The sequence below is a fragment of the Oncorhynchus tshawytscha genome, linkage group LG26 (assembly GCF_018296145.1).
Source record: "Oncorhynchus tshawytscha isolate Ot180627B linkage group LG26, Otsh_v2.0, whole genome shotgun sequence".
Classification (NCBI taxonomy): Eukaryota; Metazoa; Chordata; class Actinopteri; order Salmoniformes; family Salmonidae; genus Oncorhynchus; species Oncorhynchus tshawytscha.
The window spans coordinates 1,085,442-1,373,799 of record NC_056454.1 but is presented as its reverse complement, the minus strand read 5'-3'; the positions used below and the strand labels follow the sequence as shown (position 1 = coordinate 1,373,799).

At 41.6% G+C, this 288,358-nt stretch overlaps 2 protein-coding genes and 1 long non-coding RNA gene across 5 annotated transcripts; 2 read left to right on the top strand and 1 right to left on the bottom strand.

Moving 5' to 3' along the window:
- The first annotated feature begins 69,830 nt into the window (after positions 1 to 69,830).
- Positions 69,831 to 81,734, top strand: klf5b (Kruppel-like factor 5b). Of its 3 annotated transcripts, none has more exons than XM_024388633.2 (5): positions 69,831 to 69,916; positions 73,079 to 73,249; positions 76,030 to 76,909; positions 80,000 to 80,059; positions 80,474 to 81,734. In XM_024388633.2, exons 2-5 carry the CDS (start codon positions 73,127 to 73,129, stop codon positions 80,650 to 80,652), a joined length of 1,242 nt encoding a protein of 413 aa, XP_024244401.1. In that variant the 5' UTR covers positions 69,831 to 69,916; positions 73,079 to 73,126; the 3' UTR covers positions 80,653 to 81,734. The 3 variants fall into 3 exon arrangements, with proteins under 3 accessions (XP_024244401.1, XP_024244402.1, XP_024244400.1); XM_024388634.2 differs by lacking the exon at positions 69,831 to 69,916 and adding an exon at positions 70,836 to 72,751; XM_024388632.2 differs by lacking the exon at positions 69,831 to 69,916 and having other exon boundaries at positions 72,895 to 73,249.
- Positions 81,735 to 87,725: 5,991 nt separating this feature from the next.
- Positions 87,726 to 249,706, bottom strand: klf12b (Kruppel-like factor 12b). Its single transcript, XM_024388631.2, has 6 exons — positions 249,501 to 249,706; positions 174,382 to 174,462; positions 151,344 to 151,923; positions 141,645 to 141,780; positions 101,242 to 101,399; positions 87,726 to 92,682 (listed from the first exon to the last, which is right to left on the bottom strand). The coding sequence occupies exons 2-6, from the start codon at positions 174,445 to 174,447 to the stop codon at positions 92,501 to 92,503; spliced, it is 1,122 nt and encodes a 373-aa protein (XP_024244399.1). The 5' UTR covers positions 174,448 to 174,462; positions 249,501 to 249,706; the 3' UTR covers positions 87,726 to 92,500.
- On the top strand, positions 120,680 to 125,921 carry LOC112225054. Its single transcript, XR_002949529.2, has 3 exons — positions 120,680 to 121,112; positions 125,580 to 125,749; positions 125,885 to 125,921. It is a non-coding gene; the product is annotated as an uncharacterized LOC112225054 (long non-coding RNA).
- Positions 249,707 to 288,358: the final 38,652 nt, after the last annotated feature.

Here is a 288,358-nt window from a genome sequence, read left to right as displayed (position 1 = left end):
ATACAAATACTAAATCATAACTGGACGTTCTAAATAGGTGTTCCAATCACACCGGTTTGAGCTGAAAGGACCACTGTAAAGAGAAAATCCCCCCAAAAATATGTGACGCAAAATGCATCATACGGGCCATATTTCTGTATTTTGAAAGTTACATATCTTGAAAACTTGATTGCTGACAAGCAAAACATTTTGGGACTATATCAGCAATGGACTAACAAAACAAATACCAAAATATCGTTTTTGGGTGGAGTTTTCTTTTAGGTGTGCACATTTGTGCTGCTTTCGAGTGGTGCAACTGGTTTTGACGGTTGAGGGAGGACGGTCACGTGTATTTGTAAAGCAGAGGTCCCAGGTTTGAGCCAGGTATGTGCCGATTTACACAAGCAATCTTTTTCTGCATCTTGAAGTCACATTGATTAATTATTTATTGCTTTTGGACATGAAAACACACTGTATAAATGTAGGATTAGATATTTATGAATATAACTTTTCAGCTCTTACACTGTAGTCTTTCGTTTTGTAGTTACAGTTGCAGTTTTATTGTCAGCCATTTAGATTTTCTTTGGGACATATTGTATTTTTAATTGATTCAATGATATTCTACACAATGTAATAAAACAATTATATATTGTTTTACTGAATTACAATAAACCCCATGCAAGTTACAGTGCATACAAATATGTTTTGTCTTGTTTTTGAGATGCAATTTTCCAGATTTTTCTCAGGCCTCCATTGATTTAGTCACCCTAATTTTGGCAATCTTACAAACATAAAAACTCCAATAACTTCTGAATGGATTATGATAGCAGCACTAGGTTTGGACAGTTATTTTATCCACTGCTCAAAATATGCATTTTTTATTGGACACTATAATTTGTCGTGTTTAAAAAGGTTTAAAAAGGGACCCTTAAAACCTTAGTGCATCACAATGAGTAAATGAATGTTGGATTTGGATAACAATTAGGTCAACAAATCATGCCCCCTATTGCCAAGCTCCTCGTGCAAATTGCCCCTCCTCCCATTCCACTTCTCTACATTCCATTTTACCACCCCCAACGCGTTCAAAGGGTCACAGGCCCTATATGGTTTGAACATGTCTCCACAGCCAAAGTTCTATGGTTTGCATTTCCTGCTGAAGGACCTTAGTATTTGTATTTTTGTATTTATTATTCATCCCCATTACTCTTCCTGGGGTCCAGCAAAATGAAGGCATTTATTTAAAAAAATAAAACATTACAATAGGTTCACAACAGATTTCACAACATATTAAGTGTGTGCTCTCAGGCCCCTACTCTACTACTGCAGATCTACAACAGAAAATCAATGTATACGTGTGTGTAGTGCATACATTATCATGTGTTTGTATGCATGTGTCTGTGCCTTTACCTATGTTTGTGTTGCTTCACAGTCCCCGCTATTCCATACATAAGGTGTATTTTTATCTCTTTTTTTAAGCCTAGTTTCACTGCTTGCATGAGTAACTTAATGTGGAATAGAGATCTATGTGGTCAAGGCTCTATGTAGTACTGTGCACCTCCCATAGTCTGTTCTGGACTTGGTGACTATGAAGAGACCTCTGGTGGCATGTCTTGTGGGGTATGCATGGGTGTCCAGGCTGTGCGCCAGTAGTTCAAACAGACAGCTTGGTGCATTCAACATGTCAATACCTCTCACAAATACAATTAGTGATAAAGTCAATATCTCCTCCACTATGAGCCAGGAGAGATAGATATGCATATTATTAATGTTAGCTCTCTGTGTACATCCAAGGGGCAGCCGTGCTGACCTGTTCTGAGCCAATTGTAATATCCCTCTTTGTGGCACCTGACCAAATGACTGAACAGTAGTCCAGGTGCAACAAAACTAGAGAAAATCATTACATTAGTTGGCAATAACAGCCGGTTTTGAAATGAAAGAGGTGAGTCTGTCTTTTTCCCCAACATTTCATTGAAGGGGTTTGAAAGCTTTTTACTGTCATACTTTGTAATTTATTTTTGCATCATAGTAGTTTCTTCTACTTTATATTCAATTTGATCACATGATTTGTCAATTTTCAGTGTGTTTGCCAATCGGTTATGCACCCAGACTTACTTGCCATTCCCCTTGCCTCATCCCTCTCAACCATACAATTTTTCAATTCCTCATCAATCCACAGGGATTTAACAGCATTTACACTCATTTTCGTAATGGGTTAATGCTTATTGGTAACTGGGATAAGCAATTTCATAAATGTGTAAAGTGCTGCTCCTCATTACACACAACAGAGTAGCAAATATTCATTACATCATCAACATAAGAATTTTCAAAACGTATTGAATGACCTCTTATAGACTATATTAGGCCCAGCCTTTGGAACCTGTGTTTGTGTGTATCTTTGAAGGACACGATCTACGCTGCAATGCCCATCAATGGGGCGTTTTTTTAAAAAGAAAAGCTATTTTTTTTGTCCAGTAAAATAACATCAAATTGATCAGAAATACAGTGTAGACATTGTTAATGTTGTAAATTACTATTGTAGCTGGAAACAGCTGATTTTTTAAATGGAATATCTACGGTTGAAGTTTACATACAATTAGGTTGGAGTCATTAAAACTAATTTTTCAACTACTCCACAAATTTGTTGTTAACAAACTATAGTTTTGGCAAGTCGGTTAGGACATCTACTTTGTGCATGACATAAGTAATTTTTAAACAATTGTTTACAGACAGATTATTTAACTTATAATTCACTGTATCACAATTCCAGTGGGTCAGATGTTTACATACACTATGTTGACTGTGCCTTTAAACAGTTTGGAACATTCCAGAAAATTATGTCATGGCTTAAGACGCTTCTGATAGGCTAATTGACATAATTTGAGTTAATTGGAGGTGTACCTGTGGATGTATTTCAAGGCCAACCTTTAAACTCAGTGCTTCTTTGCTTGACATCATGGGAAAATCAAAAGAAAGCCAAGACCCCAGAAAAAAACTTGTAGACCTCCACAAGTCTGGTTCATCCTTGGGAGCAATTTCCAAATGCCTGAAGGTACCACGTTCATCTGTACAAACAATAGTACGCAAGTATAAACACCATGGTGCCACACAGCTGTCAAACCGCTCAGAAAGGAGACGTGTTCTGTCTCCTAGAGATGAATGTACTTTGGTGTAAAAAGTGCAAATCAATCCCAGAACAACAGCAAAGGACCTTGTGAAGATGCTGGAGGAAACGGGTACAAAAGTATCTATATCCACAGTAAAACAAGTCCTATATTGACATAACCTGAAAAGCCGCTCAGTAAGGAAGACGCCACTGCTCCAAAACTGCCATAAAAAAGCCAGACCACAGTTTGCAACTACAAATGGGGACAATGATCATACTTTTTGGAGCAATGTCCTCTGGTCTGATGAAACAAAAATGGAACTGTTTGGCCATAATGACCATTGTTATGTTTGGAGGGAAAAGGGGGAGTCAAGCAAGCTGAAGAATACCATCCCAACCGTGAATCACATATGTGGCAGCATCATGTTGTGGGGGTGCTTTGAGGCAGGAGGGACTGGTGGACTTGACAAAATAGATGGCAGCATGAGGGAAGACAATTATTTGGATATATTGAAACAACATCTCAAGACATCAGTCAGGCTTAAATTAAGGCTTGGTTGCAAATGGGTCTTCCAAATATACAATGACCCCAAGCATACTTCTAAAGTTGTGGAAAAATGGCTTAAGGACAACAGAGTCAATGTATTGGAGTTTGACACAATCAACAACACAGTTACACATGGAATTAACTAACATACAGTCAATAATACATTAGAAAAAGTCTATATACAGTGATAGACTTTCAGCCTCCTCTCAGGAGCTCAGCTTCATAAGGTCCAATAGAGACCCAATTCATTTGTTCCTCAGTCTTCCCGCGCTTTCATTCAAACCCAACCCCCTTTCTTTGTGTAACCAGCCATCATATCGGTTCCGTCTGCTAGGGATGTGTTCTTGTATGACATAATTAGTAATCAATGTATGATCAATCCAGTGTATATGTAATTCTGTGATTATTTAGGTGCAGAGGGTGGTGTTTAGTCCTAGGGTCCTCAACAGTGACATCGAATGTATATTTTGTATCTGGGAAGAAAATAAAATATGTTTATATGCAATGTACTGATCTCCTTGAAGTGATCAACTGAGGCTACTTAAATAGTTTTTCTTTAATACCTCGGATATGCTAGGGTTCTATCTATTTGGGCCTGACTGACCCCTTTCTATTCCCATGGTGGGAGTGTACAACATGATTTGGTTCCTGTGGACCCACTTGAACATGGTGTTTTGTCAACCAGTGCTGATTGTGATTTGATAAGCCACAGGTGACAGCTTGAACACAATCTCGTATGGTCCTGACCAGTGTGTCAGGAACTTTTTAACTACTCCTATGAGTTTGGTGACCGACCTCGAACACCTGGTGGTAGGCCTTTTTGTCGTAGTGGGTATTGTCGCCTTCTGCACTTCTATCCAACTTCCTTTGAACGTATGCGAAGGTAGTCTGGAGGTGGGTTCACAAGTAAGCCACGTACTGATGAGCCGTGTATGCGGTGGCTACGGCAACATCTCCCAGTTGATACAGGAGGTGCAGTGGAAGAGTCATAAGCCTGTATCATCTCCAATTATGTTATTCCTGTAGACCTATTGCGTGTGGCTCTGATTGCCATCAGTACCAATGAGAGTTTGAGGTCCCAATCTTTGTGGTTGGCTGCCACATATTTCCTCAGGATTGTGACTATTGTCTGATTGCTCCTTTCCACTCTGCCAGAGCTCCTAGGATGGTACGCGATGTGGAGTCTGGCTTTGACTCCCAGAAGCTTCAACAGTTCAGTCATTACATCAGCCGAACAATGGGCTTCTAGGTCGTGTCCACGGTTTCTCCTGGCAGACCAAACCGACTGAAAGAGTGGTTCAGCAAGAAAACTGACGTGGTTTCCGCTGTGTCATTGCGCTGCAAGAGTGCTCTGTGAAGTGGCTTGGTGGGTTGAAACTGGCATCAAACTAGGCACCCGCTCACGTATTGTACCGTGTCTTGTTCCATGAGAGCTGTCACAGTGCTTTGCATGTCGCCGTTAATTTCACCAGATTTAGCGATGCTATCAGCATGGTTGTAGCCAAGTTTGTCTCGTCCAGGTGATTTGGAGTGTCGCTTGACTTTCTTCCAATTTCAAGGCCAACCTTCAAGGCCAACCCGTATGTCGGGTTCGGTTATGAGGTCACCACAAGCTAGAATGAGATATTTGTTTTTCACTTCGTTGCCACTTGAAGTATTCATGTGTTTTTGTTAAGAAAACGACAAGTGGTATAAGAAGGTGAGCCTGGCTGTTTGAGTCGGTGAAGATTGCAAGTTTTGACAAGTGGTGTGTCACCACAGTTTGCAGGGTGATAAGTATGCCACCAACTTCTGCATACTAGCTAGCTGGTCTTGTAGCCAAGCTGAAATTGAAGTGGTTTGCACGGATTGTCATACCAATCCTACACCAGCTTGCAAGTGGTCTAGATGACGGTAATAAAAGCCATCAACAAAGGCCATCGGCCAAGACATACATTTTCTTCGAAGTAGTGATGGTTCAAAGGCAGTGGAGCTATGTCGTGCGGGGCGGGTTGGAGTCGGTGTCGTCGTCACCACAGGTTTGACACACCACCAAAGCTCTGCCCAAAAGCAGCTTTTGCATAGTTTACAACCACATCTTGGCTTTGCAGCCAAGCCGCTATCCTGCTGTTGTGTACAGCCCCTTCCCGGAGACATTGGCTTGTCAGAAAAGTAATCGACCTGTGACATGTTTCAATTGTCAATTTTTGTCCGCCGGTAACTGGTGAAGTGCTTGACTGCCCAAACTGCCGACAGCATTGCTTTTTCTCAGTCTGAGTATTTATGTTCAGCAAGGTTGAGTGTTTTACTCACATAAGCAACTGTCTTGGTCGTATTTTTGGTACAAAGCACTAAGGCAGTGCTTTGAAAAATCTGCTTTGAAAAACCTACAAAAAGAACGTCTTGTCTTTGTTGGGGTATCGTAGTGAGTTGTATCCCAAACAAGCAGGGTATCTTTCTGAAGAAGACGGGTCAAAGGCTTTGACAAATCTGCATAATGTTCGATGAACTGACGGGAGTAATTACATGCACCCAAGAAGCTGCGCACCTCATGAAGTTCAACATAGTTCACTTTGGTCCTGCACTATTGACCTGTCATGATTGCCAACTTAGCCCCGGCTGTACCTAGTTGGGTAAGGATGTGATCATCTCGTTGAGGTGGTGAGAACATCGTCAACATAGATTATTGTCCCCCTTGTGGTTGCATCCAGCATTGCCTTGTGCAGGAAGATGTTGAATTCAGGGTTGGAGTTCGCATACCTGAACGGGCAGCGATTGAACATGAAGAGTTTGTTTGAGAAGGAGAAAGCCAACATGTGTTGCTTACGAGGATCGACTGTCATCGTCCAGAAACCATTCGCCACATCTACGATGGAGAAGTATTTGACATTTGCCACCTTTGGCAATTCTTGGTTGAGCTGTGTCATCGACCAACGTGACAACGGAATCAGCTTGTTAGGCTGCCTATAGTCAATGGTAGGATGCCATTTTACCATTGGTTTCAAAACAGGCCACACAGGAGCGCTGTACGTATTGTTACATTCCCTGATGATCTGTTTCACCAGTAGTGGTCAATAATCTTCTGTACCATCGCGTACGCCACAAGTTGAATTTTTTAGTATCTCACAAACGTAGGAGCTGCTCTGGGTGGAGTGAGAATACACACCACATGAATACCCATAACCCTGCAATCTAGCGAGTCTGTCGTCCCGATATCTTTGTGTTTGTTAACTTCATAAGGCTGCAGGGGCAGTATTGAGTAGCTTGGATAAAAAGGTGCCATTGTAAACGGCCAGCTCCTCAGTCTCAGTTGCTAATATATGCATATTATTATTAGTATTGGATAGAAAACACCAAAACTGTCAAAATATTGTCTGTGAGTATAACAGAACTGATATTGCAGGCGAAACCCTGAGGAAAATCAAAACAGGAAGTGTCTCTATTTTGAAAAGTCCATGTTCCATAGCCTCCCTTTTGCTGGATTTAAAGGGATATGAACCAGATTCCTTTTCCTATGACTTCCTCAAGGTGTCAACAGACTTCAGACATAGTTTCAGGCTTTTATTTTGAAAAATTAGCCAGAACATCGCATCAAGTGGTCACATGAGTTTTGCTCACGCAATAGAATTTGGACAGCCATTGTTTCCCCCTCTCCTACTGTGATAGACATTTGTGGTTGATATATATATATATATATATATATATATATATGTCTGTTATTTATGTCCAAATACTTAATTTTGTTAGCGCGTTCGGTATACATATCCAAACGCTAATTCTCGTCAGCGTTATATCGGACAAAAACTTCAAAAAGTGATATTACCGGTCGAAGAAACATTTCAAACTAAGTACAGAGTCAATCATTGGGATGTTTTTAACATATAGCTTCAATAAAGTTCCAACCGGAGTATCCCTTCTTGTCTACGTGAGCAATGGAACGCAAGGGACTACCATGAGGAAAAAGTGGGATCACAAAATGGCTGCTTGATGGACAGCTGATATATTCTGCTCTCATTCACTCCCACAACAACATAGAAGTCTCATTATAATTTCTATTGATGGTTGACATCTAGTGGAACCCCTAGGCAGTGCAACATCATTCATATCTCAAGGGAATTTCATTGGGGACTCTGGTGAATACATACTCAGAAGAATACATTACTCATAAGCTCAGATTTCTGACTTCCTGTTATGACTCAGGATTTTGCCTGCCAATATGAGTTCTGTTATACTCATAGACATCATTCAAACAGTTCTAGAAACTTCAGAGTGTTTTCTATCCAATAATAATGTGCAAATATTAGCAACTATGACTGAAGATCAGGCCGTTTGATATGGGCACCTTTCATCCAAGCTCCTCAATATTGCCCCTGCAGCCATAAAAAGTTAACAGAGTAACATTAAACCTATTATATTCGCTGTTTCAGAAATGTACAGGTGTGTGAATCGTCTTTCTTATCTTTCTTTCTTTTCTTTCTTTTTTAGTGCAATAAACTTAGTTGCTTCTTTAACACAGAAGAGGTCATTGTTATGTCTCAATTCGACCCAAAACCAACAAGGAAGTCTGCAGTGTTGATAGTAGTTTTATTAAACTAATTGATACATCAAGGCAAAGCTCTCAACCATGCCAGTGTGCTCTTCATTTCTATTCAGTTTGACTCGCCGTAAGTTTGGCGTCTGAACAGTGCTTGAGCCCAGGATACGTCCGAACCAGTAAACTGGTGAACAAGCCGGCCGTTAGGACTAGGGATGATTCGAAGGGTGAACAGATATGGATAGTCAGCGCATTAGTGTTAATAGGAATAGATTATGGAGGGATTACACAGAGTGACCTGCACTGATTGAAATAGTATTCTGAGTTAGCAGTGGAGTAATCAACTTAAACACAGAATCATAAATCATCATGAATAGCCCTGTCACAAGCAAGCCATTAGCCTCAGGTTTTCTCCCCGGGAACATCGTGGAAATATCTGCCACACAGATCTGCAGGTTAATAGGAAGAGAAATGGCATTTAGAGTCTATTTGGATCAAACTGACTTTACACGCTGGAGAAGTAGAACTTTGATAATTTGCAGGTAATGGGAATTGATGTAGTTAGGGTTGTTGGAGATAGTTCGGGTGACACTGCACGGCAGCCCAGCGGGAAAGCATGTGGAGACTGTTGTATGACAGAAGGCTTACTTTACAGACCTGGGTTCAAGTAGTATGTACGTACTTTCAAATGCTTTAGCTGCACTTGATGGAGCTTGCCTGTAGTAGGAACAATGAAATAGACGCAAACACGCAATTCTCACCCACCTGGCACTCCAGGCCAGCTCATTAAAACACTATTTGAAACCAGGTCTGCTACACTTACAGGCCTGTATGCATAAGCTATTGGCCAACATACCTCATACAAAATACAGCTTTTATCATAGCTTAAAATGTCTTTCCCTCGTGTGAATAAGAGCCACGGTAGTTACTTTATGTTGACCTTTCTGTGATATAATAAACAGGGGTTAGGTAATTGTGTTGGGTTAAAATGATCTCTGTTCAATGGTGTTAATTACAGCTTGGAATACATTGCAGAGGGTCAGACAAAGTCAAAGCAACACACGCTCATTCCGAGTATAAGCGACCAATGTGTGCAGTTGAGGCTACATAATGTGAATTTGTCTAATTTGTCTAGGTCTCAAATCAACCTTATTTAAAGTTATTTTGTGAAATATAATATCCACAGGTGGTTTTCTGTCATCAAACGTCAGTGGGTTGTGGTCTTCAAGGATGGTGTAACATGTTATGGCTGTTTTTATTCTACTAAAGGAACAAGTAACATATACACCAATATATCACAAGAACAAACAGGATAGCTAGTAATACACTGCATGGGTTTATTTGGTGTCATTACCACCCTTTAATGCACTGGTGGCTTGCTCAAGTATTGATACAGGCTGCTTTGCAAAAGTGTACACCATCTTTATTAATATCATCAAGTTCTCCTGAGTAAATAGCTTTTTAATTGTGAGCAAAGTGAACGAATTAAATACTGAACAGTCTGTTAGCGTCAATGAAACGTCTTTCACACAACAATACCCCGCAAACTTGTCAGAAAAAGCTGATGTGGAGGCCAATCCCGAATGCTTATAATGCATTAATCAAATAGCAGGTCTAATTAAAACAAAGTAGTGCCTCCCCTTCTAAATGTTGCTCAGGTATGGCAATAATTTTCGATCAGACAAGCCTGGAAGACAAATAATTAGAACTGCCACAACGGTCTGATGAGTGATGCCAGCATCTTATGCCTGACCTTCCCTCTACTAATTAATTCTCATCCCGGAGAGAAAAATAAGGGGGAAAAAAGAGGCAGTTGCACGTTATTTTATGAGTTAATGAAAATATTTTTAATGATAATACTTGTCATTCCTTTCCGCTGTTTTGTAATCATTTTAGAGGTTTTTCTTCTTTAGTGTTGCACAAGTCATTGCTGGAGATATTAACGTGTCCAATAGGGTCTGGTCTGGGTAGATAGGAAATATGAAGTCGGTTCCTAGTCCATCACACTTAGATGTCTTATAAAATCCTATAGTTTCTCTTTATCAGCAGCTTTGTCGGTTCCTAAATTGGGGAGATGTGCCAAATTGTGTCGTTTGTTAAAAGATGGGTGGCATTGAGGTTTGCCAAGGGGGCAACTTTATCGATGGAAAATGACTGTCAAAATCATACTCACTTTTACATTTATAAGGTTGGCATTTACTTAGTACCCCATATAGATTCCAGTGCTTGTCACAACAGTTAATATAGTTGGTCACTCGGTATAATATACTATGGAGAGTCAACGACCAATCATATTCACCTGAAGCAAACTGAAATCATATCCAACAGGCCAATGGATGCCGAGCCCACCCTCGGAAGCCCTGCCTTCCTGGCTATAATAGGGTCTTGGTATAGTTTTATAGCCAGTGTTTCCTTGCTTGAGTAAGATGGCCAGTGGTAAGAATAAGTTAAAAAAGGCTAATCAGCCGAGTTTGAACTTCCGACTGGGGAAACATGCACAGGATGACTTGGACCAGTTTGTGTGACCATTTTTATTTCACCGGATGGGTTCAACTTCCCTTGGGAGTCGGGTTGACTTTGTTTGGAAGACTGGTGGTCGGACTAGATAGCAGTGTCATCCCAGCCGAGTAAGGCTCATTTTCTGGCAGTGTTCAGAGTCCGGATTCCGGGGATGATACTGGATAATATCCCTAATTGGCTCTGGAGTGTTTTCAGAGTGAATCGGATGATATGAGTCTGAGGCAGCCTGAAGCCCCGACTTTGGCGGGGGAGAGTTTACCATTAGGGGTGAATGTGCCATTGATGGTGTTCGGAATTCCTCCAGTTTTGGGGGAAGTTATTTAACTCCAGTCCCTGCAGTGGTGAAATGTCGCTTACCCCTGTTTAAAGATTTCAGTGATAAGTGGCGAGTTACTAGCTAATCCTAGCACAGCGCTTCTGAATAAACAGCGATAGTTATCGGGATTCCTGAGAAGGATAGGCTGTATTTGGATGAGCCAGTTTTGACAAAAACTCCTCCCCAAGCATTTACTGTGGAAACAGTGCTCCCAAAATGCTCGGTCAATTGGGACAAGTTACTGGTTATTGAGGTCAAGTGGTTCGGTCAATGGGGGCAAGTTACTGGTTGCCGAGTTCCCCGAATATGGTATGGGCCGGATATCAGAATGCACAGTTCCTTTCCCACGATCAGACACATGGTTGACAAGAGTGGTGGATATGAAAACAATATGACAACTTTTTGAAAACAGCAAGACAACTTTTTTTCCATCCCAGTCCTCCCAGTCCCTTCAGGAGATAATATGTGGGAGACTGGCAGTGTGCTTCATCCAGTGGTGGTCAGGTTTCACCATGGGTGATGAGGGGTCTGCAGTTCCCTGTGCATCATCCTTTGTGGTGTCATTACGTCAATGAGGTTCAGTACCTGTCTTGAGAGAGGGGATGTCCCTGTGTCCGAAGTACAGATTGGTTGGTACAGCCGATACTTCTTAGTTTCCAAAAGCGATGGAACGCTGCAAGATCAAAATGCTCACACTTCGCTGGCTATTGCAGTCGGTGCATCCCAGCGATTGGTTCACATCCATAGATCTGAAGGATGCATATTTTCATGTACTATGCATCCTCCCAATATCCCTATGGCACCGGTGCATTGCCAGGGGATCAGAGTATTGGCCAATCTCGACGATAAGGCTGATCGTAGCGTAGTCGAGGGAACAGTTGGAGTTTCCCATATTCAGTCTCTGGGTTTCATAGTGAATCACAAGAAAAGTTGTTTGATTCCGGCTCAGCTCATTCAGTTTCTGGGTCTTGTTCTGGACTCGGTTTGTAATAATGCGTTTTTGTCCAAACAAAGGACGGTCACACTCTGGCTCTGTCTGGTATGGTTTCAGCTGTGGCACTAAGTGCCTTTTCGCTTTAGCTTGCGGTTATTGGATCTGAAGGTCTCTATGATAGCTCTGGCGCTTCTGTTGATGTGTCTGTTTCTGCGCTGGGTGATTGCCGACAACAGGATGGTGGTGGTGTACATCAACAGGCAGGGATGGACACGGTCTCACACTATCCTAACCTGGCCCATTATCTGCTGTGGAGCAGTATGCATTTCCTGTCGCTCAGGGCGACATATCTTCCCAGATCTCTCACCACTTCATTAAGTCAGGATTCCTATTTGACTCAGCCATGCCTCCCTGCCCATCCAACATTTCCTCATCTCCCTTTTAATGTGACTCTCCCTGATGCTTCTCCCTCCTTTTCCCCTGCCCCTCTATAAAGTTTCTCCCTGCAGGCAGTCACTGAGTCCGAGGTGTTAAAGGAGCTCCTTAAACTTGACCCCCAAAAACCTTCTGGGTCAGATGGTTTAGACCCTTTCTTCTTTAACTTCTTCGATGTAGGGGGCGCTCTTAATTTTTGGATAAAAAAACGTTCCCGTTTTTAAACAAGATATTTTGTCACGAAAAGATGCTCGACTATGCATATAATTGACAGCTTTGGAAAGAAAACACGCTGACGTTTCCAAAACTGCAAAGATATTGTCTGTGAGTGCCACAGAACTAATGCTACAGGCGAAACCAAGATGAAATTTCATACAGGAAGTGCCCCAGATTTTGAATGCGCTGTGTTCCAATGTCTCCTTATATGGCTGTGAATGCGCCAGGAATGAGCCTACACTTTCTGTCGTTTCCCCAAGGTGTCTGCAGCATTGTGACGTATTTGTAGGCATATCATTGGAAGATTGACCATAAGAGACATTTACCAGGTGCCCGCTTGTTGTCCTCCGTCGAAATTATTGCGTAATCTCCAGCTGCATGCATTTTTCCATTTGGTTCAGAGGAGAAACCAAACTGCCACGAGTGATTTATCATCGAATAGATATGTGAAAAACACCTTGAGGATTGATTCTAAACAACGTTTGCCATGTTTCTGTCGATTTTATGGAGTTAATTTGGCGTTTGTAATGACTGAATTTTCTTTTTTTTTCTTAGCCAAGCGTGATGAACAAAACGGAGTGATTTCTCCTACACAAATAATCTTTTTGGAAAAACTGAACATTTGCTATCTAACTAAGAGTCTCCTCATTGAAAACATCCAAAGTTCTTCAAAGGTAAATTATTTTATTTGAATGCTTTTCTTGTTTTTGTGAAAATGTTGCCTGCTGAATGCTAGGCTTAATGCTATGCTAGCTATCAATACTCTTACACAAATGCTTGTGTAGCTATGGTTGAAAAGCATATTTTGAAAATCTGAGATGACAGTGTTGTTAACAAAAGGCTAAGCTTGTGAGCCAATATATTTATTTCATTTCATTTGTGATTTTCATGAATAGTTAACGTTGCGTTATGGTAATGAGCTTGAGGCTATGATTACGCTCCCGGATACGGGATTGCTCGACGCAAGAAGTCAAGGTTTCTGCCCCTATCATCACCAAGCCTACCTGTCTCTCCTTCCTGGGGAGGTTCCCATTGCTTGGAAGGCAGCCACACTTCTTCCTTTATTTAAAGGGGGAGATCAAGCTGATCCTAACTGTTATAGGCCTATTTCTATTTTGCCCTGTTTATCAAAAGTGTTGGAAAATGTGTCTCTGAGGGGTCTTTGACCTGGTTTGCCAACTACCTCTCTCAAAGAGTGCAATGTACAAAGTCAGAAAATCTGCTGTCTCAGCCACTGCCTGTCACCAAGGGAGTACCCCAAGGATCAATCCTAGGCCCCACGCTCTTCTCAATTTACATCAACAACATAGCTCAGGCTGTAGGAAGCTCTCTCATCCATTTATATGCAGGTGATACAGTCTTATACTCAGCTGGCCCCTCCCTGGATGTTGTGTTAAATGCTCTGCAACAAGTTCTCTACCCTTAACCTTGTTCTGAACACCCCCAAATCAAATGTCATGTGGTTTGGTAAGAAGAACACCCCTCTCCCCACAGGTGTGATTACTACCTCTGAGGGTTTAGAGCTTGACGTAGTCACCTCACTCACCTCCCTCTTAGGCCTCACTCCCCCCTATCTGAGATATCTACTGCAGCCCTCATCCTCCACATACAACACCCATTCTGCCAGTCACATTATGTCAAAGGTCCCCAAAGCACACACATCCCTGGGTCGCTTCTCTTTTCTGTCCGCTGCAGCTAGCGAGTGGAACGAGCTGCAACAAACACTCAAATTGGACAGTTTAATCTCAATCTCTTCATTCAAAGACTCAATCAGGGACACTCTTACTGACAGTTGTGGCTGTTTCACGTGATGCATTGTTGTCTCTACCTTCTTGCCCTTTGTGCTGTTGTCTGTGCCCAATAATGCTTGTACCATGTTTTGTGTTGCTACTATGCTGTGATGTCATGTTGTGTTGCTACCATGCGGTGTTGTCATGTGTTGCTACGTTAGGTCTCTTTAGTAGTGTTGCGTTGTCTCTTGTCATGTTGTGTGTTTTGTCCTATATTTATATTTGATTTATTTTTAATCCCAGCCCCTGTAGGAGGACTTTTGCCTTTTGGTAGGCTGTCATTGTAAAAAAGAATTTGTTCTTAACTGACTTGCCTAGTTGAATTAAGGTTAAATAAAAAATAAAAACTTGGGTGAGAAGCTACTTTCCAGGGGGAGAGAGGTCCTATCTTTACTGAGTGGAGACTGCACCCTGTCAGTGGTGGCCCAGTTATGGGACCGGTTCGGCAGGGCCGATCATGAGAATGCGAATTGTCGTAATTGAATTTGACGGCTAGGGGTTTACACTCGAACGTGATTATGACTGTACAGTTGGCACGTGCGTCGTCTATGTGAGGGTTGTATACTTTCTATGCTTGGGGCTTGGGATTGTATGTCCCCATAGTTATACCGAGTGACCGACTGAAAGGGAACATTTTGTTTCCTGAAAGAGGGAACAAGGTATAACATATTTTGGCCCTTGCTTTCACATGTTTTGGGCTCACTGAAGAACAGTACTGAATTGAGGAAATGGATGTGAGCCTCTGTATTAAAGCCAGGAAGTTAGCTTCAGGTTAATAGGATTGGTCGTTGACACCCCCTAGTATATTATACCTTGTTCCCTCCTTCAGGGAACAGTAGTTATATTCATAACCGTACATTCTATTCTACTCTTACTTACAATATAACATACAGAAACAGGAATGTCCAACAATGCATTTTGTGACTTATAGTCGACTTAGACTGGCTTTTGAAAATACATTTAGAATGAATAATGCGAACACCATTGCCTGCTAATTAATGTATCTGACGAGCCTCAATCATCTGTGAAATGCAAGATTTCATTGTGCCCAGTACAAATGCAGCCCTTAATGAACACATTGAGAATTCTCCAGTATTACATTTGATATGCTCAGCACAATGAAGAGATGAATTAGCCTTAATAAACAGGTCTCAAAACTCTAATTGGGAAATCATTATATCCCTTCCATAGTGAATGGAGGGAGGAAGGGAGAGAGAGAGAGAGAGAGAGAGAGACAGAAAGAGAGACATTCCTGCAGCTAAAACCCCTAACAGTTTGAAACAGGATGCACAGTCCCTGTCTAGTCTAGTTCTAGTTACTTTGCAATAGTTTTCTGTTTGGTTTGAGGGATGAAATTCAGTGTTCAACTCTCTCTCCGTTGATGGTGGATTTGGGTGGGATGGTAATGGTATGGTAGAGTAAGGAAGGATCCAACAGTTACATATGACATTTATAACACATTGACCAACATTACGTAAACATTCATAAATGTAAGCTTCTTTCAACAACAATGACAGTGTCACCTCTGTCAAAGCAAACCCAGGATTCAAACCCATGTCACAACAACACAGTGTTCCCATGCAAAGCACTGTCAATACCATTGACACATAAACGATAAGACATGGGTCAATGACGACAGACAGTACCTCAGGACGTCCCCTTTCACCGGAGCAACCCCTCAATTAACCACTGTATCGTGGTCCATCCCTGCCCGGTGGATCCGGGATTCGAACCCATGTCACACAGACACTGTCAATCCCAAGGCATTTATGGGCAGCAAAAGCTTTTATTGGTCTGATGAATACGTCATGAAGTTATACTTCACTTATAAACATGTGACTTATATGGGACCTGCTCATATTTTACACTTTAATTAGGGCACGCACGGTAATGAATAAGGGGGAAAAGGAAATGTAATGCTTACTCAGTCAGAGAATGTTTTGGGATCACTGGGAACCATAAGTGTTGCGATGATGGAGAGTTTAAGCCATGTGACTCTAGGGTCTCTTGCTGAGAACAACCTTTAGAGGCTCCGTAAAGGCTGTCGGTTGCAGTTGTGGCAATGGTTGGAAAAAGTACATGTGCAAATAGGGGATAATGCCCTGTCACTGTAGTTCGGGGTTTCACAGTTTTGACCTATTTTTTTTTTACCCTTTACACTAAGGCATTATCACAATTATATTATTATTTCAACCTCATAGTTTGGAAATATATATAAAAAAACACAGTAAATCACATTTTTGACTGCACTGGGCCTTTAACTGGTGAAGATGTGTGTGAAGTTCACCAGTAAATAACTATTAAACTTTTTTGCATTGTAAAATAAAAAATGTTTGTTTAAATTGGCAATTGATTCAACCCAAATAATATGCATAACTGCAAATAAAATACATGAAATCAATACAATTTCTAACCGTATTCCAATTGTCTCAGAAGTAGACTACAGCAATCATCATATTTTAGAGAGCGTTTATAACAACAAAGATCTGCACCCAGCCAAATGACCAGGAATGAAGAGAAAATATTAAATTTATTCATAGCGGTCTTTCATCAAGGAGCTTAGACCCAAACTTTTAATTGTCTGTAACCCCAAATTGCATATTGAGCTGACCTCGCTCACCTCCTTTCATAAAGCCCAGAGAAGATGTGAGATAGGCAGAAACGAATGCACACAGATCCTTGGGCTCATCATGATTTCAGCACTTTCTTATTTTCCAACAGTCCAAGGATGCTCAAGTTCGTCAGTCAGTAATAGATTGTGAAAAATATATAATGTTGTCAAATGATAGCCAAGGAAAATTCTAATGTGGGCATTCGGTTTCTGAAGTTTTCCATTATGACAGTAGGATATTAATAAAAAGGAAAGCAATATGTTCTTGCTGTAATACAAAGGCAATGGACATGTGGTGTACAGTGTGTGCTCAGCTTTTGTCAGTAGTATCCCAAAAACAAGAAGTGTTTAGATAACAAGCTAGTCGCTGAGACAATGTCACAACTCACTATTGCTCATCTAATAAAATATGTGAATTGACTAAATTCTAACCTTTATCCAATCCGCCATGGACAAGTGAACAAGTTTAGTATTTCCGCCTCAAATCTGATGGAAACTTAAAGCTGTAATATGTCACTTTTTGGGCGACCCGACCAAATTCACATAGAAATGTGAGTTATAGATCTGTCATTCTCATTGAAGCCAGTCTAACAAGCGGTAGATCTGTTCTATGTACGCTATCTCTATGCTTAGCGTTCTTATGTTTTGTTTTTGCATCTTTTACTTTCAGTTTTGTACACCACCTTCAAGCAGCTGAAAATACTACATTTTGGAATATGGAAAATATATTTCACAGAGGTTTAGATAGTACAATGGTTCTCTGCACTATACCTGAAATTAGGCAAACTATTAGAATTTTAACAAACAGGAAATGGTGGAGTGATTTCTGCATTGGGCACCTAGCTGTCAGGCAAGCACAAAAGGGGACAGAGAGAGAATGTGTGTGCCTTTCATCTGTTAACCTGAGCAAGGTGGGCCTACTGAAGTCACCCTTCTTTAGTGGAGAACACAAGACCACAGCAGCTGTGCCTCCGTGAATAGGCGGTGACTGTGTGCTCGCTAACTGCATTCCTGGGAGCTTGGCCAACGCAGAGTTGGAGTGAGCTGTCCTGGTCTTGACATAAGCAACAATTTTTCAGCAGATATACAGGTTTTATTCACAGAACATTTGGTAGGTTTGGACTGCGGAGCTTATACGATCATGTGTGATGAAAAAACGAGATGGTTCCTTGTTTAGCTACCTACATTATACTATTAGGCTACACTTGGGGCGGGATTAGGGCACCTTACCTGACACCAGAAGGTGTTTGTCGCCTCCAAAGCAACAACCAATATGTTTGACTCAGTGTTGGTACCATGCAGCATGATATCAAATCCAAGTAGGGTTCAAACATAATAATAATAGTTCATTTAATAGGTACAGCAGTGGCAGTTGGTGTCTTTTAAGATGAGTGAGAATTATTGTATTTTTTATGAGCATGGCCTTATTTCTATTACAGCATATTGGATGACTGTCATTCACATTCCATTCACCCAGTTCAATGTAACATGGATAGGTTTAGGCTACTTCCTACATGATACTCAAATTTTCCCTATACCCATGAGGTTTCTTCAACCTATCCTATGAATGAAAATTTACAACGCACTGTAGGTGCACAGGTTGAGAAACATTTGCGTCATCAAGGTGAAGGACATTGACACATTCAATACCGCCTTGCACAATCTTGTCTACATCTAGCTGATCTAGGATCATTAGTCCAACAGTAGCAAATTAGAGTTTCTTTTGGATAAATTCAAGTATGTTTATCCCCGTTTCGTCAGTTTGCTTTCATTTAAGAAATGTTTTTCAACAGAATCAGTGGAATGAATACATCCCTGATCACACGCAAAAGCAATTCACTTTCATAGCAGCCAGATCATTGTATAATTCCTTCTTGCATTTATGCGTTCTCCTCTTCTCACCTTTTCCCCTTCTCTGGTGGAGTTCAGTGCACAACACATCGGCTGTCTGTTACCAGGCAAAAAAACTTTCCAAGCCAAGCCTTTCCAACCGCTACACACAGCCTACATCGTTGTCCCCATACTAGCTTAGGTCATGTCAACAACATACTCTAATTCAGTATAGTGTACATTTACCAAGTAGTTTAGCATATAAAACCAAAAGCTTACCTTGACTTGCAAGAGTTCCAGTGCTGGATAGCCATAGCCAGCTAGCTAATTTAGCATCCCTCTCTGCTGGATAGCCATAGCCAGCTAGCTAACATAGCATCTCTCTCTGTTTGAAACAGGTGTTTGAGTAAGCTAAACTAGCTAGCTCATTGCATTTGCTAGCTAATTAAGTGTCACCTGTCTTTGTGATTGTCTCCACTCCCCTCCAGTTGTCGCACATCTTCCCCATTATCCCCTGTGTATTTATACTTGTGTTCTCTGTTTGTCTGTTGCCAGTTTGTCTTGCTTGTCAAGTCAACCAACGGTTTTGTGTTTCACCTCATGCTTTTCCCAGTCTCTCTTCTTCTCGCCCTCCTGGCTTTGACCCTCACCTGTCCAGACTCTGAGCCCAACTACCTGACCACTCTGCCTGACCCTGATCTTCATCTAAATCACAACAATAGACAAACAGTCTACTTAAACTAATATTGTAGCACAAACAAGCATATGTTTTCATGTCTTTATTGAACACAATGCTTAAACATTCAAAGAGCAGGGTGGCAAAAGTATGCGAAATATTGGATTTAATAACAGGTTGACCCTCCTTTGGCAGCAATAACCTCAACCAAACGTTTTCTGTAGTTGCAGAACAGACCTGCACAACGGTCAGGAGGAATTTTGAAAAAAATTTACAAAACTGTTTCAGTTCAGTAATGTTCTTGGGATGTCTGGTGTGAACCACTCTCTTGAAGTCATGCCACAGCATCTCAAAATCGGGTTGAGGTCAGGACTCTGACTGGGCCACTCCAGAAGGCGTATTTTCTTCTGTTGAAGCCATTCTGTTGTTGATTTACTTCTGTGTTTTGGGTCATTGTCCTATTGCAACACCCAACTTCTGTTGAGCTTCAATTGGGGGATGGATAGCCTTACATTCTCCTGCAAAATGTCTCGATAAACTTTTTTCCATCATTGATAGTAAGCCGTCCAGGCCCTGAGGCAGCAAGGCAGCCCCAAACCATGATGCTCCCTCCATCATACTTCATAGTTGGGATGAGGTTTTGATGCTGGTGTGCTGTGCCTTTTTTTCTCCACACATAGTGTTGCTCGTTCCTTCCAAACAATTCAACTTTAGTTGAATCTGTCCATAGAACATCCAGGTGCTCTTTTGCAAAATTCAGACATGTAGCAATGCTTATTTTGACAGCAGTGGCTTCTTCCGTGGTCCTCCCATGAACACCATTCTTGTTTAGTGTTTTACGTATCGTCAACTCATCAACAGAGATGTTAGCATGTACCAGATATTTCCATAAGCCTTTAGCTAACACTCTAGAATTCTTCTTAATCTCATTGAGCATTCTGCGCTGTGCTCTTGCAGTCATCTTTGCAAAACGGCCAGTTCTGAACGTTCTCCATTTATATACAATTTGTCTTACTGATGAATATCAAGGCTTTTAGAGATACTTTTGTAATCCTTCGCAGCTTTATGCAAGTCAACAATTCTTAATCTTAGCTCTTCTGAAAACTCTTTTGTTCAAGGCATGGTTCACATCAAGCAATGCTTCTTGTGAATAGCAAACTCAAATTTTGTGAGAGTTTTTTTATAGGGTAGGGCAGCTCTAACCAACATCTCCAATATCGTTCCATTGATTGGACTCCAGGTTAGCTGAATCCTGAGTCCAATTATCTTTTTGGGGAAGTCATTAGCCTAGGGGTTCACTTAACATACTTTTTCCAACCTACACTGTGAATGTTTAAATTTTGCATTCAGTATAGACTAGAAAAATGCAGTAATTTGTGTGTTATTAGTTTAAGCACACTGTCTATGTCTATTGTTGTGACTTAGATGAAGATCATATCAAAATGTAATTTATGCAGACTAATTTATGCCGAAATCCAGGTAATTCCAAAGAGTTCACATACTTTTTCTTGCCACTGTACCATCAAAAAGCACCATGATGATTAAGTGTCCACTTAGCTGTACTATAATATTTGCACTATTAAGCATACTGTAGCTGCTACTGTAAACCTCCAATTGTCCTAATATTCCACCCACTAAATCTTCCACCCATATCTTCGTCTGTTGTCACTAACACCATCAGACCATCTCCCTGACTCATGACGCACCTTTGCGTTCTAAGACAAACCCTTGGCTGCCAATTGGCGTAGGCCAGAGGGAAATATGGGCAGTCCCATGATAACATAATTCAATACTGCCACCCTTCAATCACACATTCAAAGCCCCATAGGTCTATTGCATATCTATAAGGGTGTTACTTAAGAGAGAACTAACCAAATAACATAGAAAACAGTCAGAAATAAATAAATAATAATATTCATAGAAATAATAACAGCACAATATTATAAATTCATGCTCATATTAAAAAAAGTCCTAGCAAGGCTATAAGCATGTCAGCCCAGCCTGCTCAGTTCATTGGATCCAATTGTTCGAAAAAACAGAAATATGAAGAGAAAAGTAGCTATAAGTATTGGAAGACCAGTTGGAAGACCTTTATATCCATTACATGCATGCAGCCTATTGGCAGATACACACATTTCATATAGTCTTTATTATATCCTGTTTTATTCCCACAAAAAGGAAGAAGGAAAAAGGAACATACATTCTAAAGGCTGCTAATGACTGCCAGTAAAAATGTGTCTTATGCATGACACTACCCATGAAGGGATACATAAGTTTAATTTACAATCGACCCTGACACAGCCATGGCTTGATAGCCAAGAAGACATGAACTACTGACAATCCAGAGCGAGTAAAACCAACCTTCTCTCCACCCACAGACATTTTGTTTTTACTCCAGGGTAGTTGCTCTATCACCTTGGCTGTTTTACACCTAGACCTATATGATTAGGATCAAGAATATAAGGCGTAAAAAGCTAATGTAAAAATATATAATAACACTTAGAGAAGTGCTTCCATAAGCTGCAGGTTTTGATGGCATAGGTCATAACCTGGCAATGTTCTGTAGGTGGACAAATGAGACTTTGTTCACACTTGATGTGGGCCTCAAACGAGAGCTGACTGTCAAATATCCCACCCAGGTTGCGAACCTCACTGGAGAGGAGGACCTTGACACCATCAATATTGAGACTGTACCTGCTGTTGTCGTTTATGATGGTGCAAGTGCCAAGTGCAAAGGATGACCTCTGCCTTTTTTGCAGTTTAACTGCAGGAAACTCAACTGCGTCCACACTTTGATTCCCTGCAGGCATCTGACAAGGACTGCATTGGCATCGGCAATGTCAGCTGAGTGTCAGTCTATATTTCCTCATTATGTTTCCCAGTGGCAGCATGCAAATACAAAACAGTAGTGGCCCCAGGACCGAGCCTTGAGGGACCTCTTTTCGGACCACAACTGTGTGTGACCAACATGGACCGATGGCTACACACTGGAAGCGATCGGTGAGATAGGACCTGAACCAGGGAGAAGATTTGGAGAAAGACACCAGGCGGGTTTTCAAAATAACAACTTCATCCATTATGGGGTCCAAAGCAGTGTTGTATTGTGCCACAGAGTCACTACACTGCCTTTTATTTTGTTGCATTCGATGTCATTTAAATAGATTTTATTTGACTTTCATGTAATGGACATACACAAAATAGTCCAAATTGGTGAAGTGAAATTTTAACCTCTTGAACCTCTGGGGGCAGTATTTCATTTTTGGATGAAGATATTTTGTCACGAAAAGATGCTCGACTATGCATATAATTGACAGCTTTGGAAAGAAAACACCCTGACGTTTCCAAAACTGCAAAAATATTGTCTGTGAGTGCCACAGAACTAATGCTACAGGCGAAACCAAGATGAAATTTCATACAGGAAGTGAGCCAGATTTTGAATGCGCTGTGTTCCAATGTCTCCTTATATGGCTGTGAATGCGCAAGGAGTGAGCCTACACTTTCTGTCGTTTCCCCAAGGTGTCTTCAGCATTGTGACGTATTTGTAGGCATATCATTGGAAAATTGACCATAAGAGACTACATTTACCAGGTGTCCGCTCGGTGTCCTCCGTCAAAACTATTGCGTAATCTCCAGGTGCGTGCATTTTTCCATTTTGTTCAGAGGAGAAACCAAACTGCCACGAGTGATTTATCAACGAATAGATATGTGAAAAACACCTTGAGGATTGATTCTAAACAACGTTTGCCATGTTTCTGTCGATATTATGGAGTTAATTTTGAAAAAAGTTTGCCGTTGTAATGACTGAATTTGTTTTATTTTCTTAGCCAAACGTGATGAACAAAACGGAGCGATTTCTCCTACACAAATAATCTTTTTGGAAAAACTGAATATTTGCTATCTAACTGGGAGTCTCCTCATTGAAAACATCCGAAGTTCTTCAAAGGTAAATGATTTTATTTGAATGCTTTTCTTGTTCTTGTGAAAATGTTGCCTGCTGAATGCTAGTCTTAATGCTATGCTAGCTATCAATACTCTTACACAAATGCTTGTGTAGCTATGGTTGAAAAGCATTTTTTGAAAATCTGAGATGACAGTGTTGTTAACAAAAGGCTAAGCTTGTGAGCCAATATATTTATTTCATTTCATTTCCGATTTTCATGAATAGTTAACGTTGCGTTATGGTAACGAGCTTGAGGCCATAATTACGCTCCCGGATACGGGATTGCTCGTCGCAACAGGTTAAAAGATGACTTGTTTCAAAAAACAAACAAAAAAACAAAAACGGAAAAGTGGTGCGTGCATACGGTATGTATTGACCCACTTTGCTATGAAGTCCCTAAATAAGATCTGGTGCAATCAATCACCTTCAGAAGCCACATAGTAGTTCAATAAAATCCATGTGTGCAATCTAAGTGTCACATGATCTGTCACATTATCTAAGTATATATACACCTGTTCTGAAAGGGCCCAGAGTCTGCAACACCACTAAGCAAGGGGCACCACCAAGCAAGCGGCACCATGAAGACCAAGGAGCTCTCCAAACAGGTCAGGGACAAAGTTGTGGAGAAGTACAGATCAGGGTTGTATTATTAAAAAATATCAAAACTTTTACCATCCTACGGAGCACCATTAAATCCATTATTATAAATGGAAAGAATATGGAACCACAACAAACCTGCCAAGAGAGGGTCGCCCACCAAAACTCATGGACCAGGCAAGGAGGGCATTAATCAGAGAGGCAACAAAGAGACAAAAGTAAATCCAGAAGGAGCTGCAAAGCTCCACAGCGGAGATTGGAGTGTCTGTCCATAGGACCACTTTAAGCTGTGCACTCCACAGAGGTGGGCTTTACGGAAGAGAGGCCAGAAAAAAAGCCATTGCTTCAAGAAACAAATAGATAAACATGTTTGGTGTTTACCAAAAGGCATTGGGGAGACTCCCCAAACATATGGAAGAAGGTACTAAGCTAGATGAGACTAAAATTGAGCTTTTTGGAAATCAAGGAAAACACTATGTATGGCGCGAACCCCACACCTCGCATCACCCTGAGAACACCATCCCCACAGTGAAGCATGGTGGTGGCAGCATCATGCTATGGGGATGTTTTTCATCAGCAGGGACTGGGAAACTGGTCAGATTTGAAGGAATGATGGATGGTGCTAAATACAGAAATTCTTGAGAAATTCTTGAGAATTCTTGTCTTCCTGAGATTTGAATCTGGGCCTGAGGTTCACTTTCCAGCATGACATTGGCCCTAAGCATACTGCTAAGGCAACACTCGAGTGGTTTAAGGGGAAACATTTAAATGTCTTGGCATGGCCTAGTCAAAGCCCATACCTCATTCCAATTGAGAATCTGTGGTGTGACTTAAAATTGCTGTACATCTGCTGGAACCTACCCAACTTGATGGAGCTGGAGCAGTTTTGCCTTGAAGAATGGGCAAAAATCCCAGTGGCTAGATGTGCCAAGCGTATAGAGACATGCAATTGTAATTGCTGCAAAAGGTGGCTCTACAAACTACTGACTTTGGGGGGGGGTCAATAGTTATGCATGCTAAAGTTCTGTTTTTTTGTCTTGTTTCTTGTTTGTTTCACAATTTAAAATATTTTGCATCTTCAAAGTGATAGGCATGTTGTGTAAATCAGATGATACAACCCCACAAAAAATGTATTTTAATTCCAGGTTGAAGGCAACAAAATAGGAAAAATGCCAAGGGGGGCAAATAATTTTGCAAGCCACTGTAACTGGCAGGTAGGAGATGGCTTCAGTAAGCTTGGTGGTGTTTATTGTAGAGGAATTGCAAGGGTGATAGCAAGATGAAGAGTTTATGGTCAGATGCCTGTGGTACAGACCAGGCCCAGTGTATGGCCTTTGTTGTGGGTGGGAAAGTCCAGGCCGGTAGAGAGTCTGCAGTCAGGAGAGTTGACATGTATGTTGAAATCACCAAGTACTAGCATAGCAGGGCACAGGGGGTCTCCGGAGTGTTAGTTCAGCAAGAAAGTCAAAGTTGAGCTTAGGAGGCCAATAAATCAGCACAACTAGTACAGATACAGAGCCATTGATATTGAAAGCCAGTATTCAAAAGATGAGACAGCTGGTACATGAGTAGACTTCAAAGTGCAGTCAGTCCTGTAGATTACAGCCAATCACCACCCTGACCGGATGTTGCTAGGACAGTCCAGGTAGGCATAGCCAGATGGAGTGCACTGGTTGAGGATATGTACTCATTGGGCTGATGCCAAGTCTCAGTGAGGCAGAGAAAGTCTAGACCTCTGTCAGTGATGATGTCATTCATAGTAAGACTTTGTTGTTTGTGGATCTTACATTTAAATGCCCCAGTTGAATTACTTTGGAAGGAGCCTGCAGAACTGCCCTTCATCATCCACCTCAGGTGTGCATGATGTACTGCTTTCATTGCGAGTGCACACAATAGACTTAAGGTTGTTCATTAGTCACCCGTTGTCTGCATTTTTACCAGAGGATCCCGTATTGCATAAGATTGTTCTTCTGCTCCCTGCACAGGGTTGTTCAAAACTTCTGAGGAATCATTGGGTGTAGTGAGTAATAGTTGTTGCCATTTTTGTATCTTTTGGTCCAGCTTTTGGTTCAGTATATATGAGATGAGGGTCTAGGAGGATCTGAGCTGGTATTTGAATCCAAACTATTAGCTTGTTGATTGGAAAAGTAATCAAATATGTTAACTTATTTAATGTTGTTGAAAAAAAAATCTAGATTTCTGTTTTCAATAATTGTTTAACTATAAAAAAAAAATAGATCAAAACAATGCACATAAAAACACTTAAAATAAATAATGATGGACTCGTTTACAAAAGTAACCTACCAAGGCTGCCACTAGGCGCAATGGTAATCAATATTAAACACTTACAACAAATTGATGTGTTACCCCAATAGGCAAAAACAACTGTCAGGGTTGTGGGTTTGATTCCTGCATGGGCCATATATACTGAATAATATGCCAATGTGGACAGTTCTGTCGCTTTGGGCAAAATCTAAATGACCATATTACCATACATGATCACAACCTTCCTCGAACAACTACAATCTCGTAACAACCACTAAGAGAACTATGATGGGAAATTTGATGCCACACAGGCTAACAGTGAGTTACATTGGCAGTGTTTAACTTCCCCTGTATGTTTCCATTAGCTTTAAACAAATTCCCTTCATAAACCAGAGCATCTGCTCCATGAAAGATGATTTAGGTTCTGTCTTCCAGCACCACCCACTGGTGAGAAACCTTCAGAGAAATAATTGAGTTTCACAAGCACGGGACAATCTACAGTAAAGTATACACTCTGCACTGTACATGTTCTGTATTATATGGTCGCCCTAGATACGTCTGTCTGTAAAATGACTACAAAAAGTTTATTTTACAGCCTGCTACTTACCAGGTAGTTACTTAAAGATTATTTTGTTATTTTCTTGAAGATAACCGGGGCGGTAGGTAGCCTAGTGGTTAGAGAGTTGGGCCAGTAACCGTACGGTTGGTTGCTAGATTGAATCCCTGAGCTGATAAGGTTCAAATCTGTCGTTCTGCCGCTGAACAAGGCAACCCACTGTTCCAAGGCTTTCATTGTGAATAAGAATTTGTTCTTCACTGAGTTGCCCAGTTAAATAAAGGTTAAAAATAACTAAAAAAAGATCCATTGGCATTTAGTACCAGGTAGTTACCAATTTTGTTGAATTATTTAAGGTAAATTCCGGAAAGTGTCCATTGGTACCACATAGTTTTTAAAGTAATACCATGTAAATACCAGCATTGTTGTTCACCTAATCTGGTTTTATTTTGTAAATATACTTCCATACTGAATTGACAAGAAGAAAAGTAATAGGTAGTAGAAATACTATACAAATCTGCAAATAAAATACATTTTAGTCTCTGTTAATCTTCTCCCTTTTAATTCCTCTAATCAAATTATTCTATAAAAAAAAGGGGAGGGGGAACCCAGAAAATAACAGTTGTTGGTGTTATGAGGACACTCGTGATGAGTACACAAACAAAGATATGCTTTAGATTTCCAGATAATACTACCTGATACAAAAATAATAAATAATAATAAATAAATAATAATAAAAATAATAAATAAATGGATGGATGACTTCATCTGGTCAATAATTTCACAGGTTTGATTTAGCATGATTTGAAAATCTTGTGCTAGTTTAAAGAATTATGGCAAAGAAGGCGTTTTCGTAACAAATATGAACATACTTATTTTCCTTAATCACTATTACTCTGATTCAAAAACACTTGTACTTTTTAACTGTGTGTAAACAATTATAAACACTTTAGAATTAAAGAGACTGGAGGTTTGCGGAAAGGTATAAATTATAACTTTATTTATGCAGATTCCTCTCACATTTGCATAAAAAGTAATTCCACAGATGGGTTTATGGGAGTAACGACTGTTCCAGCCTACTATATAACATCTGTTTAATCACAGCAGAGCTCGTGTCTACTAGTAGCAGAAGGAACACATTGTCTTAAATGAAAGGAGATGTCCATCTCAAAGAAAGTGCATGTCTGGCATCTGCTGGTCCGGGAATAGGTGGAAAGGTTGTGAGAGACAGAAAAATACCTCTTTGTTTCAAGAGATACTTTTGTCAAAGTTAACATTTGGTCTCTCTGTGGTATTTCTGAGCACATTGATGTTCTGAAAAATCCAAAGCAAAATGATTCTCTTATCGTGATGGCAGAACAATCCACTTACTATGTCTTTGAAGAAAAATGACTGTCAACCCAACGGCGTGTCTGAGTGTGTGCCAACTGTTTAAGAATGTTCTCCTGATTAGCTATTTTTAATTTGGATGCCTGTGAGCGCACACACATACACTCCAAAGCAGTGTGGCTGCAAGGTCACTCCGAGCATTGATAAATCACCCAGCTGTGATTCCCATCTGACAGCTCAAACTAACATCAAGGTGGATGGGGGAGAACAAAAGACCATCAAGCAGACCTTTTCCTGACAATTTTATTCAATCACGTCCAGATTGCTTGCGACAGCAGCAGCAGCTGTTTCGTCTTCATCTTTCCGTTTTGATAAAGCATGTCAAGTCATATTTCTGTAAGTACTTCACCTCACCCCATGCTGTGCCGATTCGCTGTGAATCGGGCATATGCACATTCCACATGAGAGGATTGTCAAATGGGGTCAGGGTGTAATGACACCCCTGTGAAGGTCGCATTGAGTAGGAGGTGGAAGAGGCGACAGAGCAACAAGCTGAAGGTCATAGATAAGAACAGCTAGCTAGAGATATCGAAGATAGAAAATTAAACAATGAATGAAAAAAGAGGCGAAAGGCTTTGTGTGATTGTGTTGTTTAGTAGAGAAGGATGGAGATGGAGAGAGAGAGAGGCCGCAGCAAGTACACATTGTTTGTTTGTGTTCTCACCCCGGGCCCCCTCCCAAGATATGGGATTTCCATTTCGCTTCAACCTTTTAATGTCTAGATTTAGATTGCAAATGCAGGAGCTGTTGTTTTCTTAAGACTGTGTGTGATTACCATTACAGCTGACTGGTGTGTTGGATGTTGGAGCCAAATAATGTCATGGTAATATCAAATACAGTTGCATAAATGGGAATGCCAGGGACAATGCAGTGATTTATAAACAACCCTAGTTATGTTGCTATGAATAAAGTCAAAGTGTAACAGTGCTTCCCAAAGAAAGTAAAGAATGTTGCAAACAGAACAAAATACTAACCGTGTATAATAAAAGTAACACCACTTTTGTTTTAAAGAGCGCATCTGTGATTGGTCTATCTATTTGTACATGTAGCGATCCTCGTTATATGAGCCACGTTACAATTCCCATCAAGTAGGTTGAACCAATTGGCGTCAATTCAAATACATTCATTCGGCCCTAATCTATAGGTTTCACTTGACTGGGAATAGATATGCATCTGTTGGTCACAGCTACATTTTTTAAAAGGTAGGGGTGTGGATCAGAAAGCCAGGCCATATCTGGTGTGACCACAATTTGTCGAATGCAGCATGACACATCACTTTCGCAGAGTTTATCAGGCTGTTGATTGTGGCCTGCGGAATGTTGTCCCGCTCCTCTTAAATGGCTGTGCGAAGTTTCTGGATATATTGGAGGGAACTATAACACGCCGTCATACACATCGATCTAGAACTTCCCAAACATGCTCAGCAGGTGTCATGTCTGGTGAGTATGCCAGCCATGGAAGAACTGGGACATTTTCAGCTTTCAGGAATTGTGTACAGATCCCTGCGATATGGGGCTGTGCATTATCTTGCTGAAACATGAGGTGATGGTGGCGGATGAATGGACCGACAGTGGGCCACAGGATCTCGTCATGGTTTGTCTGTGCATTCAAATTGCCATCGAAAAAAATGCAATTGTGTTCGTTGTCTGTAGCTTACTCCTGCCCATGCCATAACCCCACCGCTACCATGGGGCACTCTGTTCACAGACTTTACATGTTGCATTTACATTGCATTCAAAAAGCATTCAGACCCCTTGACTTTTTCCACATTTTGTTAAATAAACGGAAAAGAGCTAAGCACAGGAAAAATACTAAAGGAATGCTTGGTTCAATATTAACTTTAACAGGGAAGACGTATTGAGACATACTGTTGAAGTCGTAAGTTTACATATGAGTTTTAATGATTGTTTTTCAACAACTCAACAAATTTCGTGTTAACAAACTATAGTTTTGGTAAGTCGGTTAGGACATCTACTTTGTGCATGACAAGTAATTTTTCCAACAATTGTTTACAGATGTACAGATTATTTCACTTTTAATTCTGTATCACAACACTGCATCACAATTCCAGTGGGTCACAAGTTTACATACAGTAAGATGACTGTGCCTTTAAACAGCTTGGTAAATTCCAGAAAATTATGTCATGGCTTTAGAAACTTCTGATAGGCTAATTGACATAATTTGAGTCAATTGGAGGTGTACTTGTGGATGTATTTCAGGGCCTTACCGACCTCCATTATGGGGAAATCAAAAGAAAACAGCCAAGACCTCAGAAAAAGAAATTGGAGACCTCCAGAAGTCTGGTTCATCCTTGGGAGCAATTTCCAAATGCCTGAAGGTACCACATTAATCTGTGCAAACAATAATAACGAATAAACACGACAATACAAAAACAACAAACGGAACGTGAAAGGCTGTATAGGTTATCTGGTGACAACTAACACAAAGACAGGAACAATCACCCACAAACACACAGTGAAACCCGGGCTACCTAAATGTGGTTCCCAATCAGAGACAACGATAATCACCTGACTCTGATTGAGAACCGCCTCAGGCAGCCATAGACTTTCCTAGACAACCCTACTCAACCACAATCCCAATACCTACTAAAACCACAATACAAAAACACACCACAAAATAAACCCATGTCACACCCTGGCCTGACCAAATAAATAAAGAAAACACAAAATACTAAGACCAAGGCGTGACACACTAACCACAATCCCATAACCTACAAAAAAACTCTAGACAAAACACACCACATAAATACCCATGTCACACCCTGGCCTGACCAAAATGATAAAGAAAACACAAAATACTAAGGCCAGGGCATGACAATCATAAATGTAGATGATAATACAAGTTATACACATGGAATTATAGATATACCTCTCCTTAATGCAACCGCTGTGTCAGATTTTTAAAAAAGTTCACGGAAAAAGCAACCCATGCAATAATCTGAGACGGAAGTCAGAACAGTAGCCAAATTAGCCGCCATGTTGTAGTCAACAGAAAACCGAAAATACATGATAAATGTTTCCTTACCTTTAATGAACTTCATCCGAATGCAGTCCTAGGAATCCCAGGTCCACAATAAATGATTGATTTGTTCTGCAATATCAGTTCTGTTATACTCACAGATAATATGTTGACAGTTTTGGAAACTTTAGAGTGTTTTCTATCCTAATCTGATAATTATATGCATATTCTAGATTCTGGGCCTGAGAGATAGGCAGTTTCATTTGGGTACGTTTTTCATCCAAACTACTGCCCCCTTAGCAACAAAACACAGCAGCACGTAAACAAGTCTACAAGTTGTGAAAACTTGATGATTGAGTTGGAGGTGTGCATGGCCACACAGTTGTGGGTGAACAGGGAGTACAGGAGAGGGCTTAGCACACACCCTTGTGGGGCCCCAGTGTTGGTCAGGAAGTGGAGATGTTATTTCCTACCTTCACCTGGGGGCAGCCCGTTAGAAAGTCCAGGACCCAGTTGCACAGTGAGGGGTTGAGACCCAGGGCCACCAGCTTGATGATGAGCTTGGAGGGTACTATGGTGTTGAATGCTGAGCAGTAGTCAATGAACAGCATTCTTACATAGGTATTATTTTTGTCCAGACGGGATAGGGCAGTGTGCAGTGTGATGGCGATTGCATCATCTGTGGACCTGGGGTGGCAGTGATATGATCCTTGACTAGCCTCTCAAAGCACTTCATGATGACAGAAGTGAGTGCTATGGGGCGATAGTCATTTAGTTCAGTTACCTTAGCTTTCTTGGGTCTTGGAACAATGGTAGCTTGAAGCATGTGGGGACAACAGACTGGGATAGGGAGCAACTAAATATGTCTGTAAAAACAAGTCAGCTGGTCTGCGCATGCTCTGAGGACATGGCTATGGATGCCGTCTGGGCCAGCAGCCTTTCCAGGGTTAACAAGTTTAAATGTTTTACTCATGTTGGCCATGGAGAAGGAGGGATGGGGGGCCGCAGTGTTATCCTCAAAGACCGTGTTTAGTTTGTCTGGAAGCGTGACGTCGGTATCTGTGACGTGGCTGTTTTTGTTTTTGTAGTCCTGTAGACCCTGCCACATACGACTCATGCCTGAGCCATTGAATTGCGACTCCACCTTGTCACTGTACCGGCATTTCGCTTGGTTGATTGCCCTGTGGAGCGAATTACTACACTGTTTATGTTCAGCCATATCTCCAGACCTCTTTCCATGGTTAAATTGATTGGATCACACTTTCAGTTTTATGCGAATGTCGCCATCCACCCACAGTTTCTGGTTAGGGTAGGTTTCAATGGTCACAGTGGGTACGACGTCTCCAATGCAGTTACTTAGAAACTCACTCATCGAGTCAGCGTATAGGTCAGTGTTGTCCTCTGTGGCTGATCGGAACATATTCCAGTCCGCGTGATCAAAACAATCTTGGAGGGTGGCTTCAGATTCGTCAGAGCAGCGTTGAATGTTTCTCGTCACTGCTACATCCTGGTAAAGTTTCTGTCTATAAGCCGGGACAAGCAAGATGGCGTCGTGGTCAGATTTACCGAAGGGAGGGTGGGTGAGGGCTTTGTATGCATCATGGAAGTTAGAGAAGCAGTGGTCAAGAGTATCAGCCCTACCTGTCGTGCAATCAATATGCTGATAAAATGTAGGTAGCATTGTCCTCAAATTATGCTTTGTTTAAATCCCCAGCTACAATAAATGCAGCCTCCGGATATATAGTTTCCAGTTTACATAGAGCCAAGTGAAGTTCTCTGAGGGCCGTCTTGGTGTTCACTTGAGGGGGATGTTCACAGCTGTGACTATAACTGAAGAGAATTATCTTGGTAGGTAGAATTGCCGACATTTGATTGTAAGTAATTGTAGGTCGGGTGAGCAGAAGGACTTGAGTTCCTGTATGTTGTTATGATTACACAAAGAGTTGTTAATCATAAAGCATACACCCCCGCCCGGCCTCTTCCCAGAGAGGTGTTTATCTCTGTCGGCACGATGCATGGAGAGGCCGGGTGGCTGAACCGATTCCGACAACATATCCCGAGAGAGCCATGTTTCCGTGAAAAAAATAATGTTACCATCTCTGATGTCTCTCTGGAAGGCAACCCTCGCTCGAATTTCATCTACCTTGTTGTCAAGAGACTGGATATTGGCGAGTAGTATACTCGGGAGTGGAAAGCGATGTGCCCATTTTCAAAGCCTAACCAGAAGACCGTTCTGTCTTCCCCTTCCTTGTCGCCGTTGTTTTCGGTCAGCTGTTGGGATTAGATCCATTGTCCTGGGTGGTGGTCCGAACAGAGGATCTGCTTTGGGAAATTAGTATTCCTGGTTTTAATGTTGATAAGTTGACGTTGCTCTTATATCCAATAGTTCTTCCCGACTTAAGATTTCCTGGGGTAACAATGTAAGAAATAATACATTAAAAAAATGAAATACTGCATAGTTTCCTAAGAATGCGAAGCCAGGCGACTATCTCTGTCGGCGCCATCTGAGACTTACCCAGAAAGACTCACAGCTGTAATCGCTGCCAAAGGAACTTCTACAAAGTTTTGACTCAGGGGTGTGAATAATTAAGTAAGTTAGATATATTTGTATTTAATTTACAATAAATGTACAAAAATTTCTAAAAACATGTTTTCACTACATCTTGTGTGTAGATGGGTGACAAAATAAATATATTTAGTCAATTTTAAATTCAGGCTATAACACAACAAAATGTGGAATAAGTCAAGTGGTATGAATACTTTCTGAAGGCCCGGGCTATAGATCACCTTGTTAGGTGTTAGGAAGACATGAAGGAAATATTTTAAGAAGGAACAGAGGAAAGTCGTCAAGTAAGTAAGGAAGAAAATAAGGAAAGCAAACTCTTAGAAAAAAGGTTTAAAAAAGTGTTATTCCACTGTCTCTGTAATATACATTGTTTTGGTTACAGGTAGAAGCCTTAAAGAACCCATTGTTGAAAAGATTCTACCTTGTACCAAATAGGATTTTTCTACAGGGACAGCTGAAGAACCTTTTATGATTCTAGGTACAGTATGTAGGCGAGTAGGAAGCAAGGAGTCTACACATTGTACCAATAAGTGTACAGTTTTTAATGGAGCACACCTCTGTTTTGTTCCTTGTTTCTTTTCTTGTGTCCCATGGTCGTGTTGGTGATTCAGTGGCGCAGCAGCAGCATTAGCTATTCCCCTCAGCTGTGCTTTGGCATCTGCGTTGCCCATCGCACCAACTGAAAAGCTGCATAATTATTCCAAACTGGAGGGAATATTCAAACAAGGCCGATAATGCATTCTTCCATATGATTCTCCGGGGCTGGGACAGCTGTTCACCATGTTTAGAGAAGAACATATTTCTACTTTCAATTAATAGGCCCCATGAAAGTCAGGGGAGGTTTGATGAATGATACAGACACACGCACAGCTTGTCTTGAAGACGGTGGTGGAAAATGTGTGTCTGTTCTTGCAATAATAAAGATATGTGTTAAGAAACCAATAACTAGCCTACTGATTTTTCTGCACTCATTATGTCTAATGTAGGCCTAGTTAACTTGTCTTTAATCTGTTTTAAGATGTGCATCTAGTTATAAATAAGCATATACGCCTAGGTGTTGAATGTACATGTGCCCAGTGAGACAGCAACCGTAACTTGGTCCAGGGCCAGCTCTATGTCTCTTGACCTCTGGCTCAGCCAGTACAAGCAGATTATTATTTGTTCAGATGGTCACGAAACATAAATATGTACAAATAGGAATTTACAAACAGGGATGCCCAAACTAAAGACTCAAAAACAAACAACTGGCCTCATGGACACCAAACCAACCAGCAGCCTCGCCGCTTGTAAACTCAGACACTGACTGACGATCACCTTAATTGTGACTCACCACCTAGATTCGGTCTTATGTGGCAACATTTGAATTTCTGATTTATATATTGGAAAAAGCAGAGACTCAGAGCTACAAAATGGTAAATCAAATCAAATCACATACACATGGTTAGCAGATGTTAATGAGAGTGTAGCGAAATGCTTGTGCTTCTAGTTCCGACCATGCAGTAATATCTAACAAGTAATCTAACCTAACAATTTCACAACAACTACATTATACACACAAGTGTAAAGGAATGAGTAAGAATATGTACATAAAAATACATGAATGAGTGATGGCCGAACGGCATAGGCAAGATGCAGTAGATGGTAGAGAGTACAGTATATACATATGGGATGAGTAATGTAGGGTATGTAAGCATCATATAAAGTGGCATTGTTTAACCTGTCTGGTACAAGTGGGACGCTAGCGTCAACAGCTAGTGAAATTGCAGGGCGCCAAATTCAAAACAGAAATCCCATAATTAAAATTAAAGTATTATACACCATTTTAAAGATAAACTTCTTGTAAATCCAATTTCAAATAGGCTTTCCATCGAAAGCACACCAAACGATTATGTTAGGTCAGCACCTAGTAACAGAAAACCATACAGCCATTTTCCAGCCAAGGAGAGGGCTCACAAAAGTCAGAAATAGTGATTAAATTAATCACTAACCTTTGATGATCTTCATCAGATGGCACTCACAGCAATTCATGTTCCACAATAAATGTGTGTTTTGTTCGATAAAGTAAATCTTTATGTCCAAAAACCTCATTTGAAATTGGTGTGTTATGATCAGAAATGCATTGTCTCAAACAAACATCCGGTGAAAGTGCAGAGAACCACATCAAATAACAGAAATACTCATCATAAACATTGATAAAAGATACAAGTGTTCAACATACAAATACAGATTAATTTCTCCTTAATGCAAGCTGTGTCAGATTTCAAAAAGGCTTTACGGCGAAAGCACACTTTGCGATTATGTTAGGTCAACGCCTAGACATTATAACCCATACAGCCATTTTCCAACCAAGGAGAGTGTCACAAAAGTCAGAAATAGCATTAACTTCTTGACGCTACCAATCCCTGTAGCTGGATAATTTCCGTCTGCAACACCTGAATAGGAAAATATTCATATTCATGAAATCACAAGTGCAATATTTTGAAACACAGCTTAGCCTTTTGTTAATCACCCTGTCGTCTCCGATTTTGAAATGATGCTTTACAGCGAACGCAATCCAAGCGTTTGTGTAAGTTTATCGATAGCCTAGCATAGCATTATGTACACTTAGCATCAGGAAGCTTGGTCATGAAAATCAGAAAAGCAATCAAATTAACCGTTTACCTTTGATCTTCAGATGTTTTCACTCACGAGACTCCCAGTTACACAGCAAATGTTCCTTTTGTTCAATAAAGATTATTTGTATACCCAAAATACCGACGTTTGTTTGTCGCGTTATGTTCAGAAGGAAAGAGCGGTCTCAACAACGCAGATGGAAATTCCAAATAGTCTTCATAATGTCCACAGAAACATGTCAAACGTTTTTTATAATCATTCCTCAGGTAGTTTTTATAATATATATTCAATAATATATCAACCGAGTGTGTAGCTTTGTCCATAACAGCAGGAGGAACAAAGGCCGGTTTACTCAATTGTGCACCAACTCACTCTGAAAGCCCCCACCTCTCCACTTACGCAATGTGATCCTTCACGCTAATTTTTCAAAATGAAAGCCTGAAACTATGTCTAAAGACTGTTGACACCTTAGGGAAGCCACAGAAAGAGGAATCTGGTTGATATCCCTTTAAATGGAGGACAGGCACGCACAGGAACACAGAGGTTTCAAAATAAGAGGCTCTTCCTGATTGGATTATCCTCAGGCTTTCGCCTGCAATATCAGTTCTGTTATACCCACAGACAATATTTTTACAGTTTTGGAAACTTTAGAGTGTTTTCTAGTCTAATCTGTCAATTATATGCATATTCTAGCATCTAGTCATGAGAAAGAGGCCATTTACTTTGGGAATGTTATTTTTCCAAACATAAAAATAGTGCCCCCTTTCTTCAAAAGGTTCAAATGAATCACTTACCTTTGATGATCTTCATCTAGTGGCACTCCCAGGTCTCCATGTTAGACAACAAATGTTTGTTTTGTTCGATAAAGTTCATCTTCATGTCCAAAAACCTCTGTTTTGTTGGTGCGTTTAGTTCAGAAATCCAAAGGCACAATGCGCACTCTCAACACCAAGACAAAAAAGTCAAAAAAGTACAATAAAAGATAGTAGAAACACGTCAAACCATGTTTAAAATCAATTCTCAGGTTGTTTTTGTCATAAATAATCAATAATATTTTAACCGGACAAAAGCTTCGTCAATGGAAAAGATAAACAAGAAATGCGCACTCCCGATCACATGCTTGGTTCATGTCTGGAAATTTCCACTGGCCTCTCATTGAAAGTGCTGTATCTCCCTAATTTCTTAGAGTTAACGCCTGAAACAATGCCTAAAGACTGGTCACATGTTGAGGAAGCCATAGAGATCATGAACTGGGTCCTAAGTATGTGTATGGTGGCTAGGCTTTCAATGGAAAAACAGCCTTTCAAAATAATAGTACTTCCTGGTTGGATTTTCCTCGGGTTTTCGCCTGCCATATCTGTTCTGTTATACTCACAGACATCATTTTAAAAGTTTTGAAAACCTTAGTGTTTTCTATCCAAACCTCCAAACCAAATTATATGCATATCCTCGCTTATGTGCCTGAGTAGCAGGCAGTTTAATTTGGGCACGCTTTTCATCCAAAATTCCGAATGCTGCCCCGTACCCTAGTGAAGTTAAAGTGGCTAGTCATACATTTATTACATCAATTTTTTGAGTCAGTATGAGTCAGTATGTTGGCAGTAGCCACTCAATGTTAGTGGTGGCTGTTTAATAGTCTGATGGCCTTGAGATAGAAGCTGTTTTTCAGTCTCCCGGTCCCCGCTTTGATGCACCTGTACTGACCTCGCCTTCTGGATGATAGCAGGGTGAACAGGCAGTGGCTCAGGTGGTTGTTGTCCTTGATAATCTTTTTGGCCTTCCTGTGACATCGGGTGGTGTAGGTGTCCTGGAGGGCAGGTAGTTTGCCCCCGGTGATGCGTTTTGCAGACCTCACTACCCTCTGGAGAGCCTTACGGTTGTGGGTGGAGTAGTTGCCGTACCAGGCGGTGATACAGCCCGACAGGATGCTCTCGATTGTGCATCTGTAAAAGTTTGTGTGTTTTTGGTGACAAGCCGAATTTCTTCAGCATCCTGAGGTGCTGCTGCGCCTTCTTCACCACACTGTCTGTTTGGCTGGACCTTTTAAGTTTGTCCGTGATGTGTATGCAGAGGAACTTAAAACTTCTCCACTAATGTCCCATCGATGTGGATAGGGGGCTGCTCCCTCTGCTGTTTCCTGGTCCACGATCATCTCCTTTGTTTTGTTGACATTGAGTGTGAGGTTATTTTCCTGACACCACACTCCGAGGGCCCTCATCTCCTCCCTGTAGGCCATCTCGTCGTTGTTGGTAATCAAGCCTACCACTGTAGTGTCGTCTGTAAACTTGATGATTGAGTTGGAGGCAAGCATGGCCACACAGTCATGGGTGAACAGGAAGTACAGGAGAGGGCTGAGAACGCACCCTTGTGGGGACCCAGTGTTGAGGATCAGTGGGGTGGAGATGTTGTTACCTACCCTCACCACCTGGGGGTGGCCCGTCAGGAAGTCCAGGACCCAGTTGCACAGGGCGGGGTCGAAGCCCAGGATCTCGAGCAAAATTACGAGTTTGGAGGGTACTATGGTGTTAAATGCTGAGCTGTAGTCGATGAACAGCATTCTTACATTGGTATTCCTTTTGTCCAGATGGGTTAGGGCAGTGTGTGTGATTGCGATTGCGTCATCTGTGGACCTATTGGGGAGGTAAGCATATTGGAGTGGATCTAGATTGTCAGGTAGGGTGGAGGTGATATGGTCCTTGACTAGTCTCTCAAAGCACTTCATGATGACAGAAGTGAGTGCTATGGGGATAGTCATTTAGCTCAGTTACCTTAGCTTTCTTGGGAACAGGAACAATGGTGGCCCTCTTGAAGCATGTGGGAACAGCAGACTGGGATACGGATTGATTGAATATGTCAGTAAACACACCAGCCAGCTGGTCTGCGCATGCTCTGAGGACACGGCTGGGGATGCCGTCTGGGCCGGCAGCCTTACGAGGGTTAACATGTTTAAACCTTTTACTCACGTTGGCTGCAGTGAAGGAGAAGTCCGCATGTTTTGGTAGCGAGCCGTGTCAGTGGCACTGTATTGTCCTCAAAGCGAGCAAAGAAGTTGTTTAGTTTGTCTGGGAGCAAGACATCGTGGTCCGCGACGGGGCTGGTTATCCTTTTATAGTCCATGATTGACTGTAGACCCTGCCACATACCTCTTGTGTCTGAGCTGTTTAATTGTGACTCTACTTTGTCTCCATACTGATGCTTACCTCTTTTGATTGCCTTGAGGAGGGAATAGCTACACTGTTTGTATTAGGTCATGTTTCCGGTCATGTTTCCGGTCACCTTTTCCCCTGATTAAAAGCAATGGTTTGCGCTTTCAGTTTTGTGCGAATGCTGCCATCAATCCACGGTTTCTGGTTGGGGAAAGTTTTAATAGATGCTGTGGGTACAACATCATAGATGCACTTGCTAATAAACTCGCTCACCGAAACAGCGAATTCATCAATGTCGGCGCTGGAAGTATATCATACACTGCATTTGAGGAAACAATTGGAAAGTAATTCTGCTTTGAAAGTTGATCAACTTGTAAACTCACTTTTGAGAACTGTCTTTCAATGTTTTGGTTAATGCAACCGCTGTGTCAGATTTTTAAAAAAACTTTACGGAGAAAGCAAACCATGCAATAATCTGAGTACAGCCTTTAAACAACAAAGCAGCCAAAAAGATACCCATCATATTGGGTAGTCAACATTACTCAGAAATAGCATTTTAAATATTAATTTACCTTTGATAGTCTTCATCAGAATGCACTCCCAGTTCCACATTAAATGTTTGATTTAGTTCGATAATGTCCATTATTTATATCCAAGTAGATACTTTTGTTAGGGCGTTTAGTACACAAATCCAAACGCTCGTGCAGGCCCAGACGAATATTGGACGAAAACTTCAAAAAGTTATATTACAGGTCGTAGAAACATTTCAAACTAAGTATAGAATAAATCTTTAGGATGTTATAATCATAAATCTTCAATGACGTTCCAACCGTTCCATTGTCTGTAGAAAAGCCATGGAACGCAGGTCGCTATCATGTGAAATGTGCGTGACCAGGACCTGACTCTCTGCCAGACCACTGACTCAAAGAGCTCTCATCCCCACATCACAGTAGAAGCCTCATTCAAGTTTCTACGGTTGACTTCTAGTGGAAGCCTTAGGAAGTGCAACATAACCAATATCTGGGCTGGGTTGAAAATCGACCAACCTCAGGTTTCCCACTTCCTGTTTGGATTTCTTCTCAAGTTTTTGCCTGCCAAATGAGTTATGTTATGCTCACAGACATCATTCAAACAGTTTTAGAAACTTCAGAGTGTTTTCTATCCAATACTAATAATAACATGCATATATTAGCAACTGGGACTGAGGAGCAGGCCGTTTACTCTGGGCACATCTGGGCACCTTTCATCCAAGCTACTCAATATTGCCCCTGCAGCCATAAGAAGTTAAGAAATGTAGCTAAATAGCTAGCTAGGTAAACTATGAATCCCAATGCATGATGTAACATTAGTTAGCTAACAGTACACTACCTTGCAATGAAAATACATTGTCAAAATTAGAAAAGTGTAATGTCTGAAAATGTAGCTAGCTAGACTATCTTTACCATCGTCCGAAATCGTAGTAGATAGCCAGAGCGAATTTACCAGCTAGTATGTCTATCAACTGTTGCAGTGACATTCTATTGAAATGGATACTTGCATAGTGGAGTCTTTTGTTAAGACATGTAGCTAGCTAGCTAAACAATGGACCTGTAACGATTCTCTTGTGGTGAAGGAGAGTCGGACCAAAATGCGGCGTGTAGATTGCGATCCATGTTTAATCAACAAACGTAAAACACGAATCAATACAAAAACTACAAAAAACAACAAACGTGGAAACGTAACGAAAACCGAAACAGCCCTATCTGGTGAAAACACAGAGACAGGAACAATCACCCACAAACACACAGTGAAACCCAGGCTACCTAAATATGGTTCCCAATCAGAGACAATGACTAACACCTGCCTCTGATTGAGAACCATATCAGGCCAGACATAGAAATAGACAAACTAGACATGAAACATAGAATGCCCACTCAGCTCACACCCTGACCAACCAAAACAGAAATATACAAAGTAAACTTTGGTCAGGGTGTGACAGGACCGTAGTCACAACTCATGACCTTACTAACCTGCATGAATCTGCAGGTAGCTAACCAACCTGTTCTATAGGTTGCTATAACTAGTCAAGCAAATGTATCTGCTATATGAAGAATAAGATCATACACATAATGTTGCTTGCTACCCAGCCAGCTAACGCTAGCTAGCTAACAGTACACTTGAAATTAAACCACTTTGCCAAATTTAGAAACATGTCATGTCTAAAAATGTAGCTAGCTAGACTATCTTACCTGTATTCATTATGGTTGGATGTGTCTCCTGTCTGATGCCATGCATGGTTGCCGTTAGTTTGAAGGTGATCCAGAATGGTGTTTTCTCCATCTCCTTAGCTATCATACTCGAATTCCACTGATTTCAAAACTCGGTCTTCCAGAAAGTGGAGAGCATACACATAATGTTAGCTAGCTAACAGTGCACTTTAACTTGACATTAAGTTTATGCAGTTTTACTACTCAATAAAATATGTTAAAGCTGCGTTCGACATGATTACCTAGACGTACTGACCAGCTCAAATAGACAGATGCGTGCTATATGCCAGACCAATCCAAACTCATCTCTCGGCATGTCCAGCCCACTCATTATCTCAGCCAAGCATGGCTAGCTGGAAGGTTGCTCTCACTTCTGTGGCTAAACCAACTTGGCTCATAATTTAACAATTGTATTTGTATTTGCAGATGGCATACAAGTTTGATATTAAGGCAAATGAAAGTTAACATGTTCAAGAAGGCATTTCTTCCATTTTGATAAAAACATATTTTTTTATGTTCAAACAGCCCTCCTGTGAAGTTGTTACTTGCAACATACGCCTAGTTTCCTGAATCCGGTCACAATTGGCAGCACCTGATGTGCTTATCAAGCCTTGGCTCAGCACCTAGACTTGGTTGCTGCCACCTGGGGATGGAGTGTGGAAATGTATCCTGGGTAGTGTGTTTGCCTATGTCCTAACACTAACCTTCCCCCCCATATCAATTAGTGATGTTTGTAGTAATGAATCTCAATATGTAACATTTTAGTATTCACATACGCAAATAGAATTTGAAGAGTATCCTTACAATAGAAAATTATTTTACTAACCGTTTACTTAATACTTATTTGGTATTATGACACTATTGACTGAGAAATGACATGGCAACTATGTATACTTTACGGTACTTACTATGCATTTAGCTACTGTTAATTTCAAATAATTTTGAAGTAACTACCTGGTAAACAGGGAACTGTAAAATAATGTTAAAATGTTTTCTTATCCAGTTGTTTTTCTCTCACAGAAATATCAGTGCCCAAATCAAACAGACGAGACCCAGAGCATTTTGGAGACCAAACAAACCGATAAAAGGTTATTAACTTCCTGTCTGATGCAGGCAGCTGCGTCAGACAGGAAGAACCAACGTCTTTGTTCAGCTCAATTTGGCTTAGATCCTTTCTTGAATCTTTTCTCGTGTTGCAAAGTTTCAACTGTCAGATGTATTCTTTCAGTCAAGGCTTTTTTTCCTCTTCTCTCCTTTTCTCGAACAAGGAGCCAGCAGTGTGTCCAAGGGCACACCTGCAAGGTGGAGACCCCAGAGAGGCTTACCTCAGTGGGCCCTACGGTTTCAGTCAATATGCAATTATTCCCTCTCAGAAGATTATCAACACTATCAACTTCAAACAGCACACATTCTTCAGGCAGATTAGAGGCAAAATTATGTTTTATTATTTTGGCCCCTGGAGGATGAATTGGACTTTATCTGGCCTGTCTGGCTCGTCTTTGTGGTGAAATCAAAGACAGTTTAAATGGTGTTGGAGGTATGTTTGGAGTCCAGGTATAGGGAAATACTCGGGGCCAGTCTTTATGAAAAGGCAAGAGAGAGGATCAGATTAGAAAGTGAACAGCGAGGGCCTATTAGGACAAGTTCTATCAGGCCTGTCCCAAATGACAGCCTATTCGCTATATATTGCACTACTTGTGACCATAGATCTATGTGCCCTGGTCAAAAGTAGTGCACTATTAAGGGAATAGCATTTCATTTGGGTCCCCTCTGTCTACACCTTTTGAGGTTAAATTAAATGGCTGTAATAACTGTTTTGGTATCACTGATGTGCTATAGCTGGATATCAAACGGAACACAGCATAGATAGAAAGGCATGGTAAAATGATCAGAGCAAAGACCGAATGCAGGGCGAGATTACTGTGTCAGTCTGCGTGTTACCAATATTAGAAAACAGAGTTGTTTTCACTTAGAGCTCAATTAGATCGGTTGGCTCCAGAAACAATTATATTGATGAATGCTTCTGGAGTTAGTGTAATTCAATTATTCAATTTAATTAACAAACTATATTGAACTTTTCCCTAGAGAACGGCATTAGCCTCAGCTGTTTTACAAACATTCGCTTGAGTAACATGTGTGTGCGCGTGCGTGCGCGTGCATGTGTGTGTGTGTGTGTGTGTGTGTGTGTGTGTGTGTGTGTGTGTGTGTGGGAGTGGTTACTGAAGCCAAAAATATGGTGTTAGATGAGATAAATACTTAACTATTCTGCCAATTGTCAGTGGAAGTGAGTAAGTCTAAAATGGAAATTCCTGATTATTTCAAGAATAGACTTAAAGGCTGATAACAAATCTATTGCAGATATGGGATTTCCCAGAGAGTGTGTGATCTGCATAGACCACATGTTAGCGCATTTGGAAAATCTGACCATAAATCTATCCTCCTGATTCCAGTTTACAAGCAAAAACTAATGCAGGAAAAACATGTGACTCGGTCTATAAATATAGTGGTCAGATGAAGCAGATGCTAAACTACAGGACTGTTTTGCTAGCAAAGACTGGAATATGTTCCGGACTCTTCTAATGGCATTAAGGAGTGCACCACATCAGTCACAGACTTCATCAATAAGTGCATCAATGACGTTGTCCCCACAGTGACTGTACGTACATACCCCAACCAGAAGCCATGGATTACAGGCAACATTCGCAATGAGCTAAAGGGTAGTGCTGCCGCTTTCAAGCATTGAGAGACTAACCTGAAAGCTTATAAGAAATCCCGCTATGCCCTTCGACAAACCATCAAACAGGCAAAGCATCAATGCAGGACTATGATCGAATCGTACTACATCGGCACCGAAGCATGTTGGATGTAGCAGGGCTTGAAAACTATTACTTGATACAAAGGGAAGCACAGCTGAGAGATGCCCAGTCACACGAGCCTACCAGACGAGATAAATAACTTCTATGCTTCCTTCGAGGAAAGTAAAACATGCATGAGAGCACCAGCTGTTCCGGGTGACTGTGTGATCATGCTCTCCACAGCCGATGTGAGTAAGACCTTTAAACAGGTCAACATTCACAAGGACGCATGACCAGGCAGATTACTAGGACGTGTACTCCGAGCATGCGCTGACCAACTGGCAAGTGTCTTCAGTGACATTTTCAACCTCCCTGTCTATGTTTGTAATATCAAAATATTTCAAGCAGACCACCATAGTCCTTGTGCCCAAGAACACTAAGGTAACCTGCCTAAATAACTACCGACCCGTGGTCATGGCTCACATCAACACATTATCTCAGAAACCCTAGACCCACTCCAATTTGGATACGGCCCCAAACGATCCACAGATGATGCAATCTCTATTGCACTCCACACTGCCCTTTCACACCAGGACAAGCTAAGGACCCTGGGACTAAACACATCCCTCTGCAACTGGATCCTGGATTTCCTGACAGACCGCCCCCAGGTGGTAAAGGTAGGTAACAACACATCCGCCACTCTGATCTTCAACACGGGGGCCCCTCAGGGGTGCGTGCTCAGTCCACTCCTGTTCTCCCTGTTCACTCATGAATGCACTGCCAGGCACGACTCCAACACCATCATTAAGTTTGCTGATGACACAACTGTGGTAGGCCTTATCACCGACAACGATGAGACAGCATATAGGGAGGAGGTCAGAGACCTGACCGTATGGTGCAAGGACAACAACTTCTCCCTCAATGTGATCGAGACAAAGGAGATGATTGTGGACTACAGGAAAAGGAGGACAGCTCACGCCCCCATTCTCATAAACGGGGCTGCAGCGGAGCAGGTTGAGAGCTTAAAGTTCCTTGGTGTCCACATCACCAACAAACTAACATGGTCCAAGCACACCAATACAGGCGTGAAGAGGGCACTACAAAACCTATAACCCCTCAGGAGACTGAAAAGATTTGGCATGGGTCTTCAGATCCTAAAAATGTTTTACAGCTGCATCATCGAGAGCATCCTGACAGGTTGCATCACTGCCTTGTATGGCAACTGCTAGGCCTCTAACCGCAAGGCACCACAGAGGGTTGTGCATACGGCCTAGTACATCACCGGGGCCAAGCTTCATACCATCCAGGACCTCTATACCAGGTGGTGTCAAAGACTCCAGCCGCCTTAGTCAGTGACTGTTCTCTATGCTACTGCACGGCAAGCGGTACCGGAGAGCCAAGTCTAGATCCAAGAGGCTAAATAGCTTTTACCCCAAAGCCATAAGACTCCTGAACATCTAATCAAATGGCTACCCAGACTATTTGCATTGCCCCCTCCCCCCTATTCTACGCTACTGCTACTCTGTTCTTATCTGTGCATATTCATTTGAATAACTCTACCTAAATGTACATATTACCTCAATTACCTCGACACCGGTTTCCCCACACATTGACTCAGTACCGGTACCCCCTGTATATAGTCCCTCTTTTGTTATTTACTGCTGCTCTTTAATTATTATAATTTTTTTTTATCTCTTATGTTTTTTTTAGGTATTTTCTTAAAACTGCATTGGTTAAGAGCTTGTAAGTAAGTATTTCACAAATAGAATTTGATTTGATTTAAAGTAAAAAAAAAAAAGAAGTTAATCACGCCAGACAACTTCAGTCTATAACTTGGTTTCCATTTCCAACTGATTTTTCTTCTCCCACTGACTGGTCGCCAACGTTTACTGGTCTTGGAACTCATGTATTTACCAGAAACGGCTTCTGGTAAACTGTTTGCCGCTAGTGGTAGTAAAGATTTTTGCCCCAGATTCAAATAGAATCTTCAGAGAAGATGGAGCGTTAATTAGTAACCGTTGCAAAGTTTGCAAGATCAAATCCCCGAGCTGACAAGATACAAATCTGTCGTTCTGACCCTGAACCATGCAGTTAACCCACTGTTCCTAGGCCATCATTGAAAACAAGAATTTGTTCTTAACTGACTTGCCAAGTTAAATCAAATTAATGCCACAACTGATAAGACAATGCCATGTGAAACATAAGATATTACAGTTTTTAATGTTCCGTTGGTATGATATATGTGCTTTCAGTTCATTCCACTTATTTTCCAGCGATTGAACATTAGCTAACAGTGCGGATGGCAAAGGCAGGGGGCCACTCGTCGCCTGATCATCACAATGTCACGGTTGTCGTGAGAATGCGACCAAGGCGCAGCGGATGTTGAGTTCCACATATTTATTTCCAAGTGAAACTTCAGCAAAACAAATATATACCAATAAACAAACAACTAAATGTGACTACGTGGTGCACATGCACAAACACAAAACAAAATCCCAAAAACACAGGTGGGAAAAATAGCTATTTAAATATGATCCCCAATTAGAGATAACGATTACCAGCTGCCTCTAGTTGGGAATCATACACAACACCAACATAGAAAACATAAACTAGAACACAACATAGAAATTATAAACTAGAATACCCCCTAGTCACGCCCTGACTTACTACAGCATGGAGAAACAAGGGCTCTCTATGGTCAGGGCGTGACAGTACCCCCCCAAAGGTGCGGACTCCGGCCGCAAAACCTGAAACCAAATGGGGAGGGTGATTAGTGTCTGGGGCGTCTCCGGTGTAGATCGTAGCCCCCACCCAGACCCGGATCCTGCCATCGCGCCGGGCTGAACGCTGTGCCTGGAATGGGCATCAGCACAAAGGAGGATTCCGGCCATGGAGCTGGGTTGGACGCCGTGCCTGGACTGGGCCATGGCGCAAAAGAAGGCGCCGGCCATGGAGCAGGACTGGCCGCCGTGCCTGAACTGGGTACCAGCATAGAGGAAGGCACCAGCCTTGGAGCGGGACTGGATGCCGTGCTTGGACTAGGCACAAGCGCAGAGGAAGGCTCCGGCCCTGGAGTGGAATTGGACGCCGTGCCTGGACTGAGCACCTGTGCCGAGGGAGGCTCCTGCCAGGGAGCTGGACTGGATACCGTGCCTGGACTCTCCGGACCATTGACCGTCGCTGTAGGTTCCGCACCGTGGACCGTCGCAGGAGGTTCCGCACCGTGGACCGTCGCCGGAAGCTCTGGACTGTGAATGCACACTGGAGGCCTAGTGCGTGGAGCCGGTACAGGTGGCACCGGACTGGTGACATGCATTTCAGGGCGAGTGCGGGGAGCAGGCACAGGACACACCGGACTGGGGTGGCGGACCGGAGGCCTGATGCGTGTCACGTCGACACCCAGGAGGGCTCCGGTACTCTCCTTGGGTCGACCGATCATCTCTCTATCGCCTCCCAGATGGTCTCTGGCTCTTCCCTCTGCTCAGCCGCCAGCTCCATGTGCCCCCACCAAAAAATCTTGGGGTTTCTTTGGCCTCGGTCCCCGGCGTCGTCGCCGTCCTTCTTGCGTCCTGCCAAGAAAGGGTCTACTTTCCTTCTATGATTTCTTCCCAGGTCCAACTTATTTTTCCCATCATTGCACGCTGCTTGGTCCTTCTTTTGGTGTTATATTCTGTCACGGTTGTCGAAAGAACGGGACCAAGGTACAGCGGATGTTGAGTTCCACATATTTATTCCCAAGTGAAACTTCAGCAAAACAAAAATATACCAATAAACTAACAACTAAACCTGACTACGTGGTGCACATGCACAAACACAAAATAATATCCCACAAACACAGGTGGGAAAATACCTACTTAAATATGATCCCCAATTAGAGACAACGATTACCAGCTGCCTCTAATTGGGAATCATACACAACACCAACATAGAAAATATAAACTAGAACGCAACATAGAAATTATAAACTAGAAAACCCCTAGTCCCACCCTGACCTACTACAGCATAGAGAAACAAGTGCTCTCTATGGTTAGGGCATGTTACACAAGTCACTACGATCTCTTTCTGCGAAATTTCAGTTTCTTTCTCCAGTGAATGACGGGGATAAGAGCCTGTACGGGTGTTTGGAATATATCTTTCCAGTCCGATCATTAAAGAAAAAATATTTGTCCTTGATGTTGGAAGATCCTGCATTGGGAAGATGATGATGGTTGAGACCCTATTCCAACTAAACTACTAATCCTATGTTGAACTGTTCTGATGTCCCATAAGAGAGGCTGGCTTTATGCAGTCTGGTTTTCCCTGAGACGGCACTTGTGAAGGTGGTAAATGACATTTTAATGGCATCGGACCGAGGCTCTGCAAAGTGCCGCTTTTTGATACCATCGATCACCACATTCTTTTGGAGAGATTGGAAACCCAAATTGGTCTACACGGACAAGTTCTGGCCTGGTTTAGATCTTATCTGTCGGAAAGAATCAGTTTGTCTCTGTGAATGGTTTGTCCTCTGACAAATAAATTTCGGTGTTCCTCAGGTTCCGTTTTAGGACCACTATTGTTCTCACTATATATTTTACCTCTTGGGGATGTTATTCGAAAACATAATGTAAACTTTCACTGCTATGCGGATGACACACAGCTGTACATTTCAATGAAACATGGTGAAGCCCCAAAATTGCCCTCGCTAGAAGCATGTGTTTCAGACATAAGGAAGTGGATGGCTGCAAACTTTCTACTATTAAACTCGGACAAAACAGAGATGCTTGTTCTAGGTCCCAAGAAACAAAGAGATATTCTGTTGAATCTGACAATTAATCTTAATGGTTGTACAGTCGTCTCAAATAAAACTGTGAAGGACCTCGGCATTACTCTGGACCCTGATCTCTCTTTTGAAGAACATATCAAGACCATTTCAAGGACATCTTTTTTCCATCTACGTAACATTGCAAAAATCAGAAACTTTCTGTCCAAAAATGATGCAGAAAAATTAATCCATGCTTTTGTCACTTCTAGGTTAGACTACTGCAATGCTCTATTTTCCGGCTACCCGGATAAAGCACTAAATAAACTTCAGTTAGTGCTAAATACGGCTGCTAGAATCCTGACTAGAACCAAAAAATTTGATCATATTACTCCAGTGCTAGCCTCTCTACACTGGCTTCCTGTCAAAGCAAGGGCTGATTTCAAAGGTTTTACTGCTAACCTACAAAGCATTACATGGGCTTGCTCCTACCTATCTCTCTGATTTGGTCTGCCGTACATACCTACACGTACGCTACGGTCACAAGACGCAGGCCTCCTAATTGTCCCTAGAATTTCTAAGCAAACAGCTGGAGGCAGGGCTTTCTCCTATAGAGCTCCATTTTTATGGAACGGTCTGCCTACCCATGTCAGAGACGCAAACTCGGTCTCAACCTTTAAGTCTTTACTGAAGACTCATCTCTTCAGTGGGTAGTGTAGTCTGGCCCAGGAGTGGGAAGGTGAACGGAAAGGCTCTGGAGCAACGAACCGCCCTTGCTGTCTCTGCCTGGCCGGTTCCCCTCTTTCCACTGGGATTCTCTGCCTCTAACCCTATTACAGGGGCTGGGTCACTGGCTTACTGGGGCTCTCTCATGCCGTCCCTGGAGGGTGCGTCACCTGAGTGGGTTGATTCACTGTTGTGGTCATCCTGTCTGGGTTGGCGCCCCCCTTGGGTTGTGCCGTGAGATCTTTGTGGGCTATACTCAGCCTTGTCTCAGGATGGTAAGTTGGTGGTTGAAGATATCCCTCTAGTGGTGTGGGGGCTGTGCTTTGGCAAAGTGGGTGGGGTTATATCCTTCCTGTTTGGCCCTGTCCGGGGTGACCTCGGATGGGGCCACAGTGTCTCCTGACCCCTCCTGTCTCAGCCTCCAGTATTTATGCTGCAGTAGTTTATGTGTCGGGGGCTGGGGTCAGTTTGTTATATCTGAGTACTTCTCCTGTCCTATTCGGTGTCCTGTGTGAATCTAAGTGTGCGTTCTCTAATTCTCTCCTTCTCTCTTTCTTTCTCTCTCTCGGAGGACCTGAGCCCTAGGACCTGAGCTCCAGGACTACCTGACATGATGACTCCTTGCTGTCCCCAGTCCACCTGGCCATGCTGCTGCTCCAGTTTCAACTTCCACCTGACTGTGCTGCTGCTCCAGTTTCAACTGTTCTGCCTTATTATTCGACCATGCTGGTCATTTATGAACATTTGAACATCTTGGCCATGTTCTGTTATAATCTCCACCCGGCACAGCCAGAAGAGGACTGGCCACCCCACATAGCCTGGTTCCTCTCTAGGTTTCTTCCTAGGTTTTGGCCTTTCTAGGGAGTTTTTCCTAGCCACCGTGCTTCTACACCTGCATTGCTTGCTGTTTGGGTTTTAGGCTGGGTTGACAGCACTTTGAGATATCAGCATTGGGAAGATTTGATGCATCAACACCCTGGAAAGATGTTTGTGGTGCACTCACTAGTAACACTGTTTTTGAGTGATAAAACACTTTTTTTGAGTGATAAATTATCGTCTTCAAGCTTGATAAGGTAAGCAAATGCATGTATTAGTCTCATAAATGTAGCCTCGCTCATTCTTTATAACAATTCGATAATTAATTGCTTTAAACTAGTAGCTAGCTCATCTTAAACATGTGTTTCTCCTTCTCTCTATATTTCTAGAAGCATTCAGTTACAAGGCAAAAAGACAGATTGCAGCCTTTAATCAAACTGAGGACAGAGAAATTATGTGTGCTTCTTGCATGGATGGCTTTGAGATGTAAGTTAACAACAATTCATAGTTGAAAAATAACATGAATTGCCATATTAGGTCTAACTCAATTTGATGTGGCTTTTCTTTCACCCAAGCCTTTATACACCTGAGTCAGGAAGAAGAGACAACTAGTAGGCGACTGGCTCTTAATGATGAAGTCCTCATTAGTTGATTAGTCTGAATCAATTGTGTTGAGGCTTGGCTGGAGAAAACTATTGTATACTTTGGCTCTCTAGGAACAGTTGGCCACACATGTAAAGGTAGATTTACTAGGCCTAAGTCCAAGTTGATGTTTATGTTAGCTACATTGTTTGTTTATATAACATACATACAAACCAGAAACCTTGTTTCCTTGCTGACAAATACATAGAATGCCAGTTTCAATGAGAAGCACAGCAACATCAAGGCAACTTTGCAGCATCTGACCCCATTTTTCCCAAGCTAAATCTATCCATTAGCCACTGAGTCTGCTATTTAAGATGCCAAAATATAAAATGTTTTAAGTAACTGTTTTCAGTATCCTAAAGTTGTTTCTGTTTTGTGTTTTCTGATTATTTCAGTGTATGCATTTGGACTAAAGACTTCCACATGTCACGCCCTAATCTGTTTCACCTGTCTTTGTACTTGCCTCCACCCCCCTCCAGGTGTCAACCATCTTCCCCATTATCCCCTGGGTATTTATACCTGTGTTTTCTGTCTGTCTGTTGCCAAATCATCTTGTGTGTTCAAGCCTACCAGTGGTTTGTCTCAGCTCCTTTTCCCTAGTCTCTCTTTTTCTCGTCCTCCTGGTTTTTGACCTTTGCCTGTCCTGACCCTGTACCCGCCCGCCTGACCTCTGCATGCCTCTGACCCTGAGCCTGCCTGCCGTTCTGTACCTTTGCTCCACCTCTGGATTATCGACCCCTGCCTGCCTTGACCTGTCGTTTACCTGCCCCTGTGTTTACAATAAACATTGCCACTTCACACAGTCTGCACCTGTCTTACCTTGATTCCTGATACCACAGAGCCACCATATCCATGTCTCTCCCCTCTGTGAGAAGCAAGTTCATTTAAAGTTATACAGTATGTGATTTGGTTGATGTAGATACATTTCAATGTTGTTAATAAACTAAGTTATCAAAAACCTGATCTAATTTGCATATTCATAATGACTTTGCAGCAAATTTGCAGCAAACAGTAGAATGTGTGCCAGAAGTTCACAAATTGACGCAAATGTTCCTCAAACGTTTGCCACAAAATTGATTTGAGTGTGAAATTATGGGCTTGCCGCAAAGTTTGCCAGAAGCCTGTTTTTCTTTGGTGAGGATACCCATTCTACACTCTTCCATTCTACACTCTTCCATAGGATAACTTTTTTTGGTTCCAAGTAGAACCATTTTTGGTTTCAGGTTCAGAGTTCCATGTAGAACTCTATGAAAAGGGTTCTACCTGGAACCAAAAAGGGTTATTCAAAGGGTTCTCATATGGAGACAGCCTTTTAGTTTCTAGATAGCACCTTTTTTTCTAAGAGTGCACTGATTGAAACATTTGTTAGATTGTGATATTGTTTGCTAGTTATTTCTTTACAACTGTTTAAAACAGCTGAACACCTGCTTTGTCTGTACAGTTTTCAAATACAGTTTATTAAATATTATATTCAATGCTTGGTATATATTTGCATACAATATAAAATAACAGAGTTTAAGATTCAATCAAAACTCCTTAAATCTAACAATATTTGGTTACTTAAAGGCTCCCGAGTGGCGCAGCTGTCTAAGGTACTGCATCTCAGCACGAGGTGTCTCTACAGTCCCTGGTTCAAATCCAGGTTGAATCCCATCTGGACGTAATTGGGAGTACCATAGGGTGGCGCACAATTTGCCCAGCATTGTCTGGATTAGGCTGTCTGTCATTGTAAATAAGAATGTGTCTTAAACTGACTTGCCTAGATAAATAAAGGATAACATTTTTTTTTTTAAAGTCTATACATATCCCCCTGTAGGAGTAACAAAACTGGATAACCTTATGTAATGATTGGATTCCAGTTAAGTAAATACTTGTAATCATATTTTAGTATACAAATAAATGTATTATATAACTGTATGTACTTATTGGTCTATTACAGATGAACTACATAGGTAATTCCACTGGTAATGTCAAGTGTGGTCGACATGCATATTTGCAGATACAGTATGTGTCCATACTTTTATTACTGACGACATACAACACAGTTGTCCTCTAATGAAGACATACAAAATGCACAGATGCCTCTACTCAACAGCTTACCATTGCCATCTGGTGGGTATGGTATGTACATGCCACATGGATGTCTAAATATAAACCTATATTGATCAATGCTTTAATTAAGATCTATGAATTGCTTACATTTCTTTACCGGTGAAAAATATAGCTATGTTTAAAACCACGGTAATATTTTATGCTAACTAATTTATTTGTAAACATTTATAATCATTACAATTCATTGCATTTGTATTAATGTATAAATTACTTGCCTCGTTAAATTAAAATGTAATTAAAAAATAAAGCACTTATAAGCATGTATAACCATTCATAAGCATGGCTTATTCTTGGAAATGATTATTATGAAGGGTTATCTAAATTTTGTGATTGCCTCATTAAGGCTTTGACTGTGACAAAGGAGGGTGACCTTTACCGATGCTATTTAAATCCCGGAGCAACTCAGCACCCGAGCGGACCAACTGTTGTACTTGGCCCTGGGTCTTCTTCTACTGCAAATGTAGGCCGAGCCCTCCCACAGATCCCCAGTATTAAAACTTAAAATATATACTCAGCAACTGGACCATAGATCAGAGGGAATGCCGAATGTGCTTACCACATCATACCCACCCACATGCAATAGTTGTCTCACTCGTGGTCATGACTAATACGACCAACCACAAGTGTGGATTGGGACAATTAGCACCATAGGTTCACAACAATGGGTTTTACAAGGTATTGGATACAGGATACAGTTCTTTAAGATGGCATGTCAAGATGATACTGTACAGTATGTCTCAGAAATGGCATGATGTCTGTTTTGAAGTTTTTTAATTGGCAAATGTAGTGGGCCATACTTGGGAACATTAGAACTATTTTAAGTTTTTGTTTAAGTTTAAGCATCAGCCAATTCAAATTGTGACACAGTTGCAACTGACCAAATTATACATGTTAGCTGTTCCCATTACATAAGCTGAAACATTTAGCCATGTGCTAACCTCATCAGGTGGCAGTGATTATTTTATGTAACAAATTCTGCATCAGCCTATCAAAGATCTTAACATTATTATCCACAATCCAGTGGCCTTTCTTAAGGCCCCCATACAGTCTTTTTAATAAACATTTTAAATCATCACTGTGTCTAATAAATCACTGTGTCTATTTCATTAATATAATTCCAAATATATATTTGTAGTAATTTATTTCCCTGAGCCTCAGTCTGATGATACACATTTTAATATATTTACATTGGTGGATAGGATCATCTAGACCCATCAAACTCAACTCTGGACCTCTGGACCTCGAAGCCAGTTCCACCCATTGTTCCCCTTTAATCAGACACCGGTTTAGAAAGGTCGGTGTAATTAATCATCAGGTACCTAAATCTCTTCATTCAAAGACTCAATCATGGACACTCTTACTGACAGTTGAGGCTGCTTTGTGTGATGTATTATTGTCTGTACCTTCTTGCCATTTGTGCTGTTGTCTGTGCCCAATAATGTTTGTACCATGTTTTGTGCTACTACCATGTTCGGTTGCTACCATGCTGTGTTGTCATGTGTTGCTGCCTTGCTATGTTGTTGTCTTAGGTCTCTCTATATGTAGTGTTGTGCTGTTTCGCTTATCGTGATGTGTGTTTTGTCCTATATTTTATTTATTTTTAATTTTTAATCCCAGTCCCCATCCTTACAGGAGGCCTTTTCCGTTTTGGGAGGCCAACACTGATAACAGAAAAGCAGAAAGCTTCGGACCTCATACAGTAAGAATAGCCGTTGTCATCCAGACTCTAGAGCCAACCCTGCTTACCCCTTCAGACCCCTACTGTACTCCCTGTTCACTCATGACTGCATGGCCAGGCACAACTCCAACACCATCATCAAGTTTGCCGATGACACAACAGTGGTAGGCCTCATCACCGACAACGATGAGACAAATCAAATCAAATCAAATTCATTTATATAGCCCTTTGTACATCAGCTGATATCTCAAAGTGCTGTACAGAAACCCAGCCTAAAACCCCAAACAGCAAGCAATGCAGGTGTAGAAGCACGGTGGCTAGGAAAAACTCCCTAGAAAGGCCAAAACCTAGGAAGAAACCTAGAGAGGAACCAGGCTATGTGGGGTGGCCAGTCCTCTTCTGGCTGTGCCAGGTGGAGAATATAACAGAACATGGCCAAGATGTTCAAATGTTCATAAATTACCAGCATGGTCAAATAATAATAATCACAGGCAGAACAGTTGAAACTGGAGCAGCAGCACTGCCAGGTAGACTGGGGACAGCAAGGAGTCATCATGTCATGTCCTGTGTGAATTTAAGTATGCTCTCTCTAATTCTCTCTTTCTTTCTCTCTCTCAGAGGACCTGAGCCCTAGGACCATGCCTCAGGACTACCGGATAGGACAGGAGAAGTACTCCAGATATAACAAACTGACCTTAGCCTCCCGACACATAAACTAGTGTGAGTATAACAAAACTGATTTAGCAGGCGAAAACCTGAGAAAAATCCATTCAGGAAGTTTTTTTTGTTTTGTTGTTGTAGTTTTCTATTCAATGCCATTACAGTTTCCATTGACTTAGGATGCAATTTACTGTTCCTATGCCCTCCACTAGATGTCAACAGTCTTTAGAAATTGTTTCAGGCTTGTATTCTTATAAATGAGGGAGTAAGACCAGTCTGAATGAGTGGACTCTGGCGTGTCACAGAGCTTTTTCATGCGTAATCCCGAGAGAGTGCATTTCTTGTTTACCTTTTATGTTGATGACGTTATTGTCCTGTTGAAATATTATAGATCATTTAGGCTAAAAACAACATGAGGATTGAATATAAACAACGTTTGACATGTTTCTATGAACTTTACGGATACAATTTGGATTTTTTGTTTGCCTATTTTGACTGTGTTTGAACCTGTGAATTACTGAAGAAAACACTTGAACAAAATGGAGGTTTTTGGATATAAAGAGACTTTATCGAACAAAAGGAACATTTATTGATTAAATTAATGTCTTCTGAGTGCCACCATATGAAGATCATCAAAGGTAAGGGATTAAATTCATCTCTACTTCTTAGTTTTGTAACGCTTCTGCTTGGCTGGTTACTGTTTGTAATAATTTGTCAACTGGGCTATGTTCTGGGCTAGGTATGTTCTGGGCTAGGTATGCTTTCGCCGAAAAGCATTTTATAAATCTGACACAGTGGTTGGATTAACAATAAGTTTATCTTTAAACCTATGTAAAATATGTTTTGTTTTCTGAATTTTTATAATGAGCATTTTGTATTTGAATTTGGCGCTCTGCAATCTCACTGGATGTTGGCCAGATGGGATGCTAGCATCCCACGTACCCAAGAGGGGTTAACTTGAATGGTAAGGGATCATGGACGTGGGAGGAGATCCTGGCAGGAAAGGATTGCCCTCCATGGGAGCAGACGGATGCAGCGAGAGAGGAACAACGACGACACCAGGGTTCACGGCCACGACGGAAGCCTGAGAGGCAGCCTCAAAAAACGTTTTTTGGGGGGCGCACGGGGTGGTTGGCGTAGCCAGGGTTTGTACCAGAGCCAACTCCCTGTACTCACCATAGGGAGCGTGTGACCGGTCAGGCACCATGTTTTGCGGTGATACACACTGTATCCCCAGTGCGCCTTCACAGCCCAGTGCATCCTGTGCCAGCTTCCCGCACTTGCCTTGCAAAGGTGGCCATTTGTCCAGGACGCGTTGTGCCAGCTCCATGCTCCAGACCTCCAGTGCACCTCCACAGTCCAGTACATCCTGTGCCGCCTCCCCGCACTCGCCCTGAGGTGCGTGTCACCAGCCCGGTGCCACCTGTACTGGTCCCACGCATCAGGCCTCCAGTGCGCCTCCACAGTCCGGAATCTTCTGAGACGGTCCACAGTCCGGAATCTCCTGAGACGGTCGATAGTCCGGAATCTCCTGAGAAGGTCGACAGTCCGGAATCTCCTGAGATGGTCTGCAGTCTGAAATCTCTAGTGACGTTCTGCAGTCCAGAGCCTCCAGTGGGGGTTCCCAGTCGAGAACCTCCTGCAAGGGTTCCCAGTCTGGAGCCTCCGGGGACAGTCGGCAGTCCAGAGCCTCCAGGAACGGTCTGCGGTCCAGAGCCTCCAGTGACAGTCTGCAGTCCAGAGCCTCTGACGACGATTTACAGTCCGATTCCTTCGACGACGATCCACGGTCCGGTGCCTCTGGCGACGATCCACGGTCCGGTGCCTCTGGCGACGATCCACGGTCCGAAGCCCCCGGCGATGATTCACGGTCCGGTTCCTCCGGCGACGATCGACGGTCTGGAGTCCCCGGCAACTAACCACAGTCCGGTTCCTCCGGCGACAAGCCATGGTCCGGTTCCTCAAACAACAAGCCACGGTCCGGAGTTTCCGGCGACGATCCCCGCACCAGAGCCGCCATGGAAGATGACGTATCTGCGAGCGGAGTGGGTACTTCGCCCCGCACCGTAGCCGCCTCCGACGGTAGATGCCCACCCGGACCCTCCCCTATTGATTCAGGTTTTGCAGTTGGAGTCCGCACCTTTGGGGGGGGTACTGTCACGCCCTGACCATAGAGAGCTGTTTATTCTCTATGTTGGTTGGGGCGTGACAGTGACTAGGGTGGGTTGTGATCTATGTTGGCCTGGTATGGTTCCCAATCAGAGACAGCTGTTTATCGTTGTCTCTGATTGGGGATCATACTTAGGCAGCCATTTCCCCATTGTGCTTTGTGGATCTTGTCTAGGAATAAGTGCTGTTTCGTTTTTACGCTTTATTTGTTTTTTCTTTGAGTTTCTTTTCCTAATAAAGAGGATGGAAACATACCACGCTGCATCTTGGTCCACTCCTTATAACGATCGTGACACCATCATTTCTTTCCTTGTGTTACACACCACTAAATTGACTCACAAACGACAGTTCTCATTAACTGTGGGTTCGAGCCCCCCTAGCTTCAAGCATTTTTGTCAAGGAAGAATTATGTTTACTGCTGGTCCAAGCATATGTGATGAGGTGAATGATTATAATAATGCATTTATAACATTGTTCATGTAATTAATTCATGGATTTCACGAGAGGATTCCAGGGGTGATTCATTTCTATTTCTGTAGTCCCATATCTGTCACACCCTGATCTGTTTCACCTGTCCTTGTGCTTGTCTCCACTCCCCTCCAGGTGTCGCCCATCTTCCCCATTATCCCCTGGGTGATTATACCTGTGTTTTATCTCTGTCTGTTGCCAGTTTGTCTTGTTTGTTCAAGCCTACCAGGGGTTTTCCTCAGCTCCTGGTTTTCCCTAGTCTCTCTTTTTCTCTTTCTCCTGGTTTGCCTTTGCCTGTCCTGACTCTGTACCTTCACCCGTGACCACTGCCTGTCTCTGACCTTGAGCCTGCCTGCCGTCATGCACCTTGGCCGCTGCTCTAGATTATCGACCCTTGCCTGCCTTAAACTGTTGTTTTCCTGCCCCTGTGGTTACAGTAAACATTGTTACTTCACACAGTCTGCACTTGGGTCTTACCTTGATTCCTGAAAATATCCTATCTCATACATTGTCAAAGTTAATTGAAGTCTAGCATACAGAGTCCCATATGTATTAGGTTATAGGGTCCTACTTATACTGTCTAATGTGAATGAATGTAGGCTATAGCTATATTGTTGATTGTAGTTCCTATCCAGGTGTACAGGACATCACAAGGCTGCTTCGGAGCAGCTCGGCTCCGTCATTCATTGAATCAGATGGCTCATTCATCACAAAACCAACTGATATTGCTAACGACTTTAATTACTTTTTCATTGGCAAGATAAACAGACGTAGGTATGACATGACAGCAACAAACGCTGACACTACACATGCAAGTATCTCACCAAATTATGAAAGACAAGAATTATACTTTTGAATTCTGTAAAGTGAGAGTGGAAGAGGTGGGAAAAAAAATTGTCTATCAACAATGACAAGCCCCCTGGGTCTGAAAATCTGGATGGAAAATTACTGAAGATAATAAGAGGACGATATTGCCACGCCCATTTGCCACATATTCAATTTTTTTTAAAGTGAGAAAGTGTGTGCCCTCAGGCCTGGAGGGAAGTCATTCTGCTACCCAAGAATAGAAAAAAACTGGCTGAAATAGCAGTCCAATCAGCCTGTTACCAACCCTTAGTAAACTTCTGCAAAAAAATAGTGTTTGACCAGATGCAATGCTATTTCACAGTAAATAAATTGACAACATACTTTCAGCACGTTTATAGGGAAGGACACTCAACAAGCACAGCACTTACACAAAAAACCAATGATGATTGGCTGAGAGAAATGTATGATAAAATTATTGGGGGGGCTGTCTTGCTAGACTTAAGTGCAGCTTTTGACATTATCGATCATGGTTTTCTGCTAGGCTGGCTAGGCCACGCCAGGACCTTAATGTGCTTCTTCTTGAGCCACTCCTTTGTTGCCTTGGCCGTGTGTTTTGGGTCATTGTCATGCTGGAATACCCATCCACGACCCATTTTCAATGCCCTGGCAGAGGGAAGGAGGTTCTCACCCAAGATTTGACGGTACATGGCTCCGTCCATCGTCCCTTTTATGTGGTGAAGTTGTCCTGTCCCCTTAGCAGAAAAACACTCCCAAAGCATAATGTTTCCAGCTCCATGTTTGACGGTGTGGATGGTGTTCTTGGGATCATAGGCAGCATTCCTCCTCCTCCAAACACGGCGAGTTGAGTTGATGCCAAAGATCTCCATTTTGGTCTCATCTGACCACAACACTTTCACCCAGTTGTCCTCTGAATCATTCAGATATTCATTGGCAAACTTCAGATGGGCATGTATATGTCCTTTCTTGAGCAGGGGGACATTGCAGGCGCTGCAGGATTTCAGTCCTTCACGGCGTAGTGTGTTACCAATTGTTTTCTTGGTGACTTTGGTCCCAGCTGCCTTGAGATCATTGATAAGACCCTCTCATGTAGTTCTGGGCTGATTCCTCACCGTTCTCATGATCATTGCAACTCTATGAGATCTTGCATGGAGCCCCAGGGCGAGGGAGATTGGCAGTTCTTTTGTGTTGCTTCCATTTGCGAATAATCGCACCAACTGTTGTCACCTTCTCACCAAGCTGCTTGGCGATGGTCTTGTAGCCCATTCCAGCCTTCTGTGGGTCTACAGTCTTGTCCCTAACATCCTTGGAGAGCTCTTTGGTAATGGCCATGGTGGAGAGTTTGGAATCTTATTGATTGATTGCTTCTGTGGACAGGTGCCTTTTATACAGGTAACAAACTGAGATGAGGAGCACTCCCTTTAAGAGTGTGCTCCTAATCTCAGCTCATCACCTGTATAAAATACACCTGGGAGCCAGAAATATTTCTGATTGAGAGGGGGTCAAATACTTATTTCCTCATTAACATGCAAATCAATTTATAACATTTTTGACATGCGTTTTTATGGATTTTTTTGTTGTTATTCTCTCTCACTGTTCAAATAAACCTACCATTAAAATTATAGACTGATCATTTCTTTGTCAGTGGGCAAACAGCAGGGGATCAAAAACTTTTTTCCCTCACTGTAGGTATTACAGACTAGGTCAGGTAGAGGTTGAAAATGTCAGTGAAGGCACTTGCCAGCTGGTCAGTGCTTGCTCTGAGTACGCGTCTGGGTAATCCGTCTGGCCTTGTGATTGTTAAACCTTGATTGTTAACCTGTTTAAAAGTCTTACTCACATCGCTACAGAGAACGTAATCAAACAGCCGTCTGGAAAAACAGCTGGTGCTCTCATGAATGGTTCAGTGTTGCTTGCCTCGAAGTGCACTTAGAAGCCATTTAGTTCATCTGGTAGGCTTGCACCACTGGGCAGCTGGTGGCTGGGTTTCCCTTTGTAATCTGTGAAAGTTTGCAGGCCCTGCCACATGGGACAATCTTAGTCCTATATTGATGCATTGTCAATAGTTGGAGTAGGATGATTACAGAGCACCTTACCTCAGACTGTCAGGATTTTATTTTTCTAGCTCACAAGCTACATTCCTACATTCCATACATGATCTATTCAGTTATCCTGTGTCCTGCTCCCAGAAATCAACCAAGTGCTGTTCACTAATCCATCAATCATTCAAATGTATTTATAAAGCCCTTTTTATATCAGCGTGACAGAACATGTTCAAATGCTCATAGATGTTCCAAGATGTTCAAATGCTCATAGATGACCAGCAGGGTCAGATAATAATAATCACAGTGGTTGTTGAGGTTGCAACAGGTCAGCACCTCAGGAGTAAACGTCAGTTGGCTTTTCATAGCCGATCATTCAGAGTTAGAGACAGCAGGTACGGTAGTGAGAGAGTCTAAAACAGCAGGTCCAGGACAAGGTAGCACATCCAGTGAAGAGGTCAGGGTTCCATAGCTGCAGGCAGAACAGTTGAAACTGGAGCAGCAGCATGACCAGGTGGACTGGGGACAGCAAGGAGTCATCAGGCCAGGTAGTCCTGAGGCATGGTCCTAGGGCTCAGTTCCTCCGAGAGAAGAGAGAGAGAAAGCGAGAGAGAGAAAGAGAGAGAGAGAAAAAGAGAGAGAGAAAAAGAGAGAGAGAATTAGAGGGAGCATACAGTACTTAAATGCACACAGGACACCGGATAAGACATGAGAAATACTCCAGATATAACAGACTGACCCTAGCCCCCTGACACATAAACTACTGCAGCATAAATACTGGAGGCTGAGACAGGAGGGGTCGGGAGATACTGTGGTCCTGTCCGGCGATACCCTCGGACAGTGCCAAACAGGCAGGATTTAACCCCACCCACTTTGCCAAGGGACAGCCCCCACACCGCTAGAGGGAAATCTTCAACCACCAGCCTACTACCCTGAGACAAGGCCGTTTATAGCCCACAAAAACCTCCCCCACGGCACGAACCCGAGAGGGGTCGCCAACCCGGACAGGAATATCACTAAGCATGAGCTGATTCCCTCACCTGTGAGAAGAACCATCCTACTGCAGTTTGAACTAGCCTTGACATCACTATTTAGACATTGGGACCACACATGCACTTGCATTTCTTTGTGGATTCTGTCTTACATAGTCTAGTGCATTTTAGAGTTGAAGAAAACCCACTACAGATACACATGCTTGTTTTGAGTATATTTTTGTTATTATTGTCTCTCACTTTGTCTCTCATGATCTATTCACAAAGTCCTGCATTTTGAATTTGCCCTGCTGTTGCTATTTAGACAAGCTTAGATTGCATTCTGCTAAGGCACTGGTATCTCTCTACATCGGTCATCTATATTGCAGACCATGGTGGGATCCTTTCGATACGCCTATGGGGCCTGAGCATACAAATGCTCCTAGAGAGGAGGAATACTGAAGCATGTGTTGATGATTGGTAGTTTACACTTTAGATACTGTACTTCAAATACTGCCTGAGACACCTTTGCTATTTGTCTCCGTACTCAATAAATGTTGAAACTATTTGTGATGGTGTTCTTTGTTCTAATGTATATGCATGAAACATATACTATGGAAAACATGTCTAACACTTAGTCAAGATTTTGGCACCGTTAACTTTTAGAAGGTTAGTAGGAAAGTTAATCATTTAAACCACCTAAATATACTCACATTCACTGAACCTTTTAGTATTTGAAACTCAGACATTCATTTACCAGTTGCTTTTTCTATAATCCTCAGGCTCTTCATCATTCTCCGTACCTTATATTCCACTGCATCCAACATTATGCATGCCCACTATAGTATTGTGCAGCTGCTATTTGAGAACTCATCTGGGTTGGAAATCAAACTTATTGCAGAGCACATTGTAGAACTCTTTTCAGAGAAGGTTGTGTTGCAAAATGTGCAGGCTTTGCCATATGTGTTGGCTAATATGCATACGCAGTTTGATATGCATCCAATTTTCTAATATGCATCCAATTTTTAAACCTCCATTCTAGGATACATGACACACGCATCTTTCTATATGTTTTTATTTGGTTTTAATGCAAATTATATGATTGAGTGTTTCTTTAAGCCTGCAACTATTTACTTTAAGTGAGACATGATTCAAAATTGATTTCACTGACAGAGATAGCTAATGAAATACTAGCTTCCTGAGCAGGCATTGACGTTTACAGTATTAGCTGACTAGGCTAGTCAACTGTAACATTGGCTAGCTTTCAATAAGTTGGCTAAATAGTCAACAGACTGTTTATTGTTAGACCTGTTCGTGAATCATTAGTTGGGCTTTATTAGACAGCCGGCCCGCCTGTTTCTTTGTGCGGGATTAATTATTGTGACCTTCGGTTATGTAGTAGAGGAACGTGTTTGTTCCTGGTCGTGTATTCTGTTGTACTATTTTCATCCCCCGTGTTTGGGGCAGTTTGGTTGTGAGCACCCTGTGTTGAATTAAAGAGCACAGCATTGCACTCTCTGTTTCCTGCGTCTGACTCCACACCCACGACACCCAGAGCGTTACAGAATCCCGCACCCGTATTGAATGGAGTCAGCAGGAGCAGCAGCCAACCCTCTCCCATCGATGGAGGAACGGGTTCTCCACGGATCGGCGATGGATCAAGTGATGGAGAGAATGGACCGATGGGAGAGGAGTGGTCTCCTCTCTCCACCTTCGGCACCCCCGGCTCCGGACTCCCCCTCTCCCGACTCCAGCACCCTCCATCTGACGCTCCCGAGGGCTTATGATGGAGCGGCAGCGGGTTGCCAGGGGTTTTTACTCCAACTGGAGCTATACCTGGCCACCGTCAGACCCACTCCCTCGGGAGCGGAGAGGGTGAGTGTCCTCATCTCCTGCCTCACGGGTCGTGCTCTGGAGTGGGCGAACGCAGTCTGGAATGGCCCAGACTCAGCGAGGGAGCACTACCCAGAGTTTTCCCGCCGCTTCCGTGCCGTGTTTGATCACCCTCCAGAAGGCCGAGCGGTGGGAGAACAACTATTTCATCTCAGGCAGGAGAGGAGGAGCGCCCAGGATTACGTGCTGGAGTTCCGGACCTTGGCAGCAGGATCTGGGTGGAACGACAGGGCCCTTATTGACCACTACAGTTGTAGTCTCCGGGAGGACGTCCGCAAGGAGCTAGCGTGTCGGGACACCGCTCTTTCCCTGGATGAGCTGATTGACATGTCCATCCGACTGGACAATCTGCTGGCAGCCCGCGGGCGTTCGGAGAGGGTCCTGTGTGTTCCACCACCCAGCCCCTCCGCTCCCATTCCGATGGAGTTGGGAGGGACCGTGCTGAGGGGTACCGGAGGAGGAGGCCTTCCCTGCACCAACTGTGGTCGGAGAGGACACACGGCCGATCGGTGCTGGGGGGGTCCGTCTGGGAGTAAAGATGGCAGGCGGAACGCTTCTCGATCACCCCAGGTGAGTCAGCATCAAACTCACCCAGAACCCCCTGTTGGCCACATGTTTGTCTTAACTTTTTCCCTTCACTTTTGTCCCTCTTCCCAGCATAGGGCGGTAGTCGATTCAGGCGCAGCTGGGAACTTTATGGATCGCGGACTCGCCCTTAAGTTAGGGGTTCCGCTAGTGCCGATAGATTCTCCTTTTCCCGTGCACTCCCTAGATAGCCGGCCATTGGGGTCAGGGATGGTCAGGGAGACCACGGTTCCACTGGACATGGTGACGCAGGGGAATCATAGGGAGCGTATCAGTCTTTATATTATTGATTCGCCTGCGTTTCCAGTGGTGCTAGGGATTCCCTAGGGGTGGTCAGAGGAGTGTTCTGGAAGGTGTTTGGGAGTTTCCATCGGTGCCACGTTGGTGGAAAGTCCAGACCAGGGTTCCACGGTGTGCATTCCCCCCCGAGTATGCCGATTTGGCAATCGCTTTCAGTAAAGTGAAAGCGACTAAATCGACCGGGAAGGGATTGTACGATAGATCTCCAGGTAAACGCTGCGCTTCCCAAGAGTCACGTGTACCCATTGTCCCAGGAGGAGACGTTGGCGATGGAGACATATGTCACAGAGTTGCTGGGACAGGGGTACATTCGGCCCTCTATCTCACCCGTCTCCTCGAGTTTCTTTTTTTGTGAAGAAAAAGGAGGGAGGTTTGCGTCCGTGTATTGATTATAGAGATCTAAACGCCATCACAGTGGGGTATAGTTACCCTCTACCTCTCATCGCTACGGCGGAGGAATCATTTCACGGAGCGCAGTTCTTCACAAAACTGGATCTCAGGAGCGCGTATAGTCTGGTGCATATTCGGAAGGGAGACGAGTGGAAAACCGCATTTAGTACCACATCGGGCCACTATGAGTACCTCATAGTATGGGTTAAAGAATGCTCCAGCCATTTTCTAATCCTTTGTAGACGAGATTCTCAGGGACCTGTGCGGGCAGGGAGTGGTTGTTTATATCGATGACATTCTGATCTACTCGGCCACTCACACCGCGCATGTGTCTCTGGTACGCAAGGTGCTTGGTAGACTGCTGGAGCATGACCTATACGTCAAGGCTGAGAAATGCACGTTCTCTAAACGAGCCATCTCCTTCCTGGGTTATCGCATTTCCACCTCGGGGGTGGTGATGGAGGGTGACCGCATTAGGGCCGTGCGTAATTGGCCTACTCCGACCACAGTAAAAGAGGTGCAGCGGTTTTGGGGTTTTGGGGTTTTGCCAACTACTACCGGAGGTTTATCCGGGGTTTTGGCCAGATAGCGCCTCCCATTACCTCACTGCTGAAGGGGGGCCCGGTGCGGTTACAGTGGTCAGCAGAGGCGGACGGAGCTTTCAACAAGTTGAAGGCGCTGTTCACTGATGCACCCGTGTTGGCACATCCGGACCCCTCTCTAGCATTCATAGTGGAGGTGGACGCGTCCGAGGCTGGGGTGGGTGCCGTGCTATCACAGCGCTCGGGTACGCCACCAAAACTCCGCCCCTGCGCTTTCTTCTCAAGGAAGCTCAGCCCAGCGGAGCGTAACTATGATGTGGGGGACCGGGAGTTGCTAGCGGTGGTCAGAGCTCTGAAGGTGTGGAGACACTGGCTTTTGAGGGGGCTAAGCACCCCTTTCTCATCTGGACCGACCACCAGAATCTGGAGTATATTCGGGCAGCTAGGAGACTTAACCCACGTCAGGCAAGGTGGGCCATATTCTTCACCCGACAGTGACGCACTGTCCCGCCTTTACGACACGGAGGATAGGTCCACCGAACCTACTCCCATCCTTCCCGCCTCAAGGCTGGTAGCACCAGTGGTATGGGAGGTGGACTCGGACATCGAGCGGGCGTTACGGGCGGAACCCGCGCCCCCTCAGTGTCCGGCGGGGCGAAAGTACGTGCCGCTTGGTGTTTGGGACCAACTGACTCGGTGGGCTCACGTCCTACCCTCCTCGGGTCACCCTGGGGTGACGAGGACAGTGGGGAGCCTTCGGGGGAGGTATTGGTGGCCTACCTTGGCTAAGGACGTTAAGGTTTATGTCTCCTCCTGTTCGGTGTGCGCCCAGAGTAAGGCTCCTAGGCACCATCCTAGAGGGAAGTTACAATCCCTTCCCGTTCCACAACGGCCATGGTCACATCTATCCGTAGATTTCCTGACCGATCATCCGCCGTCTCAGGGGAACACCACGGTTCTAGTGAATGTGGATCGGTTCTCTAAGTCCTGCCGTCTCCTCCCATTGCCCGGTATCCCTACAGCCCTACTGACTGCAGAGGCATTGTTCACCCACATCTTTCGGCACTACGGGGTGCCGGAGGACATCGTTTCTGATCGGGGCCACCAATTCACGTCCCAAGTATGGAGGGCATTCATGGAACGTTTGGGGGTCTCTGTCAGCCCGACCTCCGGTTATCACCCCGAGAGTAATGGGCAGGTGGAGAGAGTGAACCGGGAGGTGGGTAGGTTTCTGCGGTCGTATTGCCAGGATCGGCCAGGGGAGTGGGCACGATACATTCCCTGGGCACGATACATTCCCTGGGCTGAAATGGCCCAGAACTCACTACGCCACTCCTCTACTAATGTGTCCCCTTTTCAGTGTGTGTTGGGGTACCAGCCGGTCATGGCACCATGGCATTCGAGCCAGACCGAAGCTCCTGCGGTGGAGGAATGGGTACAGCGCTCCAAGGAGACCTGCAGAGCCGTCCAGGAATCTCTCCAACAAGCGAGTGGACGGCAGAAGAGGAGTGCTGACCGCCTGGCTCCCGACCCGAAACCTGCCCCTCCGCTTGCCCTGCCGGAAGCTGGGTCCGCAGTGTGTAGGGCCCTTTAAAGTCCTGAGGAGAATAAACGAGGTGTGTTATCGATTACAACTCCCTTCCTATTATCGTATTAACCCCTCGTTTCATGTGTCTCTCCTCAGGCCGGTGGTAGCTGGTCCCCTGCAGGACAGTGAGGTGCCGGAGGTCCCCCCCCCCGGACATCGAGGGGTCCCCGGCGTATACGATACGGGCCATTCTGGATTCAAGACGCCGGGTGAGGGGCCTGCAGTACCTCGTGGACTGGGAGGGGTACGGTCCGGAGGGGAGGTGCTGGGTACCGGTGGGGGACATCTTGGATCCATCAATGTTCAGGGATTTCCATCGCCTCCATCCGGATCGCCCTGCACCTCGTCCTCCGGGGCAACCTCGAGGCCGGTGTCGGCGCGCTGCAGGAGCCGCGCATAAGGGGGGAGATACTGTCACGAGTCCGACCGAGGGTGGCTTCCCTTCCCGGTCGGGTGGCGCTCTGCGGTCGTCGTCACCGGCCTTTTAGCTGCCACTGATTGTCTTTCCTCCCCCTCCTTGTATGTTTATTGTTAGCACCTGTTCGTCAATCATTAGTTGGGCTTTATTAGACAGCCGGCCCGCCTGTTTCTTTGTGCGGGATTAATTATTGTGACCTTCGGTTATGTAGTAGAGGAACGTGTTTGTTCCTGGTCGTGTATTCTGTTGCACTATCTTCCTCCCCCGTGTTTGGGGCAGTTTGGTTGCGGTTTGGTTGTGTTGCGTTAGTGCATTAAAGAGCACAGCATGGCACTCTCTGTTTCCTGCATCTGACTCCACACCCACGACACCAGGAGCGTTACACTTACCTTCTCATATGATCAGGACCATTCATATTACACGCTGCATTTTTCAAGTGCACTCAAACAGATATTTATCTTATTTCAGTCTTTGGGTGCTAACGTTTCTCTTAGTTTCTCTTAACACACTGACAGCAGATCACAATTTCATGTGAGGCTGTGTTTACATACTGTATTAGATAGAAGCAGACCACTTGCTGCGTTCATCACAAAGGGTATGTAGGGGAGTTCTGCTTGGTTCCAAGTTAAGCAGTTTGCAAATTTGCTTGAGCAGACAGAATGGTGAAATATACTTTTTCTGAGCATTTGTGAATTTATTTATTTATTTTTTATTTTTTTATTTCACCTTTACTTAACCAGGTAGGCTAGTTGAGAACAAGTTCTCATTTACAACTGCGACCTGGCCAAGATAAAGCATAACAGTGTGAACAGACAACAACACAGTTACACATGGAGTAAACAATAAACAAGTCAATAACACAGTAAAAAAAGAAAAAAAGAGTCTATATACATTGTGTGCAAAAGGCATGAGGAGGTAGGCGGATATTACAATTTTGCAGATTAACACTGGAGTGAAATGATCAAATGGTCATGTGCAGGTAGAGATACTGGTATGCAAAAGAGCAGAAAAGTAAATAAATAAAAACAGTATGGGGATGAGGTAGGTAAATTGGGTGGGCTATTTACCGATGGACTATGTACAGTTGGTGAATGCATGCATATGTGTTTCAGGCTCTTCAGAGGAGGAAGGGGAGGACCATCCTCCTCACTGAATTTCATGAAAATAAAATTGTAAAACATTGAAAAAGTTATCCTTTTCAGATAAAACTATACTAAATATATTCACATGTCACAAAACACATTGTTTTGCAATGGTCAACAGTAGGTAGACTCAACAGCACTCTGACAGCTAGCTTTCATCCTCCTCTTGGTACATTGATTTTAAAACAAAACCTAGGAGGCTCTTGGTTCTCACTCCCTTCCAGAGATTTACACAGTAATTATGACAACTTCCGGAGGACATCCTCCAACCTATCAGAGCTCCTGCAGCATGAACTGAAATGTTGTCCACCCAATCAAAGGATCAGAGAATGGATCTAGTATTGAAAGAATAAGCTACAGATAGCTAGCACTGCAGTGCAGTGCTTAAAATGTGGTGAGTTGTTGACTTTAAGACAGAAATACAGAAAGACAATAGTTGAACAGTTTTCAACAAATTAATTCTTCAAAAATGGAGGAGAAGCAAGAGAAAGAGATTTTGTCATTTTCACTTTCAGTTTCACTTTTTTAGCTAGCAAATGAAGCTGGCTAGTTTAGTTACTCAAACATCCGGCTCAGACAGAGGGAAGCTATGTTGGCTACCGGACTATGACTATCCAACACAACATTGAAACTCTTCTGAGTCAAGGTAAGCTTTTGGTTTTATTAATGTATTGCCACCGGGGCCCGCCGGTGTAACTGCTTACTGACTATACACTGTAACGTTACTGAAAGATTGTAGTGGCTTTACTAACACATTAGTTCTATTAGCTATGTTGACTATGACGTTACTTTAACTAATATGGGGACAACAATGTAGGCTGTGTGTAGTGGTTATGACATGGTTTGGCTTGGAAAGGTTTTTTGCCAGGTCACATACAGCTGATGTGTTATTCATTGATGTCCACAATCAAAGGAAAAAGGTGAGAGGGGGAGAGTGCATAGAGGCGAGAAGGAATACAATGTGGCTGCTTTGAAAGTGAACTGTTTATGCGTGGTCAGGGGTATATTCAATACGCCGATTCTGTTGAATAACGTTTCTTAAACGGAAGCATAGTGCTCCCGAGTGGCGCAGCGGTTTAAGGCGCTGTATCTCAGTGCAAGAGGCATCACCACAGTCCCTAGTTTGATTCCAGGCTGTATCACATCCAGTTGTGATTGGGAGTCCAATAGGGGGGCGTACAATTGGCCAAGCGTCATCCGGGTTGGTCCGGGATAGGCTGTCATTGTAAATAAGAATTTGTTCTTAACTGACTTGCCTAGTTAAATAAAATAAAACTCAATGAAACAGGGATAGAAATATCACAATTGTTCCAATAGAAACTCTTGTTTGCAACTGTTGGGCTAATGATTACACCCTAGATAACCTAGATGCAGGCAAGCATGTGCAGGACGCTATTTAATGTGTCACTGTCTGTCCATGTGTCACTTTCTGTCGTCTCAAATTTTTCTCTCGACCTGTGTGTACCTACGATGTAAACTTTCATTCATAGGCTAGGTTGAAGCAACCTCATGATGGGTATAGGGACATTTTGAGTATCATGTAGTAGCCTAAACCTATCGATGTTACATTGAACTGGGTGAATGGGATATGAATGACAGTCATCCCACATGCTGTAATATAAATAAGGCCATGCTCATGAAAAAAAAATCTATTGTCCTCGGTGGTCATAAACAGCACTGACCGTCACTAGTGTGTCTGTCTGTGTGCGTGTGTGTGTGTTTATTTGGGTGTTTTGGGCAATTAACTGAACCCTCAACCTGATGTTTTGTATGCTGTGCCAACACATGGACATACCTGTGTTTCCTGTTTTGACAGGTTACACTGATCCCTGCCATTGTTCATTGGTTACACTGCCAAGTCAAGTGTGGGAACTGAATCTGACATGTCACAGATAGTACCTTCCTGTCAGAGTATTTTATCAAACACCCACCCACCCCAAAATGATAAGCTCCCTGTTATTGTAATGGTGAGTGGTTAGCATGTCTTTGGGGTATGATATTTGTGCATCTGTAACTTTCTCACTCATCAATATTGACGATTCATTCAGGACTCTCCGTAATCTTGGCTGCATCCACATTCATCTAAGTAGAAACATATTCTATTCTTATGTACAATAAAAGTGACTCCAAAATGACACTAAACATTATTTACCATTAATTTATTTTGGGCACAAAATGATCTGAAACACAACCAAAACTAACATGAAATGCATCAATGAAAGCCTGATGTAATCATTGCATGCTATGAATATGGGACCAAATTCTTAACTTTTTACTACTTTAAATAAACAAATAAGTTCATTTGTCCAAATCATTTTGGTCTCCTAAAATGTGAAATTAAAGTACAAGAAGTACTTTAATTTCTAAACGGTTCACCCAATCTGCACTTTAACATCATAGCCAGTGTATAATTTCAAATCCAAAGTGCTGTGGTACAGAGCCAATAATTTAGGAGCTCACTGTTTATCATCAATATGTGTCTTAAAATAAATACATATATTTTATTTTGAAAGAATGACTGTCAAACAATTTGCATACAGGGAGGGACAGGGAATTGTGGTCACAATGCGGACACAGTGGACAGATAAGAAACACATTTTAATACCATGTGTAGATAGATGCATGCCTGAAAATGTGGGCACAATGTGGACACAGTGGACAGATAAGAAACACATTTTAATACCATGTGTAGATAGATGCATGCCTGAAAATGTGGGCACAATCAGAATGTAGACAAGTTCAGAACAAATTATGAATTTTAGCACCAGGTATAAACAAGACTAGAGTGAACAACTAAGACGGACATAAGGGACAGTTTCCTGGACAGGAGGAACAGTTTGAAACACAAGAACATCTACTAACAAACACACTGACACATTAAATATACAAAGCATTCATCATCACGTCAAACTTCATGGGCCCGGTTTCCTAGACAAAGATTAAGTAGGCTAGGGACAAAAAAAGCATTGTATCCGGTAACTTCCATTGATGCTAAATTCAATATTACTTGAATAGGAACTTGTGGGGTTGATTCCAAGGACCTGTATAGAATGTATCATCCACAATGGCCCTCAAAAAGCCTGGTGTCACAAAGGAACAACAATGTGCTGCTGAATCATTCATTCACATTCAAGTGTCCTATTTTAGGTCAATACGAAGGTACTGTCATTCTCATATACTGCTGGGGGTGAATAGGTTTTATGTGTCACAATGTTATTTTAAGAGGCTGTGAATAAGTAATTGAATGAATTAATAGGTTTCCCCACTTGAAGTTAATCATCCCACAATCATGTTGCTGCCTTTCCACATCTTTTGCCTTATCACTCCTCCCTTCCTTGAAATGTAATGTAAAGGCAAAGCTACTCAATACTTTAACGTTTATGTTCTGTCTATTCTGTCTATTCTGCATTATAAACTGGGTGGTTGGAGACCTGGATGCTGATTGTCTGACAGCCGTGGGATATCAGACCGTATACCACGGGTATGACCCAAAAATGTATTTTTACAGCTCTAATTATGTTGATCACCAGTTTAAAATAGCAATAAGGCACTAGGGGGTTCGTGGTATATGGCCAATACATGCCCAGCTCCGCCCACACTGCTATCATGCTGTTGTGTAATTTGAGAAGCACATATACAAAACAAGATAGCATATGCAGAATTTGACTTGAGCTATTTGTTCAAATCAGAAGTATTCCTATGATAAATTATTCATTTTGCCCAATTTCGCGGGCTACTGGACTTAACGTTATCAGCGTTTATGGCCACTGACTTGTTAACGAATAATGTTTGGTTTGCTCTGGATCAGGACGCGCTCGACAACCATAAACTCGCCGCACCACCACTGGCACACGGGATGAGAAGAGGAGGAGAAGGAGGAGGAGAAGAAGAAGACGGAGAAGGTCATGGACATGGACAAGTCCTATACAACATAAGGAATACAATCAGTGGCAGCTCTTCATTCCACGACTACAATCTGGTACGGTATTCAATTAGAAAGCGAGTTTACAGTTTGAGCAAGTAGATTGCATGGAATCGTTGGCGCACAGCCACAACAACACACCCCGTTTTAGAAGTGAAACGTAGCGGCAAAGAGTGTATTGAAGGCTTGGGTATTTGTATTGATAGTCGTACGTAGATGTAACCCATGTGATTTTTTGTACAATTGTACGGGACGTTATTCGCCCACATCACTGTAAAGACAGGTTGTCGGTCTGCAATAGTCTAGGTGGTATGCAAAATTCCCTGCACCCTGGTTCGTACTGTACTGACATCGGATGTTACTAGGCACACTTTTATATTTAGGCTATATTATACTATTCTGATATCTAACTGCCAGGCAAAATAGCCTACATGTACAGACAGGTACATAGTGGACTGAGATGAAGCGTTGCCCCCCATCTCAAAATGTAGGATAGATATGTGCAGCGCATGCAGGCAGCAGCTGGACAGTCTAAAATCAGTCATAGAGTTCCATCGCCTACACAGGGGCGCCCAGCCTGGTTTCAGACACTAGACGTAACATAATAAATGTCAATCTGAAAACCCCACAATTGTATTATATGTTATGTTTGGTATGGTTATATAAGACAGATTGTTACTTAAAACCTCTTGATGCTACCCATCCCGGATCCGGGATCGTGACTACGGCTCAAGCTCATTAGCATAACGCAAAATGTGAAAAAATATTCTTAGACATATTTAACCTCCACACCTACACAAGTCCAATAGCTCAAATGAAAGATAAACACCTTGTTCATCTACCCAGCAAGTCAGATTTCTAAAATGTTTTACGGCGAAAACATAGCACACATTTATATTAGACCACCACCGAAACAAAATGCAAGCGGCGGCCATTTTGTCCCAGAAAATATAAAATTTAAAAGTAGGATTAAAAAATAAATAATTCACTAACCTTTTGAAAATCTTCATCAGATGACAGTAATATTACATGTTACACAGTACATTTTTTTTTTTTTTCAATAATATGCCATTAATATCCATAAATCTCTGTTTACAATGACGACATTTCAAAAATGCTACTCAAAATGTCCGGAGAAATTATGATAGCTCGGACAGATAACGTCAGATAACAAGCAATAAACATGACTAAATATACATGTTCTACATATAGTTACAAAGATACACTTCTTCTTAATACAACCGCTGTGTTACATTTATTTTTAACGTTACAGAATTCGTTCACTAGTCTATGCTATGAGTCGGCGCTCAGATATTAGCAGTGTCTCCTCTACGTTTGGAGTCCACAGAAACCCAAAATAACCACATAAATATTCCCTTACCTTTGATGTTCTTCGATCAGAAGACGTAGAAGGAGTCATACTTACCCAATACATCGTTTGGTTTCAAGTTGTGCGTCTTTGTATTAGCATATGCTAACAGCTTCAGCTGAAATGCACCCAAAATAACTTCTGCTCCTTCTGGTCCCGCACTCTTGCGCAATCAAACTTCAAAATTACATATTATATGTTGACTAAACTGGTCAAACTAAGTGCAGAATCGAGCAAAATGATGTTTTTATCATGTAAAACAATGATCATCGCGAACAAACGAACCGGCTTCAACTGGTGTCTATTGGAAAAGAACGTTCCCCAAATCGGCCGGTATTCGCGCAATAGAGTGCATGTATGTGAGAGTGAACCGGGCATTTTCGCCCGCCAAAGGATGAGGGAGCGAAATTCAAACAATGAACGTGCCAATTGAAAGCAGACATCGCGCTGAACAAATACATACTGTTCCCAGATCGGTAGCTGCCTGGGAAGGGTGGGGGCGATGACGTCAAAGTTGACCCAACTTTTCTCTTGACAAGAGAGTTTGGGAGAAAGGCTGCCCTGAGAGTTCTGCTTTACATACAGACATAATTTAAACGGTTTTAGAAACTTTAGAGTGTTTTCTATTCAATAATTATTATTATATGCATATATTAGCAATTTTGGAAAAAAATATTTTCAGTTTACTATGGGCACGCACTTCCTCCAACGGGGGCAGTATTGAGCCATAAGCTCAAGAGGTTAAGGCAAAAACGAAAGTAGTGTGGCATATAACACAAACGTCTAGCATCCCACTTTAGCATTTTAGCTAATTAGCCTACTTTTCAACAAGTTACACTTTTTTAACTACTTGCAACTACTTAGCATGTAGCTAACCCTAACTTGAATAGAGACATTAAAAGGCTCTCTAAGGTCAGGGTGTGACAGTACCCCCCCCCCCCAAAGGTGCGGACTCCGGCCGCAAAACCTGAACCTATAGGGGAGGGTCTGGGTGGGCATCTATCTGCGGTGGTGGCTCAGGCACAGGACTCACCCTGGCCAAACCAAATAGAGACATTAAAAGACTCTAAGGTCAGGGCGTGACAGGAGTACTGTGTAGCCTACATGATAAATGTTTCACTGCAGACTGGTTGATGTGAACATGGTCACCACTCTCTCCTTTCACTCCTATGAGCACTGGTAGGGCTACAAAAAAATATAAACAGATTAAGCGATGACCCATGCCACACCATGTTCCAGTAGCCTTCACATGGGTCTATTTCAGTGATAGCCCTGTGAATACTTTATAGGCCATTTCAGTGAAGAATTGGATTGTTAGAACTACTTTATAGTCCTCCTTAATTTTCATGGTGTTACAATGTTACAATCATGGATATTCACAAGTTAATGATTTAACACAAAACTGTATTAAATGTAACTTACAAATACTCATATTGAACACTCACTATTATCTATTTTTTCATTACAGGGTAAATCTGAGATGGACAAATATCTGTCCCCTTATCCTCAGGAAGTCCCAGACTCCAGACAGACATCTTTCACAGAGGACCTTAGTTCCCCATACAGCATCAACATGAGCCTTCTCTTCCCTGACATCACTTACCTGAGACCGGGCATATGTCGGCCTATGAGACCCATCAAGACAGAGCCTCTCTCCCACTCCCTCATGCACCCCAGTTGCCACGGCAACCTTGGTCCAACAACCCTTCTAGAACACCCTGGGCTTTATGGTGCTTCAACAGACACAGGAAGTAGCATGTTCATCAAACAGGAAATGCACACCCTGGACTTCCCAGATGTTCCGTTGTCCCAGCTATTGAACTCTGAGCTAGAGCAGCTGGTGCCTAGTCGTCCAGTGAACTCAGACCTCCACAGCGGGGTCCCCGTGTCCGCCTTGTCGTTCCCTTTCAGCAACGTCCACTTATCATCCCCCCAGAGTGCTGTCAAATCTATGGGATGCCCACAAAATGGTGGCTATACTCTGCAAACCCAGTTCGCAAGCCATTCGCAGCAGCGACCAGCCTATCTTCCTCTGTCCCCGCCCAACTCCAAGCCAGGGAGCCCGGACAGAGGGAAAGAGCTGATCCAGAATCTGTTTCTGCCTCCATCCTATGCAGCAAGGATTGCCTCGAATCTGAGTCCTGGTCTTATGCCAGTCCAAAGCTCAGGTCTAGGACTTGTTCAGAGTCCAGGTCTTGGACAAGGCCAAAGTTCTAGCCTTGGAGCAGGCCTGAGCCCCGGTGTTGGGCCAGTGTCCCCAGCATTGGCCCAGACAGGTCCGGGGAGGTGTAACCGCAGGAATAACCCTGACCTGGAGAGGAGGAGGATACATCACTGTGACTTTTCAGGTGAGAAGAACTGACAGGGAGTCTCATTACACTTACAGGTAATAGTGTAGTGATATTTTCTTAGGTGCGGGAGTGGGAATTTTTGAAAAAATAATTACCTCATCATTTCTCAATCAAAGTTTGTACTGACAGAATATTATTATAGAATATGCATAAAATGCATCCTCCTAATGTAACGTCTGCCTATGCCAACACATATTGTCTCAAGAAAATAGTATATTTTTAATAGGCAATCATCACGTTTTACCGGTGAAATGTACAAACTGTGTCTGCATGCCAATCATTTAATGTCAATCAGTTTCATGGGAATGTGCAATTATATCTTCTCTAATTACTGTTTTGTGAGTGAATTAGAGAAGATGGTGTTCAACTATTAACCTTCTTGTATTTTGTTTCATTCAAAGCATACATAGTGGCGCTTGCTGTTGCGTTTTGGGTACATGAGACAAGAAATGTGACTATTCAGCTTCAGCTAACCATCCTAAAATCTCACTAGAAATTAGGTGTTTTTGGTGTAACACAGTGACATTACAGTCCTACTATGCTATTTTATTCAGTATTGTTATGTTAAATAGTCATTCATCACTATGTGATGTTGCGGGAAATAATTTTCCAGAAATGTTGTTACCAGCTGCGTGGATTCTCAAATTGAAAACAGTGAGGGAGCACTACATCCCTCGTGCTCCGGCAGCAATACATCCCTCGTGCTCCGGCAGCAATACATCCCTCGTGCTCCGGCAGCACTACATCCCCGTTCTCCGGCAGCAATACATCCCTCATGCTCCGGCAGCAATACATCCCTCGTGCTCCGGCAGCTCGTGCTCCGGCAGCAATACATCCCTCGTGCTCCGGCAGCACTACATCCCTCGTGCTCCGGCAGCAATACATCCCTCGTGCTCCGGCAGCACTACATCCCTCGTGCTCCGGCAGCACTACATCCCTCGTGCTCCGGCAGCACACATCCCACTCGTGCTCCGGCAGCACTACATCCCCGTGCTCCGGCAGCACACATCCCTCGTGCTCCGGCAGCACTACATCCCCCGTGCTCCGGCAGCACTACATCCCTCGTGCTCCGGCAGCAATACATCCCTCGTGCTCCGGCAGCAATACATCCCTCGTGCTCCGGCAGCACTACATCCCTCGTGCTCCGGCAATAGATATTGCAGGGATGACAAAATTCCTGAATCCCAAATCAACCCCTAGGAGATATGAGAGGATTGGATACACATTTTGATTTAATATGGCAACAATTCCACCTGGCCTTGTCAGAGGGGAAGATGGAGGATCCATATTGCTTACACTGGTCCAATACTCTCAGAGCTACACTAGTTTCTAGGGGAAAGAGTCTAGGTGTTCATTTAGAGAATGACTTAAATGTTTCCTTACCTTGAGTCTATGGGTCATGCTCCTCACTTATGGGAGTTACATTTGTCAATACGCTTTTTAAAAGGAACATATAGTGGGAGAGACGCTTTGGTTTGCTGTTTTGTCAAAAACTAGTAGCAGATTAGATGATGATGTTTTTGAAACCCATGGAATTAAATCGTAAATATCAAGCAAACAACAATTTTAAATGATTTATTTCTATGTTATGACCTGGTTCAAATGCTGTAATGTAAGAACAATGTAGTTACATAGGATATACTTGTAAGGATCATGTACCTACCCAGGAGCAAGCGACTTAAAGTGGAACTGACAGTGTTGTAATTATCATGTACCTACCCAGCACCAAGCGACTTAAAGTGGAACTGACAGTGTTGTAATTATCATGTACCTACCCAGGACCAAGCGACTTAAAGTGGAACTGACAGTGTTGTAATTATCATGTACCTACCCAGGAGCAAGCAACTTAAAGTGGAACTGACAGTGTTGTAATTATCATGTACCTACCCGGGACCAAGCGACTTAAAGTGGAACTGACAGTGTTGTAATTATCATGTACCTACCCAGGAGCAAGCGACTTAAAGTGGAACTGACAGTGTTGTAATTATCATGTACCTACCCAGGAGCAAGCAACTTAAAGTGGAACTGACAGTGTTGTAATTATCATGTACCTACCCAGGAGCAAGCAACTTAAAGTGGAACTGACAGTGTTGTAATTATCATGTACCTACCCAGGACCAAGCGACTTAAAGTGGAACTGACAGTGTTGTAATTATCATGTACCTACCCAGGAGCAAGCAACTTAAAGTGGAACTGACAGTGTTGTAATTAATTTGTTTCATATCTGCAATCATAATATCAGCCAAAAATATAACATTCCCAATTTATGCTACAAAACCAACTTCATAAGAGGTTGAAAAACTAGATTATATTTGACTCAACATTCCATGACGTAGAGTAAGGCATTGTTGGCAGAATATATGCACTACAATGCATGATCAATATAATTCCCCCTAAAAAAACTTGTGAAGTTTCCCTTTAGTGTAAAGTAAAACTCAGTAAGGTATAACCTTTATAATTACTATGTAGTTACAATGTTACAACCTTTGCAGACAATTGGCTTAGGCTTACCAGGAGCAATAAAGAGACTTTTCAGTTTGACTTTTCATTGATGGATTTGACAAAGATTCAAACCATTCAAGTTCAATTCCACATTTCAGACTCAAATCAATAACTATTTTAGTTAGTAAAATGTACCAACACAGGGTGGTAAAGCTAGTTAGCTAGCTAGCTAGCAAGTTAGCATTATTCACTAATGTAGCTAGCTAGGTAGCTAGCTAGACACTGGCACAATGTCAATATGTTTTCCAACTCATTCAATAAACATGACTAAATTGTCATAAAACTCACAACATTTCCATTACAATGTTATTTCACTATTGTTGAGACTTAGATTGCACTTTTGTACATTACAAAACTTTAAAAACACGACAAATTAAGAGACAGAAATGGCGTGTGGGTTCCATTTTGGCTGCACAGGAGAGTGTGAGAGGTCAGTGGGATGTCACTAATGCAATGCATGGTTTCTAATTCAACCGTGACCATTAACTCCACTCTGTTAGATGTAGGATGTTCTTGTTAAAAGCTTATGAATCAATTATAGTTATGTTGTAATGACATACATTTTGTTCCATTCTCTTTCATCAGCATGTAAGAAAGTCTACACCAAGTCCTCCCATTTAAAGGCCCATTTGCGGACACATACGGGTAAGTGTTTTACTGGTAGCATTATAAAAGTCCTGTCATGGGTGACCCGTATTTTATTTTGGGGGGAGGCAGTATGTTATGTTACCAGGCAGAAGAATGCTTTTTCATTCTTTATGCTGACTGAAATATGGCCCGCCAAATGTTGCTGCATGTTGTCGAATGGGAAAGCTGTTTTAAAGAGCGTAAACAAACTAAACCGGTTGTGTTTTAAGTCTTTATTTCTTTCTTTCTTTTATTATTGATTCTAATTCACTCAAGAGACTTTTTGATGTTAATATTGAAATATTATCTTTACTGACCCTATCAACATAAGTAGTATAGTTTAATTATTTAGTTATTACTGTACATTTTATGATGTAACATGATCGTCCCTGTTTCTGCTGTAGTATAATCTAATCCAGTGCTGCATTCCAGGAGAGAAGCCATACCAATGCTCCTGGGAGGGGTGCGAGTGGTGCTTCGCTCGTTCCGACGAGCTGACTCGACACTTCAGGAAACACACAGGGGCCAAGCCCTTCCAGTGTGGTGTGTGTAACCGCTGTTTCTCCCGGTCTGACCACCTGGCTCTACACTCGAAGAAGCACCAGAGATAGGGAAACCTACATAAATCATATTTTTTTATTAGATCTAAGTCAAATGAAACATTATATTTAAGTTAATCTCAACACAATACAATTGTGACTGCAACATGGGTGTCAGATTTTCCATGTATTTATTTTAGTAAATACTGCCATAGTTAGATTTTTTTAGTAAGAGCTCAAAGGTGGATTGAGTCAAGCTATAATGACAAACGAGCTACTTTTAGTATCTCTATGGTTTATCTACAGCAGTTTCCCAAACCTCTGCTCAAGTATCCCCAGCTATTCCACGTATTTGATCTATTCCGGTACTAGCACATCTGATTCAACCAATCATGTTTGACGATGAGTTGACCAGTTGAATCAGGTGTGCTAGTACTGGAATATATCGAACAAGTGTAACAGTTGGGGGTACTCAATGAGAGGTTTAGAAAATGTAAACCCAGATCTACTGTATCATCGCTTCCTTTTGGCACTGAAGGACAATATTTGACAATGTATTGCTATTGACATTTAGGTATAACTACCTTCCATTGCTGTAGACCGTGTACAAAGGGAAGTCGAAGTATTTTTAAATATATATTGTTAAAAAATAATATCATGCATTATATTGATTATACTGATTTTCCAAGTGCCTTTTAAAGCTAGACTCCTTAGTTGCTACATCCATTTTTGGACTCATAAATGAATGACATATAACCATTGATTCTTGAGGTATATAACTTATAAATGCCTCATGAGCTTAGTTCAACTTGTTTTACTCCAATGTTTGTAAACAGCATAAATGTGAAACACTGTATAGCCTCCAAACATGGTTAAAACTATACATTTGATGTCATGAATGGTCAGTCCTTACATCTATGTCTATGAATTTGAGGTGTTACATTTCTCCAGCCCAATCCCTTCGATTTTTAGCAAAACGAGCAGGAGTACGCTTTGTTATTGTTTAATTAAGGATTCTACCTGTAATGTTTTATAAATTAATTAAAGATGACGTGAAAGACCAGTCTGGTACACTGTAAAAACAACTTGATTACTGCCTTTCTTGTCTATACAAAAATGTAAGATACTGTATGTACTGTGTGTTGTAAATTTGATTAAATACATTTAATAAGAGCTATCATTTCAGGTTACCAATATTTATGTAAGGACCGACGCCGGAGTTGAGAAGGTGATACGGGGAGTTAACATTTAATGCGGAACAGACAGGTAACAGGACCAGCCTCAGCACACAGGTATACAAAGTCATACGAACATTAATGCTGAAGCAGGGAACAGAGTGGGGAACCAGACAGATATAGGGGAGGTAATGACAGAGGTGATTGAGTACAGGTGAGTCCAATAATCGCTGATGCGCGTGATGGGGGGAAGGCAGGTGTGCGTATTTCTGGGGAGCCTGGCGCCTTCGAGCGGGAGCAGGGGTGACAGTACCCCCTCTTTAGGGGTGCCACCCGTCGTCCCACCTGGGCGAGCCTGACGGGCTGGCTGAGGCATGGGCGCTGGACAAGCCGGCTGGGCGTAAACTTCAGACGAACCGGCAGAGTCATGAGAGCCTGGCGAGCCGGCTGAGGCATAGGAGCCCGACGATCCGGCTGGGGGCGTGAAAGCCTGTCGATCCTGCTGAGGCGTGGGAGCCCGATGATCCGGCGGAGACATAGCATCCTGACGAGCTAGCTGGGCGTAAAAACCTGATGATCTGGCTGAGTCACAACTTGGGATGGGCGCCTTCCGGGCCAACCAAGGCAAGAACCTCTCGTGCCAGCTAGGGCGTGACAGCCCGATGAGCTGGCTTAGGCACCCCCAGTTCCATCAGTGGCGGCCGCTGGACCCGATGTCACCACCAATCGGAACGCCAGTACTCCCCGATGCTTCGTATGATGGCTTCTGCATCAGAGGTGATTGAGTCCAGGTGAGTCCAATAATCGCTGATGCGTGTGACTGGGGGGAAGGCAGGTGTGCCTAATGATGGTGGCCGGATTGTGTCACGCTGGGGAGCCTGGCGCCTTCGCGCACCAGGGAGGTGTGACAATTTATTGAAATGTACATTTTGTATCCTCTGTATTTCTTATCTTATTGTAAAGGTTTTGTTTATTACATCTTTAAACTTCAAGTTCACAATGACTTTAAAGGATACTTGTAAGTAGTCCTTCAAAAATGTTAGGGTTCAACATTTTGAGATGATATACTTGTAGGCTATAATTGCGAATCTGTGCCAAGATTGCCATGTGAGCAACAGAACATTTAAATAAACTGTGTGTTTACCATAGAAAAATGTGTGTTTTTCTGTATTCAAGGTACATGTGGGATGTGTGGATTGATATACTGTAGTATTCTCTTGCCATAGAAACAAAGCATTTGTGAACCTCACACCCACTGTACTGACACTGCTCTGTGAGAAAAGAACAGGAATGATCCACCTGGACATTTAACAAAGAAACCATTTCAAGACATTTGCGCTTTCATTGGAACATGAACTATTGTGTTTTAAATGCCTTCTGTCAGTTTCTCATAGAGCAATGCCAACCCAACGATTTACATACCTTTATATAGAGTACAAATCCTTCTGAAGTTGCCACACCCTCGCAAACTCCACCTAGCTGTTTGGTAATGATATGGCCATAACAATTATTTCACCCCAACCTCCAGTGCCTTCAGAAGGTCTCCATACCCCTTGACTTATTCGACAGTATTGTAGTATTGGTGTTGAATAACTTATTATGGCTTGGGGGCAGTATTGGGTAATTTGGATGAATAAGGTGCCCAGAGTAAACTACCTGCTACTCAGGCCCAGATGCTAAGATATGCATACTATTACTAGATTTGGATAGAAAACACTCTGATAAAACTGTTTGAATGATGTCTGTGAGTATAGCAGAACTCATATGGCAGCCAACAACCTGAGAAAAAATCCAACCAGGAAGTGGGAAATCTGAGGTTGGTAGTTTTTCAACTCTTTTTCTATCCAAGATACAGTGTAAATTTGGTCCGATTGCACTTCCTAAGGCTTCCACAAGATGTCAACAGTCTTTAGAACCTTGTTTCAGGCTTCTACTGTGAAGGAGGAGAGAATATGAGCTGATTGAGTAAGAGGTCTGCCAGAAGGCCATGGGCTGATCACACGCGCTCCTGTGAGAGGTAGCTGCATTCCATTGCATTTCTAAAGACAAAGGAATGACATTTTCCAGAAGAAAGCAGTTGGCCGTTTCTTTGGAGTGTTTTGCTCTGAAACCAAACTGCATGGAGTGTAATGTGAATGGGCTGTTGTTGAGGTGACCAATCAGTTGCTCTGCTACACACTTTTCAACAACCTTCAACACCACAGGTAGTATACTAATGGGCCTGTAGTTACTCAAGTCAGCAGGGTCACCCAATTTATAGATGGCCGTTATTATGGCCGACTTCAATACCCTTGAAAACACGCCCTGACCAATAGATGTGTTGGTGACCTTAGTAATGGGGTCAAGGAGTGACTCTGTAGTTTTTAACCTCTCTGGTACAACATCCCACCTCGACAACTGCCAGTGAAATTGCAGGGCGCCAAATTCAAAACAACAGAAATCCCATAATTAAAATTCCTCAACATACAACTATTATCCACCATTTTAAAGATAAACTTCTTGTAAATCCAACCACAGTGTCCAATTTCAAAAAGGCTTTACTGCGAAAGCACACCAAACGATTATGTTAGGTCAGTACCTAATCACAGAAAAACATAGCCATTTTTCCAGCCAAAGGGTCACAGAAAGCAGAAATAGAGATCAAATGAATCACTATCCTGATCTTCATCAGATGGCACTCATAGGACTTCATGTTACACAATACATGTACGTTTTGTTCGATAAAGTTCATATTTATATCCAAAAATCTCAGTTCACATTGGAGCGTTATGGTCAGAAATGCAGAAATTGTTCTGTTATAATCTCCACCCGGCACAGCCAGATGAGGACTGGCCACACCTCATAGCCTGGTTCCTCTCTAGGTTTCTTCCAAGGTTCTGGCTTTTCTAGGGAGTTTTTCCTAGCCACCGTGCCTCTTCACCTGCATTGCTTCCTGTTTGGATTTTTAGGCTGGGTTTCTTTTACAGCACTTTGTGACATCAGCTGATGTAAGAAAGGATTTATAAATACATTTGATTGATGTCATTTCTCTAAATTAGCTGGGCGTCCAGAGGTTAATTGAACACTAGAGTTCCTGAGGCGGAAATTCTGGTGGCCCAAAATAATTGCCCAAAGAACGTCCTCACGACAGCGATCGGCTGGGTTTCCTCCATCCCAAAGGCTGATCACTATCCTGGTGGTCGTCGATCAGTTCTCCAAGGTAGCAGATTTCATCGCCCTGCCCTACCTCAGTCAAGGAGACAGCCAATCTCATGATTAATCATGCCTGGAGAAGTCCCCCCAACCCCCTGTTTCCTGAACAAGGGGCCAAAGCGGGGGTGCCCTCAGCAAAGGCGTTTATTCAACAATGTTGCCGCACCTGGACCAGAGCGCGATCCTCCTTTAACTTCTTGGATATAAGGGGCGCTCTTTTAATTTATGGATAAAAAAACGTGCCCGTTTTAAGCGCAATAGTTTGTCACGAAAAGATGCTCGACTATGCATATAATTGGCAGCTTTGGAAAGAAAACACTCTAACGTTTCCAAAACTGAAACTTCAACCAGGAAATGGGCAGAATTTTTGAGGCTCTGTTTTCCATTGTCTCCTTATATGGCTGTGAATGCGCCGGTAATGAGCCTGCCCTTTCTATCGTTTCTCCAAGGTGTCTGCAGCATTGTGATGTATTTGTAGGCATATCATTGGAAGATTGGCCATAAGAGACTACATTTACCAGGGGTCCGCCCGGTGTCCTTTGTCTAAATTGGTGCGTAATCTTCAACTGGAGGCATTTTCCATTGAGATTCAGAGGAGAACGCACACTTCCACGAACGATATATCATCGAAGAGATATGTGAAAAACACGTTGAGGATTGATTCTAAACAACGTTTACCGTGTTTCAGTCGATATTATGGAGTTAATTTGGAAAAAAGTTTGACGTTTTGATGACTGAATTTTCGGGTTTTTTTGGTAGCCAAACGTGACGCACCAAACGGAGCGATTTCTCCTAAACAAATAATCTTTCAGGAAAAACTGAACATTTGCTATCTAACTGAGTCTCCTCATTGAAAACATCTGAAGTTCTTCAAAGGTAAATGATTTATTTGAATGTTTTTCTGGTTTTCGTGAAAATGTTGCCTGCTGATGCTAACGCTAAATGCTACGCTAGCTGCGCTAGCTATCAATACTGTTACACAAATGCTTGTTTTGCTATGGTTGAAAAGCATATTTTGAAAATCTGAGATGACAGTATTGTTAACAAAAGGCTAAGCTTGAGAGCTAGCATATTAATTTCATTTCATTTGCGATTTTCATGAATAGTTAACGTTGTGTTATGCTAATGAGCTGCGTGGATAATACACTCCTGGATACAGGTTTTTTTCGTAGCTAAACGTGATGAACAAAACAGAGCGATTTGTCCTAAACAAATAATCTTTTTGGAAAAACTGAACATTTGCTATCTAACTGAGAGTCTCCTCATTGAAAACATCTGAAGTTCTTCAAAGGTAAATGATTTTATTTGAATGCTTTTCTTGTTTTTGTGAAAATGTTTCATGCTGAATGCTACGCTAAATGCTACGCTAGCTATCAATAATCTTACACAAATGCTTGTTTTGCTATGGTTGAAAAGCATATTTTGAAAATCTGGGATGTCAGTGTTGTTAACAAAAGGCTAAGCTTGAGAGCTAGCATATTTATTTCTGTAACGGTTCTCTTGTGGTGAAGGAGAGTCGGACCAAAATGCAGCGTGTAGATTTCGATCCATGTTTAATAAACAAACGTAAAACACGAATCAATTATAAACACTACAAAACAAAGAACGTAACGAAAACCGAAACAGCCTATACTTGTGTAAACTAACACAGAGACAGGAACAAGGACACTAAGGACAATCACCCACGAAACACTCAAAGAATATGGCTGCCTAAATATGGTTCCCAATCAGAGACAACGATAAACACCTGCCTCTGATTGAGAACCACTTCAGACAGCTATAGACTTAACTAGAACACCCCACTAAGCTACAATCCCAATACCAACACACCACATACAAAAACCCATGCCACACCCTGGCCTGACCAAATAAATGAAGATAAACACAAAATACTTCGACCAGGGCGTGACAATTTCATTTCATTTGCGATTTTCATGAATAGTTAATGTTGCGTTATGGTAATGAGCTTGAGGCTGTATTCACGATCCCGGATCCGGGATGGCTAGAATCAAGAGGTTAAAAGTGGATTCTCGGAAGCTCGCCCCGTTCTACGTAGGACCATTCAGGATCCTGAGTCGCATCTACCTGGTCACCTATCGTCTCCAGCTCCCCAGGTCATTGAGAGTCTGTCCATCCTCCAATTTTCCCATATCAAACTGTTAAGAACCAGTCCCTTCTCCCCCCACACATGCCCCTCCGCCCCCTCGATTTGTTGACGGCCACCCGGCCTACACAGTCTGGCGTCTGCTGGAGGCTTGTCGGGTCTGGGGCACCCTGCAGTACCTGGTGGACTGGGAGAGCTAGGATCAGGCGTGGGTGCCTGCCTGGGACATCCTGGACCCGAGACTTGTTCGGGACTTCAACCAACTATGTGGTGGTTGCCCTGGATCTGCGGCCGAAGCCGCTCCTAGGTTCCACCTGTCACCAAGACAGATGATTGGATAGATCCTTAACTTACCTCATTTTCACTCACTGTATATATACTTTTTGTTTTCTTTTGTTCTACTGTTTTATTGACTGTATGTTTTGTTTATTCCATGTATAACTCTGTGTTGTTGTATGTGTCACATTGCTATGCTTTATCTCGGCCAGGTTGCAGTTGCAAATGAGAACTTGTTCTCAACTATCCTACCTGGTTAAATAAAGGTGAAATAAAAAAAAACACAAGCTTAGGTTTCTGAATTCCAGCGAATGTGAGTATAGCACTCAAATCTGCTAGTGAAACCAAAATCACATACCAACAACAACACAGTCTAAATGAGTTCTGGTACAAGCATGTTACATACAAAATGCAACTTTATTAACCTTCATGCCTAATTCATATACATGTATATGTTTCAACTCGGTTTCATTTAATTTCACAGCTCCATCCATACGAAAAAATACAGAGATAAAAGCTAAAAGCATTGACAGAATATTTAGACAACTTCTGAAGAACAGAAAGAAAGAACAGAAGAAAAACCTTTGAACCTCTTTCAACCTTTGAAAAACATTGGGATTCCGAATTAGTTCCCAGAATTCCTTGAGCTAACGACTCCCTTTGAAGCATTGTGGGGCATATCACAATTTTACGGTAAGAATGAAAAGCTCTGAATACATTTACAATACAGTCACTTTACATGAATACAGGAACAACAATTACTGTACGTATTGGCAGTAAACTTGAAACAAAGGCATTGGCATCACTACGTAATTCTTCAAAAACAGAGATAAAACAAACACAGAATTGATACAGAAATTAAAGAAATATTGAACGGATACAGAAGTGTAATCAGAATTCTTTCAAAGGGAGCTCCCCAAGGGTTGGTATTCCAGGCCTTTACATATTCAATACAGCATTCCCTGCGAACCGCAATAAATTCAATCAGGTAATTCAAATGTCTTTCACTCTCTTCTGTGATTTCGCATACTGCAGTATGGTGTGGCTGATTATGAAAAAAACTAAGTAGTTGCACCAATGACCAGTATCGGAGAGGTCAAAACCTAAATGATACAATAATGATAAAATAATTACATTCTCTAAGTGAAGTTAATATTGTAAATACATCCATACAAATAATATGCAGCTTTCATGGGACATACATACAGCATGTAAAAGGCTGACATTTGAGGATACTGTATTGAAAAGATGGGGTAAGGCTCAGTGCATTGAAAAGAAACTGAACAATGGGAGTCTGGGTTTTTCCAAAATGGTCCCAGAGTTTTATGTTTTACAAATACATCTCTGTCTGAGTATCAATTCAAGGGTTTATATTTGAATGTATATGATATGTGTTGGTTGTGAAATAGTTTATGTGCATGCTTTTCAGAGATTCGCTGTGATAGGAGGCACTATTCATTATTGCATAACTTTGACCCTGCTTACCGTTAAATAATTATGCTCGTAAAAACTTTTATTATGCCAAAGGGGAGTGGTAATGCACGCATGCAATAAGCCTCTGTGTACACATGCTAAATATTAGTTATTACTTTCAAGTTAAGTTAAATTGAAAGAAAATATATGTAGAATTTGGATAAACGTTGATATGAATCTGTACTTGTAATTGTAATATTATTCAACTCAACATGGCTGGGTAGAGAATGACATTAAAAGTTTGATCAATTTATAAAAGCAATTATCATATTGACTATATTTATATGAAAACATTCTCTTGTTTTGAGAAAGAAGAAAATCACGAACCAAAATGCACATTTCTGACATCAGATTTGATCATTTATATTAGTATTTTAGATAACAAAACAGTTTAGAATCAATAGCCCCATCTTACTGTATATCAAATCAGATAAATTAGCATCTCTGAAAAATACTTTACATGTATAAATGTATTTCCTTGTATCTAATAATCAAAGCCCTATTTTCAAATGTATATACAGGCTGTAGAACTGAGTTATCATTTTTATTTCCACTATCACATATATTAAAACACTTCAAAATATATATATTTTTACAGAAAATCGTTATATGCAAAATGAAGTGCCCCTCATTTCAGAAAAGTACAGCATATGAATAATAAAATGTTTAAAATTATGACTATGTATAAATGGACTTCATTAATGAAATAATTTTAAAATTATACTTCACAACAAACAAGTTGCCAATGATATGCTTGGGCCAAAAAAGGCCAATGAAATATTCACATGTACACAAACCACATATAACAACATAATATGACATATATTATAATACTTCAGAAAAGCAAAAGGAGAGAGACAAATTGGGCATAATATTGTTTCTGATAAATATTTCTTTGTTCCGGTAAGGATGTGGTTTTGAATTATAGGACAGTACCAGTGGTATATGCGTGTGTTATTATATCACTAGGCATATGCTGCAATCTCAAAAACTTGACTCGACAACACCTTAACTTACTGACCTTCTGAAATCAGCTCCTGAAACTGTAAGCAGGGATCCAGCATACTCTAACGTCTGTGTACTGCACTACAAAAATACTTTGAACACATACAATTATCATACATGTGGGATTCTGTTGAGAATAGTTATGATAATGATGAACAAGGTCAGATCTAGGTTCAATATTGTAAAAAGGAAAATCTGGTAACTTCGCTGTGATAGGAACAGTTGCAGATATTGCTTTCATGTATCTCAGAAAGGTTTATGTCGTGCTATTTGTATGTCCATAGATATCTCTTTCCAGTTAGCTGGATAAATTGTCTTTAACTGGTAGTTTGCAGTTGATGTCAATCAATATGCAAAATGTAAGTGGTTGATGTCATTGCACTGACTAATGAAAGTTGAGCCACATTTTTTTTCACAGAATACTTCAGTTATATATAGCCATTAATCTTTATACGGCTAAACATACATTTCTATATAGCCGTAGATGTCTTTTTACTTCAGTGTGTTGAATAAACCTTAACACTGAATATGGTAAATACGTATCTGTCATCGATGCATGACAAACTACAAGTAAAGGTGGACCTGAAGCTGGATCTGAAGACCTCACATCATGATTTGTGTATGTGTGATTAAAAAAGACACTGCTCCCAGCCACAGAAAGCTACAGGGCCAACTGTCTGTGTACATTTTGTACTACAGTGTATTACGTTATAAAGAATGTAGAAAAGTTATGTTTTTTTCCCTTCATTTTGGCACTGAAGTTTATTCAGCTTCTCCCATAGGAGAACCCTTTTTGGTTCCAGGTAGAACTCTTGTGGGTTCCTCCTCAAACAAAAAAAAATGTTTTTCAAGGGGTTCTCCTATGGGGACAGCCAAAGGTTCTAGATAACACTTTATTCTAAGGGTGTAGGTCTGTTCATAGATACATTTAGAAAATCTGTTCCCCCTCAACCTCCAATCATTAATGTGACATTTTCCACACAATTTACAGAAAGGGGTAACCAAAATAAGTGAATTTGCCTAGAACATTGTGCTGTAGAAATATAGATATCTGTAGTATAGAGTAGAAACAAAGAAGTGGAACTGGTAGAAATCGGTCTGTGATTGAGGACTTATTTGTCTATGACATCAGCAACCAGAACAAGGGTACATTGATTCCCTCTACTGAATGTATTGCTCTTCTATTGAACTTGTCTAACCGAGTGGCTTAGCCCTCTGATCTAAATGTATGCACGCATGACTGTAAGTCGCTTTGGATAAAAACACCTGCTAAATGGCAGATATTATATTATTATTATTAACTAAACCCAAGATGTGTTAGCTCTAGACTACTAACACACAAATGATCACAATGCCAATCCCTTTCACTGTAAAGAGCAGGGACACAAAACAAAATCCTTGAACATTATGGAATCGTCATATAAGGTGTCAATCTGTAAGGTGCTTCAAATGCCAGATATGTTAATTTGATTTGTTTTAAAGTTCATTGCACATTGAAGTGTGGATGGATCTTTATTTGTGAAATGGATCAAAAGCAGGCATACACAGCAAGATATAATAAACAAAAAACAAAAAAAGTCTAGATTTTGAAACTATATTTACCCAATGAGATTGCTAATCACAAAATGCACCAATAAAGTTGTTTTAAATAAAAGGTTTCAAAGAAGCTCTAGGTGCAATGCGGTTGAGTCATGTGCTAACAAAAACCACTTGATAAAAAAATAAAACAAATACCAAAAACAACAAACATTTATACTAAACCTGTATGTATTGTAATATGTGTAGATGTGAATGAGAAGTAAGGTTGCTGATGCTCTCTGTTTGTGGATATACTGTACTCTTAATCTCAGTTGCAGGTTTGCTGACATTGGGTTGGGGTTAACTCCGCCCCTTACAGCTTCTATATCACTGGCCCACTGGGATGCCTCTGATTCTTCTGAATCTAGAACACTGGTACGACAACTCATTCTAGAATGCTGATTCTTGAACACTCAAACCAGTTTTTATGGGTACAATCAATGAGTGGATGGCGCCCTCTGCTGCCGGTTGTCTTGAAGCACAGAGGGGCAGGGAGCTGCTGTAGGGAGTGAACTGGGAAACAATACTCTCCATGGACGAACCCGAATCTGTGCCTGTTTGTTCCATTTTCCAATGCAAGGTCAAGGTCTGCCCTATACTTCAAAGACACACATGCACACAGCCCTTCCATCAAGCCATCCAATCCTCAGTTCTTTCACATTATAGATGCGAGAAAAGCAGCCATTTTGAACAATATAACCAAAACAAAGACACCAAGATGAACGGTTGTGATTAAGGTTCCTGTCCAAATTAACGAAGAAGAGCAATACTCCATCCGAGAAAAACTCCAAAGTGAAACAATTTAAGAACAGTGCTGAGAAAACAGACAGGTTTATGTCAAAACTCCAAAATGATAATAAAAGAGCATTTTCTGGTTCCGACCCTCCTCAGTCACTGAGGATCCAGAACCAACCCTGTTTTTTTTTCTCTGTGGACAGACAGACGCCTTTCTTTGCATTTTACTCTGCTCTTCCCACCGCCTCACAGACAGACAGCGGTGTGTGTCCAGTCCAGCTGAACTACATTGAGGGAGAGACCCTGCTCCCCCAGGCGGCACTGTGTGTGTGTAAGTGTGTGTGTATGCTCCTTCTGATGACATCATCACCCTGTAACTGTCTCACACCAGCATGTGTCTCCGTCGGTGCAGGGCTAGGTGGTCTGAGCGCGAGAAGCTGCGGTCACAGTCCGCACACTTGAAGGGCTTGACACCTGTGTGTTTCCGGTAGTGGCGTGTCAGCTCGTCAGAGCGGGCAAACTTCCATGTGCAGCCATCCCAGGTGCATTTGTATGGCTTCTCACCTGGACAGGTCAACACAAACAGACATAAACAGAGACTTGGTAAAGTAATGACATTCGCAACATACAATTCATGTGCACATATTTTTGAATTGCCTAATGATTTACATTTTTCTTCTAAAACAGTCTTCCAATATGCTTGGAAAGTGGAGACATCACAAACATAAAAGTAAAGTAAACATTACTGGAAACAGCTTACCGTTTTGGAGACAGTGCTTGCTAACAAAGAGGTTTGCAGCGGTTAATTAACTGTAAATAAGTTAATTGTGTCGCCCCACAGTTCAGCTAAAAACACACCAAGGTTACTGACGGCCAAGGTTGCAGCTCTGACTATGTCAGCAGTCACTTTATTTTATATAGCTCAGATCATCAACTGTTCATGGCTCGCCAGGCGAATAACCTCCCCCTCAATGACAGCAAGACACAGGAGCTGATCGTGGATTACAGGCGACGGAGGGGCAAACACGCCCCCATCCACATCGACGGGGCTGTAGTGCAGTGGGTCGAGAGCTTCAAGTTCCTCTGTATCCACATCCCTAAGGAATTAACATGGTCCACACACAACCACACGTCTGCGAAGAGGGCACGACCTTTTGCACCTCAGGAAGCTGAAAAGATTTGGCATGGGTCCTCAGATCCTCAAAAAGTTCTACAGCTGCACCATTGAGAGCAAATTGAATGCCTACATCACCGCTTGGTACGGCAACTACAAGACACCCGACCGCAAGGCATTACAGAGGGTGGTGAGTATGGCCATCCAAGACCTCTGTAGCAGGCGGTGTCAGTGGAAGGGCCAAAACATTTTCACCGACTCCAGCCACCCAAGCCATAGACTGTTCTCTCTGCTTACAGCACAGCACGCGGTACCAGTGCACTGGAACCAACAGGACTTTGAATAGCTACCCCGAAGCCCTAAGACTGCTAAATAGCTTATCAAATGGCTACCGGAACTATCTGCACTGTCCATTTTTTGCACTAACACTCTTGCACCAACTGTCACACTGGACACTACCCACACACTTACACTGACTCCCCAACACACACGTACACACACATACACACACTACATACGCCTACAAACACATTACAAGCACACACATGCATACTGATTCCACACTTTCACGCTCACAAACACTTTCACACTCACCACATACACTGTTGCTACTGTCTATTATCTATGATGTTGCTTAGTCACTTTACCCCAACCTACAATTGTCATGACATTGCCCTCTTTGGTTACAGCAAGCACCATCCCCGTCTCCCTGCCTCTCTCTGCTCCTTCAACCAGGCTGCTGTGGTCAGTGAGGTCATACATTCCTAGGGAAGACCCTGCCACATGGCCACACAGTATAGAGATAGAGTGAAGTTTCATAGAGAGCAAAGGAATTTCTTCCACCTCACTGAACTTGAGGTCCGAACAATGTTCACGTTCCGGAGAAGGTATAAAAGATCGGTGAAGAATCCAGCTACGAACTGGTCCGTTTGTTACAACTTGGGGAAGCTCATGGGAGACAGTGTGGCCACATTACCATAACGCTGTTTATATAATAGCCTCAGATATGAGGTTTACATCTAACTGTCGTATAAGATGAATGTGTGAGGATGATACTGTTTGTAAAATTGTGTCATGTGATTTTGGACTGTTTATTGAAGGAAATTCCAATTCCCTTTTGAGTTGAACTAAATCAGAGGACCGCCCATGAGCCCAGTTAGGGTCAGGCATCCTGGGGCAGCCCCTTTTCTGCAATTCCGAATAAAACCCAACTTTGAGAAATTCTCAGTAAACCATGTTTCTCTCAATCACGGGATGACAAAGGTTGCAGACCATTGCTGAATCTTTTAACCATACCACGTGGTTAAACTCTTAGACTATCAATTTCGACAGAACAAGAACAAGTCTTTCATATTAATTACTAGTCTGCAGCTGGGAATTCGGTATCATTGAACGCAAAGAACGACAACCGACAAAACATCCATTCTACAACAACATGAATTGAATCTCACTCTGAACTATCCACTATAACCACGACAGAGAGAGAGAGAGAGACGGACAATTCTACGAAAGAAACAAACTGTTCAACAGCGATCAAGACGACACACTGAGCGTAAATATATATATTGATTGCAATTGATTGCAATTGTTCCCGAATGAGTGAGCGTTCATGTGTAAAGGATTAGCATTTCAATTGTTATAATTATCACTCTGTAGTGACTTCTTAGTCGACCCCCACTTCCCTTTTGTATAACAAGCTGCCATGCCGGTTTAGCCCACTAGGGCACATTCTCCTATCATTTCTTGTACCCAAATTTACTTTGTTTGTTTTGTTTATGCATTTCTGTGAATTACTTAGTTAGTAATAAATAAATTATTTAAGACAATTGATGTGTGGATGACTTATAGTGAATACTGGGTTCATGCAGATAACCAACAATTTACGACGTTTGGAATGAGACTAACGTGAGGTAAAGTAAATAATTAATGAAATCAGAAGACTATTGATCAGATATGAAAATATCTGAAAGGTTATATTGGGAAATTATAACTTTGTAATCTGAATATTTTCCTTGGTGCCCCATCTTCCTAGTTAATTACAGTTACATGATTAATCAGTTTGATCGCGTAATACTAATTACAGAGAATCTTTGATAAAAACTAAGTCTTCAATTTAATGATACTAAAATTGAAGACGACACGACACAGTATATGTACATACTGTAGCTACCTCCGATTACCTTGTATCCCTACACATCGACTCCCTGTATACAGTGGCTTGCTAACGTCTTTAAACACATTTTTACCTCTGAAATTATTTAGGCTCGTCATAACAAAGGGGTTGAATAGTGGCTTACGAAAGTATTCACCCCCCTTGGCATTTTTCCTATTTTGTTGCCTTACAACCTGGAATTAAAAGAGATTATGGGGGAGTTGTATTATTTGATATACACAACATGCCAATCACTTTGAAGATGCAAACTAATTTGTATTGTGAAAGAAACAAGGAATAAGACAAAAAACAGAGAACTTGAGTGTGAATAACTATTCACCCTCCCCCCAAAGTCAAAACTTTGTAGAGCCACCTTTTGCAGCTGTAAGTCTCTTGGGGTATGTTTCTATCAGCTTGGCACATCTAGCTACTGGGGTTTTTGCCCATTCTTCAAAGCAAAACTGCTCCAGCTCCTTCAAGTTGGATGGGTTCCGCTGGTGTACAACAATCTTTAAGTCAAACCACAGATTCTCAATTGGATTGAGGTCTGGGCTTTGACTAGGCCATTCCAAAAGATTGAAATGTTTCCCCTTAAACCACTCAAGTGTTGCTTTAGCAGTATGCTTAGGGTCATTGTCCTGCTGGAAGGTGAACCTCCATCCCAGTCTCAAATCCCTGGAAGGCTGAAAAAGTTTTCCCTCAAGAATTTCCCTGGATTTAGAGCCATCCATTATTCCTTCAATTCTGACCAGTTTTCCAGTCCCTGCCGATGAAAAACATCCTCCCAGCACGATGCTGCCACCACCATGCTTCACTATGGGGATGATGTTCGGGTGTTGGGTTTGTGCCAGATGTAGCGTTTTCCTTGATTGCCAAAAAACTCAATTTTAGTCTCATCTGACCAGAGTACCTTCTTCCATATGGTTGGGGAGTCTCCCACATTCCTTTTGGTGAACACCAAATGTGTTTGCAAATGTTTTTCTTAAAGCAATGGCTTTTTTCTGGACACTCTTCCGTAAATCCCAGCTCTGTGGAGTGTATGGCTTAAAGTGGTCCTACGGACAGATTCTCCAATCTCCGCTGGGGAGCTTTGCAGCTCCTTCAGGATTATCTTTGGTCTCTTTGTTGCCTCTCCGATTAATGCCCTCCTTGCCTGGTCGGTGAGTTTTGATGGATGGCCCTCTCTTGGCAGGTTTGTTGTGGTGCCATATTCTTTCAATTTTTTTAATAATGGATTTAATGGTGCTCCGTGGGATGTTCAAAGTTTTGGATATTTTGTTTAAAACCCAATTCTGATCTGTACTTCTCCACAACTTTGTCCCTGACCTGTTTATAGAGCTCCTTGGTCTTCATGGTGCTGCTTGCTTGGTGGTGCCCCTTGCTTAGTGGTGTTGCCCTAACCCTAACCCTTTCAGAACAGGTGTATATATTCTGAGATCATGTGACAGATCATCTGACACTTACATTGCACACAGTTAAGACTATTTAACTAATTATGTGACTTCTGAAGGTAATTGGTTGCACCCAATCTTATTTAGGGGCTTCATAGCAAAGGGGGTGAATACATACACACGCTCAACTTTTTCATTTGGAATTTTCTATAATTTTTTTAACAAGTAATTTTTTGCATTTCACTTCACCATTTTGGACTATTTTGTGTATGTCCATTACATGAAATTGAAGTAAAACTCCATTTAAATTACAGGTTGTAATGGAACAAAACAGGAAAAACACCAAGGAGGTGAATACTTTTGCAAGACACTGTAGCCATGTTACATTTACTTGTTAACTAGAACAATACTCTGCAAGTTGCAACTCATTTGTAAGTTATTTTTTTCTAGAGCAATTCCTTGTTACATATTTTACATCTAGCTAAGGAGTTTTGAGTTTGAAGGAACATTATTTTTAGTTTATAAATGTTTTATATTATTCAGTTTGACGACAATGTGCACAAAAATTGTCCATTAGCTAGATAGCTAGATTGCTAACTGAGTCAGTCAAACAAATGAGATGGTAACGAGCAATAATGCTAAACACTAGCTAAATGCTTCCTCCATAAGCTAGCTATCTAGCCACTGTAGCTAGTAACACACAAATGATACTGATGGCCCGAGGTATTTAGCACCTCTGACTAGAATGTTGGCAGTCAAAATCCCCAACTAGTGAAGCAGCTGTTCTGCCAAAAGCAGTGGTGGACAGAGTGAGCTCGAGCCAGACTTATGCTATGTTCATGCCATGTCGGGAACTTGTAAATAAGTCCCTCCAACTGGAAAAAATGCACCTGGATGCCCCTCCAACTCATGATTAGGACTAGGAAACTCGGGTATGACCTCTGGATCACGGTCTTTCCCACATGATGAACTCTGACATCACACACCACTGAAAATGTCAACAACCATGGCCACAATTTTGTTTGTCAATGGTGAGAATGGTTCTTGTGTTCCTTCCAAGTTCTGAGCATGTGAACTCTACAAGTCGTTCCTCCGATCACTCCTACATAATATGAACACGGCATTATACTGCGAGTGCCAGTTTTCTAGCTAGCATCGGCATTCACTTGCGCAACATATAAACTACAAATGTGGCTAGATGGAACTGGCAGTGTGGGATAATGGAGAGTGAATTATATATTTCGTCAACATCTTGCCAGCTAGTGGTTATCTAGTTGTGTCTATCTAGCTATCAACAGGGCTTTCTTCAAATTCTAACTACCAACATTAACGCAGATAGCTAACATTGGCTATATAGCAACATGGTCCTACTACGTGCCAATGGTCTGGAGTATTTTAACAAGTCTAATATTTTTTGGACAAATTATGAACAAACGTTCACCACTTTGTGAACTGTTAGCTACAGATCAAATTAAAAAAATTGAATAATATTTTATTTGTCACATGCTTCGTAAACTAACAGTGGAATGCTTACTTACGGGTAATTTTCCTACAAATCAGAGTTGAAGATAAATATCAAAAATATAATAAACAAATAAAAATAATGACATAGGGAAAAAATACACAGTTTATAACGAATAACAATAAAGTTACATTTAAAAATGTTTCTATTTCATATATATATATATATATATATAATCTCCAGCACAACGCCAACATCAACATATGTGAAAATTGCATATTTCTATGTTTTGTAGTAAATGAAATGGAGGAACATCACATCATCGGTGTGCATCGTGTGATTTAAATTAATTATGTGTAGGCATTGCCTACTAATTGCCTACTAATTGTCTACTAATTTGTTGATGATGTAAGGGGGTTGATGTTACCAGTACATAAAAATCCGCACGCTTAGAAAAAAATACACGTATGCCCTCAGACGAACCATCAAACAGGCAAATAGTCAATACAGGACTAACACTGAATCCTACTACACCGACTCTGACGTTCGTCGGATGTGGCAGGGTTTGAAAACTATTACGGACTACAAAGGGAAACCCAGCCGCAAGCTGCCCAGTGGCGCAAGCCTACCAGACGAGCTAAATGTTCGCTTCGAGGCTTCGAGGCAGCAACACTGAAGCCTGCAGGAGAGCACCAGCTGCTCCGGACGACTATATGATCATGCTCTCCATAGCTGATGTGAGCCAGATCTCTAAACAGGTCAACATTCACAAGTCTGCGGGGCCAGACGGATTACCAGGGCCTGTACTCAGAGCATGCGCGGACCAACTGGCAAGTGTCTTCACTGACATTTTCAACCTCATCCTGAATGAGTCTGTAATACCCACATGTTTCAAGCAGACCAGCATAGTCCCTGTGCCCAAGACTACGAAGGTAACCTGCCAAAATGACTACTGCCTCATAGCACTCACATCGGTAGCCATGAAGTGCATTGAAAGAGTGGTCATGGCTCTCTACTACACCATCATTCCTGAACCACTAGACCTACTGCAAATCACATACCACCTCGACAGATTCACAGATTACGCAATCTCAATCGCACTCCATACTGCCCTTTCCAACCTGGACAAAAGGAACACCTATGTGAGAATGCTGTTCGTTGACTACAGCTCAGCGTTCAACACCATAGGGCCCACAAAGCTCATGACTAAGCTAAGGACCCTGGGAATAAACACCTCCCTCTGCAACTGGATCCTGGACTTCCATGCTGATCCTCAACACCGGTTCCCCTCAGGGGTGCGTACTTAGTCCCCTCCTGTACTCCCTGTGTACCCATGACTGAGTGGCCAAGCACGACTCCAACAACATCATTAAGTTTGCTGATGATACAATAGTGGTAGGCCTGATCACGGACAATGATGAAACAACCTATAGGGAGGAGGTCAAAGACCTGTCAGTGTGGTGCCAGGCCATCAACCTCTCTATCAATGTGAGCAAGACAAAGGAGCTGATCGTGGACTACAGGGAAAGGAGGGCCGAACAGGCCCCCATTTACATCGACGTGGCTGAAGTGGAGTGGGTTGAGAGTTTCAAGTGCCTTGGTGTTCACATCACCAAAAAACTGTCATGGTCCAAACACACCAAGACAGTCGTGAAGAGGGCACGACAAAACATTTTCCCCTTCAGGAGACTGAAATGATTTGGCATGGGTCCCCAGGTCTTCAAATAGTTCTACATCTGCACCATTGAGAGCATCTTGACCGGTTGCATCACCACCTGGTATGGCTACGGCTCGTTATCTGACCGTAAGGCGCTACAGAGGGTAATGCATATGGCCCAGTACATCATTGTGGCCAAGCTTCCTGCCATCCAGGACCTATATGCCAGGCAGGCCCCAAAAAATGTCAAAGTCTCCAGCCACCCTAGTTATAGACTGTTCTCTCTGCTACCGCACGTCAAGCGGTACCGGAGCACCAAGTCTAGGTCCAAAAGGCTCCTTACCCCCAAGCTATAAGTCTGCTGAACAATTAATCAAATGGCCACCCAGACTATTTACATTGACCCCCCCCCACCCCTTTATTTTTACACTGCTGCTATTCGCTGTTTATCATCTATGCATAGTGACTTTACCCCTACCTACATGTGCAAACTACCTCGACTAACCTGTACCCCCACACATTTACTCAGCACCGGTGCCCCTCATTATTGTTATGTAATTCTACTGTTTCACTTTAATTTTTACTTTATTTTTATTGAGTAAATATTTCCCTAACTCTATTTCTTGAACTGCCCTGTTGGTTAAGGTCTTGTAAGTAAGCATTTCACGGCGCATGTGACAAATAACATTTGATTTGATTTTAACCCTAAACCTTAGCCACATAGCTAACTTTAGTTTTAACCAACTAGCTAACGTTAGCAACAACAAATTGGAATTCGTAACATATCACACATTTAGCAAATTCTTAACATATTGTATGAATTGCAATTCGTAACATCTTGTACAAATTGCAATTCGTAACATATAATATAAATTGTCATTCATAACATATCATATGAAATGGATGATGGACATCCACAAATGACTACATACCATACGAAACATAACATATCATACTAATTGGAGTCTCCTGGATTTACTTTTACTATGTAGCGTCTGCCCCTAAGTCCAGGTTGCTTGTTGTGTTTACAGATATTGTGAAGCACCTTCCATGTGTATTCACTTACCATGTATATTAGCGCTACAAAAAAAACATTATTATTCAGGAAGAGACCTAGCCTTTAATTGATGAAGAGACCTAGCCTTTAATTGATGAAGAGACCTAGCCTTTAATTGATGAAGAGACCTAGCCTTTAATTGATGAAGAGTCCTAGCCCTTAATTGATGAAGAGACCTAGCCTTTAATTGATGAAGAGACCTAGCCTTTAATTGATGAAGAGAACTGGATTAAATTGGTGAAGCACACACACACACACACACACACACACACACACACACACACACTGACCTGTGTGCGTCCTCCGGTGTGCTTTTAGATGGGAGCTCTTGGTGTAGACCTTATTGCAGCCCTCAAAGTCACACCTGTGGATGCGTCTCTTCTTGGAGTCGGGCGACTCTGACCTCCGGGGGCGGCGTATGCTCTCAATACTGAATGGTGACATGGAACTGCAACAAGAGAGAAAATGGTGGATCATTAGAGGAGCATCTTCAGCATCTTTCATTTCCATTACTAATTTAGATATTAGCTGTAAGACAATGATCCAAAACCCAACATGACATTTTACTGTGTATGCCTTGGCTACTGTAATTATATCAATAGTGCCATTGTACTCCATGTATTGTATGGTATCCTGTGAAGTATCGGGTAACTTTCCCTTTCCTTGGATACACATTTATCCTTCAAAACAATCCCATCACTTGTATGTAATGTTTGACACATTTCACCCAAGGTCAGTGCTATCCGGGATCCTTGGATGTCCCCACCCTAAACTTCAACCTTAACCACTAACCTTACCCTAACTATAACCACAACCCTTATCTAACCCTTACCTTAACCATTTTACATGTCAACTTCAATGGGTAGGGACATCCCAAGGATCCCAGATAGCACATACCTTTCAAGCAAGCTCCAATTACTCCAATAGAAATACCTGGAAATAGATTCAAGATCATATTTCACAACATGTTATGTATGACATGTTCATTCAGAGATATTGTTAAAACATTTCAATAGCCATTAGATGGTGGTCTTGCACCTTGGTAGAAACCCCCACAACCCACTGGGCCCAGATGGGTTATTCCACATTAGTTTAACAATTATTTTTTAAATTTTGTGGGAACAACGTTGATTCAACCAGTGTGTGCCCAGTGGGACGGCACAGGAAACTGGATGAGGTAAGACTGTTATTTTGACCATTCGTATAGGTTTCTCAATAATCTGAAGACAGTTTCATATTTATTTTATTCACGCAGTTCAATAAACATAATGACTGTTGTGTATGTCATCCATTACATTTTTCATGACATTTCCTTTAAAAATTAGTAGTCAGTACATGGAGTACAATTTCATCACAATAATGCCACTAGCTAGAGTGTGTGCATTTCCCAACACAGACAGTATTGATATGTGCCATCAGCCATATGTGCTTCCAGTAATGGTTAGCAGTGGTGGCAGGTCCGCTTAGCTCACATGCTAAACAGTCACTCTATCTAGAATGTGCACACACACACACACACACACACACACACACACACACACACACACACACACACACACACACACACACACACACACACACACACACACACACACACACACACACACACACACACACACACACACACACACAGCTAAGTAGCTACCTGGTCAATCTGCATTAACCCTTTCTGCCTCTTCACATGTGGTACGCTGCTGCTACTGTTTATTATTTATCCTGTTGCCTAGTCACTTTACCCATACCTACAGTACCAGTCAAAAGTTTCGACACACCTACCCATTCAAGGGTTTTTCCTTTTCCTATTTACTCTTTTCCACGCTGTAGAATAATAGTGAAGACATCAAAACTATGAAATAACACATATTGAATCAAGTAGTAACCAAAAAAGTGTTAAACAATAATCTTCAAAGTAGCCACGACCTTGATGACAGCTTTGCACACTCTTGGCATTCTCTCAACCAGCTTCACCTGGAATGCTTTTCCAACATTCTTGAAGGACTTCCCACATATGGTGAACACTAGTTGGCTGCTTTTCCTTCACTCTGTGGTCCAACTCATCCCAATCCATCTCATCTGGGTTGAGGTTGGGTGATTGTGGAGGCCAGGTCATCTGATGCAGCACTCCATCACTCTCCTTCTTGGTCAAATAGCCCTTACACAGCCTGGAGGTGTGTTGGATCATTGTCCTGTTGAAAAACAAATGATAGTCCCACTAAGCGCAAACCAGATGGGATGGTGTATCGCTGCAGAATTATGTGGTAGCTATGCTGGTTAAGTGTGCCTTAATTCTAAATAAATCACAGACAGTGTCACCAGCAAAGCACCCCCACACCATCACACCTCCATGCTTCACGGTGGAACCACACATGCAGAGATCATCTGTTCAACTACTCTGTGTCAAATTTGGACTCATCAGACCAAAGGACAGAATTCCACCAGTCTAATGTCAATGGGCTTCTGAGTGGCACAACACTCTAAGGCACTGCATCTCAGTGCTTGAGGCATCACGACAGACTCTGGTTCGATTCCAGACTGTATCACAAACGGACGTGATTGGGAGTCCCATAGGGCGGCCCACAATTGGCCCAGCATAGTTAGGGTTTGGCCGGGGTAGGCTGTCATTGTAAATAATAATTTGTTCTTAACTGACTTGCCTGGTTTAATAAAAATGTATTGTGTTTCTTGGCCCAAGCAAGTCTCTTCTTCTTATTTGTGTCCTTTAGTGGTGGTTTCTTTGCAGCAATTCAACCATGAAGGCCAGATGTACGCAGTCTCCTCTGAACAGTTGATGTGGAGCATTTTTATTTGGGTTGCAATTTCTGAGGCTGGTAACTCTAATGAACTTATCGGTCGAGGCAACTCTGGGTCTTCCTTTCCTGTGGCGGTCCTCATGAGTGCCAGTTTAGTCATAGTGATTGATAGTTTTTGCCACTGCACTTGAAGAAACGTTCAAAGTTATTGAAATGTTCCATTTTGATTGACCTTCATGTTTAAAAGTAATGATGGACTGTCATTTCTCTTTGCTTATTTGAGCTGTTCTTTCCATAATATGAACTTGGTCTTTTACCAAATAGGGCTATCTTTTGTATACCAGCCCTACCTTATCACAACACAACTGATTGGCTCAAACGCATTAAGAAGGAAAGAAATTCCACAACATAACTTTTAACAAGGCACACCTTTTAATTTAAATGCATTGCAGGTGACTACCTCATGAAGCTTGTTGAGAGAATGCCGAGAGTGTGCAAAGCTGCCATCAAGTCAAAGGGTGGCTACTTTGAAGAATTTCAAGTAAAAAATATATTTTGATTTGTTTAACAGTTTTTTGGTTACTACATGATTCCATATGTGTTATTTCATAGTTTAGATGTCTTCAATATTATTCTACAATGTTGAAAATAGTAAAAACAAAAAAAAACCTTGAATGAGTAGGTGTGTCCAAACTTTTGACTGGTACTGTTAATGTATATATCTACCAAAATGAACTCATATCCCTGCACATCTGACTCTGTACTGGTACCAAGTTGTCTTTACTCCTTGTGTATTTATTCCTCACGTTTTTTATTATTATTATGTATGTTTCTCTCTGCATTATTGGCCTGTTAGTTTATACCTGGTGTTTACGAAGCATGTGACAACTAACATTTGATACAATTTTACACATATATTCAGGAAAAGGCATGTACCCTTGCTCACACACACACACACAAACCAAAAAATACATTCTGTACACAAACACACGGCAGGGACACACTTTTGTTATCTGCACAAATTCAGAATCCACACAATCAACTGCCATGGTGTGTGTTTGTGGGGGTGGGTTAGAGGATGATGCAGGGAAAGAGTGAGGGAGGAGGGAGGAGAAGGGGGTGGGGTAGAATATCACTGGTACTTGTCTCTCTCCATTAATGATTGTCAACCTGGATATCCACATAGCATTTTCTTTCACTCCTCATACAGCTCTGAGGCCAGACAGAGAAGTGAGAGTCATAGGGGCACAGAGATGGGGGAGGGGTTACAGTTAGAGGAGAAGAGAAGGGGGATGAGGGTCATGCAGGACAACGAGGAGCAGCCTATAGTATATTTGGGATGTTGGGGGCAAAAGGAAGGAGAAAATGAACAAGACGAGCAGTCTCGTGGGGTCTGGATTTCTAGAGGGGTGTGTAAAGGGGCTCTTTCGAGGATGGAAAAGAAAAGGTTACAGGGTGCAAATAGAGAAGAGAGGGGAGGAGGGAGAGGGGAGCAGATGGGTTCCTTTGGGTGGTGTAGAAGAGATGAGGCGTGGCCAGACAGGCCCTCTTGTCTCCATCACACACAGCCCACTTCCTGTCTCACTGACACACACACACATATATGCCACACAAGGACACACATAGGCAGCGTACACACACACACACAGGATATGAGCACTTGGGTCAGATATGATACTGATAACTCTCTCTCTATATATTCACCCCTGTAAATTGAGGCAAACCATTTTTTTGCAGTAAGCAGGTTTCCATCCAACCTTTTTATGCGAGTAAAGTACATGTCGGATAAAAAAAATGTCATGACAGGCCTGATGGAGACTTTCTAAATGTCGACAAAACACGCTTGACAAGGTGGAATCTGAAAATGTCAGTGGAAACGCTTTTATGTGCAAATATTGATATAATAATAATCATATCGAAGTAAACTTGGAGTCCTGTCATGGAAAAGTTTTTTTTATTACAAAATAAAAAAAAAGGTTTTATTACAACAAGAAAAAAACTCCCCTTTGTCCTTCGACAGCCAACAGAGGCTCATCATAACACATCCTTATTACATGTGTCTCTTGGGGTCAATCTTCTCCAGGTGAACATGTTGTGTGGTCCTCCCACTACGATTCTTCAGGATAGCATGCACTTTACTAGGCTACAGATTAAATTCATTATAATGAACTTCACAGTGTCATGCCCTGATCTATTTCACCTGCCCTTGTGCTTGTCTCTACCCCCTCCAGGTGTCACCCATCTCCCAATTATCCCCTGTGTATTCATACCTGTGTTCTCTGTCTGTTTGTTGACAGTTCGTCTTTTCCGTTCAAGCTTAACAGCGGTTTTCCAGTCAGCGCCTTCTGTTTCCCAGCCTCTCTTTGCTAGTCCTCCCGGTTTTGGGCTTTGCCTGTCCTGACCCTGTCCTTGCCCACCTGACCTCTCTGCCTGAGCCTGCATGCCGTCCTGTACCTTTGCCTTACCCTGGATGTTCGACCCCTGCCTGCCTTGACCTGTTTTTGTCTGCCCCTGTTTGCTACAATAAACAATGTTACTTCAACAGTCTGGATCTGGGTCTTACCTTGATACCTGATAGTACGAACTGGCCCTGACTGACCCAGCACACTTGGACCAGCTCCGCTATGTCATCTTTTCCCAGGGAGCCACCATTGGTAGGCACAAGGAGTTGCTTCGCGGCATGATGGAGGGGTTCCAGGCCACGGATGATCGACATGTTGTGGGAGCAAGTCCGTGGGTTGCCTACTAGGCAGCCGACCATGACGGTAACCTCCCAGCCCCACTGTAACCTGGCTGGTAGCAGCGCTGGCACCCCAGTTTCCCAGGAACCCAGCTTACCTCCCCCGGAGTGCTGTGATGGAGATTCCAGAACCTGCTGGGCCTTTCTCTCCCAGTGCTCCCTCATTTTCAAGCTGCAGCCTTCTTCGTTCCCCTTGAACCGCTCGAAGATAGCGTATATTATTACGCTGATGTCCTGGAGGGCACTCAAATGGGCCACGGCGGTGTGGGAGCAACAATCCGCCATCTACCTCAGTCTGGAGGTATTCGTGGCGGAGGTGAGAAAGGTGTTAAAGGCTACGGTGTCCGGGAGAGAAGCTGCCCGGAAGTTACTCCAGCTTCGGCAGGGCACCCTCAGTGTGGCAGACTATGAGCCCAGAAGTTACTCCAGCTCCGGCAGGGCACCGTCAGTGTGGCAGACTATGCGGTGGAGTTCCGCACGCTAGCATTGGAGGGTACGTGTAACCCGGAAGTGCTGTTCGACATGTTCCTACATGGATTATTGGAGGAGATAAAGGATGAGCTGGCAGCCCGAGAACTGCTGACGGATCTCAACTCACTCATCGTTTTAACCATTCGGATTGACGGTTGGCTACTGGAATAAAGGAGGAAGAAGAGGTTCAATTTGTGTTCCCAATGCTCACTCAGGGATCTCACCTTGCAGCTGATAAACTCCGGAAGTCCCCGTCGTCTACATCCCTGAAAGGAGCCTTGCTTACCCGAGTCCCTCCAAGAGCCTCCAGAGACTGCCGATTCACCTCTTCCCGAGCCGCTCCAAGATTATCAGCCCCTCTGCTGTTCATCCTCTGTTGCCCTGTACCCTCCGTATTCTTCCTACCTTTTCTGTGTTTAGAGTCAAAACCATGTCTGACTTCCCCTTGTCTTCTGTTTCCAGTACCTGTTTAACTGGGAGTGTTATGGCCCGGAGGAGAGGTGCTGGGTTCCTGCTAAATACATCTTGGACCCGGCCCTCATTGCTGACTTTCACCCCAGTCAACCAGGTATCCACCCAGGTGGAACACCAGCTGGCCTCCAGGTGTCGCCCATCTTCCCAATTTTCTTGCCAGTTCGTCTTGTTCGTTCAAGCTTACCAGATTTTTTCCTGTCAGCTCCTTCCGTTTCCCAGCCTCTCTTTGCTAGTCCTCCCGGTTTTGACCTTTGCCTGTCCTGACCCTGTACCCACCCACCTGACCTCTCTGCCTGAGCCTAAATGCCGTCCTGTACCTTTGCTCCACCTCTGGATTACTGAACCCTGCCTGTCCCGGAGTCCACCTGCCATCCTGTACCTCTGCCTTACCCTGGATTTTCGACCCCTGCCTGCCTTGACCTGTCTTTGTCTGCCCCTGTTTGCTACAATAAACAGTGTTACTTCCACAGTCTGCATCTGGATCTTTTAATTTATTTATTTCCAGCTTTATTTCACCAGGTAGGCCAGTTGAGAACAAGTTCTGATTTACAACTGTGACCTGGCCAAGATAAAACCAAGCAGTGCGACACAAACAACAACACAGAGTTACACATGGAATAAGCAAACGTACAGTCAATAATACAATAGAAACAAGTCTATATACAGTGTGTGCAAATGCCGTGAGGAGGTAAGGCAATAGATAGGCCATAGTAGCGAAGTAATTACAATTTAGCAAATTAATACTGGAGTGATAGATATGCAGATGATGATGTGCAAGTAGAGATACTGGTGTGCAAAAAAGTAAATTAAAAACAATATGGGGATGAGGTAGGTAGATTGAATTGGCTATTTACAGATGGGCTGTGTGCAGCGATCGGTTAGCTGCTCAGATAGCTGATGTTTAAAGTTAGTGAGGGAGATATAAGTCTCCAAGTTCAGTGATTTTTATTTATTAAAAAAAAATGCAATTCGTTCCAGTCAGCAGAGAACAGGAAGGAAAGGAGACCAAAGAGGTGTTGGCTTTGGGGATGACCAGTGAGATATACCTTCTGGAGCGCGTGCTATGGGTGGGTGGTATCGTGACCAGTGAGCTGAAATAAGGCAGAGCTTTACCAAGCAAAGACTTACAGATGACCTGGAGCCAGTGGGTCTGGCGACAAATATGTAGCGAGGGCCAGCCAATGAGAGCATACAGGTTGCAGTGGTGGGTGGTATATGGGGCTTTGGTGACAAAACGGATGGCACTGTGATAGACTGCATCCAGTTTGCTGAGTAGAGTGTTGGAGGCTATTTTGTAAATTACATCGCCGAAGTCGAGGATCGATAGTCAGCTTTACAAGGGTAAATTTGGCTTTGTGAGTGAAGGAGGCTTTGTTGTAGGCTATATGTTTTAGCTAGAGCGCACGTGCCATTACCAGGTTTGTCACACTCGCTATATGATGTCACTTTTTTTGTGAGAAAACCCATCAGTAGATTTGAAATTGCAACATTAACCCATTTAACTCGTTTTTTTTGGTTATTACAAAAGTTGGGGTTTTTTGCACTACGTCATCACACACAGCCTTAGGAAATGCACATATTGTTTTTATGTGGATTTTAGAATATTTGCATGAAAATCTGCCAGTTGGATGGAAACCTAGCTACTGAAACATGTGTTATGATAACGCGATTAAAGCAAATGCCTCCCTCCCTTACAGGGCACATCTGCAAAAGAGGCTGTGGTCTCAGCATGACGCACTGCTAAAATAAAGGTTAAATAAGACATGTGCCTGCTATTTTTCTTATCTTTGGCTACATTTACCTGCTGGGTTGCTTCTAAAGCTAAGCAGGGTTGGTCCTTATCAGTCCCTGGATGGAAGAGCAGATGTTGCTAGAAAAGGTCTTGGTGGGACATTAGGGGCCACTCTTCCTTCCGTTATTTTGGATGGGATGTTGAACTGATGCCCTGACTCTCTGTGGTCATTAAAATTCATTGGCACTTATTGTAACATAAAGCTTAACTATTGCTACAAAACTGGTTGACCAACGGAGATGCATAATCAAAGTTTCCCTCTAAACCCCACCTACATGGATTGATATGGGGTCTTTCTACTTACACACTCCACCTGTGGTGAATTCAATTGATTGGAATTTATTTGGAAAGGCACACACCTGTCTATACAAGGTCTCACAGTTGACAGCACATGTCAGAGCAAGCCACGAGGTCAGAGGAATTGTACGTAGTGCTCAAAGACAGGATTGTGTCGAGGCACAAATCTGGGGAAGGGTACCGAAAAATGTCTGCAACATTGAACATCCCCAAAAACACAATGGCCTCCATAATTCCCAAATGGAAGAAGTTTAGAACCATCAAGACTCTTCCTAGAGCTGGCCGCCCGGCCAAACTGAGCAATCGGGGGAGAATGGCCTTTGTCAGGGAGGAGACCAAGAACCTGATGGTCACGCTGACAGACCTCTAGAGTTCTGTCAGCGTGGGAGAATCTTCCAGAAAATCAGCCATCTCTGCAGCACTCTGTCAATCAGGCCTTTATGGTAGAGTGGCCAGACGGAAGCCACTCCCCAGTAAAAGGCCAATGACAGCCCGCTTGGAGTTTGCCAAAAGGCACCTAAAGACCCTCAGACCATGAGAAACAATATTCTCTGGTCTGTTGAAATCAAGATTGAACTCTTTGAACTGAATGCCAAGCATCAAGTCTGGAGGAAACCTGGCACCATCCCTACGGTGAAGCATGGTGGTGGCAGCATCATGCAGTGGGGATGTTTTTCAGTGGCATGACTGGGAGACTAGTCAGGATCGAGGCAAAGAGGAATGGAGCAAAGTACAGAGATATCATTGATGAAAACCTGCTTCAGAGCGCTCAGGACCTCAGGTTTACCTTCCAAGAGGAAAACGACCTTAAGCACACAGCCAAGAGAACGCAGGAGAGGCTTCGGGACAATTCACTGAATGTCGTTGATTGGCCAAGCGAGAGCCCGGACTTGAAACATATCAAACATCTCTGGAGAGACATGAAAAAAATCATGGGGAGCCACGCTCCCGATCCAACCTGACAGAGCTTGAGAGGATCTGCAGAGAGGAGAGAGAGAGGAATTATTTTTTCTTTGAATGACATGGTCCTGAAAAATGTTTTTTTTTTTTTTGCTGAGTTCAGAAAAAGTAGAGTTTAGATACCCCAAAAAACGACTATTTCTGAGCCCTACCCATGCCCATGATGATCTACCTGTTTTATATTTGAGAAGGTTTAAGCACTTCTAACACCATGTTATGATGTTAGTGATAATTTTAGTGATACCCGAGCACTACCCCACCCTAGCTACTGATGAGAAAACAGACCTTACCAGGCCCTAACCCAATGTATAACATCGGGGCCTGTCGGGCTCAGGTCGGGTGGCACTAATCCGCAGGCAGTTTAAGAATGGTAAATTTCTCCGAAACCAGGGAACCAAACCAACAACATGTCTTGAGATCTTCAGATGAAGCCTTCATTCCTGGAATAAATAAGTGAACCAATGCATCATCAGGGTTTCAAACATGGGGCACATCATGGGACTTGACCATTGGTCTGAAAACCAACCATTTCTGTTCCTTGGACAGGGCAACAATGCATCACACTCAAAAATGAGAAAATAATTATTGTTTAACTGTGCAACCATTGACAATAAGGTTGCACGATGATACATAGGGGTTCAATATTAGCCGGAAGTAAATAGTGGCTCACTATTTGGCAAGCACGGACATTCTATGGCACTATTTTGACCAATTTGTTATAATGCATTTTGCAAACTATTAAATAAGCGTTAATAACGTAATTCCAAACCCTTTATTAACCCTTTCAAAATGGAACCTTATTGTAAAGTGTTACCATTACTACTACTCTACCCCTACACGTACCATTATCATAGTAGCCGTATTGTTGGAAGTAGTAATAATATTTCCTGAGAGCCGTGGCAAAGCGGTAGCATTGAAACCGGCCATCCCAGCCTGTATGAAAGACTGTGTTAGTCTCTCCCAAGCCAATGCACTGAGAGAGAAACTTTACAGCCGAGATGTTTTTTAGTTTGTCCTTTTATCTTCAACCTCGTCCTCATGTACCTGTGTCTGTGTGTGTGTGTGTGTGTGTGTGGGGGGGGCTGTACATTTCTCTGGCTCTGAGGTTCTCAAAGGAAACACAACCAATACAACAAGATTCAGAAAAACAACAACAAGCCCTCAACTGTAGAGAGCATCTCACATGGAAATGAGGCATAGGAACACACACATTCATAAGCACACACATGTGGGGACCAGCCAGAAATCACCAGAGCCTTGTACTCTCTCACTCCCTTCCCCCTCTCTCCCCTTCTCCCTCATACCCTATCTCCTTATTTTCTTCTTTCCCTCTCTCTCCCTCCCTCATTCCCTCTTTCTCACAATAGCCCATCCACCGTTTCCACATGAATATGGAGGAGGCTGGCCAAGAAGCCCATTACATATCCATGCTTGCCCTTTTTTCCTATTTCTCCCTCTCTACCCCTTTCAATTTATTCCTCTCCCGCTTCATGCCGCTCACATTTAGTTCATCCTCCTGCTATTCCCTTTCTTCCCCGTTCACTCCCTCTAGCCCTCTTCATCTCCTCATGCATTGATGTGGATACCTGGCCCTCAGCTCAACTGTTGGTAAGCCTACTCTCAAACTGAAGACAGTATGGTTCCAACAAACTTTATAATCTTTCATACAACTATACTGAACAAAAATATAAAACGCAACATGCAAAAATGTCAAAGGTTTTACTGAGTTACAGTTCATATAAGGAAATCAGTCAGTTGAAACAAATTCATTAAACACTAATCTATGGGTTTCACATGACTGGGCAGGGGTGCAGCAATGAGTGGGCCTTGGTGGCCAGATCCTCTCACTGGGAAGCCAGGCCCAGCCAATTAGAATGAGTTTTTCCCCATAAAACCCATGGTACTAGTATGGTACGTTCACTTATACCATGGTATAGCCTAAATCATGGAAATGTACCATAGCTTTAGCTTTGACATATGATGGTACTGCCAAGCACCTAAATAATATCATGGCCTTGCATCATTTATACCATGGTATAGATGTGGATCATGGACATACCATGGTTTTGACATGCATTATACATTTTACCATGGCAATGCACAATTATGATACATGGTACCAAAAATGATCATATGGTACCATTTTTATTAATTGTGTGCTACCATGGTACAATTGCAGTATAATGTATTAAATACATTTGTATTTGCATTTATTATGGATTCTATTTCGCTGTTGCCTGGGAGAAGCTAGTCTTCCTGGGGTCCAGCAACATAAGACAGTTAGATACAGTTTAAATTACTGCATGACATTACATTTCATAAGACCTTACCCAACACATTCAGTGTGTTTTCTCAGGCCACCACTCCACCACCACATATTTACAATACAACATCCATGTGCATGTGTGTATAGATTGCGTGGCTTATCATGTGAATGTGTGTCTGTGACTGTGATGGTCTCTTCACAGTCCCCGCTGTTCCATAAGGTCTATTTTTACCTGTTTTTTAAAATCTGATTCTACTGCTTGCATCTGTTACCTGATGTGGAATAGAGTTCCATGTAGCCATGGCTCTATGCAGTACTGTGCGCCTCCCATAGTCTGTTCTGGACTTGGGGGTTGTGAAGAGACCTCTGGTGGTCTTGTAGGGTATGCATGGGTGTCCGAGCTGTGTGCTAGTCATTTAAACAGACACATCGGTGCATTCAGCATGTCAACACTTCTTATAAAATAAATCCTCCAAGGTCAAAAGAGGTTGGTTGGTATTATATTGATGAATTTACATACCAGTATGGGCAAGGTTCTGATAAAGTCAGAGGCAGGCTACTATTGTTGGTCCTAATATGTCTATAATGTCAAAGAAAATGGAAAATGGGGGAAAATTATAAAAGTCCGTTAGCATAGAAGCTAACGTTGGCTGCGGTCAAGCTAGCCTGTTGTAGTAATGGCGACAGGACCAACATTCACACAGTGTAAACAAAGGGAAACATTGTAACTTGCTGTTTTTAAGGATATGTTGAGAATTACATAATGAAAATGTATCTATGAGATAAGATGACAATTAATACTTTTTTTACCCCCAATTAATACCTTTTTTGTTCATTGGCTATTTAGAATTGTATAAGAGTAGCAACATCAGTTGAATGAGAGAGCCAACTAAAAACTGTATTTTAAATCTTCAAGTTTTCAAACTCCCTTCATTCTTCTCACCATACTCTATCCAGGTCCCACGGTTTAAGAGGATACACTACACTACTAGACCATGTGTGTTGTGGTTTTTCACTATGAGCTAAAGGGGTTTAAGAGGGTATACAACACTACTAGACCGTGTGTGTTGTGGTTTTTCACTATGAGCTAAAGGGGTTTAAGAGGGTACACTACACTACTAGACCATGTGTGTTGTGGTTTTTCACTATGAGCTAAAGGGGTTTAAGAGGGTACACTACACTACTAGAACATGTGTGTTGTGGTTTTTCACTGTGAGCTAAAGGGATTTAAGAGGATATACTAGGCCTATGCTTTGCCATTGCAGAGCAAGTAGTCAATGTTGCATTATGTAAAATATATATATATATTTTGTCACTGCCATGGCAGAAACATACCATGCTACTGATGCAAATACCATGGTATTTTCCTGCCTTCGTAGTACAATGAAAAAACTACCATGGTATTATCATATTTTTTTGGTCACTACCATGGCAGTGGTCTGCGGTTGTGAGGCCGGTTGGACATCCTGCCAAATTCTCTAAAAACGACATTGGAGGCAGTTTATGTCAGAGAAATTACCATTAAATTCTCTGGCAACAGCTCTGGTGGAGATTCCTGCAGTCAGCATGCCAATTACAGGCTCCCTCATCAGTGGCATTGTGGTGTGTGACAAAACTGCACATTTTAAAGTGGCCTTTTATTGTCCTCAGCACAAGACGCACCTGTGTAATGATCATGCTGTTTAATCAGCTTCTTTATATGCCACACCTGTCAGGTGGATGGATTATCTTGGCAAAGGAGGGATGTAAACAAGGCACTCTTCCTGGGGTACAGCAGTTTATACCGTTTAAAAACATTACAATATATTCACAGATTTCACAACACACTGTGTGCCCACAGGCCCCTACTCCACGGCTACCACATATCTACAGTACAAGTGTGTTGAGCATTAAAAACCCAGCAGCATTGCAGTTCTTGACACAAACCGGTTGGATTTGCACCTACTACCATACCCCATTCAAAGGCACTAAGGCAATAAGGTACTATTCGCCGTCTTAAATGCTATCGTTATTTAGATATTAGAGTACCTGAGGATCAAATAAAAACATCGCTTGACTTATTTGGACAAACTTTACCGGGAACTTTTTGGATTCGTTTGTATGCATATTGAACGAGTGGATTACTGAAATCAATGGTGCCACTTAACTTTTTATGGCTGCAGGGGCAGTATTGAGTAGCTTGGATGAAAAGGTGCCCATTGTAAACGGCCAGCTCCTCATCTCAGTTTCTAATACATGCATACTATTATTAGTATTGGATAGAAAACACTCTAAAGTTTCCAAAACTGTCAAAATATTGTCTGTGAGTATAACAGAACTGATATTGCAGGAGAAAGCCTGAGAAATTCCACTTCCTGTTTGGATTTTTTCTGGGGGTGGCAGATTTCAACCAAGCTCTCATTGAAATTACAGCGCGATATGGATGAGTTTTCACTTCCTACGCCTTCCAATAGATGTCAACAGTCAATAGAACTTTGTCTGATGACTCAAATGTGAAGGGGTGTCGAATGAGACAGGAAATAGTCACCACTGCCACGAGTTGACCATGCGCGTTCACAGGGGACCAAATACTTATTTTCCACCATAATTTGCAAACAAATTCATAAAAAATCCTACAATGTGATTTTCCGGATTTTTTTTCTCATTTTGTCTGTCATAGTTGAAGTGTACCTATAATGAAAATTACAGGCCTCTCTCATCTTTTTAAGTGGGAGAACTTGCACAATTGGTGGCTGACTAAATACTTTTTTGCCCCACTGTATATGCATATTCTAGCTTTTAGGGCTGAATAGCAGGCAGTTTAATTTGGGCACGCTTTTCATCCAAAATTCTCAATGCTGCCCCCTACCCTAGAGAAGTCATATCACCTCCACCTTACCCAACACCCTAGACCCATACCACCCCAATAGATCCACGGATCTAAGACCACACTCAATGAGCTGTACAGAACGGAGGTGTTCTCAATGACCTGTACAAGGCCATAAGCAAAAAAGAAAATCCTCATCCAGAAGCGTCACTCTTAGTGTCCGTGGACTTTAAAATGCAGGCAAACTTAGAAATTTGGTAAATATGATTTATCAGCAGGTTAAATGTGCAACCAGAGGAAAAAAACTCTCGACCACCTTTACTCCACGCACAGAGACGCATAGAAAGCTCTCACTCACCTTCCATTTGCCAAATCTGACCATAATTATATCCTCCTTACTACTGCTTACAAGCAACAACTAAAGCAGAAAGGACCTGCGACTCGCTCAATACAGAAGTGGTCAGATGATGAAGATCTATGCTACAGGACTGTTTTGCTAGCACAGACTGGCATTGAGGAGTATACCACCTCAGAACTCCGGCTTCATCAAGTGCATCGACGACGTTGTCTCCACAGTGACCGTTCGCACATATCCCAGCCATGGATTACAGGCAACATCGATACCGAGCTGCTGCTATCAAGGAGGGGGACACTAATCCAGACGCTTATATGAAATTCTGCTATGCCCTCAGACGAACCATCAAACAGGCAAAGCGTCAATACAGGACTAAGATTGAATCTTGCTTCACCGGCTTTGATGCTAGTCAGATGTGGCAGTTCTTGCAAACTATTACGGACTAAAAAGGGAAGCCCAGCCATAAGCTGCCCAGTGATGCAAGCCAACCAGATGGGCTAGATGCCTTTTATGTTCGCTTCGAGGCAAGCAACAGTGAAACATGCATGAGAAAACCAGCTGTTCCGGACGACTGTGTGATCATGCTCTCCGTAGCCGATGTGAGCAAGATCTTTAAACAGATCAACATTTACAAGACCTGCAGGGTCAGACGGATTACCAGGATGTATACTCAGAGCATGCACAGACCAACTGGCAAGTGTCTTCACTGACATTTTCAACCCCTCCCTGACCAAGTCTGTAATACCGACATGTTTCAAGCAGACCACCGTAGTCCCTGTACCCAAGAAAGCAAAGGTTGCCTGTCTACATAGCACTCAAGTCAGTAGCCGTAAAGTACTTTGAAAAGCTGGTCATGATTCACATCAACACCATCTTCCCGGAAACCCTAGACCCACACCAAGTTGCATACTGCCCCAACAGATGATGCAATCTCAATCTCACTCCACACTGTTCTTTCCCAACTGGACAAAATGAATACCTATGTCAGAATACTACAGCTCAGCCTTCAACACCGTAGTAGCCTCAAAGCTCATCATCAAGCTCGGGCCCTGGGACTGAATCCAGCCCTGTGAAACTGGGTCCCAGACTTCCTGAAGGGCCACCCACAGGTAGTGAAGGTTGGCAACAACACCTCCACTATGCTGATCCTCAACACAGGGGCCCCACAAATGTGTGTGCTCAGCCTCTTCCTGTATTTGTATTTATTAGTGAGCCGCATTTGCACTTCCTGGGGTCCAAACACATCAAAGCACCTACATTACATATAAAACAAAATACAAAACAGTGAACTATGTTTGTACTGAATGAGCTAAAGATAAAACAGTACATAATTTAACATCCCTACACCACCACATTTACACAAATGTTCAATACCACCATACAACAATATCACAATATGTGCGTATGCATGTGTCTGTACTTTTGTGTGTCTCTTCACAGTCCCCGTTGTTCCAAATGGTGTATTTGATCTGTTTTTTAAAATATGATTCTACTGCTTGCATCAGTTACTTGATGTGGAATAGAGTTCCATGTAGTCATGGCTCTATGTAGCACTGTGCGCCTCCTACAGTCTGTTCTGGACTTGGGGACTGTGAAGAGACCTCTGGTGGCATGTCTTGTAGCGTATGCATGGGTGTCTGAGCGGCGTGCCAGTAGTTTAGACAGACAGCTCAGTACATTCAGCTTGTCAACACCTACAACACCTACTCCCTGTTCACCCATAACTGCTTGGCCACACACGCCTCATCAAGTTTATTTTAGGAAATTTTTCGACCTGACAGATTGCATTAGTTTTATTGAGTGCCAATAGCACCAACTCACTTTCCAAATATTGTATTCTCAGCCCGTTGTTCTACATCACAATGCTAGCTTCGGTGTTAGTAGCAATGAGGTTTACTAGTATAACGTTTGTGGGTTTACCTCAGGTAACTTGATGTTAACACATTTATGGCTATTTCACTGTTTAGCTGGGTACACGTTGTAGTGAGTTGGCTGGTGTCTACCAATCAAAAGTGAAAAATGTTATGATCATGGTTAACAATATATTTTCCGTATAAGGTGTCAAACATTTTAAGATGTGGCCAATTTAAACTGACAGATTTTTATGGGTATTTTTTTTTACGTTACTTAAATTGACACACCGGTGCGTCAATAAAAGAGGGTGTTAAGAAATGTAAAAGGTACTGGAATTGCTAAATATTTCCAATTGATGGAAACATAAGACCACAAAGTATAATACCAATTTCAGAAGATTAGCTTTTGGCTATAAGCTACAAGCAACAATATGATTGACATAAAATAGCATGCAAGTACAGTATATACAGTTGAAGTTGGAAGTTTACATACACCTTAGCCAAATACATTTACACGCAGTTTTTCACAATTCCTGACATTTAATCCTAGTAAAAATTCCCTGGCATAGGTCAGTTAGGATCACCACTTTATTTTAAGAATGTGAAATGTCAGAATAATAGATAGAGATAGAGAGAATTATTTATTTCAGCTTTTATTTCTTTCATCACATTCCCAGTGGGTCAGAAGTTTACATGCACTCAATTTGTATTTGGTAGCATTGCCTTTAAATTGTTTAACTTGAGTCAAACATTTTGGGTAGCCTTCCACAAGCTTCTCACAATAAGTTGGGTGAATTTTGGCCCATTCCTCCTGACTGAGCTGGTGTAACTGAGTCAGGTTTGTAGGCCCTTCTTGCTCGCACACAATTTTTCTCTGGGTTTGTGGTCAGGGCTTTGTGATGGCCACTCCAGTACCTTGACTTTGTTATCCTTAAGTCATTTTGCCACAACTTTGGAAGTATGCTTGGGGTCATTGTCCATTTGGAAGACCAATTTGTGACCGAGCTTTAACTGATGTCTTGAGATGTTGCTTCAATATATCCACATAATTGTCTTCCCTCATGCTGCCATCTATATTGTGAAGTGCACCAGTCCCTCCTGCAGCAAAGCACCCCCACAACATGATGCTGCCACATATGTGATTCACGGTTGGGATGGTGTTCTTCAGCTTGCTTGCCTCCCCCTTTTTCCTCCAAACATAACGATGGTCATTATGGCCAAACAGTTCTACTTTTGATTTTCACAAGACCAGAGGACATTTCTCCAAAAATTACGATCTTTGTCCCCATGTGCAGTTGCAAACCGTAGTCTGGCTTTTTTATGGCGGTTTTGGAGCAGTGGCTTCTTCCTTCCTGAGCGGCCTTTCAGGTTATGTCGATATAGGACTCATTTTACTGTATATAAATATTACATCATGCAACCCTTGTTGCTAGCAAATGACTTCAACAAGCCCTTCACTTGCACGAGAAGGCAGAGTGCTCGCTGCTGCTGGTGACACCAGCTTGTGGTGGGGCTTGATGCGAGAGAAGGCAGAGGAGTTAACCATGCCCTCGTGGAAGTGTCAATAATATAAGTGGCCTGCACATTAGCGAAAAGGTAATATTGTAGTGTAGTGGATTTTCTCTCTTGACTTGTGATACTTACTCAGCGAGTTCTAAACTTGTATTTAGCAAGTTCGTTTTTTCCATTTCTAAGCCTTTTAGATTTTACTTCTCAGACGATGGCATGCCATTTCAATTATATTTTATATATCTTGTGAAATATGTTAATTAGATAGATCAGCGCTCAATTGTCAGCAGCAAGCGCCTGAAATCTATTTTTCACTAGATAGAACAAGCACAAAGTCAATCTCAAGGAAACGTCAGAAAATGTTGTTTGTGGTCATGCTGTCACTTTTTGGTTTAATTGAGAATTGCAGTACCTGGTTGATGAATTTGACAATGACTGTATTAACTAGGAAAAACATGTTTGACCAGAGGTGACTGATTTAATGTTCGGAATTGTTACAGTTCTCTCAGAGTCGGTCCCTTCCTCTTGCAGTGTGGAAAAAGACAACAAAAAAAACGTTTTGCTTGACCAGAGGTGACTGAATTAATGTTCGGCATTATTACAGTTCTCAGAGTCGGTCCCTTCCTCTTGCAGTGTGGAAAGGGACAGAAAAAAGCGCTCATGGGAGTATCCTTTGATGTGTCCATGGAGAAAACTAATCGTCTGAAATTTAATTTGCGGTCTTATACCCCCATCTATTGGAAATATTTTGCAATTGCAGTACCTTAAACATTGTGTTGATCAGTCCATCAAAAAGTTATATAGCCAAGGTATATCAATCCTTACTGGAGTAGTAACTACTCAGAATTGCAAACCATAAAATAGTTGTTAGTTAATTTTATCACTTACAACCATAAAATAGCCATTTACAGCATAACAATGAACAATGCAACTGACATTATTTTTAAAAAACTAAACCAAAAACATCATACATTTAGTCAATTATTATAAAACACTATTTCTTAAGATGGGTAACATTATCTGCCAAAGTAACACCCCCCTTAAAGTTCAAATCAGCAGGTGAAACAATAACAAAGTGGTCTCCCACCACTGTTTTGGTAAAAAGCTGGGATGGGGCTAGAGAAATAGAACCACTCTCAAATGTACAGACAAAGCTAAGGACTAAGCATCCATGGTATCAAAAAGAAAGAAAGAGAAAGAAAGAGCAGTTGTCCTTAATGTTATGTACACTCAGTGTATAAACACAGACACTGGACACAGACACTGGAAATGTTTGTTTTTTTAAAGAAATGTGGTAGGGTAGCCTAGTGGTTAGAGCGTTGGACTAGGAAACCAAAAGGTTGCAAGTTTGAATCCCTGAGCTGATAAGGTACAAGTCTGTTGTTCTGCTCCTGAACAGGCAGTTAACCCACTGTTCCTAGGCCGTCATTGAAAATAAGAATTTGTTCTTAACTGACTTGCCTAGTAAAATAAAAAAGTTCTCAAAAGAGCCTTTGCTCTGCTGAGCAGTTTGTTTTCAGAAACTGCTCTCCTATGGAGAGGCATGCTGGTCTATTTCGCCAAATATCTCACATGTCAGACACCATTTTAATCATGATAATCTCCTCTTTCTAATGACATAAGGTTGTGCAGTGTACTCTGCTGTCATCGATCACTAGACCAGAAATAGTCAGAAGTTGCAGTTTTTGTCCTACTTCCTCATTACGCAGACATAAGCCCACTTGAGACCATCGAGGTGCGGATGTTTACTTTTTACATGAGTTGTTATTTTTCATTTTCGTCCTAAGAACAAATTGTAGTGATAAAATAAAAAGGAAGACATTTTTTGGTGCCATTTAGGGAAAATGGAATTCTAAGCTTCACTCATGTCAGAAGAGGATCAGCGAAGGTTAGTTTCAATTAATTTGAAAAGGCCTCGTGCTAGTTTTCCAGTTCAGCCAACACATTTTTACTTGTTCTATTGTCCAGCCTAATGTTATTTCATCAGATGCTCAAAAAAAAAATGTACATCAACTTTATTTGTATTTCTATTAGCATTTAGGTATATTAAATACATTTAATATTATCTAAATTGGGACACTTTTTTGGTATATTGTTAGTATATCAGATAAAGAGCAAAACAAGTACTTTGAATACACCTTAAGTACATTTTATGTACATTTCTCATAAATTAGAAATATACTAAAATGGCATTTCAAGTCCTGTATTGTTTTTTTTTTTTACAAAGAAAGCGTACTTATAATGTGTTTCAATTTTACGTAATACCTTAATTTATTATTAAAAAATATATTTTTATCTGGACACTGTTTTTGATATTGCTACTATACAAGTAACCATTTATCTGTACTGTTTACTCCTTATGTATCCTGTACATGTGACAAATAAACATATATTTTATTTGATATAGTGTGTGTTTACCAGAGACAGTAATGCGAAGAACAACATGACCTGCACCAAAGTCAGATAGGGATAAAGGCCAAGAACTAGATGGTGTATTTTTACCTGTAGTTTTTCCTTATTGTAGGCTACTACTTTTACCACTTTTAGTCCTAAATCTTTGGTTGTTATTAACTACACTGCTCACTCTGTTTAGCACATGGCCTCACATGTGAATCTTTAAAGAGATGGGTGGGGCTAAAGCTTAAGAGGGTGCGAACGTTGCTGAATGGGTGTAGACAAAGAAGAGCTCTCCAGTAGGTGTACCAAAATATTCAAGTGCCATATTCTCAGAAGTCGGGTTAGAAGTTTATCAACTTTCAAAGCAGAAATACTTTCCCATTGTTCCTCAACTGCAGTGTATGATATTCCATTTTCTAGCCTTAGTCTCAATTTTTATCCAAAGTAAAAAACACATTTTCAAATATTGCTACATAGTACATAATCCAGGTGGTGAGTCACATAAGGAAATCAAACAATTTAAATTGATTGTTATCGGAAGACTCAACAGCCTTGGTTTCTCAAATGATTGCCTCGTCTGGTTCACCAACTACTTCTCCGACAGAGTTCAGTGTGTCAAATCTGAGGGCCTGTTGTGCGGGCCTCTGGCAGTCTCTATGGGGGTGCCACAGGGTTCAATTCTTGCGCCGACTCTTGCTGCTGGTGAGTCTCTGATCCACCTCTACGCAGACGGCACCATTCTGTATACTTCTGACCCTTCTCTGGACACTGTGTTAACAACCCTCCAGATGAGCTTCAATGCCATACAACTCTCCTTCCGTGGCCTCCAACTGCTCTTAAATACAAGTAAAACTCAATGCATGCTCTTCAACCGATCGCTGCCTGCACCTGCCTGCCCGTCCAGCATCACTACTCGGTTCTGACAGAACTCGGTTCTGACGGTTCTGACTTAGAATATGTGGACAACTACAAATAACTAGGTGTCTGGTTAGACTGTAAACTCTCCTTCCAATCTAGAATTGGCTATTTCGCAACAAAGCATCCTTCACACATGCTGCCAAACATACCCTCGTAAAACTGACCATCTTACCGATCCTCGACTTTGGCGATGTCATTTACAAAATAGCCTCCAACACCCTACTCAACAAATTGGATGCAGTCTATCACAGTGCCATCCGTTTTGTCACCAAAGTCCCATATGCTACCCACCACTGCGACCTGTACGCTCTCGTTGGCTGGCACTCGCTTCATACTCGTCGCCAAACCCACTGGCTCCAGGTCATCTACAAGACCCTGCTAGGTAAAGTCCAGCTTTATCTCTGCTTGCTGGTCACCATAGCAGCACCCACCCGTAGCACGTGTTCCAGCAGGTATATCTTATTTGTCGCCCCCAAAGCCAATTCCTATTTTGGCTGCCTCTCCTTCCAGTTCTCTGCTGCCATTGACTGGAACAAACTGCAAACATCTCTGAAACTGGAAACACATCTCCCTCACTAGCTTTATGCACCAGCTGTCAGAGCAGCTCACAGATCACTGCACCTGTACGTAGCCCATCTATAAATAGCCCAAACAACTAACACATCCCCTACTGTATTTATTTATTTTGCTCCTTTGCACCCCAGTATTTCTACTTTGAACATTCATCTACTGCACATTCATCTACTGTCAAATCTACCATCCCAGTGTTTTAATTGCTATATTGTATTTACTTCGCCACCATGGCCTATTTATTGCCTTTACCTCCCTTATCTCACCTCATTTACTCACATTGTATATAGACTTATTTTTCTACTGTATTATTGACTGTTTGTCTGCTTTGCTTTATCTTGGCCAGGTCACAGTTGTAAATGAGAACTTGTTCTCAACTTGCCTACCTGGTCAAATAAAGGTGAAATAAATAAATAAAAATAAATATATTCATTAGGCCATAATCTATGGAATTTACATGATAGGGAATACATATATGAATCTGTTGGTCACAGATACCTTAAAAATAATATATATAACTTTTAACAAGGCATACCTGCTAATTGAAATGTATTCCAGATGTCTACCTCATGAAGCTGGTTGAGAGAAGGCCAAGAGTGTGCAAAGCTGTCATTATTAAGTAGATTTCCTTGAGCTATGAAGAAGTATACGCTCAGGAAGCATGTCAAGTCTTGCCATAGATTTTCAAGCAGATGTAAGTCAAAACTGTAACTTGGCCACTCAGGAACATTCACTGTCGTCTTGGTAAGCAACTCCAGTGCAGATTTGACCTTGTGTTGTAGGTCTCGTCCTACTGAAAGGTGAAATCCTTTGCCGATTGTCCCATACCCGTACCGTGATGCAGCCACCACCATGCTTTAAAATAAGGTGGCAGTTACTCAGTGACGTGCTGTGTTGGATTTGCCCCAAAGGAAAGGCTTTGCGTTTCGGCCAAAAAGTGTAGTCCTTTGACATTTTTTTTTGTGTATTACTTTAGTGCCTTGTTGCATACATGATGCATGTTTTGGAATATTCTTATTTTGTATTATTTTCATTCTGTCATTTAAGTCATTATTGTGGAGTCACTACAATGTTTATCCATCCTCAGGTCTCCCATCTCAGTCATTTAACAAGTGTATTGCAACAGTTTCAAAATCACCAATGGCTTCATTGTAAAACCCATGGATTACTGTATCTTTGTGTCTGGGTGGTTTAATATATAATCCACAGCATAATTATTAACTTGACCATGCTTAAAAAGATATTCAATGTCTGATGTTTTTACCCATCTACCAGTCTCTGCTCTTCTTTATGAGGCTCCCTGTCTTTGTAGTTGAATCTGTGCTTGAAATGCAATACTTGTCTGAGGGACCTTACATATGTTGTATCTATGGGGGAGAGAGGAAGGGTTAATCATTTCAAAAATCATATCAAACCCTATTATTTCATACAGAATGAGTCCATTTAACACATTATGTGATTTGTTAAGCCAAATTCTACTACTGAACTAATTTAGACTTGCTTAAACAAAGGGGCTGAATAGTTATGCAACTACTATATTTTAGTTATCACATTTGATTTAATATGAATATATATTTTTAACTTTGACATTACAGAGTACTTTGAGTTCATTGTTGACGACAAATTACAATTAAATCAATTTGAAACCCACTTTGTAACACAATCAAAAGTGAAGCAATACAAGGATTATGAATATTTTTGCAAGTCACTGTATACTTATAGCGTACTTGATCACTTCATAAAAAATAAATAAATCTGTGCTTCAACTTAAAACAACTCCAAGTACATTAACTCGTTTGAAATTAAAGTACAGTTTTAATAAGTGTGCTAAATGATAGTGAACATATAGTAAAGACTGAAAACCAATTGATTTAAAGTACAGTTTTAATAAGAGTGCTAAATGATAGTGAACATATAGTATAGACTGAAAACCAATTAATTTAAAGTACACATTTAATAAGTGTGTTGACGTGTAATGATAGTATATTTAAGATATACTATAAAAGTCAATCTTGTATTTGAAATAAATTAAGTATACTTGTTATATATACAAATATTTTGCTTGGGTAGTTGTTGGTTTAGCTTTCTGTAACTTTGTAGCAAGTACGGTCTGCATGTATAGGCGCATATTGCGGCGATTGCAAGGTGTCCTGATTACTTTTTCAACTGTCCAGTTATCTGACTTTTAATGTCCATTCTAGAATGACATTCAAGCCATTCAGAAATGAGTATTCAACAATGCTGTGGTATAAGCTTTAGTAATAATAAACTACTTGTTACTAAGATGTCTAACCTTTTACATACGAGTTAGCTTATTTGTACATTATGAAATAAAGTGTTGACATTGAAGTGTTTAAAGTTGTTTTAATTGTTAATGTAACTATTATTCAAGATCAACTAGTATCGATGTTGATTCAGCAATAAAGAGGGGAAGGGTATATGTCTCAAATTTGTCTGTGTTCTATGGCAGGATTCTACAGACAATCACGGATTACAAAGGGGAAATCAGCCACATCTCGGACATCAACGTCTTGCTCCCAGACAAGCTAAACACCTCCTTCGCCCACTTTGATGATGACACAGTGCACCCCAACTCAGCCTGCTCCTAAGGACTGTGGGCTCTCGTTCTCCGCAGCCGACGTGAGTAAGACATTTAGACGTGTTAACACTCGTAAAGCTGCCGGCCCAGACGGCTTCCCTAGCCGCATCCCGACAGCATGTGCAGACCAGTGAGCTGGAGTGTTTACGGACATATTCAATCTCTCCCTATCCCAGAGACCTGCTGTCCCCACTTGCTTCAAGATGTCCTCCATTGTTCCTGTTCCCAAGAAAGCTAAGGTAACTGAACTAAATGACTATCACTCACTTCTGTCATCATGAAGTGCTTTGAGAGGCTGGTCAAGGATCATATCACCTCAACCTTAGCTGACACCCTAGACCCACTTCAATTTGCATACCACCACAATAGATCCACAGATGATGCAATCGCCTTCATACTGCACACTGCCCTATCCCATCTGGACAAGAGGAATACCTATGTAAGAATGCTGCTCATTGACTATAGCTCAGCCTTCAACACCATAGTACAATCCAAGCTCATCATTACACTTGGGGCCCTGGGTCTGAACCATGCCCTGTGCAACTGGGTCCTGAACTTCCTGACGGGCTGCCCCCAGGTGGTGAAGGTAGGAAACAACACCTCCACGTCGCTGATCCTCAACACAGGGGCCCCACAAGGGTGCGTGCTCAGCCCCCTCCTGTACTCCCTGTTCACACATGACTGCATGGCCACGCACGCCTCCAACTCAATCATCAAGTTTGTAGACGGCACAACATTCGTAGGCCTGATTACAGAAAATGACGAGACAGCCTACAGGGAGGAGGTGAGGACCCTGGCGGAGTGGTGCCAGGAAAAGAACCTCTCCCTCAACGCCAACAAAACAAAGGAGCTGATCGTGGACTTCAGGAAACAGCAGAAGGAGCACGCCCCTATCCACATCGACGGGACAGCAGTGGAGAAGTTGAAAAGCTTCCAGTTCCATCCGTACACATCACTAACAATCTAAAATGGTCCAACCAAACAGATATTGTGGTGAAGAAGGTGCAACAGCATCTCAGGTGGCTCAAGAAATTCAGCTTGGCCCCTAATACCCTCACAAACATTTACAGATGCACAATTGAGAGCATCCTGTCTGCAGTATCACCGCCTGGTATGGCAACTGCACTGCACGCAACTGCAGGGCTCTCCAGAAGGTGGTGCAGTCTACCCCACATCACCGGGGGCACACTGCCTGCCCCCCAGGACACCTACACCACCCAATGTCACAGGAAGGCCAAAAAGATCATCAAGGACATCAACCGCAACCCAAAAAGTAAGCTTAGTACAGGCGCATCAAAGCTGGATAAGAGAGACTGAAAAACAGCTTCTACCTCAAGGCCATCAGACTGTTAAATAGCCATCACTAGCCAGCTACCACTCAGTTACTCAACCCTGCACCTTAGAGGCTGCTGCCCAATATACTGTTTTTTATACATAGACATGGAATCACTGGTCACTTTAATAATGGAACACTAGTCCCTTTAATAAAGTTTACTTCCGGCTACAGTTCCCAGTCCAGAGCTCCCTGTGACGTTTCACAGTCCGGAACCTCCAAAGACGGTCCACAGTCCGGAACCTCCAAAGACGGTCCACAGTCCGGAACCTCCAGCGACGGTCCACAGTCCGGAACCTCCAGCGACGGTCCACAGTCCGGAGTCTCCAGCAACGGTCCCCAGTCCGGGGTCTCCAGCGACGGTCCCCAGTCTGGGATCTCCAGCGACAGTCCCCAGTCTGGGATCTCCAGCGACAGTCCCCAGTCCGGGGCCTCCAGCGATGAGCTGCAGTCCAGAGTCTTCAGAGGTGGTTCCCAGTTCTGAGCCTCCGGCGATGATCCACGGTCCGGTTCCTCCGGCAACGATCCACGGTCCGTTTCCACAGAAGCGAAGGGATCAATGTAGGGAGCGGGGACTATGCCCCGAACCAGAGCTGCCACCGAGGATAGATGCCCACCCTGATCCTCCCCTATAGGTTCAGGTTTGAGGCCGGGAGTCATCACCTTTGGGGTGGGGTACTGTCACGCCCTGACCTTAGATAGCCGTTTTATTTCTCTATTTGGTTAGGTCAGGGTGTGATTTGGGGTGGGCATTCTATGTTGTGTAATTTCTATGTTGGCCTGATATGGTTCCCAATCAGAGACCACTGTTTATTGTTGTCTCTAATTGGGGATCATATTTAGGCATCCCTTTTTCCCACTTTCTGGTGTGGGATCTTGACTATGTTTAGTTTCCTGTCTGCACTAATTTGTACAGCTTCACGTTTCGTTCGTTAGTTTTGTTGTTTTTGTTAAGTGATTCATTCATTAAAAGAGAATGTACACATACCACGCTGCGCCTTGGTCTCACTCATATGACGAACATGACATTATTATGAAAAAATTAAACATCTCTTTAAAACAAAAGAATCCATTATCTTGTTATTACAAGAAAGATAAGGTTATAGTGAGAAAGATCATGTTATAGCGAGATAGGCAAGTTATTATGAGAAATAGATGTTATTATGGGGAAACGTTATCATAGACTAATTGGCATGCTTGGCTTCCTCTCATGCACAGTTTTACATTATGGCCGGTTTTCTTGATCAACTTTTATTTTTCTCCTCGGTTTGAGGCAGATTGTGCCATTGAGCAACGTCCATGGTGTTGTTATTAGTTTACTTTATATACACTGCAGAGAAATCTGAGTCTGACCTTCTTCATCATCTGGGCCGACATGGGTGCGTGTGTGCATGTGTGTGTCTACCAGCCTGTCTATCTGTTTGTCTTGGAGTTCCACATGTGGCTGGAGGAGTGGTGTTGGCCACTGGAGGGCAACTTTACTGTAGCAGGTCATGAAGCTATAACAGCTGATGCAAGTGTCCTAAATTAGGTACTACTACGGTGCTAGCTCATGGATTACAGGCAACATCCGCATCGAGCTAAAGGCTAGAACTGCCACTTTCAAGGAGCGTGCCAACAACCTGGACACTTGTCAGAAATTCCGCTATGCCCTCAGACGAACCATCAAACAAGCAAAGCGTCAATACAGGATTAAGATTGAATCCTACAACACTAGCTCTGACGCACGTCGGATGTGGCAGGGCTTTAAAACTATTACGGACTACAAAGGAAAACCCAGCCACGAGGTGCCCAGTGACGTGAGCTTACCATATGAGCTAAATGCCATTTATGCTCGGATCGAGGCAAGCAACACTAAAGCATGAATGAATGAGAGCACCAGCTGTTCTGGATGGCTGTGTGACAACGCTTTCGGTAGCCGATGTGAGCAAGACCTTTAACTTCTGATGGCTGGGGGCAGTATTGAGTAGCTTGGATGAATAAGGTGCCTAGAGTAAACTGCCTGCTACTCAGGCGCAGAAGCTAAGATATGCATATTATTAGGATATTTATAGAAAACACTCTGAAGTTTCTAAAACTGTTTGAATGATGTCTGTGAGTATACCAGAACTCATATGGCAAGCAAAAACCTGAGAAAAAAATACAACCAGGAAGAGGGAAATCTGAGGTTTGTAGTTTTTCAACTCTTTGCCTATCCAAGACACAGTGTAAATTTGGTCTGATTGCACGTTCTAAGGCTTCCACTAGATGTCAACAGTCTTTAGAACCTTGTTTGAGGCTTCTACTGTGAAGGAGGAGAGTATGAGAGCTGTTTCAACCAGAGGTCTGGCAGAAGGCCATGAGCTCAGTCAGGCGTGCGCCCGTGAGATGTAGCTGCTTCCATTGTATTTCTAAAGACAAAGGAATTCTCCGGTTGAAACATTATTGAAGATTTATGTTAAAAACACCCGAAAGATTGATTCTATACATCTTTGACATGTTTCTACGAGTTGTAACAGAACTTTTTGACTTTTTGTCTGGCCTGTGCGTCGTGAATTTGGATTTGTGAACTAAAGGCGCGAACAAAAAGGAGGTATTTGGACATAAATGATAGACTTTATCGAACAAAACAAACATTTATTGTGGAACTGGCATTCCTGGGAATGCATTCTGATGAAGATCAAAGGTAAGTGAATATTTATAATGCTATTTCTGACTTCTGTTGACTCCACAACATGGCGGGTATCTGTATGGCTTGTTTTTGTGTCCGAGCTCCGTTCTCAGATTATTGCATAGTGTGCGTTTTCCGTAAAGCTTTTTTGAAATCTGACACAGCGGTTGCATTAAGGAGAAGTTTATCTAAAGTTCCATGCATAACACTTGTATCTTTTATCAATGTTTATTATGAGTATTTCTGTAAATTGATGTGGCTCTGTGCAAAATCACCAGATGTTTTGGAAGCAAAACAAGGGAATTGTTCACAAACATTGGCACATTCTAAAATCCGATGATAGTCTCGTTAATGTGTTTTCGGACCTTCCCTTGGTCATATTCTCGCGGGGCAGAAATCTCAGAGACCAATTGGTACACTCTGATTTACCACCCCAAGATATTCCTGAACAACGTCTATTTGCACTCCTACTGGATGGAAATTACAAGTGTAATGGCTGTGCTCATTGCAATGGCACTTATAAATGAAGATCCTTCAAACACCTGCAAACAGGGTGTCACGATTGTCGTATGGAGTAGACCAAAGCGCAGCGTGGTGTGAATCCATTCTTTTATTGAATGACGAAAAACACAAAGAACACTTAAACAAAAACAACGTGACGCTATGATAATGAGTGCTGACACAGGCAACTACACATAGACAATAACCCACGAAATACCCAAAGAAGACAACGATAAACACCTGCCTCTAATTGAGAACCAATCTAGGCAACCATAGACCAACATAAACACCTAGATGAAAACAACCCCACAAAAAACCCTAGACAGTGTGCCTTTTCACACACTGTATATAGGTTCTTTTTTCTACTGTGTCATTGACTTGTTTATTGTGTTATTGGCTTGATTATTGTTTACTCCATGTGTAACTCGGTGTAGTTGTCTGTGTCACTGTTTTGCTTTATCTTCGCCAGGTCGCAGTTGCAAATGAGAAATTGTTCTCAACTAGCCTACCTGCTTAAATAAAGGTTGAATAAAAAAAATTTAAAAAAAAGATTATCTTTAAACAGCTCAACATTCACAAAGCCACGGGGCCAGATGGATTACCAGGACGTGTATTCAAAGCATGCGTGGACCAACTGGCAAGTGTCTACACTGACATGTTCAACCTCTCCCTGACCGTGTCTGTAAAACCAACAGTGGCTTGCGAAAGTATTCACCCACCTTGGAATTTTCCTCTTTTGTTGCCTTACAACCTGGAATTAAAATGGAATTTTATGGGGTTTGTATCATTTGATTTACACAACATGACTACCACTTTGAAAATGCAAAATATTTTTAATTGTGAAACAAACAAAAAATTATACAAAAGAACTGAAAACTTGAGCGTGCATAACTATTCACCTGCCCCCAAAGTAAATTCTTTGTAGAGACACCTTTTGCAGCAATTACAGCTGCAAGTCTCTTGGGGTATGTCTCTATAAGCTTGGCACATCTAGCCACTGAGATATTTGCCCATTCTTTGCCCATGCTCAAGCTAATTCAAGTTGGATGGGTTCCGCTGGTGTACAGCAATCTTTAAGTCATACCACAGATTCTCAACTGGAATGGGGTCTGGGCTTTGACTAGGCCATACCAAGACATCTAAATGTTTCCCCTTAAACCACTCAAGTGTTACTTTAGCAGTATGCTTAGGGTCATTGTCCTGCTGGAAGGTGAATCTCCATCCCAGTCTCAAATTTATGGAAGACTGAAACAGGTTTCCCTCAAGAATTTTCCTGTATTTAGCTCCATCCATCATTTCTTCAATTCTGACCAGTTTCCCAGTCCCTGCCCATGAGAAACATTCCTACAGCATGATGCTGCCACCACCATGCTTCAATGTGGGGATGATGTTCTCGGGGTGAGGAGAGGTGTTGGGTTTGTGCAAGACATAGCGTTTTCCTTGATGGCCAAAAAGCTCAATTTTAGTCTCATCTGAGCAGAGAACATTCTTCCATATGTTTGGGGAGTCTCCCACATGCCGTTTTAGCGAACACCAAACATGTTTGGTTATTTTTTTCTTTAAGTCATGTCTTTTTTCTGGCCAATCTTCCGTAAAGACCAGCTCTTTGGAGTGAACGGCTTAAAGTGGTCCTATGGACAGATACTCCAATCTCCGCTGTGGAGCTTTGCAGTTCATTCAGGGTTATCTTTGGTTTCTTTTTCTGCCTCTCTGATTAATGTCCTCCTTGTCTGGTCCGTGAGTTTTGGTGGGCGGTCCTCTCTTGGCAGGTTTGTTGTGGTGCCATATTATTTCAGTTTTTTAATAATGATTTAATGGTGCTCAAGAACCCAACCCTGATCTGTACTTCTCCACAACTTTGTCCCTGACCTGTTTGAAGAGCTTGATGGTCTTCATGGTGCTGCTTGCTTGGTGGTGCCCCTTGCTTGGTGGTGTTACAGACTCTGGGGCCTTACAGAACAGGTGTATATATATTGAGATCATGTGACAGATCATGTGACACCTAGATCGCACACAGGTGGACTTTATTTAACTAATTATGTGACTTGTGAAGGTAATTGGTTGCATCAGATCTTATTTAGGGGCTTCATATCAAAGGGGGTGAATACATATACACACACCACTTTTCTGTTTTTTGTTTTTGCTTTTTTGAAACAAGTACTTTTTAAAATTTCACTTCACCAATTTAGACTATTTTGGGTATGCCCATTACATGAAATCCAAATAAAAATCAACTTAAATTACAGGTTGTAATAAAACAAAATTGGAAAAACGCCAAGGGGGATGAATACTTTTGTAAGGCACTGTACATGGTTCAAGCAGACCACCATAGTCCCTGTGCGCAAGGAAGTGAAGGTAACCTGCCGAAATGATTTCTGCCCCGTAGCACTCATGTCGGTGGCCATGAAGTGCTTTGAAAGGCTGGTCATGACTGACATCAACAGCATCCTCCCGGATAACCTAGACCCCCTTCAATTTGAATACCACCCCAACAGATCCACAGATGACCCAATCTCAATCGCACTCCACACTGCCATTTCCCACCTGGACAAAAGGAACACCTATGTGAGAATACTGTTCACTGACTACAGCTCAGCGTTCAACACTATAGTGCCCACAAAGCTCATCAATAAGCTAAGGACCCTGGGACTAAAAACCTCCCTCTGCAACTGGATCCTGGACTTCCTGACGGGCTGCCCCCAGGTGGTAAGAGTTGGCAACAACACGTCTGCAACGCTGATCCTCAACACTGGGGCCCCCTCAGGGGTGGGTACTTAGTCCCCTACTGTACTCCCTAGTCACCCACGACTGCGTGGCCAAACACGACTCCAACACCATCATTAAGTTTGCTGACGACACAACAGTGGTTGGCCTGATCACCGACAATGATGAGACAGCCTATAGGGAGGAGGTCAGACAGTGTGGTTCCAGGACAACAACCTCTCCCTTAATGTAAGCCAGACAAAGGAGATGATTGTGGACTACAGGAAAACGCGGACCGAACAGGCCCCCATTAAAATTGACGGGGAGTGGAGTGGGACGAGAGTTTCAAGTTCCTTGGTGTCCACATCACCAACAAACTATCATGGTCCAAACACAGTCGTGAAAAGGGCATGACCACACCTTTTCCCCTCAGGAGACTGAAAAGATTTGGCATGGGTTCCCAGATTCTCAAAAAGTTCTACAGCTGCACCATCGAGACCATCCTGACCAGTTTCATCACCACCTGGTATGGCAACTGCTCGGCATGTGACAGTAAGGCTCAACAGAGGGTAGTGCGAACGGCCCAGTACATCACCGGGGACAAGTTTCCTGCCAACCAGACATATAAATGGCAGTGTCAAAGGAAAGCCCAAAAACTCCAGTCACCCTAGTGATGTAGATCAAAGACTGCTTTATCTGCTACCGCATGGCAAGCGGTACCAGAGCGACAAGTCTAGGACCAAAACGCTCCTTAACAGCTTCTGCCCCCAAGCCATAAGTCTGCTGAAAAATGTATTAAATGGCCACCAGACTATTTACATTGACATGGTAAGGTCTACACTTGTTGTATTCGGCGCATGTGACAAATACATTTTGATTTGATTTAACTTCAGATTGGTCTATGATTAGTAGTTGTGGGTGAGTGTACATACAGATCTGGAACTAGCAGTTTACAGTGCCTTCAAAGTATTCAGACCCCTTGACATTTTATTACGTTACAGCTTAATTCTCAAATGGATTAAATACAAAAAAATCCTCAGCAATCTACACAGTACCCCATAATGACAAAGCAAAAACATTTATTTTTTTTGCGAAAACTATGAAAGAAAAAAAATCCTAAAATAACTTATTTACATAACTATTCAGACCCTTTGTATGAGACTCGAAATTGAGGTCAGGTGCATCCTGTTTCTGTTGATCATCCTTGAGATGATCTACAACTTCATTGGAGTCCACCTGTGGTAAATTCAATTGATTGGACATGATTTGGAAAGGCACACACGTGTCTGTTTAAGGTCCCACAATTGACAGTGCATGTCAGAGCAAAAACCAATCCGTGAGGTTGAATCAGCTCCGAGACAGGATTGTGTCGAGGTACAGATCTGGGGAAGGGTACACAAAAACTTCTGCAGCATTGAAGGTCAGGGAGGTGACCAAGAATCTTATGGTCACTCTGACAGAGCTCTAGAGTTCCTCTGTGGAGATGGGAGAACCTTCCAGAAGGACAACCATCTCTGCAGCACTCCACCAATCCGGCCTTTATGGAAGAGTGGCCAGACGGAAACCACTCCTCAGTAAAAGGCACATGACAGCCCGCTTGGAGTTTGCCAAAAGGCACACACTCTCAGACCATGAGAAATAATATTTTCTCATCTGATGTAACCAAGATTGAACTATTTAGCCTGAATGCCAAGTGTCACATCTGGAGGAAACCATGTCCAATCAATTGAAATGACCACATATGGAATCCAATCAAGTTGTAGAAACAAGGATAATTAATGCAAACGGGATATAGCTGAGCTCAATTTCGAGTCTCATAGCAAAAGTTCTGAATACTTATGTACATATAAATTTGCACAAATTTTAAAAATCAGTGTTCGCTTTGTCATTATGGGGTATTGTGTGTAGTTTGAGGAGCAAACATTTTATTTTATCCATTTTAGAAGAAGGCTGTAAACGTAACAAAATGTGGAAAATGTCAAAGGGTCTGAATACATTCCGAATGCACTGTATGTTAGTTATCCGAAAGTGTCTGGTATGGTCATTTATTATCAAGATCAGGGGTAAACTATCCCTGGGCTGTCCATACTTGAAATCTGTAACTAAATCTAGTCAATCGGAAGGATTGAGTTATTTGCCAGAAGGGCAAGGTCCAGAATCGAACCCACGTAGGCCTTTAATTACACAGTAGGCCTATATTTACACACCTGGACCACCACTACATTTTGACAGTTCATTCGTAACCTTGGGATACACTAGACACTTTTATGTCGTAGCCTAGTGGAGACCAATAGCTATCTTATGTTATTAAGCTATATAAACAACGGGTGTTGATGTTGATGATGCTGCATTTCAGATACATTTTAATGTTGCAGTAATAGGAGCTAGGCCTAGCATTTTGAGTGAGTGAGAGGGAATATGATTTTGATAGCAAGCTCTGATCCCTATGACTCGGTTGCCCCTGCATGGAGAGAAAGAGTACTTCTCAAATTCTCAGCGACAAAAGAGTGATCAAGTTTAGATCCGACATCTGTAGCTATGGAAACACAATTTTCCTAGTATAACATCAGGGTAACACTGGTGTCACAGTTTAAAAGCAGCACAAATGCAGAGTACTGTATGCCTGTGTCCAAAATGGCACCCTATTCCCTATGTCGTACTATGTTTGGGAAAGTGAGTCATTTTGGAAGAGGGAAACCTGTCTATTTACTGAGGGAACATCATTAGTGGGGGTTTAACACAGGAACACAGTCCTGGAACAGTTTCCTAACAGTAAGTCTAACAAACAGTGTGTGTGTGTGTGTGTGTGGCACACATAGACCGTTTGTGTTTCCTACTAGTTAAACCTAATTACAGTGCAACACCGGCAATATTATGAGTCTGGCCACTCTGACGGGTAACAGTACAGAGTCTGGGCAGGGACATATGACTGTAGTTCTGTGTCTGGAACTTTATAGGTTTAGGGCAGGAAAGCAGACGATGAGTCCCTGGTTCTGATCATCCGAATGGGCTTCAATGGCAACCAGCTCTCACATCAAAATTAAATGTTCATCTATGTTTCTGAAACGTCACATTTATGTTGTTCCAAAAGTCACATTTCGAAGTGTTTAAGGTTACGTTTAGGCATTGACACCGAAATATTAAGGTTAGGTATTAAATCAGAATGGTTAAGGTAACGTTTAAGGTTTGGAATAGGCTTAAAACACACCATACGGGCCTCCCGGGTGGCGCAGCGGTTAAGGGCGCTGTACTGCAGCGCCAGCTGTGCCACCAGAGACTCTCGGTTTGCGCCCAGGCTCTGTCGTAACCGGCCGCCGGGGAGGTCCGTGGGGCGATGCACAATTGGCCTAGCGTCGTCCTGGGTTAGGGAGGGGGTTGGCCGGTAGGGATATCCTTGTCTCATCGCGCACCAGCGACTCCCGTGGCGGGCCGGGCGCAGTGCGCGCTAACCAAGGTTGCCAGGTGCATGGTGTTTCCACCGACACATTGGTGCGGCTGGCTTCCGGGTTGGATGCGCGCTGTGTTAAGAAGCAGTGCGGCTTGGTTGGGTTGTGTATTGGACGATGCATGACGTTCAACCTTTGTCTCTCCCGAGCCCGTACAGGAGTTGTAGCGATGAGACAAGATAGTAGCTACTAAACAATTGGATACCATGAAATTGGGGGGGAAAAAAGAAAAAAAAACACACTATACATACAGTGGTTGCTCCTCAAAGTTTTGCGATTATGTTGCGGGACTTTGTGGTTTAGTACAATACCCTGCATCACTACTTCATTGCTCCAGACCAGCGCAAGGGGGAGTTAGAGCACTGATTATGCTTTTGGGGCCCAAGGCGCTACTGTGTGTCTGTAGTACTGTAGCCTCCTCCCGACCGGCCACGCTGAGCAGCGCCTTAGTGGCGCTGAGTTGCTACAGATGCTAGTTCAATATCCGTGCTGGCCTCGACTGGTAAATCCATGAGATGACTGTAGGTTTTTGGTTTCTCTCCTCTAAAAACTGAAATAAATCATTCTAAATAAGAAACTGGACCCCCACCCTGCCCCACTGGGTAGCACAGAGCAACACTTTAAGGGGCATTGCACTAATAATGGCGCTGACTAGGGATACATTCCCTTTGTTCTTAGTGCCAGTCTGCACGTTCAAACGAAAACAATGTAACTAATAATAGATATTCATTCGTAGGGCAGATATTATTAAAGCATTAGACCTCTCACTAAAGGCGTCACTCAAAAGTTATACTTAAATCAGCAGGAAGCTTGGTCACGAAAATCAGAAAAGCAATCAAATTATCTGTCTACCCTTGATGATCTTAGGATGTTTTCACTGACGAGACTCCCAGTTAGATAGCAAATGTTCCTTTTGTTCCATAAAGATTACTTTTATACCCAAAATACCTCCTTTTGTTGGTCACGTTATGTTGAGAAATCCACCGGAAATAGCGATCACGAAAGAAACATGGCAAACGTTTTTTATAGTCAATTTTATAGTTTGTATAGTTATATTTTTCAAATATCTATTGGATAATAAATCAACAGGGACAATTGGCTTTTCAGTCGGAGCGAAAGGAAAAATGACTACTACTCTGTCTTTTACGCAAGAATCACTCTGAGAGCCCTCAGCTGGCCACTTACGCAATGTAGTCATTCATTCTTCAAAATAAAGGCCTGAAACTACGTCTAAAGGCTGTAGACACCTTAGGGAAGCCACAGAAAAAGGAATCATGTTGATATCCCTTTCAATGGGCAATAGGGATGCATAGAAAGACAGGGGTTTCAAAATAAGTCACTTCCAGATTGGATTTCTCAGGATTTGGCCTGCAATATCAGTTCTGTTATACTCACAGACAATATTTTTTAAGTTTTGGAAACCGTAGAGTGTTTTCTATCATAAGCTGTCAATTGTATACATGTTCTAGCCCTGAGAAATAGGTGGTTTACTTTGGGAAACGTTATTTAAAAAAAAATATATAGTGACCCCTAGTTTCAAGAAGATAAGAAGCCCGCCTGTTCTCCACTCATTACCTTCATTAACTGCACCTGTTTGAACTCATTACCTGTATAAAAGACACCTGTCCACACACTCAATCAAACAGACTCCAACCTCTCCACAATGACCAAGACCAGAGCTGACCAGAGCTGACCAGAGCTGTGTAAGGACATCAGGGATAAATGGTAAACCTGCACAAGGCTGGGATGGGCTACAGGACAATAGGCAAGCAGCTTGTTGAGAAGGCAACAACTGTTGGCGCAATTATTAGAAAATGGAAGAAGTTCAAGATGACAGTCAATCACCCTCAGTCTGGGGCCCCATGCAAGATCTCACCTCGTGGGGCATCAATGATCATGAAGAAGGTGAGGGATCAGCCCAGACCTACACGGCAGGACCTGGTCAATGACCTGAAGAGAGCTGGGACCACAGTCTCAAAGAAAACCATTAGTAACACACTACGCCGCCATGGATTAAAATCCTGCAGCGCACGCAAGGTCCCCCTGCTCAAGTCAGCGCATGTCCAGGCCCGTCTGAAGTTTGCCAATGACCATCTGGATGATCCAGAGGAGGAATGCGAGAAGGTCATGTGGTCTGATGAGACAAAAATAGAGCTTTTTGGTCTAAACTCCTCTCGCCGTGTTTGGAGGAAGAAGAAGGATGAGTACAACCCCAAGAACACCATCCCAACCGTGAAGCATGGAGGTGGAAACATCATTCTTTGGGGATGCTTTTCTGCAAAGGGGACAGGACGACTGCACCGTATTGAGGGGAGGATGGATGGTGCCATGTATCGCGAGATCTTGGCCAACAACCTCCTTCTCTCAGTAAGAGCATTGAAGATGGGTCGTGGCTGGGTCTTCCAGCATAATGACCCGAAACACACAGCCAGGGCAACTAAGGAGTGGCTCCGTAAGAAGCATCTCAAGGTCCTGGAATGGCTTAGCCAGTCTCCAGACCTGAACCCAATAGAAACTCTTTGGAGGGAGCTGAAAGTCCGTATTGCCCAGCGACAGCCCCGAAACCTGAAGGATCTGGAGAAGGTCTGTATGGAGGAGTGGGCCAAAATCCCTGCTGCAGTGTGTGCAAACCTGGTCAAGAACTACAGGAATCATATGATCTCTGTAATTGCAAACAAAGGTTTCTGTACCAAATATTAAGTTCTGCTTTTCTGATGTATCAAATACTTATGTCATGCAATAAAAGGCAAATAAATTACTTAAAAATCATACAATGTGATTTTCTGGATTTTTGTTTTAGATTCCGTCTCTCACAGTTGAAGTGTACCTATGATAAAAACTACAGACCTCTAAATGCTTTGTAAGTAGGAAAACCTGCAAAATCGGCAGTGTATCAAATACTTGTTCTCCACACTGTATATAGCCTACTCGCCGTGGACGACTATTTCAGCACCGTTTCGACTGCTCTGAGACAAGCATGGAGAAACGAAAACGTTCAATTATATTCCATGATATTCTTAAGATAAATTTGTTAACTGAATATAAGCAAGTGATGTCTAATAAATAATCAAGTTGATGGCTCAGTCATATAGCCTCTGCATCTACATAAAACTGCGGGTGGGCGACCTCATGTAACCGCAAAATGTCGGATAAAGCTTATACTGTACAGCACTGTATTTCTTCATCAGCATCTGTATGCATTCGTTAATAAAATATTAAAAATACTCTTTCAAAATGCTAATGTTTATTTAGTTATGGAACCATAACGAATTACTATGGGAATGATTGTCACTGAATTACAGAAATATTAGAACAAAGTTGTCTAATGAAGGTAAACATAATTGATGCTTACTGGAAAACACTCTCTCAAACACACACGATCACGTTGTACAGCGCCGTTATGAATATTAGCAGGTAGCTGGGCAATAGATTTGCCTAGAAGGAGGGTAGGGGGGAGAATTCTATCGTCAAATGTATTTCTTAGTTAGGTTGGCTGTATCACAACCGGCCGTGATTGGTTGCAGTTTCAGTTTAATCCACCAGAAAAGACTAAACAAATAATACAACAAAAAGTATTGTTGACCATGATTGGGAGTCCCATAGGGTGGCGCACAATTCGCCCAGCATTTCTCTCCATCTAAAAACAGAAATAAATGTTTTGGCCTTTACAAATATTATTTTGGCCTTTATTCAGATTACAATCGCTCACTTTAATTTTTTTGAAAATGAAATAACCTCCAAAATATCATTATATATTATCAAGTTGATGGCATAGTCATATAGTCAGCCCCTACATAAAGCGGAGTGACTCACTCATTCATGGCTTTGGATCAAAAGAAATAAGTACCAACAATCTTTCTGATAGTCTTAAATAAATCAATGTTTTGGTTATCCTGACCTGGACACCATGTACAGTATTATTACAGGCTATTAGCAGGACAATATACCTTTACCAACACCTCTCTGTATTTTGATACTTTGTGGATGAGGCCTCCTGAGTGGCGCAGCTGTCTAAGACACTGCAGTGCAAAATGCGTTGCTACAGAGGCAGGTTCCATACCTGTGCTGGCTGCCACCGGGAGACACATGAGGTGGCTTTTGGTTTTAATTTTAAGCAATAGCCTATTTTATATTTAACTATTATATAACTATTTTAGCACCGTTTCACGCTGCTCTGAGAAAAGCAAGGGTCTTGATAAATCAATGAGATTTTTATTTTCACTGAATATGCATTTGGGTATCGGTTAGACTACAATTATGGTGTGGAACTGTTATGCTCTTAGTGTAACCTTTTATTTAACTAGGTCAACTAAGTCAGTTAATAACAAATTCTTATTTACAAGGACAGCCTACTCCTTCCTGCCTGTCAGGGAATTGAACCCCAATCTCTCACGTGCCTGCACGACACAGGAATTCTTTATCTAAATAGCCCAGTACTGTGGCCTACCGACCGTCACATTGTACAATACCATATTTTCCGTTCCATCCTAATGGAAACCAGTCCCATATATTGTGTTCTTACAAAAAAAGGTTTTAAATTCTCTCGTACAGCCACTATGGAAGGCTATCAATGCTTCTCAAAGATGCCCTCTGGTGGTCAAACTAGCACTAACTAGCATTAATGGTAACAGTGGTTGACACTTAAATAACGTGCCATAGAATTCTGCGGCACCATGCAAGCTGTGCTGCAACACTCTATAACTTTTAAAGGACGATCCACTGTACACATGGACTAGATATGTGGTAGTAGAGTAGGGGCTTGAGGGCACACACTTAATTTGTTGCAAAATCTGCTGTGAATGTACTGTTTTTAAAATGGCCTTAATTTTGCTGGACCCCAGGAAGAGTAGCTGCTTCTACCTTTCTATCACTGGATTTGAACATGCAACCTTTGGCACCAGAGTCAGTTGCATATGCCCATCCACCATCCCTGACCACAACAGCCTATCAAATTCAAAACCTGCTTGAAGGAACAGCGCTCACTGTTGCCCCTAGTGGCTGGTTTCCACGTCAACTCCCAATATCCTCAGACATGGATGGATGTTGAATACTGACTTGTATCATGGGTGACCTGGCTGTGTTAAAGTGTGAGTGCTGGATCTTGAAGTGTCTACGTTTAGGGGGGAGGGAGAGCAGACTGAAACACTGGTTCTGATTATCAGTCTACACTAGGATGGATGGGGAAGCCCTGACTCATCTTATTATACACAGATGGACTAGACACATGGGGAGGGTGATAAAGGCTATACAGAGGGACATAAAATACACAAACACACACACACACAGAACTCTCTGGTACTTACTTCTGCACGGCCCGTGCTATAGACAGAGCAGTAGATCCGGTCTCGTTAACGCTGTCCAGTGTGACATTGGGCAGGTCGTCATCTTCACTGTCACTCTTGATATGCCGTGGCAACAAGCCGTTGTGGTCAGTGCGGGCTGCCATGGAAACAGACAGAGAAGAGTAAGTCCCACATGTTCTATTCTATACTGTAGCATGTGATACTGTCAAGAGGTTACATGAGTTAGACATACAGATATACTATCTTTATTCGATCACTCTGTTGTAGAAGATACTTTTCCTGCAAAGCAGGAAATGCAAATTGTAGTGTAAAAGACTGGTAAAAGACAAATTGTAGCGTGTCAGACTTGATTACTGTAGGGGCTGAAATTATTGCCAAGATTCACAAAAAATACTGTATAAATTAAAATAAATACTTATACTGAGCTATATTGTTTGCAAAAAAAAGTGGGAAATTATATTATTTTATACTAACATACTGTACACTGAGTGGACAAAACATTAGAAACACCTGCTCTTTCCATGACACACTGACCAAGTGAAACCAAGTGATCCCTTGAATCCACTTCAATCAGTGTAGATGAAGGGGAGGAGACATGTTAAAGAAGGATTTTTAAACCTTGAGACAATTAAGACATGGATTATGTGCGTGTGCCATTCAGAGGGTGAATGGGTAAGATTGAAAGAAAAAGATTGAAGTGCCTTTGAACAGGCATCCCAGTTTGAGTGTGTTAAGAACTGCAACACAGCTGGGGTTTTTCACATTCAACATTTTCCTTTGTGTATCAAGCATGGTGTAACACCCAAAGGATATCCAGCCAACTTGACACAACTGTGGGAAGCTTTGGAGTCAACATGGGCCAGCATCCCTGTGTAAAGCTTTTGACACCTTGTAGAGTCCATACCATGAAGAATTGAGGCTTTCCTGAGGGCAAAAGGGGATGTTCCTAATGTTTTGTACACACTGTTTTCAATATCTTTCAATTCCGCACCTTTCGAGGGTAATGGCACTGAGCCTTTTTCCCCCACAAATGATGAGAATGGAGAATAGATTGGGAGGGATCTTAGAACGCATACTGACTGGCCTCTTCAGTTCAAACCATAGGTTTTCAAAGGGGATCAGAGACTGAGCTGGTCATTGCAAAATGTTGATTTTGTGGTCAGTTAACCATTTCTTTGTGGATTTTGATGCTTGGTGTTTTTGTCTTGACAGAAAATCCACTTGCGGCCAAGTTTCAGCCTCCTGGCAGAGGCAACCAAGTTTTGGATAAAATGTCCTGGTACTAGGTTCATCATGCGTTGACCTTAACAACGGCCCCAGGACCAGTGGAAGCAAAATAGAAACAAAAAAATACATATTTTCTGCTTCATTATTTTGATGCCAAATCCACTACTGGTATGCGTGGCCAAAGAGATCTATTTTCATTTCATCTTATGATAGGACCGGTTCCATTCCAAGTGCCAATGGCGTTTAGCACACGCCAGGCATTTACATTTGGTGGACGGCATGAAAATATAGCTATTTTGTCACACACACCAATATAGTTCAGTATTTGTATTTTATACAGTCTTCCTTGCTCATCTTTATCAAGTGTGCCAATAATTTCAGACCCCATTGTATACTAAGATTTCTTTTTATCAACACCTACAAAAATGTATATCATTTATAATTCACATTTGCTGTTGCTGCATAATTATTTTCCTGAGAGAGACTCTAGTAAAATTAAGATAGGATATATGTGTGATGTTTGCCCTGCCACTAGACACAAACACAGAAGACAAAGACAGAAGTCCCACATTACATTATACTTTATACAGACACAGACAAGCCGATACACTTTACAAGCCAAAGAGTTTTATCTATCAACAACCACTCCTTAAAATACAGGCTGTTTTAATCATATGTCATACTGTATGAATAACAGTCCAACATACAGTATCAGACAATGTTTTTTACTTTTCTGTAGAATAAGGTGCTCTTACTGTACATGGTTTCCAGTTACTGGGGATTTTGTCAATACTTTTTAAATTTCCCCCTATGTGGCTGTTTTGGGGTTATTCAAATGACCTGTCTGACACCGATGTCTGTCTCATTCCTAGTTGTATTGCTCTGACATACTTTCATTGAATTTCATTCATACTCGTATACAAAACATTCAATTTCATTCACTGAATTTCACTCAAAGAAGAGCTTGATGAAGGCCACTTCACTCATAGAAAACCAAATGAATGTTTTTTAAGAATTTGAATGATGTAGCTCTATTTTCTCTCCTCTGCATTTAGAGCAATCAAAGCCCCAGCCCTCTTGCCCTCCACCCTTTCTGCAGACCAAAATAGATAGTGAAAACACCCAGTACATCCTGTATGGTAGACTGTCTGAACCTCTGTGTGTGCGAGCGTGCATGCGTGCGTGTGTGTTTGGCACCACAGGGAGGGACAATGCTCATGCCATGCTACAGGCTGTTAGTCTGACGACTCACACACAATTATTTCGCTGCTCTCTCGTTCGCTACATTCTTTAGTATGACACTGCCATCATTGAAGTTGTTTGTGGCGACAAGGGTTGTTGTACTTAACATTGTCATCAGTGTTTGGATCGTCTCTAACCAAAGCAAATTATGCATTTTCAAACCATCTCTTTATCCACGTATGTTCTGGCTCTAGCCCAACCCATTGGTTTCTGGACTAATCAGACGGTCCTGAATGTGTTCGTATTCGGGGAGCATCGGGGAGGTACTCCAGACTCATTGTGAAGCAATTGGCAGGAGCAAGGAGTATGGGTAGCCAGGCTAACAGGCTGTCCTGCCCTCAGATCAGTTGTCTGGTATGATTGACAGCTCCTGACAGGAAGTGCCTGCAGGGTCTACACTGAGGATGGGCCCACCCCAGAGACACCCCAACATGTGCAGACACGAACAGGCACTAATACACATATGCACACACACACAATTTATTAGCCACTATAGCCCCCGCCTTGTAGATAAGAAGCTGGGTGGTGCGGTGGATTTGGGCGTTATTGTTGTCTTTGAGCAGTGGGTGGGGGATGTTGTGATAGTGATAGCCCGGCAAGTGTGTTTGTGTGTCTACATTCCCACAGTCCATGTGAGATTTTAAACAATTTGTTCAAAAGCATATCTCTCCTACAGCAGACTAATGTTCAGACATTCTTTTATAAAAAAATATGTTATGAAAGGTTGTGAAATATTATTTGACAATAAATTCTGTAAAACACATTCAGGCATTTGCCTTTCATGTATAGAGGTATGAAATGATATGTTAAGAAAGACCACTCTGCTCACTGTGTAATTCTGTGGTGGGTAACAAGGACCGCAGTGTGTATATGGTGTTCATTATAGACCACTGTTAGTTGTTTCAGAGCTGGGCAAGAACAAAAGCCTGCACTCCCCGCAATAGGCATGCAGTTGCCCATCCCTGACCATCCACAGCTTCATTCTCCTCAGTTACCAATGTCAATTCTACATGTGTGAATTCTCTTTTCATTGACCAGGCCAAATGTGACCCTTGACCTGGGAGCAATGCTCTATTGTTGCTAATGTTCCTTCCACAACCTCTCCAATGGAGATATCTCTCTTTGGATATCTGACCCGGGCCTTCAGCCATTCTCTAGCTAAGCATTCTCCTGCTCTCCGAGTACTGCCAGGACAGAGGCAGAGCAATGCAATGAACAAACTCTCACCAATACAACAGAATATCGCTACGAAATGTGTGACATTACATGGTACAGTACTTGGTAAAATACACAATACACATTTGAGTTTGGTTTCAATTCCATTTCAATAGTCACTTAATAGTCACTTCAATAGTCACTTAATTCAGAATCTTAGTGGAAAATTGTAATTAGAATCGGAATTTCAGATTACTTGATAAATTGACTGAATTGAAATAGAATGCAATCTGAATGCATTCTGTACCAATCCTGGTATTTGTATTTATTATGGATCCCCATGGCAGCAGCTACTCTTCCTGGGTCCAGCCAAATTAAGGCAGTTATACGAATGTTTTTACAATACATTCACAACAGATTTCACAACACATTAAGTGTGTGCCCTCAGGCCCCTACTCTACTACCACATATCTACAATACAAAATCCATGTGTGTATAGTGCTTATGTTATCGTGTGTGTGTGTGTGTGTGTATGTGTCTGTGACTATGTTTGTGATGCTTCACGTCCCCGCTGTTCCATAAGCTGCATTTTTTTCTGTTTTGTTTTAATCAAATGGTACTTATTGCATCAGTTACTTGATGTGGAATAGAGTTCCATGTAGTCATGGCTCTATGTAGTACTGTGTGCCTCCCATCGTCTGTTCTGGACTTGGGGTCTGTGAAGAGACCTCTGGTGTCATGTCTTGTGGGGTATGGATGGGTGTCTGAGCTGTGTGCCAGTATTTCAAACAGACAGCTCAGTGCAATCAACATGCCAATACCTCTCATAAATAAAATTAGTGATGAAGTCAATCTCTCCTCCACTTTGAGCCAAAATACATTGAAATGCATATTATTAATATTAGCTCTCTGTGTACATCCAAGGGCCAGCAGTGCTGCCCTGTTCTGAGCCGATTGTAATTTTCCCTAGTCCCTCTTAGTGGCACCTGACCACACTACTGAACAGTAGTCTATGTGCGACAAAACTAGGGCCTTTAGGACATGCCTTTTTGAGAGTTTTGTTAAGACGGCAGAGCAGCGCTTTAATATGGACAGACTTCTCCCCATTTTAGCTACTGTTGTATCAATATGTATTGACCATGACAGTTTACAATCCAGGGTTACTCCAAGCAGTTTAGTCACCTCAACTTGCTCAATTTCCACATTATTCATTACAAAATGTAATTGAGGTTTAGGGCAGTGGTGTAAAGTATGTAAGTAAGAATGCTTGAAAGTACTACTTTAGTATTTTTGGGGGATATCTGTACTTTACTTTACTACTTATATTTTTGACAACTTTTACTTTTACTTCAATACGTTCCTAAAGAAAAGAATGTACTTTTTACTCCATGCATTTTCCCTGACACCCAAAAGTACTCCTTACATTTTGAATGCTAAGCAAGACAGTAAAATGGTCTAATTCACACACTTATTAACAAAACATCCCTGGTGATTCCTGCTGCGTCTGATCTGGTGGACTCATGCTAAACACATGCTTCTGGTATAAATTATGTCTGAGTGTTGGAGCATGCCCCTGGCTATCCGTAAATTTAAAAAACAACAAAATGGTGCCATCTGGTTTGCTTAATATAAGGAATTTGAAATGATTTATACTTTTACTTTTGGTACTTAAGAATATTTTAGCAATTCAATTACTTTTGATACTTAAGTATATTTAAAACCAAATAATTTTACACAAGTAGAATCTCACTTTTACTTGAGTCATTTTATATTAAGTTATCTTTACTTTTACTCAAGTATGACAATTGGGTACTACACCACTGGTTTAGGAATATTGTGAATTATTTGTCCCAAATACAATGCTTTTAGTTTTTTAAATATTTAAGACTAACTTATTCCTTGCCAACAATTCTGAAACTAACTGCAACTCTTTGTTGAGTGTTGCAGTCATTTCAGTCGCTGTAGTAGCTGACGTGTAGTGTTGAGTCAACCGCATACATAGACACTCTGGCTTTACTCAAAGTCAGTGGCATGTCCTTAGTACTGATTGAAAAAAGCAAAAGAGCTTCCCTGGAGAATTCCTGATTCTACCTGGATTATGTTGGAGAGGCTTCCATTAAAGAACACCCTCTGTGTCACGCCCTGATCTGTTTCACCTGTCCCTGTGATTGTCTCCACCCCCTCCAGGTGTCGCTGATTTTCCCCAGTGTATTTATCCCTGTGTTTCCTGTCTCTCTGTGCCAGTTCATCTTGTATGTTTTCCAAGTCGCCAGCGGTTTTCCCCTTCTCCTGCTTTTAGCTATTCTCCTTTTTCTAGTCCTCCCAGTTTTGACCCTTGCCTGTTTCTGGACTTTATACCCGTCTTCCTTGACCATTCTGCCTGCCTTAACCACGAGCCTGTCTGCCACTCTGTACCTCCTGGACTCTGATCTGGATTTGACCTTTTGCCTGTCCACGACCATTCTCTTGCCTACCCCTTTTTGATTATTAAACATTGTAAGACTCCAACCATCTGCCTCCTGTGTCTGCATCTGGGTCTCGCCTTGTGCCATGACACTCTGTGTTATGTTAGACAGGTAACTATTTATACACAATATAGCAGGGGGTGTAAAGCCATGACACGTATGTTTTTCCAGCCACAGACTATGATCGATAATGCCAAAAGCCGCACTGAAGTCTTGCAAAACAACTCCCAAAATCTTTTTGTCATCAATTTCTCTCAGCCAAACCTTATGTCAATTGTGTAAGTGTTGTGCTTGTTGAATGTCCTTCCCTATAGGCTGAAAGTCTATTGTCAATCTGTTTATAGTCAAATAGCTAATAATATCAAATAATAATATAATGTATCTAGTCAAGCACATTTTTTTACGAAAGTTTACAAAGGGTTCGTAACATACTGATTGGTTGGCTATTTGAGCCAGTAAAGAGGGCTTTACTATTCTTAGGTAGCAGAATGACTTTTGCTTCCCTCCAGGCCTGAGGGCACACACTCTCTAGTAGGCTTAATTGAATATATGGCAAATAGGAGTGACAATATCGTCTGCTATTATCCTCAGTATTATTCCTTCCAAGTTGTCAGACCCCGGTGGCTTGCCATTGTTGATAGAGAACAATATTTTGTTCACCTCTTGGTACACAGTGCATTCAATGTGTAGCAGTTAGAGGTGTTTCCTGTATTTCATAGATGCAGTAATATACAACAAAGCATGTCCTCTCTAGTGTGCTGTCTATCTTGATGCTACTCTCTCTTCCCCATCTACCAGGTCAGCTGCTGTCTCAGAGCAGTGCAGACAGTGACCATAACGGTCTCGAATATTATGGGTCTGGAGGCAGGAGACAGACATGGTGTTATTGTTGGATCTTGGTTCAATTAGTATTCAAAACGGTGATGGATTGAGCTTGCTTGGGTCATTTAAACCAAAGGCATACAGTAATCACCAAAAGTGCCAAACTCCACCCATCTGGTACTCCATACAGACAAGCAAACACTCAAAGTATGTTGAAAGATTTCAATCACTATTTGAACCCAGGACTGAGTATTACAGCGGAAAGAAAACACAGCCAATACTAAAACTACAACTCTGTCTCTGGCTTTCCTGTATACCTACCAAGACTGAGCATCTATATTCTCAGCAAAACCCCTAATTATACAGGCTGATTAGTAGAAACGTTAGTTGGAAAACGTGTATTTGGAGTGAGGGAAGGGGACACAAAAGAGGAGTACATGGTGGAGAGGTGAGAAGAGCCTTGGCGCGTTTCTTTCTTTCTCTCTCTTTCTTGCCTGTTGTTTCCAGTCAAGCCTAGTTTCCATGGAAACCTGCTCCCGGAGACAGATAAGAGAGAGGAAGGGCACATGCCCCTCTCTCTGAAAGAGGAATGGCCAACCTGAGTGTGTGTATGGGGGGTGGGTGGGCGGTAGGGCCGTGTCCGTGTGAGAGAGAGAGAGTAGAAAAAGAGAATGGGAGAGAAGAGAGCTGTTCTTTCATAATTCTATTGATCCTACACTTCATTACAGTCCAGTCCAGATGATGCATGCAGCAAAAGCAATTCCCAAGGAGACATTATGAGACCAATATAGTGACAGGGATTCTTACTGGTCTGCAACACAGTATGATTGCCAGTTATCAACACATAAGGAACAAATGGCACATCCTACAAAGAAGCACAGTGTGGAGCTGTGGTCCAGTGTTAACACTCCTGGCTCCATGCACGTATGTGCCACGCCGCAGGAGACTGGGGTTCAATCCGGAGTGTTCCCTTCTCTCTGTGTCTCCTCCTCATCTATCTCCCACTGTTTCAAATCTGTCTGTCAGCACAATAGGAAAGGAGAGTGACTTGCCATAGAAGAAGAACAATAATGTGTCATATGAGGGGACAGGTCATGTAATCATACAAGAAGCATATTAGTGTGCATTCCACTACAGTGAAAGGATGGTACAGTACTTTGGCGTGCTCTGCAGTGCTTTTCCAACCAGAGAAACCATTTGTTTGGATATTATTGCAGTACTGCCAAACCCAATGACTCTACAGTTCATTGCCATGTTCTTTCTGTAACGTCTTACGCTATGCCACCCATTAAACACATGTGCACACACACAGTAACTGTACAGTACAGTACAATGCAATGCTCTGAGTGCCTCATGTTCTGGCTGTTTCACCACAGTGACTGTGTCTGCCCCACCCCAGGGCTGACCCCGATTCCCCTGCTCTCTACTCACACACTGGGTGGAGCTGATGGTGTTGCTGTGTGTGTGTGTGTGTGTGTGTGTGTGTGTGTGTGTGTGTCTGTGCTCTCAATGTACACTGCCACCCATCTTTAATACTGGTCTCCACCCTATTACGCAAGCCTTGTTTTTCCTCTCTTTTGTCCTCTCTCCTCTCCCAGAATGCAGACACCCAGCGTTTAAAGCGCCCGTCTCAGTGGACCCTCCCGCCTACCCAATGAGTGGGTGTGTGTGTGTCAATCTGCCAGGGAGTGACGGACAGCAACCTCAGATAAACAATGTTCTTTTACAACAAACTGCTCCCCAGTGTACAGCCTCCAGTCGACTTGACAGAAACACCCAAAGTCACTAGTGGTTTACACACGCTGACTATAAAACCACACCCTTTAGCAAGCCTGCCTGCTCCAAAACAGAAGGATCAGTCAGAGCGCACACACACATACAAGCATGCATGCAAACATTCACATAGAGAGCAAATGCACAAGTACAATTATTATGATTTATTATACGCACACGCACACTCGTCTCTCGTCTCTCGGTCTCTCTCTTGGTCTGTCTCTCGGTCTGTCTGTCTGTCTGTCTCTCTCTCTCTCTCTCTCTCTCTCAAATCTAAGTATAACCCAGACCCAGATGCGTGCTTTAGATTAGGGGAGAGAAATATGGCAGCCTGCCTGGTCCTCGTTACCTTGACTGGAGGCAATAGGACGGCCGAGGAGAAAAATCCTCACACTTACAGACGGAAAGCTTTTCATCTCAAATCTCATCTCCTCTCAAAAGGAGTGCGCTATCTCCTGGGGACCATCTTTAGCATAGAGCACACACAGGCCTGTCATTACACCGGACGGTGTTGTCTTTCTCTGTCTCCTGTCTCTTTTTATGTCTGACCTGAAGTGTTCTCACACTGTATTGTAGACATTGTCTGTTGAGACAGAAGGGAGGAGAAGGCAGAACTATGTAGGGGTGGCTAACTTTATCCCAAGTAATTCCAACTATGGCATTGGGATGATAAGGCAGGAAGATGTTTAGTATGATGTTAGTATGATGTGAATGTCAGGCTGTTGAGTTCGGGTACATGCAACTAAACAGTAATGACACTGTTGTGACACAGTGTACAGTAACTACACTACATGGCACGGTACTTGTCCCACTTTTGCCATATACTGTACATTCCAGTACAGAGTGAAAAGAGAAGAGCGAGGGAGGGAGGAGAAGACTGAAGAAAATTAGGTAGTCTTCTGCCTCGTCTCACCCGACTCTTCAAGATGACGAGAGAGATAAAAAATAAAGAGATATAGATAAAGAGAGCGACAGATTAGAGAGAGAGAGAGAGAGAGCACGCTCGTTGTCTCACCTTTGCCATGGTGGCTCTTGTGGTCGTCCAGCAGAGGTAGCATGATGGCATTGTTGTGGAGGCTGGAGGGTGAGCGCACGGACGTGGTGTGCATGAGGGGTAGCGACTGCACCACCACAGGGATACGATGCACTTGGTGGCCCCCCATCTTACCCCCTACTCCTCCCCCGCCCTGTACCCCTCCAAGGTTCAGGGGGCTTGAGGGCGGTGGTGGCACGGGGTGCATGATGTGCAAAAACTGCTGTTGATGATGATGATGATGACCCCGGACAGCAGCTCCAGGGGCTACCAGGGGCCCGGGCGTGAGCACGGACGAGGCGGAGGTGATGACAGACAGAGAGGAGAATGACAATGATGAAGAAGAAATGGAGGGCGGCGAGAAAGCGGAAGTGACAGGAGAAGCCGTGGAGGTGAAGGACGGGGGTGAGGGGCGGGGCTTGTTGATTGACAGGTCGACAGGCTCGGTCTGTGTCTGGAAGTGGGGGTCATGGGAGAGCAGGTCCTCAGGAGGTTCAGGTTTGACTTTGCTCAGCAGGAGGGGGACGGTGTCCATCGTGGGGTAGCTGTGTACTTTGGGGGACTAAAGAGGAAAAGAGGAGACAAATATCTGATTATTGATCCACCATCTGTATTAGTCATGTGATGGTCTTCCCTTTGGTATGCATATCACTTCAACCTGCCAAGAAACACACACTATTGACCTTTGGGGGATTGAGGGAGGAAAAGAAACACAAAAGATCCATGTTCTATATATGATCTACATGTGTCATGATTACACAGCTATTCATATAGCTCATTGGAACTACTACACAAGCTGTGGCCAAAGACCGATTCCTGTGGCAGAAAATGATGTCCCATAAATAATGAAGAGGACTAAGTAAGTAAGTATTGGAACTAGCTTGTCTATATGTACTACAGTGTCCATATTAACAGCCTCAATCTCAGAAGGACTTGTTTCAATCTTTCATTCAAAGGTAACATAAATACATAGATTATGATGTATGACAGAGATATGATGACGAAACAGACATATGTATGCACTGATATTTACTAGATTAGAGAGGGTGAAGTATATGAACATAGTAATATCCTCTTGCTCATGGAAGCTGTCAAGTAAAAAAATGATTCATCTGCCGTAACTATGATGTCATAGACCGAGAGGAAATGATTGGGAACGTTTGGTCTCTTCTCTCTCTACTGGCATTTATTACTTTCTCTCTCAAAGTGTTTCTCTCTCTCTTACTGTGCTTATCTCTCATTTTCTCTCTTCTGGCCCTTCTCTCTTTCTCCTGACTATTTCCACCCCCATCTTTCTCTCTCTCTCCCTCTCTTTCTCCACCTCTCTCTCTCTCGCCTGGCGTTTGTCTCTTTCTCCTTCCTGGTTTCTATCCCTCTCACAGGAACACAGCTCTCTTGGCTCCCCCATATCTCTCCTAAATCTCCTTTTGTGATGGTGGAAAAAACATCATATGGGCAATCATCTGTCCCAGGCCTCTTAAGGCCAATGCTGGTGGTTCAGAGTGTCCCTCCATGCACCCTATACTTAACAAATCCCAGGCCTCTAAGACACATTGTTCTGTCTGTCCGGAGGCATTTCATAACACTGTTTATCTCAACTTAACTATCTAGGACATACCGCTGTCAACTGCTAGCCTGCTGCTGTCAATAGACAGGACTCTCTGAACGTGGTGGCTACATGAAAGGCCCTATTTTAAAGCATAACTATTACAATGTTTTTAGAAGTAAATCCACAACAGTAGGTGCATGAATAATCCTGTAGAACATTTTAATAGTAATGTATACAATCCATAGATGCAAACTATCCATTGTATTTATTAGTCATCTGTTACCAACAAGGTTACACTTTACTGTAGGTGTCCTTCCACATTCACAGAACCTTTATAACAGCTACATAACAGCTACATAGCACATTATAACATTCATCATAAGCCTTTGTTAACAGTTATTGAAAGTTATTCATTATTAGCAACTGCATGTTATATAGTCTTTATGAATGCATACAAATGACACCTACAGTAAAGTGTTGCCAGATAAATGAAGCTGTGTGTGAATGTTACACTCCCCAACAAGAAACCAAAAAACTGTTTCTCAAACAGCAGGGGGAACTAACAAAGAGTCACTAACAACAACCAAAACAAAACAGGCAGGGGTTTCGAATGGGTTCTCAAAGACTCAATGTCCACTGAAAGTTGCAAGCAACAAGAAATATGGGTCCAAATGACTGACTAAGGAGACTACAGGTGCAACACATCCTGACCAACAAGGATGTTTCCAATCAGGGCAAGCCATACCCAAACAGGACCAACCTCTATAATCCAAAACGAAAACGAAATTGAAAACAATATCGAGCAAAACCCAAGTGCCTATAACAGTGGAAAACGTACACTGGTATATATTTGAACTTGTTTACACTGTATACGGGGTTGAGGAGTAACAGATTACAAAAAAAGAACTGTAAATGCAATCTGTTACATTACCAGCAAAGATATTGTAGTCAGATTACAGATACCTTTTGAAGATTACAGATACCTTTCTGTTTTCTCAAAGACATTATAGTCAGATTACAGATACCTTTCTGTTTTCTCAAAGACATTGTAATCAGATTACAGATACCTTTTGAAGATTACAGATAACTTTCTGTTTTCTCAAAGACATTGTAGTCAGATTACAGATAACTTTTGAAGATTACAGATACCTTTCTGTTTTCTCGAAGACATTGTAGTCAGATTACAGATACCTTTCTGTTTTCTCAAAGACATTGTAGTCAGATTACAGATACCTTTTGAAAAACTAGACGATTGCTTAAAGGTTTACTTTTAAATTCAAAAAGGATGTTTGCCAAATAATTATTTTACACCATTCTGTTTTCTCAATGACATTCAAATCATCTGTAACGATGTGCGCTGAGAGTCGGGAAGCAAGTTCAGAGTGTGAGTGTTTTAATAAATAAATGAAAACATAACACAAAACAAGAAACACGAACAATGCACAGACAGGCAACTGAAACAGAAACAATGACGCCTGGGGAAGGAACCAAAGGGAGTGACATATATAGGGAAGGTAGTCAAGGAGATGATGGAGTCCAGGTGAGTGTCATAATGCACGTAACGATGGTGACAGGTGTGCGCCATGACAAGCAGCCTGGTGACCTAGAGGCCAGAGAGGGAGCACACGTGACATCAGCATTGAAAAAAGGCAGCAAAGTTTAAGTTTGTTCTGCCTGTGCGAGTCTGACCACAAGTCAGAGACACAATGACGACACGCTAAATGCGTTTGATGGATCACAGGATAACAGCAGGAATAGGCTTTTGTAGGATACTTCCAGTGATGTGACTGTTGTCGGCATCCAAAGATTATCCAACTTGAATAAACTCTTAAGAGGTAATGACTACAGCAGTGGTGTAACCTACGGGCAATACAGATATCACATAGGCCCATTAGGCTACATAGCACAATGATCACACTGCTGCTCTCTCATTTAGCTATTTGCGCCTTACGAATTGTAGTTGTTGTGGATGGCTGTTCACAAATGTATATGTGTATGTAAACCCAATAATGGTTGAATTGAAGAAGTTTAAGCTGTCTATCAATCATTGCTTTTGCAACATGGGGTGTATTCATTACTGAAACCGTTTACCACTTAAGAACCAAACAGAAGTAAACTGAGAAAACTGAGCAAAATGAGAGTTTCTATTGGACAAATTCAGGTAGGTCCCTCCCTGTTTCGTTCTGTTGACTCCCATTTAAGAAACGTTTTGCAGGCCTCCCGGGTGGCGCAGTGGTTAAGGGCGCTGTACTGCAGCACCAGCTGTGCCAGCAGAAACTGGGGGTTTGCGCCCAGGCTCTGTTGTAACCGGCCGCGACCGGGAGGTCCGTGGGGCGACACACAATTGTCCTAGTGTCACCCGGGTTAGGGAGGGGGTTGGCTGGTAGGGATATTGTAACGGTTCTCTTTAGTTGAAGGAGAGGCGGACCAAAATGCGGCGTGATGATGATTCATGTTTGTTTAATAAAGGAAAACTATACATGAATAAACTACAAAAACAATGAAATGTGAAAACTCAAAACAGCCCTATCTGGTGCAAAACACAGAGACAGGAACAATCACCCACAAGCACACAGTGAAACCCAGGCTACCTAAATATGGTTCCCAATCAGAGACAATGACTAACACCTGCCTCTGATTGAGAACCATATCAGGCCAGACATAGAAATAGACAAACAAGACATCCAACATAGAATGCCCACTTAGATCACACCCTGACCAACCAAAACATAGAAACATACAAAGCAAACTATGGTCAGGGTGTGACAGATATCCTTGTCTCATCGCGCACCAGCGACTCCTGTGGCGGGCCGGACGCAGTGCGCGCTAACCAAGGTTGCCAGGTGCATGGTGTTTCCCCCGACACATTGGTGAGGCTGGCTTCCGGGTTGGATGCGCGCTGTGTTAAGAAGCAGTGCGGCTTGGCGTACGGGAGTTGTAGCGATGAGACAAGATAGTAGCTACTAAAAAAAAATCAATTGGATACCATGAAATTGGGGAGAAAACGGGGTAAAAAAAAAAAGAAACAAAGAAAAGAAACAAAACGTTTTGCAGTAGAATTGGCGTATTGAAAAATGCGCTCTTGCAACAGCTGCATAGTGTGGATCCCAGCCTATGAAATAAAAGTTTATACAACTCCGCCGTGGTATTGTGCTGCATACTGTCAAAAACAAGTTGAATTTAAGAACACCACGAGTGGGGCTTTTACCGCTCAATCTAATTTGTTCTGATTCAAAAAAATGCCATCGGCCCAACAGATAGACAAACAGCTGGAAATGATTGAGATATGAAGGTGCCAACAAAAACATAAATAATAGATCTGTAGCAAATGCAGCATATGGAATATATTTTCACATGCAAATAGCACTTTTCGGTAGTGCTCAAAGCATGCCATTCTGAGAGCAGCATTTCTTTTTCAACTCGAATCAATGAGCCCAATCAGGCGTCCATGACAACTAAATCATAAACAACAGAGTAGGCTAATTAGTCCTTAGTTTTGGGGTCATGCTCAGGTTAAACAATTTGACTAATCTATACTTCCATATTTCCTTCTAAATCCTATTTTTGTAGATCAAGGTGTATTAAAATTGGAATGACTGAAAATCTGACAGACTCTGTTGTTTTTTATGTAATTGTATTATTATCTATAGTAGAAAACTTTGAGTTAGAAGAAGCCTACATAACCAACCAATAAAGTAAAATGCAACATCCATTTATGGCCAGCTACTGTATCTAATCTCTGACATTGATTTAACCTGCAATAGGATTCATTTATGTCTTCTTCTCGTTCCTCTTAAGCATGTTGACTTTAATGGGATGTGTTTTGGCTATTTCTGCAAAGTCAAAATTAGATATATTAAAATGTTTATGAAAACAAAAATTAGCCTTTTGGTCTAAGGTTAGGGTTCGGCATTAGGGTTAGCAGGGTGGTTAAGGTTAGGGTTATTTAAGGTTGTATTTAGGCATAGTGTTAGCAGTTTGCTTAAGGTTAAGGTTAGATTTAAAATCAGATTTTATGACTTTGTGGATGAGCAAGCTACTAACCTGCGACTCCCTCTTAAGGATCCGCCCCTTTTTTTCAATTTTTGCCTGAAATGACTTACTCAAATCTAAGGTGAAAAGTAATCTGTAAGTGACTGAAAGTAATTTGATTATGTTACCGAGTTTAGGTAATCCAAAAGTTACATTACTGATGACATTTTTGGACAGGTAACTAGTAACTGTAACGGCTCATCCTATATAACTATTGCTGTACACACCTTTTCTATTCATATACTGTCTGTAACGGCTCTCGTTGGTGGTAGGAAGAGTAGACCAAAGTGGAAAGTGGAAAGTGTTCGTGATTTTTTAAATAAAAAAAACACTGAAACAAAATAACAAAAGCGAAAACCAAAGCGCACAGTTCTGTCAGGCTAAACAGAAAACAAGATCCCACAACCTAATGGTGGGAAAAAGGACTGCCTAAGTATGATCCCCAATCAGAGACAACGATAGACAGCTGCTTCTGATTGAGAACCACACTCAGCCAAAAACAAAGAAACAGAAGACATAGAATTTCCCACCCTGACCTAACCAAACATAGAGAATAATAAGGATCTCTAAGGTCAGGGCGTGACACTGTCCATAAGGTCTATACACACAATCATATAGGCTACATATATATATTTATATTCTGGACTCTGACATTGCTTATTATGATATTTCTTAATTCTTTTCATTTTATTTTTGGGATTTGTGTGTTTTTTGTATTGTGAGGTATTACTGCACTGTTGGAGCTAGAAACATAAGCACTTTAATTCACCTAAAAGAAAGGGGTCAATGTAAATAGTCTGGGTAGCCATTTGATTCATTGTTCAGCAGTCTTATGGCTTGGGGGTAGTAGCTGTTAAGGAGCCTTTTTGTCCTAGACTTGGCGCTCCGGTACCGCTTGCAGTGCGATAGCAGAGAGAGTCTTTGACAGCTCACCAGCATTACGACCAGGAAAATTACCTTTCCGAATCGGATGCTAAGTTCGTACCTCCCAGGGCAATTGAACTGATTCCGGAGGCAGATCAAAACATCGCCGACGGAAAAGAGGTACTCGGAATGGACTTCTAGTCCGACTAAGGAGGCGCACACACACCCACTGGTGCCGGTACTCACGTTGGGTGCCGGTACTGTTTATGTTTAGGTGCAGGAGCTCCACAATACTTTTGAGCTAATATTCTATAAGAGGAACAGGAGCTCAAGCAGAAGAAAATTTGAGGTGCTGGTACTGCCCAAGTAAAGCACCGCGCATACACAAAAACCCACACATGTTCACTTGTATTATCACTCAGTCACACACACACACACACACACACGCACACACACACACACACACACACACACACACACACACACACACACACACACACACACACACACACAAACACACACACACACACAAACATATACAGTACACACACTGGAAAAATCTAGTCGTTTTAACAAATTGTTATTAAGTAACTTGTTCCACAGACCTATTGTTTATTTACTCAACACATAGTGTGGATATGTATACATAAAATACAGAAAAATCACATAAAATACAGTAAAATCACACTTTTGAGTGGGACTGTATTTTCCATTGTACCCTTAAGTTTATTACTGGGTTGGTTTTAAAACTCACCATTTTCTTGTGTTTATCTACAAAGCACTAATGCAGAAATGTCCTATCTACCTATCATCATTTTTTCAATTTAGAATTACAAATAACCAAACCAGTTTTCAGACTTGGATAACACTGCGCCCTTTCGGACTCCACAGAGTTGGGTAAAGTTACTTTCCTTTTTTTTTTGTGCCCTTTATGTGGAACAACATACAGAGCTCACTGAAATGATATGCTCTGGTCCCCCATGGTCAGTTCAGTGTAATGATCAGAGACATCTATGTTGCTAAATGTGTCTGTTTTTCTTTATATGGTTTGTCATTTTGTATATCGTACGAGCTTGATGCATTTACACTGCCTACAGAAAGTATTCACACCCTTTTTTCCACATTCTGTTGTGTTACGAAGTGGGAATAAAATTGATTGTATTGTCATTTTTTGTCAATGATCTACACAAACTACTCTGAAATGTCAAAGTAGAAGAAATATTATAACATTTGTAAAAAAAATAATACAACACTAATATATCTTATATATCAACACTAATACATGTTAGAATCCCCTTTGGCAGCGATTAAAGTGGTGAATCTTTCTGGGTAAGTCTACAAGAGCTTTCCACACCTGGATTTTGTTAGAATCACCTTTGGCAGCGTTTATAGCTGTGAGTCTTTCTGGGTAAGTCTCTAAGAGCTTTCTACATCTGGATTGTATTAGAATCCCCTTTGGCAGCGATTAAAGTTGTGAATCTTTCTGGGTAAGTCTCTAAGAGCTTTCCACACCTGGATTGTGCAACATTTGGCCATTATTCTTTTCAAAATTCTTCAACCACTGTAAAATTGGTTGTTGATCATTGCTAGACAACCATTTTCAGGTCTTGCCATAGAAAACTGTAACTCGGCCACTCACGAACAATAACTGTCTTCTTGGTAAGCAACTCCAGTCTAGATTTGGTCTGTTGTAGGTAATTATCCTGCTGAAAGGGTGAATTCATCTCTAAGTGTCTGATGGAAAGCAAACTGAACCAGGTTTCCTCTAGGATTTTATCCTGAAAAACTCTCTGGCAACTGAGTTAGGAAGGACGCCTGTGTCTTTGTAGTGACTGGGTGTATTGATACACCATCCAAAGTTTAATTAATTAACTTCACCATGCTCAAACGGATATTCAATGTCTGCTTGATTTTAGTTTTTACCCATCTATCAATAGGCGCCCTTCTTTGCGAGGCAATGGAAAGCATCCCTGGTCTTTGTGGTTGAATCTGTGTTTGAAATGCACTGCTCTACTGAGGGACCCTACAGATAATTGTATGTGTGTGGTACAGAGATCAGGTAGTCATTACAAATCATGTTAAACACTATCATTGTGCTTATTGCTACTTATCATGTGACTGTTTTACTCCTGATCTAATTTAGGCTTCTGATAACAAAGTGGTTAAAAACTTAATAACTCAATAACTCAACTCAAGCTTTACACATTTGATACATTTTGAAAAATTTTGAAAAACATGAATCCACTCTGACATTATGGGTTATTGTGTGTGGGCCAGTGACAAAATATCTCAATTTAAGACAATTTACATTCAGGCTGTAACACAACAAAATGTGGAAAACGTGTAGTGGTGTAAATACTTTCTGAGGACACTGTATGTCAGGCTCATCTGTAAAAGAGACCATAATCTCAGTATGACTTCCCTGTCCTTTTTATTTTTACTGAACTGTTTTTACCTGAACTAGCAAAAGAAAATGTTGGCCCAAACTTTGCTCCGACTTAGCTCAAAAATATTGGTCAGTTTAAAATGATGTGTTCAACTTGTCTCATATGTTCACTCAACTTTGAATTAATATTTGGGCATCTTAACTCAAAATGGCTGTGCAATTAGTTGCACACACAGTGCTTTTAACATACATTTTCAATTTACATATTTGACACACGTTGACATACATGATTACATTATGCATGTTCATTTATACCGTAATTATTATTCAACATGTCCTCCCCGGGGATAAGAACTCACAACCTCTTGGTTCATGGCAAGCCGACTTTCCTGCTTCGTCTGTATCAATTATCAGTTAATCTGACTATTCTCTCATTATTGATTTAATTAACTTATTTCAGCATTTTTGAAATATATGTTTTACTTTTAACTTCTTATGGCTTGGGGGCAGTATTGAGTAGCTTGGATGAATAAGGTGTCCAGACATCATCCAAACAGTTTTAGAAACTTCAGAGTGTTATCTATCCAAATCTACTAATAATATGCATATCTTAGCTTCTAGGCCTGAGTAGCAAGCAGTTTACTCTGGGCACCTTATTCGTCCAAGCTACTCAATACTGCCCCCAAGCCATAAGAAGTTAAAACAGAGCTGAGATTTACTTTGAAGTGCAAAATCTAGAAATACAGTTGAAATCTGTCATCGGCAAACACATGGTGGCGCAACAGAAAGATTGGAATGCTGTGAATCAAGAGGTTGTGAGTTCAACGATTGTTTTAGTTCAGGTAACACATGGACCGAAAAGTTGAGTAAACAAAAAAAAGGCTGTGGAACTAGTTATTTCAATACACATTTCCACTCTATATGAGGAAGGAAGGAAATTGTCCAGGCCACTTTAATGTCTATTTTAGATTACGGGGATATTATCTATATGCAGCAGCATCTTTACTTTAACCAGTAGATGCTGTTTTCCTTTGTTTATTACTGGTGATAGTTACAGAATTTACCATTGTGTTTTGTAAAAAATAAATAAATTCATAATTATCAGAGTTTTTCAATTTCGTATTTCTAATGCAAGCAATAGAACAGTGGCCAATGATATAATTTACAAAAACACCACTAGCTAACTACTTCTGGGGACGTTTAGTCAGGAAAAGGTCAATCAATTTATTTTTACATTAATCCGAGTGGGTTTCACTAACAGCAGGTTCAGGTTGAACTCAAGACAGATTTTCTTAAACTGATCTGAGGCATGTGTACACCAATCAAGATTTAGATCTCCTAACACAACCAGTTCAGATACCAGAAAGGGTTTTATACAATCAGAAATAATATCAACGGCCTCCACCAAAGTTCCTCCCACATACAGCCTCCAGTTGACTGTTCCTCCCACATACAGCCTCCAGTTGACTGTTCTTCCCACATACAGCCTCCAGTTGACTGTTCTTCCTACACACAGCCTCCAGTTGACTGTTCCTCCCACATACAGCCTCCAGTTGACTGTTCTTCCCACATACAGCCTCCAGTTGACTGTTCCTCCAACATACAGCCTCCAGTGGCCTCGATGGATGATCAGTCAACCTCATGTGACTTGGGAAATAATATTCAATGTTTGTATATTTTTCAACTCACAGAAACAAAAGTTCTTTCTGCCTTATTAGCTATTGACAACAAGAAGTCATCAGGGACAATTTAGACCCGTTTTTGTTTAATAATCTCCCCCTAGAGTCGATTGATGCACCGGTGGGTTAATCTAAGTAACATAATAAAAAAAATCTCCATGAAAATCCGTCAGTTTAAGCTTGAGATAACTGTTTGTTTGCCTGGGCTGCGTCTCAATCCACCACAGCAGCCTATGACGGCCTTCCTCATCTGCGGTGGAAGGTGGCCGAGCTACAGCGGAGTCCATGAGACATCCCACAAATCGTCTTCTCACGAAAAGGTCTGTAGCTGCGTCCGAACCGTTTGGGCTACAAACTAATGGGACCCCACTGTGGAAACGGGAGATACTCACAACACAATTAGGACGCTACCCAAACAAATATGTGTAAAAAAAACATACAATATATATTTCCGGTGCTTTCTTATATCTCCTAGATATAGGACAGACACTTTAAAAAACCTTGTTCCTTATTTTTTGACTCAATTTCTTGCCATTTATGAATGTTTTATTCTATGAGTTTATATGGGCTATAGTAGTAAAGGCCAAATTCAATATTTGATCAAATATTTTCGATGTATTTTTAGGATAGCTAAAGGGGTCCTAAAAATCTAAATCAAATAGCTAAACGATCCATAGTATGACCATCTGAAAACAATACAATATGTCAGCGTAGACTTACAGGGTTAGACATACAGGGGTTTAAAGTATGCAGTGCCACTCATTACTGGCTCGTTAACACACATGTATTTATTTAACTTTAGTATCAGGAGATATTACAAAAGTGTAGAAATCAGCTTTTGTGCTACCACTCCATAACGGTGGGGATAGTCGTAAACGTGTTAATTATTAACCCATTTCCAGGCTCCTTTGTCTTGTGAAAGTACTAGAATCATTGGTTGACAAACAGTTATGTTAATTTCCACGTGTAAATGATATTCTTAGTTCATCAAGGTAAGATGGATCAAATCTGAGTTCCTTGAGTTACATAAGGGACGTGCCCCAAAGTTTGTACTTGGCCCACTACAGTTTACAATCAATATAAATACCATTGGTAATGCTGTAAAAAAAATATATATAGAATTTGTATGCAGATGATGCAGTGTTCTATTCCATTGCTCCATCGGTTGGCCAAGCCTTTTCACATTTGAAGTCTGACTTTCAAGCACTGCAGAGGTCACTATTGTATCCGAAAGTTAGTGCTAAATGCAACAACAAAAAAATCCATGCTTTTTTCTTGATCCCATGACTAGTTTGAACAGTACACAAATTGAACGAGTTCCTTCCTACAAATATCTTGGTATCTGGCTTTATGACAAACTGTATTTGAAAACAAAAAATGTCACTGAGCTGGTGAAGAAATTGAAATTCAAGGCTGGTTTTGAAGAAACAAAGCATGTCTGACTTTTGTTAAAAGGATCCACCCCTTTTTTAAATTTTCACCTAAAATGACATTCCCAAATCTAACTGCCTGTATCTCACGACCTGAAGCAAGGATATGTACATTATTGGTACCATTTGAAAGGAAACATTCATTTAGAAGAATATAACACATTAGATCTGGTAAAAGATAATACAAAGACAAAAACATGCATTTTTTAAATTTTTGTACCATCATCTTTGAAATGCAAGAGAAAGGCTGTAATGTATTATTCCAGCCCAGACGCCATTTAGATTTTGGCCACTAGATGGCAGCAGTGTTTAAGACTGATCCAACAAACCATTGTATTTCTGTTCATAATTCTGTATCAAGACTGCCCAAATGTGCCTAATTGGTGTATTGATACATGTTCAAGTTCATAACTGTGCACTCTCCTCAAACAATAGCATGAAATTATTTCACTGTAATAGCTACTGTAAATTGGACAGTGCAGTTAGATTAACAAGAATTTAAGCTTTCTGCCAATATCAGATATGTCTATGTCCTTTGAAATATTCTTGTTACTTACAACCTCATGCTAATCACATTATCCTATGTTAGCTCAACCCTCCCGCGCGGGACCCAACGATCCTGTAGCAGTTAATAGGAAGGAAATTGTCCAGGCCACTTTAATGTCTATTTTATATTTTTTTAGATATTTTTTAGATATTTCTATTCTATTTCTTAGATATTATCTATATGCATGCAGCAGAATATACACTTAAACCACTTGATGCTGTTTTCCATTGGGCCCTCAGGTTTATTACTGGTGATGATTCTAGATCTCACCATTGTGTTTTGTATAAAAAAAATGTTTTTTTTGCTCCATTTATGTGGGAACAACATGCAGTGCTTTCTGAAATTAGATGTTATGGTCCCCCCTGGTCAGTTCAGAGTTTTGATCGGAGACCTTTACTTTGTCTGTTTTTCTGTAATTTTGTATATTGTATGTGTTTGATGTATTTACGCAGATCTCATCTGTAAAATAGTCCTTAGTCTCATTATGACTTCCCTGTCAAAAGGTAGGTTCAATTAAGACAGGTGTACACAATTATGGTTACAGCTTCACTTCACTCTCAGGCAAGGTGGATTGTTCCCCCCACTCATCGAATCCATTCAGATCTATGAAAAGTGACTAAGGCTATTATAGTGGATTGTTTTTTTGTGGGGTACAATATTAGCTATGTTCACCAAGCTTCTCAGCAAGCTTCTCAAGCTTCTCAGAAGTGATCCTTCAAATCTACAGTTTCTGTCATGCACCAGGGTTGGGGTCCATTCAGTTTTTCAGAATTGTATTTCAATTGGCCAAGCAGAATTTGAATAGAATTTGAATTAAATGTAAGGACAGACACTGGGAGACAAGAAGCAAGTACAGGGAGTGAATATTTAATGGATAAACAGACATGAAACAAAACACGAACAGCGTCTGGACAAGTGGAACATAACGCCATTAATGCTGACACGAGACATATGAGTCTCATTCATTTGACAAATACCTTGCCAAAAGCATCCTTTTACTAAAGAATACGGATACCATTTCAAATATTAGTTTGATTATAACTCAAATATGTCAAAGAGGCTTTTGTTTGTATTTTTCCATAACATTATTGGTTGTTCCCTTACATTCTGAAGTGTTGGATCTAATTCCTTTTTGGAAATGTATTTTTTCCTAATATTTGATAACATCTAAGTGAATTGTGAATTATTAGAACATTTTCTTAGAATATTTCCAGACCACTGGAAAGAACATATTAACCATAGCATATGTTACCATACATGATGGAAAAATAAACATAATGATATATGAAATACATTATCAATTTGTAGTTCAATTCATTCAATGCACTGAACAAAAATATATATGCAACACTTTCAAAGATTTAACTTAGTGACATTTCAGAAAAGGAAATCAGTCAATTGAAATAAATGAATTTGTCCCTGCTCTATGGATTTTATATGACTTGGTCACAGATACCTTCAAATAAAGGTAGGGGCGTGGATCAGAAAAACAGTCAGTAACTGGTGTGACCACCATTTGCCTCATCCAGCGTGACACATCTCCTTCGCAGAGACCTAATCAGGCTGTTTGTATCTGCCATGGCAGCAGCTACTCTTCCTGGGGTCTGGCAAAATTAAAGCAGTTAAACAATTTAAAAAACATTACAATACATTTATTACAGAATTCACAACACACTAACGTACGTGTGTGTATAGTGCGTGTGCTGCCATCCTGTTAGAAGGTAACAGATTATTTTATTACAATGGTTAAAATGTATTTTCATTGTGTTCAATGGTGTTATTCACCCCCTAGTGGAGTTTTCTGGTACTTAGAAAGACTACGCAAACAGGAAGTAGAGAATTTGTTCTGCACGCATAGAAGCAGCTACAAACAACGCTACGGTGCAGGTCTTTCAATGTAGTTATTTCTTGTCACGCTTCAGCCTTGGAAAATATTTGTTTGTAAGTTCGATTCAAGCATTTAGCTAATGATAATCTTGTTATTGATAGAGTTGCTTACATATCAATGTTGGTTGGTTGCATTTACTCACAAATTGCAATGCCTTTAATGTATATCGTTAGCTGTATTACTTTGCTCGTGCGTCATGCAAACGAATTGTAAAATATACAATACTGTAGTTTTATTGTTTCTAGTGTAATATGCTTTGTTATTCTACATAGATGGTTGTACATTATTAGAGTAATGAAAGGAGCCAATTACCATATGAATAACAATTAGCTATATGGTTTGGCATCATGCCAGATGCATGGTACCTTAGCGCGTGCTTTGTATTTATGCAACTTCAAATGTTCAATGTACAGCTACAGTATGTCGGTGTGAATTGAATACTAAAGTATATTCTTTTCTGTATTTTGCAGTTTCACAACATAAAATGTTTCAATATATTCATTCAAGAAAAGTCACGCCTGGGGAGTTTTATTGAAGACTTAGTAGTTAGCTATCTGTCTAGTTTTGCATGGGAACGCAACTCAAGGGCAGAATAGTGCGTATGTTATCATGTGTGTGTATTCATGTGTCTGTGACTATGTTTGTGTTAATTCACACTCTCCACTGCTCCATACACCTTATGGAGCAGTGGAGAGTGTGAATTAACACAAACATAGGTGTAAGCATAAGGTGTATTTTTAAATGTTCTTAAATCTGATTCTAGTGCTTGCATCAGTTACCTGGTTTGGAGTCATGGCTCTATGTAGTACTGTATTGCCTCCCATAGTCTGTTTTGGAATTAGGGACTATGAAGAGCTCTGGTGGCATGTCTTGTGGGGTATGCATGGGTGTCTGAGCTGTGTGCTAGTCATTTAAACAGACAGCTCTGCGCTTTCAACATGTCAATACCGCTCACAAGTAGTGATGAAGTCAATCTCTCCTCTACTTTGAGCCTGAAGAGATTGACATGCATATTATTATTTTCTCTCTTTGTATATCCAATGGCCAGCTGTGCTGACCTGTTCTGAGCCAATTGCAACTTTGTGGCACCTGACCACACGACTGAACAGTAGCCCAGGTGCAGCAAAACTAGAGCATGTAGGACCTGCCTAGTTGATAGTGCTGTTAAGAAGGTAAGAAGGTAGAGCTGCACTTTATTATGGACAGACCCATCTTAGCTACTGTTCTCCCCATCTTAGCTACTGTTGTGTCAATATGTTTTGACAATGACAGTTTAAAATCCAGGGTTACTCCAATCAGTTTAGTCACCTAAACTTGCTCAATTTCCACATTATTTATTACAATATTTAGTTGAGGCTTAGGGTTAAGTGAATGATTTGTTCCAAATACAATGCAATACAAGTTTTTAAAATATTTAGGACCAACTTATTCATTGCCACCCATTCTGAAACTAACTGCAGATCTTTGTTAAGTGTTGCAGTCATTTAAGTTGCTGTACTAGCTGATGTGTATAGTGTTGAGTCATCTGTATACATACACACACTGGTTTTACACACTGGCATGTCATTAGTAAAGATTGAAAAAGTAAGGGGCCTAGACAGCTGCCCTGGAGAATTGCTGATTTTCCTGGATTATGTTGGAGAGGTTTCCATTAACTTCTTATGGCTGGGGGTAGTATTGAGTAGCTTGGATGAATAAGGTGCCCAGAATAAACTGCCTGCTCCTCAGGCCCAGTTGCTAAGATATGCATATTATTAGTCGATTTGGATAGACAACACTCTGAAGTTTCTAAAACTGTTTGAATGATGTCTGGACACCTTATTCATCCAAGCTACTCAATACTGCCCCCAAGCCATAAGAAGTTAAAAGTAAAACATATATTTAAAAAATGCTGAAATAAGTTGATTAAATCAATAATGAGAGAATAGTCAGATTAACTGATAATTGATACAGACGAAGCAGGAAAGTCGGCTTGCCATGAACCAAGAGGTTGTGAGTTCTTATCCCCGGGGAAGTAATGTTGAATAATAATTACGGTATAAATGAACATGCATAATGTAATCATGTATGTCAACGTGTGTCAAATATGTAAATTGAAAATGTATGTTAAAAGCACTGTGTGTGCAACTAATTGCACAGCCATTTTGAGTTAAGATGCCCAAATATTAATTCAAAGTTGAGTGAACATATGAGACAAGTTGAACACATCATTTTAAACTGACCAATATTTTTGAGCTAAGTCGGAGCAAAGTTTGGGCCAACATTTTCTTTCGCTAGTTCAGGTAAAAACAGTTCAGTAAAAATAAAAAGGACAGGGAAGTCATACTGAGATTATGGTCTCTTTTACAGATGAGCCTGGCATACAGTGTCCTCAGAAAGTATTTACACCACTGTCTGATTTGGATAGAAAACCCTCTGAAGTTTCTAAAACTGTTTGAATGATGTATGTGAGTATAACAGAACTCATATGGCAGGCAAAAACCTGAGAAAGAATCCAACCAGGAAGTGGGAAATCTGAGGTTTGTAGTTTTTCAACTCTTTGCCTATCAAATATACAGTGTCTATGGGGTCAAATTGCACTTCCTAAGGCTTCCACTAGATGTCAACAGTCTTTAGAACCTTGTTTGATGCTTCTACTGTGAAGGAGGGGGAATGGGAGCTGAATCAGTCAGTGGTCTGGCAGAGTGGCATGAGCTGGTCACGCGCGTTCATGTGAGAGTTAGCTTGAGTTCCATTGCATTGCTGAAGACAAAGGAATTCTCCAGTTGGAACATTATTGAAGATATACTTCAATAATCATTGATTCTTGACATGTTTCTACGGACTGTAACGGAACTGTTTGACTTTTCGTCTGGCCTGCGCGTCATGAATTTGGATTACTGGGCTAAACGCGCAAACAAAAAGGATGTATTTGGACATAAATGATGGACTTTATCGAACAAATCAAACATTTATTGTGGAACTGGGATTCCTGTGAGTGCATGATGATGAAGATAATCAAAGGTAAGTGAATATTTATAATGTTATTTCTGACTTCTGTTGACTCCACAACATGGCGGATATCTGTATGGCTTGATTTGTTGTCTGAGCGCTGTACTCAGATTATTGCATGGTGTGCTTTTTAGGTAAAGATTTTTTTTAAATCTGATACAGCGGTTGCATTAAGGAGAAGTGTACTTATAATTCCATGCATAATAGTTGTATATTTTATCAATGTTTATTATGAGTATTTCTATAAATTGATGTGGCTCTCTGCAAACTCACCGGATGTTTTGGAACTACTAAAATTAACGCGCCAATGTAAACTCCGATTTTTGTATATAAATATGAACATTATCGAACAAGACATACATGTATTGTGTAACATGAAGTCCTATGAGTGTCATCTGATGAAGATCATCAAAGGTTAGTGATTCATATTATCTCTATTTCTGCTTTTTGTGACACCTTTCTTTGGCTGGAAAAATGGCTGTGTTTTTCTGTGAAAAGGTGCAGACCTAACGTAATCGTTTGGTGTGCTTTCGTCATAAAGCCTTTTTGAAATTGGACACTGCGGTGGGATTAACAACAAGGGTATCTTTAAAATGGTGTAAAATACTTCTATGTTTGAGGAATTTTAATTATGGGATTTCTGTTGTTTTGAATTTGGCGCCTTGCACTTTCACTGGCTGTTATCATATCGATCCCGTTAGTGGGATTCAAGCCATACGAAGTTTTAAAGAACACCCTCTGTGTTCTGTTAGACAGGTAACTCTTTATCCACAATATAGCAGGGGTGTAAAGCCATAACACGTACATTAACGGGCAAACATTTTAGAACCCACATCAAATCAAAGGATGTCTTGAGCTATTGCTCGCCTGAGGTAGAGTATCTCATGATAAGCTGTAGACCAAACTATCTACGTAGAAAGTTTTCATCTGTATTTTTCATTCACAAAACGGAGGTTTTTGGATATAAAGAGACTTCATCGAACAAAAGGAACATTTATTGAGTAAATTAATGTCTTCTGATTGCCACCATATGAAGATCATCAAAGGTAAGGGATTAATTGTATCTCTATTTCTGTAACGCTTCTGCTTGGCTGGTTACTGTTTGTAATAATTTGTCAACTGGGATATGTTCTGGGCTAGGTATGATTTTGCCAAAAAGCATTTTATAAAATGACACTGTGGTTGGTTTAACAAGAAGTTAATCTTCAAACCTATGTAAAATATATTTTGTTTTCTGAATTTTTATAATGAGCATTTCTGTATTTGAATATGGCGCTCTGCAATCTCACTGGATATTGGCCAGATGGGACGCTAGCATCCCAAGTACCCTAGAGAGGTTAAACAAATCAAAATATATGTTATATTTGAGATTCTTCAAATAGCCACCCTTTGCCTTGATGACAGCTTTGCACAATCTTGGCTGTGTTATGGTCCTTTGCTGGTGACACTGTCTGTGATTTATTTAGAATTCAAGGCACACTTAACCAGCATGGCTACCACAGCATTCTGCAGTGAAACACCATTCCATCTGGTTTGGGCTTAATGGGTCAATAATTTGTTTTTCAACAGGACAATGACCCTACACACCTCCAGGCTGTGTTAGGGCTATTTGACCAAGAAGGAGAGTGATGGAGAGCTGCATCAGATGACCTGGTCTCCACAATCACCTGACCTCAACCAAATTGAGATGGTTTGGGATGAGTTGGACCGCAGAGTGAAAGAAAAGCAGCCAACAAGTGCTCAGCATATGTGGGAACTACTTCAAGACTGTTGAAAAAGAAAATCAGCTGGTTGAGAGAGCTGTCATCAAGGCAAAGGGTGGCTATTTGAGTAGCAGACTATGATCGATGATGTCAAAAGCCACACTGAAGTCTAATGAAACATCCCCCACAATATTTTTATTATCAATGTCTCTTAGACAATCATCAGTCATATGTCTAAGTGCTGTGCTTGTTGAATGTTCTGAAAGTCTGGTCAAACACTATTCTTTCAAAAACTTTACCAAGGGTTGGTAACAGGCTGATTGGTCAGCTATTGGAGCCAGTAAAGGGGGCTTTACTATTCTTAGTGACTTTTGCCTCCCTCCAGGTCTGACGTTACACACTTTCTAGTAGGCTTAAATTGAAGATATGGCAAATAGGAGTGATAATATCATCTGTCAGACCCCGATGGCTTGCCATTGTTGATAGATAATTATTTCACCTCTTCCACACTCACTTTACAGAATTCAAAATTACAATTCCTGTCTTTCATAATTTGTTCAGATATAGTTGATGTGTAATGCAGCGTTTGTTGCTGTCATTCCAAAGTTTGCTCTTCTTGCCAATGAAAAAAATCATAAGTACTTGGCAATATAAGTCATTTTTTTAATGAATGAGCGATCTGATTCAATGAATGATGGAGCTGAAAATTTCATTGAAGGTGCTTCAAAGCTTTTTACTATCTTCATGTCAGTGTAGTTTATTTTTATTTTTATTAAGTTTAGTCACATCATTTCTCAATTTGCAGTATGTTTGCCAATCGATTGTGCAGCCAGACTTATTTGCCATTCCCCTTTCCTCATCCCTCTCAACCATAAAATGTTTAAATTCCTCATCAATCCACAGGGATTTAAACGTTTTTACAGCAATTTCATAAATGTGTCAAGTGTAACGTCTGTTTGCTCTTCATTACACACCACGACCCAACAAATATTCTTTACATCAATAACATATGAACCACTACAAAACTTATTGTATCTTATTGTATCTTATTGTACCTCTTATTCACTGTATTAGGCCCAGCCTTTGGAACTTTGGTTTTCCTAGATATGGCTACTATATTGCGATCACTACATCCGATGGATCTGGATACTGCTTTCAAGCACATTTCTGTAGCATTGGTAAAGATGTGATCAATACATGTTGATGATTTAATTCCTGTGCTGTTTCTAACTACCCTGGTAGGTTGACTGATGACTGATGGTTACAGTTTGAAGCTTTTTCTTGATGAAGGCAGTCAATATTTAAATCAACCAGAAAATACACATCTCTGTTGATATCACATACATTATCAAGGATTTCACACATGTTATCCAGATGTTGATTGTGGCCTGTGGAATGTTGTCCCACTCCTCTTCAAGGGCTGTGCTAAGTTGTTGCATATTGGCAGGAACTGGAACACGCTGAAATTCACGTATACCCAAAGCATCCCAAACATGCTCAGTGGGTGACACGTCAGTATGCAGGCCATGGAAGAACTGGGACATTTTTATTTTCCAGGAATTGTGTACAGATCCTTGTGACATGGGGCCATCCATTATCATGCTGAAACATGAGATGATGGCGGCGGATGAATGGCACGACAATGGGCCTCATGATCTCGTTACCGTGTCTCTGTGCATTCAAATTGCCTTTGATAAAATACAAGTGGGATCGTTGTCTGTAACTTATGCCTGCCCATACCATAACCACACCGCCAACATGGGGCACTCTTTTCACAACGTTGACATCAGCAAACCGCTCGCCCACACTCTGCCATCTGCCCTGTACAGTTGAAACCGGGATTCATCAGTGAAGAACACACTTCTCCAACGTGACAGCCACCGAAGGTGAGCATTCGCCCACTGAAGTCGGTTACGACGCAGAACTGCAGTCAGGTCAAAACAGTGGTGAGGACCACAAGCATGCAGATGAGCTTCCCTGAGACGGTTTCTGACAATATTTCTGTTGTGCAAACCCTAGATTCATCAGCTGTCCGGGAGGCTGGTCTCAGATGGCTTATGGTAGAGACATTTTATGAACATTTAATTATCTTGCAACAGCTCTGGTAGACATTACTGCAGTCAGCATGCCAATTGCATTGTCCCTCAAAACTTGGGACATCTGTGGCATTGTGATGTATGACAAAACTGCACATTTTAGAGTGGCCTTTATTGTCCCCAGCACAAGGTGCACCTGTGTAATGATATGCTGTTTAATCAGTTTCTTGATATGCCACACCTGTCAGGTGGATGGATTATCTTGGCAAAGGAAACATTGTCACTAACAGGGATGTCAACAAAAAAAAACACAAAAATAATAATGAAAAAATGAGTGTAGAATTTTTTAATTTTTAATTTTAGCTCATGAAACACGGGACCAACACTTTACTTGTTTACATTTTTGCTCAGCATAAATTATATTTCCTTTAATTCTAATTCAATTCAAATTGGACACTTGTATTGGAATGAAAGACCCCAACTCAAATTAGAAATGAGCCCACCCTGTCACAGACATTACATCTCCAATTACAAAACGCATTAGAATCAACAAGTTATTGATAACTGATATACTATTCATCATGGTGACAGCCATCACTAAAAATAAAACATTGGCTGGACTCCTCTGCGCACACACACAGCTGTAACAGCTACACAAAGCTCTGTCGTAACCTAGCAACAGCTTCAGCACAGCAGAAGACCACTTCATGTCTGTAGCTGATGATTTTTTGACTAAAGAGCACTTATGTTTGGGAAAAAAAACAATAATATAGTATATCTTTGGACTCCTGTTACAGTACAGAGACTTCACGCAGTGGCCAAAACTAATTGCAATTATGTCATAACTGGCAGCTTTGCAGCGAGGAATGGTACAAGACATACACTTTACTTACTACACTACAGTATGCATCCCATCTAAGGTAGCTAATTGTGCAAATTAAGGGGAAAGCAAAGGATGAAGCATACCAAACACCCATGAAAGTGTCACTTTTTGTGCATATTGTGGTGACACAGTTTGGAGGGCTGCTATGTTACAGGAAGAGTATTAAGAGAATCGTGACAAAGAGAGAGAGAGAGAGAGTTTTCTTTGTTTTCACGTCTTATCCTACTATGACACGTATTGTTAGATACTTAAAACAAAATTCTTGTCGCAGTTGTTGCAAATTGTGAAGAAATGTCCTTACATTTCATGCCGGTCTTGAATTGAACGGAGAGAGGATTGGAACTGAAAGTATGTCTGAGGGGGAGAGTGGGGGATAGTGGGAGAGAACGAAGGGTGAGATAGACTGTGTGTAGACGAGTAAGAGATGGAGGGAGAGATGGAGGGATGATAGTGAGTGTTTGTATAGATGGAAAGACAGAGTTGGTTGGCTTTAGGCAGAGGACTGAGAGAGACAGATTCCAGCATACAGCTAGTTAGGGAGAGAAAGCGACTTATAGGGAGAGACTGAGACTGTGTGTGTGTTTTGATTTTGAATTGGAGAGAGGCAGAGAGAAAGGGGGAAAGAGAGGGCAGGAGAGACAAAGAAGCAAGAGAGAGATATACTTCGTTTTGGGAGTTTTCCTTGTGTCTCTCCCTGAAGCAGTTACTCTGCCCCCCTGCCAACATGGACTCCCTGCTAGCTAAAGCAACCTCACTGTAAGTCCTTTATGCATTCTGACCGCAGCTGTTTAAGCCCTCTCCTCTCCTCCTCACCACCACTCTCTACGACCACTCCTCCGAGCCCCCGCACTCTCTTCCCTTGTACTCCCTCCCTCCCTCCCTGTCACTAAGTCTCTTTCTCTTCCTCTCTCTCTCTCTCTCTCTCTCGATCTCTTCCTCCCCCCAGGAGTGATTGTAGGGCTATTGTCGATAGGAGGAAAGAAAAAAAGGAGGAAGGAAAAATAGGAAATGTTTGGAAAACTGCTCTCTTACCCCGTGTTCCGATTCCAGGGGCTCGGCTTTGACTCGGACTGCAGGCATTCCATCAAGCATTAACATCCTGTTCTCGGCCGTCTGTGGAGGAAGAGAGGGAGGGGGAGGAGGTGTAAGACGGACGCTGAGTTTGACCATGACTAAGCATCTTAGTTTGACTTTGACACACACATACAGTAAAAAGCTGGAGCTGACACACATCCCAGAAAAGTTGGTAGAGGTGCTGACTAACAGAATAGTAAACTGCACAAAATTACAGAAAGTCACACTACACATAGAAATATACGCAAGCAAATACTGTACACACATACACATGCTTACAATCAAATGGATATTACAGGTATTACAGGTATTGTATGTGCACTGACAAAAACAAACTTAAACACACCGACATACAGTACACAAAGAAATAATCACATCTAAGAACACACACCGCACTCTCTCTGTATAAACAAGCCACATTTTTTTGTATGAAACTACTGTGTTCACTGACGTCACTAGTCTGAGTGTTCCAGTATGTTTACATCTAATCAATGTGCAATAGACATATAATTCCCATAAAACTATAGCACAACAGCACAACCATGGAGATCGGATGAATTTCTGTTGTTTTTTTTTCTTCTTCCTGTGAAGCACATTGCGTTGCCTTTCATGTCTGAAATGTGCAGTATAAATAAAGCTTGATTTGATTTGATATTGGAACAACCATACAAATGGATGCGTCCCAAATGCCACCCTATGCGTACATAGTTGACTACTTTTGACCAGCGCCCTATCACGTCTCAAAACACTCATTTATTATTTGCATTTTATTTCATGGTCCGTTTTGTTAATTACTTCTCAACTTAGTATATAATGATCATGATTGCATTGCACAAAGGCAAAATAGTACAGCCATTTACAATATATGTGCCAAAAATGCTATAGGGAATGTTTCAAGCTTATCACCAAGTCATAGAGTACAACACAATGTAACAAAGATATTGATCCATACAGTATAAACAATTATCCATGTTTGAGCACACAATGACTCGTCCAGCTGACTTGTCCTAATATTCTGCTCGTACATGGATATGACCAAAAATCACTGTTAGCAAATCTGTTAGCATATAATCAATCACACCAGGTATGGGGGAAGAAAGAGAGAATCTTAGAGCAAGGCTTTAATGCTTACACAGTGAGCTGTTTGTGCATCACTTTCTTTGTCAGCATTGCCTATACCTCCATAGGCAGGCAATCCAATGATTGTTTTCGGGAGGGGGAAGTGTAAAATAATTCATGTATTTGTAATCTGAATATCGGGTTGTTTCTGTAGCCTGCAGAATCTTCCCCTGGAGACGTTTTTATCTAGAGGTTGGTTTGGGATTCTTCATTGTTTTGGTGAAAAGATAGTTCAAGAAAAGAACAACACACTGAAACACTTTTCAAATCCACTATGACCCATGAGGTCTGGGGAACAGCGGAGATCGTTACAAGTGATTTTCTGGATCATTGATAGTGTGGCTGGGTACAGGTGGAGAGGCAAATTGCTAGAGAAACAAACATTTTCTTCTGTTTCATGCATACTGACAATGACCCAGGTCTCTCCTTCACACACAGACTCTGATTTTCAGCTAATGCTTCCTAGGCTGGGATTCAGTCCGATCACGGGTTATACAGTAGGTTTAGCGGTTTTTAAAAGCAATGTTCCCATGTTTAAAAAAAAATAATGATTTCACCTTTATTTAACCAGGTAGGTCAGTTGAGAACAAGTTCTCATTTGCAACTGCGACACATACAACAACACAGAGTTACACATGGAGTAAACAAAACACAGTCAATAATACAGTAAAAACAAAACAAAAAGTATATATACAGTGTGTGCAAATGAGGTAAGATAAGTGAGTTAAGGCAATAAAATAGGCCATGGTGGCGAAGTAATTACAATATAGCAATTAAACACTGGAATGGTAGATGTGCAGATGTTTGTAGAGATTGCATTCACGGTAAAGGCTGCATATAATAGTTGCAATGCATTTAACCAGTGATCGCGTTGGATCCCGGCCCTAGTTGTTCAGCAGACACTTTTGTCCAAAGTGACTTACAGTGAACCTGTACATTCAGTGTGCAGTGTGTGTGAGTGCATGGTGTGTGTGTGCGTGAGCATAATGTGTGACAATGAATGACCTGATTGAATGTCCCATTCACAGTTGATTACGTCTTCTAAGAACACGATAATGAGTCGTACATTACAGTTCTTGGAGGGACAATGTGCTTAAGGAGACATTATATGTTAAAACAGCCCTTTGAAATTGACTGCTTATGGCTTTCGCTGTCTCTAGAATAGCACATGAAACAACATGAACCACATAATACTAGAGTACAGATACCAATGTTATAATGGAGTTTCTCTGAAATTTCTGCATTGAAAACTATTGAATAGTTTTTTTAAAGTCCTAAGTGAAAATGTAATACAATGTTTAAAGAAAGTACTGCCTATGTGATTCTGAATCTGAACCTCTACCCTACAGACTCCTATCAAAGTAACAGGGACACAAAGTACACTCATTCAATAATATGGGCAGCTCCTTAGTCCTCAAACTACTCTACCTTTAAGACACTGTACGGTACCTTTAAGATGGCTCCTCAGAAGGAGCCAATAACAACAATGCATGTTCCGTCTCCCTTGGCCAAGGCCGACCTGAAGTAACCCAGGCTTTTATTATTTTAGCAGGCAGTACATGGAGGAATGCAAGCAAAGCAAAGCAAATATGCTCTAAACATCTCTGTTACACTCCACTTCTGGCATCAGCAACAGGATGTGTGGCCATGTCTCCACTCAGAACCCCATCGAAACTACTCTGGTGAAGGGGAGAGAGAGCATCCTTGGCTGAGTTAACCCCCAAGTGTCTGGATCGTCGGATAATCACATTCACACATTGACGTGTACACAAACACACACACATAACAAAGCTGGCATGGAATCAGACTTCATATGTGATGAATACCCTTGCATGAGAAATGAAGACTTGCATTAGCTCCCCGAAGTAATGCTTAGGCTTTAGCTTAGCAAGGTTTTGTGGCTGGTTCGAACTATATATATTTGATATTTTATTGTCCTAATTCGATACCCATTCATAAATGTTGAACACATTCTAGGAATATACAGCATTATATACATGCAAACAGATTTTATATATATTTATTATCTCTTTGCATATACAGTGAGGCAAAAAAGTATTTAGTCAGCCACCAATTGTGCAAGTTCTCCACTTAAAAAGATGAGAGAGGCCTGTAACTTTCATCATAGCTACACTTCAACTATGACAGACAAAATGAGAAGAAAAAAATCCAGAAAATCACATTGTAGGATGCTAGGAACTCCCTCTCCCGCATCCGGGCCAATTGTCATCAACTGACACTAATTAGCATAATGCAACGGACAAAACATATTACTAGAAAATATTCATATTCATGAAATCACAAGTGAAATATATTGAAACACAGCTTAGCCTTTTGTTAATCACCCTGTCATCTCAGATTTTGAAATTATGCTTTACAGCCAAAGCAAGACAAGCATTTGTGTAAGTTTATTGATAGCCTAGCATAGCATTATGCCTAGCTAGCAGCAGGCAGCTTGGTCACGAAGATCAGAAAAGCAATAAAATTAAATCGTTTACCTTTGATGAGCTTCGGATGATTTCACTCACGAGACTCCCAGTTAGACAGCAAATGTTCATTTTGTCCCATAAAGATGATTTTTTTTAGCCGAAACACCTCCGTTTGTACTTCACATTTGGTTGAGAAATCCACGGGAAACTGCGGTCACGACAACGCCGAAAAATATTCCAAATTAGATCCATAATATCGACAGAAACATGGAAAACGTTTTTTTTTAGAATCAATCCTCAAGGTGTTTTTCAAATATCTATTCGATAATATATCAACCGGGTCAGGTGGCTTCTTAGAAGGAAAGAGAGAAACAATGGCCGCATTTGTCTTTGTCTGACCACTGACGCAATGTTGTCGTTCAGCCTAATTTTTCAAAATAAAAGCCTGAAACTATGTATTGTGACACTAGACACATTAGGGAAGCCATAGAAAAAGGAATCTGGTTGATATCTCATTCACTGGTCAATAGGAACGCATAAGAACGCAGAGCTTTCTAAATAAGACTGATTGGATTTTTCTCAGGCTTTCGCCTGCAATATCAGTTCTGTTATACTCACAGACAATATTTTTACAGTTTTGGAAACTTTAGAGTGTTTTCTATCCTAAGCTGTCAATTATATGCATATTCTAGCATCTTGTCCTGACAAAATAGCCCGTTTACTTTGGGAACGTTATTTTTCCAAAAATGAAAATAGTACCCCCTAGTTTCAAGAGGTATGGTCCTGGAGTGGCAAAGAGGAGTGTGACAAAATCCCGCCTGAGATGTGTGCAAACCTGGTGGCCAACTACAAGAAACATCTGTCCTCTGTGAATTCCAACAAGGGTTTTGCCACCAAGTACTTAATCATGTTTTGCAGAGGGGTCAAATACTTATTTCCCTCATTAAAATGCAAATCATTTTTTGACATTTTTGACGTGTTTTTCTGAATTTCTTTGTTGTTATTCTGTCTCTCACTGTTCAAATAAACCTACCATTAAAATTATAGACTGATCATTTCTCTGTCCGTAGGAAAACGTACAAAATCAGCAGGGGATCAAATACTTTTTTCCCTCACTGTATATCTCACTGGTCACCTCCAAAACCAATTCTTCCTTTGCCCGCCTCTCCTTCCAGTTCTCTGCTGCTAATGACTGGAACAAACTACAAAAATCTCTGAAATAGCTTTAAGCACCAGCTGTCAAAGCAGCTCACAGATTACTGCACCTGTACATAGCCCATCTATAATTTAGCCCAAACAACTACCTCTTCCCCTACTGTATTTATTTATTTATTTTGCACCCCATTATTTCTATCTCCACTTTGCACATTCTTCAACTGCAAATCTACCATTCCAGTATTTTACTTGCTATATTGTATTTACTTCGCCACCATGGCCTTTTTTTGCCTTTACCTCCCTTATCTCACCTCATTTGCTCACATTGTATATAGACTTATTTTTCTACTGTATTATTGACTGTATGTTTGTTTTACTCCATTTATAACTTTCCAAACTGCTTTGCTTTATCTTGGCCAGGTCGCAATTGTAAATGAGAACTTGTTAACAACTTGCCTACCTGGTTAAATAAAGGTGAAATAAATAAATAAAATAAAACATGTTCTTAGCTTTATCCTGTGAAAACAGACACGTAAAAAGATTCTGGGGATGAGCATCTTCAGTATGTAACCATAGTTCCTCTTTAGTGCATTTAACTACATGTCATAGGTAAAAGCCTTAGGTAGTGAGTTTTTACAATTCCAGGTCTGGAAGGTTAAAACCACCCTCAGACTTAGGAAAATGTATTTGCCCATATAAAGTCTGTTATGACTGAATATACTTTTTATAAAGAATGCCTTAGGTGGGGTAATTGGTATTATCGAAAATATATACAAATGTTTGGGAATAGGTTTATTCTACCTGCATGAGATGTGAGAAGAGTATATCACTTAAAATTAAAGCTGCTTTCATAATGTTGAGTAATGGAATAAAGTTATACACTGCTCAAAAAAATAAAGGGAACACTAAAGTAAGACATCCTAGATCTGAATGAATGAAATATTCTTATTAAATACTTTTTTCTTTACATAGTTGAATGTGCTGACAACAAAATCACACAAAAATTATCAATGGAAATTAAATGTATCAACCCATGGAGGTCTGGATTTGGAGTCACACTCAAAATTAGAGTGGAAAACCACACTACAGGCTGATCCAACTTTGATGTAATGTCCTTAAAACAAGTCAAAATGAGGCTCAGTAGTGTGTGTGGCCTCCACGTGCCTGTATGACCTCCCTACAGTGCCTGGGCATGCTCCTGATGAGGTGGCGGATGGTCTCCTGAGGGATCTCCTCCCAGACCTGGAATAAAGCATCTGCCAACTCCTGGACAGTCTGTGGTGCCACGTGACGTTGGTGGATGGAGCGAGACATGATGTCCCAGATGTGCTCATTTGGATTCAGGTCTGGGGAACGGACGGGCCAGTCCATAGCATCAACGCCTTCCTCTTGCAGGAACTGCTGACACACTCCAGCCACATAAGGTCTAGCATTGTCTTGCATTAGGAGGAACCCAGGGCCAACCGCACCAGCATATGGTCTCACAAGGGGTCTGAGGATCTCGTCTCGGTAGTCAGGCTACCTCTGGCGAGCACATGGAGGGCTGTGCGGCCCCCCAAAGAAATGCCACCCCACACCATGACTGACCCACCGCCAAACCGGTCATGCTGGAGGATGTTGCAGGCAGCAGAACGTTCTCCACGGCGTCTCCAGACTGTCACGTCTGTCACGTGCTCAGTGTGAACCTGCTTTCATCTGTGAAGAGCACAGGGCACCAGTGGCGAATTTGCCAAACTTGGTGTTCTCTGGCAAATGCCAAACGTCCTGCACGGTGTTGGGCTGTAAGCACAACCCCCACCTGTGGACGTTGGGCCCTCATACCACCCTCATGGAGTCTGTTTCTGACCATTTGAGCAGACACATGCACATTTGTGGCCTGCTGGAGGTCATTTTGCAGGGCTCTGGCAGTGCTACTCCTGCTCCTCCTTGCACAAATGCGGAGGTAGCGGTCCTGCTGCTGGGTTGTTCCCCTCCTACGGCCTCCTCCACGTCTCCTGATGTGCAGACATAGCAAACCTTCTTGCCACAGCTCGCATTGATGTTCCATCCTGGATGAGCTGCACTACCTGAGCCCCTTGTGTGGGTTGTCTCATGCTACCACTAGAGTGAAAGCACCGCCAGCATTCAAAAGTGACCAAAACATCAGCCAGGAAGCATAGGAACTGAGAAGTGGTCTGTGGTCACCACCTGCAGAACCACTCCTTTATTGGGGGTGTCTTGCTAATTGCCTATAATTTCCACCTGTTGTCTATTCCATTTGCACAACAGCATGTGAAATTTATTGTCAATCAGTGTGGCTTCCTAAGTGGACAGTTTGATTTCACAGATGTGTGATTGACTTGGAGTTACATTGTGTTGTATAAGGGTTCCCTTTATTTTTTGGAGTAGTGTATTTCATTTAAGCATCCTAAGTATTTAATATTTTTTGTGGTCCACTTAAAGGATTTTAAGTAGATCGTGAGACATCCTTTTTGTTTTTACTCCTCTACCGCCCCTCTCTTTCGGAGGACAACTACCTTTTTGTTTTTTTTAATAGCTTTTCTGCTACATATACATTTTACATAGATACTTACTTTTATATAAAGCAGTCACATAACAATAATGCATTACCAAACATAAGCTCTTTAATCCCACCCCTCAGCTACTCTCAGCCCATCCCACCTATCACCATAGACCACCCTCGATTGGTTTCCATGTGCCATATATTTTTAAATGGTGCTGTGATGTTTTACATAATTGGTAGATATCCTCTTTTCTTTTTTACCATTATTTCATTTTTTTCCAAGTAAATTTTATATCCTGAGATTTTAGAGTATTCTGAAAATATTTGTATGAAAGGGGGTGTCACGTCTACTCCCGCTCACCTGCTCTGGCGCTCAATGTCGCCGGTCTACTAACCACCGGTCCTGGCAAACCATCATTATCCACACCTGGCAACCATCATTTCGCACACCTGCGCCCCATCATGAGGCACACCCAGACTTCCACTTTATCACCCATTGGGTAGTATTGTTTCCTGTTCTCATATTTAGATGCTACTCCTGTTTTTGTATTCATGCCATGTTCGTTCCTATTAAACGCACCGACTGCACCTGCGTCCTGACTCCCTGCGTCTCTGTCACAGAATACTACCTCGCAGAAAGGAACTATGACATCGGTGATCGGGAGCTCCTGGCGGTGAAGTTGGCATTTAAGAAGTGAGTGGAGACACTGGCTGAAGGGCCCCACAGACCTGTTTCTCATCCTCACCGACCATCAGAACCTGGAGTCCATACCGACAGTGTGGCGGCTGAACCCACGCCGAGCAAGATTCAATTTCACCCTGTCATACCGCTGACGTTCGCCAAACATCAAAGCCAATGCCCTGTCCCAACTCCACGATTCCTGAGTACTACCCTCCCGAATCGTTGCCCCTTGTTCCAGCAGGTCTTCCGGCACTATGGCCTTCCGGAGGACATGGTCTCAGACCATGGTCCCCAATTCACATCGTGAGTATGGAAAGCCTTCATGGAGAAGCTGGGTGTCACGGTCAGCCTCACATCCGGGTCCCGGCCTCAGTCCAATGGGTAGGTGGAGAGGACCAACCAGGAGCTGGAGAGGGTCCTGAGGAGTCACTGTCAGGTCCAGCAGGGGGAGTGGGCCCGGTTCCTTCCCTTAGCAGAGTGTGCTCAGAACTCACTTTTTCACTCCTCCACCAGGCTGTCTCCCTTCCAGTGTGTCTTGGGGTATCAACCGACCCTGGTCCCGTGGACCCCGAGCCAGACCGAAGCCCCTGCGGTGGACGAGTGGTTCTGGCACACCGAGGAAGTTTGGAATGCTGCCTCCAATAGGAGCAGGCAGATTGCGGCTCTACCAAGAACCTCCCGGTCCGCCTGCCCTGCTCGTAGCTGAGCCCCCGGTTTGTGGGGCCATTCAAAGTCCTCTGGAGGGTCAATGAGGTAACATACTGATTACAGCTTCCCACTGACTACCGCTCCCCTGGCTGATGGCGTCTCCCCCACGACACCCCTCCACCTCCCCTGGACATCGAGGGAATCCCCTCCGATGCTGTTAGATACCTCCTGGACTCCCTGCTTCGTGGGGGTCGGCTCCAGTACCTGGTGGAATTGGAGGAGTACGGTAGTCGACATCTGAGATTTCCACCTTTGCCGACTGGCCCATTCCCCTGGCTAGTGTCATCCTGCGTCTGGAGCCGCACGTCCGGGGGGGTACTGTCATGTCTACTCCTGCTCCGGTGCTCGACATAGCCGGTCTACTAACCACCAACCCTAGCAACCCATCATTACGCACACCTGGCAACCATCATTAACAGTGGTGTAAAGTACTTATGTAAAAATACTTTAAAGTAGTACTTAAGTTGTTTTTTGTTGTTTCTGTTCTTTACTTTACTATTGATATTTTTCCTACTTTACTTCACTACATTCCTCATGAAAATAATGGATTTTTTTACTTCATGCATTTTCCCTGACACCCAAAAGTACTTGGTCATCCCTATTGCCTCAGATCTGGTGGCTTCACTAAACACAAATGCTTAATTTCTCAATTATTAGTGTGAATACAAATTTAAAAAACAAAATTGTGCAGTCTGGTTTGCTTACTATAAGTTATTTGAAATGATTTATACTTTTACTTTTGGTACTTAAGTATATTTTAGCAATTCCATTTACTTTTGATACGTAAGTATATATAATACCAAATACTTTTAGACTTTTACTCAAGTAGCATTTTACCGGGTGACTTTCACTTTTAACTCAGTCATTTTCATTTCCTGTTGTCCTGTTGTGTCTATAGGTTCCCTTAGCGGGAACTACACCCCCCTGTTCAACTCAAACGGTGGCGCAGGGAATACAAAAATATTCTTAGAAATATTTAACCTCCACACATTAACAAGTCCAATACCTCAAATGAAAGATAAACACCTTGTTCATCTACCCAGCGTGTCCGATTTTTAAAATGTTTTACGGCGAAAACACAGCATATATTTATGTTAGACCACCACCAAAACAAAAAAAAACGTAGCCATTTTGTCCAACAAAAGATAAAATGACAAAAGCAGGATTAAAAGAAAAATCTTTCACTAACCTTTTGAAAATCTTCATCAGATGACAGTGATATGACATGTTACAGAGTACATTTATGTTTTGTTTGATAATATGCATTTTATATCCATAAATCTCGGTTTACATTGACGCCATGTTCAGAAAATTCTCCAAAATGTCCGGAGAAATTATAGAAAGCTACGCCAGATAACAGAAATACTCATCATAAACTTTGACTAAAGATACATGTTCTACATATAGTTAGAAAGATACACTGGTTCTTAATGCAACCGCTGTGTCACATTTTTTTTAACGTTACGGAATTAGTTTACTATGCAATAATCTGAGACGGCGCTCAGACGTAACAATATTTCTCCGCTATGTTGGAGTCAACAGAAATACAAAATTACAACATAAATATTCCCTTACCTTTGATGGTCTTCGATCAGAATGTAGTGGAAGGAGTCATACTTACACAATACATCGTTTGGTTTCATAATGTTCAATTCTAGTGTCCATGTAGTAGCATATGCTACCACTTTCAGCTCAAATGCCCAAAAAATGACTTCTGGTCCAGAATAATTGCGCATCAAAACTTCCAAATTACATATTACAGGTCGACGAAACTGGTCAAACTAAGTGCAGAATCAAGCTTCAGGATGTTATAAATGTACAAAACGAATGGCATTCCAACCGGACAATCCTAGTTCATCTGGGGCTGATTGGAACAAAGGAAGCTCTCTTTCTCAAGCGCGCGTTTCACGCACATGAAAATCTTTGCGACACTTAGAACTACTCACCCCATAGGGTCAAAGTTAACAGCATATGCACCATTCAACGTTCTACTGAATGAGGACATCTAGTGGAAGACATAGGAAGTGTTTCCAGATCCATAACTGGTTGGGAAGGGAGGGGGAGATGACGTCAAATTTTCCCCAACTTTCAGGATTCCAAAACTAGTTTGGAAGATTGCCTGCCCTGTGAGTTCTGTTATACTCACAGACATAATTCAAACGGTTTTAGACGCTTCAGAGTGTTTTCTATCCAATAATAATAATAATATGCATATATTAGCAATTTAGGACAGATTTTTTTTCATGCAGTTCACTACGGGCACGCAATTCATCCAAAGGGGAAATACCGCCCCCTATCCTTAACAAGTTTTAAGGTATCTTTACTTTTACTCAGTATAACAATTGGGTACTTTTTCCACAAATGATCATTAAACACATCTGCACCCCATCACGAGGCACACCTGGACTTCATCACTCCCTGATTACTTCCCCTTCTTCTAGCACTCCGTTGTATCACCCATTAGGTAGTATTGTTTCCTGGATTCATGTTTAGATGCTAATCCTTTTTTTCCCCATGTTAATTTCTATTAAACTCACCGACTGCAACTGCTTCCTGACCTCCTGCGTCTCCGTTACAGGGGGCATTGAGTTTTCAATATTGGTCAGGTATATCATGTCTGCAAACAAGTTTAGTTTGTATCCATGTTCACCAATCCTTACTGCAAGCAGTTCAACTGCCAGGATGCAAACAGACTTTGAAGCATTAAGTTTACCTTGTAAACATGTGTGTGAGATATTTCACTTTGTGAGATTGTATTTCTACACACACACAAAAAAATCCTGTCTTAATGTGTATTTAATCATTTATCTCTACTTGCCTATCGATGTGTTCATTTTTGTATTGTGCAGGGCTCATTTGCAAAAGAGACTTTAATCTCAATATGACTTCCCTGTTTGAAAAAAGGTAAATAGGGAGATTCACACTTGATATCCAGCAGGCAGAAATCCTCTGCAGGTCTGAATTCACCAGACACTCCTGGCTGGAGAGCTGTGTGTGTAGGTCTGAATTCACCAGATACTCCTGGCTGTGTACAGCTTTTGTATTGTTGTCCAGTTTGTCCTTGGGCTTTAGGTCTTGGTGGGCCCAGATAGCATTGCTATGGCAACCACGGGTGGGGCCTCACTCTAGCGACTTGAGCGGAGAGGGGGCTGTTGAGAGACAGGTTTTTTCTTTCTCTCCTTTCAAATGACCACCTCACAGACATACACCACCAACTAAAACTGTAGTTTTTCATAGAAAGGTCAAGGGCTCGATTCAATCCATAGTGCCGACGATATTCTTTGTAGCGTGGTTGAAATGTAAAGGTAATTTCTGATTTAGAAGACATGCACCATTTACCATGAATGCAGTTTCATTCAGTAGTCTAATACTCTACAGTATTTCCACAGACCGGTAGTAGTGGTCACTTTCTGATCCAGTGGACTTATTATACTGCAGGGAAATGGTGTCCATATTAGGAACTCCCTCCCTTATGGAAAATCAAAGCTTGATGAGTTTGATTTGAATCAGCTGTATAGTGCTAGGGCCAAAAAAAACCTTGGGTTCACCAAGACCAAGTTTGGGAAACACTGATTTACCCTAATGAACTGTCCGGGAGCAGCTTCCCCACATGAAATCAATGGGTAGAACAGGCCAGTGGTTGTCTATGTAATGACCACCCAGAAACAGCAGAGAGGGAGAGTTAACGCTGAGTATTGAGCTAATGGAGTGATTCTTTCTCGAAAGCAGGACCATTGGAAAATGGTTCTGATGTGCCATTTTCTTTTGAAAGAGTTGTAGGATTAATTTTGAGGCTCTTGCCCTGTGTGTGATCAAATCACAGAATGCATGTTCCTTAAGACAATGGAACATATCGGGGCAGGGCAGGGCAGAACTAAAGATGGAGGCAGGGCAGTTCCACTGAGCTAGTTGTCACACTTGAAACAAATTAAGTGTTACACATTTTATTACTAAGCAAAACAGTTATAGGCTGCGGGAGTTGTCATTAAACAACAGGTAAAAATCTAAAATCCTACAGGATTAAAGTATTAAAATCGCTAGTAAACCAAGCAGTGACATCTGCTGTTTTCTACAGGAGGAGACAGTGCCGGTGTGGTGTTCTCCCTGAAAGCCAAGAGGATACATCTGCACATTGACTGACTGTCGAGACACGTTGGGCTGATTAGCCTTGGTTACTCCTCAAAGGTCAGTTTGTCAACTGTATTCCGCCAATCTCTGACTCCTCTACTGCCTTGCTGTGCTGTGTGGTGGAAGCCAGAGGTCGGTCTCTGCGCGGTGGCATGGCATCTAGATGCGCTGGGCTTGCTAGCCCAGGATACCCCAGCTAAGTGGACACGGTGATTGACCATTCGACTGGGCTCAATGTGCGGTAGAGCACGGCAAGGCGAACGCGCTGACGTTCTAACTAAGGCAGCAAGGCCGGGCTTGGTTTCTGACTCTACCAGACCTGTAGACTACAGCTGAACACATGGATGTTACAGCAGCTTTTATCTTTCAGAGGGGTCTGATTGTGTTACCATTTGACTCCTACTGAGACATGCTTATAAAACTTTCTCATCTACAGGGTTTAGTCTGGCTAAAAACCGTTTGTTGTATCAGATGACTGTTTCGATTATTTTTTTAAATCAATCAAGTGTAGAGATTTTGGGAAGCAACAAATCAAGGTGCTTCATTATTCTTTCTGCTTTTGGTGTCATGAAACATTCACCCAAACCCAGGCCCATTGGCAATGGATGAACTTCCCACTCCAAATGATTTAAACACTAGATCAGGCTTTGGACTGATGCATATTAATGTGAGTCTGATGCCGAAAATGGACATGATAAAAGTCTGGGTTCACACTGTTGACTCAGATGTCTTAAAATTCTGTCCGAGACCTGGCCTAAGAAATATGTTGTAAAACTGTCTATAGGCTTGGATGGTTATGTTTATCGACGTGACCGACTATGTAAGGGTGGAGGTATAGCCATTTATATTAAAGACAGATATGTGGTTACTGAACTAAGGTCTTTATCTAAACCAAAACAGTCTTAGTTTTTAGCATTGCAGTTATCGAATGCTGTGAACTTATATTTAAAAGGATGTTATAGACCTCCGTCTGCAAACGTAGAATCCCTGGATTCTCTGAATTAACTGATGTGTGGTTGGGGGAAATTAAATGGTGTTTATGGGCGATTTAAACTGGAACTGGGTATCTCCAGACTACGAGGACCTAAGAGGATTGAGCAATACCACGCATTTTAATGAAATTATAAATGCAGTCACACAATTCAATCCAAAAGACAACTAAGGCAACACTTATTGATATTTCAACTAACAATCTGCATAAATACTCAGTCATTGGTATTTTCCCTAATGATTTTAAGTGATCATTGCGCAGTTGCTTGCATTAGAGACACTAAAATCCCCAAAGTGCTTGTCTGTTCCTAAGGCTAGAACTGAGATGGGGAAACAATATTCATCCTGGAACAGGCTTCAAAAGATATTTAAGTTAGGGGAGTTGGTGTCCTTGCCTGTTTTTATGACTCTGATCGATGACACTGTTTGTGATAGCTGCAGTTGTCTTTAAGTTGTGAAACTTTGTATTTTGTATTGTATTGTAATATTGTATGTACACACTGCTATTTCCCTGTTCACTTTCTTGCTAGGTTTCCCTAGCAAAAGAGGTGTTTAGCCTCAATGGGTCTTACCTGGTTAAATAAAGGTGAAATACAACAACAGAACGTAAAAACATCATATCATTTTACCTTAAAGGTGACAGGCAAAAGTCTCCATATAAACCATAACACTAAATAGTAATGCTCATTTAGGCTTCATTAATAAAGCCTTGTCTATCACTACATTTTGGCTGTCATTTCTATGTTTTGGTGAGGATGTCATTTTCTGACCATAGAATACAAAGATGATGACATTTGTGGGTAAAAATTAAAATATTTGGCTTACTGCAAGCAACACAAGCTAGAGGCATGTGTAATTTCCTGGATGAAAAATGGTCAATTATCATTCATATCCAGAAAATGAGAGTTCGCTAGCCATAACCAATCAATGAATTCCAAATCAATGTGATGAGGTTGCCTTTTAAACAGCTAAGATTAGCTAGCTAACCACCAGAAATGGTTGGATGACAACACATGCATAATGAATGTTAGCTGGCTCTTTAGCTAACTAATAAACATAGAATAAATATTGTCAAGGCTGTCCCCCCACTCTGCCCAAAGTGGGTGAAAACATGCTTTGGTGATGACACTTCCTTATGTTAAAAAAATACATTTTATGAAGACAAATATGATTCTTCATGTTCTGAATTGTTGAGCGGGGTCTTTCTTTAAAGTATTAACATTTTACTCAAAAAGTAGATTTTCTTTTAACCTAATACATCCAATAATATTCCGTGAGTTCTGTTAACAGAGTGGTCTTAATGAATGCTTTGGTGGTCGTCGTCTTCCCAGTTTTTTCCACAAGTCTCAAAAAGCTAAACAAGCATTACATGAGCTGAATTAAGATCGTCAAAGGTTAGTGATTAATTTTATCTCAATTTCAGCTTTTTGTGACACCTCTCTTTGGATGGAAAATGGCTGAATGCTTTCTGTGACTAGTTGCTGACCTAACATAATGATATGTTCTGCTTTCGCCGAAAAGCCTTTTTGAAATCGGACACTGTGGTTGGATTAACGAGAAGTGTATCTTTAACATGGTGTAAAATACTTGTATGGTTGAGGAATTTTAATCATGAGATTTCTGTTTTGAATTTGGCGCCCTTCAATTTCACTGGCTGTTGGCGAGGTTGGATGCTAGCGTCCCGAACGATCCCAGAGAGGTTAATATGAACAGCGTATCTATCTCACCTCTATATTGTTTTATGTCCTCCGGATTTGAGAAGAAAGATGATGAGTTCAATAGTAAGCTTGTCCGGTAACCTTAATACTCACACAGCATCCAGCCTAGCTGACGCAATGCTATTTTCCTGATTTGTGATCACTTTCTTTCTCTGGCCTCCATCGACTTAGTCACCCTTATTTTGACCTACAAGGTAAAAACTCCAAGAAGTTTTGAACGGATTATGATAGTGACATGAGGTTAGCAACCTTGGTTTTCTTAGAGGAGTATCTACACAATTAACATATTATTTTACCGATTTGTGAAAAGATGCGTTTTGATTGGATTCTCTATAATTAGATAGCTAAATGTCTAGCAAGCTAGACAGCATTTAGCTAAATAGCTAACCAAAATGTGACTAACTACCACATAAAAATAAAATAAAAATAGCACTTAAATAATTCAGCTTTGGTGTTTCTGATCAAAGATAGTTAGTCCCTTTTGCCGAATGTACTGTGAACACATAGCTAACTGGGTAGCTAGCTAGAAAAAGTTAACTAACCCAAGTTTGGATTATAGCCACGATGATCCATGATCTCACTTTGAAAATAATTGTCTGAATTACAAAAAAATTGTCTCAACCACTTTGGCACTGTCCGTAAATAAATATCACTGTAAACAGTAGTGTCGTTTCAAGGGATTTATAATGATACACTAGATTGATGGAGAACAGCTTCTTTTTCTTCTTATTCTGCCTCACTGTGAAGCGCAAGTGAAAAGTGAAAACAACTCGACTGGAATAGCTCCACATGGCAAAGTGACGGTTTCAATGATTATCCCGGAAGTCGTGTACAGAAGCAATCTTTCCCCGTTGGAAGCAATTGAGCCAAGCCTGAATTTAATAACTTTCATAACTGTATTATAGCTCCAAACCAAATGTTGTGAATGCTATATATTCATATCCACTCAAGCTTAAACATTGTCATATATTGCTCAACAGGAGACTTCCTCAATGAGATTGACACCTTATGCTCATTTCGTGACGATGGCTCACTGCTCTTCGTACTTGGCGACTTCAACCTTGTCTGTCTTCAATTTATTTATTTATAACTCTCTCTTACCCCTCCTCGTCTCTTTGACCTCACCCTTTCCCAATCCACTCCAACTCACATGTCAGGCAATATGCTTGACCTCATCTTTACTAGAGGCTGCTCGCCTACTAATCTCACTACAACCCTTGTCTAGGTCTCTGATCACTACTTTTGTTTCCTTTTCTGTCTCCCTTTCCTCCAACCCTAACCACTCAGCCCCAACCCAGCTGGTCATGCGTCGTCACAATCTTCGCTCTCTACCACTCCTCTCTCCTCTTCTATCCTATCATCTCTCCCTTCTCCTGAGTTCTTCTCCCTCCTGTCTCCTGTTTCTGCCTCTTCGACCTTACTCTCCTCCATTTCCACATCTTATGACTTGCACTGTCCCCTTTCCTCCCGGGCCGGCTCAGCCCTCCTGGCCTGTGGCCGAGTGACTCATTGCGAGCTTACAGAACAGGGCTGTGGGCAGCTGAGCAAAAATGAAGGAAAACTAAAGTTCGGGGAGGACCTATTATCCTTCTACTCCCTCCTCTCTACCTTCTCTTCTGCTGTATCTGCTACTAAAGCCACTTTTTACCATTCTAAATTTCAAGCTTCTGCATCTAACCCTAGGAAACTCCTTTCCACCTTCTCCTTCATCCTCTCAGCCCCCCCTCCCTCTGAGGACAACTTAGGAAAACCACTTTGAAAAAAAGGTTGACTTACATCTTCTACTCATTCACTCAGCCTATTGAGTCCACTGGTCTCACTCACACACAATTACCCTACGCCTTAACCTCTTTCTCCCCTCTCTCTCCAGATTACATCTTGCAACTAGTGAGGTCTGGCCGCCCGACAACCTGCCTGCTTGACCCCATCTCCCCCTCCCTTCTCCACACCATCTCTGGAGACCTCCCATTCCTCACTTCCCTCATCAACTCATCTCTAACCACTGGCTATGTCCCCTCTGACTTCAAAATGTCCTGAGTTGCTCCGCTCTTCAGAAAACCAACACTCGACTCCTCTGACATCAAAAACTATAGACCTGTATGCCTTCTTTCTTTTCTTTCCAAAACCCTTGAACGTGCTGTCTCTGATCAACTTTCTCATTATCTTTCTCAGAATGACCTTCTTGACCCAAACCAGTCAGGAAGATGGGTCACTCAACCGAGACCGCTCTTCTCTGTGTCATGGAGGTTCCTACCTGGCAGGTCGCTCCTACCAGGTGACATGGAGAGGATCTGTGTCTGCACCCCATAGTCACACTACTGGTGTCCCCCACGGCTCGGATCTAGGCTCTCTCCTTTTACTTAAAGTAAATAACATAATAAAAAAATCCACATACAAATCTGTCAGTTTAAACTAGAGATATCAGTTTTTTTGCATGGGCCCCTGCATTCGTCTATGTTGGACTTCTGCACCTGCAGTGGAAGGTGGCCGACCTATAGCAGTGTTTTTCACAACCAGGTCATCTGTGATAAAGTCAGTATTAGATGTCCATCCATGTCTTAGGATGTCGGGAGATGATGTGGAAACCAGCCACTAGGGGCAACAGTGAGTGCTCTTACATTCAAGTAGGTTTTGGTTAAGGCTACAGTTTACTTAAGCATCTGCCTTTGGAGCAATTGGTTGCATGCTCAATTCCAGTGATAGGAAGTTGTTTTTGAGATCTTTGTTTAGTCTATCACAAACCTTAACCCTAACATTATCAATTCAGAGTTAATGCCTATACTTAACCTTAAACACTCGAAATGTAATGTTTGGAACAACTTCAGTGTTGAGCGAGTTTTGAAATCAGTGGAATGCCCAGTGGATGCAGAGTTTTATTGCAAATGTGGAGTGAGTCAAAAAGTAAACACAGAAGGCTGTTTTATAAAACACCTGTCCCCGGATAACATCTTCAAACTAAGGGCAACCCTGGCATCCATTACAGAGAGGGAGTGTCGTTCATCCATGTACAGTGCCTTGCGAAAGTATTCGGCCCCCTTGAACTTTGCGACCTTTTGCCACATTTCAGGCTTCAAACATAAAGATATAAAACTGTATTTTTTTGTGAAGAATCAACAACAAGTGGGACACAATCATGAAGTGGAACGACATTTATTGGATATTTCAAACTTTTTTAACAAATCAAAAACTGAAAAATTGGGCGTGCAAAATTATTCAGCCCCTTTACTTTCAGTGCAGCAAACTCCCTCCAGAAGTTCAGTGAGGATCTCTGAATGATCCAATGTTGACCTAAATGACTAATGATGATAAATACAATCCACCTGTGTGTAATCAAGTCTCCGTATAAATGCACCTGCACTGTGATAGTCTCAGAGGTCCGTTAAAAGCGCAGAGAGCATCATGAAGAACAAGGAACACACCAGACAGGTCCGAGATACTGTTGTGAAGAAGTTTAAAGCCGGATTTGGATACAGAAAGATTTCCCAAGCTTTAAACATCCCAAGGAGCACTGTGCAAGCGATAATATTGAAATGGAAGGAGTATCAGACCACTGCAAATCTACCAAGACCTGGCCATCCCTCTAAACTTTCAGCTCATACAAGGAGAAGACTGATCAGAGATGCAGCCAAGAGGCCCATGATCACTCTGGATGAACTGCAGAGATCTACAGCTGAGGTGGGAGACTCTGTCCATAGGACAACAATCAGTCGTATATTGCACAAATCTGGCCTTTATGGAAGAGTGGCAAGAAGAAAGCCATTTCTTAAAGATATCCATAAAAAGTGTCATTTAAAGTTAGCCACAAGCCACCTTGGAGACACACCAAACATGTGGAAGAAGGTGCTCTGGTCAGATGAAACCAAAATTAAACTTTTTGGCAACAATGCAAAACGTTATGTTTGGCGTAAAAGCAACACAGCTCATCACCCTGAACACACCATCCCCACTGTCAAACATGGTGGTGGCAGCATCATGGTTTGGGCCTGCTTTTCTTCAGCAGGGACAGGGAAGATGGTTAAAATTGATGGGAAGATGGATGGAGCCAAATACAGGACCATTCTGGAAGAAAACCTGATGGAGTCTGCAAAAGACCTGAGACTGGGACGGAGATTTGTCTTCCAACAAGACAATGATCCAAAACATAAAGCAAAATCTACAATGGAATGGTTCAAAAATAAACATATCCAGGTGTTAGAATGGCCAAGTCAAAGTCCAGACCTGAATCCAATCGAGAATCTGTGGAAAGAACTGAAAACTGCTGTTCACAAATGCTCTCCATCCAACCTCACTGAGCTCGAGCTGTTTTGCAAGGAGGAATGGGAAAAAAATTTCAGTCTCTCGATGTGCAAAACTGATAGAGACATACCCCAAGCGACTTAGAGCTGTAATCGCAGCAAAAGGTGGCGCTACAAAGTATTAACTTAAGGGGGCTGAATAATTTTGCACGCCCAATTTTTCAGTTTTTGATTTGTTAAAAAAGTTTGAAATATCCAATAAATGTCGTTCCACTTCATGATTGTGTCCCACTTGTTGTTGATTCTTCACAAAAAAATACAGTTTTATATCTTTATGTTTGAAGCCTGAAATGTGGCAAAAGGTCGCAAAGTTCAAGGGGGCCGAATACTTTCGCAAGGCACTGTATACAGGTGAATCTAGCTCCATTTTAAGATATTATAGCGTTTCTAATTTAGTTAAAGCGTAATTTTAGCTAGCTAGCTAACATTAGTTGTCTGGCTGGCTAGTTAATATTACGTGTATGGGCTGCATAGTAATACTAGTTAGCTTTAGCTACCTGCAGATCTATGCATGGTGGCAAGCTATGACAGTCAGTTTGTATTTCTAGTAGTATAGGTTGGGATTATGATTTATTTTTTAGCTAGTACAAAAAAAGACTCCACTATGCAAGTAACCATTTCTCTGTTCCATTTACACCTTCTGTATCCTGTGCATATGACAAATAAACATTGTTTTTATTTGATAGTGTGTGTGTTTACCAGGGAACGTAATGTGAAGAACAACGTTACCTGCACCAAAATCAGGAAGATGTAGACAAAGAAGAGCTCTCCAAAATATTCAAGGACCATTTTGTCAAAAGTGTATCAACTTTCAAAGCGGAATTACTTTCCCGTTGTTCCTCATCTGCAGTGTATGAAATATAATTTTCTAGCTCTGAGTCTCTACTTTTGTTCAATGTAAAAAAAATATAAAAAAATAAACACCAATTAAATGTTATTATATAAGACCGAATCAAGTTGGTGTGTCACATTTGATAAAATAATAAAAAATGAAAACCATTTGCCACGTAAAGGGGTCCTAAAATTCAAAACCAAATAGCTAGAAATCCATGGTATGACCATCTTAAAACAATTCCAAATGTTAGCTTAGTAGAAAAAGGAAACCTTTTCCTGACACCTTTTAAGGTAAAATGTGTATATAGCTTTACATTAAGTTGCCCTTATACCCATGTAACTACAGTAATATGGTTCGGAAAGGAATAGGAACCTAGGGCTCCGGACAAACATTTTCCCCTGGTGGCCCTGGTGCCACTAACATTTTCAGTTGGTGGCACCAGCTCATGAGTTGATCGCATCAAAATCATGATTTTAGCCACTTCTAAAATATGTTTTGATTGATGTGACCCGCTAGAATTTGCAGCTCTCACCGATGCGACCAATACATTTTTTACTCACACAGCAAAGTTGAATGTGTGGTTGTACTCTGGAGCCCTCCCTTACAAGGAAAATAGCAGCTATGTACACACAATGGTTATGGCTACTATCTTCAGACTAGGTCTAGTTGCAGACCTCAGACCTCCATCAGCAAAATATACGGCTCTGTGTGTGGGAGAGATGGAAAGAGGGGGGGACAGGGAAAGGAGAGGAGATTAAGATCGTCTTTCCATTTGATCTGCTCCGAAATTAAATTACCATCCCAGGTGTGAGGGAGACTGGGTGGGGGCTGAGATGGGCTGTGGAGTGTTGAGGCATCTACAACCCCCTTCCCCCTCTCTCCGTCCTCTGACCCGCTTATATCCCCAGAGAGGAGGCAGGCAAGAATGACACCAATTCTACTCCCCAAAAACGAAGGGGGTAGAAGGGTGTGTGTCAGAGTGTTTGTCAGAGAGAGAAATAGAGAGGGAGAGAGTGTGATGTGTGTGTGTGTGTGTGTGTGTGTGTGTGTGTGTGTGTGTGTGTGTGCGCGCGCGCGCAACAGGAGCCTCTATCCAATCCTGCACCCATCACCCCCACCCACCTCTTCCACCCTCCATCACTCCTAACTCCCTGATGGCTATCAGTTCTGTAATGACTGAACCAATTGGCTGGTGTAGAGGGGTAAGGGCCAGAGAGCCACAGCCAGACAGAATGATAGCGGATCAATAGGAGGCGATAGGCCTCTGAGGAAAACCCTGACCTTGGACCCACGCTAAACCCCATATTCACAGACATACACACACAAACTGATTGTAAGAACATTCATTTGATCCTGAACACTGGCAGTCCAGTCCATTCATTGTGCAACTGGAAGTATTTTCTATTGAATCTATTCCAGTGCATATCCAATGGTAGTGTGTCAGGGAAAGTGAATGATTCTAAGATGTATTCACTTTTAAAAGGAATTGCTCATTCTTAATCACGGCTTGTTTTCAACGGTCAATTTTTAAATGTGTGTGTGTGTGTGTGTGTGTGTGTGTGTGTGTGTGTGTGTGTGTGTGTGGTGCGGTGCATTAGTATAAGTCAGAATGGAAATATTTTCCAAGATCAAAATGCCCGGAAAATTGGGAGTTCTGGCAGCTAGTAGAGGTGGAATGATGTGTATTGGACCTCAACTATTCAACAGTTTTGGAATTAGACTTACAATGATGTATCAACAAGAGAGGACAGAGAGTGTAGTTCCTCCTCTGCTCTCTTCTGTTATCTGCTAATATTTTCAGGAGAGCACCAACCCACACATACAGACACACAGACACACACTCTCACTCTCTTTCTCTCTCTCTAACAGACGGGCCCACTCGGCCCCGCCAATGCTTTGTTCCCATGTCGAGCGCCCAGAGCAACTGTGTGCATCTGTGTCACAGAGACTGGACCTGCTGCCCCGGGCCGAGGGGGAAAGAACAGATGATGGGGGAGGGGTCGGGGGGGGTAGTAGAGTGTGTGTCTGTGAGTGAGAGAGAAAGAGAGAGATAGATAAACAAGGGGGTGAGGTGAGGAAGGGTGAGAGAGGTTGAAAAAGGGGAAAAACTGAGGAGCTGCTTTCTAGAGGTGTGTGGGGGTCACAGTGGAGAGGTGGAGTAGGAGAGTGGAAGGTGAATGATGGGAGAGGGGTAGAGGGGGGATAGTGAATTGAAGCCAAAGCCCAGCCGAGCTCAGAGCACACAGAACGAGCTTGCAGAAAGAGGGGCGGGGGAGAGAGAGAGAGAGAGAGAGAGACTGCTACGAGACTGTTAACATCGTAAAAAAAAATAACACACTCAACATGAACTAGATTTTAACATCAAGAGATTACAGCTCCTCATGTGCCGTGCTTTAAACTTCAGCTTTTACTTCCACTGTGTAAGATAAAAGTTGTAAAATTAAAGACAAATGAGCTTGATTTTCAGTCAGCGGTAGGTGGAAAATGTAATCATTGAACTTGTATTTCCAAAGGAAAACAAAGCCTGGCTTTTGTGCTCGATTACAATTTTTTCTACATCAAAAACATTGATTCGCATGGATTAACATTGTGGAAACCACATTTGATGTGTGTTCATGACACAATAACAGAAATGTATTTTTTATTAATGTTATGAGAAAATAACAATAGCACACTGTACTATTTTGAGCGTACTGTTTAGTAAAACCATATAAGCACAGGTATCATCTAATGCGCCATCGCTCTTGATTACCCACCATATGGAACAGCGCATCCCCACATCTGATTATCAGCTGTTGACAAACACACGTGGGTCTGGAAAGACAATTCTCTTCCTCAACAGTGTCTGGTTTTATTTATATTTATTTATTTCACCTTTATTTTACCAGGTAGGCCAGTTGAGAACAAGTTCTCATTTACAACTGCGACCTGGCGAAGATAAATCATAGCAGTGCGACAAAAACAACAACACAGAGTTACACATGGTATAAACAAACGTAAGGTCAATAACACAATAGAAAAAGTCTATGTACAGTGTGTTCAAATATAGTAAGATTACTTAGGTAAGGCAATAAATAGGCCATAGAGGTGAAATAATTACAATTTAGCATTAACACTAGAGTGATAGATGTGCAAGCAGAGATACTGGGGTGCAAAAGAGCCAAAATAAAACAACTAAATGGGGATGAGGTAGTTGGGTATGCTTAAAATTAGAGAGGGAGATATAAGTCTCCAGCTTCAGTGATTTTTGCAATTCGTTCCAGTCATTGGCAGCAGAGAACTGGAAGGAAAGGTGGCCAAACGAGGTGTTGACTTTGGGGATGTCCAGTGCAATATACCTGCTGGAGCACGTGCTACGGATGGTGACCAGTGAGCTGAGGTAAGGCGCGACTTTACCTATTAAAGACTTACAGATGACCTGGAGCCAGTGGGTTTGGTGAACAATATGTAGCGAGGGCCAGCCAATGAGAGCATACAGGTCAAGGTGGTAGGTAGTATAAGAGTCTTTGTTAAAAAAATGGATGGCACTGTGATAGACTACATCCAATTTGTTAAGTGTTGGAGGCTATTTTGTAAATGACATCGCCGAAGTCAAGGATCGGTAGGATAGTCAGTTTTACGATGGTATGTTTAGCAGCATGAGTAAAGGAGGCTTTGTGGTGAAATAGGAAGCCGATTCTAGATTTCATTTTGGATTGGAGATGTTTAATGTGAGTCTGGAAGGAGAGTTTACAGTCTAACCAGACACCTAGGTATTTGTAGTTGTCCACATATTCTAAGTCAAAACCGTCCGGGGGGGATGCTAGTCGGGCAGGCAGGTGCAAGCAGCAATCAGTTGAAGAGCATGCATTTAGTTTTATTAGCATTTAAAACCAGTTGGAGGTCACGGAAGGAGTGTTGTATGGCATTGACGCTCGTTTGGAGGTTTGTTAACACAGTGTCCAAAGGGCCAGAGGTATACAGAATGGTCTCATCTATGTAGAAGTGGACCAGGGAATCAGGGAATCACCCGCAGCAAGAGCGACATCATTGCGACATCATTGATATATACAGAGAAAAGAGTCGGCCCGAGAATTTAACCCTGTGGCACCCCCATAGAGACTGCCAGAAGTCCAGACAACAGGACTGATTTGACACACCGAACTCTATCTGAGAAGTAGTTGGTGAACCAGGCGAGGCAGTCATTTGAGAAACCAAGGCTGTTGAGTTTGCCGATAAGAATGCGATGATTGAAAGAGTCTAAAGCCTTTGCCAGGTCGATGAAGATGGCTGTAGAGTACTGTCTTTTATCGATGGCGCTTATGATATCGTTTAGGACCTTCAGTGTGGCTGAAGTGCACCCGTTACCAGCTCAGAAACCAGATTGCATAGCATAGAAGGTATGGTGGGATTAGAAATGGTCGGTCATCTGTTTGTTAACTTGACTTTCAAAGGTTTTAGAAAGGCAAGGCAGGATGGATATACAGTTGAAGTCGGAAGTTTGCATACACCTTAGCCAAATACATTTAAACTCAGTTTCACAATTCCTGAGATTTAAACCCAGTAACAATTCACCGTCTTAGATCAGTTAGGAGCACCATTTTATTTTAAGAATGTGAAATGTCACAATAATAGTAGAGAGAGTGATTTATTTCAACATTTATTTATTTCATCACATTCCCAGTGGGTCAGCATTTTACATGCACTCAATTAGTATTGGGTAGCATTGCATTTAAATTGTTTAACTTGGGTAAAAAGTTATGGGTAGCCTTCCACAAGCTTCCCACAATGAGTTGGGTGAATTTTGGCCAATTTCTCCTGACAGAGCTGGTGTAACTGAGTCAGGTTTGAAGGCCTCCTTGCTTGCACACGCTTTTTCAGTTCTGCCCACACATTTTCTGTAGGATTGAGGTCAGGGCTTTGTGATGGCCACTCCAATACCTTGACTTGGTAGCCCTTAAGCCAGTTTGCCACAACTTTGGAAGTGCAGACTTGGCCAACATTTTTGAGAATGGCTCAAATATTAATTTTCACAAAGTCTGCTGCCTCAGTTTTTATGAGGGCAATTTGTATATACTCCAGAATGTTATGAAGAGTGATCAGATGAATTGCAATTAATTGCCATGCAATCCTTGCCATGCAAATGAACAGAATCCCAAATAAACATTTCCACTGTATTTCAGCCCTGCATGGAATCATTGTTATTCCTCTGTCAACCATGGTTACCTGCAAGGACACACGTGCCATCATCATTGCTTTGCACAAAAAGGGCTTCACAGGCAAGGATATTGCTACCAGTAAGATTGCACCTTAACTTGTTGACACTACCCATCCAGGTAGCGGGATAATTTTCATCAGCAACCGCTGAATAGCATAGCGCCACAGTCAAATAATATTACTAAAAAATATTCATATTCATGAAATCACAAGTGCAATATAGGAAAACACAGTTTAGCCTTTTGTTAATCCAACTGTCGTCTCAGATTTTGAAATTATGCTTTACAGCGAAAGCAATCCAAGCGTTTGTGTAAATTTATCGATAGCATTACATTATGTACACTAAGCATTAAGTAGCTAGGTCACGAAAATCAGAAAAGCAATCAAAAAAATAGTTTACCTTTGATGATCTTCGGATGTTTTCACTCATGAGACTCCCAGTTACACAACAAATGTTCCTTTTGTTCGATAAAGATTATTTTTATACTCAAAATACCGACGTTTGTTTGTCGAGTTATGTTCAGAAATTCACAGGAAAGAGAGGTCACGAGAACGCAGGCCTATATTCCAAATAATATCCATAATGACCACAGAAACATGTCAAACGTTTTTTATAATCAATCCTTAGGTTTAAAAAATATATATATATATTCGCTAATATATCAACCGAGTGTGTAGGTTTTTCAATAACAGCGGGAGAAACAATGGCGGCTTTACTCAGTTGTGCAAAACTCACTCTGAGAGCCCCCACCTCTCCACTTACGCAATGTGATCCTTCACGCTCATTTTTCAAAATAAAAGCCTGAAACTATGTCTAAAGACTGTTGACACCTTAGGGAAGCCATAGAAAAAGGAATCTGGTTGATATCCCTTTAAATGGAGGATAGGCATGCATAGGAACAGAGGTTTCAAAATAAGAGGCACTTCCTGATTGGATTTTCCTCAGGCTTTCGCCTGCAATATCAGTTCTGTTATACTCACAGACAATATTTTTACGGTTTTGGAAACTTTAGAGTGTTTTCTATCCTAATCTGACAATTACATGCATATTCTAGTTTCCGGGGCTGAGAAACAGGCAGTTTCAAATGGGTACGTTTTTTAGCCAAAAACTAAAATACTGCCCCCTACACGCAAAAGGTTAATCAACCATTTATATAATCATCAAGAACTTCAAGGAGAGTGGTTCAATTGTTGTGGAGAAGGATTCAGGGTGCCCAAGAAAGTCCAGCAAGCGCCAGGACCGTCTCCTAAAGTTGATTCAGCTGTGGGATCGGGGCACCACCAGTACAGAGCTTGCTCAGGAATGGCAGCAGGCAGGTGTGAGTGCGTCTGCACGCACAGTGAGGCAAAAACTTTTGGAGGATGGCCTGGTGTCAAGAAGGACAGCAGAGAAGCCCTTTCTTTCCAGGAACAACATTAGGGATAGACTGATATTCTGAAAAAGGTACAGGGATTGGACTGCTGAGGACTGGGGTAAAGTCATTTTCTCTGATGAATGCCCTTTCCGATTGTTTGGGGCATCCGGAAAAAAGCTTGTCCGGAGAAGACAAGGTGAGCGCTACCATCAGTCCTGTGTCATGCCAACAGTAAAGCATCCTGAGACCATTCATGTGTGGGGTTGCTTCTCAGCCAAGGTAGTGGGCTCACTCACAATTTTGCCTAATAACACATGAATAAAGAATGGTACCAACACACACTCCGAGAGCAGCTTCACCCAACCATCCAGGAACAGTTTGGTGATGAACAATGCCTTATCCAGCATGATGGAGCACCTTGACATAAGGCAAACGTGATAACTAAGTGGCTCGGGGGACAACACTTCGATATTTTGGGTCCAAGGCCAGGAAACTCCCCAGACCTGAATCCCATTGAGAACTTGTGGTCAATCCTCAAGAGGGGTGGACAAACAAAAACCCACAAATGTTGACAAACTCCAAGCATTGATTATGCAAGAATGGGCTGACATCAGTCAGGATGTGGCCCAGAAGTTATTTGACAGCATGTCAGGGCGGATTGCAGAGGTCTTGAAAAAGAAGGGTCAACACTGCAAATATTGACTCTGCATCAACTTCATGTAATTGTCAATAAAAGCCTTTGACACTTATGAAATGCTCATAATTATACTTCAGTAACATAGTAACATCTGACAAAAATATCTAAAGGCACTGAAGCAGCAAACTTTGTGGAAAATAATATTTGTGTCATTCTCAAAACTTTTGGCCACGACTGAACTATTTAGGTCACAAGTATCAGAACGCGGCATCTGTAATAGTTCTGTGCAACCAGAGGGGGAAAAAACTCCAAACCACCTTTACTCCACACACAGAGACGTGTACAAAGCTCTCCTTTGCCCCCCCTTTGGCAAATCTGACCATAGCTCTATCCTGCTGATGACTTCTTACAAGCTAAATCTAAATCAGGAATTTCCAGTGACTCGCTCAATAAGGAAATGGTGAGATGATGCAGATACTAAGCTACAGGACTGTGTTGCTAGCACAGACTGGAATATGTGCTGTGATTCTTACGGTGGCAATGATTGAGGAGTACATCACATCAGTCACTGGCTTCTTCAATAAGTGCATCGATGACGTCATCCCCACAACGACTGTAAGTACATAACCCAATCAGAAGCCATGATTACAGGCAACATCCGCACTGAGCTATAGGCTAGAGCTGCCGATTTCAAGGAGTGGAACTCTTACCACGGAGGCTTATAAGAAATCCGGCTATGCCCTCTGACGAACCATCAATCAGACAAAGTGTCAATTCAGGACTAAGATTGAATCATACTACACTTGCTCCGACACTCGTCGGATGTGGCAGGGCTTGCAAACTATTACCGGCTACAAAGGGAAGCACAGCCACGAGCTACCCAGTGACACGAGCCTACCAGATGAGATTAATTACTTCTATGCTCACTTCGAGGCAAGCAGCACTGAAGTATGCATGAGTGCATCAGCTGTTCCAGACGACAGTGTGATCACGGTCTCCATAGCCGATATGAGTAAGACCTTTAAACAGGTCAGCATGCACAAGGCCGCAGGACCAGACGGATTACCAGGACGTGTACTCTGAGCATGCGCTGACCAACTGGCAAGTGTCTTCTCTAACATTTTAAACCTTGCTTCAGGTCCCGAGCGACTGGCAGTAAGATTTGGGTCATTTTAGGCAAAAATTGAAAAAAAGAGGTGGATCCTTACAGCTGCTACCCCCAAGACTCCTGAACAGCTCATCAAATGGCTACCCGGACTATTTGCATTGTCCCTATCCCACCCCCATTTTAATGCTGCTGCTGCTCTCTGTTTATTTTCCATGCATCTCTACCTACATGTACCTACATGTTTGGGCTCACTTAGAAATGTCCTTGTTTTTTTTGTCCATTGAAAAAACATCAAATTGATCAGAAATACAGTGTAGACATTGTTAATATTGTAAATGACTATTGTAGCTAGAAAAGGAAGATTTTTAATGGAATATCTACATAGGCGTACAGAGGCCCATTATCAGCAACCATCACTCCTGTGTTCCAATAGCACTTTGTGTTAGCTAATCCAAGTTTATAATTTAGAAAGGCTAGATGATCATTATAAAACCCTTTTGAAATTATGTTAGAACAGCTGAAAACTGTTGTGCTGATTAAAAGGCTAGGCGTCCCGCGAGAGGGACACCTGTCGACAACATCCGATGAAAATGGAGGGCGTGCAATTCAAATAAATAATCGTATTAAACATTTATGAACATACAAGTATCTTATATCGGTTAAAAGCTTATATACTTGTTAATCAAACTGCATTGTCCGATTAACAATAGGCTTTACTGTGAAAGACTACCATGCGATTGTTTGAGGACGGCGCCCCACATCAACATATTTTTCAACCAGCACAGGCTTCATAAAATCACAAATAGCGATTTAAATAATAATTTACTTTTTGAAAATCTTCCTCTGTTTGCAATCCCAAGGGGCCCAGCTACAACATGAATGGTCGTTTTGTTAGATAAAATCCTTCTTTAAATCCCAAAAAGTCTGTTTAGTTGGCGCCATCGATTGAACGAGTAATCCACTCGTTCAACATGCAGACAAATGAATCCAAAAAGCTCCCTCTAAAATAAAATTAGCAAGTGCGCGTCCTCTTCCTCACGTGCCCACAGACTGATTTTCCACTGTGACTCTTTGTACCAAAACTCCAAATTCTTCCTCGTTTTGGAAGAAACAAGCCTGAAACCTTGAACAAAGACTGTGGACATCTAGTGGAAGCCATAGGAATCGCAATCTGGGATCTGGAATTGCATAGAACCCATAGCTTTCCATTATAAGAGTCTGGGACCTCAAAAAAAAATGTTGGTGGTTTTACTTTGGATTGTCTCCTACCATATCAATTGTGTTATAGTCTCATACATTATTTTTACATTTCTACAAACTTCAAAGTGTTTTCTATCCAATTATACCAATTTATATGCATATCCTGGCTTCTGGGCCTGAGTAACAGGCAGTTTACTTTGGACACGTCAGTCAGGCGGAAATTCTGAAAAAAGGACCCTTAGCCTGAAGAAGTTTTAAAAAAGCAATAAAACTGGCCTTCTTAGACTAGTTGAGTATCTGGAGCATCAGCATTTGTGGGTTCGATTACAGGCTCTAAATGGCCAGAAACAAAGACCTTTCTTCTGAAACTCGTCAGTCTATTACTGTTCTGAGAAATTAACTGTCTCTAACCAGAATAGAAAAAGGAGTGGGAGGCCCCGGTGCACAACTGAGCAAGAGGACAAGTATATTAGAGTGTCTAATTTGAGAAACAATTTGTCTCACAAGTCCTCACCTAGCAGCTTCATTAAATAGTACCCGCAAATCACTAGTCTCAATGTCAACAGACTCACAGATGCTGGCCTCTTCTTCTTCTTCTTCTTTTTTATTTACTTATTTTTTCCTTTTTGTGAGAACTTCCTTAACACTTTTTTTTACTTCTTAATTATAAAAAAAAAATGTGTTGGTTAAGGGCTTGTAAGTAAACATTTCACTGTGAGGTCTACAACTTTTGTCTTCGGCGCATGTGACAAATAAAATTTGATTTGATTTAAATTTGCAATGACCTCATCTACCCCCCCCGGTTCTTCTTCCTAAATCTAACTAGCTTCCATTCGATTATCATAGTTCTGGATTAAATCAACATCACCAAAAATTATTGTGAAAAAGCTCTGTCTTTCCATTTTAACACTGACAAAAAAAATGAACTCCAAACAACCTCCTGTAATTTGTTTCTCCACATAGTCCTACTTCACGGATATTGTGCGTGTGTGTATGTGTGTGTGTGTGCGTGTGTGTCTGAGAGTGTGATAGCTGTTTGGACTCGCTCTTTCCTCAGATCTGGATGTACTCAGATGGACACCGTTTTTGTTTTTTGGTTAATCTTTTCTGGCACTCTGTGAATGGCCTCAGAATTTCCATTTTAAAAGGCTTATTTTCCTTTGGATTCTTCCTTGAAATGTTTAAACCGGACTCAAGAGAGCCGAGTGCTGCTACCTCAGTGCTACCTTTTGTAAGACACTATGAAAGCAATTGTCAGGAGCAGAAAATGACAGTCCTTATTTACAATGCTTAATCCTTATTCCACAATACATGATAAATAATACATAATACAAAATGGTGTACACACAAACAACTGTTGTAGATGACCAGATATTAACACAATACATTTTCCTGTCCTTGCATACTACTTCTAATGAATGATATCACCATTGGCTGGTAATGATTTGTACAACTGAACACTTAGTAAAACACTGAAAGTGTTGGTAATAGTGTTCAAACTCTGTCTGTGGGTCAATTCAACTGATCCACTTGACCTCAAAACACCCACATCCATGCCTTGTTACAGATTACAAATCAAATCTAAATCTCAAATTACAACCTTAATCACAAAACTATATGGCTATATGAACTTCCTCCCAATGTGCTCTAATTTCACTTCAAGTGTCCTCCTGACTTATCCAGCCTTCCCACCAACAAAGAATCATCAAAACATCAATATCAACACTATCAGATTATTTACCTATAATCAACACAGCACTCAGGTAAAGTATACAATTGGACCAAGAGGAGACGTAAAGGCCAAAGGTGAGAGAAACAAGCATAAACATACTGTAGCTTAACTCTCAAACTCCATTCCATTATTCACACTTGCATTCTACTAAGAAAGAAACAATGCATTTGGCATGCACTCTAAATTGTATTCTAGCAGTGGTGTAAAGTACTTAAGTAAAAATATTTTAAAGTACTACTTAAGTAGTTTTTTCAGGTTCTTTACTCTACTATTTCTTTTTTTGACTACTTTACTTTTATTTCACTACATTCCTAAAGACAATAATGTACATTTTACTCCATACATTTTCCATACACCCAAAAGAACTCGTTCCATTTTGAAACTCAAGCAGAACACAAAATGGTCTAATTCACACATTTATTAAGAGAACATCCCTGGTCATCCGTACTACCTCTGATCTGACGAGCTCACTAAACACAAATGCTTCATTTGGGAATTATGTCGGGGTGTTGGAGTGTACCCCTGGCTATCCGTAAATTTAAAAAACAAGACAATTGTGCTGTCTGGTTTGCTTTATATAAGGAATTTGTCATTATTCATACATTTGCTTTTACTTTTGATACTTAATGTAACGATCGTCGTTGGAATGAGACCAACGCGCAGCGTGGAAATTGTTCATATTTAATGTTCACAAAGAAAATCACTCAAACAAAATGACAAAACGGAGAAAACAAAAGCCCCTGTCAGGGAAACAACCTAAACAGAAAACAATCACCCACAACTAAAATGGGGAAAACAGGCTACCTAAGTATGATTCTCAATCAGAGACAACGAACGACACCTGCCTCTGATTGAGAACATAGCAGGCCAAACACATAAACACAACATAGAAAAAAGAACATAGACTACCCACCCCAACTCACACCCTGACCAAACTAAAACAAAGACATAACAACAGAACTAAGGTCAGAACGTGACACTTAAGTATATTTTAGCAATTACATTTATTTTTGATACTTAAGTATATATCAAACCAAATACTTTTAGACTTTTACTCAGGTAGTATTTTACTGGGTGACTTTCACTTTTACTCAAGTATGAGTAAAAGTGAAAGTCACCACTTTTTCCATCACTGTATTATAGTGTGGACATTGGAATGTAACCTCACAGTAAAACCTAACAGTCCATCTTGCTAAACAAATTAAGTATAATTTACTCAAAGGTGACTAAAATTTAAATGTATTCACTTTCACTCAGCACTTATTACTCAATTAGTAATTATTGTAGATTGTATACAATCAGATTGAGTGTTATTGATAGAACAAATTAGTTACATGCAAGCTGTAATATTTGATTTGGATTCACAAAGGCAGGGTCAAGTTTACAGTTGAAGCAGCTTCACTCAACTCTGCCTCATGTCCAACCACTACAGAGTTTAGTTAGCTTCATAGCTAGCCTTAAAAAGTGCTAGTGTTATTAGCCTTAGCCTACTTAGCTAGCTGGAACCAGTTAATCTGCCACTGCCATGATGGATATCAGAAATTGGCTTTGACTAAGTACCCAAACAAAGCCAAAATGAGAATGAGAGCCATGAGAAGCAACATCAAACCACCAAGCAATGGCAATGCTGCTGAGCTCCAGCTAGTTCCACATGCAGAGCCCACCCACCCTTCCACAAAAGCTGCAAGGATAATGGCTCCACAGCCCCCTCCACCTCCTACTGTTCCTGGCGATCTTGGAACAGAGGAGCCGGCCCAGGTTAGCCTAGAATCCTACACTAGAAATAGATACATTCTACTATGGTTTTCTTGGTAGCCTATTGATTTTCGTGGTTGTAATTGGAACTGTACATATTGGAAACATGTTTATGGTAGGCTGGAATTGCTTGATTTCATAAGTCGAATTTGATCCACAGAAGTGTATTGTGCCACTCATGAGTTTGTGTTGCTGTACTCATGAGCAGCATGGATTTCCATGTTTGAAGCCTATTTGTTTGGCAAGACAGCTGTGCATGGATGCATCTCACTGTAGTAGGTTTTAGGCTATTTGGATCTCCATTCGCTTTTTGTTTACTGCGTTTCTTTAGTGTTAATTTAACTAGCCTAAATATAGATTTTGCCATGCTTTTATCGATTCGATATTTTGTTTACTGGATCTACTTGGTACCGCTCCTTTGTTCTCTTCGCATTCTTTCGTTAGCATGAGAAGGTGTCGGTATTCCAAGCCAAACAGCTATTCAGTATTGTTTTTGCATGCATGAATATCTAGGCTACTACTTTCATCATTTAGTTTGCATTATTTTGGTGAAAAAGATGTGTGTACGACTGCATTCACATAGGGTAATTAACTTATTGTAAACAGCCTATCAATCTTGTAGATAGGTAGGCATGAAATCTGTAGCCTGTCACTTCAAAAGCACACAATCAATGGTCTCTGAATCTTGGCATTTGAAATGTATACAGTGCCTTGCGAAAGTATTCGGCCCCCTTGAACTTTGCGACATTTTGCCACATTTCAGGCTTCATACATAAAGATATAAAACTGTATTTTTTTGTGAAGAATCAACAACAAGTGGGACACAATCATGAAGTGGAACGACATTTATTGGATATTTCAAACCTTTTTAACAAATCAAAAACTGAAAAATTGGGCGTGCAAAATTATTCAGCCCCTTTACTTTCAGTGCAGCAAACTCTCTCCAGAAGTTCAGTGAGGATCTCTGAATGATCCAATGTTGACCTAAATGACTAATGATGATAAATACAATCCACCTGTGTGTAATCAAGTCTCCGTATAAATGCACCTGCACTGTGATAGTCTCAGAGGTCCGTTAAAAGCGCAGAGAGCATCATGAAGAACAAGGAACACACCAGGCAGGTCCGAGATACTGTTGTGAAGAAGTTTAAAGCCGGATTTGGATACAAAAAGATTTTCCAAGTGTTAAATATCCCAAGGAGCACTGTGCAAGCGATAATATTGAAATGGAAGGAGTATCAGACCACTGCAAATCTACCAAGACCTGGCCGTCCCTCTAAACCTTCAGCTCATACAAGGAGAAGACTGATCAGAGATGCAGCCAAGAGGCCCATGATCACTCTGGATGAACTGCAGAGATCTACAGCTGAGGTGGGAGACTCTGTCCATAGGACAACAATCAGTTGTATATTGCACAAATCTGGCCTTTATGGAAGAGTGGCAAGAAGAAAGCCATTTCTTAAAGATATCCATAAAAAGTGTTGTTTAAAGTTTGCCACAAGCCACCTGGGAGACACACCAAACATGTGGAAGAAGGTGCTCTGGTCAGATGAAACCAAAATTGAACTTTTTGGCAACAATGCAAAACGTTCTGTTTGGCGTAAAAGCAACACAGCTCATCACCCTGAACACACTATCCCCACTGTCAAACATGGTGGTGGCAGCATCATGGTTTGGGCCTGCTTTTCTTCAGCAGGGACAGGGAAGATGGTTAAAATTGATGGGAAGGTGGATGGAGCCAAATACAGGACCATTCTGGAAGAAAACCTGATGGAGTCTGCAAAAGACCTGAGACTGGGACAGAGATTTGTCTTCCAACAAGACAATGATCCAAAACATAAAGCAAAATCTACAATGGAATGGTTAAAAAATAAACATATCCAGGTGTTAGAATGGCCAAGTCAAAGTCCAGACCTGAATCCAATCGAGAATCTGTGGAAAGAACTGAAAACTGCTGTTCACAAATGCTCTCCATCCAACCTCACTGAGCTCGAGCTGTTTTGCAAGGAGGAATGGGAAAAAATGTCAGTCTCTCGATGTGCAAAACTGATAGAGACATACCCCAAGCGACTTACAGCTGTAATCGCAGCAAAAGGTGGCGCTACAAAGTATTAACTTAAGGGGGCTGAATATAATTTTGCACGCCCAATTTTTCAGTTTTTGATTTGTTAAAAAAGTTTGAAATATCCAATAAATGTCGTTCCACTTCATGATTGTGTCCCACTTGTTGTTGATTCTTCACAAAAAATACCGTTTTATATCTTTGTTTGAGGCCTGAAATGTGGCAAAAGGTCGCAAAGTTCAAGGGGGCCGAATACTTTCGCAAGGCACTGTATGTATTGTGGTATAGCGTGATATAAGCAGAATTGTATATAATTCCAATGTAAGAACTCCCCAAAATTGTGGCCCCTCAATGATTTCAACTGCACCCTTAGTCACTTTATCCTGGTGATTGGTATAGTTCTGGAGAATTCTTACATTGTTAATATCCTTTTCTGAGTTGTGCAACAACACCCCTCCAGATATTTGTGACTCGTTTCAGGAAACATATGTCGCAAGTCACTACTTTACAGGAGAGGTATTTGAACGTAAACATACATTCTTTTATCAAAATGCATTTTTTTTGTCAGAAATGCTTACTGGACCATATGACCTTTCATGTGCCATAATAAAAAAACGTGTATGCCATCTGCAGATACGAATACAATTGTTAAATTACAAGCCTTGTTGGTTTAACCACAGAAAAAGAGGGGAACCTTCCCACTGGGCATGATTGGCTGAGATAACGGAAGGGCTGGACATGCCGAAAGATTCGTTTGGATTGGTCTGCTATGTAGCACGCTTCTTTCTATAACATGAGCTGGTCAGTATGTGTAGATAATCCTTTCCAATGTGGCTCTTTTGAAAGATATCATGAAGAATTGCAAAAGTGTTGCTAATGCTCTCCACTATCTGTAGGACCGAGTTTTGAAATCAGTGGAATGTCTGGTGTAAGCAGACTATGATAGCTAAGGAGATGGAGAAAATGCTGGCGTTTGATTGCAAATATGTGGACGGAGTCGAAAAGAGATCACACAGAAAGCTGTTGTATAAAATGCCTGTCTCCAGATTACTTCTTCAAACTAAGGTCAACCGTGACAGAGCGGCAGAATCGTTCATCCATGTATACAGGTAAGAGAGTCTAGCAAACTACATATTCAGATTTTCAAATTTTGGCAGAAAGTCGGTTTTATTGCAAGGTAAAGCATACTGTTAGCTAGGTAGCGAATGTTACCTGGCTGGCTCGATAGCTAACATTGTGTGTATGATCTGTGTAGTAATATTATTCTCTGAGTCATTTGCATTGCTAGTTAAAGCCTGATGCTAGCTAGCTGGCTAACATTGAACCTAGTTGGTTAGCTGTATCTACCTGCAGATTCATGCAGGGTAGTAACATTATGAGTTTGGATTATGGTTCATTGTTTAGCTAGTTAGCTATCCAGCTACATGTATAAACAAAAGACTATGCGCGTAACCATTTCCGTGTACCGTTTATACCTTACTATATCCTGTGCATGTGACAAAAATCAGCGTAGATTTCATTTGATATAGTGTGTATTTACCAGAGATGGTAATGTGAAGAACAGCATGACCTGCACCAAAGCCAAATTAGGATATAAAGTTAGGACAACAAGAAAGTGTCCAAGTTCTAATATTCTCTGGTAGAATGCTCTGCTTTTATTTCGTCAAACTTACAACCATAAGCTATTTTCTGTAATTAGCTCGCCATTAACTTGTAAATTATGATCTTGTTGTTCCCTGTAATAATTAATGCAAATTAGCTAAAGTTAAGACATTGTCAGCTATATGATATGACCATTATTTGAACTGGCTAGCCAGCTAATTTAACATTAGCTAGCTAGCTAAAAAGCTAGAAACAAACCAAAACATTGCTTAGAAAGTTGCTTTTAGTTGCCTGGTTTGCTACATTGACATATACTAAATTCATTTTTAAACGGATGGGTTTGTTGGTGTTTACACACACCAGTTATGCTATCTTAGACCACCAGGCTGCTGATGTCATGCAGCCTGTCTTTTTTGTGTTTGTACTTTTTTATAACGACAATGACAAGTTTGATGTCAGACAACAATGGAATGTTCATGATGTCACTGAGACAACTGTCTTACAGACGTGGTATAAAAACAGCCTTAAGTTTTTGGCTGTTTAGTACACTACCGTACTCACTCTGTTTAGCACATGGCCTCAGGTGTGAATTCTTAAAGAGATGGGTGGGGCTAAGGCTTAAGAGGGTGTGAACAATACTGAATGAGTGTTGACAAAGAGGAGCTCTCCAGTAGGTATCAAAAAATATTCAAGGGCCATTTTCTCAAAAGCGCGGTTACAAGTTTATCACCTTTCAAATCAGAATTACTTTCCTATTTTTCCTCAACTGTAGTGTACGATATACCATTTTGTACCTTTTATCTTTTATCCAACTTGTATCCAATGTAAAAAACACAATTTCAAATTGTGCTACATTATACAGAATTGAGCCGGTCGGTCACATTTTTAACTTCAGTCCTACAGTGTAGTGTAGTGCTGCCAGCATTACAGTAAGATCATTTAATTTGCTTTGAGAAAGGTAAAAACATTCAATGAAAAAAATATTCTGAAATGGATGTTCTGATAAAAAATATGCTTATTTTCTAAAGTGGACTTTTTCTTGGGTATTCAATGTTAAACTAAAATGATCAATGTTATTTTGTCAAATTAAGTCTGTCTGAATAGTAATACGGCCAACATATGTTGACATGTATACTAGCTACCATTTAAGCCTATTATTAAGACTAGTAATACTCATTATATTGATACTTTCTCTATACAGGCCTGACTGCAGGATGTTGTAGAGTAGACTTCAGGCTAAAAAACTTTGGATTAAATATCTGAGATGCACAAAATAATGGCCTGTTGTGACATTGCTTTTTCAAAAGTGTTGTACAGGGGAGAATCTTAATGGCATATCCTCGATTCTTCACGTCCTCTCTCCTCGCCTCCGTCTCAAAACCCATTGGACGAGAAGGTAAGAGGTATCTTCCTTCTGAGCTTCTAAACCAATGAGTTTTGAGACGGAAGCGAGGAGAGAGGACGCAAGGAATCAAGGAAATTCAATTGAGATTCTCCCCATGACACTCAGAACTTCAAGAAGACATTGGCAAACACACACCAGTACATTCCGGCCTATCCCTATCATCTCTGTGCACCATCGTTTTTCAAACTGCAGACACGTACATGTAGTGTTAACTCTGTCCTAGTTTCAACACTACCAGGAGTAGCTTAAGTATAGCCTTGATGCAGACCTGCGGCGCCAGGTCACCTACAACTCAACTGTAAAGGATCTCTGGCCTGCTCTGTGCATGAAGTCGCAGGTAAAAACAGCTGTTGTTTTTTTTCTCACAAATATGACATGTATTAGTTATACTGAATTCAATTATGATACTGTGTTGCCAAACTTGTGATAACACTGTTAACTACTCTCCTTTGCTCTCTATCATTTCCAAATGTAGAGTTTGATGACCTTGATGACAGAGGGCATCGAATACTGGAAGGATCGATGATGCTTTGGTTGACATTCTGAGGTGTCATGATCTAGACAACAGTTAAGACGGAGGATCTTTAGAGCACTGCACATAACGCTGGAATCAGACCTGGATTCAGATCTGGGTCTAACGCAAACAGCAACTACTTGTAAACCTTGAAAGTATAATAAGAGTATTTGAAAGACTGCAATAGTTTGCCCCTTTGTGACTAGTCCATTGGTTCCATTGTTCCAGGCAAATTAAATCAAGCCCAGCACCTATCACAAGTGATTTTAGGCAACATATACAAATGTTTCTATGCTAGATATTTTAACAATTTAAACCAATGACATACTGTTGATGTACCAGGTTAGATTAGTAAGCCTATGATATAAAATACATTTATGATTACCATCACATCGTGTTCTGACGCTGGGTGTCAAGAAAAGTGTTCCCATGATATGTAATCCTTTTAGGAACTACATGATGTCCACACTGTTCTCTGTGCTCTTCCTTTGTTGGTGCATGAGGAAGTCTTAGTATATTTTAAACACACAGATAGGTTTCTTGTCATTCTGGTTACTGTTCATTATTTGGCTCATTCCTAATTAACCCACCCCTAGCCGCTAGATCTGTTCAGTGTAGTTTAAGGCTGGAGTTGTATTTTCTTCCACATGAGCCTTGAAAAAAGTACTAAAGATAAAGTTGTCAAGAGTATTTGGTTTGAAGTAGGAACAGAAAATTAAGTGAATGCCTAAATCTATACTTTTATGAGTGCCTACTGTATAGGGAGGAGAACATAGGGGAGAATCTCAATTTCAGTTCCTTGTCTACTCGCTGAAAAGATTTGGCATGGGTCCCCAGATCCTCAAAAAGTTCTACAGCTGCACCATCAAGAGCATCCTGAACGGTTGCATCATTGCCTGGTATGGCAACTGCTCGGCATCTGACCGTAAGGTGCTACAGAGAGTAATGTGTACGGTCCAGTACATTATTGGGGCCAAGTTTCCTGCTATCCAGGACCTATATAATATGCGGTGTCAGAGGTAAGCCCATAAAATTGTCAGAGAGACTCCAACCACCAAAGTTTTCTCTGCTACCGCACGACAAGCGGTACAGGAGCGCCAGGTCTAGGACCAAAAGGCTCCTTAACAGCTTCTACGCCCAAGCCAGAAGACTGTTGAACAATTAATCGAATGGCCACGGGACTATTTACATTTACACCCCACCCTCCATTTGTTTTGTACACTGCTGCTACTCGCTGTTTAATATCTATGCATAGTCACTTCACCCCTACCTACATGTACAAATTACCTCAACTAACCTGTACCCCAGGACACTGACTCGGTACACCCTGTATATAGCCTCGTTATTGTTATTTTATTGTGTTACTTTTTATAATTGTTTTACTTTATTTTATTGGTAAATAATACTATTCTTGAACTGCACTGTTGGTTAAGGGCTTGTAAGTAAGCATTTCATGGTAAGGTCTACAACTTGTTGTATTTGGCGCATGTGACAAATAAAGTTTAATTTGATTTTATCCACACAAGGCTACTAATAGATAGGCATGAATTGGGGGTGTGCACACACATTGTTGTGGTGAATTCCACGTAGAGTGGAGTGAAACAACAACAAATAGGGAGGGGAGGGCACAGACACTGACAGCTTGCTGATATGGATGACACTGACAGCTAGCTAGCATGCTAGCTAATGTTATCTAGCTAGATTATAGCTAGTAATGTTATCTGTTATTTTCGACAAAGACAAGGGGATAAATTATTTTGAGTCCTTATGCCATATCTAATCTTCTAGCTTTTGACACCAGATGATGTGTATAAAGATAAGCACGTTGTAACTTTACTTGTGATGTCTGGTGGTTTATTCACATATAGCTAGCTAGCATACAGCCTAACATGCTACTTTTGTGTGATACAGCGGTACCGGTACACTCAGATACCTCCGAATTAATGTGACCTACCCATGATGCTCTAGTGATGACCTTGTACCCAGGCAATGATAAACAACAACACATTCCATCTTCACTCATAACACTGGCTATGGCTGGTTCTGGAAATAGTTTGTCATAAGCATTTAGGGAAAACTTTGCCATCTAATGTTCTCTCCAAATGGGTGCTCTTGTATCCACTGCCAGTGAGAATCTGTGCTGCAGAGAGGCAGAGGAGGAAGCTTATGTTTCTGATTGCATTTCATACTCAGTACATAATCATCAATCATACAATGAAATGACTGAGAGACACATACATTACATACTGTATAGTGGTTGTTATGAGCCCTTTGTTGGTCACACAATAAACCTATTTCCAATGATATAGCTACCATCACACAATGCAGATGATAGCATACAGGGTTAGTTATTATAATCTTTGAGCACACTGTTCATGCAACTACACAACATTATTAGTTGGCTAACTAGTGTTCTATAAAGACATAGCACTGGCGGCCCGGCAATGTGTATACCACAAAATTAGGAATTTAATAGGAACATATGTATGCATGCACTGTACAGGTGATGGGCCAAGTACATTAACATGTGTTAATGCTACTGACCACCCAGGTTTTGCCCTGTATGTCTCAACCCCATATGGCCTACATGCCATATCCAATGCATACAAGTCAAAAGAACACGGATGCTGAAATACATGGGTAGGTAAATGAAAAGTATGCTGTGTTAGAGCACAGGCAGGGTTCTAATCAAAGGGGGACTGGACATCCCTATAGTAACTGAAATATCAATTAACCCCAAGTCAATTGGGAAATCTAACTCTGAGCAAATAATGGAGTAGATTACACCTGTAGGCTTTTTGTAGATTGGAATACATTTTATTCCACTTCTTTATTGCAATATAACCACTGCCTCAGCATCTGTCCATCTGATCTCACGCAGCACAGGAGTCCTGTAAAACACATGACAAAAAAGTAGAGTTAGTTAATTGAAAATATTGTACACTTTTAGAAAAAGGGGTTCCAAAAGGGTTCTTCTGCTGTACCCATAGGATAAAACGTTTTGGTTCCAGGTAAAATCCTTTTTGGTTCCATGTAGAACCGTTTTGGATTCCATGTACAACCCTCTGTGGATAGGGTTCTACATGGAATCCAAAACAGTTCTACGTTGAATCAACAAGGGTTCGTCAAATGGTTATCCTATGGCGACAGCCGAAGAACCCTTTTTAGTTCCAGTTAGCACCTTTTTTTTTCTAAGAGTGTAGGTGGAATCCTAGCTTGAGATTTATGTGCTTTGACTTTTGCTCAAATCATGCTGTGATGTCAGTGGGAGATTTATGGCAGAAATGATGTGTTGATATGATTCAGTCCCGTCTGTCATGGCTCCAAATCCAACATCAACATATCCTAGTGATAGGATTCCATGACTTACCTTCACTATACTTGAATGAATGTGTAGACTGCACTCTGAGCACAGTTCTTCAGTGTGCCGTGGTAGAACACATTTACTGTGTTGACGGCTGCAACTGCTTTCTCATCCAGTCTCCGGTCATCACACAGCGCAGCGTTCCTGTAGCGGACGCAACAGACAGAGGTAGATGTAAAGTGTGGTAAAACAGTTGAATAGTGATACCTGTCTGTCATGGCTGTATACAAAGAGTTGTTATAACCATCATAGATCAATGTTTAACTTCTAGACCGATACATACTCAAGCATTCTCCAGAGAGACAAAGCAAGACTAGTGTATGGCCACGGTGTCACTCTTCTCTGTCATATTCAAAGAAGATAGTCTCGCTTTCCAGCAGCTGTTGGTATGGCCCTGGATCTCCCACTACATCCAGGAACAGTAGCTCCAGGAGTTTATGGACATAGCTTTGAAAAATAAATGACATATACAGGCAGTTAAAACATTTGAGTAATAAAGATTATTAAAGCAATGGGGGGAATAATTACCATACATTTGGATGGAATAGCCTCCTTTCTTCCACTTAGGGAACCGAATCATGAACCTGGGTTCTCCGGCTGCAGTGGTTACCTGAGGCCTGTCTGCATTCTCGTTGTAGTGAATGGCTGCAAGGAGAAGTCTGTAAGACAACATGTCAGACATGTAAGTGAACATCACAATTATGTTTAACATTCACATTGACCTCCGCCAGCCAGTAACCGTCTGACAGTTTCTCTCCTTCCCAGGGACATGAAGTTTTTCCACGTGGCTGGATAGATGCAAAATAACCGACAGAGTATTACACACACTTGTTGCCTGTGCAGTCCCCCCCCATACCCACACTTACTGAAACATGAAAATTGAACAACTACATACATTTAGCCACATGGCACCCATCGTAGTAGTTATTAATATCAGGCATCTCCTCCCTCAGGAACTTCTGGATTGAGAAGTGTTGATCTGTGATAATGGAGCCGATGCTGACATCTGCCTCCTCCAAAAACAATGCTCCTCAGCAGTCCCTCCTTCTCCGTTCTCTGACTATTGCCAACCTCTTTGCGCTGTGGAAGAGATTAACAGTATCATTGGCAATGTTTCCCTCAATCTTTGTTAGGCTGGGCACAGAGGCTCCCAAATCAGGATTCAGGATTGCCATTACCAACATGGCACTGAAAAAGGTACTCCATGGAGGAAAAGCAAGTTACAAGTCGTACATCAGGCACTCTGTAGTTGACCATGGTGTAGGACCCTGTTAGATGTTAGAGTATGAGATCAATGTCCGTCCAACACAAGAGAATTGTTGACATTTGCATATGCATGCGTATGGTCAAGTATGCGTAGGACATGCAGTCATGTGTGCCGTTCTCCACATGGAATTCAAAAGTGGAAAGCATGCAAATACGTTTTACGAACCAAATGTTGCACAGTGGCCTGGCTAGTCTGCTGTCATATCCCCTCCAAGATCCAAAGGTTCCCCGACATACTGCTGGACGACTGACTTCCACTGCTAGTATATGGTTGGAAGCAGGACCGTTTTATGATGTCTGCAAAACATCGATTAAGATATGGTCTGCACTTTTAGCGGATTCAGGAACTGAAACAGAAATAAAGAAGGTAAAAAAAGTAGTTCAGCATTATGGGCTTACATTAAAGGTATTAGGTGACAGTACAACATGTATTGCTTTACCTTGTTTGTCTGAGCAAAAGAAGAGCCTGTGAAAGCAATAGCTGCAGTTAGGTGGAGGTTGCCTGCAGGGTTGGCGGACACATACGGCTGACTCTTCCACGTCTTGGTGTGGTCGCAGTGAGGGCATATCTGACAATGGAAATCAGGGTGTCTTTGAACCGCTTTGTGATGCTCCATGTTCTGGTACAAACCGGACAACAGTGGAAAAGCTGCAGCAGACAGTCTTTGTACACCATGTACATGTGAACAGGTATGTCAGGGACTCTGCAATAGTGATTAAAAAAAGTTTAGGTACACTTTCTCCACTGTCTACATTAGTCGACATGTAGTATTTTGGCACAGCAAGGCAGTTCACTGATCAAATGGGTCAGTACAACAACACACTCACCCATAAATTACCATTACATGCTCACTATAGTGTCATCTTACAATTGGCCATCGCAGATGGTGTCCGTGTCATCATCAGGGTTATAACTGGAGTTTGGAGTCATCGCTAGAGTAGTCCACTCGCCATTTTTACTGGAATGGAAGGAGATAAAGTTTCAGGCATGCACACCAGTGTTGCTGTATTGCAATAGACGCTCTTGTATTTTGTCTGGAAAAGGGTGGCTGTAAATGATGCAGAAAGACTGAAGAAGCTCCCCCTTGCTCCTCTTTTGTGGGGATGCTTGCACAGAGAAATCACAAGCCTGCAGCGGGTCTGTCTGGCAGCAGATCTCTCGTGTTCTAGAAACCTGTAAATATATGTATATTCTACAGTTTTGGATAAGTTTTGCCCTAACCAAATAGTTGGTAGCTAGCTAGCTAACTTGAACTGAACTCGCTTCATTAAGATGTTTTGATAACATGTATTTATCACAGCTAGCTAATCAACTAGCTAGTCAGCAGTCAGCTAGCTAGTCAAATAGCTAATATCATTAGCTAGCTAACTAGCTAGTTACTTGCATTTCTATTAATGATGTAGCTAACTAGAAGAAGCAAGTCTAGAATTGAGATTTGATATGCTAACTAGCTAGTTACTTGCATAAGGACTTCTTGTAATGATGTAGCTAACTAACTAGAAGAGGCAAGTCTAGAATTAACATTTGATATGCTAACTAGCTAGTTACTTGCATAAGGACTTCTTGTAATGATGTAGCTAACTAGAAGAGGCAAGTCTAGAATTGACATTTGATCTGCTAACTAGCTAGTTACTTGCATAAGGACTTCTTGTAATGATGTAGCTAACTAGAAGAGGCAAGTCTAGAATTCACATTTGATCTGCTAACTAGCTAGCTGAGAAGCTCTCTTTACTTACACCATCCAGGTAGATGGTCGGAACAACATCTTCATTGAGTCGAATTTTGAAAGTCCATCTCTTCCGGCAAGTAATTCAAAAAGGACTCCCAGGTGAAATACGCATTGCAGACTGAAGCGCGTACAGTTTCTTCCGACCCTTCCAAGATGAGGAAGTCCTCCACTGATGGTCAACATGAGGAGACCTCGTGAGGGTAAATCATGCAAACCCCGGTTTTTGATTTTGCGACCAGAAACCCTACACTCACAAACGTTTACAGCTTAAAACTGATAGACAAACGGATGAAGAGAGACACATAAACATGGACAAAGTTACAAACAGAGGTCCCCACAAGGATAGGAGAACCAACCCACCCATACACACACGCACACAGACAGACAGATAGATAGATATTGGAAAATAGCTGTATAAAGCAGGAGTAAGAACATGTAAGGCTGTTTGGCTCAGTCCAGAAGAGGAATAACTTTGCCGGTGTTTCTAATTTATTTTTAAATGAAAATAATTTGCACTCATTTCAAAGACAGTTCGGATTTGTCACGTCATGCAAATATATGATATTTTGACTAAAATGATGAATTATTGACTTGTTCAACATCATAGGTATGCTCTGGCCATCGTCTTTCTGCTCAAAAAAGTGGATTTCTACAGGTGTGGGCGTTTAAGTACCTTACTGTACTAGATTTCCAATAAAATGGGCAAAACTTTGCTAGGACTGTCTGGGAGTTGTCTGAGTAGGGAGGGGAAAACTGAAAACTGTCTGGGGAGGGGAAAACTGTCTGGAGGAACTGGCAGAGAGGTTTGGAACTCACTTTGTGATCGACCCAATAACCGATTTACCACATGGTGATGTCACCATGGAAAGCCTAAACTCCTGCCCATGCAAACCTCTGATAAGAAGGTCCTGTGAAGATTGTATTTTCAACCAGCAAGTAACATAAAATAACATTGATCAAATTGTTTCACACTTTTACAGTGTACGTTTCATCAGCTGTTGTACAATATTATATAAAACACAGAAAAAATAGAATTTGACTGCACTGGGACTTTAACTTTTCATGTTTTACAGTGCAGACTGCACTACCTAATGGAGCTACTAACCATTGTAGTTAAGGCTGGAATGGTTGCATATTGAGTGAACGAATGTGCATATAACAAAATACACTACATCAGACTTGAGCAAAGCCCTACTTAACCTAATGTTTGATAAAAAATTCACTGTAAACATATTGTATACAGTAGCTCAACAATAAAGGGAGCAAAAGTAGTCAGTTTACTGACACAGCAGGCTCATATTAAACCCATTTGATGAAACCTAATGAAGTATTCAATACTAAGCAAAATACACTACAATGGAGGTATAACATGATTTGATAAAGATTTAAACACATCCATATGTATGAGAGATGCATCCAAACCAAGATGAACAGCCTGATTTGATTATAGTGTTGACAGGCAGGACAGGAGAGTTGAATATGGTACATGTAAACACACAAACACAGACACACACAGAATGAATATCATATCCTCAATGCCCCAGTCAGGGCCTCAGCACCTGTGAGAAAACGGGCTCTACTTTTAGAGTGATGATACCCATGTAAACACACACAGACATGGAAGTCCCTATCCCAGTGGATTGCCCTGGGGCCTGGTTTATTTCTGCTAGGGGGATCCTGTGTCAGTAATGCTGATAGGATAGGGTTGATGAGGTCGCTGGATGCACTGTGTTGCACACAGACACACACAGGCAACCACATCCACACACGCACACTTCTAAACAGACCTCAGACACTCCTCCAGCCGAGGTTTTTCTATTGCATTTCTTATCCAAGTATGGTAACTTTGTCATGTGAATGTTGCCACATGTTATCTATAAGCTGTTTGATGTGTTGGTTGCCTTTTCATGATATGCTACTACTCACAACACCCCAAAACAACCCCTGTATTTCCAGCCATGTTCAGTCCTTTATTGTCTGCAACATGAGGTATCCGTGCATCAAAGTACTTTCTGTGCCCAGTAAGAATAGAATAACAGCAATTATTATTCACTTAGAAAGGTCAGACTGTGTTCAGTAGCAGTGCAGCCTTTACAGCAGCCTATAGATATCTAACCACCTCTGCCTCTCATATTGTCAAACTGTGGGAAATAAAGAACTCCTCTTCAGAATCGAGGGGAACATAGTCAGAGTTAAAGTAGGAATCAAGTGTTTTCTATCCAGTGTGTGTGTGTGTGTGTGTTTTCCGTCACGTCTGCATGTGTGTGTTGGAGGTTTTCCCCACTATTTGTAAAGTTAGTCTGGCTTCCTAGGGCCTCTTCTGTTCCACGTCTAAAACTGTCTGCTACACACACACTCCTGTGACCTCTGCTTGCACCCACACTGTGCTGCACTGCACTAACATACACAAACGCAGGCATGCACGACACACAGACACAGTCACTGAGTTACCACGTGTTGTTGTCTCTGTACATCAGAGTCCCCCTAGGTAGATAGAACAATGTGCACACACACACCACGCTGTAAACACACCTCACACCAAAGCATCATAGGAGACCACTAACCAACACACACACACACCACACACATACACCACGCTGTAAACACACCTCACACCATAGCACCATAGGAGACCACTAACCAACACACACACACACACACATCAACGCACACACACGGAACACACACTTCACACCAAGCTGCACCATGGGAGATCCTTCTTTAATCATTGAGTGAATACTCTCAACACACAGGCACAGACACAAACACACACATCAACACACACACACATGGAACACACTCTTCACACCAAGCTGCACCATGGGAGATCCCTCTTTAACCATTGAGTGAATACTCTCAACACACAGGCACAGACACACACACACACACACATCAACGCACACATGCAGAACACACACTTCACACCAAGCTGCACCATGGGAGATCCCTCTTTAACCATTGAGTGAATACTCTCAACACACAGGCACAGACACACACACACACATCCACGCGGAACACACACTTCACACCAAGCTGCACCATGGGAGATCCCTCTTTAACCATTGAGTGAATACTCTCACACTCTTTCACACAACAGTCCTGAAAGAGGCAGCCTGATGATTTCATCATGTGCCTCAGATCTGTGGGCGAAGCAGCACAACAACCTGTGCTCATGGCAGCGCTGAAGGCAGACTAAAAACAGCTTTAAAAACAACCATTAAATTGGTACGTTTCACAGATGCAGTCAAAGTAGTGATTTTGAAAGATCTACAGATGTGAGTGGTCATGATTGTATATGAGACTCACACAGCTCACAGGTTTCAGTTCCATAGAAAGCAGAGTACCATTTCAATACTTACCATGACTGAATGGTCGGGAATGTTAAAAAACAGAATATAATGACCTCTGTGGAACCCCCCAACACACACACGCAGGCACATTCACACACATACACACCCTTTCCCCCACATTAAAGTGGTGTCAACTCAGCGGCTGTTTGTCTAAAATAGACCTGACACAAAAACTTCAGTTGCACCGATTTGGGGGAGGAGTAAACCTAGGTAAACATGTGGATTTCACTCTCTCTGGGTGGTGTGTGTGTGTGTGTTAATTGGCTCTTCTATCATTTTGGTGTACCTATAATCCCCAAAAGTCCTCACAAGGATAGTAAAACAAAGAAAATTCTCCCACGAGGACTTTTCCCATGTCTCCATGAGGACAAAGGCTATTTTAAGCTTAGTGGTCAGGTTTGGGGAAAGGGTACAATTAGGGTTAGAATTAGGGTTAGTAGTTAGGTTTAGGGTTTGGGTTAGGATGAAGGTTAGGGTAAGGGTTAGAGTTTAGGAAAAATATGATGTTGAATGGAAATACATTTTAGTCTACCTCTCAGAGATCAACAGTGACTCTACTCTTTCCCGTTATTTACTCTCCATCTCTCTCTGTGATCCTCTCCCTTCCCCTCTCTCTCCACCTCTCTCTCTCTCTGTACTCCTCTCCCTTCCCCTCTCTCTCCACCTCTCTCTCTCTCTCTCTCTCTGCTCCTCTCCCTTCCCCTCTCTCTCCACCTCCCTCTCTCTCTCTGTACTCCTCTTCCTTCCCCTCTCTATCCACCTCCCTCTCTCTCTGTGCTCCTCTCCCTTCCCCTCGCTCTCTGCAGAGGGCTTAGGCTGCAGTCACCAATCTTCTGCTTCTAGTTCAATTCAAATCAGACTTTATTGTTCCAGTAGAGAAATGCATTCTGTAGCCAGTGCAAGATAATAAAAAAACATGTGGCCTATACACAATTCACATTACATGTTTAAAAAATATATATATTGGGATCCAATAAAAACAGTTACGTTGATGACCCATAACTGGAAAAGTAAGTAAATGTGTTTTTAATGTAACCACATAGTATCTTAGACATTGATAGTGTATAATGGTGTACAGTGTACATCTGACTGTTAGTTAATGCAGCGGCAGCTTACTGAAGCAATGGTTCCCATAGGATTTAATTTTTCATTTCACCTTTATTTAACCAGGTAGGTCAGTTGAGAACAAGTTCTCATTTACAACTGCGACCTGGCCAAGATAAAGCAAAGCAGTGCGACAAAAACAACAGTTACACATGGAATAAACAAACGTACGGTCAATAACACAATAGAAAAAGTCTATGTACAGTGTGTGAAAATGTAGTAAGATTAGGAAGGTATGGGCAATAAATAAGCCATAGTGGTGAAGTAATTACAATTTAGCATTAACACTAGAGTGATAGATGTTCAGATGATGATGATGTGCAAGTAGAGATACTGGGGTGCAAAAGAGCAAAAATAAATAACAGTATGGGTATGAGGAAGTCTGGTGTGCTATTTACAGAATGGCTGTGTACAGGTACTGTGATCGGTAAGCTGCTCTGACAGCTGATGCTTAAAGTTAGAGAGGGAGATATAAATCTCCAGCTTCAGGGATTTTTTCAATTCATTCCAGTCATTGTAGCAGAGAACTGGAAGGAAAGGCGGCCAAAGAAGATTTGGCTTTGCGGATGCCCAGTGAAATATACCTGCTGGAGCACGTGCTATGGGTGGGTATTGTAATGGTGACCAGTAGGCTGAGATACTTTTTATTTATTTTAATTTTACCTTTATTTAAGGCAAAGCTAGGCAAGGCTAGGCAAGTCAGTTAAGAACAAATTCTTATTTTCAATGACGGCCTAGGAACTGTCTGTTCAGGGGCAGAACGAGAGATTTGTACCTTGTCAGCTCAGGGGTTTGAACTTGCAACCTTCCGGTTACTAGTCCAACGCTCTAACCACTAGGCTACCCTGCCGCCCCAAAAGGCGGGGCTTTACCTAGCAAAGACTTATAGATGACCTGGAGCCAGTGGGTTTGGCGACGGATATGAAGCAAGGGCCAGCCAACAAGAGCATACAGGTCGCAGTGATGTGTAATAGGGGTTGCAACAATTTCGGTGGATATTTTTAGAAAGAGAGGGTCCAGATTGTCGAGCCCAGCTGATTTGTAGGGATCCAGATTTTTCAGCTCTTTCAGAACATCAGGGGGGCTTTGGCAAGTTGCTGTGGGGGTGCAGAGCTGTTGGGAGGAGGTGTTCTTATTCTCCACGGACTTTACAGTGTCCCAAAACTTTTGGGAATTTTTGCTACAAGATGCAAATTTCTGTTTGATTAACATATTAACATAGCCTTTGCTTTCCTAACTGACTGTGTATATTGGTTCCCTGATAAGTTGCATATTGCGGGGGCTATTCGATGCTAATGCAGTACGCCACAGGATGTTTTTGTGCTGGTCTAGGGCAGTCAAGTCTGGAGTGAACCAAGGGCTATATTTGTTCTTAGTTCTACATATTTACAATGGGGCATGCTTATTTAAGATGGTGAGGAAAGCACTTTTAAAGAATAACCAGGCATCCTCCACTGACGGGATGAGGTCAATATCCTTCCAGGATACCCGGGCCATGTCGATTAGAAAGGCCTGCTCGCTGAAGTGTTTTAGGGACCCATTACAGATGCAGGCAATGAGGCAGTGATTCTGGTAGAAGACAGCAGAGGTGTATTTAGAGGTAGGTTGGTCAAGATGATATTTATAATCTAATCAGGAAGTGACTCTTATTTTGAAACCCCTGTGTTCCTATGCATCCCTATTGCCCATTAAAAGGGATATCAACCAGATTCCTTTTTTCTATGGCTTCCCTAATGTGTCTACAGCCACTAGACATAGCTTCAGGATTTTATTTTGAAAAATGAGCGTGAACGACAACATTGCGTCAGTGGTCAGCTGGTGGCTCTCAGAGTGATTTGTGCATAATAGACAAAGGCGGCCATTGTTCCTCTCGCTCCTACTGAAAAGCCAATTGTCCCGGTTGATATATTATCAAATAGATATTTGAAAAACACCTTGAGGATGGTTATAAAAAACGTTTGCCATGTTTCTGTCGATATTATGGATCTAATTTTGATTTTTTTCCGGCGTTGTCGTGACCGCAATTTCCGGTGGATTTCTCAACAAAACGTGGACAAGAAACGGAGGTATTTTGGGTATAAAAATAATCTTTATGGAACAAAAGGAACATTTGATGTCTAACTGGGAGTCTCGTGAGTGAAAACATCCGAAGCTCATCAAAGGTAAACGATTTCATTTGATTGCTTTTCTGATTTTCGTGACCAAGCTTCCTGCTGCTAGCTGGACATAATGCTTTGCTAGGCTATCGATAAACTTACACAAATGCTTGTCTTGCTTTGGCTGTAAAGCATAATTTCAAAATCTGTTTCACTATATTTCACTTGTGATTTCATGAATATGAATATTTTAGATTTTTTTCCATTGCGTTATGCTAATTAGTGTAGTTGATGACAGTTCTCCCGGATCCGGGAGGGGTAGTTTCAAGAGTTAAGACAACAACGGCTAAATGGCGATGAATGGGCAGAGCGGGTCAGTTAGGTACATACAGGACCTGAGTTCGAGGCTGGGGCCGACAGATAAACTAAACGAGGTACCGTGCTATTGAAACTGTCCAGGGGGCATCAGCTGTGTAGCCGAGTGATCATACGGTCCAAAGACCAGCAATAGGTGAGTCAGGGAGGTGATAGGTGATTCAGTAGTCAGTACTACGCTAGGCGAGTGGGAGACATGGTGCTTAGAAAGCTAGTGGGCCGGCGCAAGAAGATGGGTCTTCACGGGTCTTCACTGGCCCTGACCCCAAGGATGGACTTAGGGTCAGGGCCAGTGAAGGAGACAAAGAGAAAAAAGAGAGAGAAAGAGAGAGAGAATGGGTCAGAGGTGAGGGGGAGAGGGGCCAGAGACAGCATTATCATCAGTCTAATAACTGCTCTGCGCTCCTCCACTCTCATCTCTCTTTCTCCTTCTCTGGGATGGTTGTACACTCCTGCCCTAAAGCTGCTGCCTTATCCCCCTCAGGGCTCTCTCTCAGTGTGTGTGTGTGTGTGTGTGTGTGTGTGTGTCTGTGTGTGTGTGTGTGAGTGTGAATGTGCGTGCAATTGAGCAGCATTCTCAGTGCACTCTCTCTGGGTGATGCGTGTGTGCTTATGTGCGTGAACTCTCAGAGTTCAACAGTGACACAACTCCTTTCCCTTATTTACTCTCCCACTCTCCATGTCCCCCTCCCCCTTTCTTTCTCTCTCTCCCTCTACCTCTCACTCTCTCTGCAGAGGGCTTAGACTGCAGTCACCAAGGTACTAAACAATCTTCCTCCTCCACACTCTTAGGATTCCAAAAGGGTTCTTCGGCTGTCCCCATACGTGCACTCTTTTTGGTTCATTGTAGAACCCCTTTTGGTTCCCGTTAGAACAAATTTTGGTTCCATGTAGAACCCTTTACACTGAGGGTTCTACATGGAACCAAAATGAGTTCTTACTGGAATCAAAAGGGGTTCTTCAAACGTTTATCCTATGGTTCTAGATAACACCTTTGTATCTAATAGTGCTGTTATATTCAAATTAGTCTTTATTCTCCCAGTAGAGAAATTAATTGAGTAGCCAAGGATGAAATGTGTTACCGATACATAATTAACATTTCACAATTCACATTACATCTTTATTTAAATATATATTGGGATCCAAAAGGGACAGATCGAAATTACGGGTGGGGGGTCCAAAATAGAGGAGTTTTGCGTGTTTTTGGGGGGCCACAGGGGAGGGTAGTGTGTTTTTGGGGGGCCACAGGGGAGGGTAGTGTGTTTTTTCTATGGTTTACATTCGCTCTTCTGCTTGTATTTTCCCGATAAACAATGGCTTGACTTACTTTTGATATAACCCAAGTCAAGTTTAGAAATGTTTGTGAAGGTTTGGTATGGTGTGGCTGTTGTTAATCTTTAGCTACTGCAGGCCTACAATATGAAAGCAGTGCACCCCAGCGCTACAACTGACTCCGATAGGTGAACTTGAGGGAAGGATAAATGTTTCAGGCCTACCAGAGTTAGATTATACGACTAACAATATAATGCGTAATTTTATAATATTCTGAAAGAAAATGACACTCCTTCTGTACGTCTAGCAGATGCAGTAGCCATCATAAAGAAATGCATGTCGGTGTCGTAGCATGCCACCGGCATCTCTCTTTCTCTCTGGGGTTAGGCCTAAGCTTCTCTTCCTTTATATTGGCTACATACAGTGGGGCAAAAAAAAGTATTTAGTCAGCCACCAATTGTGCAAGTTCTCCCACTTAAAAAGAGAGAGTCCTGTAATTTTCATCATATGTACACTTCAACTATGACAGACAAAATGAGAAAAAAAAATCCAGAAAATCACATTGTAGGATTTTTAATGAATTTATTTGCAAATTATGGTGGAAAATAAGTATTTGGTCACCTACAAACAAGCAAGATTTCTGGCTCTCACAGACCTGTAACTTCTTTAAGAGGCTCCTCTGTCCTCCACTCGTTACCTGTATTAATGGCACCTGTTTGAACTTGTTATCAGTATGAAAGACACCTGTCCACAACCTCATACAGTCACACTCCAAACTCCACTATGGCCAAGACCAAAGAGCTGTCAAAGGACACCAGAAACAAAATTGTAGACCTGCACCAGGCTGGGAAGACTGAATATGCAATAGGTAAGCAGCTTGGTTTGAAGAAATCAACTGTGGGAGCAATTATTAGGAAATGGAAGACATACAAGAACACTGATAATCTCCCTCGATCTGGGGTTCCACGCAAGATCTCACCCCGTGGGTTTAAAATGATCACAAGAACAGTGAGCAAAAATCCCAGAACCACACGGGGGGACCTAGTGAATGACCTGCAGAGAGCTGGGACCAGAGTAACAAAGCCTACCATCAGTAACACACTACTCCGCCAGGGACTCAAATCCTGCAGTGGCAGACGTGTCCCCCTGCTTAAGCCAGTACATGTCCAGGCCCGTCTGAAGTTTGCTAGAGAGCATTTGGATGATCCAGAAGAAGATTGGGAGAATGTCATATGGTCAGATGAAACCAAAATATAACTTTTTGGTAAAAACTCAACTCGTCGTGTTTGGAGGACAAAGAATGCTGAGTTGCCTCCAAAGAACACCACACCTACTGTGAAGCATGGGGGTGGAAACATCATGCTTTGGGGCTGTTTTTCTGCAAAGGGACCAGGACGACTGATCCGTGTAAAGGAAAGAATGAATGGGGCCATGTAACGTGAGATTTTGAGTAAAAACCTCCTTCCATCAGCAAGGGCATTGTGAAGGTGAAACGTGGCTGGGTCTTTCAGCATGACAATGATCCCAAACACACCGCTCGGGCAACGAAGGAGTGGCTTCGTAAGAAGCATTTCAAGGCCCTGGAGTGGCCTAGCCAGTCTCCAGATCTTAACCCCATAGAAAATCTTTGGAGGGAGTTGAAAGTCCGTGTTTGCCCAGCAACAGCCCCAAAACAACACTGCTCTAGAGGAGATCTGCATGGAGGAATGGGCCAAAATACCAGCAACAGTGTGTGAAAACCTTGTGAAGACTTACAGAAAACGTTTGACCTCTTTCATTGCCAACAAGGGGTATATAACAAAGTATTGAGATACATTTTTGTTATTGACCAAATACTTATTTTCCACCATAATTTGCAAATAAATTCATTCAAAATCCTACAATGTGATTTTCTAGATTTTCCTAGTTTTCCTAATTTTGTCTGTCATAGGTGAAGTGTACCTATGATGAAAATCACAGGCCTCTCTCATCTTTTTAAGTTGGAGAACTTGTACAATTGGTGGCTGACTAAATACTTTTTTGCCCCACTGTATACAGTACCAGTCAAAAGTTTGGACACACCTACTCATTCAAGGGGTTTTCTTTATTTTTACTATTTTCTACATTGTAGAATAATAGTGAAGACATTAAAACTATGAAATAACACATATGGAATCAGGTAGTATCCAAAAACCCAATTCCTGTGGCGGTCCTCATGAGAGCCAGTTTCATCAAATATTTCTGTATATACAGTATGTATAAGCTGGAAATAGAAGCCTAAGTGTTGTTGTCTGTTAGTTTACTCCAATTAGGCGAAGGGTGGTAGGGTTAAAAAATATATATAATAATAAATAAATAAAATAAAAATGCATGCTCAAGTATGCATGGAAGTTCATAACCCGTATATATTATACTGTATGGATACATTGCCACGGTAGAAAAATAAGTGTTTACATGTACAGTAACTATAAACACAAATGAGCACACAAACTCATACCCTCAAAGAATTACAAAAAGCACATTCATTCTCTCTAACATGCACACACACACAAACACACACACGCACACTTTAATGTTCTTATGGAGTCCTATCGAGCCCTATCCATGCAGCCTCACGGAATGGTAACACTATCAGACCTCACTTAGCATTTACGCTGACACCTTGTAAACCTCCACATCCACACACACAATCCCCCCCCCCACACACACACACACACACACACACACACACACACACACAGACTGAGTGCATGGAAACAGACAATACCGTACCAAGGAAAACATTCTTACTCACTGACACTCATTATATCAAATTTTACTGCGGCTATTTTTAAAAACAGGAGAAAAAAAAATTCCGCTAAGTTTGACACATTCCAGTATTCTTGCCCCACTTAATAAAACCAGCAGCTGTGTTTACTTCGGTTGCTCATGTACTCAAATGTTTGCGTAAGGGCTCGATTTAATCCGTAGCACAGAAGATCTGGGTTGTAGCATGATTGATATTTAAAGGCAATGTTACCGTATTGACGGAGTCTGCATTCACGGTCAATGCTGTATATGTCAGCTAAACTGGAAATTACTTTTAAAGTTCAATCACGCAACAAATAAAATAAAATAGTATTTGTCACATGCTTCGTAAGCAACAGGTGAGATCTGTGAATACATCTGTGATTACTTCTACAGTATTAGAACAAGGACCAGGTCCCAAAGACGTTTGTCATAATTCCTAGTGGCTCACCTCACCTCATACAGCCCAGTCCAAGGAACCTTAACAAACATGTCATAGCCTAGATTATGTTATAGCCTAGACTAGAGGTGAAGGTTAGGGTTACAGTGAGAAGTAAGGTTAAATTCAGGAAAATATTGATTTTGGAGACGATATGTCTCTCTATGTCTAAGCACTAAGCATTCTATCCATAACTTTTAAAGCCAAATGTTAAGGATTTTGGGGGAATGTGTGAGAACGTAAATGTGCTCTGTTTTTCACAGGACTTTCTAAGCATAAGTATAGTTTGTCCTTCAGTGTTTGTCTTTTTTTTGTAGTTCTGCAGTCCTTTTTATGTCCTTCAGTTTTTGTCCGTGTGGCTGAATATTTTTGTCGAAGTTGTTTTATTTTTATTCCACGCACAATGGTAAGACTGTGAGGTAGGGACAGAGTACCTTTGCTTCTTTTCGCTACTCTATGTGTACACTGTTGTTTGTCCTTGATTGTCACTTTGCTGCTATCTGTTTCAGAAATCCATAATGCATTTTCTTTCTTTCCTCAAGCAAGACAGGCTTAAATACGTTTGATTGCACAACAAGTGGGCTGGCACTCTCACTTTTCTCAATTTCCCCTAGTCCAATAGCTCAAAACTAACACACTGGCCTGGAAAAATGAGAGGATTCCACACTTTTTGAGGAGAGAATCTGAACAAAGAACCAGGTGTACCTACCAGTACCCCCTGTATATAGCCTCGCTATTGATAAGTTTTATTTTTATTTTTTTTACTTATCTGTGTTTTACTTAAAACTGCTTAAAGCATTGTTGGTTAAGGGCTTGTAAGTAGGCATTTCACTGTAAGGTCTACTACACCTGTTGTATTCGGCACATGTGACAAATAAAATTTGATTTGATGTGGTGTGGTATTTAAGAGAGTTTGCCAATGGTGTCAGATGATACTAATGTTTCTGTCTGTATCAACAACTAGAACCAGATCCTCCACTTTCACCCCTTCCTCCACCTCTGACTGTGTGGGTGTTTGCATAATCCACCCCCCCCCCCACACACACACACACACACACCCTACAGCTTTAGTAAACAAACATGGGCTGGACCTGAGGTCAAGGATTGATTACACATGAGGACACGTAGAAAGAACATTTTGTCAACTTAACGGATGTCGAAATTAGTAGGGATGATGGCCTTTATATCCATACACACCTAAACACACACACATTTCAGATTGTTTATATATTTCACACTCAGGAAACATCTCAATCTTATATGAAGATTTGATTGTATAACCATCTACTGAAGTTGATGTTTAAATGTTTTTTCTTGATTCCCACTGCTGATAAATAGCCTATACTGTAATAAATCAGAAATTAATACATTTATGAATATTCCAAAATTTCTCAATGAAACATGCCGACCACTTAATTTAAAAAAGTATGTAATTAAATATAATGTACTGTACATACAGCAAGACTAGAAGCGGCGGTCACCAGCAATCAATTTCAGATTAGCTAATGTGATTCTGATTTCAACAATATTCTCACCAAATCATTTCACAGCATCATTTATGTGTGTGTGTGTGTGTGTGTGTGTGTGTGTGTTAATTTAGGGTTAAATAAAGGTTAAATAAAATAAAAAATGTAACTTAGTATCTTGTTCCACAGCCTTTTTTTTGTTTACTCAACTTTTCGGTCGAAGTTTCACCTAGCTAAACATTTGACTATGGGCTGGCACTGGCAGTATGGGATTATGGAGAGTGAATTAAATTGTTTCTTCGTCATCTTGCAAGGTAGTTATCTAGCTGTGGTTAGTATCAACAAAGGCTTTGTACAAAATCACAACATTTGCGCAGATTGTAATCTATACCATAAGCAAAGTGCAGGGATATGCATTGCCAAACAACGCTACTGGCCACCTTCTGGTTTGGAGTATTTTAACCTCTCTAGGGTAGGGGGCAGCATTCTGAATTTTGGATGAAAAGCATGCCCAAATTAAACGGCCTGCTACTCGGGCCCAGAAGATATGATATGCATATAACTTGTATATTTGGTTAGAAAACACTCTAAAGTTTCCAAAACTGTTCAAATAGTGTCTGTGTATAACAGAACTGATTTGGCGGGCGAAAACCTGAGAAAAATCCATTCAGGAATTTTTTGGGGGGGGTTTTGTAGTTTTCTATTCAATGCCATCACAGTATCCATTGACTTAGGACTCAATTTGCAGTTCCTATGCCTTCCACTAGATGTCAACAGTCTTTAGAAATTGTTTCAGGCTTCTATTCTTACAAATGAGGGAGTAAGACCAGTCTGAATGAGTGGACCCTACCGTGTCACAGAGCTTATTCATGCGCAATCCCGAGAGAGTGCATTTCTTGTTTACCTTTTATATTGACAACGTTATTGTCCGGTTGAAAATGTATAGATCATTTAGGCTAAAAACAACCTGAGGATTGAATATAAATATCGTTTGACATGTTTCTATGAACTTTACGGATACAATTTGGAGGTTTTTGGATATAAAGAGACTTTATTGAACAAAAATAACATTTATTGAGTAAATTAATGTCTTCTGAATGCCACCATATGAAGATTATCAAAGGTAAGGGATTCATTTTATCTCTATTTCTGAGTTTTGTAATGCTTCTGCTTGGCTTGTTACTGTTTGTAATAATTTGTCAACTGGGCTATGTATGTTCTGGGCTAGGTATGTTTTGGGCTAGGTATGCTTTCGCCGAAAAGCATTTTGTAAATCTGACACCCTAGTTGCGCCCTTCGGTCTCAACGTAGACTTTGATCTGAAGCCATTCTTGTGATTATTGTGACTTTGCCATTGTAATTGTGTGTAAACTTGTATAGTCAAATTAATCTATGATCGTATGCTATCCATTTGTTTGTATGCTGTTCTTTGTATGACATTTTAATATTTGATTATTAACCAATGATATTAGGCCACTCCTGGCCATGATTACAGACACCTGTGTCTTTTGACACTATATAAACGAGTCATCCCGCAGTGTTTGTGATTATACCCTGATGAAGACAGCTTGGCTGTCGAAACGTTGGTATTAAATTTTTGCATCTGAGCTCCAAGAGTGTGCAGCTTTCTTTTATTTTCAAGTTTCTACTCCGCTAGCCAGCACCTCGTCTAAATAGGTGTGCGTTTCTTTTTCTTCTAGACCGTAGTTTGATTAACCAGAAGTTAATCTTTAAACCTATGTAAAATATGTTTTTTTTTTTTAATTTGTATGATGAGCATTGAATTTGGCGCTCTGCAATCTCACTGGATGTTGGCCAGATGGGATTTCTAGCGCCCCACATACCCTAGAGAGGTTAACAAGTCTGAGTGGCTGACGATTTCCAAGGTCTTTGCAGTGTGAACACAAAAGAGATTGACTGCCAACACTCTGTTCAGTGGTGCTAAGTATTGTAGGCAGGCATACGCTTAACAATCCTACCGGTGTGTCTAAGCTTTAAAAGTACACAGAATTGTAAAAATTATTACTTTGTAGCAACATTAAAACGGAAAACCCTAAAATAAGTAAATCAAATCAAGGATGAAAGAATAGACAGATTAACTGAAGACTGACATAGACATGGTGGCGTAGCAGGAAGATCGGAATGCCATGATTCAAATACCTGGTGAGGACATGGTGAATAATAATTAACTGTATAAATTAACATGCACAATGTCATCATGGATGTCAACATGTGTCAAATATATACGTTGGAAACATTGTATGTTAAAAGCACTGTGTGTGTGTGTCACGCCCTGATATGTGTCACCTGTCTTTGTTATTGTCTCCACCCACCTGTCTCTTCTTTTCCCCATTAGTCCCCGGTGTCTTTATCCCTGTGTTTCCTGTATCTCTGTGCCAGTTTGTCTTGTTTTGCCAAGTCAACCAGCATTTCTCCTAGCTCCTATTTTTCCCAGTCTTTGTTTTTTCCTAGCCCTCCTGGTTTTGACCCTTGCCTGTCTGTACGCCGAATCCACCTGCCTGACCACTCTCCCTGATCTGACCTCGAGCCTGCCTATCGCCTGGAACTCTTTGGACTCTGACCTGCCTTTTGCCTAACCCTTTTGGTATAATAAATATCGGAGCTCAACCATATGCCTCTTGTGTCTGCATTTGGGACTCGCCTTGTGCCCTTGCAGTGTGGGTGTTCCTGCCCTCATTTTTCATAAATTGGAGCTAAATTTGGGCCAACTAAAATGTTAGTTTACTCCAATTAGGTAACACTTTGGATGAAAAATGTATTTAAATAAAAAAGAATGTGGAACCAGTTACTAAATAATTATTTGTTGAATGTAGTTTTTTTTAACAGTGTGTGTGTGTGTGTGTGTTGCTGGAGTCTTGCTATTGTGTGTGTCTGTCTTCTGTCTGCTGTTATAGACAGCATGCATCTGTCGTTTAACGTGAGCTGCTCAATATGTGTTGATAGTCCTTTCTACCATGCTGTTTTTGAAAGATATAACATTAGCCATCGAGGATACTACTTTCTCAACAACATTGATGCCCTGAATTGATCCAAGTTCAGTTGGAAAAAAGTGATGGGCTACTTTCTACACATGCCACGGTCAGTGTGAACCGGGGTGACTTGATACAACGCTGGCAAACAAGATGTAGCTACAAATAAAACAGAGTTAAACGGTTACAGTCTGCCATGAAGCATTCCATGTATACACAGGTAAGAGTCTAGCTACATTTTCAGATATTGTAAGTTTCACATTTAGTCAGAAAGTTGTTTTCATTGCAAGTTACAGCATAATGTCAGCTAGCTAGCAAACGTTAGCTTGCTGTCTCACTAGCTAACGTTATGTGTATGATCTGTGTAGTAATATTATTTGGGAGTTTTTCCTTGCTGTAGGCTATTACTTTTACCACTTTAAGTCTTGAAATCTTTGGTTGTTTACCAAACTACTCACTGTGTTTAGCACATGACATGTGAATGCTTAAAGAGATGGTTGGGCTAACGCTTAAGCGGTTTGTGATTGATGCTGAATGGGTGTAGACAAAGAGGAGCTCTCCAGTAGGTATTCCAAAATATTCAAGATACATTTTCTCAAAAGTAGGGTTAGAACTGCATCAACTTTCAAAGCAGAATTACTTTCCCATTGTTCCTCAACTGCAGTGTATGATATTCCATTTTCTCGCCCTGGGTCTTTACTTTTATCCAATGTAAAAACACACTTTCAAATTTTGCTACATAACACAAATGTGTTTACATCCCTGTTAGTGAGCATTTCTCCTTTGCCAAGTTAATCCATCCACCTGACAGGTGTAGTATATCAAGAAGCTGATTAAACAGCATGATCCTTAAAGAGGTGCACCTTTACAATAAAAGGGCACTATTATATGTGCAGTTTTGTTCAACACAATGCCACAAATGTCTACATTTTCAGGGAGCGCGCAATTGGCATGCTTACTGCAGGAATGTCCACAAGATCTTTTGCCAGATAATTTAATATTAATATCTCTACAGTAAGCCTCCTCTAACGTCATTTTAGAGAATTTGGCAGTATGTCCAGCCGACCTCACAACCACAGACCACGTGTAACTATGCCAGCCCAGGACCTTCACATCTGCCTTACAGCTGATAAAACTGAGGAGTATTTCTGTCTGTAATAAAGCCCTTTTGTGGGGAAAAACTCATTCTGATTGGCTGGCTCCCCAGGCCCACCAATGTCTGTGCTCGCTCCTAGTCATGTGAAATCCATCGATTATGGCCTATTGAATGTTTTTCAATTGACTGATTTCCTTATATAAATTGTAAGTCAGTCAAATTGTTGCATGTTGCGTTTATATTTTTTTTCAGCATAGATAAGGATATTTAAACCCATTTACCCTCTGAGCACTTGGAAAGGTGCTACTGTAAATCCAATCCATTATTTTAAAAAATAATTCAAGACCTGGTCAGTTTATTCAATATTAGTTGGAACAATTATCAGTGATAGAATACAATAGCTAGTCCATAACATTTCATCTGTCGACAATTGCTCCAATCTGTGTCGATGTTATTACAATGTGTTAGACAGCCGATGCCAGTGGTGGCAGGATCCTGTAGAGGAATTATAATTGGACAGGAATGAACCTTGTGGACCAGTAGACTGTCTGCTGCTGATTGGACAGTTAGACAGCTGATTGGTTTGATTGACTGTGTCCAGTGCTGATTGGTCCTTTTTCGTTGATTGGACACAGACTGGGTCCATTGCTGATTGGAAAGACTATCTATGTCTAGGGCCCAATCAAACCTGCGTTGCGGAGAAGGTGGTTGGAACGGAATCCAGACATTAAAACAGAATTCAGTAATATTGAAAAAGGTATTGAACTTAGTAGGAAATCAACTAAATGTATTGAACTTATTAGAAAATGTATACATTTTCTCAAGTCATGTTAAACATGGACAAAATGCATCAGTATTTTCCTGCAACTTTCTGAAACGGCACAGGAATGCCCTGTCTGTGCATGTGCAACGTGCAAGTATGTCTACACTTTGTGTAGCCATTCGCGATGATGTTAACGAAAACCTTCTCCTGGTAAAGATGGAAAGGCTTTCCCAAAAATGTTCTCAATTAAATATTAACTGCAAAGTATCCTATACCCACCTGGAAAAATGATTTCATGATTATTTACCTCAAAAGTTGTCTCCTGATGTGGTTTTAAGCATGGTTGTGGACTTACAGCATCCAGTTTAGTCGTCTTTCTGTTAAAATATGTGAGTTTGAGAGCGGAAACCTGAAAAGATGGGGAAAACAGAAGCCTGGAAAAATTAAATAGAGAAAACAGAATTTGGGAAAAAAAAATAAATGGAATTAGGCAAAAAAAATCTAAATTTTACAGTATATGTCCCTATAGGTCTGTTAGTGATTGGACAGACAGACTGTGTCTGTTGCTGATTGGTCATTTATAATTGACTACCTAGGCTGAACTCTGTTTTATTTAATTTAAATATATTTACACAGGGAAATCCCATTGAGACCAAAGCATTTTTTTTCAATGGAGCCCTTCACACAATCATACAATTCACAATATTTACAAATCCAATGCAATAAAGTTATGTAAGAAAAGTCATTTACAAACACGATCATGAAAAACAAACACTTTCATCAGTAAAAAGTCATCAACAAGCCGTTTAAACTGCCCTAGTGGCACAGAAACATCCAACCTTGTGGAATGATCTCTAGAATTCTCTAAGGTGCAAAAAAACTAAATGCAGATCGATCAAAGTCCGTGGAGACTGAAGGGATCTCCAGAGTTAGCCACCCCTGTGATCGGGTCTGATGACTCGTATGTCTGTAATATAACAATGAAGTAAGGTATGGCAGAAGTTTGCACAAGAGCCTTTATAAACAAAAGGAGAGCAGTGCATTGATCTATGAGTCTTAAGAGAGGGCCAGCCTACTTTCTGATACAGAGTGCAGGAATGCAGGGATGTGTACTGAACCTATCAGCCATAATAAAGGTATAGTGCACTATGATAAACAGTGTCCAATGGCACCAATACAGTGGCAGCTGCATTCAAATAGACAAAATCACCATAGCCTAAAGCCGGAATGAATGTCAACTGAATGATTTGTTGTCTGCTATTTAATGAAAGGCATGCCCTATTCCAAAAAGGGTCTAACAATGGACATCTCCATTGGGCATGTTTTTAGTCCAAAACTAGGCTAAATCTGGGAAACATGACCAAATACAGTTATGTATACAGTATAACACATATTATAAATATAGAAAACATTTATACACAATGTTATTGTGTATTTTTTTTTAAATATTTGTAATATATGTTATACCGTATATGTATCAATATAATTTTTTATGAATGTGAATGTTATGTTCAGTGTAAATGCTAAGTACATTATATTACCCCATATAAAGTGTACTAATGCTGAGGCAAGGGGACCTATGGTAAAGAGATTTAAAGTGAGAGCTTAAATGGGCACTAATCTGTCTCCCTGAATACCGTTGAGCAGCAGTGGATCTGCTCTTACCCCCCTCCCCTCCCTACCCCTAACCCACCACACATACACACACACAGACACATACAGACAAACACATGCACACCCTGCGGCTGTCACAGTGTTAAAGGCAGGGCCTCTCTCCAGCACGGGGGTAAGGTCACAGAGGTCAGTGCTCAGTCTCCTCCCTCCCTCCCTCAGTCCCTTGCAGCCCCCCTCCCCTCCTTGGCTCTCCCTGGCCCCCAACCCCTGTTGCACAAATGCCTTTGCTGTCAGCTCTGGCCCGGTCCCCTGTAATTGAAAAGAACAGGCCAGGGCCAGCCCCCAGCCACCCCTAGCCCTGCCTGGGTTGTGTTGAGCCTCTGGGCCCGGTGACAGCCACCCATCAATATCAATACTATTAACACCCTGGAAATCAGAGCCACTGCCGATGACATCCAAGACACCATCCACCCGCCCCGTGCATACACACACACACACACACACACACACACACACACACACACACACACACACACACACACACACACACACACACACACACACACACACACACACACACACACACACACACACACACACACACACACACACACACACACAAGGCAGGGCAATAAATTGTAATGTCCGTACTGTGAGATGCCTAAGACAGCGCTACAAGGTGACATAACGGACAGCTGATCGTCCTCACAGTGGCAGACCACGTATAACAACACCTGCACAGGATCGGTACATCTGAACATCACACCTGCGGGACAGGTACAGGATGGCAACAACAACTGCCCAAGTTACACCAGGAATGCACAACCCTCCATCAGTGCTCAGACTGTCCGCAATAGGCTGTAAGAGGCTGGATTGAGGGCTTGTAGGCCTGTTGTAAGGCAGGTCCTCACCGGCAACAACATCGCCCATGGGCACAAACCCACCGTCGCCTGCCCAGACAGGACTGGCAAAAAGTGCTCTTCACTGATGATTCGCGGTTTTGTCTCACCAGGGGTGATGGTCAGATTTGCATTTATCGTGGAAGGAGTGAGCGTTACACCGAGGCCTGTACTCTGGAGCGGGATGGATTTGGAAGTCAAGGGTCCATCATGGTCTGGGGTGGTGTGTCACAGCATCATCGGACTGAGCTTGTTGTCATTGCAGGAACTCTCAACGCTGTGCATTACAGGGAAGACATCCTCCTCCCTCATGTGGTACACTTCCTGTCGGCTCATCCTGACATGACCCTCTAGCATGACAATGCCACCAGCCATGCTGCTCATTCAATGCATGATTTCCTGCAGGACAGGAATGTCAGTGTTCTGCCATGGCCAGTGAAGAGCCCGGATTTCAATCCCATTGAGCACGTCTGGGACCTGTTGGATCGGAGGGTGAGGGCTAGGGCCATACCCCCCAAAAATGTCCAGGAACGTGCAGGTGCCTTGATGGAAGAGTGGGGTAACATCTCACAGCAAGAATTGGCGCAGTCCATGAGGAGGAGATGCACTGCAGTACTTAATGCAGCTGGTGGATTTTGACCCTCCCCCCTTTGTTCAGGGACACATTATTAAATGTCTGTTCGTCACATGTCTGTGGAACTTGTTCAGTTTATGTCTCAGTTGTTGAATCTTGTTCATACAAATATTTACACGTTAACCTGTTACGGATTCTGAAAATAAACGCAGTTGACAGAGAGAGGACGTTTTTTTTCTTCTTTTTTTTGAGTTCATAAGGAAATCTGTCAATTGGTTTAAATTCATTAGGCCCTAATCTATGGATTTCACCGAACTGGGAATAAACACAGCTACACTACAGTGCCTTCAGGAAAGTATCCCGACCCCTTGAATTTTTCAACATTTTATAATGTAACAGCCTTATTCTAAAATGGATTAAATAAAATCCTCAGTTATCTAAACACAATACCCCATAATTGTTGCAAATGTATAAAAAATGAACAACAGTAATACCCTTTGCTATGAGACTTGAAATTGAGCTCAGGTGCATACTGTTTCCATTGATCATCCTTGAGATGTTTCTACAACTTGATTGGAGTCCACCTGTGGTAAATTAAATTGATTGGACATGATTTGGAAAGACACACATCTGTCTATATAAGGTCCCACAGTTAACAATGCATCTCAGAGCAAAAACCAAGCCATGAGGTCAAAGGAATTGTCTGTAGAGCACCGAGACAAGATTGTGTCGAGGCTAAGATTTGGGGAAGGATACCAAAACATTTCTGCAGCCTCCATCATATCTTAAATGGAAGAAGTTTGGAACCGCCAAGACTCTTCCTTGAGCTGGCTGCCTGGCCAATCTGAGCAATCGGGGGAGAAGGGCCTTGGTCAGGGAGGTGACCAAGAACCCAATGCTCACTCTGACAGAGCTCTAGAGTTCTTCTGTGGAGATGGGAGAACCTTCCAGAAGGACAACAATCTCTGCAGCACTCCACCAGTTAGGCTTTATTGGCAACAGCCCGTTTGGAGTTTGGTGCCAAAAGGCACCTAAATACTCTCAGACCATGAGAAACAAGATTTTCTGGTCGGATGAAACCAAGATTGAAGCATGGTGGTGGCAGCATCATGCTGTGGGGATTTTTTGGGACTGGGAGACTAGTCAGGATCAAGGCAAAAATGAACGGAGCAAAGTAAAGAGAGACCCTTTATGAAAACCTGCTCAAACCGCTCAGGACCTCAGACTGGGGTGAATGTTCCCCTTCCAACAGGACAATGACCCTAAGCACACAGTCAAGACAACGTTCGAGTGGCTTCGGGAAAAAGTCTCTGAATGTCCTTGAGTGGCCCAGTCAGAGCCCAGACTTCAACAAGATCAAACATCTCTGGAGTGACCTGGAAATAGCTGTGCAGCATCACTCCCCATCCAACCTGACAGAGCTTGAGAGGATCTGCAGAGAAGAATGGGAGCAACTCCCCAAATACAGGTGTGCCAAGCATGTAGCGTCATACCCAAGAAGACTCAAGGCTGTAATCACTGCCAAAGGTGCTTCAACATACTGTAGTACTGAGTAAATGGTCTGAATAATTATGCAAATGTGATATTTCAGTTTCTTATTTGTAATAAATTAGCAAACATTTCTAAAAACCCGTTTTTGCTTTGTCAATTATGGGGTTTATCAAAATGTAATTAATTTTAGAATAAGGCTGTAACGAAACAAAATGTGGAAAAAGTCAAGGGTCTGAATAGTTTCTGAAGGAAACATTGGCAGAAGAATGGCCTCAGTAACTTTCAATGTGGCACTGTCATACGATGTCACCTTTCCGACAAGTCTGTTCATCAAATTTCTGCCCTGCTAGAGCTGCCTCTGTCAAATGAAGTGGAAATGTCTAGGAGTAACAACGGCTCTACCGCAAAGTGGTAGGCCACACAAGCTCACAGCATGGGACCACCAAGTGCTGAAGCGAGTAGCATGTAGAAATCGTCTGTCCTCAGTTACAACACTCACTACCAAGTTCTAAACTGCCTCTAGAAGCAACTGTTCGTTGGGAGCTTCATGAAATGGGTTTCCATGGCCAAACAGCCGCACACAAGCATAAGATCACCATGCGCATTGCCAAGCATCGGCTGGAGGTGTGTAAAGCTTGCCTCCATTGGACTCTGGAACATTGAAAATGCATTCCATGCTTCACCATCTGGCAGTCCAATGGACAAATCTGGGTTTGCAGATGCCAGGGGAACTCTACCTGACTGAATGCATAGAGCCAACTATAAAGTTTGGTGGAGGAAGAATAATGGTCTGGGGCTGTTTTTCATGGTTTGTGCTAGGCCCCTTACTTCCAGTGAAGGGAAATCTTAACGTTACAGAATACAATTACATTCTAAATGATTCCAATTTTGTGACAACAGTTTGGGGAATGCCCTTTCCTGTTTTAGCATGACAATGCCCTCGTGCACAATGCAAGGTAAATACAGAAATGGTTTGTTGAGATCAGTGTGGAAGATATTGACACAGAGCCTTGAACTCAACCCCATCGAACACCTTTGGGAGGAATTGGAACGCCAACTGTGAGCCAGGCCTTATTGCCCAACATTAGTGCCCAAGTTCACTAATGTTCTTGTGGCTGAATGGAAGAAAGTCCCCACAGTAATGTTCCAACACTTAGTGGAGAGAGCTTTCCCAGAAGAGTGGAGTCTGTTAAAGCAGCAAAGGGGGGAACAACTCCATATTAATGTCCGGGATTTTGGAATGAGATGTTCGACTAGCAGGTGTCCACATATTTTTGGTAATGTAGTGTACCTTTAAAAAGAAGTATGGGTGTGGATCAGAAAACCAGTCAGTATCTGGTGTGACCATCATCAGCAACACATCTCCTTCAAATAGAGTTGATAAGCCTGTTGATGGTGGCCTGTGGAATTTTTTCCCACTCTTCAATGGCTGTGGGAAATAGAACACAATGTTCCGCACGTCGATTCAGAGCCTCCCAAACATGCTCAATGGGTGAACTGTCTGGTAAATATGCAGGCCATGGAAGAACTGGGAATTTTCCAGCTTCAAGGAATTGTGTACAGATCCTTGTGCTGTGCATTATCATGCTGAAACTTGAGGTGATGGTGGCAGATGAATAGCATGACAATGGGCCTCAGGATCTCGTCACGGTATCTCTGTGCATTCAGATTGCCATCAATAAAATGCTTTGTTTTCGCTGTCCTTAGTTTATGCCTGCCCATACCATAACTCCACCGCGCCCATGGGGCAGTCTGTTCACAGCGTTGACATCATCAAACCGCTTGCCCACACATCTGCCATCTGCCCGGTACAGTTGAAACCGGGATTCATCCGTGAAGAGCACACTTCTCCAGAGTGGCAGTGGCCATTGCCCACTGAAGTCAGTTATAACGCCAAACTACAGTCAGGTGAGGACCTTGGTGAGGATGACGAGAACGCAGATAAACTGACACTTTGTGCAGAAATTCTTCGGTTGTGCAAACCCACAGTTTCATCAGCTGTCCGGATGGCTGGTCTCAGACGATCCCAAAGGTGAAGAAGCCGGATGTGGAGGTCCTGGGCTGGCGGTTGGATGTACTTCCAAAATCTCTAAAATGATGAAGGTGGCTTTCTCTCATAATGGCTCTGGTGGACATTCCTGCAGTCAGCATGCCAATTGCATGCTCCCTCAACTTGAGACATCTGTGGTGTTGTGTGACAAAAGTACACATTTTAGAATGTCCATAAATATGCAGGAACAAATATAGCCCTTGGTTCTCTCCAGATCTGACTGCCCTTAACCAACACAAAAACATCCTGTGGCGTTCTGCATTAGCATCGAACAGCCCCTGTGAAATGCCACTTTTTAGGGAAGTTAGAAACCAATATACACAGGCAGTTAGAAAAGCCAAGGATAGCTTTTTCAAGCATGAATTAGCTTTCTGCGACACAAACTCAAAAAAGTTCTGGTACATTGTAAAGTCCATGGAGAATAAGAGCACCTCCCCCCAGCTGCCCACTGCACTGAGGATAGGAAACTCTGTCACCACTGATGAAATTGAGAATTTCAATAAGCATTTTTCTACGGCTGGCAATGCTTTCCATGCTTTCCACCTGGCCACCCCTACCCCGGTCAACAGCACTGCACCCCCCACAGCAACTCGCCCAAGCCTTCCCCATTTCTCCTTCTCCCAAATTCAGTCAGCTGATGTTCTGAAAGAGCTGCAAAATCTTGATCCCAACAAATCAGCCAGGCTAGACAATCTGGACCCTTTCTTTCTAAAATTATCTGCCGAAATTGTTGCAACCCCTATTACTAGCCTGTTCAACCTCTCTTTCATGTTGTCTGAGATTCCCAAAGATTGGAAAGCAGCTGCGGTCATCCCCCTCTTCAAAGAGGGAGACACTCTAGACCTAAACTGCTGCAGACCGATATCTATTCTACCCTGCCGTTCTAAGGTCTTCGAAAGCCAAGTTAACATCCGATCACCGACCATTTCAAATCCCACCGTACCTTCTCTGCTATGCAATCTGGTTTCAGAGCTGGTCATGGGTCCACCTCAGCCACGCTCAAGGTTCTAAACGATATCTTAACCGCCATCGATAAGAAACAATACTGTGCAGCCGTATTCATTGACCTGGCCAAGGCTTTCGACTCTGTCAATCACCACATCCTCATCGGCAGACTCAACAGCCTTGGCTTCTCAAATGATTGCCTCGCCTGGTTCACCAACTACTTCTCCGACAGAGTTCAGTGTGTCAGAACTGAGGGCCTGTTGTCCGGGCCTCTGGCACTCTCTATGGGGGTGACACAGGATTCAATTCTTGGGCAGACTCTCTTCCCTGTATATATCAATGATGTCGCTCTTGCTGCTGGTGAGTCTCTGGTCCACCTCTACGTACACGACACCATTCTGTATACTTCTGGCCCTTCTTTGGACTCTGTGTTAATAATCCTGCAGACGAGCTTCAATGCCATACAACTCTCCTTCTGTGGCCTCCAACTGCTCTAAAATGCAAGTAAAACTAAATGCATGCTCTTCAACCAATCTGTGCCTGCACCTGCCCGCCCGCCCAGCATCACTATTCTGGACGGTTCTGAGTTAGAATATGTGGACAACTACAAGTACCTAGGTGTCTGGTTAGACTGTAAACTCTCCCTCCAGACTCACATAAAACATCTCCAATCTAACGTTAAATAGGAAGCCAATTCTAGATTTCGCAACAAAGCATCCTTCACTCATGCTGCCAAACCTACCCTTGTAAAACTGACCATCTTACCGATCCTTGACTTTGGCGATGTCATTTACAAAATAGCCTCCAACACCCTACTCAACAAATTGGATGCAGTCTATCACAGTGCCTTCTGTTTTGTCACCAAAGTCCCATATACTACCCACCACTGCGACCTGTACGCTCTCATTAGCTGGCGCTCGATTCATACTCGTCCCCAAACCCACTGGCTCCAGGTCATCTACAAGACCCTGCTAGGTAAAGTCCCACCTTATCTCTGTTCGCTGGTCACCATAGCTTCACCCACCCGTAGCACGCGTTCCAGCAGGCATATCTCACTTGTCACCCCCAAAGCCAATTCCTCCTTTGGCCTCTCCTTCCAGTTCTCTGCTGCCAATGACTGGAACGAACTACAAAAATCTCTGAAACTGGAAACACTTATCTCCCTCACTAGCTTTGAGCAGCCCACAGATCACTGCACCTGTACATAGCCCATCTATAAATAGCCCAAACAACTACCTCTTCCTCTACTGTATTTATTTATTTTGCTCCTTTGCACCCCAGTATTTCTACTTTGCACACTCATCTACTGTCAAATCTACCATTCCAGTGTTTTACTTGCTATATTGTATTTATTTCGCCACCATGGCCTGTTTTTTGCCTTTACCTCCCTTATCTCAACTCATTTGCTCACATTGTATATAGACTTATTTTTCTACTGTATTATTGACTGTATGTTTGTTTTACTCCATGTACTGTATAACTTTCCATGTGTCAACCTGCTATGCTTTATCTTGGCCAGGTCGCAGTTGTAAATGAGAACTTGTTCTCAACTTGCCTACCTGGTTAAATAAAAAACATATTAAAAAATTACTGTCCCCAGCAGAAGCTGCACCTGTGTAATTTGTTGTTTTGCCCCCAAAATAACACTTTTTATTCAGGACAAAAAGTTAATTGCTTTGCCACATTTTTGTAGTACTACTTTAGTACCTTGTTGTAATGTTTTGGTGGAACATTTGTATTCTGTATTGGCTTCCTTCTTTTCACACAATTAGGTTAGTATTGTGGATACATCCTCAGTTTTCTCCTATCACAGTCATTAAACTCTGTAACTGTTTGAAAGTCACTATTAGAATCATTGTGAAATTTCCTCTCCGGCAACTGAGATAGAAAGGACACCTGTATCTTTGTAGTGACTGGGTGTATTGATGCAACATCCGTAATGTAATTAATAACTTTTTTACCCATCTGTCAATAGCTGCTCTTCTTTGCGAGTCATTGGGAAATCTCCCTGGTCTTTGTGATTGAATCTGTGTTTGAAATTCACTGCTCGACTGAGAGACCTTACAGATAATTGTATGTGTGTGTGGGGTACAGAGATGAGGTAGTCATTCAGAAATCATGTTAAACACTATTATTGCACACAGAGTGAGTCCATGCAACTTTGAGACTTGTTAAGTACATTTTTACTCCTGAACTTATTTAGGCTTGCCATAGCAAAGGGGTTGAATACTTACTGACTCAAGACATTTCAGCTTTTCATGTTATATTAATTTGTAAAATCTTCAAAAAACATAAATCCACTTTGACGTTATGGGGTATTGTGTATAGGCTAGTGACAAAACAAATTTAGGTGAAAAAGTCAAGGGGTGTGAATCCAAAAGGTGTGTACAAGGGGTGTGTATACAGGCTCTTGAGTTGCACAGCAATCTAAGGCACTGCATCTCAGTGCTAGAGGAGTCACTACAGACCCTGGTTTGATCCCGGGCTGTATCTCAACCGGCCATGATCGGGTGTCCCATAGGGCAGCACACAATTGGCCCAGCATCGTCCGGGTTAGTGGAGGGTTTGGCCGGGGTAGGCCGTCATTGTAAAATAATAATTTGTTCTTAACTGACTTGCCTAGTTAAATAAAGGTTAAATAACATTTTTTTTTAAATGTAAAATACGGACAGCTGTATCTGTGTCGCCGGCGGTAGCTAGTAACGAGGCAGTTTGTTTTACTCCCAGGATTATACTTCAAGTAAGACAGCAGGCTACACAAGGAATAACTAATATTGTTTGCCATCTAGACGTCACCATGATACAGTCTGCTCAATGGGGAGAGCACGAACTGCAACCACACTGGGACAGTGTCCTTAGCTGTCACAACCCTGTGATTCGGTTCACCTGGCTCTCGGCTGCGCAACGTACGTCATCATTTTACAGGCCAGGAGTGTCCGCACAGCCTCTAACCCTTTCCATTTGTTTAATTTAAACAGCATTGTTAAATAATGTCTTAGTATCAGCTAAACCTTCTCACTTCAACAGTAGTATACAAACATTTGGTGGCACTGAAAGAAAGGAACATGTAAGTTTGGTCAAATAATGTGTTATTGTTTAGGCTTATATCAATATTTTATTATATAGTTAACTAGGGTTTGAAGTAGGTGTACAGTATCTACAGTAGCTGTCTTATTTGTATTTGTTCAGTGCCTCAATGTATTTCATAAACAGTATTGGATATAGCTGTACAGATTCCTGTCTCGAATCAACCAAAGATGATGAAACCAGAAGAAGGGACAAAGTGCATGACAAGGTGGCCCAGAGGAAGCAGCTGTTTTCAACCCCATTGCCTCATTCTTCCAAGAGCTTACTGAGTTTGAATGACGACCTCTAGTGAGGTAAGTACTCACACAACACAAGCTTGATATGTCCCTTGTCACCTGTCTTTTTACCTACATAGTAACAGCCCCGGTGCTCTCTGTCTCTCAATCTATTCTTTATTTTTCCAGGCTTGTCATAGGGGTGAGAAGAGCTGTCAAATCAGAACTGAGGAGGATTGTTAGGGAGCCTCATAAGGAACACCTGATGCTGTGCTGACTTCTCTCTCCTGGATGCTCTCCTGCCCAAACTGTCCCGTTGTGTTTTACTGCCTCTGAATCCCCTTACACCGGATAGAGTTGCCCCTGATCGTAGATCTAGAATTGTACCCAATCTCTCGCTCCCCCACACCACCCACATACAATATAGTTTTAAAATAAGTGTTGCAATGATGCTCTTATTTGGTTACACATGTTAACTGTTACTTCTATTTTCCATTCTGTTGTTCATTTGCAGTTCATTTTGTTACCAATTTGAATAAATGTATTTTATGTACAAATGTATTGTTTTCCTACATTTACTTTTCAGTGAGACTTGCCCTGTAAATTTACAGCATAATCCTGGCACCTGAGTTGCCAGTTCAATGCTGTAATTTTGCTTTACAGCAGAGAAGCTGTAATATATTTCACGTTACTAATCTCTAATAATAAAACATTACAGCATCCCTGCTATACATTTACAGCAGGGATGCTGTATGCTGTAATATGTTTTACAGTAAGGAAAATAGTACTGTACATTTACAGGGAAAAGTTTTACAGTGCACAATGGCACACACAGGCAGCCAGGCAGTGTGCAGTATGTAGGTAGATGACCAGGAGTTGTCATAAGGCTGGACACAGCAATGACAGCTGAACCACACACACACACAATCCCACAAGCATGACAAATGAGAACCACAGCATGAGAAGAACAGAAGAAGGAGGAAACGTTTCCACAGACCTTGTCAGAAGCTGCAGAGCCGTAGAAAACGGTTTTCCCTTCTCCAGTCCTCTCTCTTTTGCTCCTCTCTCTCTCACTCCTGCGTGCAGCTCCCTCCCCTTCTGTCTCTCAGCTGCTGAGCTCTTGCAGTTCTCAGGAAATGAATGGGGAGCTGCACAGAGAACTGTTGTACTTGCAAATGACTTAGCTTGCCCGCCCCCATCACATGATCTGCTAAATGTAGGGTGGGCCAGTGGGTGGAGGCTTCATAGGCAACGGGAAGACAATATACTCTAGCTTGAACAGCATGCATCTAATTACATGGGGCCCCTCGTGGGAGGTTTCCGACGCATCCGTCCAGGCAGGCAGCTCTCTCTCTCTCTCTCACTCTTTGCCTCTTTGCCTTTCTCTCTCTCCCTGCCTCTTTTTCTCTCTGCCTCTCAGGGCTGGGGGTGATCACTGGAGTGCCTCCCCATTTAAAGGGACAATCAGCAGTTGCTAAATTCATTTTTGGACTTTTAAATTAATGATATGTACCCATTGATTCGTATAAATGCCTCATGAGTTCAAACAACAAGCTCTCATCTCAATGCAGAATTAAACGTTCATCCACGTTCTCCAAACGTGAAATGTCAAAGCTGCTCCAAACCTCAAAATTAGAAGTGTTTTTGAAGCTGCTGCTGCTCTGTATCGTTCCAAAAGTCAAATTTCAAATGTAAGGGTTAATGTTTGTAATATGGTTAAATCATAACGTTTAGGTGCTCATTCCAAATGGTTACGGTAAGGGTTAAGGTTTGGGATAGACTTACAACCATAAATAAAAAACAGTGTTCATTGCTGAGATCAAACACACAACCTTCTGATCAAAGTCATGGGATTATGGCTATCCACCACCTCTGCCATTCCAGCATTCTACCAAAACCCTAGTCTACTTGATGGTGGCAGCGCTCACAGTAGCGCTCACTGTTGCCCCTAGTGACCAGTTTTGAAGGCACTGTATAGTCCAAAAACATGGTTAAACATATACTTTTGATATTGTGGATGGTCAGTTCTTGCATCCATAGCCTTTGAATTTGAGAGTGGTTATATTTCTGCAGCCCCATCCCTCCACTTTTTACAAAAACAGTGGTGGAGAAGATGCTTTGTTATTGTTTCAACTGCAGATTGCTGATTTAAAAGAGAAACAGAGAGTAGAAGATAGGAGAGAGAGGGGATAGTGAAGACCCATCCTACTAGGCAAAAACCCGGAGGAATCAACGCTGTTCCCATGTAATTTCAACAGCAAAATTCAATGTGATGACATTGAATCAACCTGGCAAACTGATTGGATTTTTTTTTAATGGAATTTGGTATTTTTTTTCACCCAACTAAATACAGTGCATTTGGAAAGTATTCTTGACTTTTACCACATTTTCTTATGTTACAGCCTTATCCTAAAATTGATTACATTTTTTTTTAAATGTATTTTTACAAAATAAATAAAAAACACCAAATGTACCTAAGCCTTTAGACCCTTTGCTATGAGACTCACAATTGAGCTCAAGTGCATCCTGTTTCCATTGATCATCCTTGAGATGTTTCTACATCTTGATTGGAGTCCACCTGTGTTAAATTCAATTGATTGGACATGATTTGGAAAGGTACACACCTACACACTTATTGACCAAATACTTATTTTCCACCATAATTTGCAAATAAAATCATAAAAAATCCTACAGTGTTATTTTCTGGATTTCTTTTCTAATTTTGTCTGTCATAGTTGAAGTGTACCTATGATGAAAATTACAGGCCTCTCTCATCTTTTTAAGTGGGAGAACTTGCACAATTGGTGGCTGACTAAATACTTTTTTGCCCCACTGTACATCGTTTGACATGTTTCTAAGGACTGTAACGGAACTTTTTGACTTTTCGTCTGCTGCTAGTGACCGCGCGTCATGAGTTTGAATTGTGTACTGAACGCGTTAACAAAAAGGAGGTATTTGGACATAAATGATGGACATTATCGAACAAATCAAACATTTATTGTGGAACTGGGATTCCTGGGAGTGCATTCTGATGAAGATCATCAAAGGTAAGTGAATATTTAGAATACTATTTCTGACTTCTGTTGAAGACACAACATGGCGGATATCTGTTTGGGTTGTTTTGGTCTCTGAGCGGATTATTGCATGGTGTGCTTTTTCCGTAAAGCATTTTGAAATCTAACACAGCGGTTGCATTAAGGAGAAGTGGCTCTAAAATACATGCATAACAGTTGTATCTTTTAGCAATGTTTATTATGAGTATTTCTGTAAATTGATGTGGCTCTCTTCAAAATCACCAGATGTTTTGGAACTACTGAATTTAACGCGCCAATGTAAACTCAGATTTTTGGACATAAATATGAACTTTATCGAACAAAACATACATGTATTGTGTAACATGAAGTCCTTTTAGTGTCATCTGATGAAGATCATCAAAGGTTAGTGATACATTTTATCTCTATTTCTGATTTTTGTGACTCCTCTCTTTGGCTGGAAAAATGGCTGTGTTTTTCTTTGACTTGGCTCTGACCTAACATCATCTTTTGATTTGCTTTCGTCGTAAAGCCTTTTGAAATCGGGCACTGTGGCTGGATTTACAACAAGTGTATCTTTAAAATGGTGTAAAATACATGTATGTTTGAGGAATTTTAATTGTGGGATTTCTGTAGTTTTGAATTTGGCGCCCTGCAATTTCACTGGCTGTTGACGAGGTGGGATGCTACCGTCCCACGTACCCTAGAGAGATTAAACACTTTATTCTATTCGCGTCCCCAAGGGCAGGAAAGCCTTTGTTATTACCTTTAGCTTTAAGTCTGCCCTGAGGGCACCAAGTGACCCAAACTAACATTACTGCCCCTAGGGAAGCACTTAATAAATAGTGAATGGTTGCTCCAAGGGTGGTTAATACTTGTTATAACTTTTTCCTCTTGAAATCCACCCTTAGGGCACCAAGTGATCTTGACCCAAACTAACATTACTGCCCGTGTGGAAGCATTTCAACAGTGCATTAAAAAGGATGCGCCAATGGCAGTTAAGACTTTTCGAAAAAGTATATTTTGTGCTTGAAGTTTACCATTATGATCTCAAGTAAAGGTCTGTGTGGGACTGATTTCCTCATTCCGCTCCCACCTGCACCCACAGTTTTTCATACCGCACTACCTGCTCCCGCCAGCTCCTGCTGGCTTTCTGTCCGACTCCCACCCAATACTGCAAGAACTGGTCCCAAACCCAACCGTAGTCCCACAATGTTATTTTAGGCGTATGTGACACAGCTCACTTTCCAGCGATGGTCCCAGCAATTGTATGACCTATAGGCAATATCAAAATGGCCATCATATTCAACCTTGTCTCAGAGCATTTGTGGCCGACCGGCTCAAATCGGTATCATGTAGCAAAATTTGAAATTGTTGTTTTTACATAAGATAAAAGTAGTGACTCAGAGCTACAAAATGATATACCATACACTGCATTTGAGGAACAATGGGAAAGTAATTTGGCTTTGAAAGTTGATAAACTTGTAATCCTACTTTTGAGAAAATGGCCTTTGAATCTTTTGGTACTACTGCTGGAGAGCCCTTCTTTGTCTACACCCATTCAGCTTCATTCATACCCTCTTAAGCTTTAGCCCCACCCATCGCTTTAAGAGTTGATCCGAGCGTTCTGTACTAACAACAGCAGTCAAGCACCCAATCTATCATTCATACACCCTGTAAAGACCTTTATTATACACTGATTTAAAATAGCTATTGATAACAAATGTGTCTTTTATGGTTGTGACCCAGAGACTCTTGACCATTTTATTTTGGGACTGTTCTTATGTCAGAAGATTTTGGAGTGAGTTAGAATATTTTATTTTAAAATAAACTACTATTCATGTTAATTTGAAAGACTCTAACATAATTTTTTATTTTGATCCAAATTATATGTACCCTGATTTAACTTTCATTGTTAATGTGTTTATTTTTCATGGCAGATTCTTAATCCATGAAATAACGTGGGCTGAGAACAAACCCCTCTTCACATTGTTTAAGATAAAATTGAAATATTATTTTTAAATGATCAGTAAGTGTAAAAGCAATATGTACCATAAAACGTTTTGACAAATTGAAAATGTATCTCTTGTTAGGTTTATGTACTCTTGTTTGTATATTTCTGTTTGTTCATAATAATAATAATAAAAATAAAGCACCTAAGCTAACTTGCTAGCTACTTCCAGACACTTAATGAGAGAACACCCCACTCTGACCACCCCACTCTGACCATTTTACTCACCCTAGTAGAGCTGGTTAGGCTGTCACTTTAATAACTCTACTACATGTACATACTACCTCAACAGACCGGTGCCCCCGCACATTGACTCTGTATCAGTACCCCCCTGTGTATAGTCTCGCTTTAGTTATTTTACTGCTGCTCTTTAATTACTTCTTACTTTTATATCTTATTCTTATCCATATTTTTTTTAAACTACATTGTTGCTTAGGGGCCCGTCAGTAAGCATTTCACTGTAAGGTGTGTATACTGTAAGGTATACATACACCTGTTGTATTTGGCGCATGTGACTAATAACAATTTATTTTATTTGATATTGTGTGTAGACCAGTGACAACAAATCCAAAATGAATCCATTTTAAATTCAGGCTGTAACACAACAACTTGTGGAAAAATTCTCAGGGGTGTGAATGCTTTCTGAAGGCACTGTATACATATTCATATTCTTATATACAGTACAGTTAAATGAAATATTTAGAGACAGGAGAGTCACTGTGATACAATGTGTTTATTTTATTTGTTGTTTAAAGCTAAACTAGCTTTTTGCCTGAGTAACCTCTGGTGACAGTGCATTCCATGATGACATGGCTCTATACATAACAGTGTGACACAGTAAAACTGTTTTTGGTTTGGCTACAGCGAAGAAATTCATAGTGGTGTGTCTGGTGGGGTATGTACAGTTGAAGTCGGAAGTTTACATACACCTTAGCCAAATACATTTAAACTCAGATTTTCACAATTCCTGACATTTAATACAAGTAAAAATTCCCTGTTTTAGGTCAGTTAGGATCACCACTTTATTTTATGAATGTGAAATGTCAGAATAATACAGACAGTAATCAAAATGAGACAAGATCAGAGTCTGAATTACTAGTACAGTTGATCTTTATTTCAAAACATATTTTTAACATACATACCTCTCCCCATCTTCACAACAACTTTGTCAATATGACTTATGTGACCATGACAACTGACCATCTGATGTTACTCCTAGGAGTTCAGCTTCTTCATCTTGTTCAATGGTCACACCCTTTATGCACTACTCCAGTTGAGGTCTAAGAGAATTCTTTGAACCAATTTCAATGCTTTTGGTTTTAGATGTATTTAAACAAGTTTATTGTTAGCACTTTAGTACCCATAGCGGCCATCAACAGCCTCTCTTTAAATTATTATAGCAACCGCGAACAGCCTTGTTTCTCTAACAATAATATCTGTGTCAATATTGCAAAATGAACTTGCCAACAACCTGTTGTCGTATTCCCTGGCAGTTGTCATCAATCACAAACCGGAAACAGGGTATGCTGTCATATCATGCCCTGATCTGTTTCACCTGTCCTTGTGATTGTCTCCATCCCCTCAGGTGTCGCTTATTTTTCCCAGTGTATTTCCCCCTGTGTTTCCTGTCTCTCTGTGCCAGTTTGTCTTGTATGTTTTCCAAGTCAACCAGCATTTTTCCCGTTCTCCTGCATTTTACTATTCTCCTTTTTCTAGTCCTCCCGGTTTTGACTCTTGCCTGTTTCTGGACTCTGTACCCACCTGCCTGACCTTTCTGCCTGCCTTGACCTCACGCCTGTCTGCCACTCTGTACCTTCTGTACTCTGATCTGGTTTTGACCTTTTGCCTGTCCACAACCATTCTCTTGCCAACTTCTTTTGGATTAATAATCATTGTAAGACTCCAACCATCTGCCTGTGTCTGCATCTGGGTCTCACCTTGTGTCATGATACTTATCTTTTGACTTGTCAATGTATTTTTTTCACTTCTTTACTCAAAATGACGGCGCCGAAGAACTTTTCATTGTGAATAAGGATTCGGACACGTCTTTGCACTTTGAAAAGCAACGATGTTGAGGTGAGTGAAATAAGTAAACAGCAGATACATGTTTGGTGTTGTCGATGTTTGATGCTATGTATCTTGGGGAATAGTTATCGGACAAGCAAATCCTGTCATGATCACACGGTTGGTATAGGCGAGCACATCAACGGTGGAGCTCAAAAGATTGATCTCTGTGTCATGGAAATAGTTGTAGTGTTTGGCTGTATATAGTCAGCTAACTAGTTAGTTGTTTTGTCTTGTTTCTACTGATGTAATTCATATGGAACCTGCCCAAGCTGCTTACTATAGCTAGCTATCTAGTTAGTCTGTCAGGCAAGATAAGTTGTGTGTAGCGGTAAATTTGGGCTACGTTCAGGAAGCATCAATCTCAACTATCACTTTCACAAGCTAGCCATACAGACAACCAGCTAACTAGCCACTGAAATTAAGGTTAGAGCAATTTATGTTTCTTTGGTTATGGATTGTCATATTCACTTGGTGCAGATATTCATAGGCTATACATTGCCTCGTTTTCCTATTATTTGACAGCTTACCTGTCATGTTAGGGTAGATGCCCGAGCAGTGGAGCTCATATTATCTTCTTTGGGGTAAGCATTTTCATATTGTGTAAGAATCATTGTCAATCAATCACATTATGGATTATTCAAAATATAACATTTTTTACAAGTATAATATATTATACTTGGTGTAATTTGAGTGAGTAATTTAGTCAAATTTACTACAATAAATGTGTTGTGTTAATAGTGTTTGATACTTAGTGTCTTTACAGAATGAAAGAAAAAAGGAGTGGTATTCCTATTTACATGTTCTTTGTTTTTGAGCTATGCCTGTTTGAATTGTGTGTGAAAAATAGATTTATCTGGAAAATTCACAGTAATCTATAGCAACATTCTAGAATTATATCAAAATCTAAAAGGTTAATTACCCATCCTGACACTGACTGTAACTCCTTGATAAGTCTCAGTGAGCTCACTTGTTGTAGGTGCTGATATGTAGAGTGTGAAATCAAATTCAAAACCACAGAAATCTCATAATTAAAATTCCTCAAACATACATGTATCTTATACCGTTTTAAAGGTAATCTTGTTGTTAATCCCACCACAGTGTCCGATTTCAAATAGGTTTTACAGCGAAAGCACCACAAACAATTATGTTAGGTCATCACCAACTCACAGAAAAAGTCAGCCATTTTTCCAGCCAAAGAGAGGAGTCACAAAAAGCAAAAATAGAGATAAAATGTATCACTAACATTTGATGATCTTCATCAGACGACACTCATAGGACTTCATGTTACACAATACATGTATGTTTTGTTTGATAAAGTTCAAATTTATATAAAAAGATCTCAGTATACATTGGCGCGTTACGTTCACTAGTTCAAAAAACATCCGGTAATATTGCAGAGAGCTCATTATAAATTTCGATAAATACAATTGTTAGACATGGAAATATAGATATACCTCTCCTTAATGCAACCGCTGTGTCAGATTACGGAAAATGCAAACCATGCAATAATCTGAGACGGCGCTCAGAAAACAAATAACATTTTCCGCCATGTTGGAGTCAACAGAAATCAGAAAGACATTATAAATATTCCCTTACCTTTGATGATCTTCATCAGAATGCACTCCCAGGAATCCTAATTCCACGATAAATGTTTATTTTGTTCGATAATGTCCGTTATTTATGTCCAAGTAGTTACTTTTGTTAGCGCGTTTTGTACACAAATCCAAACACTCGTGCAGGTCCAGCCGAACGTCGGCCCGAAAACTTCAAAAAGTTATATTACAGGTTGAAGAAACTTGTCAAAGTATCGAATCAATCTTTAGGAGGTTGTTATCATAAATCGTCAATAATGTTCCAACCGGGGAATTCCTATGTCTGTAGAAAAGCCATGGAAGGCAGGTCGCTATCATGTGAAATGCGCATGACCAGGACCTGGCTCTCTGCCAGACCACTGACTCAAACTCCTCCCATCCGGCTCCACATCAGAGTTGAAGGCCTCATTCAAGTTTCTAAAGATGGTTGACATCCAGTGGAAGCCTTAGGAAGTGCAATATGACCAATATCCCACTGTGTATTCAATAGGGCTCGGTTGAAAATCGACCAACCTCAGATTTCTCACTTCCTGTTTGGATTTCTTCTCAGGTTTTTGCCTGCCATATGAGTTCTGTTATACTCACAAACATCATTCAAACAGTTCAGAGTGTTTTCTATCCAATAATACTAATAATATGCATATATTCGCAACTGGGACTGAGGAGCAGGCCGTTTACTCTGAGCACCTCTGGGCACCTTTCATCCAAGCTACTCAATACTGCCCCTGCAGCCATAAGAAGTTCTTAACACTTTAAATACATGGAGACATTTAGAGTAATAACTACACCCGATTGATTACATATTTACATTAAGATGAATAAGTGACTAGATAGTGCAATGAATCTGACTGTTGCATATTCAATGTATCAATGTTGTGATTGTAGCTGTCCCTATGCAAATAAATTATTGGGTGAAAATATGTATCCATAACTCAGATCACGACTGAAAATCACCCGGTCTTCCAATACCTATATAGGGCCATAAAGCAGCTCTGGCCGCGATGATGGCTGGTGAAGTCACCAAAGTGACATCTTTAAGAAGCCAGATGCTAGGGAGTGGGCACCAGACTTAGCCTCACACACACAGGCAAATACACGCACTCGCACACACAGACTCACAAGGAACCCCTGGCACGTGGTTAGAGGGAGTCAGAGAGAATGAGGGAGGTGGTGGAGATTTGAGGGAGAGGTTAGGAGGGGTGGGGTGGACAGAGGGAGGGAGGATGAGAGGTTGTGGGAGGTGGGATGGGATGGGATGGGATGGAGGGGGTAAGGTGGAAGGACTTGAGAGAGGTGTGGAGGTGGGGAATGTAGAGGGTGAGTGGTAGTTGGTGCTAGAGGGAGGAGAGGAGTTGGACGGGGAAGGTTGAAGGAGATAGAGGGAGAATGGGAGGATGAGGGTTTGGGGGCTGGAGTGGTTGGCTGGGGGAGGTTGAGATAGATAGGTTGGAAGGAGATGGGTTGGAGTGGTTGCAGGCAGGGGCTGGGGGAAGGTGAAATGGGAAGGTTGTGGAACAGAGCCAGGGCTCCCAGCCCTCTTCCTCGTTCCACAGCAGAGCTTGTGAAAGACCACAGCCACGAGGGCCCCTCCTGAGGTCACTCAGGCTGGGCAAGACTCCTGCACAGCGTCCTGAGAGAAAGGGATGAGTCCAGGGCTGGCGGTAAGTGGAAAAGGGTGGTTAAGAGAAGGAGAGAGAAGGCAGTGGAGGAGGCATAGGAGGAGTGAGAGAGAGAGAGAGAGAGAGAGAGAGAGAGAGAGCAGACCTCAGAGACCAACATCACCAAGAGAAAAGGAACAGAAGTAATGGATCGAATATCTATGATTTAGGTACTTGACAGGGATGCACATTTGAGTCAATTTCCTCCTCTGAACGACATTTCTCCAAACCCTTCTGTGACAATGTGTGCTACTGATGGACAGTCAACATTTTCAATTAAATACGATTAATCAGATGCAGTCGTGTATGGTCTGTTATGATTTTTTTTTTCAAATGGCAACCCGGTGGATAAAAATTTAGGGCTCAATTCAACCTGTAGCGCTGAGGATGATCTGCGTTGTAGCATGTTTTACATTTAAAGGTAATTTCTGACATATCAAAATCACAACAGGTGTAGACCTTAGCATGAAATGCTGACTTACAAGCCCTTAACCAAAAATGCAGTTTTAAGAAAATATAGTTAATTAACAAAATATTTACAACATAAACTAAAGTAAAAAATTATATTAAAACATAAAAGAGTTACACAATATTTAACAATAATTGGCCCCTTTTATACAGGGGGTACCGGTACCGAGTCAATGTGCAGGGGTACAGGTTAGTCAAGGTAATCTGTACATGTAGGTGGGGGCAAAGTGACTATACATAGATAATAAACAGTGAGTAGCAGGTGTGTGTGTGTGTGTGGGGGGAGGGGGTCAATGTAAATAGTCCGGAGGCCATTTGATTAATTGTTCAGCAGTTTTATGGCTTGGGGGCAAAAGCTGTTAAAGGAGCCTTTTGGACCAAGTCACCCAGTTAAATACTACTTAAGTAAGTCTAAAAGTATTTGTTTTTAAATATACTAGTAAAAAGCAAATGTAATTGCTAAAATGTACTTAAGTATCGAAAGTAAAAGTATAAATAATTTCAAATTCCTTATATTAAGCAAACCAGATGTGTCACGTTCTGACCTTTATTTCCTTTGTTTTGTATTTATTTAGTATGGTCAGGGCGTGAGTTGGGTGGGCAGTCTATGTTTGTTTTTCTATAATTTGGGTATTTCTATGTTTCGGCCTAGTATGGTTCTCAATCAGAGGCAGGTGTCATTAGTTGTCTCTGATTGAGAATCATACTTAGGTAGCCTGGGTTTCACTGTGTGTTTGTGGGTGTTTGTTCCTGTCTCTGTCTTTGCACCAGATAGGACTGTTTAGGGTTTCACACGTTCCATGTTTATTGTTTTGTAGTGTTCATGTGTACATTTACATATTAAAAGAACCATGGACACTTACCACGCCACATATTGGTCCTCCGATCCTTCTCGCCTCTCCTCTTCAGATGAAGAGGAGGAAATCCTTGACAAGATGACACTATGTTTTTATTTTTTTTATTGACGGATAGCCCAGGGACACAATCCAACACTCAGACATAGTTTTCAAACAAAGCATTTGTGTTTTGTGAGTCCGCCAGATCAGAGGCAGTAGGGATGACCAGGGATGTTCTCTTGTGTGAAGTGTGTGAATTGGACAATTTTCCTGTAAAAATGTAACAATAACTTTTGGGTGTTAGGGAAAATGTATGGAGTTACAAGTATATTGTTTTCATTAGGAATGTAGAGAAGTGAAAGTAAAAGTTGACAAAAAAATAAATAGTAAAGTACAGATACCCCAAAAAACAAGTTATGTAGTACTTTAAAGTATTTTTACTTAAGTACTTAACACCACTGCTCCCCCCCTCTCTTGCATTTTCTGTATTTCATTCTCTCTCTCTCCCCCTTCTCTTTTCCTCCCTAGTGTCCATTGGTGTCCATTTAAAGTGTCCATTAGACACTTTAAATTACATTCAGCTTATAAAGGCTTCATAAAGCACTACATAAATGTGTTTACAAAGCATCTTTAACCATATGTCATGCTTTATAAAGGGTTCATAACTGTGGCATAACCATGGGACAATCACTAATATCAAATGTGACACAACTCACTTATGTCAAATATGATACAGTGTAAACATGTGCTTTATAAAGGGTGACATACTGTGCTGGAGGAGGGCACAGATTCTAAATTGAAGTCACATTACACCTAATCTTGTTCCCAGACACTTCTGCCCAAATGTGTGGAGGGTCTGATGAACCAACACATTCAACTTGGCATTCATTAGCTAGGGTTAGGTTTACCATAACATTTTAAGTAGAGAAATTGTAGAAATTGGCAGGGTTTATCCATAATTATGACTTTGTGGCTGTCCTTCATAAATCAGCAGTATGTTATTGACACTTTATGTGGTGTCCTATAATACTTTGTTTGAAGTGAGACATCTTCAGTCACTCACCCATATAGACTCGCATGACGCCGTACTTATTATAAAGTTAGACACCTTTGGTAATTCATAATAGATGGCAGCATCCCACGGGACCTGCAGGTCCTGCCAGAGATCTTTGTAGCACGGTCAGCATTTTCCATGCTGCGGGTGGGTGCGGGAGGTCAGACAGACAACTTTGGGATGAAAATATTTTTGTTGTCCCCAGATTATTTGAAATGGTCGTATTACATGGGCAGAGAAGCACGTAGCACGTTGCTAAATATGATTAGGCTATAGTTTACTATATTTCCTAGATTCTATTTTTGATCACTCATATTTCTCAATCTGAAAATCGTCCCACTCCTAAAAGGTAGGGTATTATAGCAGCTCGAGAGAAATTGCAAGTCTCTCCAACTCTGCTCTCTTCAAACTACATCTAAAATATTCGCTGATGTAGCCCAGTAAAACAAATAGCCTAATATAATGGGCCACGTGAGAATCTCTGGTAATTTAATCTATTTCTTAAGTTATTTTTGCACATTTGATATTGCCCATTGGTTGCAAAATTGCTGGGACCATGGCTGGCAAGTGAGCTGCATCACATATGCCTAAAATAACATTGCGAGACTGTGGATGGGTTAGAGACCAGTTCTTGCAGTAGGGGGTGGGAGGCGGACAGAAAGCCAGCATGTACGGGAGGGGTGTGGTATTAAAAGCTATGGGTGCGGGCGGGAGCACATTACATAAAGGCATAATGTACATAAACACAAATGTATTAACACTTAGGGAATTCACTAACAGCTAAAACAAATAGGCATTAAAAACATGTCTAAACCATACTTTTCCTTTTATTTATTTGTATTTTTTTAACAATACAAATATAAAAAGTCCAGCAATGCAATTACATTGAACATTTGTGAATTGTGTAGTTTGACCCTGAGCTGGCGGGCAAATGGCTCTTGCCTCTCTGCCTGCTGGAGGTACTACATGTTGGTTAAACCTTAAAAATAACAACAAAGAAAGTTACCAGGTCTGTTAGGAAATGCCTTTGTCACACCATCTGGATAAGGGCAAAAAAACTAAATTGGGAAATTGGGAAACTCAATTCGATTCGTAGGATTATATTCCTCTTACATTTACAAATCTTATGGCATGAGTATAAGACGTGATGGTTTCTAGGGGGATTTTTGTTTATGAGCCTACTGGCTAGCTACATACGCAAAATTATTTGAAATAACGATTGAGGTTGCTATGTAATATGATCAACAAATTAATATAATATATAAAAGGTGAACTTTTCACTGTCCAGTGGCACCACAAGTGGCCATTTGATTTGCGAACTCATCACATGTGCTTACTCCGCTATAGAAACTCTGCTAACCAAACAGTGCAGCGCATGCACACTGAATTAGAGGACAAACTACACTCAAAAATAAAAGATGCTTAGATTTTTCCAAGACCTCAAAAGTCTTCGCCTTGTGTGGTCAAAGAATTTTGGTGAATACATTTTCTTTTTGTTTTCTATGAAAAAAGTGTGACAAAACGAGACAAAATGGCGGGAAATCCTAAACATGAACAAACAAACACCCACCCAGAAATGTTGTAGCCTCACACAGTTTTGGTGAGCCTCAACAATGTATTTGTATTTTTAATTGCTGCCAGGGCAGCAGCTACTCTTCCTGGGGTCCAGCAAAATGAATGTAGTCATCAGTCATTTGTGTAAGTGCTGTGGTTGTTTATGTCCTTCCCTATAAGCGTTCTGAAAGTATGTTCTCAATTTGTTTACTGTGAAATAGCATTGTATCTTGTCAAAAAACATTTTTCCAAAAGTTTACTAAGTTTACTAAGGGTTGGTAACAGGCTGATTGGTCGGCTATTTGAGCCAGTAAAGGGTGATTTACTATTATTGGGTAGAGAAATTACTTTTGCTTCCCTCCAGGCCTGAGGGCACACACTCTCTAGTTGGCTTAAGTTGAAGATGTGGCAAATAGGAGTGGCAATATCGTCTGAATTATCCTTAGTAATTTTCCATCCAATTTGTCAGGCCCCGGTGGCTTGCCAGTGTTGATAGACAACAATACTTTTTTCACCTCTTCACTTTACAGAATTCCAAATTACAACGCTTGTCTTTCATAATTTGGACAACTTGGATGTGTAGTGTCAGCGTCTGCTGCCGGCATGTCGTGCCTAAGTTTGAAAATCTTGCCAATGAAAATAACATCAAAGTCGTTGTCAAATTCAGTGGGATTTGTGATGAATGAGCCATTTAATTAATATAAGGTAATTTAAAGCTTTTTTTTATCTTTCTCTAGGTCACTTGTCTTTGTTTCATAATGTAGTTTCTTCTTTTTTTCAGTTCAGTCACATGATTTCTCAATTTGCAGTATGTTTGCCAATCGGTGGTGCAGCCAGACTTATTTGCCATTTATGTAGCCTCATCCCTTCAATTCCTCATAAATCGATGGCGATTTTTTACTGAAGAATGTGTCTGTTTTTTATGATTGTGTTTTGCTTTTCATGTATTGTTGTGTATAATAAAGTGCATTTTAATGTGTAGTTGAATGTGTTCATAATTTGTAGCCTCCTAAACTGTTATTCGACCAATGGTTTTCCATTTGCATAGTTGTCACGCCCTGGTCAAAGTATTTTGTGTTTATCTTTATGTATTTGGTCAGGCCAGGGTGTGGCATGGGGTTTTTGTAATTGTGGTGTGTTTGTCTTGGGGTTTTGGTGGTGGTATTGGGATTGTAGCTTAGTGGGTTATCTAGCAAAGTCTATGGCTGTCTGGAGTGGTTTTCAATCAGAGGCAGATGCTTATCGTTGTCTCTGATTGGGAACCATATTTAGGCAGCCATATTCTTTGAGTTTGTCGTGGGTGATTGTCCTTAGTGTCCTATGTGTACTCTCTGTTAGTTTGCACTAGATAGGCTGTTTCGGTTTCGTTTATTGTTTTTTGTAAGTTCGTGTTTCTTTGTTGTATTAAACATGGATCGCAATCGACACGCTGCAATTTGGTCCGACTCTCCTTCATCACCACTAGAAAACCGTAACAATAGTTATTTGTTCTATTCACTCCAAGCGTTTTCATTTTCCTGATTTGTTGTCATGTGTGTCTCTTTTCTTTTGTCTTAGTGTGCCTCTATTTCAAGAAAATAATCAATGTTTCCTTGACATAATTATTTTTCTCCTATAACTGTGCGTTTTAGTCGCCCGACTTCTGGGAGTCTGTACTCCGAATGTTGTTGACTTGTTGATCTTGCTTGTTATCTAGCTCTTAGCAGGTCTTCCTGATGCTAAAATCAGAATATTGCCATAATGTTTCAGAGTAATTGCTGAATTGTAACGGGGTTCGTCTGTTGAAGGAGAGTCGGACCAAAATGCAGCGTGGTGATTACTCATGTTCTTTAATGAAAAAATAGCGATACATGAAATAACTAAATAAATACAAAAACAACAAACGAAACGTGAAAACCTTATTACAGCCTATCTGGTGAACACTACACAGAGACAGGAACAATCACCCACCAACACACAGTGAAACCCAGGCTACCTAAATATGGTTCCCAATCAGAGACAACGAGAATCACCTGACTCTGATTGAGAACCGCCTCAGGCAGCCAAGCCTATGCTAGACACACCCCTAATCAGCCACAATCCCAATGCCTACAAAAACCCCAATAGGACAACACAATAAACCCATGTCATACCCTGGCCTCAACAAATAATTAAAGAAAACACAAAAAAATAAGACCAAGGCGTGACATGAATGCTTTAATGTAACAAATCAAACATTAAAATACCGTTTTAGAAGGTAAAGTAAAAAATCCAAACTGGTCCGAGGATGAACACCTGTATGAACAAAAATATAAATGCAACATGCAACAATTTCAAAGACTATGCTGAGTTACAGTTCATACAAGGAAATCAGTCAATTGAAATACATTCATTAGGCCCTAATCTAATAGAATAGAGATATAAATCTGGTTGTAACCGATACCTTAGAAAAAAAGGTAGGGTCGTGGATAAAATAAACAGAAAATATCTGGTATAACCAGAATTTGCCTCATGCAGCATGTCACAGCTCCTTCGCATAGAGTTGATCAGGCTGTTGATTGTGGCCTGTGGAATGTTGTGCCAATCCTCTTCAATGGCTGTGCGAAGTAGTTGGATATTGGCGGGAACTGGAATGCTGTCGTACACTTCAATACAGAGCATCCCAAACATGCTCAATGTGTGACATGTCTGGTGAATATGCAGGCCATGGAAGAACTGGGACATGTTCAGCTTCCAGGAATTGTGTACAGATCCTTGCGACATGGGGCCTTGCCTTATCATGCTGAAACATGAGGTGATGGCAGCAGATGAATGGCATGTCAGTGGGCCTCGAGCTCTTATCACGGTATTTCTGTGCATTCAAATTTCCATCGATAAAATTCAATTGTGTTCATTGTCCGTAGCTTATGCCTGCCCATACCATAACTGTACCACCACCATGTGGGGCACTCTGTTCACAACCTTGACATCAGAAAACTGCTCGCCCACACAATGCCTTCTGCCCGGTACAGTTGAATGCCGGATTCATCCGCGAAGAGCACACTTCTCCAGTGTTCCAGTGGCCATCGAAGGTTGATTATTTGCCCACTGAAGTCGGTTACGACGCCAAACTGCAGTCAAGTCAACACCATGGTGAGGATCGACGAGCACGTAGAGGAGTTTCCCTGAGACGGTTTCTGGCAGTTTGTGCAGAAATTCTTTGGTTGTGCAAACCCACAGTTTCATCAGGTGTCCGGGTGGCTGGTCTTAGATGATCCCACAAGTGAAGAAGCTGGATGTGGAGGTCCTGGGCTGCCGTGGTTACACGTGGCCGTGTATGCTCCCTCAAAACTTGAGACATTTGTGGCATTGTGTCATGTGACAAAACTGCACATTTTAGTGGCGTTTTATTATCCCCAGCACAAGGTACACCTGTGTAATGTTCATGCTGTTTAATCAACTTCTTGATATGCCATACATGTCAGGTGGATGGATCTTGGCAAATGAGAAATACTCACTAACAGGGAGGTAAACAAATTTTAAGCTTTGTTTGTGCACATGGAACATTTCTGGGATCTTTTATTTCAGCTTTTGTAACGTGGGACACTTTACATGTTTATATTTTTGTTCAGTGTAGTTTTTGGACATGATTTGTGTGATGCCATTTGTAATTGGTCAAAGATGTTCTGGCAATGATAATAAAAACATTAATATAAAGACTGCAATAATAGAGATTGAACTCATTTAAAAAAAAATGTTTTAATGTATAATATGAAAGTGAATTTAGATTAATGTTTTGCCTTATAGCATACCCCTTGAAACATTGTGTTCCATTGGGTAGTATTGGCCACCATAGTTTGGCAAGTTTGTAAACAAGCCGAAAGCACAGGAAGAGGAAAATACATTATATTCCAGTATCTCTGCCGAAAGATTTCTAACTGCAGCTGGGGTAGCAAATAAGTAATATTATTAGCTAGGATCCAGCCAGCATTTTCACCACCTAGTACGCATGCCCTGATGCCTTCCTCAAGGCACCGTTTACAGGGATTTATATGAGGTGGGAGAGAGTTTATTGTAGGTTTGCAAGAATGGTCCTTTGTAGTTCAGTTGGTAGAGCACAGTACTTGTAACACCAGGGTAGTTGGTTTGATTCCCGGGACCACCCACATGCAAAATAATGCAAGCATTACTGTAAGTTGGAAAAAATCTTCTGCTGAATGAAATTATTGGAGAAGGCAATCAGGAGTTTTTCAGACATGCACACTGAGCGTTCCCTGAGGTATATGTTGTCAGGAAACCTAAGAGACACTGTTCATTCACGGTAAGTTTCCTGGAATACTCAACCCGATCAAGGCATGTATGCTGTGTTCAGCAAGTCTAAACAACAACCTTTTTGTTTCCCATCGTACATGCAAGGTGTGCTGAATGTGTTTGACACGGCGTTGATAACTTCCAATAAAAATTTGTTTGCGGTAAAGTATTATTTTCGTTTAGTGGGTAATGTCTTTTTGCTTTTTTTATTCTTTAGGACATATCAAAGTATTTTTGTTCACTGTTCGTTACTTCCTGTATCAACTCAACTCAAAGGTCAAGCTTTTGAGGTGCTCTTCAATGTTGAAAAGGATACCTCCGCTCCTCCTGGGCGTCTGGTGGTGGGACAGGTTCAGGGTGAAGGTCAAGCTATGTCTCTCTTGTATGTCCACAGTCAGAGATATAGTCCTGGGAGTTGTTGTTTTTCTCGTTCTCTCTGTATGTCTCTGCCGGGGTGTTGGACCACATGAGCATTGACATGGCGATGACTAACTCGGACTTGGTAGGTCAAAGATACTCTACGTCGCAGTATAAAACCTGGGTTCTGAAATCACGTACCATCACCCTCTCTCCCTCTTTGAATTCTCTGACAGTCTTTCAGTGTCTATTTATTTGTTCTACATTTTAGTCATTGTAACTAAATGTTTTTAAATTAAGTAGCTATCAGCAAAGTCTGTGCTAGTAACGGGGGAAGGGGGGGTCAAGTCTGAGTGTTAGGTCACACGTTTATTTTTTTAATTTTTCTTGGGGGATGCTGTGGGATTATTTAAGATACTCTTTGAAGAGGTAGATTTAAAGATGTTTTCGGACTCTGCTCTCTGCTGCTTCCACCACTGGGGTGCCAGGATAGAAAACAGACTGGACTGGTCGGAGCAGGAGATTCCCTCCTGTAGGAGTGGGAGAGACAAGAGATGGCAGAACAGAGAACTCAGGTTGGCGAGTAACAGATTACATGTAATGGATTACAAAAAACGGGAACTGTAATCCATTATGTTACCAGCTAAAATATTGCAATCAGACTACAACTTTTTTTTAAACAAATGACAGTCAATATGGAACATTAGTGCAGTCGCAAAACCCATCAAGCGCTATGATGAAACTGGTTTCATGAGGACCGAAACAGGAAAGGAAGACCCAGAGTTACCTCTACTGCAGAGGATAATTTCATTAGAGTTACCAACCTCGGAAATTGCAGCCTAAATAAATGCTTCACAGAGTTCAAGTAACAGACGCATCTCAACATCAACTGTTCAGAGGAGACTGCGTGAATCAGGCCTTCATGGTCAAATTACTGCAAAGAAACCACTACTAAAAGACACCAATAATAAGAGACTTGCTTGGGCCAAAAAACACTGGGCAATGGACATTAGACCAGGGGAAATCTGTCCTTTGGTCTGATGAGTCTGGTTCCAACTGTCGTGTCTTTGTGAGACGCAGAGTAGGTGAACAGATGATCTCTGCATGTGTGGTTCCCACCGTAAAGCATGGAGGTGGAGGTGTGATGGGTGTGGGGGTGCTTTGCAGGTGACACTGTCTGTGATTTATTTAGAATTCAAGGCACACTTAACCAGCATGTGTCACGTTCTGACCATAGTTCTTGTGTGTTTTCCTTGTTTTAGTGTTGGTCAGGACATGAGCTGGGTGGGCATTCTATGTTGTGTGTCTAGTTTGTCTGTTTCTGTGTTTGGCCTGATATGGTTCTCAATCAGAGGCAGGTGTTATTCATTGTCTCTGATTAGGAACCATATTTAGGTAGCTTGTTTTGTGTTCGGGTTTGTGGGTGATTGTTTCCTGTCTTTGTGTCTATGCACCAGATAGGACTGTTTTCGGTTTTCACATTTGTTGTTTTGTAATTTGAAGTGTTCAGTTGGGATTTATTATTAAAGAAGATGAACACTCACCACACTGCGCTTTAGTCCTCTCTTTCCCAGGAAGAAAGCCATTACAGAATCACCCACCCACCAAGGACCAAACGGCGTGGTAAACAGAAGCAGCAGCAAAAGCAGCAGCAGGAGAAGCAACAGGTGCAGCAGGAGAAGGAGCAGCAGCAGTAGGAGAGGCAGCTCTATTTGGAGAAGTGGACTTGAGAGGCGATCCTAGATGGGCACAGGGAGAGTGTGGCAGAGTCAGGAGCCAGACCTGAGCCAACTCCCCCTGTTTACCGTAAGGAGCCATGGATGTTATCGGAGCTGTCGGCGTAGCTGAGGGCTGAGTCTGAGAGGGTCAAGGAGTTATTGGACAGAATGAAGGAGAATGAACGGATGGGAGAGGAGACACTCGAGGAGGTGTTAATAGAATTGGGGGAGTGTGAAGAGAGAGAGCAGTTGATTTGGCGTAGTATGCAAGGAATTCGCCCTGAGGTGCAAGTCCCCTGCCCGGTACCACCAGTGCCGGCACCCCGCACCAGGCTGTCTCTCCGTCCCATCAACACAGGTGCTCCCGCCTGTCCGGCGCTACCAGAGTTTCCACCCCTCAGTCCAGAGGCGCCAGAGCCCCTCAGTCCAGAGGCGCCAGAGCCCTCAATCCAGAGGCGCCAGAACTTCTCTGTCCAGCGCTGCCAGAGCCTTCCTTCTCTCCAGCGCAGCCGGAGTCTCCCGCCTGTCCGGCGTTGCCAGAGCTTCCGCCCCTCAGTCGAGAGGCGCCAGAGCCCCTCAGTCGAGAGGCGCCAGAGCCCCTCAGTCCAGAGGCACCAGAGCCCGTCAGTCCAGAGCCGCTAGAGTCTCCCGTCTGTCTAAAACTTTTGAATGGTAGTGTAAATATATCCATTGATTATTGAAGAATACATATTGTAAATCCTTTATGAGGTTAGTTCAATTGTCACACTCCATGAGAACCCAAAACAAAATATACGCTTGTTTTTCTGAAATGTTTGTAAAGATTGTGAATGTACACAAACACTGTATAGCCTCCTAACATGGCTAAAACAGTAATTTTGATATCATGGATGGTCAGTCCTTGCATCCATAGCTCTGTCTATTAATCTGAGAGTGATTACATTTCTCTAGGCCCATCCCTCAGCTTTCTACCAAAACAGAGGCGGGGCAAGCCAATTTGTTATAGTTTCATCTGTGGATTTGCCCTTTAACAGCTATGTATTATCAAGATATGAAAGTGTCACCAATTTAAAGGTAAATAATAGGCCTATAGCAAATGCAGCACATGGCATTCATTTTTCACATGGACATAGCACTTTTCAGTAGTGCTCAAAATATGCCATTCCATGAGCACAGCAATCAGTCCTCCATGACAACAAGATCATAAACAACAGAGTAGATCTGACTAATAAGTCCTTAGTTTTGGGGTTATACTCAGGTAAAACGATTTGCCTAATCTATGTTTCCATATTTCCAAGTCCTATTATTGAAGATCAAGGGGTATAACATTTATTGGAATGACTGGAATTCTGATAACTTTACATTAAAAACCAAAGTCTATCATTTAATCATAGTATTATATGTAGTAGAAAGCGATGGGTTAGAAGAAGCCTACATAACCAACCCATAAAGTTAAATTTAACATCCATATATGGCCAGCTGTGTAAACTTTAACATTGATTTATCGTGTAATAGATGTCGCTCAATTGGTAACATACATTTTTGGCTTCTTCTAATACCTCTTGATGGGAAACTAATCTAAAAGTAACTGAAAGTAATCAGAGTATGTTACTAATTTTGGGTAATCCAAAGGTTACGTTACTGATTACAATTTTGGACAGGGAACCAGTGTCTGTAACAGATTACAGTTAGAAAGTAACCTACCAACCCTGGTTGGGGTGTAGGGTTTGAGCATAGCATGAAGGTAGGGAGGGGCAGTTCCTCTTTCTGCTCCGTAGGCAAGTACAATGGTCTTGTTGTCTGTCTTGAGCTTTCACCTGCTGTAGCTGGTGCTTAGCCACAGTGTTTGACAAGTCTGGTACGTGATTGGCATTTCATAAACAGTTAAGCTGGTGTACCTTCCATTACTGTGTGTGGTGTGTTCTGGTAAGTGAACAGGAAGCGGGCAAGCGTTTGATGGATGGGTCTAGTCCAGGCCTTCTTAAAAGGTTTGCACGTCTTTCTCCAATGCACTGTTTGATGCTGGGTGGAAAGTTGGTGACAGGATGTGCCTTACTCCATTGTTCTTGAGAAACATTTCAAAGTTGTTTGACTTGAAAGATTTGTCCGAGACGAGCTCCCTAACTAGTCCGAAGGTATGCGAACAGGTGTCTGAGAAGATACATACAGTACTTTTTCATCAAGGTCTAATATTATGTATGCTTTGGAATTATGTGTCCCGGACAATGCAAAAACAATGCCAACAAACCAATATCATACAAAGCAACGCTATAGTGTGTGGTCTAAGGGAGTGGACTAGGCAGTAAGTGTGTTGGTTGGTACAGAACCCGGGTTTGGGACTCAGGCAGGCTGAAGGCTATAGCTGCTGCTGCTTCAGCAATAGCTAATGGGGATCTGAATAAACCAACAACACACACACACACACACACACACACTACTGCTTAGTAACAGCATAGTAAGTAATACAGACAGATGTAGATCACAGCTACTATAAGTGGAAGAGGCATTGAAAGAGACAGAAAGAGAGGGGAAAAGAGGAATAGAGGCAGAGGGAGAGACTGGACATCTGCTAGCTCGAGGGGCCTCCAGTGGTCCAGGGGCTGTGTGTGTGTGTGTGTGCGCGCCTGTCTGAGCATCTGTGTTTCTGTTCTGTATGTGTTTGTCCAGGCATCAGTACATCTGTGGGTTGATTCGAGGGGCTGGTGTGGAGCTCCAGGCCAGCTCTCTGTCATGCCCAGCCAAGGTCAGCCTCTCGCTGGGATCCGGAGGGGAAGAGAGCGGACACGGTGGGTGCGAAGATGGGAGTGGAGGCTCCAACATGACCACTATGGCCTCTGCATGCAGTGTCCAATAGCAACTGAATCTGGAAAGGTAAAGCCTTTCAGACACACAGAGAGGCAAGTGAAGAGTAGACCACTCATTGTCAAATAAGCGTACACAAAAGCCAGCACACATACACAATACACATTCAGGTTCACAAGTGAAGAGTAGACCACTCATTGTCAAATAAGCATACACAAAAGCCAGCACACATACACAACACACATTCAGGTTCACAAACAAATGCACACGATTTTTTAGGTTGGCATTCATAGTGATGACTGGTACTGGACGCAGCTCTGCAAAGTGGTCACTAGCTGGCACAGCCACAAAAATCATAAAATCGATCACCAAAGCCAAATATACTACCCACCACTGCAACTTCTATGCTCTCGTTGGCTGGCCCTACCTACATACCCACTGGTTCCAGGTCATCTATAAGTCTTTGCTAGGTAAAGCCCCGCCTTATCTCAGCTCACTGGTCACCATAGCAACACCCACCCATAGCACGCGCTCCAGCAGGTATATTTCACTGGTCATCCCCAAAGTCAACACTTAGTTTGGCCGCATTTCCTTCCAGTTCTCTACAGCTAATGACTGGAACGAATTGCAAAAATATCTGAAGCTGGAGTCTTTTTCTCCCTCTCTAACTTTAAGCATCAGCTGTCAGAGCAGCTTACAGATCACTGTACCTGTACACAGCCAATCTCTAAATAGCACACCAAACTACCTCATCCCCATATTATTACTTAAACTCTTGCTCTTTTGCACCCCAGTATCTCTACTTGCACATAATCATCGGCACATATATCGCTCCAGTACTAATGCTAAATTGTAATTATTTTCACCTCTATGGCCTATTTATTGCCTTACCTCCCTACTCTTCTACATTTTCACACACAGTACATAGATTTTATTATATTTTCTATTGTGTTATTGACTGTACGTTTGTTTATGTGTAACTCCATGTTGTTGTTTTTGTCACACTGCTATGCTTTATCTTGGCCAGGTCGCAATTGTAAATGAGAACTTGTTCTCAACTGGCCAACATGATTAATAAGGCTAGGCGTCCAGCTAGTGGGACAACTTCCGGTAAAACTGGAGGGCACGCAATTCAAATATATAATAATACAAATTATGGATATTACAAATTTAGGAACATACAAGTGTCTTTTATCGGTTAAAATCTTAAATTCTTGTTAATCTAACTGTACTGTCCGATTTACAGTAGGCTTTAGCATGCCATGCGATTGTTTGCGGACAGCGCCCCATATCAAAATATTTTTCCACCGTCACAGGTTTCATAAAATCACAAATAGCCATTAAATATTCACTTACCTTTTGAAAATCTTCCTCTGATTTGTCATCCAAAGGGTCCCAGCTATAACATGTAGTGTCGTTTTGTTAGATATAATCCTTCTTTATATCCCGAAAAGTCAGTTTCGTTGGTGCCATCGATTTGAGTAATCCACTCGTTCAACATGCCAAGATAGGAATCCAAAAATTGTATTAAACTATAATATTTCATACGGAAAGAAGTATGTTCAATAGGAAAACGATATTAACAGGTGCGTGTCCTCTTCCTCGCGGCACATACATGCATTTCCAAGTCTGTGTCACCGGAGTAAAACGTATTATTCATTCTCGTTTTGGAAGAAACAAGCCTGAAACCTTGAACATTGAGTGCTGAACCCAGTAAAAGCCATAGGAATTGCATCCTGAGAGCTAGATTTCAGAACGGCGCTCTACTTTCCATTGTAAGAGCATGGGCTCTCAAAAAAAATCAATTTTCTCCTACCATATCTATTGTGTTATAGTCTCCTACATTATTTTAACATTTCAACAAATTTCCAAGTGTTTTCTTTCCAATGGTACCAATTATATGCATATCCTGGCTTCAGGGCCTGAGTAACAGGCAGTTTACTTTGGGCACGTCAGTCAAGCGGAAATTGAGAATAAAGGACCCTAGCACTAACAAGTTTTAAATAAAGATGAAATACAAATAAATAAAATGCCTAACCCTAAACTTAAATTAAGACCAAATAGCATTATTTTATGATATAGCCAATTTTGACTTTGCAGCTGGCCCAATAAATGTCAACCTGCCATGAATTCACACACACACATGCACACACACACGCACACAATACGACAGAACAAAAGTCCATCACAATGTGATCGAAACACTGTGGATTATCTGACAAAGTAGCCCTGACTATTTAAGACGAGGAGAAGGACGACTATGAAAGTAACAAGGAGACCTGTATGTCCTAAAGCTGTTGGCTGTTGTATTATATCCATTCCACCTGTATCCATTACCTCGATCATCTTACGTACACACACACACACACACACACACAGTTTTACTGAGCTAGAGTGCAGCCATAGACACTGAAACCCTTTCTGACATGCCTGATTCACCTGTGTACACATACTGATAGAACCGCAGGGGAATTAAATAAAACCTTTAAAATTGTAATATAGAACTTTTTGGACAACCGGATCAAATTTACATAGAAATGTGAGTTATAGATCTGTCATTCTCATTGAAAGCAAGTCTAAGAAGAGGTAGATATGTTATATGTGCACTATTTCTATGCGTCCTGTACTAAAGTTTGGTTTTTGCGTCTTTTACTTTCAGATTGTTACACCAGCTTCAAACAGCTGAATATATAATATTTGATATATTTCAAAGTGGTTTACATAAATTTAATTGAGGTATTACAAGATACTTTGGAATGTGAAAAATGATACTGGCGAGCAGTGAGTGAACATAATTCTCCTCAGTCATGTGGGTGGAACCATAACCTCAAAAACATAATAATGTAACAAACTCCGTGGAGATACCTGATAATAATGATTTGCATTAATACAGCACTTCTCAAACTGAAAGACATTGTACCACTAGTGTGCCAACGCTACTATGGTGCAACTATAGAGATGATGTATACAATGGCAAGAAAAAGCATGTGAACCCTTTGAAATTATCTGGATTTCTGCATGAATTGGTCATAAAATGTGATCATGACTTAATCTAAGTCACAACAATAGACAAACACAGTCTGCTTAAACTAATAACACACAAACAATTACAAGTTTTCATGTCTTTACTGAACAAACTGTGTAAACATTCACAGTGCAGGGTGCAAAAAGTAGGTGAACCCTTGGATTTAATAACTGGTTGACCCTCCTTTGGCAGCAATAACCTCAACCAAACATTTTCTGGAGATACGGATCAGACCTTCACAACGGTCAGGAGGATTTTTGGGCCAGTCCACTTTACAAAACTGTTTCAGTTCAGCAACATTCTTGGGATGTCTGCTGTGAACCACTCTCGAGGTCATGCCACAGCGTCTCAAACGGGTTGAGGTCAGGACTCTGACTGGGCCACTCCAGAAGGCGTATTTTATTCTGTTGAAGCCATCCTGTTGTTGAATTACTTCTGTGTTTTGGGTCGTGGCAATGTTTTTTTTTGGACAGCAGTGGCTTCTTCCGCGGTGTCCTTCTATGAACACCATTCTTGTTTAATGTTTTACGTATCGTGGACTCGTCAACAGAGATGTTAGCATGTTCCAGAGATTTCTGTAAGTCTTTAGCTGACATTCTAGGATTCTTCTTAACATCATTGAGCATTCTGCGCTGTGCTCTTGCAGTCATCTTTGCAGGACGGCCACTCCTAGGGAGAGTAGCAACAGTGCTGAACTTTTTCCATTTATAGACAATTTGTCTTACCGTAGAATGATGAATGTCAAGGCTTTAAGAGTTACTGTTGTAAACATTTCCAATGGTTACAACAGTAAGTCTTCTGAGATCTATTTTGTTTGAGGCATGGTTCACATCAGGCAATGCTTCTTGTGAATAGCTCAAATTTTGTGAATGTTTTTTATAGGGCAGGGCAGCTCTAACCAACATCTCCAATCTCATCTCATTGATTGGACTCCAGGTTAGCTGACCCCTGACTCCAATTAGCTTATGGAGAAGTCATTAGCCTAGGGGTTTTTCCAACCTATACTGTGGAAATGTAAATGATGTATTCAATATAGACAAGAAAAATGCAATAATTTGTGTGTTATTAGTTTAAGCACACTGTGTTTGCCTATTGTTGTGATTTAGATGTAGATCAGATCAAATTTTATGACCAATTTATGCAGAAATCCAGGTAATTGCAAAGGGTTCACATACTTTTTCTTGCCACTGCATATGTAGTAGCAACCACCAACAATCTTCCAACTAAGGGCCATGAGCTGATGCGACATCGGAGCCCTTGTTGTTTCTCTCTTGTTGCTCTTTTACCAGCCGGCAAACCTTAGGTTTTATGGAAGAGAGACCTTAGCCTTGTTTTCATCAGCGGCTCCACCCCTCCCCTCCGTCACTCCCAGGCGTTGGATAGAGGATACAGCCAGTGCTCTCGGAACACACAGGGAGAGAAGCTGCCAGCGAGTAGTCATGGCAACAGCTTCTCTCTGGTCTCTGGCAAAAGAGGGAGTGTGGAGAATTGCAGGGCCCCTTTCACTCACTCTCTCTCTTTTTATCTCTCATTCTTTCCCTCTCCATCTCTCAATCCCTCTCCCATTTTTCTTCCTCTCTATGTCTCTCTCTCAACCCCTCTCTCTATTTCTCTCTCCCCTCCTATCCCTCCATCTCTCTCCCACCCTCTCTCTCATACAGCCCAAATTAAAGGGGTCACATTCATTTTCTGGAACCCGTTTACATAATCATATACGGATGTTGTGTTGCAGAGAAGCCTGGAGAGAGAGAGGGAGGATGATTGCCACACATCGAATAATGTATTTTTCAAATGGAAGATTGGAGTGGGTGGAAAATAGGCCGAAGAGATACTTGTGCATCTCGACCAGAACTCCACAAATGCTACAGAGGAAAATGAAATTAGAATTGAGGATTACAAACATTACTTTTTTGTCAGCTGCTGAAAAAAACTTTGAGGGAATATTTGTACACCACATGATTCTTACAATATCTATATTTTTTGTCTGTGAGCACTTCAATGCTAATTAGATTTCTCTCTACAAACAGCTATAACATGGTTGTGCTTTCTGAACTATTCCATAACTTGTGATTCTCACTCAGTCATTGAATGACTTACATGTACAAGCAGGTCATTTTCAAGATTTTACAAGCTTTCAGATATGCAGTAGGTTATTTTTCTTCTTGTGTGTTTTACATAAATACAATTTATATAACCTTTAATCTGTAGTTCTCTTTATAGTATCCACACTCCAATCTATATGGCTTCCTGTATTGTGGACAGTTTGTGTCTTTTGCAAGGGGATGATTTAAAAAATCAAGACATTATATCACAGACATCTTTGGAATGTTTTCTTGAGTGGCCTTCCCTGGCCAAATGGACTATAGCTTTTGTAAATAATTCAGGTCTACTTATTTTCAATTTGATTTAATCTGGGCAAAATCAAACTTCATCAGTTGAAGGATTTGATATTAGTCCAAAATAAAATAAATGGTTTTGAGGTGTTGTTTTTTCAGTTTGAGTGAAATGTTGAGCCTGCACAGGCAGAAAAAAACATATTGTAGCCATTGGATTACATCACAAGCAAACAATGTATATTTTTAAATGAAGGGATTTTCTACATTCGAGGAACGGGGGAATGGTCTGACATAATGAGGACACAGAAGGGGCAAGAAAATTAATCATGAGTTGAAAAATTAAAGGATCCCCTAAGTGTGTTGAAAAAAAATGACTAGATGAATGCTTGGCTTTCCAAAACAATTTAAAAAATTGGTTCGTGCATAAGTCTGTCACAGGATCTCAGTGTATATACACCTATTCTGAAAGGCCCCACAGTCTGCAACACCACTAAGCAAGGGGCACCACCAAGCAAGCAGTACCATGAAGAACAATGAGCTCTCTAAACAAGTCAGGGGCAAAGTTGTGGAGAAGTACAGATCAGGGTTGGGATGTAAAAAAATATCTGAAACTTTGAGCATCCCACAGAGCACCATTCAATCGATTATTAAAAAATGGAAAGAATATGGCACCACAACAAACCTGCCAAGAGAGGGCCGCCCACCAAAACTCACGGACCAGGCAAGGAGGGCATTAATCAGAGGCAACAAAGACACCAAGGATAACCCTGACCGTAGTATCTGTCCATAGGACTACTTTAAGCCGTACACTCCACAGAGCTGGGCTTTATGGAAGAGTGGCCAGAAAAAAAGCCATTGCTTAATAAATCCTCTCTGGGATAGGGTCTAGTTTCCTGAATTTCTGACTGACGTGCCCAAAGTAAACTGCATGTTAGTCAGGCCCAGAATCCAGGATATGCATGTAATTGATAGCATTGGATAGAAAACACCTTGAAGTTTCTAAAACTGTTCAAATCATGTCTGAGACTATAAAATAATGGATATGGCAGGCGAAAATCCAAAGAAAAACCAACCAGAATTGTTTTTTGAGGTCCCAGGCTCTTATAATTTGTCTTCCAGATTGCAATTCCTATGGCTTCCATTAGATGTCAACAGTCTTCATTCAAGGTTTCAGGCTTGTTTTTTGAAAAACAAGCAAGAATTTTGAGTTTTGGTAAGAAGAGCACGGGAACAACATCAGTCTTTCAGCGCGTGAGGGAGAGGGTGCGCACTTACTCATTTTCCTTTTCTATTGAACGTACTACTTTCCGTATTAAATATTAAAGTTTATTTACATTTTAGAGTACCTGAGGATTGAACAGAAACATTGTTTGACTTGTTTGGACGAAGGTTAGTGGTAGCTTTTTGGACTCCTTTGTCTGCACGTTGAACAAGTGGATCATTGAAATCGATGGTGCCAACTAAACAGACTTTTGGGATATAAAGAAGGATTTTATCTAACAAAACTACCATTCATGTTGTAGCTGGGACCCTTGGGATTGCAAATAGAGGAATATCTTCAAAAGTAAGTGATTTATTAAATCGCTATTTGTGATTTTATGAAGCCTGTGCTGGTTGAAAAATATGTTGATGTGGGGAACCGTCCTCAGACAATCGCATGGACTGCTTTCGCCGTTAGACCTATTGTAAATCGGACAATGCAGTTAGATTAACAAGAATGTAAGGTTTTAAATTATATAAGATACTTGTATATTCAGGAATGTTTAATATTACTAATACTTATTTGAATTGTGCACCCTCCAATTTCACCTGATGTTGTCGGCTTGTGTCCCGCTAGCGGCATGCCTATCCCCATTAAGTAAAAAAGAAGCAAGCATGTTCGGTGTTCGCAAAAAGGCATGTGTGAGACTCCCGAAACATATGGAAGAAGGTACTCTGGTCAGATAAGACTAAAATGTAACATTTTGGCCATCAAGGAAAACGCTGTGTCTGGGGCAAACCCAACAACTCTCATCACCTCGAGAACACCATTCCCACAGTGAAGCATGGTGGTGGCAGCATCATGCTTTGGTGATGTTTTTCATCAGCAGGGACTGGGAAACTGGTCAGAATTGAAGGAATGATGGATGGCGCTAAATACAGGGAAATTCTTGAGGGAAACCTGATTCAGTCTTCCAGAGATTTGAGACTGGGATGGAAGTTCACCTTCCAGCAGGACAATGACCCTAAGCATACTGTTAAAGCAACACTCAAGTGGTTTAAGGGGAAACATTTAAATGTATTGGATTGGCCTAGTCAAAGCCCAGACCTCAGTCCAATTGAGAATCAGTGGTATGACTTAAAGATTGCTGTACACCAGCAGAACCCATCCAACTTAAATGAGCTGGAGCAGTTTTGCCTTGAAGAATGGGCAAAAAACCCAGTGGCTAGATGTGCAGAGCTTATGAAGACATATCCAAGAGACATACAGCTGTAAAGGTGGCTCCACAAAAGATTGACTTTGGGGCGTGAATAGTTATGCACGCTCAAGTTTTCCCTTTTTTTGTCGTATTTCTTGTTTGTTTCACAATAAAAAATATTTTGCATCTTCAAAGTGGTAGGCATGTTGTGTAAATCAAATTTAACAAACCCCCCAAAAATCTGTTTTAATTCCCGGTTGTAAGGCAACAAAATAGGAAAAATGCTAAGGGGGGTGAAAACTTTCGCAACCCACTGTATTTATTATGGATTCCCATTAGCTGCTGCTCTTCCAGGGGTCCAAACACCATTAAGGCAAAAATCAAACAAACAAAACAGTATATACAGTGGGGCAAAAAAATATTTAGTCAGCCACCAAAGTTCTCCCACTTAAAAAGATGAGAGAGGCCTGTAATATTCATCATAGGTACACTTCAACTATGACAGACAAAATGAGAAGAAAAAAATTCCAGATAATCACATTGTAGGATTTTTTATGAATTTATTTGCAAATTATGGTGGAAAATAAGTATTTGATCAATAACAAAAGTTTATCTCAATATTTTGTTATATACCCTTTGTTGCCCCACTGTATAACATCATTACACCATTATATATCTACAACACAAAGTGTATAATACCAACATAAAACAATATTAAAATGTACGTGTTTGTAGAGTGTGTGTGCTAGAGTTTGTGTGAGTATGTGTACCTGTGTGTGTGTGTGTGTTTCTGGTCTGGACTTTGGAGACTGTGAAGAGACCCCTGGTGGCAGGTCTTGTGGGGTATGCATTGGTGTCTGAGTTATGTGCTATTTGTTTGAACAGACAGATCGGTGCTTTTAACATGTCAATACTTCTCACGAAGTAGTGATGCACTAAATCTCTCCACTACTTTGAGCCAGGAGAGATTGATATGCATGTCATTCATGTTAGCTCTCTGTGTAGATTTAAGGGCCAGTCATGCTGCTCTTTTCTGGGCCAACTGTCATTTGCCTGTGTCCCTCTTTGTGGTACTTGAACATGTGACTGGGCAGTAATTCAGATGCAACAGCAATAGGGCCTGTAGGACTTGTTTTGTTGATAGCAATGTCAAGAAAGCAGAACAACGCTTTATTACAGACAGACCTCTGCCCATCTTAGCTACTGTTGCATCAATATGTTTTGACCATGACAGTTTACAATCCATGGTTATTCCAAGCAGTTTCAGTTTAACTTCTCTAGGGTAGAAGGCAGCATTTTGAATTTTGGATGAAAAGCATGCCCAAATTAAACTGCCTTCTACTCAGGCCCAGAGGATATGATATGCATATAATTAGTAGAGTTGGATAGAAACACTCTAAAGTTTACAAAACTCTTAATATGATGTCTGTGAGTATAACACGACTGATTTGGCAGGCGAAAACCTGTGAAAAATCCATTCAGGAAGTAAGATTTTTTGTTGTTGTAGTTTTCTATTCAATGCCATTACAGTATCCATTGACTTAGGACTCAAATTGCAGTTCCTATGCCTTCCACTAGATGTCGACAGTCTTTAGCAGACAAATCATTACAAACAGTAACCAGCCAAATAGAAGAGTTAGTCAAGTCAGAAACAGAGATAAAATGAATCACTTACCTTTGATAATCTTCATATGTTTGCACTCAGAAGACATTCATTTATTCAATAAATGTTCCTTTTGTTCGATAAAGTCTCTCTTTATATCCGAAAACCTCAGTTTTGTTTGCCCGTTTTCTTCAGTAATCCACAGGCTCAAAAGCAGTCAAAACAGGCAGACAAAAAAATCCAAATTGTATCCGTAACGTTCATAGAAACATGTCAAACGATGTTTATATTCAACCCTCATGTTGTTTTTAGCCTAAATGATCTATAATATTTCAACTGGACAATAACGTCGTCAATATAAAAGGTAAACAAGAAATGCACTCTCTCGGGGATTGCACATGAAAAAGCTCTGCAACACGGTAGGGTCCACTCATTCAGACTGCTCTTACTCCCTCATTTATAAGAATACAAGCCTGAAACCATTTCTAAAGACTGTTGACATCTAGTGGAAGGCATAGGAACAGTACATTTAGTCCTAAATCAATGGATACTGTAATGGCATTGAATAGAAAACTGCAAAACCAAAAGAAAACGACTTCCTGAATGGATATGTCTCAGGTTTTCGCCTGCCAAATCAGTTCTGTTATACTCACAGACACTATTTTAACAGTTTCGGGAACTTTAGAGTGTTCTCTAACCAAATCTACCAGTTATATGCATATCATATCTTCTGGGCCCGAGTAGCAGGCCATTTAATTTGGGCATACTTTTCATCCAAAATTCCAAATGCTTGCCCCCTACCCTAGAGAAGTTAATGTGTTTACTGTGGAATAGAATTGTATCTGGTCAAACACCATTTTTTCCCCAAAAAAGTTTACAAAGGTTTGGTAGCAGGCTGATTGTTCAGCTGTTTGAACGAGTAAAGGGTGCTTTGCTATTCTTGGGGAGCGGAATGACATTTGCTTCCCTCCAGGCCTGAGGGCACACACTTTTCTGTAGGCATTGATTGAAGAGATGGCAAATATGAGTGGAAATAATCCACTACCATCCAAGTTGTTTCGACTCAGGTTTAATTTTTGATAGACAACAATAATGTTTCACCTCTTCAACACTCACTTCAAGGAATTCAAAATTACAATGCTTGTCTTTCATAATTTGTTTAGATGAATGCATCTGTAGGTTCAGAGTTTGTTGTTGGCATGTCAGGCCTAAATTTGCTAATCTTTTCAATGAAAAAAATGTATTTTAAGGTGCTCCAAAACTTCATATAATTTATCAGTTTCTTCTTCTTTTTGTTTAGTTTAGTCACATGATATCCCAATTTACAGTACATGTGACGATCATCTGTGCAGCCAGACTTCTTTGGCATTCCTTTTGCTTCGTCCCTCTCAACCATACAATTTTTAAATTTCTCATCAATCCACACAGATTTAACAGCTTTCACAGTAATTTTGGTAATCGGCGCATGCTTATTAGTAACTGAAATAAGCAATTTCATGAATGTGTCAAGCGCAGCGTCTGGTTGCTTCTTATTACACACAACAGAGTAGCAAATATTCTTTACATCTTCAAAAATACAGTGCATTCGAAAACATTCTGTTAAGTTACAGCTTTATTCTAAAATACGTTAAATTATATTTTTTCCTCAACAATCTACACATAATACCGCATAATGACAATGTAAAAAGTGTTGTTTTTTTAATTTTTGCAAAAAACTCCAGAAATAACTTATTTACATTCAGACCCTTTACTATGAGATTCGGAATTGAGCTCAGATGCATCCGTTTTCCATTGATCATTCTTGAGATGTTTCTACAACTTGATTGGAGTCCACCTGTGGTAAGTTCAATAAAAGCGTACATGAGTTGGAAAGGCACACATCTGTCTATATAAGGTCCCACAGTTGACAATGCATCTCAAAGCAAAAACCAAGCCATGTGGTCGAAGGAATTATCCCTAGAGCTCCAAGACAGGATTGTGTCGAGGCACTAATTCTGGGGAAGGGTACCAAAAAATGTCTGCAGCACTGAACGTCCCCAAGAACAAAGCGGTCTACATCATTCTTAAATGGAAGAAGTTTGGAACCACCAAGACTCTTCCTAGAGCTGGCCGCCTGGTCAAACTGAGCAATCGTGGAAGAAGGGCCTTGACCAGGAACCTGATTGGAGCTCTGTCAGAGTGACAGAGTTCCTCTGTGGAGATGGGAGAACCTTCCAGAAGGACAACCATCTCAGCAACACTCCAGCAATTAGGCCATTAAGTCGGAGACATTGGTAGCGGAGGTCTCCAGTGTTGCAATCGTTGTAGTGTGCTACTCTGTTGTTGTTTTGAGTGATGTGATTGCTGGCACAGTCTCGTTCCGCAGGATGGTTAGATCTGCTTTTAAAGTATCAGAAGCCTCCTGTATTCAGGCTTCAATCGTAGCAACCACCTCCGTTTTCATTTCAACTATCTCAGAGCTTAGTAGTTTGATGGCCTCGACAATGTTCATTTCAGGGCCGCGAGGCCAAGCCGCACCTCCGGGTAAAGTGTGAGTCCTCAGACTCAGGAGAGGGCGGTGATGAGAGTGGGTCTTGTTGGCCGTGTTTTCTAAAAATCATGCTTTTGGCCTTATGTTTGGTCGACATGCTGACATTCGAAAGCAAAGTAGTCTTGGTTTTTACGGAAAGAGATCACCAAACTAATATTTGAAAATAAATACAGTTCTGATGCAAAATTCACATGAACTTTAAGAATACCACGGAAAAGCAAACGGAAAACACGTCAGTCGCACCTGGCGTCCCATACCCTCCTGTAATATTAGGGTGAAACTCCTGTAATACTAGACTCCAGCGAAGGAGTTGGTAGATCGTGGACCATGTATTTGCAGGCAAATTAGAGGATTATGATCGATATAGACCACCGGAGGGGTAGATAACAATACATAAACCTCAAAGTGCTGAAGAGCCAGTACAAAAGTGAGCATTTCCTTCACGTGGGGGTCAAGTAGTGTTTTTGATATGAAGCCAATTTCTTTGAAAAGTACCCCACAGGGTGCTCAACAGTGTTATCATCGTACTTAGTACTGCCGAAACAGTCCACACTATCGTCGACCCTGGGAAAGGGGTATGAGTCAGGTTTAGTTTTTTATTTAACTAGGCAAGTCAGTTAATAACAAATTCTTATTTACAATGACAGCCTACCGGGGAACAATGGGTTAACTGCCTTGTTCAAGGGCAGAACAACAGATGTATACCTTGTATACAACCTTTCAGTTACTGGCCCAATGCTCTAACCACTAGGCTACCTGCCGCCACTTAGTAATGGCATTGAGATTGCAAAAATTTGAAGAAACTGCAGAGACCTATTCACCTTAGGTACATACTGTATATACAGGGCGAACTCTACAGACTGTTGCCATGTTGTGCAATGCTGTGCTGAATCATGAACTCCTCTCTGAGGATGTTGTTTGATCAGGCCGACTGCCCAATGTCAAAATCATGCTCTAGTATATTTGTCTGGGTTGGCACATCTGACAATAAACCTTGATATTCTAAAAGCAGTGCAACTATGTCGCCTTTTTCCTCCAAGTGTGCCAAAAATACATCAAGGTTTTCTAGAATTTCCATCAAAGCGGTACAGGATGTATTGGACTTTCCTCATACTCTTGAGGAAGACTATAGTCAACGGTGACAGCAGTGACCACTGGCAGAACACAACTACCGGTTTCCACATGTTGACAGGACACTGCCAGGTTTTCCTGCCTTTGGTGTGGCGATTAGGTAATCCAGATTACCACATTTTTTTCATTATGGGGTAAGGGCCTGATAAGCAAACCTGCAACGGTGACCCCAGAATGGGCAACAAAACCAGGACTTGGTCACCCACAGCGAAAGCATGGTTTCGGGCCCGATCGTTTTAGTTTGCGCCATCTCCAGATTCTCACTGGCAAACTCATAGGTGCAGTGCAAATTGAAAAACGCTAATGTGCTCCAACAGATATGTTTCTAAGGTGTCGCCCTGCAACAACGTCTCTCTCAGCAAACAAAGGATCTCTGATATAATGTCCAAACACGAGTTAATTTGGACTAAAACTGAGAGATTCCTGAACAACCTCCAGCGCTGCAAACAGCACAAGAGGGACCCCGTCATCGCAGTCTTTCTCAAACTCAAAGTAGTAATCTCTCAAAATAGACTTCAAAGTCTGAAATCTCTCAAGAGCACATTGATACTCTGGGTGGTAGGTACAAGAGGGGAAATGGGTTACACCCAACTACTTGTGGAAGTCCAAACTTAGAAAATAATTTCACCAGGCCCATAATAATACTGGGAGACGTGCATTTCGTCAGTGGAAGGGCCTCAGGGAAACGAGTGGCAGCACACATTATTGTTGAGAGAAACTGGTTACCACGCCTGGCTTTGGGCACAATACCACCACAGTCGACCAGAACCCTGCTGAAAGATGAATCAAAAACAGGAATAGGCTGCAAAGGTCTAACCGGTACAGCTGTGTTCTGTTTACCCATCTGCTGGCAAACGCAACAGGATTTATAGTAAACCACAACATCCTGTTTCAGACCAGATCAGAAGAAGTTACACAATATACGGTCATACGTCTTTTTTAGAATAGATAGAATAGAATAAAACATTATTGTCCACATCACCTTCATTAGTACGGCCTGCCATACTACCATCGTGAGCCAATCTCAGTATCTCTTGTCAATGCATAACTGGAATGACAATTTGAGATATACTTATTGCCCAGGAGTGACGCAAGAACGACAGTTCCTCATTAGATCACCATGTCTGTCAAATGTAAAAAATATCTGTCATGTCCCACTCAGCAAAAAGAGGTGGGAGGGAGACATCTTTCTTCTGTTCAGCAATCAACTGCTTCCTAGATATCTAAGTGTTAACTGTAGGGACCCTCTCTTCCTTCAGCGGTCCTAAAAACTTGCTCACCTTTAGGGTTTTCAAAGAAGGTTTTCAAACTCAAGAGGTTTAGCAAAATCAGGATCATCTATAAACGCCTCAGAGAGATTGAGCATTGTGGCATTGCTTATCTCAACACTAGACTTGCTCCCTGCGACCTTCTTAGACATAGCACATGTAATGGCACACGCTGGGAACACTCTAGGGAACTTTTATGATAACCCATCAGGTTACTCTACTCTGGGTTCCTTTCAAATGACAGGATTTGGCACAACCTTCCCTCCAGCCAAATAGTTTCATCAGACCAGAGATTCTTGTTTCTCATGGTCTGAGTCATTTTTGGTGCTTTTTGGTAAACTCCAAGCGGGCTATTATGTGCCTTTTTCTGAGGAGTGGCTTCTGTCTGGCCCCTCTACTTTAACTACATCCCTGGAGGCTGATGTGAAATGCCTAGCTGCGGATTTGAAAAAGGTGACGGAGAGCTGTGTGAGTTTAGAGGGATTCTCTCGCCGCAATAACCTGAGGCTTTTATCAGTCCCAGAGTCAGCGGAAATGCCTCGCGCCACGGATTTCGTTTCTGTGCTGCTGAAAGATGTTTTTTGCCTTCGATGCAAAGCCCCTGATTGATCGGGCCCACCGGTCGCTGTGCCCAAAGCCCCGGGATGGGGAAAGGCCCTGTGACATAATTCTTCGAGTGCACTTTTTCCATGAGAAGATGCAGATTCTCAGACGAGCCAGCAATACCACTCTGAGCTTTCAAAGACAGAGCTTCTCCGTCTACCAGGACTACTCCCCCACTGTTTCCAGGTAGCGTGCAGCTTTCGGACAGGCCAAACGACTACTACAGGACTATCCAGGTGTGAAGCATGGACTGCAATTCCCGGCCCATTTATGGCTATCTCATGATGGTAAAGAATACACATATGAGTCTCCGGATGATGGCTATGGCTCACATTCAACGTCACATCAAGAAGTCTTGAACTTGCTCACAGTTCAGCATCTGTTGCTTGCGAACTGTGGATAGTAAGTAACCCACCTGTGGTACAATTATGTTTAGTTATAACATGCTAGTCTTGTATAGTTGGGGAGTTGGCGAACCCATTCAGGCTTATTTGATGTCATCTAATGTTTTGATCATCTAATGTGCTTGCCTTACAAGCATTCAGTCATTTTAATTTCATTGTATTAAGGTTTCACTAAACTCCTGTGTTTCTAGGCTGTCTCATTCACCTATTCAGTTTGTTTGCATAGTGTCAGTGACTCAAAATATTTTTGGTTATTTGTTTACTGCATCCGATTGCATTGACCCAGTAAACAGTAAATGTCTCCCGAGGTTACACGTTTTTCGGGGTCTTCACTTCAATTTTAAAAGTTTTGAGCATCATTTATGCCCAGCAAATGTTCAAGGTTGCACACATACAGTTTTTTGGTCTTGGTTGTAAGTTGTCTCAGCGTCAACTAGACGATTATTATATATATATATATTTTTTTTATTGTCTCACTACGATTTCCTTACTTCACATTAGGAGAGCCTTTATACATTTTATTTATTTTCTCTCTCAATGCCTGTTATAAGACTGGGAATATAATTATATACATCTACAAGTGGTGCTTTTGTAATTTCGTTTGCACAAGGGATTCACTTTTATTTTTGTTATTTTTTTAAAATCTCTTCTTGCTGTTTGATCCACTAACAAAACTCGACTTTAAAGAGCGGGACTGTGGGTTTAGGTTTAAGACCGCTCTCTCACAGACATACTGTGTGAAGAGAACATGTTCTATTTAGGCTTGTACCTTGTTTGGGGTAAAATGTCAAATGTCCCCAGTTCTTGACAAGTCCTCACGAAGAACTACAGGCCCATCTAAATGTGCCCTACTTATTCAATCCTTTCTTCAGAAATATGCTATGTTTGAGGCCTGGCGTTTCCTACATCCTACAGATAGACAGTATTCATTTTATTCTCATGTTCATCGAACATACTCCCGGATTGATTACTTATTTTTGGACAAAAAACTTCTGCCTAACCTTCAGCAGTGTACTTACAAGAGTATTGTTATTTCGGACCATTCACCATTAGTGCTTGATCTAGAATTTCCCCAGCGACCTCCTATGTGTAATCAATGGTGTCTTAACCCCATTTTCCTCTCAGATAAGGAGTTTGTCAATTTCATTTCTTCTGAAAT

Coding starts and splice junctions, on each gene's coding strand:
- klf5b (XM_024388632.2), top strand. CDS start 73,031: ATGGCCACTGACTTGTTAACGAATAATGTTTGGTTTGCTCTGGATCAG. Junction 76,910..79,999: donor ACATCACTGTGACTTTTCAG/GTGAGAAGAACT, acceptor CTCTTTCATCAG/CATGTAAGAAAGTCTACACC. Junction 80,060..80,473: donor CCATTTGCGGACACATACGG/GTAAGTGTTTTA, acceptor GCTGCATTCCAG/GAGAGAAGCCATACCAATGC.
- klf12b (XM_024388631.2), bottom strand. CDS start 174,447: ATGTTAATGCTTGATGGAATGCCTGCAGTCCGAGTCAAAGCCGAGCCC. Junction 151,924..174,381: donor CCCTGGAATCGGAACACGGG/GTAAGAGAGCAG, acceptor TTTCCTCTTTAG/TCCCCCAAAGTACACAGCTA. Junction 101,400..141,644: donor ATAGCACGGGCCGTGCAGAA/GTAAGTACCAGA, acceptor CTCTTGTTGCAG/TTCCATGTCACCATTCAGTA.